The sequence below is a fragment of the Spodoptera frugiperda genome, chromosome 9, assembly GCF_023101765.2.
Source record: "Spodoptera frugiperda isolate SF20-4 chromosome 9, AGI-APGP_CSIRO_Sfru_2.0, whole genome shotgun sequence".
Taxonomy (NCBI): Eukaryota; Metazoa; Arthropoda; class Insecta; order Lepidoptera; family Noctuidae; genus Spodoptera; species Spodoptera frugiperda.
Window position 1 is genome coordinate 8,442,336 of NC_064220.1, and position 280,120 is coordinate 8,722,455.

Here is a 280,120-nt window from a genome sequence, read left to right on the forward strand (position 1 = left end):
GTGTTTTTAACTATGTATAATTTTCCATGTTGAGATGTTTGATAGAGGATGCGTGTCATAACTGAAAATTCAGAAATTTCGACCAACCGAAGTTTTTTTATGGTATAAGCCGATAAACGATGATAATGGTAAGCAATCACCGCCACCCATAGACACCTGAAACAGCAGAGGCGTTACAAGTGCGTTGTCGGCCTTTTGGGAGTTCGGAATTTAGGGATTGTTGGGTAATCGGGATTGGGAAGAGGAGTAGTACGTAGTACGCAAGCGTTGTTTCACGTCGGTTTTCTGTGAGGCTGTGGTATCACTCCGATCGAGCCGGCTCATTCGTGCCAAAGCATGGCTCTCCCACAGTTATTATCTGAATTAAATTTAACAAAACTTAAAAACGTTTACTCCCTTTGCCATTTGATCTTACCACCTTACAGTAAACAATGTCTATATAAGTAACAAAACAAAATAATCTTCAAAATCACTACAACACACACATACAAACACACCTAAATAACGTAACATGTTAGGTTATGTGACGTCACGCGAACAATGTCTGACTCGCGCCCGTAAATCACTATGCCCTGTTACACAATTTAATTAATTCCCAAATAACATCGCGTTTTGTGAACTGTGTGCAAAATAATTATTGTTTCATTACAATATATTTTATTTGTACGGTATGTGACTAGTAACCTCGCCTTGCTTTGCATGTGTTTAGTCTCAAACTTTATCGGTGATTTTTTTAACGATTATAACAGAAAATATATGTTTTTTACTTGCGACCCGTCCCACTATTCAGTAGACTGCGCGTCTGCGCACGCTGCTCATGATGAAGATTCCCTCTGTAACTCGTAACTAGTAGAGCTTTTCTCAATACATATACGTAAGTAAACCGTTAATTTTAGTTAACAAAGGGCTGTCATTTCCATTAATATTATTGAATTTTTTTCAAATACATATTTCTCTCATAATAACCTTCTCTAGAATTTTAATTAACATAAAACAATAATAATTAACGATATCGGTCAAACTATTCACGCATGATTCGTAAACAATATCAAGATTCAGAGTACAACCGTTATAAAGCTTCTTCAAATAAGAAAAACGAACAGTACCTAATTCAATTTTTATATATACGGACAGATATCTAATTTGTCTACAAATACGCTACAGTTTATAATGTCATTTATTTGTCATTAGATCATGGATCATTGACTGACATTCCACGTTGTCATATTATTATAACGTTTTAATTGAAAATGTTTTAGACCCTAAAATGATTTTAACTAATTACTAAATTGTTTCTATTTAGATATTTGTGAATTTTGACTATAATTATTATCGTTAATTCAATTCTGTGTATGTTATTTTGTTTGATAGATTTTCTAAATATTAATTAGCTGTTAAACGAGCTACTAATTGCAATAATGATTTAGTTTGAAATTTCTGTGGATATTCATGTTTGAATTTAATAATTTATAGATAGAACACGATAGTTTACTAATTGATGATATTTTAGACAAACTTGTGTAGTCAGGTATTAATAAAATGATGATAATTCGATTGTTATAATAAAGGTATTTTAAAGGGTCTTAGGTAAGTAAATATGAGATTTCCAAGAACCGCAAAATGTACATTATTTATTTAAGAATAATGTTAATTTTGAAATATTGAATTTTTCCTTTTTTATAAACGTATCATATTATGACGCCTTTTTATTCCCGAACGGAGGCTGAGGTGCACATTACCTACGGCACGTAATGCCACTGTACAATGTACACCCACTTTTCACCATTTGCGTTACAATTTCCATATAATAGGGGGTGAGTCTATTGCCATATACTAGGTACAATTCCAGACTCCGTGCTACTACTGATGTTAATATCAATTTTCTAGTAATTGAATGTTTATTTCTATTCATCTGCCTGAACCTAATGTCTAATTGCATCTACTCGTACAACATGTTAAGTTAATGTCTATTATAGAAGCTATAAAGAAACACACACAGCTGTTTTCAACCACCACAACACACACGATTGAATAGCTATAAGTATGTATATTGTATAAGTATTTTCACCGATCCCTATCTATATTTGTATGAGTCGAAGGGCTGGCATCCTCAGCCCTCCAATTTACAAGATATTTAGTTAAAAGGGAGCACCAATTTGTGAAGCACGGTTTCCAATTGTCTTCATATTGAAGATTTGCCTTCGTTCAATTATGTCGTGTTTGTTGCTTGTTATTATGTGAATTGTTTTGATCGATTCAAGCAATATGTGTGATATTTCATGGATTTTGGAAAGATCAGTTTGAAAATTTATAGTTTAAGGGGTTAGTACGAGTTTGTTTTACGTTTAACGAGATTGAAACGTAATCGCATTCGGAGTTCTAATTGGCCTGCTGTAATGAACCAACCACTCATAGCATAAAATTAAAACAAATTCATGCTAAACCCTCCTGTACTTGTTTATTTGTGATTCTGATTTTAATACTTAAGATCAAATTAAACATGTAGTTTTTTTATAGATAAAATACATTATTTAGGTGATAGGCTCAATTTCTGTTCATTCTTTATTGATGCATAAATATCAGTCCAATAAAAAAAGGATTTAAAAATCTCCTGTCTAGTTGTAATCGTTTTCAAGTTAGCGGTTCTATCTGGTTCCGACGGAAGCGCGTTGCGTCGGCTATTTCAATGGCTGCGACTAGAAACTTGAACTATTATTTCCGTGTAAAATATATAATAAATTTCACACTGAGTGTAAAATTATCAACTTATGATGACTGTGTACAAAATATCATGTATTTCACCGTATTGGTTATAAAATTACACACAGGTGAGATACCAAACTGAATTTTACTATTCTTGATTTTTTATCGAGCTATTCAGGTACCTATGTAAAGTCCAAATAATGAGCATAGTCCAATAGTTATCATTCGATGACAAGTTTGTGCAAAACGAAGATATTTATATTTATTTACAACTAGCTATCTGCAAGCAGCTTCATCCCTGTCTGTGGGACAAAAAATATCTATTGAGTGATAGGATATTTTTTGTCCCGTCAGCTCATACCCTGTCTGTTTACGAAATTCCATCAAAATCCGTTCAGTAGTAAACATCTAAACATACATACATATAAACAAACTTTCTCATTTATAACATTAATGTGGTTTATGGAAGTACACACACACACAATATAGTAAACACATAAATAATCAGGTACTAAGGTACCATGTACATAATTGTACATGTTATTACCATAGGTACAAACAAATTCATTTCCACCTAAACCGCAACACACTAAAACATCAAAAAGTACAAGCAAAACCGCGTTTTAATCTCCCTTCCTGAACAAAACATAGGATCACATTAATCCACCATTTTGTAGGCCAGGTATCAACTGGAATGGGATGCATTTCGTTTAGTTTTTTTTTATACTCATTACTAGAGCGGTTTCCTGGCTTTTTTTGCCTTTTTTACCGTCGGAAAAGATAAAAAATGAAGATGAACTGCCGAGGTGCGGAGTAAATACGGGGAGCTAGTGATGAGATACAGTGGAGGAAAAAGTGTATCGATATTTACATAAAATTATTATAATTATTGATTTTATGCATGTAAGTATAATTATTGTTAATACGTTTTTTGATATTATATCAAAGTTGATCGACTTTATTTGAGGAATATTGTCTGCTCTGACCCAATTAAAACAAAACAAGTCTTTAAACTTTTTAACCAACATTATCATAGCAACCATTCTATTTTATAACACAATTAAGTTACAACTACGAAACTTCCTTTTGAAATTCAGTTTCTGCTTTTAAATCAAACAGTAATAGTAATCGAACATAACAATTGAAAAGCAATTTTACCAACAAAATCCTAGATATCAATCATAATAACTAATTCCAAAAATATCAAACAAAAATATACAACTATCGACACCACCCCATCCCTAGTCGGACCGCAGACCACACGGGCCGGTAGGCACGAAAAGTCGCTCCCAGCTCAAATATATTAGAATATCTATTACCCTACGTGCCTCGCAATGAATGGACATTTCGTTTGAATCCCGGGTACGGTCATACCTTCCTATGTATGTATATACAGAGGAAGACTAAATGAAATGAATTTTATGATTATATAATGGAATGGCTGATGGGTTATTGATTAATACTTTTGTAGGGGGTTTTTGAGGTTGAAAGTTGTGTTTGCTTTGTTCAATGGGCTCATTGAGTATTGAGTTGTGTGTTGTAGCTACATAGGATGATTATTTATTTGCTTACAACTCATTTTATGAATTGTGGGAGAGCTTCAGCACGAACAGGCCGGCTCGACCGGAGTGATACCACGGTCTCACTGAAAACCGACGTGAAACAACGCTTGCGTTGTGTTTCGTTGTGTGAGTGAGGTTACCAGAGGCTCAATTACCCTCCTTCTCAATCTTCTCAATCCCCGATTCCACAAAAAGCCTTAAATTCCTAACCCCCAAAAAGCCGATAACGCCACTGGTGTTTCAGGTGACCATGGCCTGCTTACCATCAGGTAAGATAGAATTTAACGTATACATACATACTTATGCACATACAAACATACCCATATACATACATAGAAATACATAGATTAGTAAATGTTAAACTAGCTTTCACGGTGCAAGCAAGCATGACTAATTAGCTACTTCTTGTCCAACTACTGAAACAAAATCTTGTCATTTACTACTATGCAAATAAGTATATTACCTGATTCTAGAAACAAAACAAAGTAAAACTCATTAATATACTTTACCCAACTTATTTCTTACCAATCTTAAAAACTTAACAAACACTGCACCACACAAATACCACATTTTTTTTCCAGAAACTGAACGAAACACGCGGTAACTCAGCAACTGATTTCAGCTTTCCGAATTCGTCGTTTATATACGAACCTTATCTTCGCTGAAGCTGAAATCTGCAGTCGAGCTGAAAACCAGGGGTTTCTATTAGATGCGCATGAGTTGTATGGAGGCTTAAGAGGTTCCAATTTGTTTCAGGCTTGTTACGTGTTTAATCTTGTTTGAAAGTTTGGCAGGTATTGGGCCGATGTGGAACATCTGAATGTCTGATCGTAGTTGGCATAGTTTCCTAGGCTTATTGATTTTTGGGCTATAGATAGTCGAATACATAGACTGCTTCGTTGGTCGAGTGGTCGCCAGTACGGCTGCTGGACCAGGGGTCTCGGGTTCGAATCCTGGGTCGGGCAAAGTAAACTCTTTTAGTAAGGCTTTTTTCGGTCATTCGAAATTTTCTCAGTAGTAGCACGGAGTCGGGAATAGTGCCCAGTATATTGCAATAGGCTCACCACCTATTACATGGGACAAATGGTGAAAAGTGGGTATACATTGTACAGTGGCATTACGTGCCGTAATATGCACCTCTGCCTACCCCTTCGGGGATAAAAGTGTGACGTTGATGAAGATGACGAGATAGTCGAAATTGGGAAGTGAATTTTGGTAAATTATACATATTTTAAAAACAATCTACTATAGAAGGTATGAAGCTGGAAATAAAACCATTTTATTTGTTCATGTATTTATAATTAATATTAAGTGACTGCACAGTAGGCGCGGTGACTGGGCAACCCAGCGTGTAGTGGGTTCGATTCTCGCACGGAGCAACCCTTTTAAATCCTAATTAAAATTATAATTACCAACAATTAAAAATGAACACATTTGACTTTTACCAGCGTGCAGTGGGTTCGATTCTCGCACAGAGCAACCCCAATTACAACCAACATTTAAAAACAAAACAATTTTTTTATTTTTTTTATAACTAGATTCATGTCCAAAGCCCCTCAATTATGTAACAGACTCTCGCAGCTAACTAGGAGACACAGTACACAAGTTGTGCAGCACAAGTCATTAAAGAGCAGTTAGCGAATTCTTGAACAGTTGGGGCGCAGTGCGCTGCGACCGGCTTCAGACAAGTTTGTCTCTTCAAGTATGGGGGACTATTCACTAAACGTACGAAAATCGTAAAGGTGATGTATTTTATTGGTTTGCGAAATAATAGCCTATCGGCTTGCTTTTCGTAAAATATACATACAGTTGTTCATGGAACAGTTTTTAAAGGAAACATCTATACATATAATAAAATCGTAGAAAAGTGCTGTCTGTACATTGAAAATAAAAATAAAAAAAATAGCAGGGGTTATTGTTATGTCGATGTCGAACCCAAAAATGTAATTAACTTTTTTTTGTCTGTTTGTCTGTTTGTCTGTTTGTCTGTTTGTCTGTTCGTCTGTGCGCGCTAATCTCAGAAACGGCTGATCCGAGTTGGATGCGGTTTTCACGAATATATTGTGGGATGCTTAAATTTACATTTAGTGTTTGTTTCATGTCAATCGGTTCATAAATAAAAAAGTTATGTCAAATTAAAGAATCACGTCGAACATTCTATGCTTATACCATTAATCTCCGCAACTATTTGACGGATTTGGTTGAAATTTGGTACAGATATAGTTTAGAACCTTAGAAAGGACATAGATATATTTTTATTTCAAAAATCAAAAAATAAAAATAAGAAATAAATTATTTATAAATAATTCTATGTCGATCGTTACACGACTTCGGTTCATGTTATTGTTTTAATTCATCGAAAAAAAGTAAATAAATAGTAAAAAGGTATGAAAAAAATAATATCAATATAATAAAACATTTAGTACAAAGAAAATGCTCTAACGGAGTATAGATAATTCTATGTCGATCGTTACACGACTTCGGTTCATGTTATTGTTTTAATTCATCGAAAAAAGTAAATAAATAGTAAAAAGGTATGAAAAAAATAATATCAATATAATTAAACTTTTAGTACAAAGAAAATGCCCGAACGGAGTATAAATAAATAATCCAAGTTGTCTTTATCCTCGATAGATGGCGTTGGGATCGAAATAGATCGCGCTATGGTTTCGTTACATTCATTTGGTTGGGTATCGGCCGAGCGCTTCGGTACTATCGTAGAAAAAGTGTATATCAGTCGTATGATTATTTGTCTGTAGTGGTCCTGCTGTTTCGTATATTCTAAATTGGTTTCGTTGTATTTGTCAATTAATAAGTTTATTTCGACACCCGCTAAGTATAAGTATGTATCTGCCAGATACACGAAATGGTTTTTATTGCATTTTTAGCTTCAACGTACCTGTATCTATCCAATAAAAAAATATCAAAAAAATTGTAACAGCCGAACATGGTTTTTTTCAGACGCATAAGTATTTATCTGAATTAATTAGGAAATAAATACAACGTACAAATATGGAAGTTCCAGTTAAATAGTAGTACGCGGGGGGATCGAGACGCGGGGTGCGGGCATCTGCCGCTCGCTCAGTTCTTCGCGGTAACAGCGAGCGGCACGCGCGAGCGGTGCGTTATATTTTATTAATATAGTGAACGCTATAAATTTTTAGTATCGTTAAAGCAAAATGCAATTAAAAGGCGACAGAATCTCACCATGTCACCACCAAATGAGATTTATTCGTCACCTAGACAAGGTAAGTCCTAATAATAATTATTATGGAATTTTAGCCATTCCCGGTGCATAAGTGTGTATCTACGTAGTTACACATTTATACACTGGATTCAATTTTAATTGTAAAATGTATCTAGGCACTTAACTACTTATTCCATGGATATCGCGTAAAATTAAGGTAATTAACTAACTTATACATCGTTATACATTGGAATTCAACTAGAATATAAATATTTATCTATACACTTACATAGTTATGCTAATAATTATTTATCGTAAACAATGATGTTTAATCTGATTTTGATTGTTTTCAGATAGTTCAGTACACTACAAATGCTACAAATTGCAAGTGTTTGTGATCATGTGAACAGTTTTACACCTTTTTTAAGGGTGGAAAATATTCCCCTGGCTTCTCCCGCCCGGGCGAGGCGAGAGGGAGTGTCAGACTCTTACTGACTAAAAACCACCTCTAGCAGTCTGCAGCTCCTGGTCGGGACTTTCTCTGTGGTAGTCTGATGGCTGTTTGAGGCACGCGCGGAACGCGAGGCGCCGTTCGTTCGGGTCTGGTTCCGGTAGGGCAGCGACCTTGGTCGCCGTCCGCAGGCCCGTGCTTACAATGGCCGAAGATCATCTCGCGATCCCCGACGCCAGGAGTATCTCCCGCGATGGCTGTGACATCCGGTTACATCGCCGACTACATCCAGACGTTTCCTCCCACCTTATCAGAAACAGACACCTACCGAAAGTCCCATCCCTGGCAAGCACCTGTGTCAGGCGGTATAGCGTCTCTCAAGCCGCTCCTCTTAGAGAGGACTTACTGCTGCAATAACAGCAAGCCCATGATATCATGCTGGACCTCGTCCCGGAACGCACTAATCTGGCACGGCAGCGGAGACTCGCCCTGACGACGCACATCAGCGCGCAAACTGACTCCAGATCCTACGGCGGTCATCCGGCAAGCTGCCGCCTCCTCGGAGATCGTGCGATATCCACAGATCACCCGGACTGCCTTTGAGACGTGAGCAGCTCCCGAGTTGGGTGCCGCATCAGGTTTGGCGCCGTCGCTACGCCGACGATCGATCGATCTCGATCATACCCTGAGTATGATCGAGCGAGAAGAACTGGGATGCCGTTTCCACCTTTTGCGAGGCAGTCATGCCAGCTAAGGAGGAGGAATGAACCACGTCATGCCGTAGTCATTGCGCGAGACACTCCTGGCGTCGGGGATCGCGAGATGATCTTCGGCCATCGTAAGCACGGGTCTGCGGTAGGCGATCAAGCTCGCTGCCCTTCCAGAACCAGAAACCAGGCGCCGTTTGTTCGGGACAAACGGCGCCTCGTGTTCCGCGCGTACCTCAAAGACTACCACAGATGAGGTCCAGTCAAGCCTGACCCGGAGCTGCGGACTGACTAGCGAGGTACTGAGGCTCCAGATCGAAGAACAAGAGTAGGAATGGGCTAATTTTTTGTCAGTAAGAGTCTGACACTTTCTCTCACCTCGCTCAAGGCGGGAGAAGCCATAGGATGATTTTCGCCACATTAAAAAAAAAACAACGAAGCGGGCCGTTTATCCGGTAATCGTTACCGCGTTAAACGTTAAACAGCAGCTACCTGGACCTTCCTATTCAACCTATAACCCTTAATTTTCATTTATTTATTTACCTTACTTGTTGATTAGATTTAGAAATATTTAATTAGAAAATTTTAAATAAGAAAAAAGAAACATTTAAAAATATAAAAAGCAGTAGCCCACCAGTAAATCCAAGCTACCGGCGGTCAGGGCTCAAGATCCCTCTTGAGGAATTTCTGGACAATACGCGCTGTGTCCAGAAGTACTGCCTTCTGCATCAGGCTCTTGATCCAACCGTCTAACTTTAGCCTACTCAGGTGTTGGTCGAGGCTTTTAGCTTTGAGGCAATTGGCAGATACGACTATCGGCACAATTATTGCCAAATCTATATCCCCCATGTCGACAACCTTATAAACTAAATCAAGATATTTACTGGCTTTATCTTTTTCAGCTTTCGGGAGATTCTCGACTTGTGGGATTGTTATATCAATTATCATTATGCGACGGCTTGGTCGATCTATCACCACAATGTCAGGTTTGTTAGCAACAATTGTCCTGTCTGTGATGATAGTTCGATCCCAATACAGTGTGACATCTCCATTTTCAAGAACTGGGTCAGGCAGATACTTATAATTCGGCACTTCAGTTTCAATAAGTTAGTATTTTAAAGCAAGTTGTTGATGAATAATCCTGGCTACAAGATTGTGTCTATGCAAGTACTCTCCGTTAGCTAAGTGAGAACAACCCGAAATTATATGTCGAATGGATTCCCCTGGGCGATGACATGCCCGACAAATGTCAGCCGTTCCATCCTTTATAATTTACCTTTATAATTTACTTTCTTTCCATAACTATATAATATAACTATATACTATAACCCATTATTGTTACAATAATCTTTCCGAAAATGACCGCAAAATAATATATTTTAACCCTGGATAAAACCGAAGTTATTGGTTTCCCAGTTTTGGTGCCATAATAAAAAATGCTCAAGGAGTCAAGTACTAACAGATTATTATATGTTTCGACCTTTGTTCATTTTTCTACTTGCTATCTTGTTTTTAATTTGATTCCTAATAAAAATAAATCAAGCCTCTTACTTCAAAATAACAAGATTTATTAAAAAATAGTTAATAAAATTTAGTTACATTAATAACATTAGTGTTGTAATCACGGTGATAAAATAGGTAACTAACCGTTACATAAAATACTTTCATTGTAATATCCAGTCAAAACTAAGTATCTGGCAGTTAAAGCATTTACAAGGATAAATATTCCATTGAAAAAGTGTGGATGTGGCAGTTAGAGTATTTTGATACATTCTAAGACCGGAGTAAAATTATCTATGTGTTATAAAACAAAACCATAAACCTTTACAAACAAAATTTCCTTGTAAACATAAACTGTACTTAATTTTAAACTCAGTTACCAAATTTCAAACCATAAATCCTTAAAATGACAAAGATATGACAATTTATAATTTTTGCAATCTTAAATTCGCTCTCCTGTAAAATTTAACTTTTTCAGTTACTTACTTATACTTAGGACGTGTCGATTTGTTGGGTTTTCCTGGTTTTTTGGTTAAACTATTTAACGTAGGTTTAGTTTGATATCGATTATTAGTAGTTACTGTAGTTAGTTTTTTTAATAAAATTGTAAGTCTAATTTATAAATTAATTAGATTAGATTTAAGTCGTTTCTTTTAAATTATTTAGTTTAAGCTTGGTTATTATAGCATAGAGGATAGGTTGTAATATAGTTTCTTTTTTAATTGTTATAAATTCGTAATTCGTAGCTTTCTTTAGTTTAAGTTAGTTTAAGTCCGTTTTTAAACTATTTTTTCAATGCCCTAAGTGAGTATACATCTATTAAATTCAAACGCAGAGCTCATTATGTTGATTTTTGAAGAGTTCCCTGGAATATCTTCCACATCTCATTTTTGAAGAGATCCCGCGAGATCGGGAACTATGTGGTTAAAACCAAAAATTTGCCGGAAGTCACTATTCCACGCGAACGAAGTCGCGGGCAAAAGCTAGCAAAGGAAATAAAATTGCAATTTGTTAGGCTCACTTTAGGACAAACAAATAATTTTATTCAAATCATGATTTTTACCTTTTTTTTAATTTCTTTTTAGGTTTTTTTAAGGTGTAAATTTAATCATTGTTATTATTATTTAAGTACCGTACATATCTACATATATTATATATTACAGTTAATTCATTTTAGTTTATTCATTAATTTATTGTGTTCAGAAGTTTGTAAAATAAACACTTAAATCCATCTTAGTTAATCATGATTGATATAATATCAACAAAACAATAAGGTAGGTCTTATAAGGAATACAATAATATAAAATATCGAATAACTATGAGAATAGTTCCTGAATGCTCGTCGCCAGTCTGCCCGGGGGTCTACATAACAATGACGTGTACCCTCAAAATACTCCGCAAATTGAACTACAACTTCACTCCTACTGTCTCCCGCAACTTCAGTCGAACTTCAGTTTCAGTATTTATACTGAAAGGATTGATCTTCAGGTATATCGCACACCTAGTAATACATATATTGGCACATTTACGGTTTTCATAGCTTACCTGACTTGTATAGTTTTAATTTTATTTTTGAAAAATAAACCGTTGTTTTACTTGCTTGAGCGGGGAAACTACAATAATGGTATAATGACACTTACGACCTCTCTCGATGAATATGGAAATAAATAGATTAGTATGCACTTCTAAACACGTAAACCATATAAAGTCAATTTCACATTTTTGCAGATGTGCCAATATATTACTAGGTGAGCGATATCTTCATCTATCGTTTCTATTTGTATGTATATAGGAGATTTGAATATTAAAGGATATATATATATTGATAAAAAAATAAAGAAAAAAGTACTTAATTAGTTTCATTGTATTTTTTTAAACATAATTATTTTCATCCATCAATCAAATTCAAACTTCGAATTATCTTACTAGTTCAGAAATAGAAATGATTATAATGAGATATCTGGTACATTTCAAGCTAGCTTTGACCTAATGAGCTGCGGAATGCCTAGAGCGTAACTGAGGCTCCGGCTCGAACAACAGAAGTAGGAACGGGGTGATTTTAGTCCGTAAGAGTCTGACACTCCCTCTCGCCTCGCCCAAGGCGGGAAAATCATTGAAAAAAAGATTTACCTAATAACTATTATGCCGCATAATTTTGATGACATATATGTATGCATATTTATTGCTATATTTTACACCCCTTTTTTCAACACAGAACGTAGCTGACAAAAATCACGCCGCATCACAAATTTTGGTACAAAATTCGCGAGGAATATCCGTAAAATCTTTTTTTTTCGGTCGTCACTTATCATCATAGATTAAATTTTCACCTTCAGCTAACTGAAAAAATCCATTACTTCCGCCAGATGTCACTGGAATCAAATGTCGTTAGCACAAGAGTGTTGTGGAGTTGTAAAACCATTGTTAGCTCACATATTTTTTATGTTACTGAATGAATTGTACTATTTATTTTATTTTAAAGTAAAATTACTCATGTATATAAAGTTGTTTTGGTTTTATAAATATAAAGTTACTTGTAGCATTGTAAATTGAAGCACTAAAAGTTTTGTGATTACTTGACGTCTATTTTTTTTAATTAAATATGAGTAACTGAGCTACAAATTGTTGTAATCAAAGTTTCTTAGTTAAAAAATAGATAACATTTGCTATCATGGCACATACATTATCTAAAAACAACAGCATAATGCTCCAGACACATATTTATACATATTACTATTTTTTTTTTCTAATCTCAACATAATTAACTCAACGTATTCACTGATCAAGGTGAATATGAGTGGGACCGTCTGTAGAGGGCGCCCCAGACGGATAGCGATCCGATTGGCGATATATTAAGAAAGGGCCAAATTAAAAGTACCTTTAACCGACGAGCATGCATGATTTACTTATGACTGTTGATGAAGCGAAAGAAGTGTGTAGGAACACAGGAAACCGACGTTTGCTTACCATCAGGTGATCCGTCTGCTCAAAATAAATTAAATAAATATAACACGGAAACACACACCAACTCCACGCCAGTCCCTATCCAGGCTGTACCACTGAAACACAAAGTTTTTTTAATCGGCAGACAGACGGACAGACATTAATCAATGTCGATCACTCGCAGGCACAAGTTCACCAAACAAATTGGTAAAGCGATGGAGTTTTTATGGTATATCGGGCCTTTTGTCTCCCGTGCCGAAGTACCGAGGAGTCCGGTTATTGAAAACTGATTTAGTTGATTAGAATTCGAGTGGGGCGGTGGATTAATTGATTTTGTGTTGTTGGTGGATGCGAAGTGTTATCTGGTTATGGTAATTAAAATTAAAGATGTTCAATATATTTTTTTCTTTTTTTTTTCGTAATGAAATATGGTTTATATTCACATAATACATACTAATAGTATAAGGACATACTAAATTAACTAAAAACTTGCAGTTTATTCACGTATTGCGTTCATGGCTGCCCATGATGAAGAATCCTTCTGTGATTCGAAACTAGTAGAGCTTTTCGCACGTAAGTGGTAGTTTTGAAATATGGTTTGTATTACTCAAAATTTATTCTTGATGATAACTCATTAAGCAAATGCTTTTCTCGTATATTGAAAATTCAATAAATAATATCACGAAATACAATTTTAAACAAATTATTAAAATAAACTGTAGTTTAACAAGGGATTGGATTTTAATATCTAAATGATATACATTATAGTACATTTTACTTCGAACAAAACCTCGAAAAGCCAAAATTTATTTATAATATTAACAAGATTCAAAATTTAATAAACACGCAAGGAATATGAAGAAGTTTAATTTGACTTTATAATTTGTACGGAATCGAGTAAAATTCCGGCGCTCAAGACAACTAAGTTTTGCATATTTCAGTATTAATAATTAAGAAGGCTGTATAGCGCATAAAATGCGATTTATTCCGATTTCCAGATCTCAACTTTGTTATGTGCGGATGTTAGAGGTAACTTGGTGTAGCGGTTCGATTCTTGTTTAGTAGCTGGAGAAAATGTGATTTTGTAGTTTTGTAATTGTGCATCACAGCTAATTGTGCTTCGTCAATAATGGTTATCATAAATACAGAATAATAATAAATAGGGCCACATTTTTTTTGAAGAAATAAAGTAAAAATAAATATACAAAATTGATGTCTACGTTTTTTATCTTAATGAAAAAAAATCTTCCACGTCTTTATATAAAGCCTACGTAATAACCGTAAATAACTATTAGGTTCAATTAAAATGAAACTAAAAAAATCTTCAGTAATATTATCATAATATTAAATTCACGAGTGAAGCTTCGCGCTACGCAGCTACGTCGCTACGTCGCTACGCCGTGCTACGAGCTACGCCCCCCGACTTACGTATTCGGCATTACTCGGTCGACATCACATCGTCTTCGCGAGTCGTCGGTTCTTCACGCCCCAATGCGCCCGCGCAACGTAGATCGTATTATCAGATTTGTTAAAGGATTGCGTGGATTTTCTTGACAATAAGACTTTTAAGTCTATGGTCGTAATTTATGTGATTAGGTAATTGTGTTTAGAATATTGTGCTAATGTTCAAATTTTGGTTGAGAAAATTGTAACTTTGACTTTTTTGGTAACATTTTTTGCTATCAAAATGTATAATATACAGTGGTATTGTGTGCCGTAATGTGCATCTCAGCCTACTCCTTCGGAGATAGAAAGCGTGACGGTACATATATAACATAATTAATATCGAAGTGATCAGAGTTATTTACACGAAGTAAGTTAAAATGTACTAGAATTTTATCAGTAACTACTCAGTAAGTCACACACAAAGCTCACATATCTTAGGAGGTCGTGCTCAGTAGCTCCACTGATCCGCACAGTCACGCCACTGAGCAACACTACACAGTCTGTATACTGTGTCATTTTATAGAGATGATAATACAGTAATTTCAGGGTATAATATCTAATAACGTTAGTAAAGTTGTGTTGTATTGTATTGACAATTATGTATTATGTATAATTTCTTTTACGATTTAAGCTTGATCCGATCGAGTATTTTCATAAACATTTTTCCACGAAGGTATGTTTTTTTTCTTTTTCTATCACTGCCAACAATATCCTTTTATCTAATTTCATTATTTATTTCTTTTCAGTAAAATCAAACATTAATTTACTGCCAATTGAAAACTGTTGAAAATTGAAGGCAAATCCTCCGCTAACGTCGGTCACCGGTGACCCCGATGGAGTTTAAAGTGTTAAACTGCTATTTTTGTACACCTATCATACAATTTCTGAAAAATCACAGCCCACCATCCACGATCATATAATATGATCAACAAAATTCTAAAAGCCATTGACTATAATCGCAATGCCTTTCAATCTCATCAAAGCATATTATAAGCGAGGTGTACACGAATTTATCAGCTCTATACACATGTGCATAAAATCAAATCGCAAGTGTGCACTGAGCTGAGTAACGGGCGACGAGTCGACTCCACCGCGACGCGGCGAGACGAGCCGATATCGTGCGTTTGCCATTTCACTTTATACCTATTTACTTATTATATACTCATGTAGTTAGTTGAATGTTATGTAGTTAGTTGAATCAGTCGTGGTGGCCCAGAGGTCTAAGATGCCCGCTTCTCAAGTATGAGTCGATGTAGCTCAAAACCTACAACGGCAAGTACCAAAGTAACTTTTTCCGAGTTATATGTACTTTCTAAGATTATTTAGACACTACTGACAAACGGGGAAGGAAAACATCGTGTGGAAACCTAAGCTTCTAATTTCTGATTATATAGGTAAGTTTGAAATCGCCAACCCGTGAGAAGAGGACTTTGGTCAGCCGTGACCACTTATAGGCTGCTGATGTGATGTGGTGATGTAAATGTTACATGTGTGAGGAGCACATACACTTTATAGCCATAACTAGGAACAGCAAAACTATTTCGAGAGAAAATCGGAATAAAGGGCCCCCTAATAAGAGTGCAGAGCTCGTACATATTTGGTACGTGACAGTTTTTCTTCACAATAGCACCACTGCACGGTTACCATTTGTTTAGTATTTTATACACGATGCTTTAACCTTTTCCTATGACACATGGAATCGTGTGACAAAAAATCTACAAATCGTAATGAAATGCAATGATGATTTGAAATGATTTTATGTTTCTGTAAATCGGCTACAAAAGAGCACATTTACACGTCAAAAATTATAAAAAAAAAACTAGATGAGGTCGGCATTTCCTAACGGACTACTCTGAGAAGAACTATTTCTTCTCGTAATATTCAAGACGAAAAAAAATCTAAGCTAAGTTAAAACTTAATTAAAATTAAATTGGGTAATTCTTAGATTTTTTTAATTAAAATAAAACTTTAAATTAAATTGGGTAGTCTTTCTTCATAGTACATCTTACTCGCGTAGCTTAGTATCGATGGAAACGATCACATAGTTTCACAGCTTAACTATTGCATCTTCGTAACATAGTTATACAGTATACAAGTGCAAAAACCACCCTAAGCATACATTTATTCAGTATCTTGTTAAAACTTTATGTCGTTCAAAGTAAACAAACATGAAGCTACTACGTTAATCTACCACAATACTAAACAAATATTTCAAGTTTCTACTTCAATAACCTTATCTACTATTTATATATGAGCTTATTATATTTATCAATATAGGGACACGTAGAAAAAATAATGTTCACCGTAGTGTGAAGCGATTGTGAACAAATCAACCGTCCACACGTAATCAGAACCTCATTTCTTCCACAGCCCTTCCTGGTGACACACGTACACTGTGGACTTGACATTTTATTTTATTTTTTATAATAATATAACGTTGTCCCACGCTAGGATTTTCTCCTGTGTCGTGGGTGCGTTTACAAACATACAAGTTCACATACACATAACACCCAGACCAGAAATAACAATTTGTGGATCACACAAAGAGTTGCTCCGTGCGGGAATCGAACCTGCTACACGTTACGCAGTAACCGGTTGCCGAGGCACCGTGCCAACCGTGCAGTCAAATTCAGTATAAATATTACGTATGTGTTAATCCTAGTAAATATTCTAATGCTGCTTATTGTATGCCTACGAGCCTTTGTGATACTTCTAAGATTTTTTGCGATTCAAAAAAAATAGGCAAGAACTTAGACCGATCTGACATTCGAATATTTTTTTGACCGTTACAGAGCCATGTTTCCGACCAGAGTATTAGAAAACCGATGGGAATTAACTTCGGTTATTGTCTGTGAGGCCATGGTATCACTCCGGTCAAGCCGGCTCATTCGTGCTGAAGCATGGCTCTCCATACTTAAACATTACTGGTAACGCATAACTGCATTTATCGTATTAGGTGTGCCTGTAAAGATAGATGTAATATTTAAGATAAATAAATAAATGAATAATAATAAAAAAAAATTCTATCAAAGTAGAGAAATACGAATTGTTGACGGATTTGACTAACAATTTTTTTTATATATCCTAAAATCTGAAGTCTTCAGTGTCAGTGGTCGCCTACACAATTTCCTCGAGGACAATATCTTGGTATATTCGCTTAGAAATATAATTTAATCCGCGAACAATGGACATATTGTGTGGCAAGGATCCGTGGCTTGTGGATTTTTTACTTACTTAAAAAAAAGACGGAAATACACATAAGTAAGTATGTAATATGTGACAACGTATGATACCATTTATCTCCACTTATTTTACCATCATTTTTGTGAATCAAGAATTAAAGTGGTTAGTTAGAGAAGACAAATTCTATAATAAATACTTTTTCTTTTAATGATTACATATTATAATTTTGCGATAAAAAGTGATTTTATTGCTATACTTTTAACATAACCTTTAAAATTCTTTTACAAAGAAAACGTGACAATTAAACTCCCAATATTACAATATAGGATTGCACAGTTATTATTTTCGATTACGTATTTTCACTATTTTTCATTATGTCTTCTTTGGGCAGATGGTTAATGTCTGTCTGTCTGTCGGTCAGTCCTCTAGTGAAGCTATTTGCTCGTTCCAAAGTGTAGATTCCTATGGAGAAGAATGATATGACTAGATTCAGTATAAATGACTCACATTTACAACTCATAATGCACCAAATTACTAACTTCCCTCTCTATGCAACTAGTTACAGTAATAACAATAATGATCCTAATTACGTATCAAACCATAGGCATCTACCTCCATTGTACTCACTGCACTACACTACAACACAGTAACCACTCACCTGTGAAGCAGTAACAACGCAACGTGTAACAATGGTAGTTCACTTGTATATATGTATTGTATGTATGTGTATATAGGAGTAAATTAGTACCATATAGTGTAAATGCGTATAGGTAGGGCACTTTGCTAATGGTTCATAATGCTGCGAGCTTATATATCTAGACTGAAATATTAAAATAGGAGTGTTTGTCTGTAATATTTTAACTACATGCGTATGAATATAGTATACATACGATGTAATTTATAATTTTTGTCCGTCTGTCTGTTTGTTTCTTCTAATTAAGCTCTGAAATGGCTGGACCGATTTTGACGGGATTTTATTGGCAGGTAGCTGATGTACTAAGGAATAACTTAAGGTATTTTTACTTTAAGTTATTAAGGTTCGTACCTTGCGACCAATAAATCCAAGCGAGGGAAGCTGCGGGCTACAGCTAATCTATCATATATAGTTATGTTATGGTATAGTATTAGTTGTATCTGTCCTAATTCTTTCTAAGAAAATGGTACCGTATTGGTTTAATTCGAATTATATGCCAGTTACCTCAAAATGAAACAATCCACAATAAACAAAAATTTTGTTAAAAAATCAGACAAAAATAGAACAACAGAAATTCAGTACCCTTTTCTAAACTAAACTAAAATATGATTTTCATCAACATTTTAAACGGTCCAAAAGTCACCCTTACCACACCCTAACCTACCAACTGCTATCTATTTGAAAAACCTTTTATAAGTCGTGTTGGGAACACACTAGGATTTGTGGGTATTCAGTCGGCGACGCGAGGGTAATACCCGCAATAAGATTTCAGATCACCTCGGTTTGTATTCAGCAGGGTCGGTAGACCTTATCCTGGATACTTAGATTCAAACATTGTGGATAAGAAAGCATACTATATTTTATATCTAACTAGCACACCCGGCGAACTCCGTTTCGCTACCAATTATTTTCCCTGCTTTTCTTTTGATTTTTTCCTGAATTTTCTTTGCTATAAACCTCACGGAGCCCGAGACCTTTCCAACTAATGCAAAACTGTGGATATCGGTTCGTGCTTTCTGGAGTTATAGCGTCAGGAAGGAAAACCCGATTTATTTTTATATAATTGAGATAAGTACTAGGTATACCAACTTCTTCGACAGGAAATACAGAAAATAATTTTTCATTCTTCGTCGTCTATTTTCTACTTCTAATTTTATGGGCTCCTTAGTTCATCTGGCAAACATTACACGACTGAACTGAGAGCCTTCTCTACTTACAAGGACCTTCCATAGGCTTAACAGGAAAGTTGGATATGGTTAAATCATATTATCAATCAGTTCATCATTCTTTCTCGGTATCTCTCTGCTTTCCCAAGTCTTCAGCGTTTTAATATAAGTCTACTCTTTCGGGAAATATGTTTTATTTAAACGAAAATGTTGAAAATTGAAAAAACTTTTGTTACGTTTATTATAGCACATATTCTCTGTTATCAACACACACAATTAAAATTTGTTACCAAAAAACGAATCTTAAATGATTATAATATGTAATGAAACAAAATAAAATACAATCCCCACTTTTTTACAATTCTTATCCTCAAGCAACAAATCTTAGAAAATCCGAAAGAAAACCGGGACGTGCGACTGTCACGGAGTATTGGTCACAAGATGCGGAGATTCACGATTGTTACCGGGAGCACATACACGTATATAATGTACTTTATATACATTATATAGTAAGGTCTATTGTTGACTGTATAAACCTATTGTGGAGTCACAATGGTTTATGATAACGTAACTAGGCGTATTGTCACATTTGACCGAGTTATCAATGTACATACAATACCTATGTACTGTGTCTAATGTTATGTATAAGCAGTCCTTTGTTCGCTTTTAATTCATTATAATTACGTGGGTCAAATATTATAATTATGCATTTTCCTGGGTTAAATGTAATGAATATGCTACAAATATTTTCAGACAAGATCAGCTTCTAGCCTCTTTTAAGTGTGGGAGAGCAATGCTTCGGCATAAATGGGCTAGCACGACTTGGATGTCACACGACCTAACTTTCGCAATAATCTTTAAATTCCTAACCCCCAAAAACACGCACGCACTCTGGTGTCTCTGTTATCCATGGGCAGCGGCAATTGCTTACCATTAGGTGATACCATAAAAAAGCTACTACTAAACACACTGACTAAATACTCCGAGCTGTCAAAAGTTAAAATTCATTTTACAATGGCAAGGACCTACAATATCAAACAACCCCTCAAAAACGCCCAACCGAAAATTAAATTCATTTAAAACCACATCGTAAAACAAAAACCATGTCATTAAAAAGATCTTTCTAATATGTAAAATATAATTTGTGATACCCTAAGTAGGTAATACAATTTCCAAGATATAAAGTCAAAGAGCTTTTCGCCCCCGTTTCACCCCGTTCACCCCGCCCGGCACCCCGGTTTCGCCCCGTTCACCCCGCGCAACCCGTGTGTCGTACGGTGTCGCAATAAACTTAATTACGTTAATACGACCTCAATACGTGCTGCTTATGGCGTAGGGTGTACATCAGTTAGAGATAATTATAATTATTATGGTTATGTATGCTATGAGGTGATATTTGAAAATTTTGTGAATAAAATTATGTTAAGAGGTGTTAATGTTGTAAGTTTGTTTTGTACTGTCTGTTTGATTATGTTTCTCAATGATAGGTATTTAAATGGTGCTACAGCTTAAAAGGCGTAAATAGAATCATCATTAAAATGCAAAGATCTATGATATTTTGTCATTGTCATGATATAATATAAAATGAGAATCGATTAAGTTTTCCAAACAGCAAAGAATTTTGAAAGCTTTGCAATTTAAAAGAGAACCTAGAAAAATCTCTTAATATTTTTTTATGCAACTTTAACATTTATTTAAACTTCTTTTTCAGCATCTTATACATATTTCTAAATAAGAAGAGAAAACCTATAGCAGTACTCATAGAAAACCCATTTAAGCATAATAAAGAAGTTAGACAAGCAATCCCATCCACACCTATGGTAAAGAATAGCACAAAAGGTAGCAGAAAATCTTAGATTTTTACAATTTAAAGCTGGAAACGTAGACGTGTCAATCCTCTAAGTCGAGGCAACATGTCGACAGTAGTGAGTAATTACGTGCTAATTACGTGAAGCAGTGAGCGTGCGCAATTAGCGAGTCGACGTGACGCGAGTCGCGACATGTACGAATCAAATCTTTCTTTGTCTGCTTGCTTTTTATTTAAATTTTATCTGTAAAAACTTATTAGGGTATTTTTTGGCTGAGGCGGCGATTTGGGGTTAGGTTTCGGACTTTGTTTTGTGTGAGTGATACGTTATCAGATTGGAATTTGTTTATAGTAAAGTTGTAAGGACTAAGCGGGAGGTCTTTGTTCAAGAGTGGACGTCTCTCGGCTGATGATGATGGTGATGAAGTTGTAAGTATTTGCAGAGAAGATACAACCGGTCATCAATATAATTAGATAGTATTTTGTATTAGAATATAATTTTCTAAATGAAAATATACGTGGCGGAAATAAACTATTTCGAATTTAATCACTACCTATAGTTAATACTATCGTTAACCAGTTTTAGCCTGCATATCCTTTCTACCATAAAATTAAATTTTATATTACCATTCTTCTTGTTCAATCTTCAATTAAATTTCAAGATACACAATTTATTTACTGCCAATTGATAACAAAGGACGTAAATATCCAAAAAGTTTCTCTCAACCAACCTCTGATCTCACTAAACCCCACACACTACATAACACTAGCAAACCATTTAACCGCTGCACTAACCCATCTGAAGTGCAATTACGTGCAGTCACCATATTGGATCTAGAACCGATCAGCTGATCACACGATCTGCCGCTCACGACACCAAATGATGAGAAATTTGCCGCCCGACCAACGGTTGCGTTAGTCGCTTTAAAATTGATGTTAAATTTTGCAAGATTGAGCTTGGGTATAGTGGATTTTGCGATTGGAAGTTTCATTTTAAAAGGTTAAGCGTGATTTTCCATCTGAGATGTGTTATGTAGCTATGCTACGAAGATGTAATAGCTAAGTTGTGAAACTATGTGACCGTTTCCACCGATACTACTAAGTAGCTGTACGAGTAAGTAAGAAATCCTAACATTAAAATGTTTTAATGGAATATGGGGTAAAAACTAAATAAAATATTTTTTTACCATAATATTTCATCATCTTCAAACCTTCAAGAAAAGAGCGTATGACTTTTTAAAGGGCCGGCAACGCACCCGTAACTCCTGTGGTGTAACGGGTGTCCATGGGCGACGCTGATCGCTTACCATCAGATGATCCGTCTCCTCGTTTGCCTCGTATTCCACAAAAAACTAAATAACATCCTAATATTAAACAGCTGCCATCAATACTCGTAACATTTGTGTACTTATGGAGTTGCATTATATTTTACAACAAATGTTCCACTTGACTCAAGTACGTCTCAATTTCATTCCCCTTTTGTAGGGGATTGAAACTATTGTACATACAAATTATGATAAGTACTCTTTATTGTAATAGAGTATTAAATTGTTTTGTAATTTTACTAAATAGAAGTCATTGAATTGCATTCAGCCATATCAATGGATAATTAGGTACTGATGGTCCTAGCTCGTTGAATATTGAGATTTGACTGAGATTTTTAGTACTAAAATTAAAAGTAAGAACATAAAATACGACTATGTGTCTTTATGTAAAACGACTAGTTTTGCGTATGGCTTTACCCACGTTTCCTTGGTAAATAATAGCGTGGGTCATTCCAGACTAACAATTATCTCTGTGACTTTCAATCGTTTCCATAAAATTTTCATGTTACAGACAATAGATGTTAGTAGAGTCTGATTCCTAATCTGGAGCAGCTGACTACCTAGCCAATTTACCAGGCTTCTGTTTGAAAAGCAGGAGTAAGAACTGGGTCCATAAGTGTCTGACATTGCCTCTCGCCTCGCCCAAGGCGGAGGAAGTCTTTAGATGATTTCCCCTCCTCAAAAACGGTTAACAGAGGTAAATATTTCTACTAGTCGACCACAAGGTAATGCGTAAATTCAATAAATAATGCTGATGCCTTATACTATGTAGTAGCAAAACACGCTGTACTAAAACTATCTTCTTTATTACAAAAACAAAATAAATAAGAAAAACATGAATCTCACGACCAACGACCAACAGTTAAGAATACTCAAGTAATCCCCGAATTAACTAGCTGGGGGTGAGATTGTGAACATCGATGCTACGCCTCATTAGTTGCCGTACTAATCATTGTAAAGGCTTGTGCTCAACGAGATTGGGCTTAGAAGCAATTGAAAATTGATTGAAAGGCATTTTTAAATATATTTTTGCTCATTATGGTAAAGAGAGAAAGAAAAACAGTTTATTTGCACCGATTACAAAAATAATAAACATACATAATTGATAAAATAAAAATACGGTACATTTTTGAATGCACATTTGAATATAAATAACACAATATAATCCATAAATGGCAATTGTTTTGTGATTAACAATCTCCTGACGGGATGATTATGTGGTTTCATCCTAAAAGTTGAGGAACAAAATCTTGTTTAAGTAATTCCTTCAATAATTATTAACTTAACTGAAAAAGACTAGAGAAGAAAGTTACAGACCTAATCCAGTACAGGCATCAATGAATTCATCCACATTGCTGACTTGCCATTGCCAAAAGACTAGGAAAGTCGAGATAATAAACACATCACATCAACAACTTTTCAAGTGGTCACTGCTGCAGGTTAGGGAGCTACGGGTTGGCGATTTTAAACTTACTAGTGGTCGCCTAGTGGCCGAAATTCGACCATATATGATTTAATTTACAATACCACTTAACGTACGTTGAAGGATAATTTTTATTTAACTCAAACCCTTTTATAAAACTCTTTTCATATGAGACGTGAGAATATCATCGCAATGTCTATCGATTTTGACGTTTTGTCAAATACGATCAGATACTATGCATGTGTGTGTAATGTTTTATTTATTGATTTAATGTACTTTATAAGCATTATTTTTGAAAAATATTAGCGCTATGCACTTCTCCTACACATAAACTATAAGTGTACCAAATTTTATGCTCCTACGTCCGCGCAATTTGCGTAAAAAGAATTACAAAGTTTTTGCTTCACGTATTAATATATAGATAATTAGTAAATACTAGCTTCTGCCCGCGACTCCGTCCGCGCGGATGTCGGTCTTCGCGTGGAAGTTTTATTTCTCCATTTTGAGTAACTGTGAAAATGACATCTTATAAATATCTATTGGACCCAAATACGGCAAGGCCCATAATAATTAAGGAGATCCCTCTATTGAGCTACTGCTGTTGAGCAGAATAAAACTGAAAAATAAAGAATTTTTTCTACGTATTTTTCCAGGATAAAAAGTAACCTATTTTATGTCCAGGATAATAAGTTAATTATACCAAGTTTCATCGAAATCAAACCGTTAGTTTTCACGTGATGCCTGAACATATATAGACAGACAGACAAAAAAATATTAATCACATATTTGGGTTTGGTATCGACCCAGTAACATGCTGCTATTTATTTTTTCTATATTTTCAATGAACAGAATTGACCCTTCTACAGATTTATTATAGCCTGCGACTTCGTTCGTGTGGAATAGTGACTTCCGGCAAATTTTTGGTTTTAACCACAATGTTCCCGATTTCGCGGGATCTCTTCAAAAATGAGATGTGGAAAATATTCTAGGGAACTCCTCAAAAATCAACATAATGAGCTCTGCGTTTGAATTTAATAGATGTATACTCACTTAGGGCATTGAAAAAATAGTTTAAAAACGGACTTAAACTAAAGAAATATTATAATCTTTCCGAACTTAAGATGAAAACTAACTTAAAACTAAAGAATTAAAGAAAGCTACGAATTACGAATTTATAACAATTAAAAAAGAAATTATATTACAACCTATCCTCAATGCTATAATACCAAGTTTGGCTTGGCCAAGCTTAAACTAAATAATTTAAAAGAAACGACTTAAATCCAATTAATTTATAAATTATAGACTTACAATTTTATTAAACAAATTAAATCCAATTAATTTATAAATTATAGACTTACAATTTTATTAAACAAACTAACTACAGTAACTACTAATAATCGATATCAAACTAAACCTACGTTAAATAATTTAACCAGGAAAACCCAACAAATAAACTTTTTAATAGACAAATACAACGAAACCAATTTAGAATATACGAAACAGCAGGACCACTGCAGACAAATAATCATACGACACTATTTCCACAACAGTACCGAAGCGCTCGGCCGATACCCAACAAATATTAATAATAAAAACGATAGAAAACAAATAAAAACTATCCTATGTCCTTTCTAAGGTTCAAAACTATATCTGTACCAAATTTCAACCAAATCCGTCAAATAGTTGCGGAGATTAATGGTATAACCATAGAATGTTCGACGTGATTCTTTAATTTGACATAACTTTTTTATTTATGAACCGATTGACATGAAACAAACACTAAATGTAAACTTAAGCATCCCACAATATATTCGTGAAAACCGCATCCAACTCGGATCAGCCGTTTCTGAGATTAGCGCGCACAGACGAACAGACAAACAGACAAACAGACAAACAGACAAACAGACAAAAAAAAAGTTAATTACATTTTTGGGTTCGACATCGACATAACAATAACCCCTGCTATTTTTTTTATTTTTATTTTCAATGTACAGACAGCACTTTTCTACGATTTTATTATATGTATAGATAACCCCAGGTTTCCTCACGATGTTTTCCTTCACCGATTGTCAGTAGTGTCTAAATAATCTTAGAAAGTATGTATAACTCGGAAATACATTAGTACTTGCTATTCGTAGGTTTCGAAACCGTCTTAAACCACCGGCTCACCACGACTGGTATAGCAATGCTAACCTCCAAATTGTCCTAAAAGATACAAAATCAGTTCTCGTATTTATTGAAAGTACTAAACATGAAGCTAAGCCCTTACACCATGACGAAGCATTATCCAATACAACCTGGCTATTTATCTTTGATCTAAAGTGTCCGGCCACGTACCGGGCTGGATCGGTCCGATCCATCCCTCACGGCTAATCGACCGTAGCAAACCGTGCCAAACCAAGATTAATAAATGACGCTTAAAATTCAACCTTTTTTCGGCTAAGCTAATGGCGCAAAAATAATTAGCCGTTTTTTATAGCCGTTTCTAACGGAGAAAATTTATTATTGGATTTGTTTCTTTTTTTTCGCGTGTACCGTGCGAATGAGTTATGATTTTTGCGTTGTTTTTTTTTTAATTGGTTTTTGTTTTGTTTCGAATTTATTTTTGGTGTTCAGTTGCAGAGTGTAATTGAGATTCATGAGAGGGATTCTGAATTGTTTATCTCAATTTATTTAATTCAATATATTTACAGACGATAATTAGGTAAATGGATAGATTCTGACGAGTTTTTAATTGATAAGATAATACTTAGCACGAGGTTTCTCTCCTTAAAGGCTTCTTCTTTTCTTTTTTTGGTAAATCAAAACTTCTTTTTATCATAGTATAAGGGTGTTTTTCCACCATAGATGCTGAAGCTGTGAAACTATGTTACCCTTTCTACCTATACTTAGCTATAGGTAGTAGGGTAGCTATCCATAGCACGCATCTTTCCATATCAAAATATGGCTTAGCTGAGTCCGTTGCCACCAGTGCTAAGCTATGTGTACCAATGAATAAGATTGGTGGAAGCCAAACGCATCCACAGCAACGTAGCACACATCTCTGGTGGAAAAGCATTCTTAACTTCGGGCCTATGTAGATGCAGATAGATAAGGTGACATCAAATGTGTCTACGACTCCATAGGTACTTAATACCACAATAACTAAATAGTAAATAACTCTATTAAATGTAATTAATTCAAACCGAGAATTTAACTCGAGAATCAATTTCATCAACCATATTATAATTATACATATTCACCCGACGACGTACTGAAGGTAATTGGTAATTACCAAAAAAAATCTTCAACTCCTCATAGTATACACTGCTGTATTGCTTGCTTTCATGAGAGAGCGCAATGATTCTATTGTGTATTTATCATTTGGACAGAAAAAAAATAGGTGCGCAGTACCTGGAACCTGAATTTAACCGTTGTATTCCGGAACGCAGATCCACGGGAAACACAATGTATTTTCTATTGTGTCTTATATACCGACACTTAATGAGATGTTGATAGTTAATAAAAATCAGCTGAAGCTGTAAATAAAACTGATAGAGGTATTTTGTTGTTTCGGTACCAAAAACAAAAACTAAAAACTAAAAAGCATAAAGCATGTAAATAATAAGCCAAATATATTTCACTGTTTATTGAATTTTGAATATAATGTCATTATAGATAGATAGGTATTTACAATAATATTCAAATGTTCTGAACTACAATATATTTTTTGTAAGACTACATTTAAATAAATTAATAACGATACACAACCAATAACTTTCTACCGTACATAGATAATTAGGTATTTTTAGGAAGCATTTATTCAATTTCATTTAAATAAGCACACAAAAATTAAATGAAGATTTGCTGAGTTAAATGAAAGTAGGTAGGTAGTTAAATTAATTCGTATTTACAATCGAAGAACATATAAATTTATAAAAATGTAAGCTCTAATTTATACGAAAATCTTTTATTTCTGCGGCAGTGATTATTAATATAATATATATTCTCAGTTTGTATAACTAACGGTACAGGTACTTATAATATATAATGTAATCATAATTATTGAGTTGCAATCTATTTACTAGTATATTATATATCTCTTTGGTATACATCCAGTGTCATACTATTTCTAGCTAATTTGTTGCAGGGTTCATTTTATTGAGGTCAATTATTTTCATTTAATTTTGTCCCCATAACGAATATTCACACCATTATTGTTTCTACATTTAAAAATGTAACAGACATATTTCAATAACATCACGTCAACATGTAAAAATATTTAAATTTACATAAAAAACGTGTCAACTTGTATAAATCAACTGAAAACTTGTACAAAATCTACTTGAATTTGTTATTTACGCTGAATTATCTCAATAATAAAAAAGGACGGTAATGCTATAATAAATGTAATAAAAAATCTATAAAAACAAGAAAAATGTGATAAAACCATTTTAGTGTTACTAATGAGCAATTTCGTTTTTACGGAAATTTTATATGGGGTTTGTATATTGGCGTTATTACCTGTAATATTGCGTTTTGGCACAATTTTATATAGCTATAATTATTATAGTTATAAACTATTATTATTATTATATAAATATTGATATAATCTACATCATTAAACCGAACATCGATAGATAAATCTAGATATATGACAATATAATTTTAAATTTTAATAACATTTATAAAGCCGTGTCACATATACATACAAATAATAATTAAGAAGCAGCAGGTAATAAATGAAAAAAAAAACAATAATAATTTGTATATTTTTTTTACTTTTTATCACATAGATACACAAATCTCAAATCAATAATCAGACTTAAAAGTGTCAAAAGTATGACGTCACTTTGTATAACAATCGTGTTACGTCATTATGTAATTAAACGTCAAAGTTACGTACATTATGACGTCATAATTTCGACATGTACAATTTCGTACGAGAACAAAAAATAGTACAATTTCCAAATGTATTAAAATTAGCGAACATTTATTTAAAAAACAATTGCAAAACGCCACTGGCTTGAGCAAAACGGTTGCCGTAAATTGAAGAAAACATGAAAAATTTCAAATTCAAAACATTTTTTTTTTCGTCATTTTGAGACACATATTTTATTGTATGTACTTTTTAACTCGATAAAACTACTCGCAAAATTAACATCGGAAGCTCAATTTTAAAATTACAAACTGCCGACCACTTTAAATAGGCCTCTACATGCAAGCGAATCACAAAACTTTGCTTCGTAAATCATATATAGTAGAGATCTAGCTAAATTGGCTTTTAAATAACATGTAACATCAGTTTGATATGTTTTATGTACTATATGTTATTTTAGGCGTATTCGCTTTATTTTCGTCATAAGATTGTGTTAATATCAACAACCCATTTTCATAATAATTATTGAATCCCTTAATATTACAGCTATTTACATTTTTAAATATATACGACACCGAAAATGGTAACGTAACGCTATGCTAAACGAGATTATATAGTTAGGCCTACCCAAATATCCAAATGTTCTCCAAAACGCGTAAAATTATACAAGCCATAGTCAGCATTGAACTCACTGGTTACCCTCTAGGTATTAAATAGGGTAAATAATAATATGTAGATATTAAACAAAATAAGCAAAGGCCAATGAGATCAAAACCGACTACTTATACAATAAAGCTATAGAAGAAAATCAATTTCTAAATAATGTATAATTCAACGCATCGCTGGAACACATTTATACAGCTGCACTAAAATAACATACTCATAATACTACGAAACAAAAATATACAATCAATAAAAACCTACTATATATAAATATAACAGCCCCTAGAATTTTACTATTCAATAGTAAAATTGATTATTTTAACTATTAATAATTATTATTATAATTATACAATAAGTTCGTATATATATAAGGTTACGGTACGTAAAAGCAGTGTCGAAATTGATATACAAATATTTTAACATATTATTTAGACCAACTGCGTATTTCTGTTAATTTTCAAGTTGGTCCAAACGAGGTTGTCACACATTACGATTGAGCCGATATTATTGCAAAATTTTATTCGTGATGTATAAAAATACAACATAACAGTTAACATTATCCTTACTGATAAACGAACGCACTTGTATCAATATAAAATGAACACAACAATATTTAAACCATAATTTAGTTCATAATAAAATTACTTAGTACCTTAATATTTCTTATCTAACAATAATGTGTGCCAACCTCAAAGTAACACTAACCTCCGAACCTATTTTAAAATATCGATTCAAAATTCGAGTAATATCAATAAAACATTGCAAAATTTCATTTCCAACTAGATAAATCCAGCTTCCTTTCACATCAACTGCATAAAAAAAATGTTAGTACAAAACCTGCTAAAGATTAACAGACACCTACAAATACTTTTTGGTTTATACACAAATCCAACATGTCCGTCTTAATTTCCACAACGTTCAAAGGCGAGACATTTAGATTTATATCATTATTATTTTCGTTTACATTTAAATTTTCCATTACATTAGGAAGCTTATCTTCCGGGAAGACAATTCCATGAACATTTTAGCCAAATTAATCAACATTAAAAATGTCTATAATGTAAACTATTACTAGATCAATATCATCCTTGTGGAAGTCGATAGTGATGACCTAAAGCTGTTTAGTTAACTTTACCTTTGCTTTCACAATTCTTCAGTAGATGCTATGGGCGCCTTGAGGAGTGGAGTTCTTGGGCTTTTAGAGCCATCGGTGCTTCTAGAAGATGCTTGGAAGTCCTCATTGGATAAGGAGGCTGGTAGTGGGGCAATTTTCAGCTGATGGCCATTCAACTTGATCTCAGTAATGGAATGTGATCTCCCGTGGTTGACGTTAGGTTTCTCCTTGTTGCTTGTGGTCATTGGGTCATGGGTCGGAGTCTTGGCTAGAGATTGGGTCACTCTGGTCCTGTTGGATTGCTCCCTTAGTGCCATTTGGTAAGCTACTTCGAATGCCTCGCCTAGTGTTAGAATTACTTCTGTGGCTTGGTCCTGGAATAGAAATGATTTAACATGAGTACACGGTTATATACGACAAGTTATACAGGGTGTAAACGGAACGCTCCCGAAAAACGCTATAAAAATTTTATAGTTGTATAATATCATTTGTTTTCGTTTTTCATGCAAAATCAGTCGTTGCAGCAGTTGATTACAACATTACAACATTTTTTTATAATAAGATTCGTTTTTTACCATCACCTGTTTTTGGCGAATGGGAGCGTTCCGTTTACAACCTGCATGAAACCTTTTGAGAATTTGATGATACATTTGGCTTTGATAGACCAATTAATAGTGCTGATAATATTGTCTTCGTCATAGTATTACACTAGAAAAAAAAAAGTATCTGTATAACAAGGTATAAAGAAAGACTCACCATAGTTGCAACTCTGAATACGTGGCAGTAGTGGCTCCGACTGGTGTGATCCTTGGTGATGTAGGCAAAGTGGGTCAAGTCATCAGCGTCCTGACACGCGCAGTGGATGTTGCGGATCTCATGCTCACACACCAACTCCTGAGACGGGAGAAAAAACATTCGATAAAAACAAACATCACAACAAAAATATTTTTAAGCTGCCATTTTTTATTTGAAACTACGAAACTTGTCACAAAAATCCAAAAACCCTGTTACCTCGCAACTCTAATTAAAAGCGTTTACACACTGTAACTTGTGATCCTTAAAAAGTAGTGAACCTATCGTTTACCAGTCGAAAACGCTTTCAACCTGTCGAAATTCAAAAGGCCGGACTTTTTTAACGAACGCTGTCCCGAACAATATTTTACTCTTTTTTCGCGAAAAAAAAAACAGTCCAAATTAAATTTGAGTCGTGCTTCGCAAGCATAAACATTGAAAAAACACTAATTATCCCACTTAACTAACCGTGAAGAGTTCTAACATAAAAATTCATTGTACAAAAAGGGGAAGAGAGAAAAAACAATCCTTTTTTTAAGAAACACAAAGAAGAGATTGGTCATCGGTCCGATCAAGTGTGAAGAATGAGCCGTAATTAAAAATCAGGCAGGAGTCAGGGTCTTCGAGGTCCTTTGTTGCAAGCCCCGGGATGTTTGCTGCCTTTCACTCGAGTGATCTTCAAAGACCCTTAACAGTCTCAAAAAGTTTGCCGCCAAGGATTGGAACTACAAACTTTGGAGTAGTTGAAAGGAAAGATACAAGATCGTTATTCTTTTAAAGTTTTTCATCTCAAAGAAAATGTAGGATTTCTTGGAAAGGTCAAGTCTTTGTAGGAGTTACTTTTCCTTTTGTATTATGGTTATTTTCATAGAATAGTATCCCTAATTATATTTATATAAAATAGGCTCACCCTGGTGATAGTGTTGAGAAACTTGACACCTCTATAGCTGATTGAGAGGATGATGTCAGGAGAATCCCTCGGTTCTTTGGTAGACTTCTTAAGTTTTTGGATTGATTTCTTCGTGGACTCCGTGCCTCTCAGCTCCTTCACCACCGTTGATCCTAGGTACTGTTGTAAAAGAAAATTAATTAAAAACGTTTATTCACATTGAAAAATATTTTTCTAAATGCAACATTAGGAATTTATAGAGATGTATTTCATTATTTTTCAAAACACTCACATTAGCTACGTAAGTCACAGCCCCAGTAACCAGCACAAACGGCTGATGTTTCCACTGAGTCTTCAGCGCCCCTGGTACTCCAACCAGCAGTTCTGATGGTGCTCTGATCTCCAAATCCGAAGGTCGTGGTGGCTGAGGAGCAGGCCTGTTCTTTTTGCTGCGTTTTAATGTCTCACCACCAGGCGGCGCCAGTGTAGGAACAACGGGAGGGGGAACCGGTTTCAAATTTTCTGAAGGTGGTAACTTCTCTTTGATTTCTTCTTTTAGCTGCTGAATGTTGCTCTTCTAGAAGGGAAAAGAAAATGTTGCTGATAAATATCCCTTGGGTTTATAATTAATTTACTGGCTTTGACATATTCTTCAGAACTTCTTATTCGCAGTACATCGTAAGGAAGTTATCTACATACAACCTACAATTAGGCGTTATACATCCAATACAAAATTCATACATCAAATCACAAACATAAACAATAGTTAGACATCTAGCTGTCAATAAAAAGTGGCACCCTCAACGCCTACGAACACACCCCTCAATAACTCTAATTAAATAAAAAAGACACGGCAACAAAGAACAATATGCAACAAAACGTAAAGTGACACTTATACAGGGATTCACACTTCAGAGGTGCAAAACAAAACGAGAGAGTAAATTAAAAACATTGCCATTGGGCGTAAAATTTTAATTAAGGCAATGAAAGGTTCACAAGTAAATAATTGAATCATCATATTTGACGGTGTCATTGGTAAAAACTACGAACGAGTATTTGTATGAAAGGGCCAGGTTCCGGCAGAATAAACTCGAATAGAATGAAATAGTGAGGTGCAGATCCCTACCAGTTGTTTACGAACTCACTGCGATCGTGAACCGGTTCCGTTTATTACAAGTTTATGCTAATATTCGGTCTAGATTATTTGTGTAGTTTCTAGGTACAAGATAAAATATTGTAACTGCTTTATTAGTGCGTTGAGGACCACCAATGGTCTTGTTTTGTAGAATTTGTGTGGGTAGTATTATTCTGCGTTGTTTAAATATGAAGCAATATGAAAAATATTCTATATTTGTATAAAATATGTTCTGTAAGAAATCTTCGTACGACAACTTAACTGTTTAATTAGTCTAAAGCCCAAAAAATCTTATAGTATCCAGAGATTACTTGCAATTTTTATTTTAAATTCGCATATTTTGATACATAAATTAATATACTATTTTATGGTGGCCCGGAGGCTTATGATGCCTGTTTGTAATGCATGTACTTTCTAAGATTATTTAGACACCATTGATAAACGGTGAACGACAACATCGTGAGGAAACCTAAGCTTAAATTTTTTATTATATGTTTGAAATCGTCAATCCGATGAGCAAGCGTGGTGATTGGTGCTCAAACCTTCTTCGTACGAGAAGAGGCTTTTGGTCAGCAATTACTATCTACTTTTAGACTGTTGATGTGACTTAAATGGTTTATCTACATTATTGTATTTACATTTTTCCATTCAAAAACTCAGTTTTACCTACAACCGTATCGTATCAAGCAAAATTTATCCATAGATATAAAAACAAGATTAGATAGAGATAAATACTGAATTGTTGTTCAATCGAGCTACTGTTTTTGTGTTGACATTGAAAAGGTTTTAGTTAATTGGCCGGAAAGAAAATAAGTGGGTGAATACAGTCTGGAGGTTATTTGGGTGTCGACAATAAATACCTTGTAATGAGACAATGTTTATAAAAGTTTCAATCTACTGTGTTTTGTATTATATTAAGTTTCTTTTAAGTTCCAAACATGTTTTTGGAAAACTGCTTAGCACGTTAACTGCCACGTAGGTCACCGGTGACCTACGTTAGGGGAGGATTTGCCTTTAACAGTTTTCTGATGGCAGTTAAAGGCTTAATTTTGCGCGGCAGCCGGCTACCATATAGAACTCTTTCTATGATCCACAAATTATTGTTTCGGGTCTGGGTGTTACGTATATATGAACCTGTATGTTTGTAAACGCACTCATGACACAGGATAATGTCCTAGTGTGGGGCAAATATTTATAAAAAAAAAAACCGTTAAAGAAAATTTCGAAAATCAACAAATCCAATAGTCCCCTTGGTCCGTTTTTTTTTACATTTAATGGGTCGACGTTTAGCCGCTATCTCACCTGATGGTAAGTGATGATGCGGCCTACGGTGGCCGTAATCAAAATCAAAACATCTTGTTCACTAGTCATAGTTCAAAATTAAAAAAAAATATTTTAAAATATTAAACGAAACCATGGTTCGGGCTCGTTGCCCTCCGTGAGTGAGAGTGGGGTACTCCCAGTGAATACGAGCTGAATAGTCGAGAAATTGAGCACTAATTACCTATACAGGGTTGGCGACGTGTGAAATTAAAAAAAAATGGCAGCTATACGTGAATCCGTGGTCGTAGTGAATTAGCGTGGCTTGTGTATGAATGTTGTTTATGGTTTTGTGTCGATGATGTTTTTTTATGAAGATATGTTTTTAAATATGATATTATGATTGTATAATTATATTTTTTGTAAATCTATAAATGCATATTAAAATGGCTGTTTGTCAATCTCGCTAAAACTCGTGAACGGCTGGACTGATTTGGCAAATTTTGTTTTTGAATTATTTGTGGAAGTCCAGGGAGGTTTAAAAGGTGAGAAAACTCTTTGAGGCACTACAAAGTTTGCCGGGTCAGCTAGTAAAGTAATAAAAATGAGAATACTAACACATATTCACAAATTACGTGCAAAATGCATACAAGTTGTAAAAGAGACAACTAGCATAATATTACACGAATCAGTACCTATGTACCAAATACTTATGTAAATAGCTTAGGTGGTACTGAACTGGCCCTAAAATTAATCGATATCCCCCAAAACTCCATTCATAAAACTTAATGAAATAAAATCTACCAAAAAATTTACGCTAATAATTGTATAATTTATTACACCTTAACTGCTCCAAAAGTATATCCCTTTACATACAAATCGAGAATATATTTAAAACTCATCTCAGCACCTCATCAAACCTTACTTACATGTGACGAGATTAAACCAGTTAATCCTGGTTAAATTGCTCATCTGCCTGCTAATTATAATCACGCACGTGTGGCAGGGGGGTAGCCAGGCAACACCCTCCCAGGTGTCACGATAATACAGATCAACACACACTCTATGTGTCTGGCATTTTATTGAAGTCACTTTAAGTACAAGATGGATTTTGTATTGAGAGGCAGATAATGGTGGCGAAAAATGGGAATTGAAATGTCTTAAGTGGTCTTTTTGGATAGATATTGTTAATAGATAAGAAGTAGAAAATAAACATAGTGGCTATATCCTTATAATTTTCTGGGCTTAAAGATTTCATTACAGAGCTTTACTTTTCATTTTTAGAGGGACTTTTATTGGTAATCAAATATCATTTTCCTCTAGCCCTTTTTTTAAGTGGTGAAGCAGAGAGAAACTCGCTCGAGTTAACTATAAACTCACTATATCAGGAATTAGTGTAAGAAAACATTTTAAAATCACATTATGCACAAAAATGATAACCCGAAAATCTAATAAAACAACTTAGAATCCATATAATCTTCCGATATAAATCCAAATAAGCCTAAAACACATGATATGAAAGCTATAAGGCGGGGTACAGCAGGTGGGGCCTATATTAATAATATTAAGCCAAGTAAGGCTAAAGGATGTGCTTGCGATAAATTGGCAATCATCGTGCCATAAGTATGCACCTGCATCGTGATACGGTGGTCAATTTTAGGCCCTAAAAATGTTGATTAATTTTGTGATGCGATTAAATTTGGAGGCATGGGGTTATTATATGATACTTATTTTGCTTTTTATTTTCGCTTTGAGGCTAATAATATGACGTCTTAAAATTTTGTGAGATGTAAATATGAATAACATAAACGTAGAAAGAAATTTTGAACAACATCTATTGTATTTTTTACACCTACGTTTTTATTTGTCTGGTAAGCCGAGCAATAAGATTTTAATATGACCGTATTTCTAGAATCCTTTAATAAGTCGGCATGACAATTCTTTCCAGTTCAGTTTTTAAAAAAGACTGCAACTAAAAGTCCAATTACATTCAAATCACCAGCGATTTGAGCAATGAGCATCTATCACCCTTTCCATATCACGAATCGCATGAGCAGTTTCATTGAATTCTACAACATAGCAACACCCTGTCGCATACAATTGCCGCTCCGTTGTGAGGATATCCTCTTTATAAGCTTTTTGATTGAACGAATTGTTCACTTCATTGCCCAGATTGAACCATCCTGGGGTATCTCGTGTATTTGATTTATTGATATGATCTGGTGTCCGTTTCTTAAAGACTGAGATTGAAATGAGATGAGCTTGATATGTCTGGATGAATTGGTGTGTTGTGAGGGAGCCAAAGTGTGTGGTTTTATTAGCGAACAGTTGTAAGTGTAATTTAAAGAACCTGGTAAAATGATGGAGATGAACATTTATGGAATATGATGCTGTTGGTGTTTAGTTGAAGTTAAATAGAAAAAAGTAATGTCTCTTATTGAAACGAAACCTTAAAACTAGCCATCAAAAATCTACATCAATCTTGTACTTTTATAAGACTGCTTATCCAACACGATTTAAAACGAATTACACCAAAAACGTTGCCCTCATTTCGTCTACCAAGCCAATCAATCAATCCACTTAAAATTCGTCAACGGCCCGTCTCCAAATTCCATTACGTGATATTTTTACAATATTTATAGCACTACTTTACAACATCAGTGTGGTAATAGCTTTCTCTCGCGTCCGATCAACAATCTATGGGAAACCATGCATTAGTATGCACGGTGTTGACATCCAACTTCGTGATTCCCATGATCATTTATTAACTATCCATTATCATATATTTAGTTTTCTTTAATGTCTGTTACTACTGCAGTTTTGACTCCAATAACATTCAAGAAATTAATTTTGGACCGGATTCAGCGACCCTAATTATTGTTGAAACGTTTTTAATTAGTTTGATTTTGGTGCGGTTATCGTTATGAATCTGTATGCACTTGGCGTTCGCTATCGAGGCGTCGATACCCATCGACTCGACGACCGATTTCCGTAAAGTAATCGACAGTGGTCACGACGTGCTTATATTACTAATCCAAATCGGAATCGGATGGGGAAAATTAACATTTTGATGTAGGGACTATTGTTTTATGAGGTTCGTAATGCAGAAATACTTTTAGAATAAACGATAAACATGTGGTATCTGTGAAATAATAGCTAAAAGGGCACGATTTGAGATATAAGAACTGTTCCTGTTGTTAATAGTACAATAGTTATTCTAATTCACAAACTCATTCTATGAGAAACTGGGATAGGTTGATGGTAACAAAAATGAATAATAAAAAACATTGACCATAATTTAAAACAAAAGCTGAACCTCAATATAAATTCTTGGAAATCAAGAAATAATTGCATTATTAGCATGGCATTAAAGATGATCAGCGACGTAGTGATTATGGTAATGTCATCTTATTGTGCATTGAATATAAGTACCAGTTTGATTGGATAAATCAATCACTATAATATTAAAGAAATCATGCTTAAAGTCATTGACCTCACCAAGGACTTCTATAGTATTTTTAACTTCGATAGTATCATGTGTATCAAATTAGGCATTGGATAAAGAATTTTCTAAATCTATATCTATACTAATCTATACTAATATTATAAAGCTGAAGAGTTTGTTTGTTTGAACGCGCTAATCTACTGGTCCGATTTGAATAATTATTTTTGTGTTGGATAATGCATTTATCGAGAAAGGCTATAAAACATCACGCTATGACTAATAGGAGCCGAGCAGTGCGGATGAAACCGCGCGGAAGTAGCTAGTCATTTATAAAGGATTCACTTACCAAAGTATTGAGATCAGCACTAATATCCTCCATATGATTAGCAGGTCCATTATGCTGTCCAGACACTGAAGCCAGAATCCGTTTCCTATGTCCAGCCTTCTGGATTTCCAGCACAGCCGTCAATTCTACTTCCCAGATTCTCCTCACTCTATCCATATCTACATACAAATGTTTTCTAAAAGTATCACTGTATTGTTCTAAGTTAATATTTCTCAGCCATTCCTCTACAGATTCATTTTGGTTCTTACTTATATTGTTATTGTTATGATTATTGCTTATTTCAGTTATTTTAAGAGGTAATTGTTTAGCTGATTCTAGTATTTTTTGTCTATCATTCTCTTCTATGCCCATTTCTCGGAGATCGTTTTCGTCTAGGATACCGTTCTGAAACAAATGCTCATTGTTAGTTTTCTTTGTGGTATACTTCGTTCATGTACTGATGATTATAGCGTTGTACGCTATTATTTAATATTCAACTTTAATGACATCCACTGAAGGCTCAAAATGAAATTAATATATCACAATTTCAATAAAAATATAATACTTACAACAAAATCAATATCATCAAAGCCACTTTCTAGGAACAAACTCTCATAGTCATGAAGTCCCATGCCAGAGAGCCACAGTCCAAGGTTCGATGCCACGGATGGGCTCAGGCTGGATTCGGAACAGCTCAGGCCGAGTCTGGAAGTGAACTCCTGCTCCAATTCTGATACGAAAACTGACTCCCGGACGAGCTTGCTACCAAACGACGCCATGATTTCGGAAATCTTCGCCCATTCCTCCTGTTGACAAAAACGCAAAAATTATTATATTAGTTAAATACTTGCAAGAAATTAATTGAGGTTTTGTTTCTTTCTATTAAATCTTAGTTTTTTATAGAATAAGCCGATAAACAAGCAGACAGATCACCTGATGGTAAGTAATCACCGCCACCCATAGACACTTGAAACACCAGAGGTGCTACAAGTGCGTTGCCGGCCTTTTGGAGTTTAGGAATTTAAGGGTTGTTAAGAAATCGGGGTTTGAGAAGATTAGTATATAGTGCTAAGACGAAGATCAGTATAACTTGAAACTTAACTTCTACAGAGTATTATGTGATCTTAGTTACGATTGAAATACTAACAGGTAAACAAGTGAATGCTAATTACACTTCAATTCACATGTTCGATACACTCACTTAGAACCATATTTTCATCTTTCCATCAGCAAATATAATATGACTGCCCTTTACAACCTACCAGGACCGCACAACCACATGACACTGAAATAACACATCGATTTGATGGACAAACAGTTCACATGCGGCATCGTATCGCTTTCACGCGACATCTAAACATCTGCTGTGTGTAACACCTGCCTGCCTGCCACAGAGTATAATGTGTAACAGAGAGTTAACTCAATACTGATGAGTGCCTATTATTTTATAATAACTATCACGAGATATACGAAATTAACAAAAAAATACGGATTTCTCACGTAAATTAATGGAGCAAAAGCTTTATTAGTTTGGAGTCACAGCGTCTGCGTAAGCTGCTCATGATGAAAAGTCCCTTTGTATACCATGTATACTCCCCTTGTTTTAATTATTTAAGTTATTAGTGACCTTCTCATCGCTATTTCCAACTAACGATTCTAAATCGAAAAGATATTGTGACTATTGAGAAATTTGACATATCCACTTTTCAGAAAATTTCGCAAAACTGAAAACAAGTAAATCTTAACACGTCAGTGAAATATCAAAAATATAGGTAAAAATGCTGCGATAGCTAGGCAACCGGCTGCTGTGCAACGGGTAGCAGGTTCGATTCCCACATGGAGCAACTCTTTATGTGATCCACAAAATGTATCGAGTCTGGATACCATTATATATGTGAAATTTTATATTTGTAAACGCACCAACGACACAGGAGAAAATAATAGTGTAGAGCAATGTTTTATAAAAAAAAAAAAAATTTTTGTCCTTAATAGGATGGCGTTTGGCCACCATCTCGCCTGGTGGTAAGCGATGATGTGGCCGATGATGGAGCACGCCTACCTTAGACCTATTGGTGGGAAAGTTGACGTTTTTATTTTGACGTTGTTTTCCATTAGATATTTCCTCTGATGACACGATGTTATCAGGATCGCAAGTTGTGTCGTATCTCGACTCGATGTGGGCCCCACCCGCATCAATGTGACAATTTTTTGTTCACATTTTTTTTTGTTACTTCATTTTTTTGTGATGGCAAGCTGTGTTTCAAAGTAGGTATAAATGAAGGTTGGTGTATTCATATCAGTTTAAAATGTCAACGGCTTTATTAAAATGATTTTTTATGACGTATCTACTCATTATTATACCCAGTTTTTTTACTGTTCAACCTCTAACGTACTACTTCAAAAAAATCTTAAGTAGAGTCCTAAGTACATGAAATTGTTTTGGATTCTCTTACTCTCACTAAATAGCTAACTAATAGATATATGCATGTAGTATGCCCGAATTGATTTTCAGATTGGGCAGGTACGACAAGCAACAACCACTTCAAAAACAAAAAAAAACTAAAAGATCATATCATAACTAATCCTATCATCAAATACAAAATCCCTTGCACAACCGCCACTCAACCAACAGCAAATAAAATAAAACCTTAAAACACCTGTGCACTCCATTACCACTTAATCCTCAATTTGCATTTAATCGCATCATGCCTACTGCACTTCGCGAAACAGCTGCACATCATTGCAATAAGGCATCATATTCAAAGACGCGATCACCTGTTGCCACCACCTGGCCTATGAACTGCAATGCAATGGTGTATTGTCCTCGATTGACACTTATACGAGTAACTGATCAATAAGCAGGTGATGCGGTATTGTTTGATTCTTAATTACCTGGCTGACGTTTAACCCGGCGTCATGGGGGTGGAAAAGTGATACACGGACGTTGGGGTGGGTCTCACCGACCCGTTCATAATGTCGAGATTATTTCAATAAATTTATAAATAACAAAGACTATTTTTATGCGTGTTTATATTTTTGGGTATTTTGGTGATTAAATAAAACACAAATATTATGTTATATTATGTTTTAATTATATATAATAAAATTTAAAAAAAAGAACTAAAATTCTCAACAAACATTTTCTCTTCTACTTAAATGTAATTATATTATTATTAATTAACAATCAGTCTTCTAACATTTAATGGCAGTTTTTTGTAGGTAAATAAATAAATTTAAAAAATAAACAATTAATCATTTGGAATCATTATCTTTGGTACAGTCGGCACAGAAAGGTACTGTATGTTTTACGCAGATATATTTGTTGGAATATCATCATTATCAGACTCCGAGATATCCTGTTCTGTGTCAATTGAAATACTACGCTCACTCAAGTAATCTTCTTCGTCACACAAATCCTGGTCTGACAACTCAGTATCAGAGTCAGGCTCTTGTAAAATTGCCAGAATACGCTGTCGTTCAGCCTCTTCACGGTCCATTTTTTACTAAGTATCTACAAAAAAATACAAATAAAATACATTGAACTATATATAACTAGCTACAATTGTAAATAACAATAAAAAATCAAAGATAAAAATGATAAAAACACAGATAATAAGTTAAACAATATGTATACAAAATGGCGCGAAATTGTTACACCGACTGCGGGGATGGGTCTCACGTACCTTTTTTAACTTTGTGCACCTGTATCTCCCAATGCGGCCGTGGCACGATTAACGTCCTCGATTGCGACGCGTAGTAAAACTCAACAGCTCCAGCTATTGAGAAGAGCAGCAACGTCGCACGCATAGTAACCGAACTACAAGCGAAATAAAATGTGGTGGGTCGCACAGACCCAACCCCCATGACGCCGGGTTAAAAGTCAGTTAGTGGTCTTGTTTTGAACAATAATTGATTTAAAAAAAAAACGTGCCCCATACTTACTAGGATTTTCTCTTGTGTCATGGGTGCGTTTACAAACATACAAGTTCACATGCACAAATCACCTAGACCCGAAACAACGATTTGTGGTTCACACAAAATCGAATCGAGCGGGAATCGAACCCGCTACACGTTGCACGGCAGTCAGTTGCCCGGCCACTGCGTCAAACGTGCAGTCAATAAATTAAATGTGGTGCAATTGTTTTATTAATTGCAGACAGACTAGAATGCATAGTGCCTATAGGTTTACAGATTCTGAAACTAAGACTGACAATAATAGATAGTATCAGACCTACGAGATTTTAATTTAACAATGCATTAAAAATAAGTAAAAAATAGACTTTAAAATATATTGCAATCAGTCCACTATCATTTACTTCTCACATGTTGTTAAAAGTATTGTATAATACTTTTAAAAGCAGTATCTTCACAAGATACATAATAATTATGCTTAAAATGCAACACTCATATAAAATTAAGTGGCACTTAATTTATGAAACAAAACGTTATCATCAGTATTAGCATTTCAAATAACCGTTTTTTACAAGTATGTCAGGGTCGCGTTATCATGCCATTTAGTTAGTAAAAACATAAAATTATGTGTCTATCTGCTTGACCTTGCAATGTCAGGAAAACGTGTTTTTTAACCTACAATTTTCAAAATTGTTGAGTTTTTGCTAAACGTGGGATAAGACAATCAAACATCTTATATTATATAAGTATATAAAATGTGGAACTAGTTCCGCACCTTGTTTTTCCGTATTTATAACATAATATACCACAAAATTTCCAACATAGATGCATGTTATACAATACATTCTTTTATATATTGTTCATTCAATCCTTTGTGAACTTGTATGTTTATAAACGCATCCAGGACAGAGGAGGAAATGCCAGAGTGGGGCAAAGTTTAAAAAAAGTCCACCTTGTACAACCGAACCTATAGGTACTGAATTTGGATATTGTAGTTTAAAAAGTTAGGCCGGCCTCATCTAGTTATTTAAGAGATTGACGTGTAAAAGAGTTACATTGTAACCTATTTGCAAAATAAATATTATTTATCATTTAGGTTTTATCATTGACCTCTACGGCATTAATGTATGTATTTCCCTGATTACACGTGCCACGTGGTAAGTGCAACAAAAACACTTTTACAAAAAAAAAAAAAAAACAAAAACCAAACCTTGGTCTGCACTTCACAGACTCTCATCCGACGCATTGAAAAACATTTATGCATATCAATTTAAAATAAGATGACGTGCAATAACACTTTATACATCTTAAGAGTCATTTCAATGATTTAGAGGCAAAATGTCGATGATGCAATCATTTTTATAATCCTCTTTAGCTCTATGGTCTTAGAGACGAGTCGAGAGGTCAAAAGTTAAAAACTGTTGAGGCTTGGAAACGGTTTTCTTTAAGAACTTTAGTAGATTATGAGTACCTAGTCTTTGGTCGTAAACGGGACTGTCTACTATATGATTCGGTAGGGATTTTGCAAAACTGAGTAATAGCATGGAAACTTTTTTTATGGGGGAAAAATTATCCTATGACTTCTCTCACTTAGGCGAGGCGAGAGTATCAGACTCTTACTGACTAAAAACCACCCCGTTCCTACTCCTGCTTTTCAAGCCGGAGCCCCGGTAAACCCGCTAGGTAGTCCACAGCTCATAGAAACTAGAATTGTGTCGTATGTACTTACCAGTAGCCTATGATAAGAGACTCAATCCCACGACATGACATGGAACTCATAACATAACTTGTGAAAAGCGGGTGTTAAGTGTGCGTCTCGACTCTTTGAGAATTTAAGGGTAGATACGACATTATGTAGTTTTTTAATTTAAAGATTCCTATAGAAGTAGTGAAAAGTGAGTGTTTTAAATCTCAGCTCGAATGGTTGATCTTTGGGAAAAAGCACATTTAGTACCGAAAAACAAAAGTAGGAACGGGGTGGTTTTTAGTCAGTAAGAGTCTGACACTCCCTCCTGCCTCGCCCAAGGCGGGAGGAGTCATTGGATGATTTTACCCCTCAAAAAAAAAAGCTATACACGTAACATCATGTAGGTATACTCCCCACCATTCGCAGTTCCCGCTTCACCCAACCCAAACCCCACTCCATTGCATTCACTGTCTAACCGTCTAAACCCCTGAACCGTGACAGACAGACGTACAATTTCGCATAACAATAGGTTTTGTAAAACATGACGATGACTAACAAAGGCAGGAAGTATGGGAATTATCTTTTAACGTCCAACACCTGTGGTACCCCCATTATATTATGTAGTACTTATTTTTTTTACAAAAATATATATTTATGTAAAAAAAATAAGTACTAAATAAAAATAAATATATTTTTTACAATAAAATGTATAACGTTACAATTGAGGGGAACGAAAGCTAATACGATAGAGGTTACACTCACTTTTCACCAAATATTACTATGTTATTGAATTCTTCATTTATTGAAAATTTCTTCGTAAAGAAAAATTTTTTGGAACCACATTAGTGTTTGTGACCATTCGACCAAAATAGAAGTATAATGTTTTACATAGGGCAAAACATACATTCCGTCAATTACTTAATGATATCAGACACAAAATGTTTATTATCACCTGTGTATCACCATCCACAGCGTAGAGCTAATGTTTTTTCTTAGAATTATATATATTATTATTCAAGAAAATTATTTAAATGATGATGCATCTTATAAAAAACTGTAGATTTCGAGGCCAAAGACTGAGAGAGTATCCAAAAAACAATTGATTTACAGTGAATACTGGGGGGTTGGCTACACTGATTACCACTGCTAAAGAGAAGAATGGCTGCACTACCTATGTACATATAAACAAAATTTCTACATATATACATATTTACACTTCGAATCAAAAGCATATTCACTTAATTGCATCTATAATATCTTTTACAAACACGCCGCAGGTCGTGATTTAGAAATGACGCAAGCAAATCAATTTGACCCCACGCCAAACTGACCTCAAGCTCTTAAGTTAATTAATACTATTTTAGCTTAACGATCATTAAACGATAATAGTTTTTACATGTATTAGCCATAACAACATACCATAAGCAGCGAAAATCATCTTCTTTTTAATACCGTAAATTGAGATTATGTATGTAATGAATATAAATCGATATTTCAATTAAAAATGAGCTTTAAGAATACCGTTTTTAGATTTATTTTACATACAAATCTATTCATGCGTTTATTGGAATGTTTCCTAGATGTACCTACATAAAAGACTTTTGTACGAGTGTAGCTTAGTTTTATGTTAATTTTATACTTTGTATGACGTTAAAATCACATCATCTTGATGGAAATTCTTCGGTCATAGGATTTTCCTTGTCGTGGTAACGGTATAACGTTTCCAATGCTTATAAACAGACTGTATAAGGTAAATTATTGCTTGCTGGTCAGGTGTTTGAGTCGAAGTCGAAATAAGTGTTAATATTATTCAAAGGTTTTAAAAGTTTCTGTTTGGACATGTTGTCTTAGTGGTTGCCGTAATGTTCAAAAGAAGTAATACAGTTTCTCGTACCCTTTTACATAGTATTGAGCATATTATAACACCAATAAATAAAAAAATATCTTCATAGCAACTTCAAAACACCAGTCAATAATAATCTAGAGACATTTTCTCACCAGTAACTTTACCTTAAATTGAAGTGTGGGAGAGTCATGCTTCGGCACAAATGGAACAGCTCGACCGGAGTGAACCGACCTCACAGAAAACCGATGTGTTTTGTTATGTGATTGAGGTTACCCAATCACTTGCTTACCATCAAGTGATCCGTCTGCACGTTTACCGGCTTATACCATAAAAAACTATAGTGAATGATAGTCTTACCTGCTCATCAAACGGGCTAAGAATAGACAGCGACTTGTCTCCGCTTTGCGTCGAGCTGGTAGTGTTACTACGTCTCCTGACTTCATCCTCGACTCCATTGATGTTTCTATCAGTTGCCTGTCCATTGCTGCTTAGGATAGAGGGTGGAGCCGGCGGTGCATCAGTCGGGGACGCATCGTAAACTGACTTTAGTTTTCTCAACGTTTTCGGTCGCTCCGCTGGCATCGGCCGCAGACCGATCCCGTCTAGCGTGGTTGTTGAGCCTTTGAAGAGGCCTGGGAACAAAGAAAAGAAGATTTTTAGACATATTTTCTGATAGTGATAGTGATTTTGTTGTTTTGATTCTGTAATAGTGTATGATAAGATTAAGATTGTGCGTTCAATCTTTCTTGATACATGTTTAGAGATATAGATATATTTAAATAAACGTGAGTCATTATGACAGTGGGTTTTATCATCAGTTTTTTACACACATTACGAGTTGTTCTATTTCCATTTCCTATCCACTATAAAACACAACATTTCCAAATTCCAATTGTAACCACGGTAACTAGTCCTGTATTATGTTAACAAAAAAATACATTAACCAATTACAAAATGATCAAAATATCGCACACCTAGTAATATATTGACACATTTAAGGTTTTCATAGTTTACCTGACTTGTTTAGGTTTTAGTTTACTGATCAGTGAACCGTTGTTTTACGTGCGTTAGGGGGGAAACTACAATAATGGTATAATGACACTTACGGCCTCTCTCGATGAATATGGAAATAAATAGAATAATATGCACCTTTAAACACGTAAACCACATAAAATCAATTTCACATTTTTTTGCAGATGTGCAAATATATTACTATGTGAGCGATATATTTCGACTAATTACAAAATTCAAATACAAAGAACCCAATTCGTTACAAATTGCATATATTTCCTTATGACCCACAACTTTAAGATTTATGCGACCGAAGAGCGCATGTTCCTACGTCTGTTTGTATGTATGTGGACACTTATCTACTTTATTGTGCTCGGGTTAAGGGGAACTAGTTATTTGTAATGTATTGATAGTAACCTGTCAATGGACAAAGTGCTTGCGTACTTTACATCAGTTGATGTAGGAATAAAACTTGTTATACGTATTTTAATTGTTGTTAAGAAAATAAAAGCTGATTTATTGTACTGTGTAACTTCGTTAAGTGGGACCTGGATAAGTGAGAAACCTCCTAGAATTATTCATTTATAATATGCACAGAACACATTGTTTTATTTAAGAATTGCTCCTCTTTATCTGAATTAACCTCTATTAATGGAATCCTCAGTAAATGAAACAAATATTTATTGATACCTGGTTATCTGAGACCCAGATTACTAGAATACCTCTATAGGTAATACAAATATACAAGTAACTTGATGTCTCCCTTAACAAGGTTTCACTGTACTTGGTCATTGTTTATAGTAAATCAAATGTGGGACAATGATTCTAAAGGTATTTACTGCATACTTTCATATAACACAAAAACATTACAATGACTCCCTCTGGGACATTTTAGGTAGGTACATGGACCCAACAAAACTTGCAGATCAATCATATAAAGTATATAAAAATTGCAGTAAACATAAAGTACGTTTTAATGATTCTAGATGGCGCTGTTGTGTTTTTAAATCGCATCGCCCTGTATTGAAGCTTCACTTAAAATTGCTTTTCCTTTTACCTTACCAAAACAATTTTCATAATCTTTAATAGACTTTCAACCTTATTGTTTCTTTAATTACAGTAGACAATCCTTTAACAAATTTTAGGGTATCTTGATATGCTGTCCGCAAGCTTGCATCTTCTAAAGAACGTTCAACCCATATTGCGTACAAGGTAATTTATACCATAAATTCTTAAGCAGAGCGTGTTCTATCAATTGACTGGCCTTGTTGGTTAGACCGGTTGTTTTGATAACTAGCCGCCTTGGCACCGATAGACAAACGGCCGTGTTTTCACTTTTTATATAGATTATAGACTTTTTTGTTTATTTACGAATGGCAAGAACTTCAAAGATATTGTTGGTAAAGGCTTGGAATAATTACAAAGGCTTCTTGTGCGAATATAAATGTTACGATTTCAATGATAAGGTTGATTTTGCATTATTAATTGCAAATTGTTTAGGTTTTGTCTTAGTGGAAATTTCTGTCTAACTACTGTTTAAAACAACTATAAGTCAGGCAACAATACTTAGCCTTAATTTTTTTAGTCCATTTAAAAGAAAGTCCTAGATTCATACTAAAATTTATTTACAGAATATTTCAGTACACTCAAAACAAAACCTATAGTATATACACTAATGAAACAGTGTAAAATAATCCAGACACATGATATTTACCTACGGTGCGCATGCGCATACCATACAATTCAGGCCAATTTATTCTGAGTGCTAGCTTGAAAACGATTTTAAGCTCATTATTGTAGTAATATGCGTGCTTTGATTTATCACAACGCTTTGATAATTTTATTATCATGCATTTTAAACAATTTAAAGTATATGGATAGGCTTGATTATTCACGACCGAAATTCATAATTTTGGATTTTTGACATTAATTCTATTGAACTTCAGTCAAAAACCTACATCGAACCGGTGATTTCGGACGATAGTTAAACGCTTAGAGGACCCGGTAAGTACTCCCTTATAAGAAAGACCTTTAAAGTTAACACCGGTGTCTTTTTAGTAAGAAATGTATTGCAGATTGGTCTTTCGACTGTAAAACGAGTCAAATTTTGAATGATTAAAAAAAATACATTTTTAAATATGTACTTAGTTGTATCCATTTTACAATTTCTTACATGTTGATTATACAAAAACTGTCCTTTTTAAATACTTTACTTCTTTTTTCATTTACTATTTGTTACATGTTGATTATACATACATATTACATCATAGTGTAACAAATCATATTTGACTTTAAATTTTTGTCCCTGCTTTGGTTTTGGCTAGTTATCTAGACCGTATAATTAGCAATTGGCCACAGAGCCATATTTAGACTATAATAGCCAGCAATTGGGCAATGTGCGAGAGACATAAGATTGACGAAGATTTTTTTATCATCACATATGAAAAAAGTGATTGAATTTGAGGAAAATTTCTAAAATATCATGAGAACTTGAAACGTGTTACTTATTATTTTATCATGTTAATTTTTATGAGTATTCGACATTTATATTCCGATAAAAAAGTTTCTAAAAGCCCATATTTGTTACAATTCGGTTTAAAGAAATTTTATTTATTTTCACTTAAATAATGATGAGAAATCTACATCTTACAAAAATAACTGAATTACATTTTATTTTAAATACTAAATAAAATTTATTAAACACGATACAGTAATTCAAGTAACATAAAACTATCCAACTAGAATGCTATTACGAGTTATTACATAATGCCAGGCGTTAGAGGTCAAACTTATTAATCTATCATAGTATGCAATAATAACCTTTTATTGAGAGTCGGCGTCAGGTGTTTGGCATTGAAAATATTAAATAAACAAAATATTGTGACTTAATACGTGATCACGAGCCAGCCAACCAGTTTCTTATGATTATGAGGCATTAATTAATTATGAGCAATACTTTATTAACATTTATGATCGATTGTTCCGATCGAATATAAATCTAGTCATACCTGCAAGCACTGGTAAAATATACACAACATGTGAAACTAGTGTGTGTTTCCCATAAATTAAAAAAACGGTAGTGATTTTGAAATTGCAATCTATATCTATACTGATACATAAAGCTGAAGAACTTGTTTGTTTGTACGCGCTAATCTCCAGAATCACTGTACCGATTTGAATAATTATTTTTGTATTGGATAGTCCATGTATCGAGAAAGGTCATATAACACGCTACGATCAATAGGAGCAGAGCGGGTGAAACAGCGCGAAAGTAGCAGGTAAAATATATAGAGTACTCAGCACTAATTAAATTGACAAAGCTTACCGCATTAATACGATGACCTAATTACTGTAATAAACTGTGTCAGTAAAACAATGACAGACATTTTGGGGACAGTAGTTTTATGTAATCACACGCACACAATTTTATTTCTCCATTTATAAGTACTATTGATCCGGAGCTATGGATGACCAAGCGGGTTTACGAGGCTTCGGCTCGAAGCAGCAGTAGGAACGGGGATGGTTTTTAGTCAATAACAGTCTGACACTTGCCTCACCCAAGGCGGGAAAAATCGTTGGATAATTTTTCCCCCTTCATAAAAAAATGGTATACTATTAGCCCCTTGTTATATTATACTCACATTTTTTAATAGAACAGCACTCTTTAAAATATATCAACAGCCCGTGAGAGTCCACTGAATTATAAAAGTCCTCTTTAAAAGAGGAACTTGCCATAGTCTTTAAGTGTGGTAAGCGGGTTGAAGATCGCAGTTTAAAAGGTTTCAGGTTTATCAAAGAACACTACTGAAGATGTAATCCCGTCTTCAACTCTTACCGACACCCATTAGAAAAGTAGGAAGTGTAACTAATAACGCAACGTCACGAATTTTATCCCCGAAGAGGTAAGCAGAGGTGCTCATTACGACACGTAATGCCGCTATACAATGTACACCCACTTTTCACCACTTGTGTTATAAGTCCCATGTAATAGTGTAACAAATAAAATAATTATCCCATATTGCCATCTTCACACATCAACATCATAAAACTCACTATTAAAATTAATTCACTTAATACACACTCAAACTAACAAGATCTAAAATATATTCCCAATAAAATCTCGACACAGATTTACAAACAATCCGAATCATAATTTACCTAACACCCACGAAGCATGTGTGGTCTATAGAAGGATAGGACCACACAATGCTACAATTATTTCTCCCATTAGTTGGAGCTTTACAAGCATGCTCAACTAAAAGGTAGCAAATGAAAGTGACAAGCTCAGACAATGGGCTCGGAAACAATGCCTATTGTGACCCTTGAGCCATCAGTGTGAACCACGGAGAAGGATGAAAATGGATAGTTAACTCGTAACAAAAAGAAAACGACGGTAAACGTCATCTTGGTAGAACAAACCACACATCGTCTTGATTGTGGTCTTGAAAATTTGATACGAAATCAAAACCTTTTTCCATAGAAAAACTACAAATATTCGACTAAAGTGACAAAGTGAAATTGATTATTCAATCATTCCTTTTTGTCTGAAGAATAGGGTAGATGACTAATTTTTATTTTAATGTCCGTCTTGTAGATTATTTTAAAATATTAGACACGTATTTTTTATTTTCTTACGGAAACAAATACTTTCGAAGATATATCCATTTGAAATATCGCGTGACGTCACTTTAGAGTACGTTTTATACTCTATAGTGACGTAGTTAGCTCCCACTCCTAAACTTTGATTCATTTTATTTAAGTATTGTTATCATATACGACAAAATAAAAAAATACGTGTCTAATATTTTTTCATTACCTAACTGACGGACTAATTACATTTTTAATTTTCATACCCCGTCATCATCCCTATTAGGCATAAGTGGTTTCCAGAGCTCAATCTTATTTTCTATCACATTGCAATTTCACAAACCAGACCAAACGTTGAGCGAAAAAGTTGACTTATCCTAGCCTAGTGCACCCTCCATACTTTCATACTCCGTGACGTGAACTATGCGTTAGTTTGATGAACAAGAATTTTAAACTAGCACTAGTATTATGAGACTGTTATGCCTTTTACATGGGAAAGAAAAAAAGAAAATATAAAATACTGTAACCTACTGCTAATATCCCACGCTGGAATACTGTGAAATATTTCATAAACACGTACTTTGATACGTTGGAACATAAATATTCTTTGTGACTTGTATGTTATGATTTATGCATTTCATTTAATAATATATTTCCTTCATTGGTGAAGTATGGCGCTCATGTTTAAATGGTTTGTTAAATCTTTTGATTTAATGTGTCGTAAATAAGCATTGATGTCAAATTTCTTGTAAAATATGTATTTAAAAATGTTTAGCGAGCTATTGTTAGTTATGCAAATTGGTTAGATGATAACATCTACAATATCAAGAGTTATAGACAGAGTATTACTAGAAGAATGAATCTAGGGACCGATCATGATGGAAGACTTCTGCAGACGTCTTTCGCCTCATCTAGAGGATGGAAGAAAGTAAGCCAATTAAGCCAAAATCGACAACTAAGGCCTACTGTCCACGACCTAAATCAGAGGAATAAACTATTACATTTACATATATTTTTAAGGAGGGAACATCATGCGGTGTCTTTTCTCACCTCGGGCGAGGCGAAAGGTAGTGTCATATTCTAACTGACTAAAAACAACCCCACTCCTACTCCTGCCTTTCGACCCAGAACCTATTGCTTAGAACTCGTGACTATCACCACTAATTCAAAAGGCAAAACAGTTTGAAATAAAGTACCTACATAAATCAAAATGACGTCATATTCCCAATCTTGTCACTTAAAGCGATCAATGCAATTCAATGTAAAAAAAGAACATTATTCATATGTTTGACAAAACTTTGTATGACACATTGCACACATACTACAAGCCTGTTTTAAGTTATAGAAGGAAAAACAATTAAAAAGTATGATAAAACAAAAAGACATACATACATGGTAGTAGTCATGACATCATACCAACTTTTGTGGTGATTTGTTTAAATTCTTTACAATGATTATTGTAAGTAAGCGCATTAACATTGAGTTATTATTTAGAACTTACGGAACTTATAGAAAACCAAATTTTTAAAAGAGAGTATCCGTTTATTTTCAGTCATCACATGAAGCTGTTCCAAAATATTCTTATAATTTTGTAATACTGTAATAATGTAATGATATTGTTAACCTACTTATTGAAGAAGACCCATTTATGATACCTGATATACGTCTCTAGATTGATATCTACCAGATAGACTTTAAAACTAACCTAAATAAGCAAGTAGGTATTACCTACTTTAGTTTACCTCGAACAAAACTCATACCTATAACATCTTCGAAATCGACTAGAGACCACAAAGATTTATTTAATGTATCAAAAGGAAAGTATTCCATAATAATTCAAAGTCCAATTTCATAATCATTACTAACTTACTTCCTCTTCGTGCTAAAACACTAAATGACTCAAGATTTTCTTTGCCTATACATTATCATTATTCCAATGACTAACGCCAAAGAAAATCACAAGAGAATTTGCAAAAAACCGTTTGTACATCAGGAAAAACGTAAAAAACTCACAGTTTCCCATCAGAGTGGCGATCATTTAACATTCCACGCGATCTTACAGCCGTCATCTCTTCATTAGTCACACTTTTTTTAAAGAATCACTTTAGAACTTGTAACTGCCTGATCAAAAGCACTATTAGGTTCACTATAGACACTAAATATCACTGCACTATTGAATATTTTGTTCTTTCGTATGTGACGATCGTCCTGCGAGACAGTACTCGAGCAACTGTCGAAGCACCGAAGTGAAACAATATTGATAACACACGACGTTACGTTATCGTCCGCAGTTTATTAATCTGAATCAATTTGTTCGTGGAGACAATTGGCCGACGATTCCATGGGATAGGGGCGAGGGAGATTGAGTTGACCAGAACTGTTTGTTTCTCTTTCTAGCACTCAATTTGTTATAGAGACTTGTGTAAACTGGTGATTTTTATTCAAGGACAAATACTACTATCAAATACTGAAGATTTTTATACGGTAAAGATCGGAACCAAAATAGTTGTAAAGATGTAACCCCGATGCAGTGATTTTTATGACTAAAATATGACGCATACTATTGACAGTTAGCATTGCATTACGTGTTCAATCTACCTGAGCGAGGTGCATACCAGAAAATAGTGGGGATGCCCTTGATAGAGTGACTAGATGGCAAAAACAGATTATTTGTAATTGTGCAAAAATAACTCTATTATTTTTATTGAACTAAAGCAATGTGACCAGCTACAATGCCTACTTTGAGCCTGATAATGGACTGTTACGCATCAAGACAGAAGACAGATTATATCCTTTCCATAATGAATGAATAAGGAACTGTTTCAAACATGGCACCTTTTCATGGAACATTCTGGAACTTGAATCCGAACTCCTAAGGGCTCCAAAACTTCCCATATTAGTTTGTCAATGACTCAAAAGAACTGACACATTCTCAAGTTTCCAGACATTTCTAGAAATCTAGACATGTAATCTAGTCTTAACTGGAAAAGGGCGGATTGTGTGAGACCGGGAAAGAATCGTTATCTAAGGAATGTTCGAACAGCAATTTGAGTTCATCATCGTTTGATAACAGCAGTGGCCGTGTTTGCAGATGGAGATGATAAAATAGAGACAGGGAATCTAACTTTCGTTGCTATTCGATGTAGGTTTACGCAAATATTTTTGGGAATATTTTGAAGTATGTATTTATAACATTCTTAATACTCAAAGTGTTGGAAATCGGGCATGACGGTGATGTCTTTTGCCGTTATATGGTGCTATTAATTTTTTTATGGGATAAGCCGGTAAACCAGCAGACGTATTATCGGCTACACATGGATACCCGAAATACCAGAGGTGTTACAAGTTACCAGCCTTTTAGGGGTTAGGAATTTGAGTCTCTCCAATTCTCCAAGTCTCACCACTTACCCATTAGGGTATTGGAGAGATTGGAGAGGGGTAATCCATACATTCTTAGAGTTGTTGAAAAAATCTATGACTTTGACAAAACCATAACTTACTTGACTACTATAATACTGATTACTAAGCACATATTTTCCATAAAAGTAAACTGTACATAACATCCTCCAAAATACTCTTCTCTACTCGTATTTTATGTGTTGGTCGTTTAAGTTTATTTTGCATTAAACATGTTTGTAGTTAACTTCTTGAAAACTATATCTTAATTACAACATTTCTCTTCAATATTTTACGACCAACCTAATAGTACCAATAACTTATGTATATGCAAATAAGTATAGCAAATATCCATCTATAGTGAGATCAACGTGAGAGATAGAATCAATACAATCTAGATCTCGTATCTCCAAACAAGGATATCATAAATCATGATCATAATCATTACTATCACTCGTCGATGATCATATCTTTAATTAAAGGAAAGTTGTTTTACAAGTTTCAAAATTTGTTAGGTCGTTGAGTTTTTGAGACAGTTTTACGTAACACTATAATTGTAGATAGGTACATATTTATTGTTGCCACTTCTCACTTCTACTCTTGCCGTGGGCTTGAATGAATAAGGTATAGAGACTTAACAGTAATGTCTTTCAAGAAATGGAGAGATTAAGAGCAGTCACCCATCCAAAAATCGACTTCAACTGGCGCAGTTTCCCGGAGCTGCGGACAACCTAACAGGTTACCGAGGCTTCAGCTCAAAGCAATAGTAGGAATAGGGTGGATTTTTGTCAGTAAGAGTCTACACACTATTTCTCCTCTCCCAAGGCGGGAGAAGCCACTGGATGATTACCCCTCTTAAAAAAAATAAGCTAACGTAGATTACCTAAGATATTATTTGACTAAGATCAGAAACATCATTTAAAATCAACAGAAAGTCTTACTAATGGTAGTCACACACCACAAAGTTTAAAAACCCGTCTCTGTCATCAGAGCCCGGCCTGTATACACGGTAGCACGTCAAGCTACACTAATTTGTCAAACATCGTCAAAGGAATTTGAACTTTGTCTTATAAGTATAAAGTTGAAAATTCTGTTACATGTATTCTTAACCCTAAAATACATTGGGCACATGTTGTAGATTAGCTCCTGGAGTCACTGAAGCCCACCATCTGCTCACTGCCAAGGTTAAACATTTTCGGCGGTAGGGTTGTCACGTTAATGGTGACATTTTGACGGAAACGTGTTAGTTTGTAAAAAATATTGAGAGACGTAACATTTGGTAGTTGTGAACATGTTGTTCTGATTTGGTAAATTGATTGATTGGCTGGATGGGCTTATTTTGTTTTTATTTTTCAAGTAGCTGACGTAAAAAAAGTAAGATGTGATTATAGAACCTTTATATCTAGTGTTTTTTGAATTTTCTGGTAAAGATGAAACGAAACTTTATTTATTACCACGTAAATGCATTGTGCCCTCTGAAAAGACTTGTGTCAAGCGAATTTTCGGTCACTGTTGATTAGACAAATATTGTAACGGATCAATGTAATACAAGATAGGGACAACCCTAGCTAATAAAGATAACGCGGTCTTAGGAAGGGATGCTATACGGCTTATCCTAACACATATTCGGTTGTAGGGTTAAGCAAACATTTAACGTTTATGAACATTTTAGAAATATTAATTCATTATGAAATGAGCGTTAACATTATAAAGGATTCAATAGTCAGGATAAATATATTTAACTTTTTGTAGATCTCACTTTTTGGATTACTCAGATAGAGTGTTATTCCACCAGAGATGTGCTATGCTACGTTGCTGTGGATGCGGTTGGCTTCCACCAATCATACACATTTATGTATGTCACCGGAAAATAACAAGATCCGTAAGCTTATAAACTAGGAAGTTTATAAATTTTCTTAGGATTCTAAACGGGAGATAAATTGTATTATTTTACGTCGCACAATCGCATACCCGAGCTGCGCATCTTTCTCGTATAGCTAACTTGCGGCGGCGCTTCTCATAGCACATCTTACTTGTAAGGACTTTATTAATAAGCGACTAAGCAGTATCGTATTCATCATTATTACTCATAAACCTATTTTAGTAACATTTTCATTAATATCAACCTTCCAATGTCAATGTCAAAACTGTTTATTTAACAAATTATAAACTCAGCATTGCGTGGGAGTGCCTCATTTTGTTTACCTAGACCAGGGTTTCTCAAACTGTCGGCTCCATTCGTGGAGCCCTGTTAAAATTTCCAAGTGAGCGTGAATCCCTCTTACTAACTAATTAACTACCCCCCTAACACCTCCCAAGAAAATAAAGGTACCAAAAGAAATGTCTTTGGAATATTCAAATGCTGAGCGTGCTTGTTTCTTGTCGCAAATGGATTCAATGTTAGGATTAATTTTGGACAATTTTAACCTTAATTCTGACTTGGTACCAAGTCGATTTCTGTATTTAGTTTTTATCATGACCAGGTGTGAAAATTCACACTTACATAAGCCACCATTAAGTCTTTGACTGCCAATAGAAAACTGTTGAAGGCAAATCCTCCGCTAACGTCGGTCACCGGTGACCACCACGGCGTTCAATGTGTTAAGTAAATCTTGTCACCAACCCCTTGCTGTGGAATGGTGGACCCCTAAGGTTCACGTACCCCACTTTGAGAAACCCTGACCTAGACTGTTTGTTTATGTCTAGTCTAGGCAATATCACACAGGTGTACACACAGGTTGAAATTACTAAATCTATCCTAATTTTGAGTTTGTACATATTTGGTGAACATCATTATTGAGTTTGTCAACATGTTTAATGTGTCATCGTTTTAAATTAATTTTGTGTTACATACTGGCTTTTAGGCTATGGATAGATTTGCGTGGCATTTAGGATTCCTTTGAGTCAGATTACATCAAGGTATTTTTAAGGGAGAAAATTCATTAAATGTCTTCTCCCGCCTTGGGTAAGGCGAGAGAGTGTCAGACTCTTATATTAAGGTCTCACATTAAGGTATAAAACCAGTATAAACTGACCCGTTAAATGTGCGAAAAGATATTATAAAGCAAAACCATGATAAACTGGTTGTATAACTTCATGTGTAGTTGTTTTTAGCATTTACCGATTCAATATAAATATCGGAATAAATACTAAATACCTTTTGATTCTCCTCTTTTTAAGTTAAGATCTGTAATAGCAAAGTAAACAGAACATTTTTAACCAAAATGAAAACATGTGTCTTATACAAAAACTACTGAGAACTATCAAGTTTCATTATTTAAAAATGATAGCTCAATTTTCGTTAACAGCCAATGTAACTTTAAACCTTAACTCTTGAACAACACAGTTGAAATTTCATTGCAGTAGGTCATGTCATATTTGGTTTAAAAACCGCTTCATCCAACGAAACGTTAGGATTGAGTTACCCGTTGTTTTAAGGTTGGTTTTTGAACTATTTTTTTGTTAAAAAATGTGGTATTTCCTTTCAACTCATTTCTTATACTTACCATACTTTTATTTTTAAAGTGAAACTAATAATATTATTACATATTTGTTATATCACACTAATATTATAAATGTGAAAGTTTGTTTGTTTGGATGTTTGTCCATCAATTACGCTGAAACTACTAAACGAATTTTGATGAAATTTGGTATAGAGACAGGGTATGATTTGACTTGGGTAGGATACTTTTATCTCACAGGAACGCGGGCGGAGATGCTGGCAGAAGCTAGTTTCTTAAACTTATCACACCTTTATATTTATGGTGAAACTGATAATAATTTTACATTTTCTGTATTAAAAAGTAATGTAGAAACTTAAAAGGGAATGTACCTGAGGGTAAGGAAATAAACAGCTCCTATCTAGGAGCTTTACTCAGAAAAGATTACTTATACTGATTATTCTGTAAGACTAATTACCTGTTATATGTTGTAAGGTAATTTACCCATAGATAATATTGCATGTTATTACCCTAAATATACATAATTATGTGTAAGTTCAGGTACCTAGTCACTCCACTAGAAGAAAAGTCCCATTACCGTTTTCAGATTAACTTTAGGACGATCTAGACTTTATTGCACAATGTTAGTATTTTATAACCGAAATTGCAAAACATAGAACACTATACCCAACATTTCACACCCTAAAAAATAATCTAACAACTGACTAATTCACTTTCTAATAAACCTATAAAATCAATATGATTTCACACGAGGTAAAAATTCTAATAAAAACACACCTACCACACACTTAACTAAATAAAAAAAAAACAAAAATTTCGGAAAACCGCAAATTCTCAAAATGCGTGTGACCCACATTTTTGCGAAACGGCTTTGAAATGACGATACTGTGATGCAATCTTGTCACACGATATTAACTGACTGATAAGAAAATACTGCAATATGTATTGATAGCTTCTGAATTACGCATATTATAATATCATATGTATTGTTAATCATTACTGCTTTCGTTGGCCGAGTGGTATCGTGAATGATATGCGACTTTGCCGGGCATTGTGCAAATTTACTCGGGTTCGCTTAATTGCAAAGCTCGCTAATAAATATAAATAAATTTAAGTGCGACCTCCAACCTACCTGCTAAGCGGATAATATGTCAAATCTTATTACTATTACTTAACTATACTTAGAAGATATTGTATGAACGCGCTAATCTCTGGAATTTACTGGTCTGAATTGAAAAATTGTTTCGACTGCACGGTTGGTGCGGTGGCTGGGCAACTGGCTGCCGCGCAACGGGTAGCGGGTTCGATTCCCGTACGGAGCAACTCTTTGTGTGATCCACAAATTGTTGTTTCGGGTCTGGGTGTTATGTGTATGTGAATATGTATGTTTGTAAACGCACCCACGACACAGGAGAAAGTCCTAATGTGGGGCAACGTTTTTTAAAAAAAAGACAAAAAAAAAAGACAAAGACATTGTTTTAGCTGCAAAACATCATGCTACGATTAAAAAGAGTCGAGCAGAGCGGGTGAAATCGCGCCTGACTCATTAGTCACTTATACAATAATAGAGGAAGTCCATAGACGAGCAATGGACTGTCGCGGGCAAAAGCCCATCAAGAGATGATGATGGCATTGTTACTTACGATGATTTTTGAACTAATCCTCGGCCAAGCTATTTTTATAGTCGACTAATACTACATTATTTAAAAAAAAAACATTATGCGATATTATGTCTACAGCCAATAATAAACATGGTTGGCAATGAATCACTGATGCCACGGGCTATCCTGATGACTCACAGGCCAGTCATTCGCGGTAAAACTATGGTTATTTGATAACAACGCGTAACATTGATAAGCAACGAGTGTTAAAGTGTGATAAACGTGGATTTTTATTTTTTTTGAGGTTGAATTTGATAAGGTTGGATTAATTGGACATATTTTTATTGAATTTTACAGTTATTTTTTTGGTGTCATTGAATAAAATGGAATAATTTTGAAATGTTTATAAACATTATAGAGTTTACATCATCACATCAAGTGCCTATAAGCGGCCACTGCAGGCCAAAGGCCTGGCCTAGGCTATTCACGTGAAGAGAAGGTTTTGGGCATTATTTTGCATGTTCATAGCCCATCTTACTTGCACAACTACATAGGTATGTGCTAGTATCAGTATGCGGTAGTATCAGTGGAAACGGTCACATAGTTTCACAGCTTACCTATTGTATCTTCGTAGCATAGCTACATAGCACATCTCTGGTGTAAAAGCACCCCGACAACATTACGAACAAAAGCGCTTGTGGTGTATTATTTATTTTTATTTTAAAGTTATTAGTACCGAAGTGATACAAAGGGTCCTTGCAATAAATATAAAGACCGCCATAAAGGGTGGACAAAGGGAGTTCGATGACTTGATCAGGGTTCGATTCCAAGGTGATTGTGTACACGTCATTGTTGGTAACATTTATTAAGGTATCCTTACTTGAGAGTTATTTAAGGGCTTGATTTACTTGTGTAAATGATGAGTGTTTGTAAAAGAATAATAATCATATAGGAAATACTTAAGACGTTAAACAGATTTTTCCCATTTTTTGAGGGGGGAAAATCTTCCAATGAATTCTCCCGTCTTAGGCTAGGTGAGCAGGAGTATCAGACTCTTATTGACTAAAAACCACTCCGTTCTTACTCCGACTTCTCGAGCCGGAGCCCCGGTAAACCTAGGTAGTCCGCAGCAACGTAAATAGGTGCAGTAAAATTTCAAGGTACGTTGACGTGACGTGGAAATTCATAGGCCGTTGATATTTTAAAAAATCTCGTATCAAATTAATTATTATGTTATCGGCTTACTCACATAAATGTTTGACGAGGAACTCGACTAGTTTTAAGCTCATATTCATGAGCAGCATGCGCGGCACATGACGCGGCGATTGTCGCGCTGCTACTCTAGAGTAAGCTAAGCCATGCTAGAGTAGCAGCGCGACAATCGTAATTTAGTATGTCTCACGAAAGTTACAATAAAATCTCGTATCGTATATCTATTGTACCATGTAACCGCACTCGACTCAATGCACTGACCCTATACACCTGCCGACCTTGCATCGCCGCGAGCTTAGAACATATTGTTACAAAACTTGTTTCGTGTTTATAGTTTACAGTTCGTACTCAAATGAGCTTAGCGTTATTGTCTAGTATTGTTTTGTAATTGGGATAAGAATATTTGTGCAACAAAAGATGTTTAGAAGTCTGTTTTGAGTACTTAGGGGATCTAAGTGGGTACTTATATGTACCTATTTAGTGTTTATAATAACTTTCGTGAGACATAATTAATTATTACGTTACTCGGCTTACTCACGTAACTGTTTGACATGACTCGACTAGTTTCAAGCCATGCTAGAGGCTCATATTCATAAGCATCATACCACGACAGAAGATGAGTCTCTAGCAAGCCGATATTTCTAAACTCTACCTATATAAAGTTTAAATTAGAATATTGCAACATATCCCCAATAAGCATACATACAATTACCTATATTATAAACACACTATATCAATTAAGTCTAAAAAAAATTAAACTATATTTAAAAGAAAACCATGACTCATATACTGCCACTCTAAATTAGACCGTATACGTATCGTTTTTATTATCATAATTATTCAATACAAATACAACAGGTAAATACATAACATAGTGACGTCACGTGTCACGGTCACACTTTACTAAGAAGGTTGACTCATACAATATTATGAAGTTATTGTGAAATAAAAATGTCTTCTGAGCATAATATTTGAGATTCTCACAAAGTGAAATATCAATGTCGCGATCTTTATTTATGTATTGGAAGAATTAATTCAGCCGTTTCAAATATTTTATGCAAAGATTTAATTATCTCCATATATTTTACCGAGTGGTTGCAAGCAAAACTTCTGAATTTGGGAGAGCCATTTTTCAGCACGAATGAGACCGGCTCGAACGGAGTGATCACGGCCTTATCCAGAAAACCGACGTGAAACAACGCTTATGTTGTATTGTCGGAAATGTGTAACGCCTCTGGTGTTTCGGATGTCCATGGAGACGGCGGCGATTGATTTACCATCAGGGGATCTGTCTGCTCGTTAATCTGTGTTATAACATATAAAACTGAAAACTGCCTGGTTAGGGGTCTCACTTTAGCTTTACGCGGATTAGCTAATTCTTTTTCAATTTGAAAGTCAGCAATGTACTTGTAACTCCTCTGGTATTTCGACTAGATGCGTCGCAAAGGGCTCCTATTACATGAAACTCATAACATAACTGGTGAAACGATGTTACATTGCGTCTAGAAATGTTATGACGAGGTGTTATCTACTAAAATCTTCAAGTGCTTGTACCAGAAAGGTCTTTATCATCATTATCATAACTATATAACTATTGTAAACATACTTTCGATCAACACAATACAATAGCATGTACAAGGCCGGACCAAACCTTTTCAAGGTACTTTACAAACGGCCCAGCTTATCAGATGTTACAAAATCATCTTTTGTTCTGTTTATTTCAAAAAGGCACTATGTACTTAAAGGTACCTAGAAAATATGGAAATAAGAAGTCTCTAGGGTACTTAAACCTCTTCTGTATTGAATTTCTTCCAATATTTTTTTTTTGCATTTTATGAAGTGTGAATTAGAAAAACACACACAAACACACACACAAGTGTCATAAACATTGTTACACAAATAAATAAAAGGCTCTGAGGGATATTTCACAGAGACCAGACAGCACCGCTCTTTGATAAAACCTGGACTTTTTAAATAGTAATTTCCAACCGACTTATCAGGGTAGAGATCATAGTAGGAGCCGGATGGTTTTTAGTCAGCAAAAGTTCGACACTACCTCTCGCTTCACCCAAAACGGAAAAGTTATTGGATGATTTCCCCCCTTAAAAAAGGGTAGAGATCATGGTAACATCTCTTATGCAGAGACGGATAGACCATTTAATCCGATATAGTCCATCAGTAGTGGGGGCTCAATGAACCAACTAAACCACTTTTAAACCAAAATCAAGTAAAACTAAGCTTAAATAAGGCCATATCAACAAACATAAATTATAGCTACACATTGTAAACAATACAATTTCCGTCCTATTTACCGTACGATCATCCGCGCAATCTGCGCGCGCGCATGTTTGTTGTACAGTTAGCGAGGCACGTTTTGTTTGGTACTTACATAGAAAGGTTCCATGTCTATAATAACTTAACATCACGCCTGTTCTATCACGAAGAAATTGAACTAAATCTTTTTGTTAACCTACTTATTACGACCAGGAGTTGCGGGCGACCTAGCGGGTTACCGAAGCTCCGGCTCGAAAAGCAGGAGTAGGAATGGGATATTTTTTAGTCAGTGAGAGTCTGACACTCCTTTTCATCTTACCCGTGGCGAAGGAAGTCACTGGATGTTTTCTCTGCCCTCAAAAAAAATCTACTTATTACGAAGTGCCTTAAGTCGTAGTAGTTCGGAGGTATGAAGCCTGAATGAGACAGTTTCCCAATTTATTTGTACTCTCTAAAATTTTTAGGCATCATGGATATACAGTAAAGGAAAACATCTTGAAGAAACATAGTAATAAACTTTTAATTAGTCGTAGGCTGCGTAGTCTCCGTCATCCTACTGACTTCTCCCGAGGGCGGAGCCCTCCTTCTCCATGTGAGAAGAGGCCTTATCTCAGCAAATGGCACTTACAGACTGTTGATAATAACACAAAGACTCATACTTTACGTTACAAAACATAATGTAACATGTTTGACGAATATTTAGCGATACACGCGCAGCTGTAGCACTGAGCTACTGAACACACCATGGTTAGCACCTCATGTGTGTTTCTAGGGCATCGTAATATGTCCACAAGGTTCATTTTATTAAGGCACAGAGCACTGAAGTCAACAACAGAGTTTCAACTTTATAATTAAAGGTATTGAGTTAAAAATCTAATAAAAAATTGGGAGATTGGTGTAACTGATGTTACGTTGTTAGTTTACAACATTGTCTTGAGGTTTTTGTTTTCAATGGGTACTTGTTAATTATTATGTGTACATCTAAACATACGTATGACGTCATATTGGTTTTATAAATGGTAAGACAATGTTCTTACTTGATAATAACGCCACACACCCAAGCCCTAAGCTACTGGGAATAAAGTTGAATTTCAAATGCATTTATTATTTTCTTGACTACAATGAACCCTATTTGAATTGAGGTTCTCGTACTAAGCATTTGCCTTTATTTACAGTCGAACAACGCTATACACAGAGAGTACTGACCAACCTTAATACTGAATTAAAGTTAAACCTTGATACAAATTGCATTAATCCATTCAAACTTAAAAAAAATCATTGTGATTTCCGAATCCCATCCTTCAAATCGAACCACCATTGTAAAATCAACATTATCCACGCAGTCATAAAAGATTTAATCAACAATCGAAACCCTATGCGCATACGCATCTAAACGCATCACTCGAACAAATATACATAACAATAAACAATAGGTTTACAACACATTAGCAAGGTCAACGGCCTCTTTAACACCCATAATAACCAGGCTATAAAACCTGCAATAAAAACGCCAATAAACCTATGGCCACAATAGCCCTTTGAGCCTTTGAAAAGGGCCAACAGCGCCAATGCGTTGGCAGGAAGGGCCGGAACTCAGGTACTGCTTCCGGTTTGTATGCATTCAAATCTCGAATGCGATTGACGGTAGATAGCCGTTTTTATTGGTAAATTAGTTATGGTTTGAATAGCTGGTATTGAGTCAAGCAACGTAAAGAGGTTATTTTCAATCAAATTTGAACTACTTCATAAAAACTAAAGGTATGTATTAGGACTAAAATCTTCCAATAAATTATTCCACTATGTACTCTATACTTAGGTACCGTACTAAGATTATTTAGGCATTGCAGACAAATGGTGAAGGATAAAAATCGTAAGGAAACCCGGACTAATAATTTCTAAACATAAGTTTGAAACCGCCAAACTGCATTGCGCAAGAAACCACCACAGATGGGGCCCAGTAGAGCTAATGCCTGATCCGGAGCTGCGAACTGCCTAGCAGGTTTCCCGGGGCTCTGCCTTAAAGCAGTAATACAAAAGTGGTAGTTTTTAGCCAGTAAGAGTCTGACACTCCCACTCGCCTCGCCCAAGGCGGTAAGTAAACGGATGATTTTTCCGTTTTTAGTTATTTTTATTGACTTCATTCAGAAATAAAGTTCTTAATTCTTTCTTCTATACATTGTTTTCTGTTCTCATCAACTTTATCATCGGTAGTGGAGTATCACGGGCACTGTAACTAGAACTATGAACCTGCATCGTCTAGACCGTTTTTTCATAATCTTCACGCTTGGCAGGCGTTACAATTTAAGTTATATCAGAGATCGCTTTTACCTGGTTTTTATCAAATAAGTTTTATTATTTAACAACTATGTTAATTTTCAACTTACTGACATACTAGCTTTTGCCAGCGCCTTCGCCCATGTTCCCGTGCGATAAAAGTGGCCTACGTGTCATTCAAGACAATAATCTACACCAGTTCTAAATTTAATCTCGATTCCTTCAGCTGTTTTGACGTGAAGGAGTATCAAACAAACAAATATTAAAAACTTTCACATTTATAATATTTAGTAGAATGAAATTAGCTACGTATATTTCAATACTATTGAACCATTTTCAAACAAAATTATTAGTAGCCCGCATGAGTATAGTTTCGAGCAAAACCTCGACATTTTAACATTAAAATAATGAACATAACTAATTGAATTATAAACTCATTTGCACTAATATAGCAACAACTGCAATTACCATACTTGTATGGAAATTCAGCAAATGAACTCTACCAGCTAGTGAATAAAGTCCAAAATGGAATAGTTTCGGATAATAGTTTCATATTGATAATTTAGTATTAATTAGGCCACATCAAACTAATTGGTTGGTGAATTTGTTTTGCATTGCTAGAGAAATGTTAAATGGAAATTATTATTTGTTAATAGATTAAAGCTTTGACTCAGACCGAAAAAAGAGTTTATTAATGTAAACGTTTAATTGTTCTAAGAAGTCTGTTTCATTATGTTGTTAATTAATTAACTTGTTAATTATATTCACAGGTCAGTTATTAAATATTTTATATTATATTATTATGTATTAGTCGCGGCAGACTAAGAAAGATCTCCGGAGCAGGTCTATTAAGAGGACCCGATGCCCCTTACAGGTGTAACAACGGGGTGTTTTAGTGAGGTAAAAATTCCACACTCCCTAGTCTTTTATCCCCAAAAAGCTAGACGCCTATTGAAAGTTTCACCCCGTCATAAGAAAAAAAGGCTAAGAAAGATATGTCGGGATGTACTAGACTCTTATGAAAAGGATTGACCACAGAAAACTCTTCGAAGAGACGAGTGGAAGGAAAATAGGGAGGCCTTTGCCCTGCCGTAGGACGAGCATGGCTGATAATAATAAATCATAACACTAGTTTAAAAAAATAATTGGGATTGCCTATATATGATAGTTACTACAGGCACTTACTACAGATTGTTCTAAAATATTTAGTAAAAATACAAAATATTTTTGCAAATAAAATAACATTTAAACTGTCCCTCCGACTATGATACTCATGTCTAGTCCTTGAACTGATTGATAAAGGAATTGATAACAGCCGTCAGTGTAGACACGGTGCGTTGATTGGGTATCAATTGATAAGTAACGATTACACTGCATGGGGTATCTGTCAATTGATTTACGATTTATGTTGGTAAATACATATTATGAGTAATTTATTTTTATTAGATTTAGTGGGAATTGAGACAAATATTTTTGGACTTTTTTTTCATTTAAAGGCGAAATGATAAGTGGAGAATGCTACACTACGCTAGTTTTATCTATAAGTGGGTCTATATGAATCTATTTAGTTAACTTATTTATGTTTTTTTTAAGGGAGGAATATCATCCAATGACTTCTCCCGCCCTAGGCGAGGCAAGAGGGAATGTCAGACTCTTACTGACTTAAAAGCTCTCCGTTCCTACTCCTGTCCATCAAGCCGGGACCTAGGTGAACCCGCTAGGTAGTCCGCAGCTCCGGATTAGAACTTATTTATGCTTAGAAATACAAATCAATAGGTCAAAAAAATAAGTTTTTCAATTCTAGTTTAAGTATTCTAGACATATTTGACTGCTAGAATTCCGTACTTCATGTCTTTAGTACCTACTTATTTGATTCATAAACATTTCTCTAGTGAGTCAAACAGACAGGGCGTCATTTAACAATAAATAACATTTTTTGTACAGAAATAAATCACGTCATCCCACATACTAACATTTAATGGTAATAGAAAAACGCTCCAAATCCAATAACCAATTACATATTTTAATAGAAATCAACATCAATAACTAATCGTAATCAAATATCTATTCAATAAATCCAAGAATGAAATATAGACTGACCCAATTCAACCAAAAATAAATTAAACTTTACGCTATTAAATATAAAGTCTTATATCATTTGGAGCACATGACATGTCATAAATTTAAGGGAGTATTATAGCAATGGAGCCCGCATTACGTGGTTGATTAAAATCTTATTGTTCTGTTATCCCATGGAGGAATAAAAACACCTTGCCTTAAAGAAATTTATGGGAAAAAAGTAAACATTCACCTCACGTACTAAAGATCACAATGGAAGATATAATGGGCTTCTGTTCCTATAGAAAAACGCGAAGAAATATATACTAAACGTCTGTAAGTTAGAGTACAAAATCCATTAAAATAAGTTTCAGAATTCAACTGAACGGCAAACAGTCGAAGACGAGTAATTTACTAAAACATATTTTAATTCAACAACAATAAAGTTAAATTTCGATTGTGATGTTTGCTCTAGAAATTTTGAACAGGAAAACTTTTGGATTATTTTTAGAAAGAACTGAATTACGAGAGGATTAAGGTTTGTTTTTGTGTGTATGGGAATTTTGGTGACACGAACAATGGCCATACAATTTTACACCTTTGGACACGATGTTGCTTGACACAAATGGTCTTTATATTTGTGAACTGCTCTCGATTTTGTATGGGTATTTAATTTGGTACAAGACCTTATCTTTAAGCAGTATAATAGGACATCCTGTATCTTTTTGACAGAAACTCTCAGTATTGTTTGTTGAAAAAATAATTTAAAAAAGAAAGTCACCAACTCATTTCGTTTTTTTACTGTATTTTTATGTTGTATTAAATTCATTCATAATATTATCTGCACAATATATTTTAAAACATAGTGTTTTGTATGTTCACTTGCAAAAGAAAGTACCTACTTCTGTTTGTTACGCTTTCACGACTAAACATCTGAGGGCTTAGTACGAGTTTGTTTTACGTCCAACGAGATCGAAATGAGAACGCGTTCGGCGCTGTGATTGGTTAGTTCATTTACGCTGGCCAATCAGAGCGCCGAACGCGCTGCGTGTGAAGTATGTGCATACATAAATGTATGAGAGTAGACACAGAAAAACATAGGCCTTTTGACTGCGAATAAAAGGCAGTTTTTGAACACACATTATGTAGAAATTATAACATACCCATTTGCCCCTCGGTTGCCACGTAGTCCGGAATGATTAGGCCTCAAACACTAACACTTATGTGACACTAAACGACACTACCATACAATTTCATTATCACTTCAAACTTCATTCGCACTCATTTTGTCACTTCGTAGAATCAACCTTGAAATAAAAAAGAAAAAAAGGTTAAATAAAATAAAAGGAATAAAGAAAAAGAAAGTAAAATGCTTGAAAGTAACGTATTATCATTAAAATGTAATAGTGGTTTGGTTTGGTATCGCTGTTTGTTTTTTTAAGACTAATTATAAACAATATCCTTCCTACAGTACGTAATAAAAGCACTGAAAACATACCTAAATAAAAGAAATAATAAAAAATAAGCAACCATTATTCATACCAATAATAATATCTATTATAAACCTTAAAGTATAAACAAATACGCTAATCAGGTTTTTCTAAACATATACCAGAATAATCTAATTTCTATCTATCTGTCTAAATGTAAAAGTTTTTAAATTGATATGGTCACTAACACTAACATAAGAACTTAAGACGGGATATTTACCATATTTATTTATGTCTACGAGTTCATCCATGATAATAGCGCTTGCAACTGTGCCGAAATATCGGAAACTCATAGACATAAATAAACATAGTAAAGATCCCGTCTAAAGTTCTAATGTTAGTGTCTAAATGCAGTTTAAAAATGGCGGAAATATTCCAAAATAAAAGCAAATAATTGAAGAAGTGTTTTGACTGACAACACTGACAGTTGATTAGAAATTGTAAACGAAAGCAAACCATGTTGTTATGGTGTTAGGTTCGTTATGATAACAAACTCCCTGTGTTGTGCATGATATGTTATGACTTATTATTAGTACCAAACACATTAATATGTTGTTAAGCTATTGACGAGGAGCGGGTTTACTGGGGCTTTGGCTCGAAAAGCTAGAGTCGGTACGGGGTGGTTTTTAGTCAGTAAGAGTCTGACACTCCCTCTAGACTCACCCAAGGCGGAAAAATCCATTGGATGATAAGCCCCTCCTCAAAAAAAGTTATTAACGGGGTTATTATAGACAGAATTAAAAGTTCCCTTAACCGACGAGCATGGATGAAAAGACTGTTGTATGACTTTTGATGAAGCGAAAGAGGTAAGTAAGATTCATAGAAATTGGCGTTCCATAGTCACTGCCTACCACCATGGGAGACGGGCGTGAGATTATGTATGTTTAGTAGAAACTCAAGATCCGCAACTATACCTATAGTCAAAAGACTACCACTGCAGGAAGCAATTCAGCCACAAACAGACTAAACCCACTATGACTAAATAAACTAAGAAATGATACGGACAATGGTGTATGGAAACATAAATTAGTAGAATTAGTATCCCAACTAGTTTCGTACCTTATAACTAAATGTATTAACAGCCCTGTGAGAATCGTAAACATTCCGTGCAATAAGCCGGTTTTAGACTATCAAATAATATTGTATGAATTTGTAAATATTCGATTGCAAGCTGGTTAAAAGTCTTTAGAGCTTGCCTTACCTATTGATTTTGGAAAGTAGACTATGTTTAATAAAGCCAAATAAAAATGGGATAGAACCTTGTCTGAAAACGCCGACACTTAAAATGTGCAAGTAACTGTTCATTTTAAGAGCAGTTATTAACTTCGAGAAGAGAAAAAAAAATTAAGGCAAATGTATTCACCAACCGCCATATTGCGGACTTTCCGAACACCCATTGTCCTTCAGACAATGAAAGAAACAATAGCTTCCCCCTCGAGATTTAAAAATCTTGTTCGGACTTGACTCCCATTTTTGCTTCAAATCTGTACAGCCCTTAACACAAAGCAAAAACAATAAGAAGCCATCGGCCGCGAGTTCACTGTTCGAGAATAGAACACGTTCTAAATATAAACTGGCCGTTAGTGAAGCGCCGCGGGAACACAGGTTCTAAATTTAAATCAGATTTAAAAATTTAAATCCTGTCATTTCTGTCACTGTCAAGGCCGACGAATAAAATATTCTTTTTTTGAACATCTGGTGTATATCAGCCAGTCAGAAGCCACTATATTTTTTTCAACAGACTATAAAAATCAAAATGGCTTCCATTGTAATGGTTGTGTAAACAAACTGGATTAGTCGTTTAATTAGATTTATAGATCAAGACGCAAAACGTCTTAGCCTTGTAATACAATCAAGGATCATGTGGGTGTTTGTATTAAATAGATTATCCATTGAGTACTTTGTGGGTACTATGTACCTCAGTTTATTTACTTTAAATTATGAAGATTATAAGATCAAGGTTTATTATTGGAGTATAATAAATTCACCACAACTCAAAAAAATCCCAAAATCACTGCCACTACTAATAAATTCAAAAATAGAGGAACACGGAATCATTCATTTCCCGACACAAAATACCAATTTCCTGAAACGAGACAATTATTCTTCTTTTAAACACATTTTAAATATAGAACCGACGAACTTGTGCGTGGCCAGTTAACGCTAAATTTCCCTTAGCTTGATGACAGACAGACAAATTGCTTTTCTAAATCCCACCACTGTTTTTGAATACCAATTAAAACCTGAACCGTCTTTTAAAACAGCTTGTATGAAAGTAGGGGTCTAAATAAAATTGTCTTGTTTATCTAAATTTGGTTAGTCAATGATCCCCTTATGGTTTGTGAAATTGTTCGGTGTCTGTTACATTTAAATTTAGACTAAGGTTGAGTATTTTTTTTTAGTTTCCTTTAGTATATTTCTTAGTATACATTACTGTAGTCGAATTATATTTATTTTGTCTGGCGACAGTAAGCGGTGTTTGTAGACAATTTACGCAATGTCTGGCTTCTTGTATTGGTAGCGTTGGATTTATGTAGCGTGAAATGTAAATAAAGCTGAATTCATAACTAGGTTCTGGTGGATATGAATGAGAAAAGTATTTTGATGGGATGATAAAATTTTTTGCTTATTTTCATTAGCCTCTACTTACGATTTTGCTATGGTTGTAAGAATTAAAAAGTTTTGTTGTAATTCATCTTAATCTATTTCCAAGCGAGATTCAAATACGTTTTTATTAATGTTATAAGCCAGTAAAGGAGCAGACGGTAAGCAATCACCTGATGGTAAGCAATCACCGCCGCCGTTACAAGTACGTTGCGCATAAATAACACTTTCATTCGAATTCGAACAAATTTTATCTATGACAATTAATAGTAAATCTACCTCAATACAACATTAATGGAGAATTCCCAAATTTTTCATATTCCTCATAATGTCTAACTTAAAACCATATTTTCGTATCCACAGTCAGACGAGAAGACAAGAAAATGAACATCCCAGTCGTAGAATAACGAAAAAAACCAAACGACAGTAAAATCTGGATGCGGTATTTTTTGTGACGCATTTTTGTGTGTAAACAAAACACGGGGTACATTAAAATAGGAGATAGGACGTATGGCGGGCATGGTCACAAAAACTAACAAAATTCTTGTTTACTGATATAAATCAGTTTATAATAGGTTTTATGTCTTCATTTTAAAACCTTTAGAAACCCTTTTTCTATTACTTTTATGTTGAGAATTATCTTTTTTGGAAATCAAAAGGGTTGTTTTATTTGGGGGGTTGATATGTGGTGAGATAGTCCCGAATATGTCCTAAAATTGCTCTCAGTCATCAAAATATGGGTATCAGTATCATTAATGATACAACAGCAACTCCTAGACTGCATGCTAATCGTGAAAATTATAGCAGTTCAAGTATTGAAGCTGGTGATGACGATATGGCTACACATGACAAGTGACATAAGTATGACATAGACGATCGACAAACAAATTTTAATGACGTCATAAATCCTACATGTGAAATTTACCAGTCACGACCACCTCGCCTGGTCGGAGGATACCTCCTTTTCTAAGGGAACTTTACCCAATCTAGGTATAAGCTCTAATAAGCTCTACAGTACACAAGATATTTTCCTCAGTTGATGTGAGGTTTGTATAATAAGAACATGTATTGTTACAGATATCTTATGATACATTTTATTCCGATAACTCGAGCAAACCCATAGGCGAGGAGCTGGTTTATCATAAATAACGGTATCAGGGGCACGTTCCAAAGACTCCTGTGGGTGTCACCACTTGTGTTCCAAATGGTGCTTAAACTCCTCTCAACTTGACAGGTATAAATAAATACTTTACAATGAAAATTCTCTACGGTGGTCCAATATTTAGATTCCCGCTGGGTTTTCTTTGAGTCTTTTCTAAACAACTTACTGTTGTGTTGTTTAGTTTGTCGGAGAAAGTGTCTTTAGACTATGACAGTAGGTGGGTAAACAGAAGCATATAGTTTATACTTATAATACTATATCTACAGGTATATGTGGTACAGAGCCCAAATCCAAAAAGCCATTGAAAATTCCGATATCTTATTCCAAACTAGGAAATGTCACTCAAGAGACTCAATGAAACTCATGCCTCTCAAAATGACAATCTTTAAAAACTTTACTTTGTATGTATATATTATCATTTTAATTTAAAGTGATCCAAGCCATTACATTAAAAGAAAGCACACTGTTTAAAAGTAAAAAAAGTAGGTCCTTGCGTAAAAAGAATACAAATTACAAAGTCCAGCTGGTTATAAAGGAAAAAGATTAAAAAGGAGTAAATTACAAGAGATCACGCGAGTGAAATTAACACCATATGTAAATTCACTTAATAAAAATAAATACAAAATATGGCTACTAAATGCAACGGTATGGTCCCTTCGATGTTAAGACATGTGCACAACGTAGTTGGTATTAGCCAGATGAAATATTGGAAACTATACCAGTAGTGTAATAAAGGGTTAATATATGATTAATGGCTAGTTGTCTTCATAAATTGAATAGCTTTTTTGTGTACGATTATTTTTTGTCAAAACATCAGTATCTCAACTACTTTTGATTTGATTTAATTCTCGCCAGATGTTATCTAAATAAACTACGTAATAAGGCTTGAAGCACTTAAAGCCGCATAAATAGATAAGTAGATATCCACAGTAATTAATATAAAGTATCCTCAAACAAGCAGGATTCAGATCAGTCAACGAATAGGTCAAATTTTAACAAAATCCGTTCAGCCATTTCTACATAATTCACTAACAAAACCACAAACAGTTTAGTCACACTTGTTCCACTTCTATTACATAAAGTTCACGGCTGTTCAAAACTGATTTATGGTCAAATGAGAACACATCTTAATCCTTTTAATTGAGCAGGATCTCTAACGGGACCTGACCTCTAAAAGTCCAATCGTCAGTTTTTTATTGGAACTGGTTTTGTGAAACTCCGAATCACGGTCACAGAGTCACAGTAACGAAGTTGCGTGTTAACCATTATGGACCATTTCATTCCATCCTCGTGTCCGAAATTTAATTAATCTTTTATGGTCCTTATTGAGATGTGTTGAATGATTGCTGTATATTATCATTCAATTTATTATTGTCGCTTGGATTTGGGCTTTCTCTTAGTATTTATTGGCGCATACGTTTTTTGGTGTTTTCACTTTCCTAATTGAGGCTAAAGTTTGATTTCAATGTGTTGTTCAAGTATACAGGGTGTCCCTGAAGTCGACGTCCAACAGGCACCAGGTGATCGGCAAGGTTCCAAATGTTATCAGAAAAATATAAAAAAAATTCTAAGTCCTACAGTTTTAAAATTACAGTGACTTATGTGTTATCCACGAAAAAGTACACCCTGTGCCAGTCTTTTGACTCTTGTTGCTACAAATCTTTATTTTTTCGTCTGCAGTCTTCCTTACATTATCCTGAATAGTGCTCCAGTAATATGAAATCATAAATTCTTAGCCAACTGCTTTAGATTGGAAAACATTGTTAGTTTTAGAGGAACCAAATACTCTGAATAAAATTTTCACCTTACTTTAAGTGACTGTACTGAATAAATTATGTATGGCGCTAGTAGTGGCAAATTTCACCAAAGTTGGCGCATTTAATAAGGATTATAAAATGGTATAGCACTTTGCACATTATTTCTTAAATTCGACACAAAAAAAGATTTTCCAACGAAACTCCGTTTCGATGAATTTATTTGAACTTACTAAAATTTCTTATAGTGTATTCAAATCATACGTTACAACCTCGTATGCACTAGATAACACTATGCACGCGATTTGTTATCATCATGTTGAAAATCAGCGAGGATCTCTTGCGATCTTGTCAAACAACATTGTCTGTCTACTCATTATTTCGCTTGCAGCATTCGTCGGCAATATTATCGCTAGAGGAACTGGTGTTGTGCATCTCGAGCCATCGTACTAGGGCTACGGGATTTTAGCTAAGCACTGGCTTTTTTTGCACCGTGTTGATTATTAAATTTTTAAATTATTTTTAACTTTACCTGCAATTTCTTGTAACGGTGCAAATAAATCATTTTCGTCAAACTAAAGAACATTTTGATGCTTCATACCGCATTTGATCACAAGGCAAGGCAAGAACATGTAACTTAATCGGAGGATTCGTTCAGTCCTTTTTTTTTTGATGGGGATATGACGAGTAATTGTGCGTAAGGGCTCATGTACACCATAAAACTACCGCGTCGATATGCTGTGTACATGAATCTACCGCGTCCGTTCCTTTTGATTTTACTACACATTTGATAATGTGTTTGATGCACTATGAACATCATATTGCAATCATTCAATATTATTTAGTGAAACACGATACATAACAACAGTTCCTCTAGCGATAATATTGCCGACGAATGCTGCAAGTGAAATCATGAGTAGACAGACAATGTTGTTTGACAAGATCACAAGAGATCCTCGCTGATTTTCAACATGATGATAACAAATCGCGTGCAAAGTGTTGTCTAGTGCATACGAGGTTGTAACGTATGATTTGAGTACACTAGAAGAAATTTTAGTAAGTTCAAATAAATTCATCGAAACGGAGTTTCGTTGGAAAATCTTTTTTTATGTCGAATTTAAGAAATAATGTGCAAAGTGCTATACCATTTTATAATCCTTATTAAATGCGCCAACTTTGGTGAAATTTGCCACTACTAGCGCCATACATAATTTATTCAGTACAGTCACTTAAAGTAAGGTGAAAAATTTATTCAGAGTATTTGGTTCCTCTAAAACTAACAATGTTTTCCAATCTAAAGCAGTTGGCTAAGAATTTATGATTCCATATTACTGGAGCACTATTCAGGATAATTTAAGGAAGACTGCAGACGAAAAAATAAAGATTTGTAGCAACAAGAGTCAAAAGACTGGCACAGGGTGTACTTTTTCGTGGATAACACATAAGTAACTGTAATTTTAAAACTGTAGGACTTAGATTTTTTTTTATATTTTTCTGATAACAGTTGGAACCTTGCCGATCATCTGGTGCCTGTTGGACGTCGATTTCAGGGACACCCTGTATATTCTTGTAATATGTTTTCTAGATCATAGTTCATAGTATAATTTAATAATAAATACACAGACTAATAATAGAAACCGCCAAATAATAGACGCCAAGCCTCAAAAAAAGATACCAATCAACACATTAAAAATCAAGCAAGCACCTACACTGTCTACTAAGTTTCCTGATTTAGTCCACAAAGCACCATTACATAACAAAGCCAACGGGATAAAAAAGGTTTTAATGCCCACCACGTAAGGATTACAAGGCCATAACGAAATAATTCAGTCAAATGTGTGAATAAAGTGACATCACACGTTTTGTTCGTTAAGTTTAACACATAATTAGAGGCTGATAGGCTATTCTATAGCAAATTGGATAATTCCACCTAACAAGCTTCAAGACCTTGCGAGAATGATTGTACATTTTATTGTAATTGGAGCATTGATTATGAGGTCCATAAAATCTTCCGTTTATATCAGACTGGTAATACAAATTTAGCCGATGACTTTGTATCATATTGCATTACATCATACTCCTAAATGTTAGGCCACGTGTCTCTAATAAAAGAGGCCTCTATACAGAGGCTAATTGATAAATAGTCGATGATTAGCGCAGTTCCCTAGCGTTGCGACGCGCACGTTCCTCGCACGCCGTCACGTCTATCGTTGCGTCAATGTGGCCACACGTATTCACTATTTGCATAATAACCGATTCAACATTCTTCGTCATTTTTTCGCTCTATTAAAATGATGGTAGATACTTGGAATTGGAAATAATGTTATTATAACTTTCGTGAGACATACTAAATTATTTATTATGTTTTATTGGCCAGTAGCAGCGCGACAGTCGCCGCGTCGTGTGTCGCAGAATGCTGCTCATGAATATGAGCCTCTAGTATGACTTGAAACTAGTCGAGTTCCTCGTCAAACAGTTACGTGATTTATTAATTTGGAAATAATTTAATGTTATTTTAATATGGCATTTCAATGTTTCTATTACTAAGAAACATTTTGTCTTCGGATAAAATAATCATCAATTACTAGTTGAGTTAAATTGTGAATTTCAATCAGCCTCACGTTAGCTTGGTATAAAGTTTAGCTATCATTCACCGTATAGGCCATAAAAATGCTACTCTTAATCAATTGGTATCCAAAACATCGTACCTCGATTAACGATTAAGTAAAATTCTAGACATGGCATAACTTAATTCAATTGTTTAGGTCTCTAGAATTTGTTTACAATTTTTTATTACAATAGACTTTATTTATCCAACAAAAACAGATTTAACTAATAATATCCATCATAACTTAAGCAAATATTAAAAATCTTCATTGTTTTATTCTTAACCCTGTTTCCGTCCCCATCTTTGCGTCATATGTTTGCATTCCTGTCAGAAACGAAACTGTTAGCTCCTGTTTGATGTTACGTATGATTATGACGCTGTTGAGTTTAAAGATCGCATCAATTTATATATAGTGGCAGTTTCCTGGCGAATCTTTTGCAGACGTCGTTGTTACGAGACATGTTTTTATTTGGTCTTGTTTTTGAGGTACGAAAATAAGATTCAATGCAAATGTGAGCTGTTATGTGCATATGACGTGGAATGTTGTGTATTGTGAATTTGATGATGATTCGATTCTTTGTCTTTAACAAGGCAATGTGTTATCACCATTTTAAGGATGTCGAGAAAACATTTATTAGAATCAGCAACTTCGTGGGACAAGTTTTATTTTTAGGACGAGCTAATTACTATACATCAGTTGCAATTTTTTTCCATATTCGAACAGAAAATTCCATCATCTTGAATTGAGTAATAGAGAGAAAGTAAGACAACGTAATAGTAATAGAAGAGACACGCGATCAAAGGACCCACGTTTGACAATGGGCTTGCAACCACTATAAAAAACCTTTAAAACAAACAAAGACTTTCCATCCAAATACCTTCACCTATCTTTCTAACACCAAATAGTTGGGCAACAACATGTCGTACTAAATTTAGAGCAAGCGCAATACGCAAATGAGCTAACGTTGCTACGTAAGTTGATGTCGAATCGTTCGGTACGCTTCCTGTCGTTTCGCAGAAACATACGCATTTTAATGCTATAGAATTCACTATAGATATCAGAATACAAGGAAAACTTACATGGGAAATAGGGCTCGTGCTTTGTAACCCAAAAACATTTGGTTGCAACACCTAAAAGCCACATTTAGAAACATTACTTTGTTTGTCTATTACTCAATCTTTGGCTTCAGCAAGTTGCTAGTTTAAACATTCGGTTTGTACATATTTAAATAATGTAAAAGTACATAAAGTGAATAGATTATTGTCAAAAACTGCAAGTGAACAGTTAATAAATAACATTTAGTACAAAACAGTTAAAATTCACACAACAATTTAAATACAAATAACAAAAAACGACGCAAAACAAAAGATAACATTTTTATACATCATGTCGAAGCAGGAAGTTAAAATTCCATTCAATTGCGATTAATTGTTGTAATCAAGCAATTGTCCAGAGGATTACATTGCTGAAATTAACAATCATAATAGAAGATGTAACCAAACAAATAAAAAAGAACTCCAAAGTCCTAGAGATAGGGTTCAAAGTGACGTAGACGAGGGAATGTAGTAAGTAAAGGACACTGAAGTAAATACTGTGGTAGTTAACGAAGGGAGACAAATAACAGCCATTTAAAATTTAATGGCGCTTATAAAGCAATTTATGAGGATAAGAACTTGATAGCACCTCACATTGCAAGCAGACAAATTGTTTTTAGTTTTTACGTTGTAAACTGAGTATGAAAAAGTTCACAAGAAAATAAATATAAAATTCTCCTCAACAGTGACATTAAAGCAGTGTGATTAATGTCATTCTCGCAGAAAGTTGAAAGAAGTTATCAGTAACAAATTGGTTTTACACGACTGTTTTAATGTAGAAAGTTTGAAGCGTACAAAAGCTAAAAATGTAAGTAACAATTCTGAGAATAAATTAGATATTCATACAAACATCAAAGTAAAAACGGTTATGATACTTAACGGTAGGAATAAAATAACAATAGGTGCTAAAAATAAAAGAGAATCATGTCCAGAATAAAGACCGCAAAAAGTAAGCCCGAAGCTTAATATGCATTAGGCATGTAAACTACCAAATCATAGTTTTTAAACCAAGGCCAATATCAATGAAACAGACCTTATCAAATCTAGTTTTCTACGCTTTAAACTTCACCATGATCCCATGACAGATCCAGATTATATTGAAGGCCACGACCTGCATAGATGATATCACTGATGTGACGTATCAACTGACCAACATAAAAAGACCCTTGCATGACATTACAATAGCCTCCGCAACTCCTGATTGCGGTACAACAGTGGGGAAGGTTGGAGGTCAGATGATCCTGGTGCACCAAGAGTGGAGTTGACTCATCAATAAAATGAGGAGCGAATGTTTGTAACTGTTCATTGTTACATTCTACGAAACGTGATCCGTAGCGGTGTAAATTGGATCATGGACAGTGATGATGTTTTTGGTAATGTACTGACGAAATGTAGAGGGAAAATAATCGTGACGACTTTATTTGAGAATGATGTACCAATAGTACGTGGTGTTCAAACAATTATAAGAATATACGTCACTGTTTTAAGTGGACACGAAAGAAGAATATTTATGCAGAATGACGCAGGTCATGTTTGATGTACCTACTTAGATATTGCAGGTTGGTTAATCCCGCGGTAAGAGGTTGAACATTGTTTGTAAAATATGTATAATGTTAATTTACGTAACCAAACTTTACGGTTGTTTTCTTGAAATCCTTTTATTGGCAATGTTATCTAACTCATCTAATATGAAATGGCAATCTTTTATCATATTCTGAGTATTATATTTCACTTTTAAAATACAAGACTGCGCGCCTGTTACATCACCATCATATAAGTGCCCGATAAACTTATGTGACAGATAGTGCATACGCATAGTTCATAGTGATACATAGCGGCTATCTAGACATTGTGAAATAAGTCCTGCAAATATTAGATCGATGCAATATTAAAGATAAAAAAAAATAGTACCATTGAGCAAAAACAAAAAAGCTAGTACACTTTATTCAATCAAACGTGCTACAAAAAATGCATATCCGCCCTTTCATCACCAGCATTATAAAAAAAAAACCTTCCCACAACAAATTCGAGCGAGTTTCAACAACAACTGATGCGTACTTCCTACCTTTACCTGGCTTGCATCCGCTGTCACTGGCGAAATTGATAACCGACAAGCTATTGCTTCATACCTTACACAAACTATGAAAAACCAGTGTAAACTGACCTTCGAATGTGAGGAAAGATTATACAAAGCGAGACCATCATAAACTGGTCCTTGATGGATCCTCTTGACTCGATGTAGGTATAGCTGTACAATATACTGTGGTGTAATTCAAGTTGTGAAAGAAGGATGCTAATGATACTTATGAAAAAGATAAGTTTAAAGTACGTGAGGACCTATATTGGATATGAACTCATTAAGGTCTCACTCTTATGAAGAATGATTGATTTGTTGCGATTAATAAAAATAAATTGCAACATCGAGATTTCTTTAAGTTGGTCAAGACAAGACAAAAGTGCTACTTATACCTAAATAAGAATACGATTTTGTTTTTTTTTTAACATTGCCCAATCACTATGCAACCAACAGAAACTGGAACATGACACACAACATCGTTTAGGTTTGGCAAAATCAAAATAATAAACAATCCTTTAATTCGTTTCTTGGATTGGAGACAGTAAAATCGCAGACTACGTATAACCAACAATGACTCTTCTAGAAAAATAGACACAACACCTATTATAACAAAACACAAAATCGTTTGATTCACAAACAAATTAACAGTTCCAAAGCCGATGACGAGATTCGTACACTCTAACAACATACTTGGTTAAACACTAGTTCACAATTACGTTGGTAGCTTATTTCCTCTTCAATTACAGCCACTATAATAATGGGCCAAGATACGTATCTTCCGTCAGATGACGTCATCATGAGTAGTGAAGAAATATTGAGATTTTCGAAGCTATGCACTTATCTTTTGAGCGCAGATAATTGAGATAAGAGAGCTATGTCATGTATGACAGTTTGCTACTTGATACTTAAAATGTAGGGTTTAAATCTCATTTGTGTTTGTTACTCACAGACTTTGTTTTAAGATTAATTGTGTTACTTCTTTTTTTATGAAATATAGTAATCGAGCAGACGTATTACCTGATGGTAAGCAATCGCCGCCGCCCATGCACACTTGAAACACCAGAGGCTTTACAAGTGCGTTACCGGCTTTTTGGGAGTTAGGAATTTAAGGGTTGTTGTTCGGGAATGGGGATGGGGAAGATTGGGAAGGGGGAATTGGGCCTCATTGGAATTCTTTGGTATTTGTACCTTCTAATGGTGCCTTTTTTTAAGAAGGAAAATCATCCCATGTCTTCTCCCGCCTTGAGCAAGGCGAGAAGGAGTTTCGGTCTCTTACTGACTAAAAACCACCCCGTTCCTACTCCTGCTCTTCGAGCCGGAGTTCCGGTAAACCTGCTAGGTAGTACGCAGCTCCGATTCAGGCATCAGCCCTACTGGCCACATCTGTGGTGGTCTGATGGCTCTTTGAGGCGCGTCGCGTACCACGCGCACGCACGGTTCTGGTCCTGGTCATGCGACGAGATACCTTTGCTCGCCGTTCTCAAACCCGGTGGCTGGAGATCGTCGCGCGATCCCCGACGCCCGGAGTGAACCATTACCCATGTGGAGGTGTTCAATGCTACGTACCATTTTTCTAAAAATGTATCATTAGGTTGAATAATCTAGATCAACAACCTGTCTTTCCTCAAATGGATGAGTAAATCTGTAGCACATCTATTTAACACCTACTCTATACCGTTTTTGTTATTAGTCCAATCTAGTATGACCAGACTCTATACATATTAGCAAACAATGTCATTCGACACAATTCTACATTCCGCAATCAAAGTTTGTCCAATTAACCGATATTCCCTATCTATAAGGCATAACAATAAATATCAATTTGTAACGTATTTAGGTCGATATCATTATACCATTCTATTTCTGATTTAGCCGCTCCAGAATTTTCTACCTGGATCTTGTTTATAGACCGGCAAAAATTTAGGCTAAGCATTCCTGCGGCTGCCGATGGTTGAGTTCAGAAATATTTATCCAATTTCCTACAATCTAGAGCAGTTAGTTTCTTTAAACCAGTAATAACATTAAGTGTTGATAAAATCTTAGAAATATGAAGAATTTTGAGAACTTTCCGCTTTGATGTTCTTAATATTGCTATCTTCTTTTTGATCTGTGAAATTATAAATATTAAATCCGTTTATTATGTTAAATGATAGTCGTCAAAAATTGTCGCAATCTCGAAAGAACGGAGATGGAATGTTTGATATGGATTTAGATATGCACATATAACATAAAAACTTAAAACATTACATGTAAAATTCCTCGTTATCGTCTATGACTACATTTACCATATAGTTCATCTTAATTTTAAAATGAAGATCAGCAGAGTCAGTAAATCAACTATGTCAAAGAATCAACAAAACAATCAGTCATAGTACAATATACCTGTCCACAACATTATTTGCAACAACTGACTTAAATCTATTCTCCTTACTTTTGGTCTTTTCTTTTATTGTCAACAAGCAGGTACCCTACCGTCAGGTGTACTGTATCAGTTTTCGGATCCCAAGGCTTGACTGACAGATGTCAGGATCAGCCACCTTGCTCATTGTCGAATGTGAAATCTAATACTTTTGTGGGTAAAGAAAAATAACGTAAGAAAGCTAATATTAATCTCCCTTATATACAACTTAAACTAAGTATGTCTCTATTGCCTATTTTTAATTACACACTTTCTTTCGTTTAAGTATGAAAGTCAAATTTTGCCAGAAATGTTTTGAGTTCCACATTTCACCATGACGTTTAAATTTTAACATTAAGTCTTATGTCGTATGAGATATTTCATGATGTCAATACAAAAAGGATGCCAGCGCCATATTCATAATTCTTAAGCTATATAAATGCAATCCCACGTGTATAATTAAATAGAACGGATTTATTAATTGGTTATCAACAGAGAATTCTTCAATACGTAGAACATTTCCATGTTCAATATATTTGTTTACATTTAATTAATGCGTCTCACGTTTGTTTTATAAAAGTAAATGAAGAAAATAAATGGTAACTGTAGAATAAAAGAAAGACACAGAAATTGCCCTCAAGATATTTTCTGCTTTGTATTTTTCTAGGAGAAATGTTTGTTCATCTTCATAATAACTTAGAATTGTTCCAGTACAAAGATTTTATTTAATTATTGCGTAGTATATACGTATTGCGTAGTAATTAACATTTAAGTATGATATCCACTGTGGGCAATTCTTCAAATAATGTAATAAGCAATTTTCCTACTAGCCAAATCCAAAACGTTTTTAACTATTACTATTAACTTTAAGACTGCACGGTGAGCCTGGTTACTGCCACTGGCCGCCGTGCAAAGTGAAGCGGGTTCGATTTCCGCTCGGAGTAACTCTTTGAGTGATCCACAAATTGTTGTTTCGTATCTCCGATGTGTCCTGCGACACATTAGAAAATCCTAGTGTGGGGCAACGTTTTTCATAAAAAAAGACTACATTACATACTCTAAAGCAGCTACTACTATTATCAACTTTCCCCAACATCAGTATCTTTACATTTTCTAAATACACCATAAAGACATTTTATACCTAGAAAACTTAATGAATTTATTGCATCCTCCTAAGTGCAGACATTGTAACTATTTTAACATCGCAGTAATTATTTAATAACTACGGTTTCCATGTACGGTAATAGTCATAAATAAATAATTTATGATCTATTTATAAATTCCCTGCGATGGTGTTTAATAAGAGGTTGATTGTGACATTTGTTTTTGCGTAGTACGATAACGCAGTAATGGTGCTTTTCCACCAGAGATGTGCTATGCTTCATTGCTGTGGATGTGTTTGGCTTTTACCAAACTGCCACCAGCACCGATGGAAACGGACTCAGTGAAGCTATGTTTTTGATATGGAAATATACGTGCTATGGATGGCTTCCCTACTATCTCATAGCATACTCATAGCACTGCATAGTCCTATCCTTGGATAGAAACATTAAAAGCACTTGAGTCTAGTATAAGCTTAAAATTGAAAATTACATTTTTATGTATGTGTTTCGAAACATATGTACTTCTGAAATAACAGGCGACTAGCAATATTAAAATACTCCAATAAGGTAACAAAATGATCGTTTTAAAACAAAATATTCAAAATCGATTGTATTTCGTTGAAACACATGTACGCAACGAGTGCATTGACAGTGAACTTTCGTAAAGCGATAGTTAATGACCCATGCTTCGTCTACCAGATAAGGATACGATAAATAGCCACGTGTTGCAGTGTGGGTGGGTGCGGCCACAAATTATTTTGTTATTAATCTCGTCTGGCTTAACAATGCCGTTTACATTCGGTAGTCTCTTGTACCTATTTACATCGGTAACATCGGTACATCGGTAAAAATTGGACACATAATTATTTGTAAACTGTCTGATGCCTGCGGATTTGCTCGCGTTGATTACGAAGTTTGTGACAAATAAAAGTAGCCTAAATCACTCCTTAGTACATCAGCAACCTGGTATTAAATCATTTCAAAATCGGTCCAAACCATTTCCAGTTCAAACAAACCGATAGACAAAAATTTTAAAAACTTATTATTTTGGTCCATGTTTCGTATTTGCCCGAATAGTAAAAATGGTTATTTCAATATTACAAACAGAAGTCCAATGTTATTAGAAGAGCAAAACTTGTCTTTAAACATTATCCGATATCACCACTATCACTTGTTTCCCATAAAAATTGTTTTCACTTTCAAATATCACTATTTTTACTCCATCTTTTTTCGAAATCCCATCCTATTTTCCTATCATAAATCAAATAATACTTGTGTGTCTTTCGGTATTTTTTGCGACACGGAACTTGCCCTCTTGAAACATATCGCTGCCATCCGGGAGACAGTCTCAAGTGCCGGAAACAGTTATAAATCTATAAAAACAGCTAACAAGGGTTCTTTCATGAGGGATAGAAAGTTTGTGATCAGTGCCAGATGGCTATCTTTGACATTAACCTATCGACGTACAGATAACATGCAGGAAGACATTTGTAAACTTAATTTTAATATTGACACCAAACATTCATACAGAGATAAGTCTATTCCATATTTTTTTGTTTAATATAGGATAGTGGCTCTCTCTATGCATAATGTGGGAGGCAAAGAGATTATACAACAAGAACCAGAAATGCTTCATATCATGATCGAAAGAACTGGTCCTGGAGCAGCTAACGAGATCATGATTACCACGTAATTTACTTTATAACTAATCCCAGCCATAATTATTATTATAGTACTATGTAGGAAGATGTAATAGAAGAAAAAAGAAAAAATAAAGATACTTAAGAGCCTGATGCTACTAAATTCCCTATTAAACTTCGTAATGAAAACAAATCACGGTTAACATTTAATTTTGTTTCCTTAACTGGAGTTAAAACAGCTGATACGGTCTGGTTTACTTTACTCGTGAGGTATATTTTATTTATTTTTCTTTTTTGTGAGCACGCTCCTGCAATCTTTGGTGCAAACGTGTTTTAAGGTACGTTGACATCAAGTACTGCGGCTTACTTGCTAGGAATAAAAGTACTGGTCTGTTTATAAAATATCTTAGGGCCGATACTTAAAGGTACTTTTAAATATTTTACCATGGAGAGGATAGTCGTACGTCTTTATTTTGAAGCAAGTTTAAGCAAAGTAAGGAAAGACCTCAAAGCAAAAATTGTTCTAGATTAAGGTCAATGACATTTCAAAATGGAATGGTCTAGAATAAAACGTTAAGGTTTAGTTTCTTTACAGAAAATCTTTAACAATGCAAATAATAAAGAACAATGTTTGCAAAACTTGGCCAACTTTTAGAACTATAGCCGTTTCGAGCTATTCTCTGTAATAATAAAAGTTGGTTTTAACGTACGTCTAATGGTTTTGAGAACCATTAACGCTCCCGTCAAGACAGATCAATGGACATTTCTTTTTATATGCACGTTGAAAATACACAAAACGTTTACAGTTTTTACTACTTTCCTATTTCGTTTTAGTGTTTAATTATAGTTGGTACAGGTTGAAACTTAAAGCTAAAGTTTATTACATACGTATGAAAGAATTACTACTAGAAATCTTTGTGACAAAAAGTCATGGATCGAATACTAAATACTACCTTTTCACACCTGTGCCACATTAAAAAATATCATGTCGCAATTTTAGGCGGCATCTATACTGAGTTTAATATATTAATTATGTAAATTCGACTGGTCACTCCGGAGACAAGTACGTTGAACCAAGTAAACAAACTCTTCAACTAACAAAATATTATATTTAGATTTATATGAATTGCCTCAGACTTAAACTTAAGACACGATTCGTCTTTACTGAGTATTGCAAAACTACAACATTCAAATGCATATGTACGGAACGAGGATTTTCTGCAAGGATTTGCTAAGCCTAATGTCTGTATCGAATAAATAAAGACACAATCGCCCCCTATCACATTGGGAACAAATGCCGTCATCAAAGAGATGTGGGTGTCGATACATACGTAAGTACACCTCTATTTGAGATTGGAAATCATTGATACACTACATTCTTCAAAAACCATGCAGATTTGTAGATTACAGTCGACAATATATTTAAAAATGTATAACAATTTCAATCAAACGCTTAAGACGAGTCAGAGAAACACGTATCTAGAATATTTCAATTTATTCGAGCAAGAAATACTGAAACATTTCAATTTGTTGATTTATTGATATTGGAATATCATGATAGTCCACGTGACCTCACGACGGGCCATGTGCCTATCTCGGGTTAAACTAACGTTTGCACAGCGAGTGCCCGGTGCTTAACAAAACATCGACTAAAACCAATAGTGACTCACCGATTGCTGGTGCTACCACACAAACTGTCATTCTATTAGTTTTAGTAAAAATGTGTTCCGCATCTAAATGCCTATTTATATCAGTTTTGAATTTACTGTAGGTATCAAGTGTATCAAATACCTAGGCAAATGTATCACGATGTTTTATTAGTGCAAGAAATATCTCGGTGACCTTGAAGATTTGAATGCTGTTTTTATCTGAGGAAAACTATCGATATTTTATTATATGCTGGGTTTTATCACCTTTTTAGTTGCAATAAACTGGTTTGATCTTTCTTGATTTTCTAGCATACATACATCTATAGGTAACAGAGGTTTAAGAGACATTAAAATTAGCAGAATTTAAATCAATTCAGTATTCAGACTTGAATGTCAATATTGTCATTGTACCCTGCATATCTAGTCAAGTCCTCAAGATGCACAGGCATAATTGATTATATTTCCATCCTCTCAGCATACATTTTCAAACAATGCATTTGATATTCAATTGGGTTCAGCCAAACATTTGCATCCTGTTAGGATAGCTTGATGTAAGACCAGTAGCTATTATTATTGATGTGGTTTTGATAATTTACTATTGTTCTAGTCTGGGTTTTATTAATAAAAAGGATATCAGAGGTGTTTGTTTTCTCTTATTTATTATAATAACAATAATAAAATTTTCTTTAGTTTCTATCTTCATCTATATTTATATCAAAGAATTGGGTGCATATTTTCAACTGTCCAAAAGTTTTGGGATATTGAGGAAAAATGTAAACAAAAATGACATCACTTTGGTGAAATGCAAGGTTATGTGTTATGTTTAAAACACGTGTCATATGTATAAAGCAAGGACTTGCATTGAAATTATGTAAATTGAAAGAAAAATATGACATTTTGTAAGAGTCAGTATGTGCATCTATCTTACATGATGACGATTTTGTAAAAAATGAAGAGATAACTAAAGTAATGGTTGCATTAAATGTTTCTAAAGAGAAGAATATTAATTACGAAGTTTAAAACATAATTGATGCAGAGCTCATTAGTATGGAGACGAATAATTTCTCTTCCTTAATTAACAACTGCTTTTACAAATGACACTAGAAAATTGTCATTTGTCTTGATCACTAAGTTTTAAGAACTTTGGAACATCAACATTAAGATAAAGCAATTGAAACTTGATTTATTGAAGATGTTTTTTACAAAACTATTGCAACGTCACGCCTTGTATCCCCGAAGGGGGTAGGTAGAGGTGGACATTACGGCACGTAATGCCACTTTACAATGTACACCCACTTTTCTTTTATCGTTTGAATTACATTTTCGAAAAACCGAAAAAAGCCCAGTAATACCCGGAATCGAACCCTAGATCTCTTGTCTGGCAGTCGCACTTGCAACTACTCGACCAACGAGGCAGTCAAACAAAACTATGTCTGTAGATAAACGGGGATTAACATGTCAGTGAATTGATTTGAAATTCTATATTTTTGTTAGATTTTTTACAATGATCGTGATCATGATAACAAGCGATCTGTTAATCCCTTATATCTGCGTCAATTACAATTTTACCATCGCATTTTTATTCAGAAATACAATCAGAAGTATAGATAAACTTGTTATTAAACTCAAGAAACACATTTGAAATTAATAAACAAGTAAACAAAAGACTATTTATTAATTTAACCTCTGATATCAAGTTCATTACAGTCATTATCACATAGCGAACAAATCCAATGAAAATTAAATATACATTAGTACATAATAAGAGTGATAACATTGTTTACAACAGTATCACTTTGTACATAATACTCAAATGTATAACATACACACAACATTAGCAAATTCATTCATCTTTCGATGACTCAAATTCTGTATATTTTTGTTCTTACACACACGTATATGAATCACTCCTCTCACACTTTATCAAACTAACCAAGAAATGAAGGATTTCATTTAAAACAGAACCCATTAAAACCGTACCAAACCACTATCACATTTATCTATGAAGATAATGACTTTATAATATTAAGAGAGATAATAATAATAAAAGTATAATACGAACCTTATAATTTCAATAAAGTTGATCACTTAGAAAAAACTTCACTGTTCAAAGAAAGCACTTTTATAGATCTGAACACACTAAATCACTAAAAGGATCTACTTGTACGATCAATAATATCGGTAAAAACGTGCGTGGAGCGGCGTCGATCGATGCGCAAGAGCAACTGACAAGAGGAATCGCCGACCCATGCGTCGGCGCAGGATTAACCGACCGAGTTGAAAAGACAGCTGTTGCTTGTAATAATAGTGGTTTCGGAATACGTTTGTAAGTGATGGGACTTCGTTGTGTTTATTCACCGTGAAACTAATGTATTTTTAGTAAATACGTAGGGCAGGTAACAACTACTGTAGGGCCAAGGGCTTCGATTGTAAAAGTCTGATGTTTTTATACGACATTGCTTAGAACTCGATGACTGTGTTTAAATAGATCTGTGTGCTGCATCTACGAGTATTCTCTACAAACAAATTGACGTATTTTAGACAAATAATAGAGATTGGGCTATAGATAAATCATACTATCACACTAGTATTACAAATGTGATAGTTTGTTTGGATGTTTGTCCGTCAATTACGTTGAAACTACTGAACGGATTTTGATGAAATTTGGTATACAGACAGGGTATGAGCTAACTTGGGTGATAGGATACTTTTTATTCCACAGGAATGTGGATGAAACCGCTGGCAAAAGTTTGTGTTAAACAAGATAAGGTAGAGATAGCATGCAAATAATAATACTTAATGAATTAAATTATCTACGTATGTCAGAGATAGGAAATTCCATTCATTAAATCAAGGAAGGAAAACTTGAGAAAGTCATATAATATTGGTACCTCATTACCTTATAAGAACTACATTTTATTTATGTGTCATCATATTAAAAGGGAGTTCCTCAATGGCGAATGACGGTATACAAGATTTGAATATTCGTCACTATGGATGACTATTTTTTGATTTCCATATTCCATAACATCATTCAATTCTAATTGCACTTGGTTGAGAGTTCAAAACGCAACCGCCTAATAAGGAGTTTCGTTTTAATCTAGTGGTTCAGTATAAGTAATGTTATTAGTTCTTTCGATTGTCAAAATTCTCAGTTGTGTCTGTATTTGTACCAGCTTTATGGCAATATGACCTTTATTGCCTGAGACTTATAACAAGACCGGCGAAAAATGGATATTACATCTACTAAGTGCATCTTTTTCTACATAATGGTTATGTAAATATGACAAAACTAGCGAAAACTCCCAACTTTTATACCACAGCCTATCACCACGTGGAAAAGCGTGATATTACGTAATCTGTTATGCCTGTTCGAAGCGTAGCGTAACAATCCAAAGACCGGTTTTCGCTGCTAACACTACCATTCGATTACTTATAGCTTAAAATTAAACTTTCCGTTATATGATTACCAAAATCGGTATTGATGTTAAAGATAATGAATGGATTAAGGTTTTTGTGAATTCTCTTTAAGAACATTTAGTAACATGATTGCGTATTGAATCTGCCTGTTTAAAAGTCGAAAGGACTGTGTCATAATTATGCAATTGAAAAGAGCTCAAAGTATTGCTCTCAAGAATCAAATCCAACAACTCGAGCTCAAAAGATACACTCACAAGTCATAACCACATCCAATGAGGAAATCAGTAGCAGAACAACTAAGAACTTGATACGACAACGCCAATTAAAGACTGATTAAAAAAATACATCTCAAATTACATATCATAGAGTATAATGACAGCTGTCAAAATGTATTAAACGTAAACGTAAAAGTTAAGAGAACGATCTCATGTTTCCTAAAAAAAGAAACGAAAATCGAATCTGGGATCATGTTCCTACAAGGAAACGAAATCTTCAATTCATCACAATTCGTTCAAGTGTTCTATATTCAGTAGTTTGGTCGGATCGATTTGGATCAATAACACGGAACAGTGGCGGTGTCAACGCACTGCGCCGGCGCAACATAAGGACGCGACCAATTACGAATCCGTCAAGTGGGCTGACATTTATTAGGCTGGTGATATAATTATAGTTTTTTAACTGAACTGAGGGATATTTTTAAACCTGGCTGTTGTTAAATTTATCTTTCATGGAAATGTGTTTGATTTTTATGGATGAGATTGGATCGCAATATGTCTTGTTTAGTCCTTCTTGATAAATCATGCCATCAATGTACTCGTATGAATATGAGTCAAAAAGTTTTAAATTTCCAAATTCCAAATGAAGAACTATATAATGAAGCTCTCACAAATATCTATCTACAAAAAATCGTGTTTCTTATCGAAAACTTTGATGAATGCGACGTTAAAACGTATCTTCCCACACAAGATGTTAATGTCAGTTAAAAATGATGGCTCATTTAAGCTTCTGTAGGCATTGAGGTGATCATTAATCAAGTTTTAAGACTTGACTGTTAAAACTTAACAGCCGTGGTAGAAAATATGACAATGTTAATGTTAGTCATTGTTCACATTTAGAACGTGTAAGAAGTAAGAAGTCTAATAAGTAATAGAAATCATAACTAAAAGGAGAGAAAATATAGGAAAGAAATCTAAAAAGTCTGTCTGAAATAGGTGATAGGTGATTTTTTTATTAAAAAACATATAGGGCATTCGAATCCCCGGTAAAGATTTTTCGACAAAGGAGACAAGGACAATAAAGACTTAATAACACAAAAAAAAAACAAACAACAACAATATTTTGTTGTACAGAAAATTCACATCGAACTGAGAAGGGCAACAAACTGAATGCATTTGCATGCATAAGTTACAAAAACATTAGAAACACAAATTCCTTTAAACAAGGAATTCGTAAGGACATGCTTTATGGCGGTGCAGCTTTAAATACAGCCCAGAGCAGCATAAATGATAATTTAATATCAGTATTCAGTTGTGTAAGGAGAAAATCACCGTTGGAAAGCTAGAACATAGTATATTATCGATATATTGCTTAAGTATCGGTAACGGGTACTAAGTAACTGGTTAAGTGATGCATAAATATTCTATTCGTGGATAATGAAATCGAATCTGCTAGAGGCATCGATCCATAATTTGTACTTTAGCTTACGAACAGTTATGGGCTAGCTCTAGATTTATTTGAAAAGCACGATCCTATTATTTAAACTACTCTCTAGATCTAACCACAAAGTATTACTTTATCCTTGAGGAAAACTATAGTACAACCGAAAGATTATTGTGTTAAAAAAATACAGTAAACTCTTTTTAAAATCTTAATACAGATGAAGTAATAAACAAAATTGAATACAATACTGATACTGAAGTATACATCAATATGTGTGATGATGAGACTACCGAAAGGCATTCCAAAGCTACGGAAAACAATGGTAATAAAGCAAGAAGTTGAATCAATTCACACTCTATTAGAACACGAGTACCTTATACACTAGCTAGTAAAACAGTCGGTAATTGAAACCAATGACTCATTAACGGGCCAAGGGGCAAATCTCCAAGTTTTGTCGGAAGCGGCCTACTAACGCGCGACGTAACGACGGCGGGACGACGCCGGCTCTGCGTCATACTACAGACAACAGACAATGTATTTTAGATTTGTTTTTGGAGAAGTATTAACAAAGTTTGCAATGGGCAGGATTTCTGATACTTCTAAGGGGAAAAATTAGCAACAGTTTGTAGTATTTGTGCGTAATTTTGTCAAGGTTGATCCTACACATTGTCATCGCTTTGACCTACATAGTAGAGTTGTAGGTTGCATTTGTCATTGGTTTTATTAGAATCTCAGTTTAATAAAGTAAATGTTTCATTTCTATTGTTAGTAAGAAAATTATTCATTAACGATAAATTCAGAAATACTTTCCATTCATTTGAGGCAGGTAAGGGAACTGAAATTCGAAAAAATACAACATACAGGTAGTATGAAGATTAGGAAAAGAAATCACCTGTTCAAATGGAACATGGTATGGTACACACCATTACAAAACTGCACAATGGAAATGACAAACTGACGGTTGAGCAACTGACTGCCACGCAATTGGTAGCGGGTTAGATTCCTGCACGGAGCAACTTTATGTGTGATCCAGAAATTGTAGTCCCAGGTCTGGGTGTCATGGGTATGTTTGTAAACGCACCCACAACACAGGAGACAATTCTACTCTGGGGCAAGGCTTAATAAAAAGAGAGACTATTGCTCAAAGTCTCGAAACCAAAACTTAAAACGCTGCCCTTGAAAGTTACTTATAAGCATCACCACACCGTTTGACATTGCACAGGACAATATTATGACATAAATATTTATACCGTCTACCAATACCGTTTCCTACTTGTATGGTAGACAACCACATGGATCAACAGACACTATTGTAAATATTTGACAAGGATTTTGAGCTTTACCACTGTTGGTTTAAGATTTAGAATCGAGTATTTTGTATTTGCACCCAAATGTCTTTGTTTGAGTTTCCGTTAGGGTTGGCACAGATTTTTTTACTTAAAGACTTTTTGCGTACTTTTCTGATGTCCTGATTGTTATTGATATGTTGTATTAAGTTAAGCTTGTAACCAAAACGTATGATTATTGCTTTCTTTAAAGCATTAACTGCCGAAACAAGGAAACGAAATCTTCAATTCATCACAATTCGTTCAAGTGTTCTATATTCAGTAGTTTGGTCGGATCGATTTGGATCAATAACACGGAACAGTGGCGGTGTCAACGCACTGCGCCGGCGCAACATAAGGACGCGACCAATTACGAATCCGTCAAGTGGGCTGACATTTATTAGGCTGGTGATATAATTATAGTTTTTTAACTGAACTGAGGGATATTTTTAAACCTGTCTGTTGTTAAATTTATCTTTCATGGAAATATGTATGACTTTAATAGATGAGATTGGATCGCAATGTATCTTATTTAGTCCTTCTTGATAAATCATGCCATCAATGTGTGAATGTAAGTCAAAAAGTAAACATTTCCAAACTATGCATATATGTCTATCTACAAAAAATCGTGTTTCTTATCGAAAACTTTGATGAATGCGACGTTAAAACGTATCTTCCCACACAAGATGTTAATGTCAGTTAAAAATGATGGCTCATTTAAGCTTCTGTAGGCATTGAGGTGATCATTAATCAAGTTTTAAGACTTGACTGTTAAAACTTAACAGCCGTGGTAGAAAATATGACAATGTTAATGTTAGTCATTGTTCACATTTAGAACGCGTAAGAAGTAATAAGTCGAGAGAACAGATAGGAAGGAAAACAAAAAAGACTATCTGAATTAGGTGATAGGTGTTTTTTTTTACTAAAATGCATACAGGGCGTTTTTAGATAAAGGAGACAAGGGCATAAAAACACAAAAAAAAAAACAATCAACAAAATATTGATAATACAGAAAATTCACATCGAACTGAGAAGGGCAACAAACTGAATGCATTTACATGCATAAGTTACAAAAACATTAGAAACACAAATTCCTTTGAACAAGGAATTCGTAAGGACATGCTTTATGGCGGTGCAGCTTTAAATACAGCCCAGAGCAGCATAAATGATAATTTAATATCAGTATTCAGTTGTGTAAGGAGAAAATCACCGTTGGAAAGCTAGAACATAGTATATTATCGATATATTGCTTAAGTATCGGTAACGGGTACTAAGTAACTGGTTAAGTGATGCATAAATATTCTATTCGTGGATAATGAAATCGTATCTGCTAGAGGCATCGATTCATAATTTGTACTTTAGCCTACGAACAGTTATGAGCTAGCTCTAGATTTATTTGAAAAGCACGATCCTATTATTTAAACTACTCTCTAGATCTAACCACAAAGTATTACTTTTTCCTTGAGGAAAACTATAGACTAACCAAAAGATAATCGTGTTAAAATAAATACAGTAAACCCAATTTTAAATCTTAATATTGATGAAGTAATAAACAAAATTGAATACAATACTGATACTGACAATAAATTCCATAACAACGAAGTATTCATGTGTGATGATGAGACTACCGAAAGGCATTCCAAAGCTACGGAAAACAATGGTAATAAAGCAAGAAGTTGAATCAATTCACACTCTATTAGAACACGAGTACCTTATACACTAGCTAGTAAAACAGTCGGTAATTGAAACCAATGACTCATTAACGGGCCAAGGGGCAAATCTCCAAGTTTTGTCGGAAGCGGCCTACTAACGCGCGACGTAACGACGGCGGGACGACGCCGGCTCTGCGTCATACTACAGACAACAGACAATGTATTTTGGTTTTGTTTTTGGAGAAGTATTAACAAAGTTTGCAATGGGCTGGATTTCTGATACTCGTATAAGGGGGAAAATTAGCAACAGTTTGTAGTATTTGTGCGTAATTTTCTCAAGGTTGATCCTACACATTGTCATCGCTTTGACCTACATAGTGGAGATGTAGGTTGCATTTGTCATTGGTTTTATTAGAATCTCAGAAACAGGGTTTTAATAACGTAAATATTTCATTTCTATTGTTAGTTAGAAAATTATTCATTAAAGATAAATTCAGAGAAGGTTTCCATTCATATGATCAAATTACTATGATTATTTGCTAAACTTTACCGTTTGAGGCAGGTAAGGGGAACTGAAATTCGAAAAAATACAACATACAGGTAGTATCAAGATAAGAAAAAGGAATCACCTGTTCAAATGGAACATGGTATGGTATACGCCATTTCAAAACTGCACAATGGAAATGACAAACTAGCGGTTGAGCTGAACTGGCTGCTGCGCAATTTGTAGCAGGTTAGATTCCTGCACGGAGCAACTTTATGTGTGATCCAGAAATTGTAGTTCCCGGCCTGGGTGTCATGGGTATGTTTGTAAACGCACCCACAACACAGGAGACAATTCTACTCTGGGGCAAGGCTTAATAAAAAGAGAGACTATTGCTCAAAGTCTCGAAACCAAAACTTAAAACGCTGCCCTTGAAAGTTACTTATAAGCATCACCACACCGTTTGACATTGCACAGGACAATATTATGACATAAATATTTATACCGTCTACCAATACCGTTTCCTACTTGTATGGTAGACAACCACATGGATCAACAGACACTATTGTAAATATTTGACAAGGATTTTGAGCTTTACCACTGTTGGTTTAAGATTTAGAATCGAGTATTTTGTATTTGCACCCAAATGTCTTTGTTTGAGTTTCCGTTAGGGTTGGCACAGATTTTTTTACTTAAAGACTTTTTGCGTACTTTTCTGATGTCCTGATTGTTATTGATATGTTGTATTAAGTTAAGCTTGTAACCAAAACGTATGATTATTGCTTTCTTTAAAGCATTAACTGCCGAAAGAAAACTGTTGAAAGCAAATCGTTTGCTAAGCGTGGCGGTTAACGTGTTAAACTGAAATAGGTTTCGAAACTTAGCCTTTTAAGCAGACTGACTTTTACAGAGTCTAAAAACGTAGAAATCAATGAATGGATCAATTAAAAATAACAATTTATTTTAAGAATGGTCTGCCTCGTCGGCCGTCTAGTTGTAAGTGCGACTGTCGCATGTCGGGCGAAGTATTCTAGGCTTTTAAAAAAGTGGGTGTACATTGTACAGTGGCATTACGTGCCATAATGTGCACCTCTGCCTCGAAGGGGTCTTCGGAGACAATGACGTGACGTATGTATGTACGTTATTTTAAGAAAGTACGTAGCAGCCCTACCAGCGGCGACTGACAGGCGACAACAGTGACTCGCTACGCTAGGCCGCGACGGTTTATTTTAAAACGTTTTGACATTTTGTCATCCATGATTGTTTATTTCTGAACGAATGTCAAACTGTCAATAAGGTGATTATTGGTTTCAATATTTGTACTTTCATAGACCTGTTTGGTAATCGGTATTAGTTTGTTAATGTTCTCTTTGGACTACATAAACGTAACTGTTTAGTATGGGCTTTAGATTAATGTTTCCCATATTTGAAGCTTTCAAATCAAATCACTTTAATGCATCCATAGTGTACAGTGTGGACTACAATTTTACAGAAATATGTTTCAACTATGGGCCCTATTGGGCACCGCAAAAGTAGTTTAATAATACTATTTTAGCAGTTTTTACTTACTTAATATTAGAGTTACATTATGTATGGCAAAAGTTTAGCTTCTATTACATATCTAACTGGCACAAACTGGTTGTTAACAGTTAACGTCCACCTCTACCTACCCGTGGTACAAAGGGCAATGTTATTTTATTAATGGATTCCATAACTATGTACGTCGATAGTTAAAAACGTTACTGTTTGGCACGATATAACAGAGGGCTTTTAACCATTTTTAGAAAATTTCTCAGTAATAGCAGGGAGTCTAGAATTGTGTCCAGTATATGTCAATAGGCTTACCCCTTATCACATGGGACTTATAACACAAATGGTTAAAAGTGAGTGTACATTGTGTAGCGGCATTAAGTGCCGTAATATGCACCTTTGCCTACCCCTTTGGGGATATAAGGCGTGCCGTTGCGTTATTGCATTATTTCTTACCCCATTTCTTATTATAATTAAAACGCAATTGTTTACATATATTATCATTATCTAATCTAAATCGAGTGATATGATAAGATATGCGCTGCTTACACAACACAACGGACCCATGAAGCGTTGTTAGATGAGCAAACAGGTTAGAACTAGATTAAACTGGTTTTCACTATTTATTGTGGACATATTGTCATTGCGTTCAATGAGTCGTAAATAATGGTTATAACACATTTCTTTCTTCTCAATAATTTTTTAATAAAATTCTTAAGAATACTACAGATTACGCTACTTCCTTACGCTCATTGCACGCGAATAAGGAAACGCGCGTAGGCATCTAGACAGAATATTATATATAGCTCTAGTACCTGACTCGGATACGCGCGAGTGGATTCGCATCTGCACAAGCTGTTAATAGTGTGTTCGCCAGAAGTCTGATCAAATTAACCATTTCAGGCAAAAAGTATTATTAAATTTCTAAAATTAGACTAGCCACTAGGTATCTAATTAAAGTAAGACGTGACCAAATAACCAGTACAAGGCATATCCACTTTTTTCCGCAGCTAATTAAAGTTCAAGTTTATTGTGCACCTTGTCAAATTGTTGGCCTTCATTCTAGCGACTGTGCTCGTTATTGTCATAAAAAGTAAATGTCTGCATTGTTATATCGAACATATATTTCGTTTTTAATAGTTTTGCTCTGAATTTCTAAATGGCACTTTCATATTTTATATTTTTATTACCTCTTATTGTGTGTAATGGAAAGTTAGTGGTTACTTTATGGGGTCAATGAACATTTTTGAAATCTACAGGGCAACCTTTTGATGTTGACCTCAACAAACGCTTAAAAAGTGTAACTGAACCTACACATACTAGATTCTAATCTAACATTTACTTTTTCCCTCCCGCCCTGCGCGAGGCGAGAGGGAGTGTCAGACTCTTACTGACTAAAAACCACCCCGTTCCTACTCCTGCTTTTCGAACCGGAGCCGGAGCCCCGGTAACCCGCTAGGCAGTCCGTAGCATAACCTAAGCTAATCTACTACTACTACAACTACTGCTATTCATATAACGATATAACCATTAAAAGGATAGACCCTAGAACTTTCAGCACATCAATCGAATAAGCACAAGATAAACGAGACAGTTCTTCAATTAAATATTTAATCAACACCCAACCTATAATAACTTATTAAACTAATTGACACTAACAAAACAATATTGAATGCACTATAACTGCAGTGCGACCCAAAAACATTGCAAAAAGGTCAAGCACGTGATAGTTCATTGTAAAGCGAGAATTTATTGTAATCTCACATTTTGTAAGCTTTTGTATATGAGTTAATAAACTTGAACAAGTGCTTATTATATCTAAGTTGTAATCGTTTTGAGTAAAGTGCTAGTGGATTGTAATTATTAGTGAATATTTACACCTTACCTATATTATGCAGCTGCAAATACAACTGCCTAATGCGATAAAAATATTTGGTTAGACATCCAGTTAGAAAGGTGGTCTACAATAGGAATTGAAACCTGGGTGAGCCATATTTCGGCACAAATAGGCTGGCTTGACCGGAGTGATACAACGACCGCACAGACAACCAGCGCAAACAACACCAGATATTGGAGTTATAATTATAGTTCGATTAGATTCTGATTTATAACAACCAATAAACTAATACCTAATGAGAACTATTCCCAGTTGACACTTCTACCTGTCCCTTTGAGGGAAACAGGTATAATTTGATATTTAACCACGTTTACAAGTGCTATTATCCTGCATAACCTGCAGTTACTGTCGAGTCAATAGAGCGTAAATTGCTTGCCTGTTGTAATTATCTATGATTATCCTTAGATTTACTCAATAAAATTGGCTATTAAAGCTGCGAAATTTGATGCAAAATATTCTATTTTAGTTTGTAATTTATGCTTGTTAATTTAATGTAAGCATAGCATTTGACAATGCTATGATCCATATGTCGTAGTGGCCCGGAGATTAAAGAGACTTCTCATGCATGAGAGTGCCGGTTCGAAACCTACCAACGGCAAGTACGAATGTGACGTTTTCCGAGTAATATGTATTGTCTAAATTTATTTAGACACCACTGACAAACGGTGAAGGAAAACATCGTGAGGAAAACTGGGTTTATAATTTCTAATTATACAGTTTGAAATCACCAACCCGCATTGAGCAAGCGTGGTGATTAATGCTCAAACGAAGAGGGTTTAGTCAGTAGTGGCCACTTATAGGCTGGTGATGTGATAGCATTTGACTTTTGGTAATTGACTATTGACCAATCTCAAAGTAGGTACTTTACGTGCTAAGTAAATAAATTAATGTGTCAAGTGTGAAGAAAATAGTTGGTTATCTAAGATTCCATGGTTGCAGCACGCGTTTATAAAGAAAAATCTTAAACCATCGCCATACTTTCTACTTGATTATTATCTTATAGAAGCAATCATTATATTCCAACAAACTATTCTATGTATAGATTCCTTACTTATGACCAAGGTCTGAGCTACTATACAGGGTGTCCCTGAAGTCGACGTCAAACAGGCACCAGATGATCGGCAAGGTTCCAAATGTTATCAGAAAAATATAAAAAAAATTCTAAGTCCTACAGTTTTTAAATTACAGTGACTTATGTGTTATCCACGAAAAAGTACACCCTGTGCCAGTCTTTTGACTCTTGTTGCTACAAATCTTTATTTTTTCGTCTGCAGCCTTCCTTACATTTTCCTGAATAGTGCTCCAGTAATACGGAATCATAAATTCTTAGCCAACTGCTTTAGATTGGAAAACATTGTTAGTTTTAGAGGAATCAAATACTCTGAATAAAATTTTCACCTTACTTTAAAGTGACTGTACTGAATAAATTATATATGGCGCTAGTAGTGGCAAATTTCACCAAAGTTGGCGCATTTAATAAGGATTCTAAAATAATATAGCACTTTGCACATTACTTCTTAAATTCGACACAAAAAAAGATTTTTCAATGAAACTCCGTTTCGATGAATTTATTTGAACTTAGTAAAAATTCTTCTAGTGTACTCAAATCATACGTTATAACCTCGTATGCACTAGACAGTACTTTGCACGCTATTTGTTATCATCATGTTGAAAATCAGCGAGGATCTCTTGTCAAACAATATTGTCTGTTTACCCGTGATTTCGCATGCAGCATTCATCGGCAATATTATCGCTAGAAGAACTGGTGTTGTACATCTCGAGCAAACGTACCCGGGCTTCGGCCTTTTAGCTGAGCACTGGCTTTTTTGCGCCGTGTTGATTATTTCTTTTTTAAATTATTTTTTGCTTTACCTGCAATTCCTTGCAACGGTGCAAATAACTCTTTCTCAACAAACTAAAGAATATTTGATGCTTCATCCCGCATTTGATCACAAGGCATGAACACGTAACTTAATCGGAGGATTCACCCATTTCTTTTTTTTTTTTGCTGATGGGGATATGACTAGTTAGTGTGCGTAAGGGCTCATGTACACCATACCACTATCGCGTCGATATGCTGCGTACATGAATCTGCCGCGTCCCCTCCTTTTCATTTTACTACAAATTTGATAATGTGTTTGATGCACTATGAATATTATTTAGTGAAACATGATACACAACATCAGTTCCTCTAGTAAGTCTATTAATATTGCCAACGAAAGCTGCAAGCGAAATCATGAGTAGACAGACAATATTGTTTGACAAGAGATCCTCGCTGATTATCAACATGATGATAACAAATCGCGTGCAAAGTGTTGTCTAGTGCATACGAGGTTGTAACGTATGATTTGAGTACACTAGAAGAAATATTAGTAAGTTCAAATAAATTCATCGAAACCGAGTTTCGTTGAAAAATCTTTTTTTGTGTCGAATTTAAGAAATAATGTGCAAAGTGCTATACCGAAATTTGTGGCAAAATATTCTATTAGAATCCTTATTAAATGCGCCAACTTTGGTGAAATTTGCCACTACTAGCGCAATACATAATTTATTCAGTACAGTCACTTAAAGTAAGGTGAAAAACTTATTCAGAGTATTTGGTTCCTCTAAAACTAACAATGTTTTCCAATCTAAAGCAGTTGGCTAAGAATTTATGATTCCGTATTACTGGAGCACTATTCAGGAAAATGTAAGGAAGGCTGCAGACGAAAAAATAAAGATTTGTAGCAACAAGAGTCAAAAGACTGGCACAGGGTGTACTTTTTCGTGGATAACACATAAGTCACTGTAATTTAAAAACTGTAGGACTTAGAATTTTTTTTATATTTTTCTGATAACAGTTGGAACCTTGCTGATCATCTAGTGCCCGTTGGACGTCGATTTCAGGGACACCCTGTATATCAGCCCTTGCCAACCACTCAGACTTACCTAACCACCAAATTACACAACTTATAACCACAACACAATAAAAATAACATCTAAAATTTTACGAGTAACCAACAAAAGAAGCTTTCACACAATCCCATCAGCAGCTGACCGCAAATCGTGGTGTTTTGACAAACAGAGTACGCGAGCGCTGCCTGGTTGTATGTCAACAATAGAAAGGGCTTGGTCACGCCTCTTACTGAGTAACTGTCGTAACAGCTACTCTTGGGAGAAACTGTACTTAAGGTGCTGCATCTAAGATGATGCAGGTATCTACTGGTGTTTTTTTTTATTGATAAGTAATGTAACTTTATCTATTTGCTGGTCGAGGTAAATTGAGGAGAGTAGAGCTTGTTTAAAGTGATAATGAAAGTTACTTTTGCCTAAAGTTGAAGATCTATGGAATTTTGAATTGTCATGCCGCTTTAGGTATAATTACCTGTACTTAGATGCTTTTTACTTTATTGTCAGCTAATACCTTTTCTACGAGTACCATAAAGGTAAGTAGAGGTACTACACATTGATCTGTTTTTGGGGACTTATGGGATCAAAAATCCTATTATATTATTGTCACATTTTTTTAAACTTTGCATTAATAATAAAATGAGTGTTCTATACTAACCGCGTCTTTATACAATACTGTTACAAAAAAAGGATAACATCACTTCAAACCTTCTGCAAATTAAGCTGAAAAATAAACTTAATTTATCGCTGTATCATAAGATAATTGGCGCCACAATTAACACTCGATAAAAACGTAACAGCTACTTGTGTTATCCTGAATTCGATGCCAGTGACCTAATTATTGCAAACAGGCGCTACAGGCTACAGCTGATCAATTACACTTGCGTGGGGCCAATATACTATATCCACATTTCTCTTTAACTATACTTTTAATATTTTTAAGCGCAAACCTCTGTCGCTATGTGGACCTAGTTAGGTGATGGACGTTTAAATTCTTGGAAAACCCCTAAAAAGTTAACAAACGCTAAAACTTCTTTATTTTCATAAGTTAAAAATCTATTTTATAATAACTATTGTGAGGCATACTGAATTAGCTAAAAAATCTCACTTTATTCACGTACATTAATGGAGAAAAGTCTGGAGTCTGCGCACGCTGCACACGATGAAGAGTGTACTATGATTCGAAAACTCGAAGCTTTTCTTCATTAATGTACGTGAGTAAACCGTCATATTTTAAGTTAAGTTAACAACCCTTGTTAACTTAACTAATAATATCGCGGTTACCGGTTATCGGTTATCGGTGCGGTAATTACAATTATACTTTGAAAAGAAAATTCCAATCAATATTTTTATTTTACAATGAATCCATTAGATTAACAGAATAAGTCCTATCAAGTTTAGATTGAAAAAGCTATTGACTTCGCGTAAATTAAAAAATTCTAGGCAAACGAAGTCGCGGGCAAAAGTCAGTCCGAATACAAATCGAACACATTGTTCTTTCACACATGGTTGAAATTGCGTGATATTAATGTGTGTAGTGACAGATCCCTGATCCCGTATACTTTAGCACATGTCTAAACAGGATTCAGGATGGACTTAATTACTTTTTAAACTGAGACTGATTGTTGAAAAAAGTGTTAAGCAAATGTATTATGAGAAACATGAGTTATAAGTTAGTTATTGATATATTAAGGACATTTTCTAGAAACGCATTGTTTCACGTTTTTAGAAAATGTCCTTAATTAGACAAGAGAGTATGAGTAATAGATATTAGGATTATATTGGTAAAGGCTTGTGGCAACCCTAACATCACATAGAAACATTAGCCAATAAAAACTAAATATTAAGTTCCTTCCAACCATTTTAAGTAAACTAAACCTATAACGCATTGTAATAAAATAAACGAAGTTAATGGTCCGTATAGAACAATTCTCCCACTGACAACTAAAATAAATTAAACACGGCATAACCGTATAAACTTTCAACCTTCACTTACGGTTTAAAGTTAAAAAAGAGACATAACAATATATCGTTTTGCACATAAACGTTGAACGAGTACGAATGAAAAGGGGGGGAAATAAAAAAGGATAACAGATGGCGCCAGTGTCGCGTCGGCGCCTGCGCACGGACGCTTTTTTGTCATTGGGCAGTAGATTTTCAGAAGTATAAATGCTTTTGAATAATGTGCAAATTGCGTAGAATCTTTAGCGTCTTGTTAGAACAAGTAATTCTCAAGCTTTAAAAATATATTCAATGTTTCTAAATATCAGATTACACTATACTTAACTGATTGAAAGATTACTTAAAATCAGTTTGATTTATTATAAACCAGTTTTCGGTATCTTGTTACCACGAGCGACCACGAGCCCTGAAAGGCCTACCATAGTTGTTAACCTTTTCAAATGTGAAGAAATTTTATATCACTCGTATTGTAGAGGTTAACCTGACAAGATGCAAGAGCATTTGTGAAACAATTCTTGGTATTACTATGAGCAACAAATGAAAAAAGAGGTCATCATAATATCCTGTCTAAAGGATTATCCGTTTTGCAACTTTTTTTTTTCAACGTCACGCCTTTTATCCCCGAAGGTGTAGGCAGAGGTGCACGTTATGGCACGTAATGCCACTGTACAATGTACTTATACAATGTTTTGCAAAAACTGATAAAAACAAACCTTCTGTCATTAATTATTTTAGTCGTCAAGTTGACGCCGTTGCAAGGATATTGCGTGCTTGTAATGCACGCGTTAAGGCCGACTTTCGTGAGTTAATGCAACTACCTGTTTTCCCTGATTACAATAATAATTTACATATAACTGTAATAACTGTATTGTAATATAGTAAAATAAATGAATTAATTAGGATAAAAATATATTTTTATAGCAGCTACAGTTGCTTAAACTTTTTCAACTTTATTTTTTAGTGTGTAGGGGTGGTTTTTAAATAAGTTAACCTTTAGTTTATTGCTGATTATTGTGTATACTGTTTTTATTATGGTCATATGGGTCAATATATCAACGGTGTGTATCAATAGGTCACTAGTTGAAAGCTGGACAGATGTTAATCTTTTTATTTAAGTCGGTTTGTCTTATAATTCGACTCACGGATGAAGAAAGGTGTTGTCCAAATTCCAATCATATCGAAAGCCAAAACCTCTACATATAACCAACAGTGACTTCAAGTCACATTTATTAGGGAAACCTTCTACTTAGGATTACCTTAGGATGGTTATTTTCAAATGTTAAAGTGAATTTTGCTACAGTCTTCTTAGAACCCTTAGTACAAGTTTGTTTTACGTTTAACGAGATCGAAACGAGAGCACGTTCGGCGCTCTGATTGGCCAGCGCGAATAAATCAACCAATCAGAGTGCCAAACGCGCTCTCGTTTCGATCTCGTTCAACGTAAAGCAAACTCGTACCAGTTCGACATTAGTACTTAAGCGCCTGCTTAGGTACTTATACTACTTATGTCCTGTACCTGGAAATCGAAACCAAGGTCCTACTATCAGTAGTCGTCGCATTTAACCGCTAAATCAAACATCTCTATATCTACTAATGTCAACTTGAAGTTGTAAGTTGTAACCAAAGCCACGAGTTATTTGCGGTTGTAAGCTGATGTTCATCCAATCAGGTAATATTAAGAGAATGAGGAAGTTGGTTCAGGTTTTACATTACAATGTTCCGGTTATGTTACTGTTATGTTATGACTTTGTTGTGATACCAGAGAACGGGGTGTTTGTGTGTTTGCAGTGGCGATTGTATTTGGAGATTTTCTTAAATGTTTTGGGTATTTAAGACTCTCAGGGTCAATATAAAACTATGTCGCCTACAATGGACTATTGAAATGATAGGATAGTTTTAAATGCGACTTTTAAGCTAGGAATCTGGTTCAATTTTTGGCTTTCTCAAGTCGGGTAAACCATTACAATAATGGTCTACTCAACTTGCATTTCAAAATTCTGCATCAGTTCTGACTCAGCTATTAATGGTATATGGCAATAAGTTCCTAAATTAATGAACTCTTAATGACATTAACATTGACTTTAGTAAATGTGACAGATAATCACATTCTATTTCACATATGCACCTGGCACCTGTGCCTACAATTGCCTTAGTTTTTTAAAGAGTCTATCATATATTTCAACACCTTCATTCGTAACAAAACAATCATACGATAACTGTAATAATCTCCAGCAGAGAGAATTACAGCGGTCTTGTAATATGCGCGCACGCATCGGGAAATGAATGACGCCTGCCTATTGGCCGCACGAGAGATGGTAATAAAGTTACCACCGTGTACCGTACGGGTGGTAAAATGACGCTACGTTGGTAATTAGCTCATTCCTTCTCCGTGTGAGTAGAAGCTTTTTCTCAGCAGTAGGATAGGTAGTTGTGGGCAGATGATGATGATGGTATTTGTAAGCAATGCCATTAGTGGTCAATGTTGGGAATGTTTTGTGTGCACTTAGTAGATTATTATTTTATCTGTCTTAGTTTGACTTGTTAAACTTTGAAACAAATGTCTATTATGAACTCCTAAAACCTAATGAAAATTACCAATTCGATGTAATAAATTAAATTGGTGAGCATGTTATAAGGATATATAGCAAAATATAGACCAGCATATCATAAGTACCTAATCATAAAACTCTCTAATACTCCATAATAGATAGGGTCTTGGATCCTCTCCCATTTGGAACACTGGGAAACCAAAAACAAGAGCCAACCCAAGAAAAAAAAATAAGGTTCTTATTAAAAAGTATCTATAGGTACTGAGCGCCATTTTAACGCCCAAACATACCTAAAAGCGCTAATCAGAGATGTTAAATTTCCAAGCGTAAATAATTGTTCACTATAACAGCTTTAGTTAAAAACTCGTTAAACAGAAAGTATGGAGATAAGTACTTTATCTGTTGGTAAAATTACAACTATCATTAACATTACGACTAGTATTTTGTTTATGAATTTGTCCATACATTAACAGGTTATAGGCACGACAGTTTAAGGTGTAGGTATACGTAAGCAGAGGATTTGGTTGCTTTTCCACCCAGAAATGTGTGTCACGTTGCTGTGGATGAAATTTGGCTTCCGCCAATCACATTTATTGCTACACATAACTTAGCACTGGTGGAAACGGGTTCAACTAAGATGTTTTTATATGAAAAGATGCGTGCTATGGATGGCTTCCCTAATATCGATACATCGCATACTCAATCTACGCATCTTCCGCGTGCAGTTACTTTGGGGCGGCACATCTTACTTGCACAGCTACATAGCTTAGTATCAGTGAAAACGGTCACATAGTTTCACATAGGTATCATAATCATCATCATCAATCTACTTGCTTCCATCACGTCCACGCTTCTTATTGCATTTGTCAATATCTACAGACGAAATAGCAGGTACAGCCAATATTATAATCTGACTACACATTTGCACAACCGCAAGTAGATACGCTTCGGAATGTTTATAGTTATTGCAATAGATATTTGTACACACAACGTGATCTTAGGAAGTTTGCAGTTATTATAGACTGAGCTTACAGCCGAGCATTACGTAGCTGGGTATGGATGAGGAAATAATTGTAGAATATTCTAGTAATCACTGTATAAGCACTGTGTTTGTAGGCTTCTTGTTATATTAGGGCTTCAGGATCAAACAATAGTACAGCATCATTGATGCAGCGTCATAATATCATTCTTATACAATGTGATAGGGGCGAGACTTCTAACCCGTTAAGGCTGAATACTACATCTAATTTTATCGACAAAAGTCAGGGGTCGAAGGGGTCGAATCCCCTCCCCCTAAAAGTTATGGCTATTTTAATATTCTTTTTACTTTTTTTGATATCAAAGGTTGTATGCGCCGTAGAAACAAAAAAAAGACAACAAACGGTAGCTAATAACCTTGGCTAACTAATTCATTACTTTTTTCATATGTTTGATAATGTTTTGGTGAGAAAAAAAATCATTTGTGAATTATTCTTATCGAAAAAATCACTATTTTTCAATATTTTCAATTAGGGGTTCAACCCCCCATATTATTTTTTTTGTCGATAAAATTAGATGTAGTACTCAGCCTTAACAGGTTAGAAGTCCCACCCCTATCACATTGTATATCCTATTCACCAACTGTATTTTATAGTTTTAAGTTCCATCGGAATGGAGAGAGTTTAAGTATGGGAGAACTATGCTTCGGCAAGAATGCGCCGGCTCGACCGGAGTGATATCACGGCCTCACAGAAAACCGACGTGAAACAACGCTTGCGTTGTGTGAGGTTACCGGAGGCCTAATTATCCTCTCCCCAATCATCCCAATTCCCGATTCCCCAACAACCCTTAAATTCCTAACCCCCAAAAGACCGGCAATGCACTTGTAACGCCTCTGGTGTTTCGGCAGCGATTGCTTACCATCAGGTAATCCGTGTGTTCATTTACCATCTCATACCATACCTCCAAAATGGAGAGACAGCCTTCAAAATTCATATAGATACCGAGCATATTCTGGAATTGTACGATAACGACATATACATAATCGAACCATAATAGAGATTTTGTATCGTATTTGTTGTACTTGTGAACGCTTGATACCGCCATAATCTAGCAACCCAAAATTATTCCCTTTCAACTTAAAAGACCAATTACATGACCATTATAGCTCGTACCTACCTAATACCTGAGTAATGGTGTTCCAACGCAAATTATATCAATTACCTTCATATTACACGTACCATATTGAAAGTTATTATGGAAATCTATGGGTCAGGCTTAATAAAAATGTACGCCACGATTCTGAGATTATGGGAAATTATTCGGAGTAGCTACGACCTTATAAGTGAAGGTACTAAGGTACTCTACAACATTGTTGAACTCAAAAGAGTTCGAACTAAGAAAAACATGAATTGAGTAGATGTTGACGAAACTCATAGACGTTAATAAAAATGGTAAATATCCCGTCTCAAGTTCTAATAATATTGTTAGAAACTATGTCAGTTTTAAAATTTATATTGAGTCGATGGTCTTTAATAAAAAGTAGTCAAGAAATTACGAAGCTAAACCAGCTACATTGTAGACTGATTTTAAAATAAACTTGTTATTGTCAAAATCTCTTTATATAGAAATCAAAAAGCCTTTCATTGTATATTTTATTTAGAAATATCCTTGTGCTCCGTAGAACCGTTGATAACTAGTTCTTGCAATTCAATAGTTAGAATCAGATAGTCAGAGAATGAATACTAAATAAGTGAAGATGGTCTCAATTTTTGAAACTAACTCTAACTAAAACGATATCAAGAAGAAGCGTGAAAATCCGCCATTCTCGAGTTACACATGCATAACAAATACGACCAATAGATAACGGATAGATTCCATTAAAATATTTTCACGCGACTGCAGTTTCCTAACCGAACGGTTACCCAACAGATATACGAATCGTATTACACACGTTTATTGCCATTAGCGGCTGGTCTTGATAAAGATTGATTGATGTTTAAAAAAACTAATTGGTTTCGTAGCGTAGAAGATAATATATGAATGCATACCAACGAGAATATACACGGTGTAACAAAAAGGGGGTATACATATCAAGTGCACGGTTTCTAGACAACATAACGAAGAAGAAGGGTTTTTTTAAACTTATGTTTTCATGGAACGAAGTTATGAATTTTTCCAATACATAAAATTCCTGAAACCGAACATCAAAATTAGGTAGATACAGGTACTAGGCGATCAGATTTACAGAAGAAATGTTTCGTAATTAGCGAGTGACCCCTGTAGTGTTGTGTGTGATACGTTTGTATGATTTAAAATCAAGAACCATGCGATATCAAGTATTTGGTACCAATTGTTTTTTACTTATTTTAAGCTGAAACTTTGTGTAGAGATTCTATTCAACCTGTATTCTTCAGTGCTTATTGATGTATATGGGTATTTTGTTACACGCTGTATACCATAGATGATTATGATCACGTCAACGGATTTAAGTAGGTTTCGAAATCATTGGCCCTATGATTGCTTTTCGATATGTGATTTTGAAATGGCTCTGGATAGTATAAAGGTTTGTTTTAATTGGCTACATTGTATAGTCGGTGATGTGTTGTTCATTCGGTTCATTCTACTGCTACTCAACTAAGCCAAAATCGAGAATGATTAATGTAAAGGTTTGGTTGATGATTGGTCCTTAATTACTTACTTACTTTTTGTTTGTACGTTGCCACATTCTATGATTTTCTCCTGTGTCTTGGATGCGTTTACAAACATAGAAGTCCTCGTGCACATGCCACCCAGACCCGAAACAACAATTTGTGGATCATACAAAGAGTTGCTCCATGCGAGAATCGAAACCGCTACATGTTACGCAGCAGCCGGTAGCCTAGCCACCGCCAACCGTGCAAGAATATCTTTTGGCTACGTTACTATAAGAAAGGTATTTGCATCAATATTCCTGATAAATTATACAGTCATAATCAATCTACCGAGTTATAGCACAAAATACGATTTACTACAACTAAACTAAGACTTTACAAAACCTAACCTAGATACGCAAAGGGCAATCTTATCCAACAGCGATATCTTCCAGGCAAACCTTTAAATAATTTCATAGAAACGAATGCAATATTAAAACACAGTTACTAATGCAACAGACAGTTAGAAAGGCATTATTTCCATGGGAACGTAACGCCGCAGGGTCACAGCTCTAGACCACAGCACATCAAGCTACACTAATCCATCAAATCCCTTTAATACATTATCAACTTTATTCTCAAAGCTATAAAGTTGGTTGTCTGTTCTGTGCTCACGTGTGGTTCTGATACCGTTTAGTGCATAATCAATTTCGTGAAAGCCAACCACGATTTTCTCGTAAGTGTGACAATCTATATATTAATACGTGAAGCAAAAACTTTGTAAATGTTTTTACGAAAATTGCGCGGACGTAGGAGCATAAAATTTGGTACACTTATAGTTTATGTGTAGGAGAAGTGCATAGCGCTAATATTTTTCAAAAATAATGCTTATAAAGTACATTAAATCAATAAATAAAACATTACACACACATGCATAGTAACTGATCGTATTTGACAAAACGTCAAAATCGATAGACATTGCGATGATATTCTCACGTCTCATATGAAAAGAGTTTTATAAAAGAGTTTGAATTAAATAAAAATTATCCTTCAACGTACGTTAAGTGGTATTGTAAATTAAATCGTATATGGTTGAATTTCAACCACTAGGCGACCACTAGTGTTGTATAAACTTATAAACCTTCTATAATAACGTTTTATTGTCCAATTATCATTGTTGTGTTGTTGGCTGTATAGATGTTATCGCGGCGATTGCTTTGAACAAGTTTGGCACCAAGATGTTTAGATAGAAAACCTAATCAAGTGGGTACTATATTTTATTTCATCTTAGAATCATAAATGTTCCTAACACGCAGTCAGCTACGGCATACTGCCTTTTTAACCCAAAAAAGGTATGAAATGTTAAAAAAAAAACACATTTCTATCAAAATCCATCACATATGTAGAAATAGTTTCCATGTGTAGAGCACGTCAAACAATCCCAAAAATATTCACACACAAAAGTTTTATACATGGAAAAATGTCAAAAAATCGACTTGTATGCAAACATTGCATTCGGGTACAATGTTTGAGTGCAGTTGTGGTGAACAATGCGTGTTTACCGTCTGCCAGGGTAGTGGTGCGAACCGCTGCCGCTGTTTGTTCGGTAAACAACGAAAAATAAGGAAAAAATCCCATGGAAAAGCTCTACACTTTTAGTGTATCGAAATTCAAGTTATTTGGGGGTTATTTTGTATAGGTGTGTCGGTTGGAAGTTGGATACTTTCGTTAAGTTTTTGGCAGGAATACGTTCGTGTCAATGTTAAAGTTTGGGCTGTCGACATTTAGAATAGTGACGGAAACTTTTCCTCCTCTAACCTCTTATGACTTAATTTAAGATGTTTTGAAGAAGAAGATCAGAACAAATATGTGGTATATTTATTATCATCTTGGCTGACAATATCTGTTTGAGAAATGAGCGAAATAGGCCCAGTAAGCAAGCCAAAAACTGAATGTTTCTGTTTGATGCTAATTTTAACACTCTTTACAAATACGGTTATAAATATATTATTTTGAAATTTCGGTTTTCGTTGAAAAATTTAGTTGTATTATGTTTCTGTGAACTAGTAACACTTGTAGTTTCATTTAAATCATATGAGTGATCTCCATATTGTATATCTTGTAGTTGATTTACCACCCTGGTAAATTAAATAGGTACCGAATTAATACAGATTCGATTAAACCCATCATCAGATAACACGATACCTTCATTTTGTCTATCACAAATATTTAGACGAGTTTGAATACCAGTATCTAGTCTCATGAATCGATCACATATGACTTCATAGCTAAAGAAAATACAGTAGAGGGGTTTTCGCAACGTCTGATATTTCTGGTAACGATCAACAATCGTCAGAACATGCCGTAAACCCGTCTGTACCCATTGTACTGGCCGCTTCCGGATTATTTTCAGATTTGTGAACAAACGCACCGCATGACTCAATGAGAGATCAGAGAACATTTCATAGCACTATAAAACGCAGGTATTTTGAAGTATAAACGGTTTAAAGTAATCGAAACGCGCGTTCGGCGCTCTGATTGGTCGGCTCGAATAAACCAACCAATCAGAGCTCAGAACGGGCTTTCGTTTCGATTTTCGTACTGTGTGTACTGATGATAGTTTGAACTGCTACTGGAGAGTCTGGAGACTATCCAATATCTGATAACATAGGATCTCTTTGGTAAGTACATAATTATTATGAGTTTTATAGAAATTTTCTGATCAGTAACCTTAGTACGAGTTTACTTTACGTTTAAAGTAATCTAAATGAGAACACGTTCGGCGGTCTGATTGGTCTGCTCGAATAAACCAACCAATCAGAACTCCAAAGGCGCTTTCGTTTCGATTTTTCGCACTGAGGATACTGATGATAGTTTGAACTGCTATTGGAGAGTCCGAAGACTATCCAATATCTGATAACATAGCATCTCTTTGGTAAGTATGGTAAGGTGTCTCACATTGAACCAGGTAAATTTCAAAGTCTCATAGTGGGCTGGATTTTCAATCAATGTCTTTAATTTTTTGTGTATACTTAGCAAATTTATCTAGCTTTAATTTTGTAAAACATTAATTTCTCATATTCCTTTTAGTTTCAGTGTAAACAAGGTTTTCATGAAAAATGATTTTTGGTTCAATGAGTACTCCAGGTGGTACACATTTAACCAGGGTATGGTTCACATTTAGCCACCTTATTTCTATGTATTCTAGTTCCGAATTTATAAGCGAAATCAAAGCGAAAAACTTTGTGAGAATAATAAAAACAGGAATAGTGAATTATACAATTTTTATTTATTATAAAACAAACTATTCAACAGTCTAATAATCAGCCTTATATTTAATTTTATTAAAATCACTTTAAATCTTATACGAATACTTTCACCTGTGCAGTTTAAGGGCTTTAAGCATGTTGCCAGCCAAATGCCCACCACTTTTTTTGTTAACACTTCGTTTCGCACCATTTTATAACAAATTAAAAACATTTCTTTAAATAAACTCATTTAGTGACTGGGATGTACGTAATGTTCCAGGGCTCAATGTGTACCACCCTCAGGTGGCTCACTGTGAGACACACCACGTTTTGATAACTAACTTCACTATTTTACCGACAAATTAATCTCGTAAAAACACGAATTATAGCGCTTTTAATTGCTAACTAACCATAGAAAACAATGTATATATAATTAAATTGATATTATTTAATGGAATAAAGCTAAAAAAGAATTGAATTTGCAAAAAGACTTACTTTTTGAGTCAGTTTGCTTTCGAATGCTCCTTATAAAAACACTTTGCTCGCGATCGCCACGTAAACTAGTGGGCAGGAATGGAACGTAAATACCTCTCTTTTACTCATATTAGCGCACTTTAGCAATGTCACATTTTCGAGATTCGGCGGTGGTTAAATGTAGCTGCCTGGTTCAATGTGAGACACCCGACCCACATAATTATTATGAGGTTTAGAGAAATTTTCTGATCAGTACCCTTAGTACGAGTTTACGTTTAAAGTAATCGAAATGAGACAGCGTTCGGCGGTCTGATTGGTCGGCTCGAATAAACCAACCAATTAGAGCTCCGAAGGCGCTTTCGTTTCGATTTTTGTACTAAGGATACTGATGATAGTTTGAACTGCTATTGGAGAGTCTGGAGGCTATTCAAGTTCTAATGACATAGGATCTTTTTAGTACATAATTATTATGAGTTTTATAGAAAATTTCTATTCAGTACCCTTAGTACGAGCTTGCTTTCGTTGAACGCCAACGAAACCAAAGCGCGTGAGGCGCTCTTATTGGTTAGTTCATTTGCGTCCGTCAATCTGAGCACCGAATGCGTTCCCGTTTTGTTTTCGTAAACGTAAACTCGTTCTAAACCCTCTGTAAGATATGATGTACGTTATATGAGCAACTGCTGCTGACGAGGACGAGAACGCATTGCTAAAATAAAAAAAAAATCCTGAAAAATACTCAATCCACCAAATTTAGAGCTGAAAACATCTTATTATCTGAAATAATAGTACCTAGATAACGTCCAAAGTTCTCTGCAAAATCATATTTAACATGAAAAATCTTTTGTCTTCAATAGCGTTGCTACATTGCACGTTCCTCCTTTGTAAATAAGGTTCAAAATCACTTACCAGCAAAAGGCACATCGCACACGTATTCTTCAACGCAGTTGTCAGTGTTCCCGCTTCTATCAGTGGCGCCACTGGCGACCGAGGCTGCTGAGGCTGCTCGAAGGAGGTTCACCTCCGTCTCAGTCTGACTGTCCCGAAGTACCGACCTCCTTTTGTATTCCTGGTGGGAGAAAATGGTAAATTAGTAACCAGTACTATTTTGTTTGAATATCGATTGTTCGTACAATTTTGTATTGTGAGTTATTCTTGAATTTGTTTTCTATTTCGTTGCTGTTAGGGTGCATTTTCGGTTACCATGTCCCTAGATATACTCACCTTTACCGTGATGAATTAAGTACTTGGTACTAATTCACATTTGTTTTAAGGCTCACTTAGTCCATTGAAATGTTACATGAGCTTTACATTTTTTAGAGGACGCAATTTTATTTTTTGATCATGTAGGGGGGGTCAATAGAAGCTTAACTTGAAGTTTGTGGGGTCGCCACCCTTGTCCCTCGGCCGCCATCTTGGAAAAAGGGATGGAAACACTTTTTTTGCTATATCTCGGAAACTATGCATCGTAATAAAAATTTTAAAATCATAATTTGTAGATAATTATTTTGCCTACAAATATGTTTCATAACTTTTTGCCCTAAAGTAACAATTAAAGAAGTTATAAGAAAAAAAGTGAATTTTTTTTAATAAAATAATCTCTTTTGCTCTATAACTTTTTTTTTACATTTTATAAATAAATGGCTTCAGACCAATCTTGTAGAATATTTTTCGAGAAAAATTTTTCCCTACAACTGTTTTCAATTTCATTCATTAGAAACTCAGTTACAGCGCTCCCAAGTTAACCGGGTTCGTCAAATTAGTCCAGTCAAATAAGCTTAAATTAGGTAAGAATCTCGGAATGCGAGATGACCAGCTGTAATTTTGTAAATACTTGTATATTGACACCCTAAAACTTGTCGCAAAACCATGGTATATATGGTAGGGTGTAAGCAACTCTTAAAATTCAGGGTCAAAGGTCCCAAAAATCATTCTTTTGAGGTTTTTTGGAAATATCTCATTTCCTATGGGTTTTTGGTATTTGTATTCATTATCAATATTGTAGAATACAAAATTTTCTACAATTTTTGTCTAAATTTTTTTTTTACATGGTGAACCGTAGTCCAGTTAGAGGGCGGAGAACGCACGGTCACTGCATCACATCAGACATTTTTTTTATTTCAGCTAACCTATCCGTGATAGTTGGTTATGGATAGGACATTAAAAAAGACGTTATGGTTTCTAAAACCATTTTTCGTCTAATTCAATTGTTTGAAAGATAGACGCTTCCAAAGTGGAAAATTGACCGTGCGTTCTCCGCCCTCTAACTCGACAACGGTTCACCATGTAAAAAAAATTTTTTGACAAAAGTTGTAGAGAATTTTGTATTCTACAATATTGATAATGAATACAAATACCAAAAACCCATAGGAAATGAGTTATTTCCAAAAAACCGCAAAAGAACGATTTTTGGGACCTTTGACCCTGAATTTTAAGAGTTTCTTACACCCTACCATATATACCATGGTTTTGAGACAAGGTTTAGGGGGTCAATATACAAGTATTTACAAAATTACAGCTGGTCATCTCGCATTCCGAGATTCTTACCTAATTTAAGCTTATTTGACTGGACTAATTTGACGAACCCGGTTAACTTGGGAGCGCTGTAACTGAGTTTCTAATGAATGAAATTGAAAACAGTTGTAGGGAAAATTTTTTCTCGAAAAATATTCTACAAGATTGGTCTGAAGTCATTTATTTATAAAATGTAAAAAAAAAGTTATAGAGCAAAGGAGAAAATTTTATTAACAAAATTTCACTTTTTTACTTATAACTTCTTTAATTGTTAATTTAGGGCAAAAAGTTATGAAACATATTTGTAGGCAAAATAATTTTCTACAAATTATGATTTTAAAAATTTTATTACGATGCATAGTTTCCGAGATATAGCAAAAAAAGTGTTTCCATCCCTTTTTCCAAGATGGCGGCCGAGGGACAAGGGTGGCGACCCCACAAACTTCAAGTTAAGCTTCTATTGACCCCCCCTACATGATCAAAAAATAAAATTGCGTCCTCTAAAAAATGCATAATTCGGCCCTCAAATTGTAACATTTCAATGGACTAACTCACTTTCCGTTGTACCTTCTCTTCCTTGTCTCTGTTCCTTGTAAGTACTGGGTACATACACCAAACTCTTTCAAAGAATTTCTAAATTAACAATCACAATAATATCCTGCCTTTCCTTTAAGAGGCGAGAGGAAGTGTCAGACTCTTACTGACTAAAAACCACCCCGTTCCTACTCTTGCTTTTCGAATATCGGCATCAGCCCTACTGGGTTCCATCTGTATAAAATTCCTTGGCTTGGGAATCGAACCCGTAATATTTTAATTGGCACGTGCACTGGATTAACGAGTCAACTTTTTATTTATAATGTATCGTATGACAAAACATTTAACTTTTCGGCAGAACAAACCTTCTAAATCAAATTATATTATTATAATATCAATAAATTATTCCAATTAATATACCTAAATCTAAGTGATAATAAAAACTGGGTCTTAAAATAAAGAAAATCGGAACAAGGTGTGGTTTTAACGAGGCATGAAGCAGTAATTTGGCGATAGCCTCAATATGATAGGAAAAGATTAATAATAAATAGAGTGCCATAACATACTCGTCTTGTAATAAAGTGCATTATATTGCAGAAAGACAGCAGCCGAGCTAGCTTGGGTATATTTTAAGAAACTTTGTAATATTGATAAGGTAACAAATAACTGAAGCCCTGATGCATAATTCGAATCATGCAATAAGTCTTACTTACCTTTAAGAATAGTGTTTTGTTCATTCATAGGTATCCAGTATGATACCTACGTATCTAATAGGTAATAATCTGGAGCTCTAAAGAATACCTAGGTAAACTAGCCAACTAGTCTTAAATATTCTTTACTTACGGTGAATACCGAGAAAGATACTTAGCTTATTCTTTTACAAAGTATATGTCCAGTAAATACACTACGAAACATGTGCAACGTCACGCCTTATATCCTTGAAGGGATAGGCAGAGGTTCACATTACGGTATACAGGACACTTAATTAATTATTATGTTTTTCGGCTTACTCACATAATGATTTGACGAGGAACTATGACAAGAAAACTATGCTAGAGGCTCATATTTATGAGCAGCATTCCGTAAAACATAATAATGCGTCGTGTGTCGCAGGCGTTATTGTCAAATATCTTATTATTCGGAATATCTAGTTTAAAACTTTATAATATTTTAAATTATATCTCCTAATAAACAGTTACTGAAACTTTGATGCAACCAGCAAGTTTAAGTCATTGCTCTTCGGTAACGAGCAGGCGCACGAAGTTAGCTCCGCATTAATTAACTCAGTTTAAAATAATTAACTACACAAATTAATAATAACGTTATGCGATAATAAATGTATAGTTATTAAAATAAACTATATTTACATAGTTACAGGTTTTACTCATTTAATTTTATTTGCTAATTAACTTTCAATCGATCATAACAAGTAACTACCTATCGTGCTCAATAGATGGCAGTACTGATGCGTAAAGTATAATTAGCCCAATCAATGTCGCTGTTTAAAAAAATAAAAAACAACAAATTAGCATTAGTTCCTAAGTAACATATTGGACAAGAGACCTTGCGGCTACCTAGTAATCTTGGTGGTAAACACAGCCGCGATAGGACTAATTATAAAAGCAACAATTACGCCACCTACGCATTGCTGTTAGCTTTTGTTCAGGCGTTCTTAGTTAATTTTGCTATGTAACTATTCACGGGCGAAATAATACGTTTTTGTACTGTGTAATAACATGAAATAGCTTATGTGAGGTCGCCGTTACCGAAATCGGTAAGGAGGACTATATAACTCTACATTATTCTAACAAAAATAAGCAAAACAAAGAAAGAAATACGCAAACAATAAAAAATAAAAACAAAACCAAGTAAAATAATATATTTTATTGCGTAACTAAATAAAAAGAAATCAATACACGAAGCCTTAAACAATAATAAAAACTTATACTAAAAAAATAATTTCACATTTTCGTCTGACGATACATTTTGAATAATAATATCAGTCTGATTGTCTTTCCAATTTAAAAAACAGATATAATAATACTCAAATTGAAAGGAAATAAAATTAAAAATTAAGATAAATCAACTACATACTGAATATACTGTCATGTAGGTAAAATATAACACTTACTACAACTAATATGGAAATATTAAAATCGTTTTGTGACATCGTTTAGGAGTAAATGCATTAAATGTTATAACAAAATAAATAGTCATAGAAATGCATGGACGGTTCTGATATTTTTGAAGAACACATAGATGCTCTATTATGTAAATGCATTGTTAATAAATCGAGAAATGCCCTAAAACATGTCGTAAATTCAGTTTTATTTCATATATTTAACAAATTATCACAAAACGATTTCAATTTCTTATAATAAAAACTAAATATAGCACCTTACGGAATACTTAAGCGAAATAAAATATTCTATTTACAGAAAACACTAATATACTTTTTTTAATAATAACTTTATGAGCACCATTAAGTGTGAAATAGACCCATTAAAAGTTTACACAGTAAATAATATAGTTGTATCTTTTCGTCATCGATCATTTTCAATACAATAAAACGAGATGACTAAAGACTTGAACGGGGCGAACGACTAGGGCGCTTAATTTAGACATATAAACATCAGCTATTCACTACATCACTCTGGGACTTTTGTCTAATTCTTATCTCTTCTACAACCTCCATTATAAGCTGAAATGTTTTAAAATAGGTTTAAAATAATTTAAAATTAAATTTTTGCTAGTTTCATGCTCATGCAAAGGTGTTTGTGCTTGGTTAAAGAGGTGCTATTGTCATTAATGTGTTATTACAGTAAATTACTTATTTTGTGACATGATAGGAAAGGTAGAAAGATACATTCATAAAGGTTCCTCGGTATCATTATTAGGTACAGGTTAGTCACGTAAATAGTGAATAGTTTTTTTGTACATTGTCAAACCAGTGTTAAAAGGAAGATATTTAGTCTTAGTGAAATGGATAAGGCACGCGGACTAGTACATCTAAATTATTTACAATATTTGATACGACAATTATCTTCGTTTTAACACAAAAACAATATATGGAACCGATATGAAGTACGAAGAACTATGCGATAAACTGATAAAGAAATACAGTAATCGTAAATTAAAGAACAAAGTGACTACAAACAAGACTTCTATTTGTGACTAACCTGGCTCAAAGGCCTGATCCTTTCGTGTATGCAGTTCTCAGCCTGTTTAGCCGAAGGAGGTGGATGATCAGGAGTCGGTGGCTGTTCATAATGCGTCGGTGACAACGGAATCGAAGCCCTTTTTCCGTCATAATACCGCTCACAATCGCTCGGACTATTCATCGACTGATCGTCTAATAAACTTTCTAAGGAAGACTTTTCTTGGTTCGAGTACTTTCTTACTCTATTGTCGTTCATTCTTGGTTCATAGTTGTCGTGTGATGGGGCGAAGTTGTTTCTTCTCAGTTTTCTTCTGGGGTTTTGTTCTTTGATGACTACGTTTTCGTACATAGCCGTGATGGCGACTGGTTGTGAGCGATGTTTGAGGCTGGGCCTTGGGTTAGGAACTGGGGCTACTCTGGGCGAATTGTGATTCTCTTCGTATTCCGAGTATGATAGTTTGCCGTCGACGTATTGGTCCACCGACCGACCGTGTTTGAGGTAGTGTTTAGCACCCTGTAACAAGAAATTGGTTATATTAGGGTTAATTGGCTACTTGATTTCAAAATCTGCTACTGGTTACTGCTGTCTTTTTTTAATTTGTTTCTCTATAATTGCGTATTTTCTAAGTTATTGTCTGTTTATTTTAAGATTTCGACTAAGGGATCTATTTTCAACATAGAGTCTCACAATAAGGTCAACAAGAATACCAATGAGACCTAGATTCTATGTTCACATATTATTTATAAGCACGTTTAGACGGGAATAAAATGACTATACTTGGAAAACATGACTTCATATTGTTTAAATATCATTAACATTGACCGTTCCACATTAAAATTCATGTGCACTGCGCATGACTTCATATTTAGCCGGTAGTCCGTTCGTTGGAGCCGCACAAATATTTCCTCCACAACAAAAAATTTAAACGTTTGATGCACTCAAAACTGGTGCAGTATATAGACGAATGTATTTACCATTATTAAGTCAATTTTGAACGCGTTTATGATAACAGTATTGAAGATAATTAACAGAATAAATATAAACCGTAATCCAATAAGTGCAGGGGGAAAAGAATATTCATCTAATTAAAAAAAAACTACGACAGAAGTCTTTAAAAGACACTCTCACCTTTAGAAAATCCTTCGAAAGCTAATAAAAAGGGGATATTATCGAAAGAAACTACACTACACGTGACAAAATTACCTGTATGTCATCCAGATCGTCTTGACTTCTTGCGTGGGGTCTCAGCTCATAGCTATACCCCGAAGAAGGGGAGTTGGCGTGGGTGGGGGACACTGACAAGTTCCTCCGTGGAGGTTTCTTGGGAGGGGTCGGCTGCAATACACACGAGTCATTTTATGGTGGCCGTCGGTGAGGTACAGGTGATGTGTAGGATTAGGAAGTTTTGGAGTGAATTGTAGTATGACATGGTGTCGTGAGTAAGATAATTTTTATTAAGGTGAACAGGTGATATTAGGACTTTTTGTGGTTGAGGTAGATTAATATCCAAGATTATCAATAGTAGACATTCTCTACATACTAGATACTCCTATTGTAATTATTTATCGGATAGGTAATTAGGTACAAAACGCAACAAACAGGACAATTTGAAACGTTAAATATGACATACCCAACTAGAAATCAACACATCCTTTCCCAGAAACGTTCAACACAATACCTAAATACAACCGAATACAAATTCCTGATCTAAATTGACGATACAAATGAACGTTAATGAGCAATTTAGAAGGCTGTCTATCTACGAGAATAGCAATCAAATAGGCGTCTATTTCTGTTACATCTCGTTGTCATCGCAGAAGCGAGATAAGTGCCCGCAATTGAGTAATAGGGAATTTGAATGGCGATGAGGATAACATCGCAAGGATGGTACAAGACGTAGGAGTTAGCTTAATAATGATAGTTCCTTATGCACTGGATGAGACTTAATATGTCAGAAAATATCAAAAATTTATACTGCGGAAATAAATAAAAGTAAGGATGTAACTTTTGACATAACATTAAAAACAGATACTAACCAATTTTTAGCGAAAGTTCTCGTCAATTATCGTCTATCTCCCAATCTTTGCTTCTCCGTTAAAACTTATAACCTATAATAGGTTTAAGATCCCAAAATCGCTGTTCTTTAACCACTTGGATCCCATCACGTGGCCCAAGTGGCCCAAGTAATTCAATCCTGGCCCGCGGATGAGGGGTAAATTGGTTGCAGCCGGTCACTGAATGGACAATTTTCTACATAAAAGCCTATTAGCCTACAGATGGCAGACTAAAACGGATTGCAAGAGAATTCTCAGGGAATTTTCGAAATTATAATGTCGGTACGCAATATGATACGAATATTTCGATAAAAGGCCAAATACCGAATTAGTACCTGATATTACCTGATATTACCTGATATTAGGATTCTAAATACAGAACCAAATAATGCTTCTATACTAATTAGATTTAAACAACTATTAGAGGAGCTATTTTCGCCAATAACATCAATTCCGAACAAGCAAATTTTATCACAAAGCGGTTATGGAAATCCGAATCCAGTGTAAATTCAACGATCATTTCCAGCACCAAAAATCCCGTGGAATTAAGTACAGCTTACGCTAGCAACACAAACGTGATAATGCATTTAATCTGTCATTAAATTACATTGGGAGCCATTACGCTTTAAATGTTGCCCTATATAAAGGAGTTCGGTTTACAAATTTACTAATTGCAATAGTAAACGAGAAAACAGTAAACAGTGTATAAAACGGTCATGTTTACGTTTGAACGTTTAACGTTCTATGGTGTATGGGCTGTATGGTCCATTTACGGACTGGTTCAGTAGGGAAGTGGTGTAAGACTTGAATGGGATGCTTTTAACGCAACAATGGTGAAAGATTATGATTCTTGTTTGTGTGATAATAATACACTTGTTTTTGTCATAACAACCGGGATTTTTAGGGAAGGAATGGTGGTAGAGAAACCAAAAACACGTTTGATATGTAAAAGGTTCTATAGTTACATGGCAGTGAATTGAGCTAACAATAACAGATTAAAATATCCTCATGACATGTGTCCCATATTTTTTCCTTATCATGTTTACACTATGACGTAACGATTTCACGAACTACTTTTCACAGTGAACACCCATTACCACCCATTTATGGTAATTACACGCAGCATGACCCAACCTAATTTCTACAAAACACGCTTGTTCAATTTCCTATATTATTTCCCTTAGAGCCCAATATTCTATGTCAGAGCCGCCTTTAATAACCCTTAACGCCAATTAATTTTGTGTAATTTACGCGGAATATGGGAATTTGACCGATGGAAATTCGTTGAGGCAATTTCGAAGCACTCAGAGGGCTTTGTTGGCGAACGACCTGTCACCGCGATCGATTTAATTTAAATCGTGTTCTAATAATTCAATTATGTGAAGGTGGCAATTTATTTTGTAATGAAAACTTGGTGCATTTAAAGAGGGATTAATATCCTTGTTTTAAACCGCAATACAAAATTGAAGTTATTATCTCCGAACCAAACCCAACAGTTAAGTATAAGACCACCTCATCTCTCACTGGAAGATTAACACATAAAGCAATAAACCTAAAAACAATACAAACATGAGAATTTCAAAGCCCTTCCACGAAGCAAAGACTGGGAGAACGTGGTACATCAAAGGGCTGGTAGATATAAATTGGCGGCGCAAGCGCACGTTGATACGCGCGACAGCGATTAATATGGCGCCGGAACACACCATTGATTTGTACGAGGGATATTGACCGTGACCGATGGGGCTTGTTGCACATGACGGATGGATCAGTAGCTCAACGAAGGGCCTTTTATGAACAGTAAAATTGTACATTGTAACAAATTGTTTTGCCAAGCTGCCTATTGATTACTGTAAAGTTAACCAAGGAATTACGAATCACGCACCATTTATTAAAAAAACGATTGTTTTTTTTTAGGCTTTATTAACGTCAAAATTGTTAGCGCGACAAAGAAAAGAATTGCACGAGATGATACGACTGAAATTTCACGTAATGTTTTTGCAAGCGTACAAACTTTTAGATCACTTTTATTTGAAGCCAAGGTCGTATCGCGAAAAATACATCAATTTGCAGATCTTGATAGTCTCATAAGAATTTATGTATTCTTAATTGACGGATCATTTCTGTCTAAGAACGAAAATTGGAAAATTGATGAGGGCTTTCAACCTGACGAACAAACACATTAGAAACAGATCCATCAAAGGTAAGGTAGAGTGGCCATTACTGATCATACGGACTTAATTGTTTTAAAATCAATATTTTGCTAAGATCCACTCTTCGGCTTTCTTCGCATACATTACTCCATCGCCAAGAATATTCTCATCTGTTTATGCAACGCGGATATAAGAGTCTTAAATAAGATGCTGATGCACATATTATTTATTATTTTTCGTAAAAGCTGTTCCGGATCCCCGTAACCCACATCGTGACGATGAAATCATCTATCTGTCCGTCCATAGACTAATAGGTATCTATATTTATATTTTATACAATGTATATTAGCTGGTCATCTGTTTAGCCACATGTTGATGTTGCAATCGTTACACTGACGACTGTATGATAGGTAGGAATAGTTTCATTAATGGACCGTTTATTGTTCGTTGATTACAATCTAAAATTGAGCTTGTTCTGAGAATGTTGCAATGATTTGATGTCAAGGAAAATCGTTTACATTACATCCTTTATCTTATAGCTGTGGGTTTATCTGCTTGTCTGTTTGTACTTATGCTTTCAATCTTAAGCTTGTTTACAAGTTCGAAAGATCAATGGTTGTACTCCAGTCAATTTATCACTCCATTGACTAATTTATATCCGCAACTGTTTACTCAATATCACGTAAACAGACTAAGATTTCAACAAAATTCAACCCTAACACTGTGAATCATGAGTATCTAAAAGCTCGCACCAGATAATCAAAGTTTACAAAACATACATTTGTGACTCACATAGCAATACCAAACTATCGCAAGAAGTAAATGAGGACAAGGTTTTTAGATCAACATTCAATCCTAGTAACCCATTTATATTTAATGAAAGCAATGTTTTGTAAACAATTGAGGAATTTGTGACGAAAAATTTTGGGCGAGACACAGATAAAAATACAGCTAATGAAGACACTTGGCCAAATAATAATACGGTAGATTTAGAAGAGAACACTAACATCAATAATGAAAAATCTCAAAGCATCAATGACTAAGTGACTTCAAATAATAAAATCAATTTTCAATAGCTACCTACAAACAAACGAACAACATTTAATTCTCAATAAACACCTGCAGGGAAATACGCGTAGTCAACTGTCACTGCATCCGCGTAAACATGAATACCACTGGCTGAACGCCAGACGTGAGATATTTCCGTGCCCGCTAAACATTCAGCATCAATGATCACAAAATATTCTGCAATTACATCACTGGACTGTATTTCGGGACCACTGATAGTATATGAATTTAGAATACAAGAGAAAAACATGTGTTCTCGTGTAGATACAAACATGTCAAGTTTCTGTGATGTTAATGCTGAGAATATGGATTTTACTATTGGAATGGAGGTAACTAACGAACTTCTGAATTGGCTATAAGCTCATAGGCCTTTCGAGTATACGAGCCTTCCAAATGACTGTGGTCTCGTATAGGAAACTGCTCCCTTAGTAAGCCGAATGTACTCTCGTTTCGATTACTTTAAACGTAAAGCAAACTCATGCTAAGGATACTGACATAATAAAGGCTAACAAATGTGGAATACAGAGGAAAGCAAATAAAGTTTTTACTTGAAAGGATCTAAGATTTCTTTTAGTTTGGATTTGACTGGTCATCATAGCAGAAAAATGATTGACGGGTTGTAGTAACAAATAACAATTAACTTTTGAAAGTTATCATTATAAAGTGATTCTCAGCTGAGATATTTTAGTCAACACGTGGATTTGTATTATGACACATCGGAATTGGGTTATTGGGCCCTTGACTCGGAGATTTTATAGCGATGTAACGTCATCGTATCTTCTTTATCTAACTCACAATCTAATGTTTGCATCGTTGTACGGCTTTCGGTTTATTAATTTCGGTTGTTTTTAACTATGTTAAAAAAAACTAAATGAGTCACATCGATTACGAATTTATTTAATTTAGAGAAACAGAATTTTCTCTTATCAATACTGATTCCAACAGACTATATTTATTATTATACGAATAAAGTTTACTCTAAATGCAAAAGGTTACAACTTACATTGAATTCACACACACTGCGTTTTCCACTTCAAACGCACTTCACACACAAACATACAACACTAACACATCACACACACAAGCACTAAGAACCACATAACAATCGATTTTCCACGATAATCGATCACTAATCGATAGCGCGAATATCTCGATTCCCGATTGTAATCGAGTGTGTTGGAGCGTGCGAACGCAGGCGTCGGTTTGATACGCGACGGAGCGACTGACCGCCCAATTTCTTTGCGTCAACTCATCGCGTAGTCGTACCATGTGGCCGTCAGGAGATGTACCAGTTATGAACAATGCTGCATATGTGGAACTAAATATAGATAAGTGGCGGTTAACACATTTTACTGCAGACATGATGATACTGAGAAATTATGTGCTAAGATATGATTAAGGACTTTACGATATTCACACTACACTCGAAGATATAAAAACAGATTTCACGGACTTCTGTTATTCGGTAAACGCTAAAGAATCCTCATTCCAAGTTTGCAAATACTTTTTCTTGCACATGTAATATGTGGTATAAGACAGTAGTACCAAACAAAGATATATCCATTGCTTTGTTCAAGGCACATTGCATACAAAGAAATTAAAACTTAGGTGACACAATTCATTAAAGATCGGGTAAATAAATTAATCAACCGTCTGGTACACAAACATCCGATGCACAAACATATGGCAGACTTAATTACTTTTCTCACGAACTTTTTATTCAGTTTTTATTAGAACTTAGACGTCATTACGATTTACATTTGTTAATAGTTTATTTTTGTAATGTGGGTTAGTTGAGTTTTCTGTTTCCTTAGTACAAGTTTGCTTTACGTTTAAAGTAATCGAAACGAGAGCGCGTTCGGCGCTGATTGGTTGGTTTATTCGAGCCAGCCAATTAGAGCGCTGAACAAACTCGTACTAAGGGTACTGTTTCCTTAACTTTACAAACAGAATGAAGTAATTGCTTCTAGTATGCATATTCCCGATACAGTTATGAGTAAGAATCCGAATGAAAAATGTTATTGTAGCTTTTTCTACGTAGTACTTATTTAGTACTTATTAAACTATTTAATATTAATACTATTTGTCTCCACGATTTCAATTTAAATCCAAAGTGAAGGAAAGTCGATTTCGAGAATATTAAATCGTGAGCATCAGTGTATGAATAATATAGTTTAACTTTAAACATGGTAACTGGTGCTTAGAAACCAAATTGTGGTTTTATGTATGCATTTACAATGATTGTGTCATTTCGTGACGACATTCCGTGACATGAAATGTTCATTTTTATTATTATAATTTTCCCTGAGTTCGCGTGACGCCCAGCGATCGTGCAACAGGTCATCGGGTGGTACAAAACACAAATTAATTACACGGCTTTTGTTCTCGTAATTACAATAAACAACATTGAAATGCATGTTTCCGATTCGTTCTTCAAATACATTCAACTAATTAGTGTTAATCACGTAACAATTTTATCAAAAACAATTCATACGGAATGGTTATATTTGAAAAATGTCTTAATTTGGACTTCCGAGTTTTTGTGGCGCAATTAAAATATGAATTATGAAACAAAGATTACAATGGTGTAAATTATTTCGTTTATTGTCGCTTTGAGTTATATCTAGCAGTAACTAGGACTGCAGTAAAGGTAGTACGAAAGGAAAAATATGATAGATAGTACTTTCAAAGCCAAGAAAAGATCCCAAGCATATAATGTAAACTGGACACGTTTCATCAGCACGATGCAGATGTCACAACAGAATGTTAATCCCTTGATTGTGTTTAATTACGAGCATTTTTCCCACAACCAATTAGTAGCATGTTCATATGACAGCAAAGCAATAAATATATCAATTAGACCCTGTCTTTACTAACGACTAAACTTTAGCCTTTACTTACATGTATTTTCAAAGTTCACTCAATTTAAGTAATGCTTTGTGTATATTATGTTATATTAATCACCTCAAAGTCTCACACAATGTTGATTTCTATAAATTAAAATGTCATACTACAATTCACTGGGCCTCCGACATAGAAAATCATTGAGTCAGGATCGGAATTCATAAGGGGACACAATATCAAAAAACACAAACTACGTGAATGTGTACAAATATAAAAACATCATATTGGATCGCCATAGCGTGAAATTATATTTTTTTGCAATCGTACAAACACCAAGATAATGCAGGAAATTGGAGAGTTTAAGACATGTACTGGTAGAAAAGACAAAATATTAAAGAGAGCAGATAGTTATGTAAAAAGTCAAAATGTTTGAATATTTCTTACCGAAACTTTGCTGTACTCGTGATGATGCGCCAGAAGTAAAGGCGCACAGCTAGAGGCTGCACTGGACACGCTCAGCGCATCGCCTTCGCTGGTACCCTCCGCCTCGTCCCATCGCCGACGCCCCGACCCGCTGCGAACACCCCCGACCATTCCCGAACCCCGCTCAAGCGAAGCAGAACGAAGCGACACATCCGTATCGACCCTCGGAATACCACTATCATCCTCGCACTCAGACGATGAACTCTCAGAACCTTCTACTAAGCAAATACCACTTTCATGTTTCGATGAAGAAACTTCTGATTTGTCTTCGCTACTATTTTCCTCAACGATAACATCAATTTCAGGTTTAGATTTACTTCCAAATCTGAAAGAGTCGCTGTGGATCCATGGTCTTTTTGCCGTGCTTACTTCTGACTTTACTGTCTCTGCGTCGGATATTTCTTCGTCCGAATGCAAGGTACCATCGTCTGAATCATCTGACGAGTCAATACAAGACTTGAATGACGCGTCAGATTTGATTGTGACGTTAGAGTTACAAGTATGAAGTGACCAGTGACCGGAATATTCCGAGGAACTCGATTTTCTAACAGGCAAATGCACACCAGAAGCATGAGATATAGTAGAGGTTGTCGATGTTGAATGTGAGTTTAATGATATAACTTCTGCAATATCTTTGATAGAATAAGGACGTGCAGACGACGATGAGGAGAGAGTAGAGGGGTGTGACATAGGAGTGTAAACTGGACTTTCCAGGTCTGAATTTTTGCGAGTTAGATTGGCATTCCTCGCAATTATATCATCAACATTAACTACAGCGTACGGATCTTCTAAATTATTCGGTACTGACTTATTTTTCGGTAAAGGTAATTTATTTGTTGTCGAATAAGGAGAGGAGTCTAATGTGATGTCTGGCGTGGAAATACTTCTTTTGATAGCTGAAAATTTAACAACTAAGTCTACAGGAGACTCGCGCTTGTTTGAATGCAACGTACAAGTACCGGAATCACAATAGCATTTAAATGACGATGATACTATTTCATTTCTGTTTTTAAGCGCTTCAAAGTCGATAGTAACTTGAGCATCTTCAGGCTGGGTATTCTTGTCCAAAAGATCTTCAGCACTACTGTGAAACTTAGGAGGTCTGGGCCTACAAAAACATATTGCAGTTTCAAAATAACTGTCTCGTTTGTCGTTAGGGACTTTAGTAAATGGTGGAACATCACTATAAAGCGTTTCCCTGTTAAAAATGTAAATGAACTCTTTAACTGTAGGGGCGTTATAAATACAGTGTCCGGTACCTCTAATGTGATAATGAGCCAAAGTTTCTTTTAAAAATGTATTGTTCCACTGGGGTAAATCTTTTACCTTTACTGAATTCCTATCTACTTCAATGTTAGTAAACGTTTTATGTCTAAATAGAACCTTTTTACTGTCAGTTTTTTCTGTCTTTTTGTTTGGTAGGGTTCCAGTCATGGATAGGTACAATGGTTTCTCCTCTACTTCATAGCTACAATCAACATTTTCTAAGGCACTAGCTTCTGTCAGGTCTGAAGAATCCGATGCGGTTGATTGAGTTCTTGATATTTGTGATTTCGCAGTAGAATAGGGTGAAGTTTTACGATGTCGAAAAGATTTTGACTTCTCAGAAAGTAATATGTCCTCAAGATTTGTTTCATCTATCATAGAATCTGAGGATAACGTGGATGATCTACTGCGAATAGAAGATTTATCATCAAAACTGTCGGAACTTGGTTTTTTAGGTACGAAAGTCCTTTTCAAAGGTTCTGGTTTCCTTTCTTGAATAACAGTTATATTCTCATACAAAGTTTTTCTTTCAACTTCATCGAGTGGTTTCACGGGGACATGAATTCTTGCAGCAGGCTTTGGTATAGTTTTGACTTCCATCACAACATTCTCGTAGATATTTTCATTGCTACCTGAACTAGCTAAGTTGTGTCTTGGAGGAGGCCGTGGGAGCGACAACTTTTTTCTACTTCCACCACTACCGGTTTTAGAAAATTCATAAGATTCGTAACATTCGTTTACTAAATGTGTTGACTCTGTAGATATAACTGATTTCCTGTCATTTGCTTCTCTTGGTTCAAATATATTCAGTTTCAATGTGTTATTAACAGCTTCGTTTACTTTCAAATCGTTTTTACTTTTATCACTATAGTCTATTTCTGTAATCACAATAGATCCTGCAACAGATTCTTGAGAATCACTAAGCTCATTATTTTCTGATATATTAGGTAAAGATGTTTTAAATCCAGGGCAGCTTCTGTTACTTCGGTTAACAACGGAATCTCTGTTTAATGTGCCTAACCTATCTAGTGATATAGTATCGAATTCATCGTTACAAACAATTTCGCCAGATTCCTCCTTTTTCGACAACATTTTAAAGAACTTACTGTTACCTATAAGCATTGTATTTGAGTTACTTTTTTCAGATTGTTTCGATTTCACATCGACTTCCGTTGCATTATTAGAAATATTAGGAGCTGAATTAAATTTCGCTTTTAGGCCCAAGCATTTTGAAGCAAGCTTTTTGACAAAACTTTGAGGATGACTTTTTGTTAGAGACGATGAAGATGGAGTTAAAGGGCTATCAATATTATTAGTATTTTTCTGGGTCTCTGTTGGTGTCCTGTAAAACACATAAAGCGACAAAAAATAAAACAAATCGTAAAACAAAATTTAACTTAACTTAATATGATATTGTAAATAATGTTAGACACCACATTAGTTCTTTACCACCACCAAAAGCGAGAAAATATAATACATATAATGAAAATAAGAAAGATAACATTATTAATGGTACTAAGATATAATTATATATGTACATACGTCGGTAATAGGTACCTACGAGAGAACTTTTAAATTACTTGCAGATTTTTTGTCCTACCAATCGACAAAAAGTTGTTTGAAATGTGTCATTTTCTTTTTAAGTATTCCTGTTACTCTGGTCTGGTCTTGGTTTGACTCGTTGTTCTCATTATTTTCATTGTTCTCATTATTGTCGTACCTGTGTAGAACACTACCATCGTTTGCATTGATGTCCTCATTAGAGTCAATGACTCTGTCCGTCGACAAATCATTCAAAGAAGAATAAATTCCCTCTTTACTTTTCATGGCAACATAAATATCCTGACAGCTGTGATACAATAGTTGGCTGCCGTCTGAGTGGCGAGCACGGTTTATTCTTTCTCTTATTTTCTCCTCTCTGTCTGGATCTTCGTGACAATAACAAGGCATTGGCTTGGCTTTCTGTTTCTTCTTAGTAAAAGGATGAACATTTCCTCGGTATGTTTGTGGATTTATTTCGTAAATATATAAATATTCTGGCGGCTCATAAATGCATCCAATATCACCCCTAAGATGAACGAGATCGGTTTTATTGAGTTGAACAGACAACGATTTTTCGTTTTGCTGCAGACCACCCATTGAAACATAGTCTTCGTAAGTACCCTCTGAAGAAATAGTTTGAATGTTTTCCGTAGTTTTAGAAAGCATTTCATACTTTGCCACACTTCCCGATATTGTTGCACTTCTATGAAATTGTTGATGATTAAATTTATCCATAATTACATAATCAGTTTTAGGACCACCGTAATCCAGACTATCATCATCTTGCGTTAGTTTCCTACTAACATTTTCGTATATGTTGTCTTCAGTTGCATCACATTTGGGATAATCATCTACTTTAACGCAGCTGTTAGCATAAATTGAGTCAATGTGGTCTTCATCAGGTTCAGGAATAAACTTTGACACATATGCTATCGGTTTTGGAGTAGGTGTGGGTAACACTTTTTTAGGTGCACTGTTGGTGTTATTTAAAAGGGATGAACCTGTAGTTACAGTTTTACTTGTTTGTTCAATAGTGGTTACTCTTTGGTCATTTTGTTTACCGAGATCAATTTTACGTTCTACTGGCAACACAGCATTGTCTTCTTTTTCAGATCCCGAATCCGCTTCAGCTTTTGATTTGTTTCGTGATTTAAATTCACATATAAGTTGATTTTGATTTTCCAATAATTCCGTACTCGCAGATTCAGAAGAAATTGCATTGCCAATGATTTTAAATTGTTTATTGTTTCTAGCTTTGAGATCGAAACTCTCGCTCCTTTGTCTCATATCAACGTTGATAGTATGGTTGACAATTGATTTAGTATTATGTCCCTTGAAACGTGTCTCTGGTGGTGGTGTTTTACATTGAGCGTTAGTTACAGATATTTTTTTCCTATCATTGTTATTTGGGGAAGCAGGTGTTTTTGGATCAAGCACTATAGCAGGGGGTTTTAAATTAGAAGTAGACCTGTAAATTAAAATATTGATTTGTTCACCGATATGTCATCTACGAAGATATTTTGATTATATGTTTACAAATATATTTATTTAGGTTTTGGTTTACAAAACATTGTCACTTTTTAATTGAAACATTTAAATAAGGTGAGCTGTTTTTTTTTTATTTCATTAGGGCTTTAATTTCATCCCTTTGGTGGCGCGTCCACGTTTTCACCAAAGCTGAAAGTGCTCATCCTGAAGTATTTAGCTCGCCATCAAAGGACGTCGTCGGGGAGATATTTTTCTCGTGTCACAGAGACGTCTCACCTAGCTGTTTGCAGACAAAATCAAAGATACGGAAGATTTTAATGAGGCAAGCCGTATTCAAAGTTTTTGTTTATAGTCAATTCTTTTGTAAACTTGCATGATTCTTTTTTTAAAGAGACGGTAGGTTTTTTATTTGGACTTGATGAAAAAAGAATTCTGACGACATTTAATTAATTAAATAATTTTAGCTGTGTGTGTACGTTTTATGTATTGAGTTGTGATGGAAAATTTTACGTTACGTATATTTATTAAATAATTTTTGACTAACATTAGTAAATAGTAGAGCTACACCCACTACATATCATTATTTATCTACAGTTACGCCAAAACAGTGAATATTATCAAAAAACATGATAATTCATCTAAACACGATATGAGTTTCTAAGATAGGGCCAAACTTCAAAGGCGACACGTCGTGTGTCGTAATTGAGACGAACCACTCCAATTAAAACTGAATGTTTTGAGCCCGGAGCCTCCTTTGAGTAATTGCCGGTACCTTTAAGCCCAGAGTCTCTTTACGAATAAACGGACAGATTTAAATAGAAAGAAATCGTGCATGTTAGTAGATAAAAGAAGATAAAAGAGTCCCCTCACCGTGTTAATGGTTAGCGTAATGAGTTTTGATATTATGAACCTTGTGCTACCGTGGAATGTGCAGTCTAAGGCAGAAATATACTGAGCGTCTGTTTCATCATGTTTCATATAAGTACCCGATAAATGTATATATGTGACAGATAGTTCATACAAATTACTTTCTTGATATATCTGGTACATAGTAGCTATCCAGACATTTTGAAACAGACTTCAAATATACATTTTTTTGAAGAAAGAGCATTGAAATGAAATACCATAATTATTATTACTATCTGCTTAAGACTGCACAGTTTGGCTATGCGTTTTCGTCAACATGGAATCTTTAAATATCAATATATTTTATGTGAATAAATAATTCTACATATAGGCAGACTGAATTGTTTGTATCCCGCAAAAGTTGACGTCAAAGCATAGCCTTGGTTTGTAATGAATCATTAAACAAACTGTCGATATTTATGTATCATGAGTAAACATATGAAGGGCTGATGTTTTAATCAAAGTTTAATAAGTTTTATTGTTCTTATTCTTTATCTTGAGTTACCAAGAATTGTATTGTACAACTGATTGGTAAAGAGTAACCTATAGAGTTTTTAGCTCATTCTTCTCCATAGAAATGATCTGGATGAGCTACTTTGGAACGAGCAAATAGCTTCACTAGAAGACAGTTTTTTTTTAATATTGTAATATTTACCTCCATTCAAAAGTGCCTTCTCGGTCTATTTAAAATAAATAATTTTGACTTGACTTTGTGTTTTTTATTTTCTATCGAAATTGGTTTAGTTTTAGTAACTTTAACCGACAGATAGTAATAGTTTCTTACAAATAAAATGTGACAAACAATGTACCAATAACTTACTCAGCAGTAATGAAACAGGGCTTTAAGCAATTTTGTACCATATTTTGTAGCAAAGCACAGATATAACAAATAAGACAGGACGGGAGATGTACGTACTATAACAGTTTCTATCTATCAGATGATATAAATCACAGTCTATCTTTGCTGTCCCAATTTTCAACCTTCGCTTGCTTTAAATACATCAGCATTTCATTTGTTTACTTTTATTTTCTGTAGCGAAATTAAATACACAACTCCTAAGGAGGTGATATTCGAATTTAGACTCTGTTATAAAGAAAATTAGACTCACATTACGGCGTCGGGGCTGTAATCCTGGACAGGGAACGGAGGCAATTCTTTGTCGCTGTCGAAATTCCCCATGAGGTTTTCATATTCTGTCAAAATCGTATGACATTCAATTTAGTATTAATCAAGTATGACATACTTACATAAAAATATGTGGCAGACGCGACGGTCGGATAATTACTGGGGTTTTCGGTTTTTCGAAAGTTCTCAGAGATAAGCGAGTCCAGAACGGTTCTAGCTTACCTTCTATGTTATGGGATAACATGTGTCACGAAATGTGTAGCATATTTAATAATCAATTGTGTGCACATTTGGGCACATTCGGGGCTCAAAAAGTATGGTGTTACGTTATATTGAAAGTTAATTGTAATACAAGTATTAACAGTATTTAACAAAAATCGTTGCCCCACACTAAGACTGTGTCGTGGGTGCGTTTACAAACATACAAGTTCACATACACATAACACCCAGACCCGAAACAACAATTTGTGGATCACTCAGAGTTACACCGTGCGGGAATCGGACCCGCTACACGTTACGCGGCAGCCGGTTGCCCAGCCACCGCGTCATTTCTTTCTATATTATAAAGATAGATATTAAAATGATATAAATACTATTATATTAATATCCCGATGTTAATAAATTAATCACAAAACCATACGTAGCTTGTTATTGAGGTCATGTTGTGAAATAGATAATGAATATTATCCTGTAAGCGTAATCTAAACATGGTATATTGAGGATAACACCATCACCCATAGGCCTATTCTATGAGGGCTATCGCTTTAGAAATCATTGTGAAATAAACTAAACTATAACTATCATATTAATAAACTATAAATCAAACAAAATAATGAGTAAGCAACTATAAAAAACCAAGCCCATTTCTTTTTTTGATAGGAATCATCAATATTAATTATCTAAAACGATAGCCCTAATCTATTAAGGTACTGCCAATTTCAATGACCATCTTAATCCAAACTCATTGTACCGATGTTCATTTTTGACAGAAACTCTATAGAATTAATGTCAAAATTCGATCTTAATCTAAAGATTTTGAATTGAGATCGGTTATTGCAATCGGTAGTTGATCATATAAAAAACAACGTTATCTAAATTATTGATATTTGACTAGTTACTAGTAGTTTCTAAATCAAAACGTAAAAAAAATAGTCTCTCTTAATATTTTGTTTGATTAGCTGCATTCATTTCGATTCTATTCTGATCACCAAAAACACGCAAACAAAATGAAGAGCAAGCTCTATTAAGCATGAAAACAAATTAAATGAAAATAAACCATAATAAACAAAACATAAAAACCCATTTACATCAAACAACAACTAAAAGCAGAAAACAGGTGTACCTACAGGTGATGTTGTTGGACCAATTTGTTCACGGTGAAATTTGGACCAATCAGAGCAGTAGATGATTTTGCGTTTAATCCGTCAACACCAGGCAAATGATTGAGCGACATACCTGCTTGGAACATACCTCGAATCACTTTCCTGACTTTTCTTGTAGCTTCTTCAGGGTATTCAGCTAGAAGGTCGTAGACTGTCTTCCTTGAGGAGTCCTGAGCATGAAGATCAGCTCCTTTGTTGAGCAGTATGCGGACTACTGAGGGTTTCCCGAAGCGAGCTGCTTCGTGAAGTGGTGTGCCGCTGTGGGTTCTGACGTTTGGGTCCATTCCAGCGTCTATTAGAGCCGTTACCACGTCCCTGGTGTGACAAAGAGGTAAGAATTAGTATTTGTTTCGTTTTAGAGTAATGTTGATGGTTACTTATCTAAACCAGTGTAAGGCTTTTTCTGCTATTCTTCGAAAACTAGAACGTGGGTGTTGATTTTTAAAATAAATAGTTTATTTTTGTAAACATTTAATTGTAAAATGGCGAATGGCAGTGTGGTATTTTTTTTTAGTTTGGCAACACTCACTGTAGGGATTTTACCCGTAATAAAAGCGTGGGCAACAACCAAACCAAAATAGGGAGACTCATTCGTTCTTAATAAATAACACTCATAATTTATACCCAGAACTGCTGAACAAAACCCAATAAGCACAGCACAGTACATACACGTCAATAAATAAAAAAACCTATAACTGAATTAAGTTCAATAGCGAACAAACTGAACGTAGATATTGATACCATACATGGGCATTCACAATCATCCATATTCATGCGACTAACGAAGCTGAGCACGCATAGAAATTTCATCAAAAGCTGCATGATTTTTATAAATCAATGTGTTATACACAACCAGTATATCTTGATCTCTCTTCAAATGATCGTAACCCAAATTCAACGGTCAGTTTATACTGGTTTTGAATAGTTTCATGTGACGCTGTGTTACTGGGTAGAAATTGCACGCATTTTTTGTTTGATTGCACAAAAATAACGTGGAAATTATAGAGTTAATTGATTCGTATGCAGATTTTGTATTTATGGTAGTATAAATGGTTGGTGTTGTTGTCAGAACTGATTGCTGACCACTGGGGCTGGTGTCGTGGTGGCCGGAAGGTTTAAAAGGCCCACTTCTCATGCATGAGGGTGCAGCTTTAAAACCTACCAATGGCAAGTACTAATGTGACTTTTTCGAATTTACATGTACTTTCTCAAATTATTTGTAGACACCACTGACAAACGGTGAAGGAAAACATGGTGAGGAAACCTGGGCTTATAATTTCTAATCATAAGTTTGAAATCGCCAACCCGCATTGAGTAAGTGTGGTGATTAATGCTCAAACCTTCTGCGTGGGAGAAGGGGCCTTTGGTCAGCAGTAGCCACTTATAATATTTTTTACCAAATTTTTGAGAAATAAGTAGGCTATTTGACTGAAAAATTTGATGACTACATTAGTAGCGATTTTCTACTAATTTTATACAATACCTAAATATATCATCTAGGATATTTGTATAAAAGTATTAATATTATTGTATTTTAAATAGAGTGAGCTACTAACACGAAATGATGAATATGGAAACTTCTAGACTAAATCACATTAAGAACCAATAAGTAGGAAACCGAATCAAAATAAAGGTATTATTAGATTTACAAGTAACTAAATAACATCATCAGTGGAACAATGGCGAATTAAATATATCTAAGGCTTCATTAACGTACGTTATTTAGATTACAATAAAAAAGGTAAAATGAACTCTAAAGCTAAAGCATTAAGAACCAATAACGAGTATACTATTATAGAAAATCACGCACAAGGAAACAAATTTTAAATAATTCAAATATAAACCTTAATTCGCTAAACATAGAGATTACTGTACAAGCTGACGGGAAAACGATTTAAGTTAGAAACATAAGCGATTTATTTATTTAATGAATCATACTTATTCGTTAAATTATTACACCGCAATCGGAGTCATTTTATACTTACTTAACTTAGCATTTGTTCTCGCAACAAAATCGTTACTAAGGAATAGTTTAAGTAATCATTAAATGTTTCTGAGTACGACAGTTAGTGTATTACTATAATTCCTAAAAATAATACGATGATTTGTGTTTTCAAAGGATAATAACCATTGCAAAGGATTACGAAATTTGGTATACAGACAGGGTATGAGTTGACTTGGGTTTTATTTGGACATTTTATTCCACGGGAACGTGGACGAAGCCACTGGCAGAAGCTAGTAGACTATAAAATGAACGAACAAACGATTTCAAAGACCGACTATTGCAACCACAAATAGTTACATGTGGCCAGGATATATTGTGTTATTGTTTTGCATAGCTGCTCCTCCGGTAGAAACAAAACAACAGCGATCGTGTTGCGATACATTTTGTTGGTAGCTACAATTTGTTGGATGGGATTGTTACATAGTACTATTTCGAAGGATCTGAAATCTATTTAGGTAAGACTAGATGGGAAAAATTTGCAGTCAAAATTGGGTTAAAGTAAGATTTCACATATTTTGAAACGAAACTTATGATGCTTTTGATTTTCAGTTAGTTACACGTTAGGTTGAGAATCATAATGCTCTTTTTTTTAAGAGGTAAAATCATCTATTGATTCCTCCCACTTATGGTGAGGCGAAAGAATGTCGGACACGTACTAACTAAAAACTACTCCGTTTCCTGCTTCAAGCCGGAGTCCCGGTAACCCGTTAAGTCTTGCACAGCTCATATATATCATTACCAACACAAGTAAACCCTAAACTTAAACCTATTACTTAAAACGCTATCATGCTACGAAATTGAGAATACCTACTTTGAAATTATATCACGAAAATGTCACAATAACCAATAAATCGCCACGTCTCATAGCATGGGACCTCCGAATCAACAATCAGAAGGCGGGTAGCACGGCACGCGTTGCCAATTTACCCCTTCGACGGGGCGCGTGGAAAATTGACACACTGAGTTACTTGACACGTTCACCTAGTTGTACCTACGTAAAATGGATACGGTATATGTTGTATCAAAATAAAGTGAATAAGTTTTCCAAAATATTTTAAAAGAGAGTGAGAAAGTATCGTTCCTTATGATATGACTTCATAGTGTAACATGTAACTACTACTAGAGTGCTGAAATCTCCACGCTTGGCAGATAGTATGGAGATCGTAATTTAAAAGGCAGTGCTGCTACCCGGTCTCTGTTACATGTGTAGCTAGCCCTTAAGTCGGGTTGTCCAACACCTAGTTTTTTTCAAGTGTGGGAGAGCCATGCTTCGGCACGAATGGGCCGGCTCTACCGGAGTGATACCACTGCCACACAGAAAATCGACGCAAAACAACGCTTGAGTTGTGTGAGTGAGGTTATCGGAGGCCCAATTAACCCATTTTCCAATTCCCAATTTCCCCAAAAGACCGTCAACGCACTTGTAACTCCTCTGGTGTTTCGGGTTTTCATGGGCGGCGGTGATAGCTTACCATCAGGTGATTCGTCTGTTAGTTAACCGGCTAATACCAGCAAAAACCAGCAGCAAGATTCAAGCAGGGTAATAGGCAGTAGGTATGCATACGTTCTACTTTATTACGGTTAGTAAAATTATTTACCAAAATTGTCCCCAGATATGCCACATCTGCACAATTACGTCCCACAAGTAAACATGCGAAAACTATCGATGCGTTATAACGAACGAATGAATATGAATATAAAGTGATTGCGCGCCTTCACATTAACATACCATGCCAACTAATATTATAAATGGGAATGTAAGTTTGTTTGTTACCTCTTTACGCTTTATCTACTCAACCAATCTTCTTAAAAGCACATGTAAATGTAACTACCAACAAGTCAAAGAGAGACATTGGTTACTTTTCACGTAAAAACATCTCATACTTTCACGCGGACAAAACCGCGGGTCGAGCTATGCAACGTCACGCCTTTTATTCCCGAAGAAGTAGTCAGAGATGTACATTACGGCACGTAATGCCGGTATACAATGTACACCCACTTTTCACCATTGTGTTATAAGTCTCATGTAATAGGGGGTAATAGAGTGTACAAGATAATTCATCCCAAATCCCTATCTAATATTATCAATAGAAAAGTGAATTTGTATGTCACCTCATCTAACACAACCCTATCTTGTAATTAGGGAGTACGGAGAAAGACATAAGTAAAATTCACACGGGTAAAGACTCCGGTTAAAAGCTAGTGTGAAAATAAGAGTGATTGAACGTCTTTGCATTAACATAACCTTAATAATATACATAGGCACATACTATATAATATTATGAGTCGAAAAGCTTTCTTATGTTCGCAAGAAATTATTTCTAGATCAAATTAGTTGGGAGTAATAAGGGAATGTTTTTTGCTTGAAGGTTGAGGTCAACGCCGAATTCTGATTAGGTTTAGTAATAATTTATTTCTTATTTACTTTACTGGCTTATTTCATTAATATAGTGTTGATCTTGTTTTTCTATAACGCTGTTTGTATCATCGCCGATATTGGGATCTGCCATTACTATCTACCGAGATTCCATTACACGGTTCTAAACCTTAGTGGTTTTTTGGTTGCTATGTGTTATTTATTGTATTATTGTTTTGTGTAAATAATAAATAAAGTAAAAAAAAATGTCTTTGACTGCCAATAGAAAACTGTTAAAGGCAAATCCGTCGCTAACGTCGGTCACCGGTTACCATCACGCCGTTTAATGTGTTAAGAAATAGAATGGAATGTTTAATCCTTATATTAGAGATGGCGAACCTTTACGTAACAATATGGCTGTGTGTTTATTTTTTTTTTATAATCCTGTCGTTTATCGCACAAGCTGTTAATCTTGGGCCCTCAGTGTGGATTGTAACTAATCGAGTGTCCTCGTCGAATAAATGTGGCTTATTCACGTAATAAGCCGTTCTCGTAATTGTAACCTAATTAACTTAATTGTATAATCTCCTATTGGATTAAATATTCGTAAGTAATTTGTTTTTGTACATGGCTTCGCTCGATTGTCCTATCTTTATTTAGGAGTTTAGGTTTAAAACAAAGTCACATTTGTATTCACAACTTAAGTGAATATAAGATTAAATTCTTTTCTAGACCATCTTTAGGACACTTGGTTATAATTGTACAGTGGCCAGCAAGACAACCTACTCCAATCTGTCAATATTCTTCATTGGATTTTCGACCATTTATACTAAAACAACAAAGTTGTAAATCCAATGAAAAACAAAGTCCGTTGATTTTACTATAGTTTCCAAAAAAAATAGTACATAACACTTACTTTCTCCCATTTTTGCTGGCACGATGTAGGGGGGTCGAGGTGAAGATCACGTTACGGCAGGCGGGGTATCTGTACTGGTCGACCAATTGCGGTCGCACCTGTAGTAAGTGCTGCACCACCGCCAATCTAAGGAAGAAAGGACAATTTAGTTTTATGTTACAACATCAATTAACCACTTATTAATATAGTACTTAGGTTTCTATATAAGAAACCTAAGTACCTTTGTAAGGATTTCCACCAGAAATGTGTTATGTAGCTATGCTACGAAGATGTAGTAGCTAAGCTGTGAAACTATGTGAACGTTTCCACCGATACTAAGTTATGTAGCTGTGCGAGAAAAATGCGCAGCTCGAGTTTGCGATGTATCGATAGTAGGGAAGCCATCCATAGCACGTACCATAGCACGCATCGATAGCATATAAAAACATAGTTTAGATGATTCTGTTTCCACCGGTGCTAAACTAATTTGTATCAAATAACCAATGAATATGATTGGTGGAAACCAAACGCATCCACAGGAACGTAACATAGCAAATCTCTGGTAGAAACGCACCCTAAATAGGTCATTATATCAACAGCTATTAAGTTGAAGATCAATCAACATATTCCCACCTGCCGTACTGCGCCGCAAGATCCAGTGCACTTTCATCGTTATTGTTCTTGATGGTGACATCAGCTCCTCTGGTTATCAACTGGGCGACCACATTGACGAAGCCAAACTGTGCGGCTATTAGTAGTGCGGTTTCATGGTCTGATGTCTGTGGGACAAAGATTGGGGTTAATTATGTCTTTGGTTTTACGAAACAGAATATTGAACTTAAAACTAATCATGATTTGCACATTTTTTGAAGCAAACGTTTTTTGTTTGCGGTTAATCCTGGAGCACTCATTGTGATGTGCTTCTATTCTCTGAATGGATAGATATACATAGTATATGTACGTAATAATAAATGTAACACCCATATTCTCTGAATGGATAGATATACATAGTATATGTACGTAATAATAAATGTAACACCCATATTTCTTAAATAAAAGCTTCCAAATATTGTTATATCAACTTTTACTTAACTAGGCAAAAGTATAAATAACTTGCCCAAATGAGTATCATATGTAGATGAACTGTATTAAAGGCTTGTTTCAGAAAGTCCGGATAGCCGCCGTTTGTCAGGTTACCTAAGTAATTTGTATGAACTATTTGTCACATAAGTTTAACGGGTATTTTTATGAAGGCGGTAAAACAGGCCCTCAATCTACTAAAAACATAACGACTAGAAATAGGTGCTCCCATGTACATGCCTCCAATTTCGAACCTTAAAATCAACTACATAAATCTATTAACGATTAACAAGTCTTCGATATACATATTTGTAATAAAATCAATACCAAATCGTGTTTAACACGCCCTTTAAGTTGCTATATCTTATCCGTATTCAAATGTCGACGCCCCTGCAAATGCTGACCGGTTCGAAGTAAGTCGACGAAGTAAACTCTGGTCAAATAACTATCGTTTCAAAACCGACATTTGTTGACGCAATTTAATTATATTAGTAAGTAATAAACTATTGTTGAATATTGTTAATCTTGGGTATTTTGATATGAATACAACAAAATCGGGTTTTTTTTATTAATAACGTAATTATTTGATTGAATATGAGCCGCTGGCATGGCTTGAAACTAGTCGAGTTCCTCGTCAAATAGTTACGTGATTAAGCCGAACAACATAATAATTAATTTAGTATGTCTCACAAAAGTAATAATACAAACACAGGGTTTTTACCTAGCTAAGTTTCGCCAATATCGAATTCTATATCCCATATCCAGTTTACATGTCTAAATATGGTAATATGGTGGTAGAGGAAAGTTTCCATATAAATTATAACCTTAATATACAAAAGTTAAGGTTTGTTATTGAAGAATAGTTGCACAACTATGTCCATATATCAGAACCCCCTATTATTTCCCACTTTCGTTGTTGGTACATTTACATATTTTCTTTCGTATTAAAATGGGTCACATTTATACATTACAGATATATATTTTTTGTGGTTTATATGTCTACCAAATAATTTAGTATGGCAAACTACTATAAAGTACTTGTTTTTTAGAAAAATATCTCAGTTTAAGGTAGCATAGACCATATCACGAGGCAGATCACCTATGTGCTGGACTGATCAAGTCAAATCGGCTACGGGAAACCCTGTGTCAAACTACGCCAGACAGTCCACAAACAAGGAGAGATGGCGGAAGATCGTGAGGAAAGCAGCATCCACCTTGAATACAAATACGGCCGCCTCAACGTGACCACGACCGTTTACCAAGAGCGAAACGACAGAGAAGAGATAAGGTAGCATGGAGGAGCCTGAGCTTATGCGCTCTGTATGGCAATAGATTCTTCCCCTACTTAACTACTAAAGTGGATGTTTGTTAACATTTAATAATAATGTGCACATCTGTCTAGCCCTTTCAGAGAATAAAAAAACTGAAGCTATGTTAAGGGTTTATTTGACTAGAAACCTGGAATGTTTCAAAGCAGGTATGCCGGTCGTATACTAAGCTCGTAAGTAAACGGGCGATGCTGACGTAATGAACATTCTTAGAATGTTCTGGAACTTACTAGACCCGCGGATAGAGAACGCGTTAGGAATACTTTGCGGGATATCTTGACTTGAAATATATTAACCTAACAAGTTACTATCGTGTTACGAATTCTGACGCGAGTGTTGAGTGAGAAATCTTGTAGTCAAAAGGTTATTACGTCACTAGAGCAACTGATATTTAGAACTAAAGACTTTAGGCTAGCTACAAAGTATTATTTCTTTAATTCAGCTTAAATAAAGGATCCATTATTCTTCTACTAATCTTTGTCCCAAATCTTTTGCAAATTCGTCAAACACTTTTAATTTTGGTACTTTATGCCTACTCCCATTGGTTTCATAGTCCAGACAAAGACTTAAAACTACAGGATATTCAACCAAAAGCTACTTTAAATAGTCTTTTGACTTCCAATAGAAGACTGTTGAAGACTAATCCTCCGCTAACGTCAGTCACCGGTGGCTCCCATGGCGCTGTTACATCTATACTAATATTATAAAGCTGAAGAATTTGTTTGTTTGTTTGTTTGAACGCGCTAATCTTCGGAACAACTGATCCGAATTGAATAATTATTTTTGTGTTGGATAGTGCATTTATCGAGGAAGGCTATATGCTATAAAACATCACGCTATGACCAATAGGAGCCGAGCAGAGCGGGTGAAACCGCGCGGAAGTAGTTAGTGTTAAATAATGTAGTTAAGAGTGTACATACCAGCTGATCAATGTTGATAGGAGGGTTATGAGCGAGGAGCATCCAGCAGACATCGGTGTCACCGTTGAACGCGGCCAGGTGAAGGGGCGTAGCGCCTTTCTTGTCCGTGATGCCTGGATTCGCGCCTACCGATAGTAGGACGCGGACTATCTCGCTAAAAAAAGAGTACTTGAGTTAATATTTGAGGTGACTTTAATACATACATACATATCATCACGCCTTTAATCCCCGAAGGGGTAGGCAGAGGTGCATATTATGGCACGTAATGCCACTGTGTACACCCACTTTTCACAATTTATGTTGTAAGTCCCATGTAATAGATGGTGAGCCTATTGCCATATACCGGGCACATTTCCAGACTCCGTGCTACTACTGAGAAATTTTCGAAAAACCGAAAACACCCCAGCAATACATTGCCCGACCCGGGAATCGAACCCGAGACCCCTTGTTCGGCAGTCGCACTTGACCAACGACCACTCGAACAACGAGGCAGTCAGTTTGTTTAATCGAAGTAAGTATAGTTGTGCCAGCACCAGGTTATTTTTAGGTGCACTAAAAGTAAGAAAGCCTATAGTCATCGTTCCAAAACCAGTTCCTTTACTGAAGATTCCGAACTAGCTCTTAAGTGTGGAAATACAAACAAAATCTTTTATCGAATTTGAACCATAAAAAGTAGGATTTAATATCAAAATAAAATTTGTTCATTTACCATTTTTATTTTTTATTAATTAATGAATATCTAGACTAATAAATAAAATTGAAGTGTCTATTTGTAATATTGAAATAACCGCTTTTTACTATATGCATACGATACATACACCATAATAATATTGTTAACATTTTTTGTATGTCTGTCTGTTTGTTTGTTTGTTTCGGGTAATCCCCGAAATGGTTGGATCGATTTTGATGGGACTTTTATTGGTAGGTAGCTGATGTAATATTGAGTAACTTTGGCAACTTTTATTAGTCACAAAGCCGCGGGTATCAGCTACTATTGCCATATAATTAAACCCATTACACATTTAATTAATCACCTTATTAGGTAGATACAAGTTTAGTTTAGTAATAGTGGACATTTTAGTACGTATGATATACCTATTACCTATAATAAGTATTAAAATGTTCATATTTTACACTCGTGTACATGAATCAGGATGGTATATTAAATAGATTTTCCTATGTAACATTTGTTTGTGGTTACTCGGTCCCCTGACGTCACTCAATGCTGACCAAAGTCTATTTTGTAGATATAAATAACTATTACTATAGTGAAGGAAAAAGTGAAAAATCCTTTGTTTCACAACACAAATACATTTTTATAGGAAAAAATCATGAAAAAATTATAAAAAGTGAATTTTATTTAAATAAAAGTAGAAAATATAACTCAACTTACCGATGTCCATTCAAACATGCTTGATGAAGCGGTGTATAGCCGTTATCATCTTGAACATTCACACCCGCACCTCGACGCAAGCTGTAACAATAAATTAAATATAAATAAAAAATGTACAAAAAGAATTCGCAGTCGGTAGGATTCGAACCTACGCTCCCAGAGGGAATCTGATTTCTAGTCAGACGCCTTAACCGCTCGGCCACGACTGCCATGAAAGCAGTGTCGAAATTGGCGACCGCTTCATACAATTCATCGGAGAGATAGAAACATTCACAAACACGTTTTGGAAATACAATTCTATTATTACATACGCCGTACGACGTACGTCATAACTTTTATATTAATGTACAATGTTGTAATACTAAAAATAAACGAATTACAACTAAATGTAAGTTTAAAGAAAATATTTCACGTACAACAAATTCAGTACATTTCGTAATCGCAATGTTCCCAAAAATATTGATAAGATAATTTTATTAACTCTTCCGAGCACGGCAGACCAAAGATCCCTGATATGGTATCGGTAAACAAACATATTATTATTATTGGTTTGTCAACAAGACATAAAATCATTACACCGTCCTTGAACTCGCCAGGTGCGGTCATCGAACCATGCACTTTACGGTTCATCAGACGATCAAGCATAACGCAACTGTAAAACTGTGACGCAAAAGGTTCATATTTCCGTAGCACTAATTGTGAATAGCTTGAGATGTACAATAACGACACGACTTGCCATTTTAATGAAGGACATTTGCAATACAGACGTAAAGGAATTCTAGGACTATTTTCACTTAAACTTACCATAAAGCATAGACAGAAACAGATAATTATAATAAATAGGTAAAATTGTGTAACAAAAACTAGCAAATTTAAAAGAAATCTATTTATAAATTCCCAAACCCTTGCCATTATTTGAGTACCTACCTACAATAGAAAGTTTCTTTATCTAAAAAAACACACATGTAATACCTAGTTAACATTGAAATAGAACATTACATTAGTCCTTGTCATCGAGCCCACATGCTCAATAAATATTGTCAACGCTAGACAAAATTAATCGCGATTTCTATAACAGCCGAAATGAAGCACTAATGGGCAATTTTTTGCCCAATTAAGCGTAGAGTTGAGTCATAAAAAAAAAGTAACAGATGGGTAATAAGTGAGTATGTACGAATATAAGTTTACGGGTCAACCGTTATAGTGCCAAATAAACAATTATGAGAATGGTACAAACGGTACAATTTGCGTAATAGCTGTATAAACATTTTGTTATGATTTTTTGTGTCATGCGAACTAAAGATAAAGAGGTAGTCATTACCGCATTAGATTTAGTTAGAATACGTCTATATTATTATAATTTGTGAATTTGGATACTACTATTAAATAGTTACTAATTTTATTAATTACAAGGTAAAGGATAGTCTTAAAACGACTGAAGAAGGAGAAAAACCGGAAAGTAATCCGTCATTACAATACAGACAAGTCAACTTTTTCAAGCTACACAATAATTTGCAAGAAACCCAGTCAAAAAACCCAAGAACCAGAATTTCAAAAGAATATTTGAAACAGGTACAATTAAAAAAAAATACTAAGAGAAAGAACAGAGAATCAGATACAAAACAAAGGTAAGTATACGAATTCCGGGACAGACAAGGACGAGCTTGAAAGCAATAACATTAATGAAATTAACAGACATTCTTAACCAACATAAACCATAAATTAACAAAAAAAGTCACATAAACACGCGATTGCAAATTAACTAAAAAAAAAAATAATGTCAAGGTCAGTGTAAAAACCCATTACTTCGAAACACACACACGTGTTTGCTTCTCTACGAAACTAAACTCAATCATTATAGCTTCAAGGTTTATAATGTTAAAACTCGAAAGAGACTAAGAGAGATATGCAAATATGACCAGTATAATATGGATATGGACATTCCGAGAACCGGAAGTTACGTGTTGGAGCCGCCAAAGGTAACGTATGTTGGGCCTGTCCGGTTTTTCCAAGAATCAAACCCTCTTGACTCACCGAACAAGCAAACGAGTTCTCAAATCGATTCGACCACTGTTAATGATCGGTTTGGGATGGAAATCGATAAACATTCTGTTGTTATTATCGCTATTATGTTTAAAATTCCGCGAATTATACAGATACTTTTAATACCTTCGTCTAAGGTTATCAGAAACAAGATCGATAAAAGGAGAACTTCCATTCTCGATTCTAATGAGAAAATAGAATAACAAGATGATAAATTGCTCCAAATATACCTTTGAAAATTATTTAAAGATCAGCCCTCGATATCAAGGGCTCTTGAATATGAGGATAAAAGTAGACAGCAATTTTTTGATTCGCAAACTCAGCCATAAAAGCTGAAGCCTTGGATAACGACGACCAAGTGTTACAAATACGTGCAAAAGTACTTTATTTTGATGAGTAATTAATAAATTGATAAATTGATTCATTACTAACAATCTAATTATGTCTGTAGTATCATAATATTATCTATTATTTGAAATGATAACGGTAATGACAATAACTTGAGTCTGTTAGATAATTTAGAGATCCATTGTATATATATCACAGGTTTGGGGCATGAAGAAGTAACATGTTAAACATATAAACAATTCACGATTTGGAATCAGCCTCACGCAAATAAATAATCAGTCGGTTCCGTTACAGCCACAGTCATTTGCAAGCCGAGAGTGGTAGTAATTTAGCCAGCGTAAAGCCAAACTTTGCCAATTTGACGGACCATGAAGACACCTAACTTTGTCTAAATGTTGAGGCATCTGTCACTATGTAGCTTTAAAGCGACAATCCAAGATAATATTAAAAACAAAACAAATTGAAATCAGGCCACAATGCCGATAAGAAGACAAATACTGAAATAAACGCAGAATTACGTTTACAACGCTGACTTTTTGTGGAAATTTTAATATTTGCGGATCAGTTTAATGAACTATAAAGGCGTAAGTCTTGTACCTTCTTTATTTAATGACACAATTAAATAGGTATTAGAATAAGACAGTACATTATTTTCCTTGATCGTGCGTTTGGTTTAGAGGTAAATGAAAATGACCTAAACACCATTTAAATATTTGTTTTTGTGTGACTACATTTAATTTTCCAATGGGTACTTTCCTTGGCACCAACTCCCGTTAAAGACTTTCACTTTTTGTGAACTAAAGGTATCAAATTCATAACTGCCACTCTAAGACATAGGACCAAAAATTAATGATGAATAAAGCCAAAAGAGAATGTATAAAGTTAGATTATTAAGCACTTGTGTAGTAGGTAACAAAAGACAACTTTCTCTCAACCTAATAAGTCAACGGTATAATAACCTGATTGAAGATACGTATTACACTTGGTCAATAATGAAATATAGAGGCTCAAATCAAACCAGTCTATGAGTCATACGACAGTATGTGAGACATAAACAATAACATACTAAGTGGCATGGATATACGTCACAAACCGGTTAACTACTACAATCTCTAGTGTTCACGATTGTTACACATGCCAGTTTTAATGCGGATCGCTTGTATTCATTTACTGGATGGATAGATTTACAAATCCATGTTTTTGGCACTGTCGTTAGTCCATAAGAAATAATAAGAACCACAAGCATCCGGCAGAACCAACTTTTTGCTCTAATTTCAAGTTCACTCACCTGTTTGCTCCAAAAACTCTGTGACTAAACTTCTTAGTTTTAACCCAACTCCTTTGGAAGCTGTACCTAACATCGCTGATATTTAAATCGAAACTGTTTTTATAATTGCAGCACTGCACTGTTCTTTCACTGTCACTCATTGTACTCGTCATATTAATATCAAACACTACAATGAAATGACGATGGAACTAAATGGATGGTAAAAATTGTGGAATCGTGACTCACGTAGCGCTCACAAGTAATATTGAAAGGATGGTACGCACTGGGAACCATGTTCAAAATTACACTAAAACTCAACAGGTCTCACAGGTGTGCACAGACGCCAGGTTGAATGAAGTTTGCGTACAATTTTAATAACAGAGGAGAGATAAGATAACTCCTGATTAGATATGCGAATTAGCCCAAGGAAATGCAAAACGGTTATATGATAATCAACTTGTTTTGTAGTATTTTGACTTATTTAGACCTGATTAGTTGATTGGAGTTTATTGAGTGTATTGTAAAACTCCAATTAATTTGTATTCTGTACCCTTCGCGCACTCTCGTTTCAATTACTTTAAACGTAAATCAAACTCATATTAATGGTACAGAACTGGTATTTCCATACAGTAATATGTTCAACAGGTCAATGTATTAGGAAAACACAATAAGGTAAAAGATTTAAAACTAGCCCATATGAGCAATGACTTAAATTAGGAAAGTGATGTAAAATTTCCTTTGAAAACCCGTATGAGAATTAGTCTAGGTAACAACAAAAATAACTAGGTACAACACGTCTCTTCACACACTAACAGTGAGATAAAATAACCAACATTAAACACTTGTATGTATAACATCTACAGTAATTATACACAAATGACAGATACAGTTAGTCAGAATTCAACAGATGACAAACCGATCAACTGTCACTACACTTTTGCAAACGCTTCGGCAAAGTCTGCACAATTATAACACGTAACTCAAACAGTAATAACAAACTATTAATGAATAATGAAGATCATTTAAAAAACCTAAGACGTAACTAACATACCAACTTAATTAGTTATGTATGTTATTTAACTTGAATTCATATCATTTGAGGAACTGCTTCAGACCTTGAGGGAAAACTTTATAATCTTCCGGTGTCCTTAGAGATGCTCAATGAGTTTAAATAAATTAGGTATTATTTATAATGGAAGTAGGTATCCTCATCGTAATGCTAACATCCTCGGGTAATTAGGAAACAAACTACAGTTGTCTCGTTTTGACTGCTATTTCAGAGTATCTGAGGGCGTAGTACGAGTTCGTTTTAACTACGTTTAACGAGATCGAAACTCGAGCTCTGATTGGTTGATTCATTCGAGTCGGCCAATCAGAGCACCGAATGCGCTCTCATTTCTATTTTGTGATACGTAAAGCAACTCATACTGAGGGTACAGAGAAGCAATGATGGCAAGTTTTCTTCTTGCATTAAAACCAACCCTCATAACCAGCTCTACAATAGTATTTAAGTCATTTGAACGATAGTCTGAGGTAAAATGAGGCTAGTTAACCACATGTTAAATTGCCAGCGTGTCCTTTGCGGTGAAACTATTAGATTTGTATACGTATGGGTATTTTCGCTCCAGTAGGCTAAACCACATTGGTTAGTTTTCCAATCGACTATAATGACCAGGAAAATTGGCCATCAATAGTTACTCGTTATGCCGTTCTAAAGTACAGTATTAACAAGTTATTTGAATGAAAACATTTTAAGTGATTCAACTGATTTAAAAAATGGTGGTGGACCGATCAGTTAATCTTTCACCCTCTTGAATCTGACAGTCAGCTAATCTTAGTAAATCAATACTAATAATGTCAACAAGCGAATAGTGCATGGATAATTTTGCTCTCTTCAAGGTGTGTAGGTCAAGCATTAATGTTATAATTACATGAAAACAAACAACACAATGCAAATTCATATTCAACGGTCGGCGCCGCCATTATTTTCAAAGAGCTAACGGTCTTAATCCTTAGAATAGCACACGACCATAGTCAAAGTTTGTAAGTGCATAGTTTAACGTAAATAGCTTGCTTGTTCCATTTGTATACAAGATGTAACTGGCCGTAAAAAGGCATGGCACCTGCTTTGTCCAACAATAGAGCTAAACAAGGACTAGTTTTTATACAATGGCCAGGATATTAGGCCAATGGGCCACATAGTTAGGCACAATTGCTTACTGCGTAGGATTCGAATTTGATTTGCTTTTTCCTTTACACGAAATGGGATACGCCTTGTAGACTGACAACTAAATTACCTTGTTTATTACGCCTCTCATTAACTACAGAGGATTTCTTGTTTTCCCATAGGAAAAGAGGCAAAATAGTTAAATGCGACAACCTTTTTTTTAGTAACTATTACGAGTGCATTGTAATTGTCTGATAGCAAAAACTCTATTCATCGGGGAATCAAAACCGAAACTAGTCTAGACTGCTAGAGAGAGGGATTTACAGTCAGTCGACCAGTAAGTGACTAATTTGATTTTACCATCTATTTTAAATACTCGTAAATAAAATTATTTTTAGAGATTATTTAATTTCCGGATTCAAAATTAGTCATAGTCAACAGTGATAAAAGAACAATAACAGTAGATAAATATTTATATAACTCATCAACCAAATTGATAATTTCTAATCCTTGAACCAGTGTCCGGTTTTAATTTTAAAACAAAACCATATCCCAAAAACAAAACCAACTACCTAATTCCTAGCTACTCAATAGTTTCTCAAAGTTTAGCGTTACTACTTGCAGCAGGACACGCTAAAACCTGTTCTCTTGAGGAAGATACTACAACCAACTTTAATATGAACTACAACAGAAAACACAATGTTTTTGTCTATTATATAGCACTCTCATGTCACAGTAATAAAACGTACACATACACAAATATACACGACAATCACAAGTAAAACATAAAGTACTTTTTGTAGAATACAAACCTGAATCTTCTAAAAACTCCCCTAAGAAACACACTAGGGTCCGAACCACTACGTTTCATAAAGTTAAACTTCATCTTGTCAATGCCAAAACCCATCACCATCACACTCGTATCACTTAATCGCAGTTATCACAAGGTTCTCATGTTCAATATTGACTTTAAAATATTTACAAGAAAGCTAAGCGAGCCGAACCGCGACCGAAATGTGACTAACCAAAAGACCGGTGAATGAATCATAGGACCCACAAACAGGTCGCTTCACTTAGAACTTTTTTTATTGCGGTATTTTTTGGATTAACTGTTTTTTCTTCAACGATGAATGCGTTGGGAATAAACGGTCTAATTAAAATGAGATTTTTAACTATTGAAATCACACCAATTCCATGTCCACTAACAGCAAAAGTAAATTAAATAATGGACGATTGCTACCCAAATTAATAATAACCGGAAAATTAGTCGTTTTACACTTGTTCTGGATACAATGCTAATTAAACGACTAAAACTAAGTAAGTACCCAACAGGATACTCATCGAGTAAATCCTACTAAGGTAGGCATTATGACACAATGGTCCTGTTAATATTTTCCTGTTGAATTAATTACAGTGGTCTTGTCATATATAAAGTTTACATAGTTAAATTATAAAGAATAAATCTGTTGGTTCGTTACGCTTTAATCACGTTTTATCGGTTCCAGTTATAGACCGATAGTAATGAAATTTAATATGGAGGTGGTTTAGATACAAGTCCACGTGTATAACATATTATTATGAAGTATTTAACAGACTTCATTATTTTGAGTGACATTAAAAAAAACGAGTAAAGCCATGTGCAATGTTAGTAGTTGTTAATTTAATTGGGCAATTTTCCGTGTTCATAAACTAATAATTTAAATAATTAATACATAAGCGAGATTTAGCACATATTTATCACACTAATATTATAGTTACTTAAATCTGAAAAAGCTTGTTTGTTTGGATATTTCGATGTTTGTCCGTCAATGACGTTGAAACTACTGAACGGATTTTGTTGAAATTTGCTATAAAGACAGGGTATGAGCTAACTCTGGTCATAGAATACTTTTTATCCTATAGGAACGCGGGCGAAGACGCTGGAAAAAGCTAGTATATTATACAACCACACGTATTTTTATTGAAGTAACCGTAAAAAATGTGTAAGGACAGGTGCATAGCTCTATCATTTAACCACGAAAAACGTATGCGAGGGCAAAACCTTCAGAGAAACAAACAACGATGCCTCACATTAATTACATAATAAATTAAAACACGAATAATTTCCTTGAAACAAAAGATCTCATGCGTTTCCTTCCAGATAACGCCATGTCCGCCGCTTTGCTATGAATATTCATTGGACTAAACGCTATTATATTCAGTCGCTCTGATTCTGCACAAAAAGATTACATTCAAATCAGGGGGAAGAAACATTCATCAGCAAAATCCTTAAAAGGATATTTTCTTTCGTAGAAAATGGGGATATTTAAATACAGGGCTTGATGTCAGACATTATTACCACGTAGTTCGTCGTCGGTTCTCATTTAAACGAGGTAATTGACTTAAAAGGAGCAAACGTGTCACGCGTTACTTAGAACCACAGTTTAGAATATACGTGACATTGATAAAAGGAGACAAAATAAAGAATAATTTAACTTTCCAGGAAACAAATTGTCATCCTTCTTGGAATTGAAACATTTATTAATTGGTTAACTAGCATTTAACCATATCCATTACACATATCACGTAGGCAGGTAGGTAAACCATATCAATTAGAGAGGTAAAATATGTGTGTAATGGGCCGATCCCCGTATGAATCATTCGAACTTGAATATTACTAGTTAGAATAATTGCTGAGCGTAACGGGCATCGTACTTTGTGAGAATCGCTTCAAATTGTTGTTTTCCAATGATGTAATAACTATTATTATATTTAAAAATAAATTCTTTGTAAGAAAAGGGCAAGCTGGATACAATACCTCTAAAACTTTTATGAGGCGGTTGGCTATTTAAAACAGCTGATCCCAAATACCTCTTAACGACAATATCCATCTTCCAGTCATAATAAAACTGGGAAAATTACTACTTGACTCTTCACCCTATATACCACCATAAACATGAGAGTTTAAAGATGAAAATTGCTTGGCATTGCTATGGGCACTTTGATCAATGTTGCCTTACGGCATGGAATCTTAGCGAGTTCCACGAGGCATTTGCTGCAATTTATAACCAGCGAAGATTTATAGAAACAGAACGTAATTGGGTCGAAGTGATAATTCCATTATCTGATTAAAGGCGCCTTGAAGCTTTGTTGATGCGTAGCGTTAACAATAAAGAAGCTAGGCAGGTAAGTATCTAAATTGTTAGTAGCACGCGATCGTTCGTCATTTTCATGGTTCTCGACAACGCCTACAGAAATGCTTCTTTCCAAATTAGCTCCATTCTGGCCTAATACATGTCTCATATTTGATGTTAATCACTTTATTTGGATTTTTTATTTACAAACCAATTAGGTTCCTCAGGCTTTTCCAATTTTGGGACTTGCTCGGTGACCGCTACGGGTAATTCTACTCCCCGGGGTTTTCCAACTTGAAGAATATTTTTGAAACTGTAAGTGAAAGTTACAAGATGAATAAAATGATTTCGTAAATTGTTGATCCTACCTAAAGGACTTGTGACCATTTTGTTGAATGCTGAGCTTTTCGGCTTCTGTATGGTTTTCCGCAGACCTTGATCCAGCAAGCTCCCATGGTGATGTGAGATGATGAGTTCATAATGACAATGAAAGTTTATGAAATGAGAAATACCAGTTTAAAATGGCGAACTTCAAAGACAGTAAGCAAGTACTTCAGTACATCGCCTACATGCTCGTCTAAAGACTGTGACCCCAATTCCCTTTAGTTGACTCTAACAGATTGCGCGTGATTGCGAAGGTTACAAGTTGACAGGACACGACGACACGCACTCTTTATTATCCTAGATTACCTTTACACTTTATAATCCTTAATGGTAAAAACTAGGTCAACATACGTCGATCGTAAGATCATTAAAAGAGGAAGAATGCTTTGCTGGACGAACAGTTGCCATTTTTTTTAATAATTCAGGTCTAACTATTACAACACATTGTTAAAAAAAACTTGATTTAGGTAACACTAAAATTCGTAGACCACTTTATTCTCGGCTAAATTTGTTTTTGTTGCGTAGAAGTTATAAACTTCAAGTTTATAGAGACTAGCCGTATCGACTTTTTTCAATAGGGTTGCCTCTGCTTTATATGCGCAAAAAGGCGACCATCTACTGTTACCAGTTTCGAAACTTTAAGTAAATAAGTATTGACTGGTACTCAATATGCAAATGCTCTAAGATAGTTATTAATGATATAATTTCAATTCATCGAATGATTTGCATTTTGCCCAGTAAGCTATAAGGCCACCCAACGGTATTCCGTTATATTTGGTTGTACTATAGGAAGCTAAAATTACAAGTTACAATTGCAGACCATGGAGGTTAGACTATTGTTTGCTTATTTTGCAGATGTTCTAAGTGCAGTTTTGAGCGTATTTTTATTGCTTGCCAAACTTGCAGTGTCCGGTTGAAGTGTTTTGCATACAAACACCTTGAACACAGGGTTGTCAGGTTACAATGGAGTACCATTGCCAATTTGCGATCCGCTGTAGTGATAAGCGAAAAAGTTGAATAACCAGTTAAGCTAGTACGCAATTCAGCTTCAATATTCAGTAGTTACAAAGAAACTTAAAAGATAGAAGAAGACAATCTAGACGATTAGGTAGTTAACCGGCATTTTAAATTTACGGAACTGCGTCTTTAAAAAGGGCTACATGCCACATGCACGCATCATTTTTTCTCTACTTTATTTAAGCACTATTTGCTACCAAAATCGGAGTTTATGTATGTTAAATAAATCTTCCTTGTTTTCGATCTGCCATCCCTAATCCTACAGCATTTGATACAGAGTACAGACAGGCGGTAAGACAAAAGTTCAACGTACGTTTCTCAAACATCGATTGGCGTCTGGCCAACCGCCAAACACTTCACTTTAATGGCTTGACTTATCCTACTTCCTTAAATAGATAACGTGTGCACATGATATTTGATTATTTATTTTCTTACTATTTTATCATGAACTGTTAAACACAGCTGGATTTGAGTCCATTAAGGGATTTCCATTATGAAATCGAAGCTATGTGGTGACGACAGTTTAGGTAGAAAACGTACATTTCTTACTCGTGCTGCGGATGGTCGTACGATCTGGCAAAGGGACTTCTTGAAATCTTGGTCTTTCCCTTCCCTTCATTTGTCAGAAAGTTTTTAAACTGCTACTTCCAATCCGCCTACTAAATGTGAAGTTTTACTCTTTGGAGAGAATGCTCATAGTCTGGTCTGGACTGGGTTGTTAATCAAGGGATAAGCAAACTAGGGCCCACTAGCGTAGGCTAGCCAAAGTTATATTTCGGCCCCAGGATATGGCAAGAGCCGGAACGGGGTGGTTTTTAGTTAGTCATTTAACTAAGAGTAACACTCCCATTTGATAACTTTCCATTCTAAACTACAAAAAAAGAGATAAACAAACTAGTTATTGCAAATTCGGTATATCAATGATATAAGAAAATTCGGTTTCAGTTTTAGTCAATTATTGCGGTGTACAACAAGAGTAGAAATTACTATTTTTTATCAATTTAGATTTTATCTTTGCACAAATACCTAACTATATGCGAAAGACGTTCGTCTGCGTTTGAAGTGGAAAGTAAACAGCTATTAGGCGCCATAGTTACGTTTTTACGGCAAAAATGTAGCTTATCTTTAGGGGAACAGTTTACAAGTAATTTAGATATAGTTACGATAAGGTAAAAAAAATTAAGTAGGTACCTAATACCGAACATTTGGTTTCTTATACAAAAAGTAAAAGGTAAGGTAGGTTAAGTACCTGTGTTAAAGAGTTTCAAAATACGGATTCAATATTCCATACAGGTAGGTACACATTTGTATAGCATCTAGATGTAAACTAGGTACCTACGTATGTTATATGTAATGTAAGGCAAGTTTTAAAAAAAATAAAAATATCTACTTAACTATTTTAATTAGTCTCTCAGATCTTATCTTGAAACAACTAAGCCATGTTGTGATGTGTAATAATAAGAATTACATAAAAATACACTCTTTCTTATCATTACATATACAGCCAGGTACATATTAATTATTATGTTACTAAGGTACATATTACTAAGATTAAACATCTTACATGATATAGTTAGTTAAAAAAGATAGTTATAAGTTAAATAAAAGTGAAATTTATTAAAAAACTGTATGCTGGAATAGTTATCAGAAGTGCTGCATATAAAAAGTAACCGGAACTACGCTATAACAGGTAAATAGGTACTTGCAGACTAATAGGCATATTCCAAATTGTTCAACTTTATAATAATACCTACCTACAGAAAACCATTCATACTTTTTTGCCTCAAATTAAACCTATAACTAGATCACATTATAGTTAATACACTTAGAAGTACCTACTTAATTATAAATTTATAATATCTGCCACAGAGTACTACTGAACTTCACCTTCCCTTCTCGCTTTAGAGAAACTGCCGCATTTGGATATATGTATATTAAGTAAAACAGCACAAATTCAATATTATTTAAACTAAATACAGACACACACACAACAACACAAAAGTAGAAAGACACAGAAATACATGGGTATTTCCCATTACCCTTTATATTTTTTGTTTATACTTAAGTAATAGGATGATATTTGGCTACCATCTCACCTGGTGATAAGCGATGATGTAGCTGACAATGGAGCATGCCCTTTCCCATGTCATGAAAAATGGGTATTTATAAACCCGTTGTATGCTAGAGTGCAGATCTGTGCGAAACACACTGTGTTTTCTATTGTATCTCACATACCCACAAACCATTGGTTAATAGTGATCTAGATTGGGATTAGATCATATTTGGGATTGGATGATGAGCCTGTTATTTAACTATTAATAGTAACTAACAGATAATATATCTGACAATTACCTTGTAAGTTGTACAAATAGTACATCATTTAACAGGTAAAATATAAATTTACCTGTACATTGTTAAACAATCGGACTATGAAATATTAAATTTAGATAAGTTACTAACTATGTAGGTAGGCACTACAGTATTTTATGTTTATGATCTGATATTATGACAAAACTCTGCTAAAACATATAGAAGTATTTATGGAAGTTCTAAATAACATTCATTGTTTACATTTTTTGTCAATGGTTTGTAAAGCTTCAGTAGGTACCTAGTTAAAAATTTTTCTCAATTAGTTAATAAACCACAATTTTACTTCAAACTGGTTCCAAAAGAGAGCAATTTGTGATAGGCAACAAAGACTTAATGGCAAGATCAAGTGTACCTAGTTATTATCACACAATTAATATTTTTTATTTTACTTCAGACTTTTTGGATTCCAATTGGATTCTTCAACAACCACAATGTTTGTGTGAATATACCAAAATTATATATATACCAATTTTTAATCATATACCTGACACTGTATAAAATAAATAAATGAGTTTGAGGGCTCAAAGTTTGACCAGTGTCTCTCCTGTTCAACTGGTTTTAAAAATCATTATTCATTGCCTATTGAAGTGGGATTTTTATAAACTAGTTATAATAAAATAACAAACAACTGGTATTGAGTCAAGCTGGCTAGTTATAAGGAAAATCTATAGACATTAATCTTTGTAGTGAATAAGTCATTCTTACCACATAGTTAGATCTAGTATAATTCTAAGCAATAATAATATTATTATTGTACTTTGAAGTCAATTTTATTACAATTCATTCATTTTATTTCTTTGTCAGGAAGAAAATGAACCATAATTTCACACCCACACCTGTCTAGTAATATGTATTTTGTTAGGACTGATAAACACACAATATATTTATGTATTTTGGCATAATGATTGCACATAAAATGGACATGGCCTGTTTACTGAACAAATCCATAAAACATTTTATCTTTTAAGATTACATTTTTATCTTCAAATGATAATACACCAAATCCCAACCCATACTAACATGTATGACTAACATGCAATTATCAACCTTAGTCAGTTGTAATAAATCTTAAGATCGATTATATTGCAATATAATCGTATCGATGAATTCGAATTATTGGAGAAGTTTACTTTGGGTATAGATGATTAAGTTACTGATGACCATTGACCTGTACCAGTGTTCCAGTGGACATTAATCATGCCATAATGATTATAAAGAGCGTTTATGAAACCATCATCTGTCATGAAACTGCGATAAGCACGTAAACATTATAAAATTGTGATAACAATACACCATTGTTGATACTAAGATAACATTTTTTTTAACCATTTTTCCTATTGTTTAAACGAAGAATTATATTACAGTAACAACTTAGTACGTCTACAACAGTCTTAAGTTCACTAATCTACTAGTTAAACAATAAAACATGAATCAGGACCCACCTTGTAAATGGACCACTTATATTAGTTATTTGGCCAAGTATTTTTTCCACTGTCCGCTTGTCGCCTTCGCGGGCGGCGTTTAAAAGCTCCTGGCCCCTTCCCATGGCCCATTAATGTTAACAACCACACACAAAAACAACACCAAAACTAAACATTTCAATTTTTACACTAGACTTCACTCACTACACATTACAACTTCATTGATCGCGCCGCCATATTTGAGAATTTTGACGTGAGTGCGCTCTAGCGGCCTGCGAAGGAATCGATATCGAGAATGAAACGAACACAGTGAACAGTCATGTCATCATGAGCCGCGTACTGGATACTACATACCAAAGTGAATTAATGTAAAATTATAACAATATTATTTAATTTTGTACGAATATATGCCTTGTTCCCTATATTAACTAATACGACCTCATTATATTCAATATCACCACTAAATTAAATAAAAACCGCCTCATTTTGTATAAGTTTAGTATACGCAAACAATTTCTGTTGTAAATGATGATAAGAGAGGGAAATTACACAAGTTCTCTGTTGTTGGCTTTATAATTTGTAGTACAAGTAACACAATTGACCACAGAAAGTACCTAAATTGACCAAAGAAATATTTATTTTTATTTTATTGTTTGAAAACTTTATTTCTATTAATTACATATAAGGACCTTAAGATATTTAATGGATCTTAAAAGTTATAATAAGATCAGTTACATATTTACATAATGAATTTAAAGCACTGGTACACAAGTATAAGATTATATTTTACTCTAAAGAAAAATTTAACTGAAAAAACAGACTTGAAAACAGACACGAAATTTTTTATTTGTTTTATCTGTTCCAATTCATTCTTTGTGTGAACGAATGATTTCAAAACTAGGTTAAACTTGTTCATTTCATTCGGTCTGTGTCACTGTCATTGTCATTGTTCCTGATAGGAAGCTGTCATTCGGCAAACTTGTTTTGTTCGTTTGCCGACTTTTTCCTTGCCGATTGTGTATTATGAACGCGCTATCATACAAGCAAAATGTGAATAATTTCATTGTTGTGTCATTTATTACCACAGTGTAGTTCGTTGTCCCAACAATATTTAACTAAAAGTGTTTTTAGCAAGCAGTTGTGATCTTGTCAAGTGTCAATATGATCAGCTGTTACGAATTATTTATGCTCTAATTGGATGTGATCAAAACTTTCGCTATTGTGTTTCAATATAATCAGTGATAACGTTTTTATAACATTGCTGGTATTGATAAGTGAAAATGCTTTCTTTATTGGGTGATAGACTTCTCTTAGTGATAGTGTCTTTAGTTTATTTTCTCAATTCTGTTACTGCACAAGGTAAATAATTGAATAGTAATCTTTAAATTGCTTATATTTCACACAAAATGCTCATATGGGTTTACCTTACAATGGATACCTTGCATAAGAGAATATTACTTACATTCATAATTACTTTTGTAAGGTATACAATCAATTTATTATAATTTACCTACCTATAAATATTAAATAACCCGGAAATCGCAATAGATATATTCCGCATATATAGAAATACTCAATAAATATCCAATGATTTTCCTCTCCATTAAGTTAATATAAAAAAAAAAAAAATACAAAGCAAGTTCAAATATCAAACTAATTTGTTTCAGATGGCAGCGTAACAATTCCTTTAAACAGCTCAATAACATATGACAACCGAGAATTATACGGAGGCTTTATCACATTAAATGGAATATCAAGAGTTACAATTAATTTTACGGATGTCAACAAGAACCTTACGTTTATATTATTTCAAGCTCATAGTCACTTAAATAATATCACCCTGTTTACATCGGACAAACAAGGGAATCAAAGTGCTACGGGCACTAATCTAGGTTTAGTGAGCTATATGACCCCAGTCAACACGTTTATTGTATCAAATTTTAATAATAATGTTACTGTCCGAGTTTATATTTCTGTCCATGGATATTTCGCAATGGGTAAGTTGTTTTACAGTAATTTAATTAATTAGGTAGTTACTGTCTTCTTATCCTAGTTGAAGACACAATTAACCATATATTTCTGTATTATGTGTAAGTATAACTAAAAAGTTGTCACAAGACACTTACTTATGAACCAGTTTTGGTTTAAACCTAAAAATATATTCAAATCTTATGGTCTTACTAATATTATAAATGCGATAGTTTGTAAGTTTATTTGTATGTTTGTTAGTAAATTACGTCGAAATGGCTAAAGGGATCGGGATGAAATTTGGACCAGGGGTAGGTTATGGTCTGGAATAACACATAGGATTACATGATGATTACACTTACCTACTTTTTATCCCATGGGAATGCAGGCAAAGCCGCTGGCAAAAGCTAGTTTAAGATAGTTATTTATGAGATAAGGGGTCCGGAATGCAGATCTACATGAGACACAATATGTTTTCTATTGTCTCATATACCAGTATACAAGAGGTTAAACCTTTATTATTAGGCAACTATGGTCCATAATATATAACTTATATAAACTAGCATAAATACCTATATACTAATATACTTATGCTTGTCTATAAGTATATAACATACTGAATATACAGTAGATTTTAGTAACTAAATAAACTCAAGTCTTTTATGATTAAGGTTCTACCTACTTATATAAGTATTTGATTATAGATGATATATTTTTTTGCAAAAAAGCAATAGGTTCCCATGTGAATCGAGTGTAAACTAATACCTGTTGAATGAAATAAGAAACCAATATTTTTACGAATAAAAAAATTAAGTAGTTAGTTACCTAGGAAGTAAAGCTATTTTTAGGTACCTACCTACCAGTTACTACTTGATCATATGATTGATATCATTCACTAGTAAAATGTCACAAGGCATATATTACATGAATATAACATATAATAGTTATTACGACTGAACCTAAAAATAAAATCTGCAATAATACCGGTTATATAACATTTTTGTATTAATACAGGTTTTATTTTTTCATTGACGCACTATGCATAACATAATCTGCATACGTTATTAAGATCAAACCACGAAAACGATGATAAGAATATATTTTCGGCCATCACGTCTTGGCCACAAAGTGAACTACTTTTTAAGGGGGCAAACGTGCATAAAGATCACATGATGGTAAGCGATCAGTGATCTGGACATACGCAACACCAAAAGTGTAATAAGTGCGTTGCCGGCGGTGCGTTTCCCGTGGTATCTATAAGCGATAGAAGATGTAAGACTCTACATCTACCACTCAACACAGTGTGAGAGGCTCCAGCCGTCCTAAAACAACCCGGCAGTCGGTTCCTTTCGCTCGCCGCTAGATGCAATCTTAAAGGAGATGGAAACTGAGGAGATACGAGCAACGGCAGTGTTAGCAGCGAACACGCAGACCTGTGCCAAATTTAGTCTATCCTAATCTGTCTCTTGTGCATGCATATTTATAAACCAGTAACGATTTTTTCAGACCCCATCCCAGGTGGATGCAACATGGAGTACCCAATACCAGTTACTCCATTTCTGAATGTGATGACATACAGCGACTATATATTCGTGGATGCGGCACCACCATCGATAGACCCTGATTGTAAGAGTACAATGCAAGCGAACATGTCATTTTACATGATGTATCTACCCGAAATGAATTTCTACGCCGATGTCTACTTTGATGGCATCAGAAAGATGATGAGCCTCAAGAATATTAAGAAATATGGTTACCGAGTAAGCATACCAAATCTTTGCCTAACTGGTTTCATGTGTTGCTATTTTTAAAGTTATCTTGGTTTTATTCCGGTTTAAGTTTTCTTTTTGGTTAAATATGCTAATTTGCAGCCAAATCTCATATGCCTTTAAGTTGTTTACCTTGGCCAAAAAGTTTTTTATTTATAACCAGCTAGGCTTGTACAAAAATTTACAAAAATGGCATGGTAAAATCTATTTTTTAATAAAAAAATTGTCTGGGTCATTCTTTTTGGACACAAATTCGACATCGGAAAGCAATTTTTTGTCAGATGTTTTTCAATAATTTCTTTCTTTCTCTCTCTAAGATTCCGAAAAGTTCCTGGCCTGAGACGCGTCGTATGTTGAGTGCTTACCCAGGCACTGGTGCTATTTACACAGTAGTGGCAACAAGGGTTGATAATATTTCGGAATACTCTGTATACGTGCCAAACTATAGTTACGGATGTAATGACATAAACGACTATGGCTGCGAAATGATTGGTGAGTTCCTTTGACCTTGAGACTTAAGTCTGGTTTAAACAGCGTGCAAGTAGCTTAAGCAAACTGATGACTTATGGGGTTGAAATTCAGAATGAAGAATTTTAATAACAAGCGCAGCTCAGGACCGGTTTATTGGTAGTTGAGTGGTCACAAGTGTCAACAAGGTCCTCGTACGGAGCCTGGAATAATGCTCAGGATATTCTATAGGCTTGCTCTCTATTACATGAGACCCATACCGACTTCACGGTTGCGTGGTCCGTTAGTTGGGTGACCCGCTGCTGTGCAACGTGACGCATTTTTGATTTCCGCGCCGGCCAAAAAGTGGTAATGGCATTTTCTGAGTGAAGTTATCATTATTAGCACGGAACCGGAAAATTCGGAGGTGTTTCACCCCAATGGCTCGGAAAGCACGTTGGTCTTGCGCCTGTCCTCTCTCCGGTCGTGTCGGTCTGCCGTCCCATTGGGTTCAGAGAGTGACGTAACAGAGAATGCACCGGTGTTTGTGCACTCACTTGTGCACTATAATATCTCCTGCGTAGTAGACTAATCTAGTAAGACAGACTACCCACCGTGATCGAAATCGATTGGGAGATTTATAATAATGACAATATGTTATCTTATGTTATTTTTACAGATGACTGGCTATCTCAACTTCTATGTGCTGCATTAATGTTTGTTGGAGTGTTCATATGTTTCTTTGGCCACCGTTTCTTCAAGACTGAAATGTTTTTCGCTGGTTTCTTTTCCGGCGTCATCATAACTTATATCTTAATAGCTCTAATTACAGTCGTTGATAAACCAGGTAATTATGAATAACTGTTTTATTATAATTAGCGGTTCGTTACGTTTGGTATTTGCTAAATATACTAAACAAATCAATTTAAGTCGCTTAAAAGAACTCGTGCTGCGTGTGTGCATGCTCGTAAATCATGTATTAAGATGAGAACAAGGTTTTTTACATAAATTTATTTGCTTATACCTTACTGTTCTAACTCGCATCGCTAGCTTAGTATCGGTGGAAACGGTCACATAGGTAACAGCATATCTATTCCCTAGATCTTCGCAGTATAGCTACATAGCATATCTATCGTGGAAGAGATCTTAATCCAGCCGTAGATTTTCACAGTTCTGTTGTTGATGATGACCATAGTTTTTATTTGACCTTGAATTTGTTTTAGCACTACTAGCAGCAGCAGCAATTTCTGGTGTGTTCTTCGGAGGGATATGGTGGCTGTTCTGGTGGTTATATGGCATTCCTGTACTCGCGGTACTGTTGCCGTCCCTAAACCTTGGGTTTATGCTGGCTTCAATATTCTATTATAGGCTTCCTGGTAAGTTGTCTGCAAATATAAATATACTTACAGAGAGACACTTTATAATTTTTTGGTTGATCTATTTGTAAAGAGAAGACACTGAATGGTCTTATCTTTAATAATTCTATCTGATTGGGTGGCTCGAATGAACCAACCAATCCTTAGTACGACTTTGTTTTACGTTTAACGAGATAGAAGCGAGAGCATATTCGGCGCTGTGATTGGTTAGTTCATTCGAGCCGACCAATCTGTGCGCCGAACGCGCTCTCGTTTCGATTTCGTTAAACGAAAAGCAAACTCGTACTAAGGATTGGTTGATTCATTCGAGCAACCCAATCTGATGTATGATTAACACATTGAACGCCGTGGTGGTCACCGGTGACCGACGTTAGCGGAGAATTTGCCTTCAACAGTTTTCTATTGGCAGTCAAAGACTTAATTACTAAGAGTACCGAATGTTCTTCTTCTTTACGAATAGATCAACAAAAAAATTATGAACTGTTACATTTTTAAACCACATATAAAATTGTAGGTCACCAACTATTCCTGGAGTTGGACTTCAATTTCTGGAGTCTTTTCATCCTGGTGGTGATGCTGACGGCTCTAGCAGTCGTCTCCGTGTCTTACGCGGCAAACATTCTGTGCTGTGCGTTCATCGGCGCGTACGCAACTGTGTTAGCCATCGATTACTACATGGGATCGAACCTGAAGTTCATCATTATAAATGTGATCAGAAGGGCCATTGTTCCACACTTCAATAAAGCTATTTTAGCACCTCCTTTGGATTGGAAAGGTGAGTTTTAAAAACCTATGTACTTACAATTTTCTTACATTCGAATTTGCACATTGCAGATACTTTTAAAATAACGACTTCACGAATATACTATTTTAGGTTGTCACCTAACCAATGCACTACCAATCTATCTTTTTTTTATATTTCAAATTAATTAAAACCAGTATATGGCAATAGGCTCACCCCCTATTACATGGGACTTATAACAAAATAGGTGAAAAGTGGGTGTATATTGTATAGCATTACGTGTCGTAATGTGCAACACTGCCTGCCCCTTCGTTCAAATTAATTATGTAGTTAAGTTTGCATTGTCTATTTGGGACTACACCCATTTAAATCAATACAACTCCAAAATTACTTGTGAATTATGATCTGCGTCGGCGCACAATATACTTCGTATCTACTCTATATTCGGTGACTAACCCTTTGTTCTTGGCCCCTGTACCTAATGTAATGAATTAATAATACGGGTGATTACCCTATGTCGCAATAACATAGCATAAGACTGGTAATTAAACAAAAACATTTAGGTATTATGTATAGATAAAATACGAATAGGTCAATAAGTACCTATCTGTTTGTTTTCAAAACAATTGGTACTCTACTAATTTTAATGTTTCCAAGTGTGGGAGAACTATGCTTCGGCTCATCGGAGTGATACCACGGCCTCACAGAAAACCGACGTGAAACAACGCTTGCGTTGTGTTTCGTTGTGTCAGTGAGGTTACCGGAGGCCCAATTACCCTCTGCCCAATCTTCCCAATCCCCGATTCTCCGACAACCCTTAAATTTCTAACCTCCAAAAATGCTGGCAACGCGCTTGTAACGCTTCAAAGGTGTTTACAAACACCAGAAGCGGTGGTGGCGATTGCTTACCATCAAGTAATCTCTCAGCTCGTTTACCAGCTTAAACCATAAAAATAAATGTTTAACAAATTGAAGTTTGCAGTGGGCCTGTTGTATTTGTCAAAAACTAATGTCCGTTGTTATCTGGAATTGATATCTGGAACAGGAGACCACACCTAGGCTCTTGAAATTAGGCGTGGTTTCCTGCTATGTGCTTAAGGCCCAGCAGTAGATACTTCAACCCAGTAAAATGACATTAGTCCACTGTGTAGCTGGTAGGGCTTGGATGCAAAGAGCTAGAGAATAGGGTTGAGCACGCCTCTGTACTTTTGACGGGGCCGAGCCTCTAGCTTCACTGTGACGGATAGACTGACAGATTAATATTTATTTCTTTATGTGTGTCTGGTTTAATTTAAGTGTATCTGGTTTAATTGGAATGAATGATTTGACTTTGACTTTGCCCATGTTGAGCTGTAGACGGAAACTACTTAAGGATGATATATTCATTCCTTTTGTTTAACCAGTTCTTCTGGATAATTTAATCTCATTCCTTTACAGTAAATTATAAACCAGAGTTTTATACGGATTGTTTGTTAAAGTACCATGTGCAGGTAATTTAATATTAATTTAGATATATATATTCCTACCGAAATTAAATTCAAAGTTTAATATAGTATGAGTAAACACAAAATAAATCAACACTTTTAGTTGGTTGCTCATGCGCATACCGTTAGTTACCAACAGGAAAGGACTATTTTCCCTACCAATCAACTACGGTCAATTTTATTGTCACTGTGGGTTAGTGGGCCCAAAATAATCTATGTCATAAAATATTATTTGAGCGCATACATGACTGTTCTTTATAATTTATTTTTATAATAACTATCGTGAGACATACTAACACATAGGGGAAGTCAGCTCAAAGCGGCCATAGGAGGCAAAGAGGCCACTCTTAATTTTTCGGTTATTTGAAATGATAGCGCAACGTTGCCTTTCTGTACGTATAACCAAACTCCCGCCCCGCGCCAGTCACTCATTTTCAAGCGGTGAGAATGAACCCGTGGTTCTAGTAACGACAAATATTTTTTTGTGCGTTTTGTTAAAATAATACGAGGTAAGTTCAACCTGTTTTGGTCAAAACTATTTATATTAAAATGCTTTTATTGTACGTTTAACGTTACTTATCTATTTTGCCTTTTTTTGTTCGGTATTTGCTTCGAAATATAGTAAATAATGTGAGTGAAAATATTTTTTTAAATATAATGGTTGAAAAAGGCAAAGCGGCTCGGGCAAAGCGGCCAACTGACCGCTTTGCCCTTACTTTCATATTATCGCTGCATAGATATAATTCTTATTTATTTTGTTTAGATGGTCAATAACTACAAGAGAAAAACAGCGCAGGCTTCTTGGGACGGAGGAAACGCCCGGGTGTCATCACTGTGAGGACCGCCCGGAGGACACGGTAGAACATACGGTGGCGGTGTGCCCTGGGTGGGCTGAGCACCGCCAAGTCCTCAGGGACCTCTCGCGCCCAGCACTGGTTCAGGCCATGGTGCGGAGCGAGAGGGACTGGGATGCCGTCTCCTCCTTCTGCGAAGCAGTCATGCTAGCTAAGGAGGAGGCGGGGCGCGTGAGAGAACAAACCTCCTCACGCCCCAGCCGTCGCGAGAGACACTCCGGGCGTCGGGGATCGCGGGACGATCTCCGGCCACCGTAAGTGCGGGTCTGCGGACGGCGAGCAAGGGTAGCTCACCGCCCGAACAGAACCAGACCCGTGTGTGCGGCGCGTCGCGTTCCGCGCGCGCCTCAAAGAGCCATCAGACCACCACAGATGGGGCCCAGTAGGGCTGATGCCTGGTCCGGAGCTGCGGACTACCTAGCGGGTTTACCAGGGCTCCGGCTCGAAAAGCAGGAGAAGGAACGGGGTGGTTTTTAGTCAGTAAGAGTCTGACACTCCCTCTCGCCTCGCCCAAGGCGGGAGAAGTCATTGGATGATTTTCCCCCTCAAAAAAAAAGGCTTCTTGGGACGAAGCTAGGTATAGGTAAAAACTCGTAGATAATGCATAGAAGATATTAATACTTAAAATAATAGAAGTAAGTAGAACTTACATTATTATTGATTGAGATTGATAAATAAAATTATGACTGACTGTGATTAAAATAGGTAAAATGTTGTTGAATTTTTTATATGTGAATTATATGTGTTGATTTTTGATTTTGCATTTTTATTTTGTCAATCACGGTATTTTCTAACAAAAAACAATTCATTGCTTGAAAACTTTTGGGGTGGCCACGTTGCCCTTACCCCCGTGGCCGCTTTGGGCGACCACTCGGGCAAAGCGGTTTTATGACAAGTTTTCGTAATCTGCAAATCATATGATTATTATTCAACTTACGCAAATTTCAATTAGCCATTCCAAAAATTCGATAAATTCTCGACTAGCTAGCATAAAATTCTCTTTAAAAATCTTTCGTTCAATGGCTTTTTTTTAAACTCAAAGTTAAGGTGGCCGCTTTGAGCTGACTTCCCCTACATACTACATATTAACTAAAAACACGGTTTACTCACGTATATTAATGGAGAAAATCTCTACTAGTTTCGAGTCACAGACAGACTCTCGGCGGGTCAATTTGAGTAGGTTGCGCGATGTCGCCACGTCTGCGCACGCTGCTCATAATAAAGAGTCCCTTTGTGACTCGAAACTAGTAGAGCTTTTCTTCATTAATGTTAACTCATTATAACATTTGTCGTAGTTAAAATGCATAGACCGTAAATCCAGATTTAAAAATCAAAGTAATTTGTGAATGACCAACGAGTTTAATAAAAAAAATCTGATCAAGGAACCAATAAGTTTTAACTTATTGCGTTATCCTATGTAGTCTGTACCTAATTAATGATGACGAACTATACCTATGTTATATTTATTTTCTTAGTGTTGTTCTCAAGTAAGTGACATTGTATGTTTTTATTGAGAATAAAGTGTCTTTAAACCTAAACCTAACCAAAGAGTCCAGGTTCTCTTTGTATAAACATAGGCATTCTAATTCATCCAAAACTAAACATGTGTTTACTACATTACAGTTATCCCATTTGCCTCGACTGTACTCTTTATTAAGGGATAAATATAATAAATAAATATATATAAGTACTCGATCAATCTGTGGCTTATTTTTCCTGTTTGGAGTCATAAACATAGGTTTTAAAAGCAACACCATACCATGTAATAAATACATTTACTAACCACATAATCAGAACGTTTAGATATAAATGACTATTCTATTCTGTTCAAATAGGGTTTTTCGATTCGACGTTGAAAATACGAGGAAATAGAAACGAGTTCATGATTAAGATTGGTAGTTGTCAATGAGCTATTAACAATTATTTCAAACTTCAACTGTTGCACTTAGTCAACCCGATTTTTTATTGGTAAAATCATGCTCTTCTTTTCCTGCTTTTGGATGGGGACCGGGGGGCATATAACTTATTTGATTTAAAATAGTCTGCAGGTCAATTCGAACTTTACTATTTTGTAATAAAGTCAAAAATCCAATGAAAATATTATTGACAGATTTGTGTTATGATTTGTTTAATCCGCTGGCCACTGTACATGAACAATTAACACATTGAACGCCGTGGTGGTCACCGGTGACCGACGTTAGCGGAGGATTTGCCTTCAACAGTTTTCTATTGGCAGTCAAAGACTTAATGTCACCACATGACAATGACTGCACGGTTGGTGCGGTGGCTGGGCAACTGGCTGCCGCGCAACAGGTAGCGGGTTCGATTCCCGCACGGAGCAATTCTTTGTGTGATCCACAAATTGTTGTTTCGGGTCTGGGTGTCATGTGTATGTGAACTTGTATGTTTGTAAACGCACCCACGACACAGGAGAAAATCCAACGTTTTTTTAAAAACAAAACAAACGTACATCTTCCCTTTTTTCTTTTCAGACATATCAATGGCGTCGATGTGGATAGTTCTAGCCAGTCTAGGGTTCTTCTTCCAGCATTGGCACAACCGTGGTAGACCCCCATTCCCACCCCCTACTAGGCTGGTCAGACTCACCTACGCGGAACAAACCATGTATGGTACTATAACCAACTATTTCCGACGGTAAGTTCGATTTTAAATTCTAATTATTTGTACTAAGGTTGAATTTTGGTTATTTGACGGTTATTAGTATGGTTAGAAAAGGTTATTTTTGATAGTTTATCTTGTTAATTTAGGCGTATTTATGTCTTTTAGTAACTCCCATAACTTTCATTTTTTTTGGAATTGATCTAAATCAATTATATTCTATAATAGAAGACCTATATAAGGTAACCTAACCAAATAAGGCCTACCTTATTTTTATTACCGCCTAGCTCGTAAGTTTAAAATGACAATGGGCTGATAATTTCAAAATTTTATATTTATTTATTAAACTTTGTAATAATGGAATCAAAATGGCTTTAGAAACAAAAATTACAATTTTGTAAACACAAATAACTAAAGTGTCACTTTGGCCTTATTGGGAACCCTATGTCTTAATAAGGCCTCAATAAAAACTAGTAAGTATTCAACTTCTTAATTATAAGAAAACTTTGTCAATGCTTATAATAAATGTAATGAGATCTTATTAATTAATTTTGGTCATTATACATCAGGCTAAACGAGTTTCTCATCATTTAATACCCAAGTAACATCTTTGAAGTCATCGGTACCCCAGCATCAGTCAAACGAATGAGAATAACTTCTTGTTCTGTAGCCAATTTAGCGACCGACCTAGCTTTCGTGTAGTCGAACCACTCTTTAGATGATGCGTACTTCTTTGGAAGTTATATCTGGCTGCAGCAGCCTACCGGGTAAAACAGGGTGCATAAAATTCGAAGGGTGAATAGATACTATGAAGAATTTCCCGATATCCATTCACCCCTTTTCTGTATCTATTCACCCCGTTTACCCCTTTCTACCATTTTAACAGCGTTTTCCATCTTTTGCAAAATCCATTGGCTTTCTTTTTGACAGAAGCTGGTGATCCGTTTTCTATGAAATTACTGAAAAACAACTATGCCGTAATAAGGCCTACACGTTTTTTTTGTAGGCTTTATTAGGACATGGCACATAGGTAAACAAAACAACGATTATATGAAATACACCGATATTATAGCTATTTCACTAATGTGAGGAGATGGCTAAATGTATAATTGTCATACAGAGAAAACACGGCACGTCGTATACTGATAAATATAAAAATACTAACAGTTTACGCTACTCGAATTTTATAAAAACTAAAGTGCGCTCCACGTCGTGATTGTTTTCGTCTGTAGGTTCCAACATAATCGCGGCACGGGTTGCTTGCTGTGCTCAAATTAGTTAAGTAATGTGCATGCACACTTCTACAAACTTTGGCGACCATTTGACATCGGGAAGACGGAAATTTTCAAAATAGGCTTTATTGGGGCATAGGCCTTATTTGGTTAGGTTACTATATGTATTATTGTTTTTACACACATTTGAAAAGAGGTACTTAATATAAGTATATTGTTAAATATCCGTATGAAATCATCGACTCAGTAATTTTTTAAACTTGACCGCAATTTTAGAGTTCAATGCTTCGTTATCACAAGTGATGCGCATGCGCATACCTATTAATAACTCAAAAAACTAACGCAAATATCGTTACTATTTACATGTATTGTAACATTATTGCTTTTAATGTTTTGTATATCAATTAAAATATAAAATCTGCACTGTTTACATTACTTTTCTTTAAAAAGCACATATTGTGTATGAATCATAAAGTATATAATGATAACGTGGTTGGAACAATGAATCTGTCGAAGATAACTGCGCAGTATCGGTGAAATCGAATCCGTGATACATATCATATACCTATATTTTATTTCCGTGCAAGAAGATATGAAAAGCATTTTTTTTTGAGGTCTCCTAAACGTGTAATCGTTATATATAGTACTATATTTTTTTATGAATAATATAAATATGAAATTGGATTTTGTTGCACCTACTGCTAACTAAAACTAAATAAACCTTCAAACCTTATAGAAAAGAGCGCATACTCATTTTTAGGCCGGCAACGAATCTATGTCTGCTCTGGTGCTACGGGTGTCCATAGACGGCTGACTATTAGATCGTCTGTCTCCTAGTTTACCCCCTCTTATCTTATCCCATAAGATATACATATTATATATGTTTAATAACCATTTTTTTTCCATTTCAGCCCTGAACAGCAGACTGGACAAGGAGCTGGTGCGCCTGTTGCAAGAGTTCAGAACGAAAGAACAGCCCTACTGTCTTAGACACAACACTATTTAACCACTGGTATCACTTTAAAACCAATTATGATAAAAAAATCAAAGTACTCCTCCAAATACAAACTTTTTCGCAATATTCCCTTAAAACGTTATTATTAACTAATTATTATTAACTAAAAGTCAACGGTTCACTCACGTACAGTAATGGAAAGAAGCTCTACTAGTTTCGAGTGACATAGGGACTCTTCAACATGAAAAGCGTGGGCAGACGCGGCGGCAGTAGGCCGCGCAACGTCGCCGCGTCTGCGCACGCTTTGGTTTGTCTCACGGTTGTAATTATTATTATTAAATCGCAATTAAGTCGGTCAAAAATTCTAAAACAATTTCTAGTTAAATAAACATTTCCCAAAAACACGATCTCAAAAATGGTTCTTAAAATAATTCACTAACACAGATGGTTGGCATGGTAACTTTAATAACAGAGCTGAATAAATACTCAAAGGACTTTTCAATAATTTTCTATGATCTGTCTAATGGCCGGTGTATGGCAAAAGGCTCATCACTCTCAAAGCAATCTGAGAATATTGTTAAAGACAATCTTCCTAATCTTTGTAACAATTTAAAAAAGTTACGATCTCAATAAACACGTTATAAATCTAACTAACTAACAAAATCGGTTACCATGGTAACCTAAGAACAACTTATTTTTGAATAATTCTCCCACTTCGCGGGCTGACGTAATACAAGTACCAATTTTGATTTTCCAAAGAAATAAAATTAATCCTAGACCTATGTTTTTGTTAGCTTAATTTAATATTATCTTAATTTTAGTTTAGTTTTAACCAAATTCTTGATAAAAAGTTATATATTTAAAAATTAAAGTGAATTACTACTTATTGTCGTCCAAATACTTATAAATAAATAAATTACTTCGACCAGTTACTAAAATATGTAGAAATTAAACTACTTTAATTTCACACATATCAGTAGTAACGACTACAATTCAAAATAGTATTTATTTCTCAGGGCATAAGAGCGAATTTCCCAAAACACTTTTCTCCCTCATTTGTCATTAAAGGGTATAAACCCGTTAAGAATGAATGGCACAATTTTTAAAAGAAGTCACTGTTATACATCGTTAGTATTTTTTAAACAATTTTTAGTAGGTAGAATATTTGGTTTATTCACGTAACAGTTCGAGGATGCTCAACTAATTTCAAGTCTCGATAGGACTCATGACCATGACACAGTCATGGCTTGAAACTGGTTGCGCCGTCTAAAAACTTACATACCTCGTATCATTTTAACTTACTTATTTTTGGATATCTCGCATACGTTGTTGTTAAATAATTTTAATACACCAACAAAAACATTTCGGCACTTAATGCGCACCTCTGCCTACCCCTTAGAGGATAAAAGGCGTGTACCAACTAAAATATGTATTAAATGTTCCTAGTACACATCAGCCTAATATCAGACACTATAAGTGCATCATCACTACTGTAGATTTTGGCTTACAGTAGTAAACACGTTTGGAAAGACTTACTTATAAAGTACATTTCTCCTAAACTTTTTTATAATGCTACCTTAAGAACACACAAAATAAGACAACAGAAAGCTTAACATGCTAAAGTGAAATGATTTGAATATGTCGGTCTCTTTCTTGCTATGAAATAAAGGAGTGCAGTGAAAGAGACAGATAGATATAAGCTTGCCAATATTATGGCTTTGGTCGTCAACGTCCATTTTCAATATTAATCTTATATACGTGTATTAGAATTTTTGATATAATACACTGCAAGACAATTTAAGTACCTATGCTCTCTTTAATGCCTAAAATGTAACGAAAAAATGTATCCAACGATGTACATATGATATAAAAACGTTTCTTCCATTATTATTATTAGTATACAGTATGGAGATCACTCATATGATTTAAATGAAACTACAAGTAGTACTCGTTCACAGAAGCACAAATAATTCAACGAAAATAGAAAATTTTAAAAATGAAATCTTCAAAAAAAATAATATTTAAATTAATCAAGTATTAAATTCTGTGTGAACAGCCTCCATGTACTTTTAATATAGAAGAGCTGTAATGTTGACGGTTGTCTAGAAATTTTGCGCATGCGGCGCGGCTGTTATTATGCCGTATTTGCAAAGAGGGGTCAAATTAGCTCAAAGTTTAATACATTTTTTGACTTAACTATTGGGCTTATTTCTCTCATTTTTCGTGTATTGCCAGCCAAGATGATAACAAATATGTGGTTTAAAATTAAGTCATAAGAGTGTCGATACGGTATACATGTTATTAGATATTTATCAAATACTATTACCATCATATCAAATCGCTGTAAGACTGTAAAGTGTGATTTATAAATGAGACTTGAAAACATGTAAACATTATCATTTTTAGCTAATAAATGTATTATCTAAATGTTTATTGTATTTGTTTAATTATTATTGTTACCTACATTTACGATTAATTATATTACATATTCTTATATGACTGATGCTGGATGCAGGTCGCTTCCAACCGGCCTATTTGGAAGTCATTGGGGGAGGCCTATGTTTAGCAGTGGACATGTCGTGGCTGATATGATGTTGATGATGATTATTACTCACATTTCCATTACCAACTAAACTTAAACTCAAACTCAAATCTTTTATTGATTTGAGCTATTAAGCTATTAGCATACACTTTGCAAAAATGCCGTGTTCGTGGTTAAGAGTAAAATATATACCAATGTCCAGCCTGTTAACTATCTTCAGATACAAAAATTATACGTTAAAACCACTCTAGATTAAGACAAACAATTTTTACCTTTATAATAATGTAAATAAAGTTTCGATCACAATTTTACGACAAAAAAACTGCAATAATAATGTAGTTACTAGACCCTTAGTATACAGCACTGGCCAACATAAGATTAGCTATTCAAATCAAACGCATTCGTCCCCATCAATAGATAGGGTACGAACAGACAGACAAAATGTAAACCAATTATAAGCGTTGATAATCTGTGCAGTTGCTTTAGCATAGAGGGCGCTGAGTGCGTGTTTTTGATAGACCCCATTGTATTGGTACAGGGTGGTTTTATCTGATCAGTTTGTGATGGGCCAAGAGTGAAATGTTTTGATATGTGTAGGTAATTGGTGATATGTGTTGGGTAATGGATTTTAGGATAACAAGACTCTACATACAAACAGGACAGTACAATTTTCAATTTAAGTGACAGTACATGAAATTGTGCAACTTTTTTTTTAATTTGTATTAAAAGTAACACACTATTGGGCACTTTTGATATATGTAGCTATAATAATAACCAATTATTATTGAAGTCTGCACATTATACAAAAATCTAGCTATATAAAGCTATTTTGTCTGAACTATGACAGAATACAGGACAAATATTTACATGACACCATATGATTTAAGACTTACCTTACGTTACATTCCTTGATATCAATTTTTATACCTACCGTTGCAATTGACGTCACATTAATTTAAAACATTTCACCAACGCACTGTATTAAGTTCCCTCTTCATTTAGATCACTATAATACCTTCGATACAACACGTTTAATCCCATCCCATTGTTGGCCCTCCCCCATTGAATGCATGGGGTAGGGTCCCATACAAAGTTAACCGACACAAAATTAATATACACCGCCCAAATATACTTAACGCAATAATTTCTTCGTAAGGGTGGTAGTAGCAATAAGGTTCAAATTCCAACTAGAAATTATTAATATTATTTTTATATGCGTCTTTATTAGCCCATTGTTAGACCATTAGATACACTCAAAACGTCCCATTCGTCATCCCAAACTGTATTAGGGGTCGCAAAGAAAACAATAAAATAATGGTTAATGCAATATTTATTAATAAATTTTCACTGTAATCTCCTCAACCTATATGCACTTATACCAAGTAATAATTTATTATACACTTACTTTCAAAACTAAATTACATTACATACATAACGCCTATCAACGTCCATATTGCATTTTTAATGAAAATATATATTATAAATGTACATATTTATCAAGTAGTTACATAATTAAATGATAATTTGTGCTGCTAATCCAGCACCATTAAGAAAAAAATGACAGAAATATTTGACTTCAGTATACATAGTAAGTAAGTATTACATCTTGTATACAGTTTTGTACAATAAGGAATATCAGTGCTGTAAATTTAAAAGGAGTTCGTTCAAATAACCCACAATGTTGATGGTAAAATAATTATATAAATCTTAATAATATTTTAATCACAGCGATATTTTTATTTATCTTAATTTTACCAATAAATAATAAATTAATTCGTTTCAAGGTGTGCTAATGAACTTGAGTTGACACATTACGTACAACATCTATTTAGTAACAATATTATACAAGAGTCATCACAATAGTACAAACATGATTAGTTTGTATGACAATTTGTTCGTGAAGGCAGGGGTGTGAAACAAACGCCGTAACGAAGCTCATTGCCACGTTTTTTTTCTCTATAGCATTAACATTTCGCACCCCTATTGCATACATCAAAGAAATAGAAAGGGTTGTGCACGCAAAGGGCGCATAACACTCGATTATTACAAACGTTGGCACAAACAATTTACATTTATTTCCCGCCGAGGACTTCTCGGCTGCCATTAAAGAAACTTTCTCTACTCGACAATAGATGGCGCTGTTCTATATTTACAATTGCACGCTATTGTTACTAGCTTACTATTTTATTTATTGACCGTACGCAATGAAACATGCCTAAATATCTGTATTTACTATACATGTATGTATTATGTTTAAGCAAACTATAAATTAAATTATAAGTACAATATCATGAATGTTCGGAAGTGCGCAGCACACATCATCGTGTACGGTCGTTTGCTTACGACTAATTTTGAACATCATCAGTTGCCTCTTAATATTAAAGTGTAGTCCGAAAACTATTGTACATACATACAAACATAAAATAAATTAACTTGCACCATTTAGAACTGAAATCTCACTAAAATTCAAATAACTGGATTGTGAAACGAACGGGGTATATTAAACAGTCTTGTGTACACTTACGACACTGAATTGTTTTGTTCTTGTAAATCTGCCGCCAAAACATTGGCATCGTGTCCGGCCGTCATGTTGATGGCGGCGTTCATAGACAAATGCGCGTCGGCGTAGTTGTGCGCGATCTCGCCGCTAGATGGGGACTCTGGTATGTTGGTCGGGTTCTCAGGCATCGACAGTAGCCGATGCGGGAACCCGAATAGCTGAGATCACTGAAGCCGTCCCCAATAGTTCGATGCGAGGTCCGGCCCTTGCGATGGGATTTGCACAGGCACGCTCACGCCTGCTGATATTACTCCTATAGAAAACAAAGAAAAAGTTCATTATTACTATTTGGTCAGCGATTATGTTTTTTGGTTTAAAAAAATATTCAAGTCTTGGATAAAACCCACTGACGGAGGTGTTAAGCGTACTATGTTCTATATTAAGTAGGACTATTCACAAAAAAGTATCTCTTAACCGACAGAATTTGATTGATAAGTAGAATTTAAAATTGAATTTAGTGTATTTGCAATAACTTTAGACAACCTCAATTACAACAAACACATCGAACAATAATATCAACCTACCAACACGATAATCAATCGAAAATTCCTATTCCACGAGACAATTTGCAACCAATCAAGCTGTCGGTATCGACGGCACATGTTAACACAATCAAACGTGAAGCCTATTAACGTCATGTATCAGTATCGATGGGGCCATATGTCTAATAGGATTCCGATTGCATTCCGTTTATTACACACAATCGCGTTATCTGTGCACGGTAGGTCTGGCTCGATTATGTGACGTCGCGCCCGTCATAAAGCTAACCGTATCCGTCTGATGTTGCCTCATACCCGGCTATACACATAGCTGCCTAACAGAGCGAATGTTTGGGAACAGATTTCGGATTATGTTCTCGAGTGTACCGTCTAACATAAGGCTCCGTGTGATAACTTGAGTCTCTAGTTTAGTTATACCGATTTGTGTATTGAAACGATTCGGTGTTCAATGAACTTAAGCTTTGGAAGTGTGTAAAACTTCAAATTCAGTGTAACTTTACTAAACAAAGTGATTTATTTCATCCCTTTACTCTGTGTGAGCGCCCCTTGTACATTATTATCGCACATAAAACACATACACCTATTACATGACGAATATGCTGCACGTCTAGATTTATGGAGCCCTTATTGCGATGAGCGGCCCGCGCGTGTGGCCGCCCGATAACAGTTTTCCGTTCCGCCGGCGTTGGTAAAGGGGTACCACCGTTTACATTCATTACACGTTATTATCGCCTCTAAACAGCTCCTGTGAGACTCGTTTAGTCAATGGCCTGTGTCTCTCTGCCATCATATTTATGATGCCTACAAACTTACTAACGTTTTATTGACGCTTTCTATGTTAATAATTTCGCACAAATGTTTGGGACTAGAAATAAACTGAACATATTAATCACATATTTTCATTCTACACTGAAAATAACATGATCATTCCTAAAAAAAGAATATACTGACAAAAAAGTAATCTCGGACTCTGACTGAAATGAAAAATACCTCATACCCGTTGAATTCGTAAAAGAACCGGAGCCAAAAAGCGAAAAGTAGAACAAATCCGCATTATTTAATACCGCACGAAGCTGGAAATGCACCCGTCGAAAGAGCGCAAAAGAGTAAATGAAACGAGAGCGTGCATTTTGAATTGTGAAAAACTCTTTTGTTCGCGGTTGGTGCTGGAAACTCGGCAGACGAACAATGCCGCGAAACGCCCCAAACAACAATAATTCATACCGCTTTCCGCCACCTACGGCTAAAAATGTCCGCCGCGTGATATATAATATCAAATGGAAAAGTTACTGCTTTTTAAAACAATAGCATTGCCAGCCCCTTTCGGCTTAGTCTTTTTCTGAATAATAAATTTACACTCTTGCTATTTAGACACGTTTTGTTTAAGGTGCGTATGTATGTACGTTTATAAATTCTAAAGCTGCGAATTGTCTATGTATCTTATATATTTTTACTCCTGCTATCTATGAACAAAATCAATTTAAAAGCTATTTGTAAGGAACAGACAACAGCAAATCCAATCGGAGCATGAATACCTATTTTTCCTTTTTCTTTTTTTTTGTTTCCCCCATCATGTCGCGGTCTTGTGGGCCAGACGCCCCTTGCTCTTGACTCAGCAATTTTTTTACATTTTATTACGAAGTTGGTAAATATTTTCCAAAGCTTCTCGTGCCGATTGCGTGGATTTTGTAGCATTTTTCGTATTTTGTTGCTGACAGGAATTACAAGTTATCGTGTCGGAAGACGTTTATTGTTTATGTACAGAGTTAACGCTTATCATGATTAAGTAGGTTTATAGAATATAGCGTCCTATAACATATCTTAGTTGAATGTACCAATGAAGAATGAACCTAAAGAAAGATGATAGAATCATAAATTATCTCCGTTTGCCCCAAAAGGAGACAAGCGTGACCATTGGTAAACGGTAACTTATTTATTAAAAAGTATCTCATAACTCACCAGTGCCCGCAGTGCCCTGTGGCTGCGAATACGCAGCGTGTTGTTGATGAGCTGCAGGTGCTCTGGAGTAGCCTCCGCTGCCCAGCACGTCGCCAAACATGTAGGGGTACCCGCCATCCCGTTGTTGCAGGCACGACGAAGTCAGCCCGCCCGACATCGCGCTGTCGGAACCAAGCGCACTGTCAATGTCGTACACAGTGAAAAATATTGAAGGCAAATAAATAAAAAGGAAAGAAAACTGAACACAATAAGCGTGGATTCGTTCCTACTGTAGTAATAGATTTATAGTTGATCCAAGAACTGTTGCATTTTCAAATAACTAATGTGTTTTAGTGATGATTAAATGCGAAGAAACAACAAAATAGGAATGATAAACCAATCAAACAAACACAAAATTAAAAGAAGCATGAAAGCAAAAAAGATTCCCCGTGAATAAAACTAAGACACTCATTCCGCTAAGTTCATTAGTTCGGGACGAAAGGTAAAACTCGTAGTTGAGTATTAAAAATCAATCGATGTGGAAAGTCGGTAGCGTTCGTAGCGTCTCGGTGCATTGGCGGGAAACGTAAGAAGGCGCGACCTTTGCCGCTCGATTTCGCGCGCAATTTAATTAGTGTCGCCGCTCGATGATAGATGGCGATACCTACCGTAAGTTTTAAAACCTTTTAACGTTTTTATCTAATGATTTTTATTTAAGATGTTTACTTTGCAGGTTTCCTCTTTCCTCCTTTTCTAGTGTACGTTTTACAAAGTTTTATTGTACTTTGTAAGTTTATTTAGTCAGACATCACCGACATTTTTAAGTACGAAGGAAAATTTCAGGAATGTTCTTTATAAAAGCTAGATTTTGATAAAATACAAAGTCCCAAATCAACCGTAGTATTCTATTTCTATGCCATCTTCATGTTCTGGCCTCTATCTATAGTGGGGTAACAAAATTTTCTGTTGTTCTTTTCCTTGGACTTACCTATAAGATTCTCCCATGGTGGCAATGGGTTGCGGTATGGGACTGTACATGGAGTTGAAGCCTCCGTTGAGTGGCAGCCGTGGTGTTGGTGGCGCAGGTGGTGATGCAGCGGGGGCATCACGTCTTTGACTCCGGAGCTTCTCCTCGCGACGCCACTTCGCTCGCCGGTTTGAAAACCATACCTGTTAAAGAGAAGTACAATTAGAAATAGATACTTGAGTCGATATTATTGGATTCATGGTGATAATTTTGATAGGAGTTCCAAAAGTCAGTATAATATTCCTAAGTAAGGAATGTATTTTCTAATCTCATTCGCTCAATCAGATTTAACCAAAGCCAACATTCTATTTCAGAGAAAGTTAAAAAACAAATCAATCAACCAACACTACCTACACAACTGAAATAAAACTTCAAAACAAAAATTCAAATGTAACTGAACATCTAAACAATTAAAACAAACGGAGCGTGGACACTATATTGTGACATTGAACTGCGTGAAACGGAACGTGGCCCCGGAAGTAGCCCTCACGTGCGCGCCACTTCCGCCGGCAGCCATGGCGACGACAATATGGCGCCCGAAGCCTTCCCGCGCTTTGTGAAGGCGGGCAGACTTGCCACCATTGTGCATAGTGTAACACCTATGTAATTGTTCAGCACATAACTACGCTGGTCGTACGGTTTGTTGCTACAAATACGAGTAGGTAGAAAGGTGGTAATACTACCCTACATTTTTGTCACATTGTTACCATATTTTTTAAAAGAATCCCTCCAGAAAATGGTGATACTACCCTACATAGATCACATCGTTGCCATATTAAAAAAAAAATACCTCCAGATAATTTATCATTTCTTTTTAGACGCTATATTATATGTATTATCGAAATATATTTGCAAGACGCAACTAGGTGCCATTAAATCAATAAATACAATATTTCTTATTCCTAAACCAAGTAAATATTAGTATCTATGTAAGTAAGAACGTTATTTGGTAGAAAAAAAAGTCGGTACAAGTTTGTGGAGGCAATATGTCATAATATTATTGCTCCGGTCTCCGACAGGATCGCCAGAATGTTGCCGACTATATTTTATTGGGGCTTGCGAACCGAGGGTCCGAAAAAGCATAGTGTACATAGTACACAAGATTTACAACAGAATTGGGTATGGTTATTACTTCTGTATTTATTTATTAAACATTCCAATATTTATTGTAGGTACAATTAAGTTCCATACACATAAATCTTAAATAATAAAAGAAATGTTTGTTATAAGTTCAAAATTAAGTGATTCGAGTTTTATGCGATTTTCACTAATGTAGTGAACAGAATGATTTTTGAGGTAAATTAATCTATGATAAGATTTTAATACGCCTAGCAAAGCTGCAGGCGAAAATCTACTTAGCTCCTAAATAACAATTTTCATCATAAAACATAATAATTAAAAAATAAAACTTTAATCAACTCGGTTTTAATTAACTGCGCTAAAATATTTTACCAAATTAACCGTCGGCACATTCGTCGTTCATGCATAGTTACAGTTTTACTCAGCACATAATGAGTGTAATCGCCACGCAAATTATATAATGATGATATTATTAATGCAACGTAGAATTCATTTTTACAAAGCCTCATTGTAGATAATTAATTTTCATGTTCAAACCCAACTGGATTATTAAAAAGCTAAAATTAAATGGTACTGTAAATATTTCATTTTAATATATTTGTATTTAGCTGTAACACGTAATTATAAGGTGTTAAAAGTCTTGCAAGAGATATTAAGGTAAGGTTACAAAATTTACACCAATCCAATAAACTGAGCTCGTACGCATGTGTGTCCCATGCCTTACGTCACGCTAAAATATAGAGATGCGCCTCATTTTTTCCCGCCATCTATAGATACCCCGCCATGACAGCGATGACAGGCCTTTTTCCCGCCTCTCAGCTATTTCCCGTGGCCTTTTACAAATTGTTCTCCTACCCTCATAGTTGGGATGAAAATAAAGTTACCGAGGGTTCCTTACCAAATGGGATTTCCCATAATTTGGTTACACAACCAACGAGTTGCGGACCGTAATTGTTTTTGCTTGTGAATTGCGCTCTTATTAATACAGTATGATGTATTTTAATTTATTAGTTCTCGTGTTGTTACTGTTTTAATGATGGAGCTTGTTGTTTTAGTATTTTTAGTAAAGTTTGTTAATTAGTAGTTGTTGTCATGTATTGTGGGAGCTAGGGTTATTACAGGATTTGTTATTGAAATGTCATGATTATGTGTTGTTTTCATTTGTCACTGAAATTGTTATCCCATGCTACATAATGTGATTTTGAAGTGCTAATTAATTAGCTTAACAAATGTTATCACAACACGATCTGACAGTAGTTTGACACGATATAGTTCGGGAGCTAGCTACATGATTTATTAAAGTTTTCATTTTGTACAAAAATAGGGCTAATATTTCCATTGTAACCTGCTAAAGAGTTTTAAAACAAAACATTACAAAAATTCAGAAAACAATATAAATCAGAACACATTTCTAACACCACATAATCTCCACACTTACTCAAGAATGCTACTAAGTATTCATATTGCCACCTTATTGCTTAGAAGATAGAATTGAATTTGGCTTGTTTTAATAGTAAAAATGTTTGTGTGCGGCAATGGGTGCCAATTTTTCAAAACACCGCCCCCCCTCCCGCGGCCGGAAACGCACCCCCGCTTCCTGTAGGCCCGGGATCGATACCTCACCCGGCAGCCTATTGTAACAGTGGCCACGTGGACAATATTCCGGATAATTCTCATCATATTTTAATATTGTCTAACATTTCATTTTAAACATAATTGAATGCTGATTTTTGTTTGGTAAGTGAAATAAAAGACTACCATCACACTAATATTATAAATGTGAAAGTCTGCCTGTTTGTTTGGATGTTTATCCGTCAAATACGCTGAAACTACTGAACGGATTTTGATGAAATGGTATACAAACAGGGTATGAGCTGACTAGAGTGATAGGATAGTTTTTATCTCACGGGTACGTGAGCGAAGCTGCTGGCGGAAGCTAGTTTGTATAGTATTGGTTCTGATTTACATCTCTATTTTCATAGCTGTTTTATTCCACATATCAGAAAAGATTCGTGTACGATTCATTTCTAAGAAACAAAGAACCTATCTTCTGTAGCCTGAACAAAACTTTGTATTATTTTCTATTCAATTATCTCTATCTATCTTTTGTCTCTCTCTTCTATCTCTTTAAGAGTTATCATAGACACTATGAACTGTTAGACACAGCCTTGAACTCCGCAACACGTGGTCCCACGGAATTCCAAATTATGTTCACGCTACTCCTTGGAAACCTAGCTCCTGGACTACACAAGGGAAATTAGACTTTATGCCGCTGTGTTAAAGTTCAATGAAGCTTTATGAGCACTGATAGCCCACAGGCTGTGTTTTGCGTTTGATATTGGCCCCATTTTGTATTTATTTTGATGTTTGTGTGACATGAAACCGTTTCCCTATAGCTGTGCTTAAATACGAAGCCCAGTTTCAATATGTATTACAGATTTCTTTATAGAAGATTAGCAACGAGCCCTTTAGTAGCATAATTGACAAAAAATAGTTATTCCGTCATAAATATGTATGCCAAAAGTAATATCTAATTTTTCGTAGCTAATTTTCTTCCTTTTTTAAATGTAACGGAAACATAAGCTTAAAAATATTAACAAATACGCAATGTCACGCCTTTCATTCCCGAAGGGGTAGGCCGAAGTGCACATTACGGCACGTAATACCGCTATACAATGTATACTCATTTGTGTCATAAGTCCCATTTAATAGAGGGTGAATCTATTGCAATATACTAGGTACAATACCAGACTCCGTGCTACTACTGAGACATTGTTCGAAAAACCGAAAAAAGCCCAGTTTTTCTTTTAACTATTAACAAATAAGTAATGATAATAGGTTCTTTATTCGTATACAGCTCAGCAAAGTACTTGTTGACCATGTTATATGTATGACAGCAGCTCGGAATGTTAACTAAGGCCGAGACGAGAGGTTAATGTAACAGCTTAGCCCGGCTCCGAACTCCCGCTGAAAACAATGTCGGTCTGCCGCCATCTTGTTTTTTTTTTCTTTTTTCGCACAGAGAACAAGAAAACTCCGGCGTTGGAACTTTCCCACTTTTCATGTTTCACTCAAGTTTTAGTTTTTGTGTCTGCTTTTGAATTTATATTCTTTTTTTTTGTGGTAGTTACTTTTTATTTACGAAGATTTTTTTTTCTATTGCTTTTTAGAGTTTGAAAGTTAGATCCTTAAAAATGTATTCGTATGCTTTTTATTTTAGGATGTGAGTATGATTTTATTAAAAACTGTTCTTTTTACTAGTGGCTATTCATTTTGGACGTAAAGCTTCGTCTGTGTAGGTATACACAGACATTGACATGTACATTAGGAACATATAATGTATGAACCTTAATATTGGGTAGGTAACTAACTATCTACATATATTATACTTATAACACCAATCTACTATGCGCTATCTCCCCACTTTTAAAAACAAATTTTATTTATTGAAAGCAAAAACTAATTTTAATTAAAACAAATGAAATGTTAACAAAATCCGCTTCAATGAAAAAAAGCACTCAATTTTTAATTAGATATTCTACGAGTATCTAAAAAGGTTGCAAACTTAAAAGGTTTGCAGTCAAAATCACATTAGACCATTATAAAACTTGCGCCAACTTTGTACACTTTGATAAACGACTTTTTAAACTGTTGGCAACACTAAGTGCGTCGCGTTAAGTGGAATAGAACGTTATTTACCCTACATTGTTCCTAGGGGTGATATTTTAATATCTATTGAACATTTTATCAACCCCTTTTTCAAACTTATTTCTAGTATACGAAAGCCTCTTAATAACTTTCCACGTTTAAAACGAGAAAAGGAGCAAAACGATAATTAATTCACATCTTTTTCCACCTCAATTGGTTAACCGAAATAATAATATTTACCTTACCTCGGAAATGGAATACATTACCAAAATATCACATACCTACCTACCTACCCATACGAACATTAAACTATAGTAATATTACTCTTATTATTAATTACTCCAAATTAATGATAAGCAAACAGCACGGGTGAGAACAAACATGGTCCGTTGAAAAATCCAAACAATAAAAACATTGTTGAATACATTACCGCCGTAGTTTTCCCAAAATATTTACTTTTGCTATGTAATAAGTACATATTCTCGCTATAATATTACCCACCCTTGTTTTTTTAGTATGTTTACTGAAGACGCATCTACATACAGGGTAGCTACACAAACAGACAGTGTAAACAGGCCCTTATGAACGCATCCCTAATAAAGCCCTTGTCCGATTTTAGCGAGATTTTATTCAAATCCGTTTTGAACATTTAGATCAAATTATTTTATTGGTTTTTTGTATTATGGCTCAAATGTTATACAACGTAACTTTCCCTTCTTTATCGACATTCCTGTTTTTGGTGTTAATATCTCTAATGTCTTGTTTGCATTTCGCTAGTATTTTAATCCAGTAGCGAGTTCTTAGCTTCTCTCTTGTTTCTAGCTACTCGACTAAAATGCTAGCGTAGTGCGAACAAGGCATAAGGAGCTAACTATTCATTAGATCCATCACTTCCGAATTTTACGCCCAATAAATTACAGCTCCTTTCTTAAAATAAGATACAGAACCACCGCGTTATTCAACTACATAACGAAAGGTTAGTGAATAATTCAAAGTTACTGGTTAACGATGACATATCGATACAGCCACCTTACCGCGGTGTAAACTGGATTTTATTTTACCTGGATACGTGCCTCAGGCAATCCAATCTTTTCAGCCAGTCTTTCCCGCGCGAACACATCCGGGTAGTGCGTCCGTTCGAATTCTGTTGGAAAAATAAAACTTGTTAGAAGAATGCAGATGGAAAATGTAGGAGAATTTCCTTAAATATAAGATAGTATCAACTCAATGATGATTAAAAGTTTAATGATGGAAAAGAAGATAATGATCATGAAAATAATCTTAAAGAAAGATAAACACTTGTATCACCAACATACTAAATTAGAAGTTTAAAATCTAACAAAGCAAAAAACATCAAAGTTAACAAAGAACTAAAGCACCAACAACAAATACCTCTCAATCACTAAGGCAATAAACCAATACGATATGAAACAAACAAACAAACAAACAGGGAATAAGTAAGATTAACACAGGGCGACATCAATAATTGGGCCCACTGCCACCGTCCGAGAGCAGATCAAACATCGGGGGACCATATTTATTTACTTACTAATAACCGTGTTATTGCAAACAATAAATAAGATGAAAAGGACATTGGGAAATAGGTTTATGAAGACTCCTGGGACTTATTGACTGGTGAAGGGATGTTTGCTGACATTCTGACGATGAATTGGAGTACATTTTTGACTGGAGATAAAGAGAAAATGTTTGGAGATGCATAACAAGAGGTTGAAATTGTAAATAGAGTAGAAAGAGAAATTAAAAAGAGTCATATGGGTATGTGAATAGTCAAGCTGGTGAAAGGAGTGATGGATGCTTTTTAAGAAGAAAATTAATTGACATGTTTAGATGAAACTTTGCTGAAGCAAGATCATGAATTGAATTTACGCTAGGATAAGTATGAATACCTAATTTTTATTTACGATGAGTTTACTATGACACTACTTTTGAAGGAAATAGCTAGAGGTGAAAATGTATTTCAGTTCCTCCCATGAGTAAAATCTTGTCTTACCTTTCTCAAGGCTATCTATCTGATCATTGGTGAAGGAGGTTCGGTTTCTCTGCAGTTTCCTCTTCAGTCGTAACCTCATCTGCGAGTCCTCGTCTCCTGATGATGCGTGCTCGCTGTTGCCATCCGACCCAGCCTCCGATTGTAATGGATCTGCTGGAGAAAATATTCAGGTTAATACATTTGAAGAAAATAAGTGCTTGAAGAAAGTATCCAGTGATTTAGTGAGAGTTTTTTTTTTCTAATAAGTTCTATCGACTTTTACGTCATCAGGGATCAGAATCGCCTCAGAGGTCCTAAAGTAAGAGTCACCAACAAAACGTTGAACATACAAAGAGAAGTTGCTCTTCATCATAAACTATCAACAAAGCACTCGAACAAAACGTCGCACTCGACGACTATCAAGCAAATGCGTCAGCAGTATTGCACAAAATTACCCCTCAGAGAAATTACATAAAAACCAGTCATCATGACCCTTCATTACCGACAATTTGCTCGACAACAGGGACCAATACACCCTGGTTGTTTACTACCCTCAAAGTAAGGGTGATAGCGAAATTAAACGTTACTCGTAATGTTGTCGACATGCCTCCAGCTAATTGATTAATTTGCTTTATGGTCGGAGCACTTGAGTCTGGGGTTCGATTCTCGGATCGGTAATGTGCGCACGGCTTACTGATTCCGTTCAATAGACGTACTGTTACGCAATCTGTCACATTTTCTGATGATACACCGATGTTGTGCGGGCGTGTAGCCAATATAAGTAATGGAAGTTAGCAGTGACTGAAAAAATACGCCCACGATAAAAGGAATAATCATTTCGTATGTCCACAGAACTTTATGGATGTAATAATTCGTTATACTAATCATAATAATGATCTAGTGAAATAAAAAAAATAAGTAAACATGAGAGATCGGGATTGGAGAGCACACCTAACATTTACTATAGAATTTATTTTATCCAAACTAAATTCAACCAGGCACAAAGGTACTACAAAAAACGACAAAATTGTAACACACTCGGTGTAAACGTTACACTTGAAACATGATTGATGCGCGACATTCGCTCAGCGAAACGTGGCGAGCTTTCCAATCGGTTGACAATTTTGATTGATCGCGCGTCGCCGTCGCCAGTGTGCGCGCGCCCTTAGGACAACGACACCTCTAATGAGCTTGTGTTTACAAACGGACAATTTGTTTTATTTTGACGCTTATTGTAATCGATAGGTTAATCGAAATTCATCACGTTATCGAACAAATCTTGCTTGATAAAACGTTAAAAGAAAACTACAAAGTTACAAACTTTTTAATTAACCTCAAAATCACTTCTAAATGGATTGTAATCATTCCTTTGTTATCTACGAATATTATTTCCATCCTAACAATCAGCATTTTCATTATTTATTACCGATTCCCGGGGAACATAAAGCGAGGGTAGGTATTCATTAAAAAAATCAATTCCGTAGACGGCGGTACTTAACCACAATTCCACCAATAACGACCTACAAAATGATCGAAGAAAAAACTTCCTCTATCGGGGAGGAAGGCCTTCCAAGGGCGGGATGAAACACGAAAAATACATAAGAGAAAATAATAGTAGTAAGAAAATAAGAAAAGGAACGAAATAAAGAGTGGGGGCGGTGGAAAAAATTGGAGAAAATAAGCACAAAGGGGAGTGAAGAAAGTCGGCAGTCGGGGAGATAAAGCGGAATTGGAGTTATCGGGGTGAAACACGGTCGTAGGTGGGGGGCCGATTGCCGGCGCGCGATTATGTGAGATCGATACTGTCACTCAACCACGCCGGCCACACCATGAGCTCGCAGAGGTTGTTGCGGATTCATAAAAGTATGTATTTAAATAATAAACTAATTGAAGTCACTATCTTCCATTTAACGGTGTAAAAGATTCTGGTAATTGGTCGTAATCTGACCATTTGCTCAGCTATTAACAAGATCACTGCGAGTATATGCAAGATTGTAAAAAAATGCTAACGCAAAACTGTGACGGCTCTCAAATGCTATAGTATAATGGTTACCATCACAAAAGATTAAACGAAAAATCTTTATCTTCAAACAAATTTTCTTTCGCACAAAATATAATAAACCGCTTTCGCTTCTATCTTGGGACCTATCCTCAAGAACAAGCTGTCTGCGGCTGGACAAGGCGCGATCCGCCTAATTCGCCACGCTTCCGCGAATAAATGTTCTCTTGGATACATTTCTTTATACTTTGCCACGTGAAAATATACATAATGACTTGTTACAAGTCTCCTCAGTAACATAAGAGGTTTGAGATCTCGCTATCTACCATCTTTTAATTTACTCAAGCACCAATCGACCTAAAAATTTCTCTTTTTTTTTCCAAAGCCCTAAATAATAAGACATTAATCTAAATATACCGCTACATTAATTCCAAATACTTAAACATCCACGCCCAAATGGGGACGTATCATAACCAATTAAGTTTGACCCCTTTATGAGGACAAGTGTGGCGCTCACCTAATACGTTATAGTAGCGTCTAGGGAGAGCTGGGGTCAACATAGATTTGCTTCTTTTGTTCTGAAGCAGTCACTAAATGTCCTCGATGTGACCATCTGGATTACTTAGCGTGGGGCTGATAAGGTCCAGTTTTTATTATTGTTGCTACAAATGAGAACAATTGGGGTAATTTTCATTAGGGATATAAGAATAGATAAAGTTTAGTGCTCCGTTTGTATTTCTTTTGTTCAGATATATTATCTTATTTACGACTGTGCGTAGGTAGTTCGTTTAATTATACTTCTTTTGCTTCGACCAAAATTAATACGTTCTCAAGTTTGGACGTAAACAAAAACCGCTATTGTTAACCTAAAACACTGCACAGTGCTCAAAATCAAATCGACCCAGTACAAAATACCCTTCAAATTACCAAAACGATCAATTACAATTTATCGCTTATTATTAAACGAGCGATTCACGATATAAAACGTATAATTGCGATGTAATACAATCTCTAACACGTGTTGCCGAGTACCGAGCACACTTTACATGTTAAAGTCAATTAAACAACTGTACTTGATGCGAAACCACTTTGGGAACGAATAAAAAAGGCATTGTTTTATTCTAACTGCTTGAAGAGCGCTCCACTTGAAACGAATCGTTCGGTATTGATAGTTTTTGTTTTAGTTACTTGTTGGTGACACCTGGAACTTTTTTCTTTTAAATTATATTTATTTCTAGAGAAAATGATATCGGAAAATACATTTTCACTACGCTTCATAGCTCATATTAACATTTCAGCATAAAGTAACTATCTGCCGTACTCCTACATTTAATGATTACTTAAACTATTTCTTAGTAACGATTTTGTTCCGAAAATTGCTAATGACTGGATTAAGTAACCATTAAATGACTCTGAATACGGGCGTGTGTAAATGGAGCTTAAGCAGGGAATTCTTTGTAAAATTTTGTTTAGTTCTATTCTTTGAAGTAGCTTTGCTAGTATAAGTTAGAGGATCTTCTTCTTCAATTGAGATACATACGATTTTTGTACACAACAATTTGGAATACGATGAAAACAAATTGAATGGAGTAAAACTGCGTGTATAACAAGTATAAACACGAATGATTTGCCAGCGGCCGCGCCGCGTCACTGGTTCGCCACTAGCAAATATTTGTTCCCGGCTCATACCTAACTGGATCCGTTGTGTACGTTTTAGAAATTGTTCAAATTTTATCGAAACTGATATTTTCTGAACCGTTTTTTGGTTACAGAAAACTTGGGATATTGTGAGAGAGAAGGCTAATCGTTTCGACCGTTTGTTGAACAGCGTTTTATTCTCCGATTCGTGAATGTAAATTTGCGTTTTATATCTTATCGTACATTTTAGTGTTTACTTTCTAAAATTGGACCATGACTGTCTATGTTGTGTCATAGAGTAAAGGACATTAGGCCACTAATTCTTAAGCACAGACAATTCATTAGAAGAGTGGAAGGTCAAATAATGATCGATTAAGTTAGTTAAATCAGTAGATTGCTTTTTAATAAAACTTTTTCTCAGTATCAATGACTATTATACGCCATTGTTTGCAATTACAATAACCGTATCACGCATTAATCTAATCACTATTGTAACGTTACTCCTAAATCAATGGTCGAACCAAGATCGTCAAGTATATTAGCGATTGATTAACGCCAACCATTGTGGCCAGCGTGTTTGTCGCCGCACCACTGTGCTAATTCTATTGTGTACACGTATATCAGAGAGCGACACACAAACAATTTGTCCAATTATTTGTGCCATGTTCCACTGGGCAAATATTGGACAATTTTATGTGGTTCGTTGGATTAGATACACAATACAACATACACATAATTTGATGTTTGTTTTGTTACTGGTTTTAGAATTTAATTGGTGGTTTCATGTTTTTGTTTGTGAATTATTGAATTTCGATAACTAGGTTTTTAAAAAAAGCTTTTGTTAAAAAAGATTTTAACACATTGAACGCCGTGGTGGTCACCGGTGACCGACGTTAGCGGAGGATTTGCCTTCAACTGTTTTCTATTGGCCGTCAAAGACTTAAAGTTGATGACAGTCTAAAATAAATAGAGTAACTTTTTACGCAGCAGAAAGAAAATAGGTGAACACGGAAATACGTTAGTTTGTCCGACTATTTCTCCCAAATCAACGGGAAAAAGTGTACAGCAGAACGCAATAGCTACAAAATTGGAAAAAAACGCGTAACACATCAAAACACGTTGCATACACACACATAGATATGTAGTCACACAACGATACAACGAGCGTCAATCACACTCACGAGAGAGCTTTTTGTGCGAAAATACATCGGGCGTTTTATATTTTTTTCCATTTTGTATACTTCCGAAACATTGGGCGAAGCTACTCAACCGTGAGCAAAACAGTGCGTCGAATATTAAAAATGTGTTGCGGCCCCATATGAAACAGTCGGCATGTGTTGCGGATCATAACTGCCAACGATTCAATCCTATCATCTAAGTACCTTAGTACATTAATGATACGTAGGCTAGGCTATTCATCTCAATAGGAAAATCTAATTAACATTAGCAGGTACCTGAGAACAAAACTCTCAGAAAATACTACATTAAAATAATACAAGGAAAGTATTATCATAACCTTTGGACCATGAAATCTTCAAACTAAAATAATAATTATATTTTCATGAAACGGTAAAAGGAATCGTAATTTTGGTGAAAACATATTTGTGCCGTGGTTGACGGGCCGTGGGCAATAAAAACTGCCCCTTCGTATATTTGTTCGGGCGCTATTGGTCCGGTCCGTACTTTACATATGCCGTTAAAATATATTCGGGCATATATCTAGTTACTATGTACCTATCTACCAAAGGTTTATATTGCAGCCTTTTTCGGGTCCCGATTTTCTCTATGAACGTATGTAGGTAAATATGAATGCGAAAAGCGATATTAAAATTCAGGTCTCTTTTTTGTGTGTCGTATTATTTATAGAGTAGGTGAGGTATCAATATTGGTTTTAAACTGATGATGGAGAAATCATCGTTTCATTTTGTTATTTGTCAAATGATTTCAGTACTGTAACCCTTAGCGCCTGTTTCATCACCTTCGTATAAGTATGCGATAAACTTATGTGACAAATAGTTCATATAAATTACGTTCTTAATTCAATTTATCTGGTATATACTTAGCGGCTAACCAGGCATTGTGAAACAGTACTCTTAGTATTAAGTTTTTTTTTTCAGGTATTTCGGTAGACTAACTTTAAAACTCATAAGAATATAATTGTTGTCAATTTCACTGCTTTAAACAGTTAAATTAGTAGCATTTGAAGGCAGTTTACATGATAATGCTGCATTTTTCCTATACGTATAGGTACCTAGTACTTTCAGCTCAGCAAGCCACCTTTCGAAATCGAATTTATAAAACTGAATGCCGTGCCGGAGTTAATTAAGCCGGAGCCCTCCCTCCACAAATATACACAACACAGTAATATTTGAAGTGTAAAAAGCATTCGCCATTTTATAGTGTTGCCGGCTATGTCTGGCCTTTGTCCGTTATTTTATTACTGTCATTTAATTTTGTTTGATTCTATAATTAATTACTTGTGTAGTTTACTAGAGACGTAGAGACTACATCTATTAAAAAAAAAACTTTTCGTAAAAAAGACAAAATTCGATCGTAGGTAAAAAGTTACAAACAAGAAAAATAAAAAAAAAGAAAATCGTATACTTAGAATACCTACAATTGAATATAATTCAATCATTATCTTCAGAAAAAACTTGAAACTAAATTAAAAGTTTGCGTATTTTTGAGACACCACTGGGGTCTTAAGACAAGGAAGAAAAGAGAAAAAAGTGTTCAGTGTCACATACTCGAAGTAGCTCTGTTGTCGGCAGTTCGATGTTGGCATTCAGATCACGTACATTGGGGCTAAACAACGCGCACATGTGAAAAGTACGTACCATGAAAACTTTGAGGTACTAAGCAGAGAAATGACAGAAGGTTCAGATAATGTAAAGTAGATAGAAAGAGAGGTGTTAGATTTTCTTCTAAAGCAAACTTATGGTTTATGGTATCCAAATTCTAAAAATGTCTGTGTTGAGAATTATGATTGCAGTGATATTTTTTTCTTATGTGTCATTTTACTACACAAGCAGCTTAAGATACGGTTACGTGATACAAAAACAAGTATTCTTTCGATAACTTACAGCAATAAAATATGGCAATAATTCTTTGTTCTGACTTAAAAACACTTCAAAATTTTCCTTTCTATTGTCTACTCAAGCTACTAAAATCAATGTTCTTAAACAATTACTTAGCAAACAAATTCTCGGAACCAGTAAATGATAAATGATAATTATTTGTTCAAATAGGTTACAAGGATAACACTAAAAAAATAACTAGACGAAGCTGAGAAGAAATACCGAAATAAACTCAGAAGTCATAGTCTCTTAAGTTCAGACAATCAAATAAAGAATAATGCGAGAGAACCGTGCAAATTGATTGACTAGTTAGTTCCAAGTAAACCTTCTTACTTCTCCGCTTTACGTCCGGGATCAGAAGAACGGCATCACTTTGAAGGAGCGTGGAGTCAAGGGGTTAATCCGCACAGCTGACCTGTGATCTTGAGGTCATTTTTGAAAGGAGATCTCTCACTCGACTGACTTTATTAGCATCCGTCCCACGAGATGACTGAACACAGTTTGTGGGTAGTTCTAGTTTTATACGAGAATTAGGGAGGAATGAGTAAGCTGGCTGAAAGTTTATGAGCCTTTGCGAATTTGTTTATGTCCTTTGAGCTGCTTTTTGCTTGATAAAGTTTTTAGATTACAATAATTTTTGCTCCAACTTAAGTTATGAACAAAACTTCGAGTTATAGATGTGATATTGAAAATCACACCTAAAATATAATCCAGAGTAACCTATAATCACACAAAATCCGAAGCCCAGCTTACCATCAGCAAGGAAATTTGAACCTTGCAGACCACAAACGAGATTACACTAATACATTCACACTTACGTAGGTACCTACACATAGAAAGTACATAAGTACAAATAAAATACAAAAGAGGCATATAATCTGGTGGGCCACAACCCAAGCCGAGGTGTTTGGGAAGGAACAGAGTAACAACCCACACCCGCCCCCCACCCTAAGAAAAGGGGGTTGTAGGGCTGCCCCACACAATACAAAAACTGGAAAAAGTATTGTTTCGCCTTGTAAATATGGTTTGTTTTTAATAACACTGTTGAGTGTAGCCTTTGTGAAATCGTACGTATTCATTTGTTTCTTCTTCTTCTTCATTCATTTCAGTTGTGTGTGGGGTTCTGTTCTTATGTATTTTGTGTGTAAATACGATTTAATATGATTGTGAACGGTTCTGTAGCATTAAATCTTTATTACATATAGGTATGGCTACTTCTATTACTTTAAAAAAGAAATCCGATCAGACGCAACATATTTTAACAACAATCCAAAACGATTTTTTATAGCATTGAAGATCTTAAAATTGTGGTTGCACCTATAATATTAGTCTACTTACAAGACCTCATTTGCTTGACCTACCTGTGGTCTCAAGCGTCAGCCCTACGCCTCTGTAGTCCCCAAAGGCATGAGTCGCGACACGGCGTCAAAGCGAAATAGGAAAAGAACATCTAGCAGTGTCGTGGCACGTCAAGTCATATCGATATATCGATAGATAGAGCGGCACCGGTCGATACATGTTCCGCTCGACTAGAGAATAGCTATGTTACACTACAACCGTTTGAAGTTGAGGCTGAAAGCGTTATTTTATATTTTCGAATTTCCAGTTTTCCTGTTTTTAACATGAATAGTCCTTTTTATCGATTGATAGAGTAGTTTAGTCTGTATCGAGATTAAACAAATCGAGTTCATGGAAGCTGAATCGTTATAATACGATTTGCTAATGGAAAAAATGTTTGAAACACATTTTTTACATGAAACAGTGTTGAAAGCGTTTATGAATGTTATTGCTGCACTTTCCAGCGAACCAAACTTAATTTGGACTATCGGATTTATGGAAATAATCGGATAATTTTACACCACAATTTTGGACTTTAGAACTTAGACATTAAAGATTTAAATGCTCAAACTCTAAGCCAAAATTTAGATCAGTATTCTTAGGTACCTCATAACTCTGACTTTCCTAAACCTAAAAACAAACAGATGAAACTCCTAGCTATCCTTCTTCTAACTTGCAAAATATTTATAATCATGTAATTTACGTAACGTAAGCCTTATTAACACTTCAAAAATAAGAATCAATTTTCAAAACCTCAGTCCAAACAAATCTGCCATTAAAAAGTCCCAAACCTCTTTTATGTTCCTCAGTAGGTGTCCTATTGAGCTGCGGTGGTAGTGGTGCAGGAATGGCAGGCGCTGCTGGTGCAGCCGGCAGTCCAGGGTACCACCAGCCTGTAGCCGCCTGACCATTGAACATCCTCAGTTTTTCATAAACACTATCGTTCTGCGCCGACGCCGCTTGCTCCTTTTGCGATGCCAGGTTCCGCAAGACGCGGTTGATTGAAGATACCTGTGGGGAGATTTGGATTAGTATTTTGTGTTAGTTTTTAGGTGGGTGAATGTGGCTCATATTATGATGATTATAATTGTAAGGGATTTATTTGATTTGAGTTGGATTACTTGTCTTTGTATCCGTTATGGGATTGGTAAGATGTTTTATATTCATAAAGCCTGAAAAGTATCATTATACCATATTCAACGTGGTAAAAATCATTTGAAAATTAGCGTTGAAAAGTAAATATTATATTTCCACGAAAACTAAACAGAAACTAAACTGAAACCTGATAATAATTTGGCAGAAAGTTGACTTTATATCATTTTGTTTGTGCTTTTTGTTTTATAACAACAGCTAGTCGGTTTACAACGAGCCTCGTAGAATTCAAGGCTAGGTCGTGAGAAAAGTTGGTGCATCTGATTAGTGAGAAAGATAAAGTAATTACATGAACATTGAGGTTTCAATATGGTAGACACATGTGATGCTTAAGTCAAGATGGCGCTTATAAAGTAGATTTTATTTTTCAAATATATACAACTTAATTGTATATATATATACAACTTAATAATTAATTTTCAATTCGGATCAATAATTGACATAGGGGCAATAGTTAAAGTCAACATTATTTATTTCAAATAGACTGGGCAGGCATTTTTGAACGACAAAGCAAGTATTATTACGTAGGTATAATTTAATTCTAATGAAGCTATTTGCTCGTACCAAAGTGTAGATTCCAATAGAGAAGAACGAGCAAGAAACTCCATAGGTTACTCAATTTTACGTCTATTGCACTAAAATATCTAAATACACAATTCACAGGTAAAATCCTAAGGAAGAACGAGCATCTAATATTTCTTTACAAATTCATAGAATGTGCCTGACTTTGATACTACGTTGTATGTACCTATGTGAACATCTACGTGCCGTAGTTCCAACTCGAAAGTTTCTTTGGCGCAAAAGTTGTGAATGTGTGAATTTCTAACTCTGTTACCTACAGATATGTACCTTGTAGAGGTAGGTATTATGGAGTTTTTAGAGATAGGTTTAGGTTATGATGTGGTAGTATTTGTGGTGCATCTGCTCAGGATTAATGGTCTGATAGTACTTGAACAAGGAGAATGGTATGGACTACAAATATAGGTCTGTAAGGTGGTTTTACCTATAGGTAGACTGTTTGAATTGCTATAAGATGTTGTGTTGAATTGGTTACTACAAGAGTTATTTGAAATGAATCTGAAAGCTTTCTTTGTAATTACCAAAAGGTTTCTATTTAAAACAATGTCAAAATATTAAAATTTTCTTTCAAGTTAAATAAGTAATATAACAGAACAACAACATTACATGTCACCAAACTTGAAGCTCATATTATAACTATTTTTAAACCGACTCCAGGGAGTCAAACTCATAAACACCCGTTAATAACAACGAGTTTAATACATAACCCTGTACACGCTCATTCCCGGCTCCCAAACAACTATCTAATAGGAAATAAATTGCGCTGCGAACCCCACCCTTTTAACTTGCTAACACGTGTAATTTAAAATCTAATATGATTACTAAATTCCAATCGGGAGCCTCAAAGGGACACAGATTAGGGCATCCTCCCCCCTCTGACCGCACCGCACCCCGCAGGGCCTAAAAACCTCAATATCTATCTACTTTCACCGAAAACTACGCATGCGTAAAAACCTAACTCACACAAGTATAAAATTCTATGTATGCCCATTTTAGCACGGGGTACCTATCTACTGCTTGTAGTTATGTTGTCGGCTGGGGCGTCCCCAAGTATAATATCTGTTTCCTTGTTGCCACTGGCAACGGGGAAATGTATTTTTCCCTACGGTCGGGAAATCGGTCGGCGTTCGCGATTACAATGTACGGCTGTTCTTCGCAGCTAGGTATTTTGTTCGTAATCGAAATTTGGAATAGAAAGATGAATGGCTTTGTGAGGAACAGTAGGTAGGTAGGTGCGCCCGATGTGGAAATGTTGAGGTATTTTGTTGGGAGAAATGGGAACGAACATTGTGATTACTCGAAAGAGAATGATTTAAATTAATTCCTATTTTTATATATACAACAAAATAATTTCCTAACTAAATTACTACTTCCATAAAATTCAAATAAGATTCCTAATTCCATTTTCAAAACCACAATTCCAATCAAATCACTATTCAATATCCAACAAACTAAACGAAAAAACTCCAACTACCCACAAACTAAAACTTAAAAATATAAGTGGGTAGGTGGGTATATTCAGCGGAGCTGTACGTCAGATTTAATCCCTTGTACCGCTAATGGAAGATAATGCGCCTATCCAACGTTATAGACATACACACATACATACAACAGCTTATATATGTATATGATGGTGTATAGGTAGCTATATTGAAAAACGGTTTTCGCTTTGTTTCGTATTATAGAACAATGCAACATCATGTCTGGCTTGACCTTTTAAATTCTGAAAGTAGATTGTTGATTTGTCTAGGTAGTGTTTTAGTTATAAGTTAGGTATTAAGTTCTGGTGATTGTGTCGGTTTCTATTCTGGATATAGGGTGGTTCTAATTGGTTTTAAAGACTGTCTTGTTAGTTATTTTCTATTACATTATAAAATGTTTGGCGTATTAGAAATTGTTTTTAGTACATATATTGATTGTGCGTCCTTTTATAGATCTTAGTGGACTTGTTGGAATATATGTTTCATACTTTATATGAGTTAACGCTCTGGATGATGTCACAATGTATACTTGTGAATTTATTAGTTTATCCAAATACATGAAGTAAAATTATGTGGTAAATTCGAATTCATTCTTCATTCGTCTAGGTTTACATACTATAATAAGCGTAGTTTAAAAATATTAATGAAAGTGATTCATTTAATCAAAACGTGTGACAGTTTCCTCTTAAATCGTACGGTACTCTTTCTTAGGAACCGACAAAACCAGTTCTTAATACTTTAAAATGTCAAATTAGAAATTGTTCTCACACTCATCCGTTACTAGTTTAGAATCCAATTACTAAATTCAAATGCACCAATAAGACAACATAAAAACTGGCACTATAATAACGAAAACATTTTGAATTTCGAGCATCGACCTAACCAATAGGAGCGGTGCATTTAAACGCGAATTCTGTTCGTGACAGCCGTACGGCCAATCAGATGGGTACACGGGTAGATTAAAGAGCGTACGTTCCGATTAGAATTTAAAAGGATTTTTTTTTCTATTTATTCTGTGTGCATTTTGTTTGATGTGCCCAGGATGTGATAGGTCAATAGAAATAGACGTTTAATTGTAATAGCATCCAATGAGAAGATACTGAGTTTTAAAATATAGAATTAAACTTATAATATTGCAAAAGACAGCAAGTTCAACATTCACATAAAAATATATCTCAGGTCCATAACAGCAATTCGTTTGAAGTGTTTTCAGTCGCACGAGCGGTTTTTATAAAGCCTAAAAATAAGTAATTCACAAAGATATTACATACCTTAATGGGCTCTAAAAACCTTGTTATCAAATATTCAGATATATTTCATACGAGAAAATTCGTAGAACAAAATATATTATGCTACTAAATCTTTAAAAAGAAAACGTATTATTTAATAATTCAAAACATATTTTCATTCAGACGAAGTCAAAAGTTTTTCTTAAACAAAAAAACTTAGAAAAAAAGCAGCACGTGTCTAACCAAAAATCTGTGAGTTTTTCAAACGAGTATTTTTTTAAAACTACTCACAGATATTTGTTCAGTTGTCATTATTTGAAGAATCGGTCTTTTAATCATGTGTTCTTTTATATTATTACGGTACGATGGACACAGCTGTTGGTTTTTTTCGAAAATAGACCATAAATCTATCTATTATAGAATTTGTTTCGCTAATTGGCTGTTTTGATAGTCGATCTGATGGGGAATTAAATTATGGATACATATTTAAATGTTTTTTTTTGTTCTACTATTGTTAATGGGAATTGAGTCATGAGATTTTATTTGACATACGTTTAGTTTTTAGTCACATACAAATCTTTAATTTTATATAATTATTATTGGTATATTTTTATAAACGTGCATCATTCAAAAAATATCTTTATTGAGAACACAAAAAAAATCAGTAAACGTGGTAATTGAAAATAATTATACCTATCTTGCAAAAATAAAACAATTAACAATTAAAAACCCAAACTAAAGCCAAATATACCTACAAAAAATAAAATAACTAAATCAGCCTCACTCACAATCTTATCTGGGCATAATTTTATTTTTACACGTTTCAAAGTTACGCCCTTTTCGACTCGAGTGAACCGAATTAGTGTCCACCGATGTGTGTAAAGGGTCCAAAACTTTCGGCAGTTTTAGACGACCGGCAATGTGTGCTGCCCGCGTAGGTACGTACACAGGGGTGAAAACGAGATTTTTTAAATATGCACAGCTTTATACTGTCTCATGTTAAAATGGTTTTTATTTTGAAGTAATTATTATGATGAATTTTGATTTGGCAATTGGCTGCTGCGTAACGTGTAGCGGGTTCTACAGGAACGCTTTGTGTGATCCACAAATTGTTGTTTCGGGTCTAGGTCGTGTATGTGAACTAAGGGCAACGTTTGTAAAACACCTAGGACACAGGAGTTGAATTGGTGGATAATATAAGTCATCTATATGATATCGATATCTCATTCATCTCTTAAAGCCTAATTTCACAAAATGTCCGTCAGTATAAACGAAAAAAAATGTCATTAAAACTAACAATGGCGCTCGGTACTGCTCACTAGTAAAACAGGCCTTTAACCAAATGTCGCTGTAATTGGTCCTAATGTTCTTAAAATGTATCTTATCTACGTTAATCTAAATTAAAATGTCTTTAATAAAATATAATTTCTGATATGTACAAATACTTGGCAGGTCCATAAGTCCGGTACTACCGTACATGGTCGGAAACCCGATATGTCTGACACCGCTCAACTTCGTGACAGGCCGTTGTGCGCGTGCGCGACAACACCCTGCGCAGACGCATTGTTATGTTGAAATATTGGGTTGATTTATTTGTTACATTGAGTTTAAATGTTGGTCGACAGAAATTGAATATTATTGTTACTTTTTTATTGATTGATAATTTAGTAGACATGATAATTCGCAAAAGGTATTTTTAGGACATTTGTATTTATAAATGTCTAGATAAAAATTTTAACTAAGTCTTTCCAACCAACGATATTTACAAAACATAAAACAAAAAAAAATATAAGGCGCAAAGCCTTTTAAAACAAACGGAACGAACTAGCCCGAGTCTATAATTAAGTACAAAGATAAACATCTAACTCGTAATATCTAATTAAAAGCGAGCATATTATATCAAGTTTCGCGACCAGCGATAGTGTCTAGTGATCGTTTCTGAACGCGGGCGATCTCCCGTCACTATGACAGTTGACAGGTGTCACGGGCAGGGCCGCCAACATTAAAATGTGGTATTATTTTATTTCATGTGAGAATCGTTCATCATGAGCCGTGTCGTGTATGTTTATGAGAGCAGACATTGGATGTAAGGATGCAAGTTTGTCTTTAGAAATTAGATAAAAAATTAATACTGATGTTGACTTTAAAACTATTAAAGCTACAGACATCGATTTAGTATTCATTCATAGCTATGCTTTTCTTATGCATACCCAAATCCGAAATCAAAATACGTATAACAATACCCAAATAACAATCAATTTCTAATAACATACGGCTATAAAAATAATCGTCACTAGAATACAATCAGAGAGAAATTGACAATTAATAGTATAATAACCAGATAGAACCACTTGGCAGCCCTCAGTTGTGTTGTGATGCTTCGGTGCACCTCATTACCCAGACCACGAACATGGCAATAGATCATCCAGCGAATGATAGTGCTAAGATCCTCACGTTGGTGGTCCGTAACAGAAAAAAAAAATGTTAGAAAATCGTCTTTTACGCGGTTAATCGAATTTGTTCGGTGTTACGATCGATCATCGATTTCGATCAGCTCAGATTTTGATCGGATTCTGTGAGCTTCGAGCTGTTTTATCGACACCAAAATGGAGTTAGTCCTTTAAGAGAAAAATGACACGTGTTTTTAACAGGATAGGTGAAATTTCTAGCGCTTTTTCATTCATACACGAATTTTAGTTTTAGGATGGGTGCCTAGTCTTTCTTACAAATTTACTGAATAGCTATTCTATTTTGATGTTTCAACAATGCCTGTATTAGTACAAAAACCCCTTAAACTTTTAAAAGTGTGTCAAGTTTTATGAAAATTTTAAATTCAAGATGTTTCAAATATTACGGCAAATTCTTCGCACTTTGTTAAGAACAAGATTTACTTAACTTGTTCTATAAATAGTTTCAATACAAGACAGAATTACGAGTACGGGTCTTAATTAAAAGTGAAAGCGAAGTACGAATTGCACAAATAGTAAGAACTTAATCACCTAAGCGATCTCTCCCCAAAAAGGCATACAAAAGAAACATCCTCATTGAATGGAAATCCGTGTACCATTAATCTATCCACTTTTCCATGACCATTCACCATCAAACCCATACCAAAGGTATCTTCACAAAAACCATTACTATGAATACAAATACCCATGCAGGAAGGGGTCCTCATCCCCTAGAATTACTATTAGTATTATCTATAAACATTTTAACGTACACGGTTAACCCGCGGAGACCCGAGTTCGATTCCCCGGTGAAAAGCGATTGTAGGGTGCGGTTGTAGGGGCGATTTTTTGCAATTCTCTTAGGGCGCACAGATTGGGGCGGTCTGTCTCAGTTCATTATGGATGTTAAGTTGTTGTCGGTGATTTGGATTGAAGTGGGTTTTTTGGTGTTGAAAATGTGGATAGTTTTTGCGATGTATGCTCTGCATTTGATCCAAACATTTGTTTGGTTAAGCAAAGAAAATAAAATGACGTTTTATAACTAACGATTTTGATAAAATATCATTATGATCTTTAAGTTATACTTGAAACATTTTAGAAATCTTTCAAAAAACAGTATTTTGTGTGCTTTAGATAATCTTTAAAATAATAAATAGAAATAGATAACTTGTACAATTCATAATCAGACAAATCTTGATACTCATTATGGGACCGAGTACAGTCCCCTGAGGGACGCCTGTTAAAGTACCGAATATGTCACAGAACGCAGTGTAAGTGAGAGTAACAGTGTGTGACAAAGGGCTGTGGGGACCATTGTCCTTGTTTTAAATACCGTATTGTAATCGAAAATAATTGCTGGATCAATTTCTACTTGTATATTTGTATGTGGTTATGGCATTGGGCTTAGTTAGTTTATAGAAAAAAAATGGTTTAGTCATAGTATTTGTGCTTTATTAGTAAGCATAATAGGGCAAAAATATAACTATAATAATTGTTGCATCAGAGTGGTTTACAAACATTAAATACTGATGGTGCCAGATTATTGAAAAATATCTATAAAAAACATTTTTTTGATAGAAATTTTAAGTACCCATTTAAAGAACGTCAACAATAGGAAAAATATATAAATGTGAGTTATTGTAACTATAAACTGTATACAAGCCTACAATGTAACCCATATAACATTGAAAAAAAAAACGTAAACGCGTCATCCTTCGACACTTTAACCAAAACTGAACTTAAATGTGTCTCCAATTACAAGAGTATTGCGTGTAAACGAAAACGAGAATGTTCATACGCCACATAATACGTACGAAGCCTCCGAAATGCCTCACAGTAGCGTTTCGGCGGTGTCAAGTTCCCGGGCTAATTCTGACAGCTACAACTTCGGTAGTTTATAAATTATTTTCAACTTAACGAGACTTTCATTGTGTTTATGTTTGCAGTTATTTCTAGACATAGGCATTTTCGTAGGAGTTTACGTTTCATGTGAATAGGGTAGATGACATTTTTTTTATGTCCGCCTTGTAGTATATTTTTTAAATATTAGACACGTATTTTTCATTTTTTACAGAAACAAATACTTTCGAAGATATATCGATTTGAAATATTGCGTAATGTTACTTTTGAGTACGTTTTATACTTAATAGTGACGTAGTTAGCTCCCACTCCTAAACTTTGACACGTTTTATGTAAGCATTGTTATCTTATACGACAAAAAAAAAAATGAAAAAACGTGTTTCATATTTTTTCATTACCTGACGGACTAAATAGATTTTTAATTTTCATACCCTGTCATCATCCCTATTATTTAGATATTAATTAAAGTAGTGTACTGATTTTTTGTTAAGGAAATGTTTGGTTGGCGTTGTTTTTATAACATTTACTACTATTTATTTAAATGATGAGCGTTTGTTCTGAATAAAAATTCGTTCTCGCTACGTTCGATCTAGTTTCAACAAATCGACAGAATCAGCCGCCTCGGCGCGCTTCGCTCGATCGAACTCATGAATTCTAAATTTAAATTAGATGTCTCCAAATCGTATTTAACGGTCCTTGAGCGCAACTGTTGATTGCCGATGTTTGCCGCTTTCGTGTTCTGCGGTTTCGAGACATTGTTTTCGTTTTTTTTTCAATTATTTTTGTATTGATTTTTATATTGAAGCTGAAATGTAATCCTGTGTCTTCTATTTAAGCTTCAGTAATGAATATAATGTATAATTTTAGGATAGAATTTTAAACTATTTTGTATCTAGTGTTCCAAGCTATTAACTTATTTATATTAATGAAATTATTCAAAACAATGTCCGTGTTGCTTGTATACTACATAAAGTGATTCCCTTTCCCCTCTATAAAATACCCTTACATTACCATAAATATCAGTGGACTTAAAACCGTCAATTTCTATGCCATCATAAGCAGTTGACGTTAATCCGCGAGACAAGGGCAGCGATACAACTCGCTGCAGATCCTTACAGCATAACCACAAGTGTGAAAGAGATATCGAATATTCTGTGCATTCACGCGTAAACGTGGAATTATTGTATAGCGCCCTGGGAGAAAAGCGGCCTAAGTATGCGGCGCTCTTTTGAGAATTTGTTTTCAGCAATTGAGTAATTTTCATAAGTAATGAATACCTATGTAAGTACACCTATTGCCTTAAGTTGTTTCGTTTGATGTCGAAATATAAAGCTTTAGTCTGGAATAAAAGTTTCTCAAAGTTATTTTTTTGAAGTTTTCTTACAAAACTCGTGTGTCTAAGAAACAGAACTGTTATTTTTATCTGTTGTATATTTCGAGTCTATACTTTTAATTGTATCTTGAAAATTGCCGCGTTTATATTTAAGACCCTTAATGTTATTCGCAGAGTACAGTGGCGTGCCGATAAAATAGCACCTGATATGCAAATCCTCGATATTCAACTAAGAATATTCCCAGTAAGCGGCGGGCTGCGGCGGTGCCGACGTCACATAAGCCTCTCTGACACTTGTACACTTACACCGTTCTGCCGCCGAGCCATAATCGATTGTTCCACGTATTTTTGTCCGCTTTTAGTTGGTAAGAAACATCACGCCCATTCGACCGTTATGACTAGGCAGCGGAACGCACGACATATATCTGTCCCACTCTAACACGTGTGTGGACCTATTGGCTTGTCCCTTTCACCTATTTGCCCAGTGGGCCGAGTGCGTAGGTACGACAGTCATAAAAATAGCCCCTTTGGCGCCGAATCTTCTAGGGGTATTCGGTATTTCGATTTTGTGTCCTCTTGTTACGTAGGGTGGATAATGTAGGTATTTTTATGATTAGTTATAGGTACGGCTTTATGTAGCAGACAGTCTGATATACTTGGGATTCAAAGAGGAATTTCTTAGCTTTATAGACAACGAGTCTGTTACTGTCTGACTTTAACGTAGTGTATTTGGATTTATTGTGGCTTTTATTGTTTTGAAATCTTGTTTAGATGAACAATTCTTTAATATAAAGATGGTTTGAAGAAAACAATGGGTGTTTCAATGGGTAATTTTGCACCTTTTATGTCAATAGGTTGATAAATCCCCTGTAGATAATGTAATATATCCACAAAACCAACATTTTCGATTGTCAACGCTCGAGGGTACAGAAAGTTTTTTTTTCTTTGGCATTGTGTCGCCAAGTGTTTACTTTGTGTCACGGATCGTGATCACAAAACATTATATTTTCGATTGTGACATTATTAACAGAAAAATTAGTTTGATGTCAGTGAATGCCACGCGAGTTTTTTTTAAACCAAATTCCTTACTTACATCTGCAATTAGTTGCTTCTTTTTTTACCAATTTTAACCAAATCAATGACAGTAGTTGTCTTAGTGACGTTTGCGTTAATACAAAATTCGCGGTTTCATTTTTCTATTTTTTTTCTAGATTTCCTCAACCTATTATTTTATCAAAACAAAAAAAAATGTCTGCTAATATAGTCTTATTGTTAGTTGATTCCCTATCATAACTTGAACGTGTAGATTCTTAAAAAATACAAAATTTTCACTTTGTTATTTTTTACCATGATTGGCCGGGCAGATGTTGCAGCCGTCAGGTTCGATTACCGAGCATGTCACTTCACCAATGGCTTTATTTTATATCTTGTACGTGATATTTTTGCAGGGAATCGAGGTTTTTATATTTTTTTTACTCCTCTCATTAATTGCTGGGTTGAATGTTGCCGTGTCTCGTTACTCTACATGGATTTTGTAATGTTTTTGTAATTGCAACTCGGTGGTTTTACATTTTTTATTTTAGTTTCCTATGGCCTAGATAAAGTTTAAATTGCACACGTGTTCTTAGTTTTCAACTAAAAATAATCTTCTAGATTTGTTTTAGTTTTGGATTTTGTTTAAAGTATTGTCAATACGTACCTATCATAATACTTTTTGTAGATAACTTTGATGAAGTTAAAAGTAGGAAGGTAAGTATTATTGCAGGGATTAATAGTCTATCTTTTTCTATTCTTAACATTTCTTTGAGCACTCAATATTATCAGAACACAATTCAGCATTCAATTTGTTATTGACATAAAAGTTGACAGAACTAATAGCAAAAATGGAATGGAAAAATTTATGAACTGTCCGTATAATAGGGAGTATTTGTATGGGTCCATACAAAAACCTAATAAAACGGCATCAAACATACCGAAGTAAAATTTTATAAGCCATCATCAATAACAGAACGGACCGTTTGTGAACACAGGCCATCTTGAAAAGATTTCGGACAATGGGCCCGCGTCCGTCCGAAACATATGGTCCTAAAATGTAAAATTGCGAAATTGGATTAAAAGGAGAATTGTTGTCACCGAACTTTGTCCAGATTATTTTGATGGGCTGCACAATGGGCACTTGGGCATATGTTTTTGAATTTTTAATAAGATAGATCGAATTGCCAATAATATTTTGACGTTGTTGTTAGTTGTTCGTGTGGGATGATTGTAACAGCGTGATTGACGTGTCAACGTATCTGTTCTGAGTGGTATCTATCACTCATTGTTATTTTTATTATTAGAATAATCTAATTCATTATTTAATTTAGCCGTAACCATGTCGAACGATACAAAGATTTTTAGTTTCAAAACGAGCTTAGAAGTAGTTAATATCAAATCACTGTTGACTAAAAGTAATTCTTAGATCAACATGTATCACATTTAAGTGAAGCTACAAAGCTTTTTGTAGGCTAGTCATAGGCATCACCCATGAAGAAACAGATATTCATCTTCTGTATAGGACTTAGGCACAAGTAATTTGGCACTTACGTAAATATTATTTTAGTCGCCTTCTCTAAATAACAATAGAACGTTGATCAATTTCCAAGAACAGTACTAGAGCTATCTTACAGTTTATTTATAGACAAGTTTTGTTTCTAGATGGAAATCAATTTATAAGAGGTTTTAATGATACTACAGAGTACTTTATGACTGAAGTGGAACTTGTTGAAGTATCTGATTAGATATGTGTAGATAAAGATGATGATAATGAGTTTTCTCAAACTGTCTTTAATGATGCACTTTAAGGTGTAATTCTTGATCCAGTAAAATTAATATTAGAGGCTTTTTACGATAGTACTGAATTAAGGACTCATGTTAAAGTAGACTTAGTAAATATAGAAAAAGGTACTCACACTAGGAATGTTGTCATTATTGCACACGTTTTCGCTGAGCAGACGATCCCTGATCTCCCACGCGAAGATTGAGGGGCACTCCCTCTTGTAGTCAGCTATCTTCTGGACCACTGGAGTCGTGGCCACTCTCGGTTTAGACCCGCCAATCGCTCGGGGCTTTATTGACCCCGTCTCGTAATATCTGCGTGCAAAGCTGAATTTAGTTTGGAAAATGAAAAGTACAAATGAGCTATTAGTTTTTTGCTCAAGGATTCTATTTTTGTTCGTTAGTTTTTGTGTTTTGGTCTAGTTTGTGGTGGTTAGTAGGTCGATTTGTTTGTTGTGAGATTTTAGTTTGTTATCATGGTTTAGTGTTTTTAAACCATCCAACCATCCACCAGTGAATTTCATGTTTATGTTTTGTGAATGAATTAATTGTATTGAATCCAGAAGGAGCTGATAATCCGCTGCTGATCATAATGGTACTGATTTAGTCATACATGTTAGTTTAAACAGCTGTAAATAAACAAACGATTGAAACTATACACTATTACCAAGCATTATTAACGTACTAAAATTATTCGGTTTACCAAAAACTATTTAAAAAAATTGTTTACATTTTTTATCATACCAACGACAGTTTTTCTAATCTACTTCCTACAAAATATTCTTAACAACAGCAAAAACAACTACCAAACCTACAATTATTACTACAAATTATCTAAACATCCCCATTCAACTAAAATACTATTAAACCGCCATTACAAACATAATCTCTAGCTTCCCCTTAACTTCAAGTACCTATACAAAACGTTGCCAAATTCTGTTTGATTGTCCTCCCTTAACATCGCCGTAAATTATACCTTCTGTTGATGATGGTAAGGTTTTTAATTCCCTGTCTTGTGTGGGGTTTGGGACTTGGGTATCGGATGTACTTGAAACATGTATTGTTATGAGATAGACATGTGTCGATATTTCGGATCTTGATTCGAATGTGTTAGTATTGACGGCAGATGGAGGTAGGATTGTTGTGGAGTTCAATGTTAATACCCTTTGTTGTAGGTTAAAAGTTTTGGAATTGGCTAAAGATGATACTGATGACGGAGAAAATGCAATAGCGTACCGTGTAGTACATTGCGAGAAGAACATTGACATCGGTAGGAATGCATACATCTGAAGGAATAAATACCTTAATATGCAAAAGCAAACAATTTTAAATAACACATGCAGCAAAAAAAGAACAAAAACAGATCTAGATAAAATGAATAATCGATGAATAATGATAATAATCATTAGAATAAAACAGCAAAAATGTTAACAAGGCACAAAGTTCTCTAAACTTGCGTATTTTAATTAAAAAGAAATATCTACATGGTGGTTAGACGCAAAATCAAACAAAGCATTTAGAAAACCGTTATATAATAATAACCATAGTTCCAGTGGCAACAAATAACAAACAGAACGATTATCGAAATTGTCATCAATGATATATTTATTTAGGCGTGCTCGATAAGCATTTACCGCGTTTTTGGGTCCCCATCGACTTGTAATCGTTTTCGCCTTGGGCGATTTTCGCAAAGGGCGTTTTGGAGGGAGTTCACTGGTTTTTAATTGAGAACTTTAAGTTCGACGAACTTTGATTATGTGTTGTGCTTTTGGTAAACAGTGGTTAAAAGAGGGCTTTATGGGTGAGGTAAATAATTGGGAGATTTGTAAAAATTAAAGGTTTGAAAATTGTTCTGAGTTTGGATTTTAATGTATTGAGAATGGAGAAAAGATTTATTGTATTGCTAAAACGGTTATTGTATTGCTGTTTACTAGTTACTTCAGGGTTTCAAAGACGTGTCTCTTAAGTGACTTGTAACTATTTGATCCCTCACGAAATAACGTGTTTTTGTCAGCATAATCATAATTCACTAGTGCCATCAACAAAGATATAAATGTGCTGTAACCAAATTGTAATTGCAGTTTGTAATAAAACCTCGATAATTAAATATACATTATGGAAAAGCAAACTTTGATCAAGTAACTAAATTGTTGGCCACAAACGCAACAGAAATTGCAAACAAATTGTCGCCAAACCGAGCAATTACTGCATCAAACAATAATAAATTGATCGAAATCAGTGCCGTTCATCCCACAACGTTGCGGTGACTCGACCAATGCAAATTCATTGTTTCAACTCCATTGCTTGTTCCTCAGAACGATACCAATATTTCAATCCATTTTGAGTACTCAATGGATGCGTTAATGCAAACATTAATGTACTTCATCAGGGGTTTGTAGATTAGAGTGCAGATAGGCTCGGGGGCAACGAATAAGTACTTATCTGAGATTGTTTTTGAAGTGGTTATTTAAACGTAACCGAATTACGTGCGCCCTATTGAGAGCGCGTCACGGGGAGCTCTTACTAAAAATTGCATTTTAACATAAAGCTGTTAGATCGTCTATTATTGTTACCTTTTCCAACTGTAGCAACTTCAACTCTTTTGTCTCGTTATCTTGATTTTGGTCTTTAATTAGCATCAAATAAGGTTTATCCTTGATCTACAAGTTTCCCTAGATACAGAGAATTGCCGTCAAATGTGAGTGAACAGCGGGACCTCTTCTTAATTAGGAGTCCCGCTACGCTTGCCCTTCTGTGTGAGCCCTAAGGAACACTTTTCAACCCCTTTCGTATAGTAATTGGCACGATAAGAATGTCCAGGGGTGTGTGAGAACGATATAGGCACTTGCAGCCGGCTTGGTATTGCCGGAAAATGGATAAATATTTTTGGTTTTTGTTTTATTACAAAAATATGACTATTTGCCCCAAGACTTGAATAGTGCAATTTGAAATCCTATAGGTTTCATTGTTTCATCAGTGTCTCATCTTATAAGTATCTATTACAAGATATTTCGATTGATGAATAATACAATTAGATTTTGTTTAATTTGTTTAATTAATTATAATAAACAATTGCGAATTACAAGATATTAATGAGGAATTAAAAACTTTAGACAGTAAATAAGATAAGAAATATAAATGTAAATAAACTTGACTATTTAGTCAAGTGAAGAGTTGGAACATTGTGCTGATATTTTTTTTTTTACAAAAAAAAACTAATGATTTAAAAAGATCATGTCATGATGACTTGTGGAATAAATATCACATGTTTATTATCATACAAGAATAACAAACGTAGTATTTTGATAACACTTATAAGCTAGACTATCTGTCCAACACTAGAATTTCCACCAACAACTTAAAATCGATGAATAGCTCTTAGTCTTCATAATCATAAGACCTACTTTAAAAGAAAACCATTATCAATAACGTAACACGAGCCAGTAATACTCTTCGCCTTATCACTAGCCAAATACACTATCATATCCCCAATCTCTTCAGCTTCCGAAGACCGTCCCAATGGTGTTTGAGTACCAGCTTCTTCCAAAGTATTAGCTGGAAGACCAGATCCAATAACAATATCAGTTAAAACTGGTCCAGGATTTACAGAGTTAACTCTAACGCCTGAAGGTGCTAATTCCAATGCAGCAAATCTTGTGAAATGGTCCAATCCAGCCTTTGAGATACTGTACGACATTACTCCTGGCACACTAGATGATGTTGATGCAACACTTGACACATTTACTATATTACCTTTACTTGCAATGAGGAAAGGAATAGCTAGACTCGTAATCTGTACAACAGGTCGCAGATTAGTGTTCATAGTTTCGTCGTAATTGGCTAAAATGTCCGGTTCCAACAAACTCTTTACTCGGAATATAGCAGCATTGTTGACTAGTACGTCTAGTTTACCGAATTTGTCAACTGTTCTTTGGACTATTGTCTTTGCTTCTTCTTCTTTAGATATGTCTGCTTTGATTGCTAGAGATTTAGCTCCATGTTGATTGAGTCGAGCTGATACATCTTTTAGTTTGGCTTCATTTCTTCCGACGAATGCAACAGAAGCTCCTTCTTTAGCAAATAATTCTACGGCAGCCGCGCCAATACCAGAGCTCCCACCAGTAACTAGTACCACTTTGTTTGCAAACATGTTATATACGTTCTCGACGACGTTTTGTTTATTAATAACTGTAACTCTGTTCAAATCGTCGTTTTATATTGTTATCATTGATAACGTTATCTATTACGTTCAGAAGATGCTAGACTATGATTTTCATGCTAATATCGCTTGACCTCGTGGCATTGTCACTCACTAGGTTCTTATCTTGTTTATTGTTATGATATTACATTTTTTGTCATAATCAACAAGATGCCAACATTGTCAGCTATAGATATTAAACATATATCCGATGTACCTACTATGAAGAAAAATTTAAGTCAAACAAACAAAAAAAAAAACAAACAATAGAAAGCATTTTTCCCACAAAAAACAACTTGTTTCGCCAATATATTAACAAGCAAAACATTACAAAATAATAGCATGTGCCCACAGGGCAATACTATAGGGTTCGCTGAGCCAAATTTATTTTTCCTATAAGATCTCTTGAAGTGGCGTCAAGCCGTCTCCCTCAGTAGGGGTGCCAATTACTAGAAAATAATGTTTTTATTTTGATTTTTATTTAGGGGCGGTCGTGGGACAGCCCTGTAAGGCACACCCTATATTAAAATGAGTCTAGTTCTTTGATTGACGTCTGCGTTTTTTATTGTTCAATTGACTTTTGACTTTTTTGGTTCCCATTGAATGAATGTGTTGTTCAAGTTAAATGTTTAGAGTGACACAGTTTTAACGACTTTTCTTTATAGGTACGTTAAAAGTTGTTTCCTTATAATATCATATAGTATTGTTAAACAAATCCGACAGATCAATGAGTATACGCACATCTGTAACGGATTTGCGTGGATTATCAAAATCAGTTATTTAAAAACCATTACGAAAACAATTCCATTACGATTAACACGAATACTTCACTGCCGGCATTTCAATAAGCACTCGACCGGAGGGCCGGAATCCTCCGTGATCTCCAGATAAAATCGCAATCAAACAATAAAATTGCCGTCGAAATTAGAGCCGGCACCCCAACGCAGGCACCCGATGTCGATTCCCACCTAGCACCCCGCAGTGCACACGTCAACTGTTCAACAAAAACAATACACTATGGGAATGCAAACTCAAACTATTGTATTGATTAAGTCATTGAAATATTCTTTAATTTTGTCCACGACAGCTTTGTCGACACCATTGTGCGGTTCCTTGGGCGGTATTATGGGAATTTCATCAATTTGCTAACGCGTGGCGAAAGAATTTGACCCCATCTCACTTAGACATAATCGATTCTTTAACTTTTGTTGGCTCACAATAGGTTTTGTGTTAAATAATTCGTTTATTCGTGTAATAGTATTCGTTTTAATTGTTATGGGTGCTTTACTCCAGTAACACGGTGATTGAATGAACTTTACAATGAATTAGGTCTCTCTTTTGAATTGACAGCGAACCTTGAGAAAGTGAGAACTTCTAGTAATATGTTCTTATCATAAAACATTTCTAAATGAAAAGTGTCATTTGGTGGGTTGTAAGTAATTCAGTAGTGTCAGACTTTATGATAGATGATGCTCTTTGTGTAGCGGTAATTTTCTATCTCAGGGTGAGTTCTGTAGACCTTGAAATTTATATAAAAGCCCTATTATAACGAGTTGCCGAAGAGCGATTATGAAGGTTTAAGATTTTGAATAAATATATTTTTCGAAAATTTCGAATTAATACTGTTAAAAGGTATTATGGGCTTAAATGATCGTTTTAAAAGAATTTTTCATCCACGGCTCTTGATCTGAAGATTTACGTTAAGCCTTTAAAATGAATTATTGGAACGAAATGAACAATGACATAAGAAGAACAATAAAATCATGCTCATTTGTAATAGATGCATGTAAAGCTTCTAACAAATAAAACCTGAACTACAACACTAAAATATAACAATAAGCACTTAAAACCAACAGACCTGCCGAGGATCTTGGAGACGCAGCCGTTGGAGACCTGCAGGATGCGGCTGATGTCGCAGGGCCGCGCGCCCGAGTGCGCCAGCTCCACGATCTTCTGGCGCGTGGAGTCAGGCAGCGGCCTGCCGTTGACATACACTCCGCCAAGTTGGTTGATGCCGCTGTGGCCGGCTGAAGAGCACCCAAATAGGGCTCCGCCCCCCATTGCCGCGCTATGCATCAGCTCATCTGCAATAAAACATATCATTTAGCTAGCGTATGTGTGTGTGTGCAAGCCAGGATAAGTAAAATTATTCAACGAAATCTTCAGCATGTCTTATTCCATGTTCTTCTCAGTTAACTATTACTTACAATTCTCATAATACTTCTTTACAAGTTCAAGTATTGTCAATAGATATAGCAAATATTTCGCCTATTTCTTCAAAGAAAAGGTTCTTTTAATCGATTTGGACAATGAAACTTCACATCTGCACCTCTTCAATATTTGATGCTTCCTCAATTTTAACTTGAGTGCCATCGTCGTGTATAGCATCATCCTTTTATAACTACTAGATAATATCTACGTAACCCGTAGCCTGTTCCGTGGCCATCTTTCATAGCCGAGAGTAAAAAACATTAGCCCGTCTAAAAAAATAATCCGCTTTGCGAAAAGTATCTTTAATAAAAAAAGGGTTTCGCGGTGCACGATAGAAAACCACAATTTTTATCTAATCTTCGGGAGATACGATGATATTTTTAGCTTTATTGTTTGTGTGAACCGTTATTGTAGGTTTTTTACTTTGAGCTTTTTGTACCGTTTTTCTACGAGTACGAGTATTTACGCATTCAAACGCTTTGAAACTGTAAAGATTATACCTACCTATTAAATTTTTTAGCCATGTTACGTGAGGCCTTCTCTTTTTATAACCAACCATTTCAATTAACTTATTTAGGTTCGTTGAATACTCAAAGTCTATTACTATATTTTTTGTAACTTTGACATGTAACCACAAATTGCATTCACAATAGACTCCTATTTCTAAAAGATAATTTAAATTTTGTTAATGTATTTATTTCAATTTGTAAGCCCTGCATCCTTTAATCGGGCATCAAATTAGACGGTTGGTCCGTCCACAATTATAACCACGCTGTTTACAAGCCAATAGTCTTCAATAGGAGTGCATTAGATCGGATGAGCCCAACCGTTGGTCTGACAATTCTTTTTATCCACCCCTCACAAACACCCAGTAAAAAGTGAACAATTGGATGCAATTTGTGGGCGAATTTGGGCCAGGCCCTTGATTAAGGCCCTAAAGGGTGGGGGCTTAAGTTCATTGTTTTGTCCCGTCATTTTTTTTTCTGCGGTTCGTCTCGTCTCGTCTCGTCGTGTATAATTTTCGTAGTTCGTGCATCGAATCCGCGAGCGATCGTCTTTTGTATTTTTTTTTTTGATATCTTTATTTTTCGTGAGTTACTAATGTTATTAGTATCTTTGATTACAGTTTTTTAGATGCAGAGTGCATAAAAATGAGAGATGAAAATTTTTAACTTTTTTGGAATCAAAATTGCAACTGTTTCTGAGACATACAACTGTAAGAGACTATACGTATACTTCTATAGACAGAATCATCTCAACAAACCTATAGACATAAACTCCACACCACACCAGAAAATAAATTAAAAACCCTACCAAGCCTAGCCTTTTCCGAACAAATTAATAACCACAGGACCTTCGCCAATTAAGTGTGCCTCTCGAGTGGCAAGTTGTCGCGTCGCTGTTGTTAATCGTGCCTGCCTCACCTTGCCGCGGCCTGCTAACAAGCGCACGTTAAAAGAACAATGGACAATCGTACGCCCACCCTACGCCCGGGTGCGGACAAATTACAGGAGATAGCGGGAGCGTTTTGTGACATTTTCGAAAGTTGATTGACTTTTAAAGTTGGCGATTTGAAGGTTGTGGGTGAGTGAAGCTGTAGATTTAGGTGATGTTTGTAACAGTTAGGGGTTCGACTAAAAGTATAGGTAGGTCCTTAACCGACTTGACTGATAGTGGTGCGTTTTGTGAGAACTATTTTAAGTTTCTCTTCATAACAGCTTCAATTAATCATACTGAGATAAGTAAATAGGTAATAAATAATTGAGTATGCTGTTCTTGACTTAGTCGTTAAAGTTTTGTAGAAATTCTTTGTATAAAGCATACTAGAAAGTCCTAAATATAGTTTTAATTTAGTATATCTACAACGGTGATAATCACTAATAGCCCTTGGGCGTGGACTGTGGAGTGGACCACCTTAAAGAGGAGGTTGCTATAATCTCCACGCTTGGTTAGTATATTAGAGATCACAGTATGGAATAAGAACGGAGTGGTTTTCAGTCAGTAAGACCCTGACATTCCCTCTCGTCTCGCCCAAGCGGGAGAAGTAACTGGATGATTTTCCGCCATTGGACAAATTCACTTATAAAGTGTTCAAGTTTATTACTCTAGTGACTTGACGGTTATATTAATATCGATAATTTAAACTTGTATAACAAAATCGCTCCCGCTTCAGCTCATATTAACGGTCTATTGTCACACCCACTGTCGGCGCAAGTACGCATGTCGTGTGAGGGAGTGTTTTAATTTCAGAGGTGCAATTTATTCGAGCGATTTATTTTTAATCCCCGTTTTTATGGGTGCGACGCTATAAATTTCATTTATAGTTGTTGTTATTTATTTTTTTAGTTTTTCATGTGTGTGTCTGTGTGTGTGTTGCTTGGTATATAGGTGTTCGTGTGTGTGTATGTGTGTGTGAGTAGTTTTATTGCGGATGATTCTGGATGCGACTTTTAATGGATGTGTGTTTTACGGTGAGAAGGAATTTTGTGGGAGTGTTGTATTACGCAAAAATAAATATTTTACATGGACTATTTTACGTTATTTAATTTGGATGCTGATGGAACTGTATCGAAGATTTTATCTTTTAAAGTAAATTACTTCGTTAAAATATGTAATTACCATTTGCATTAAAAAAAATATCTAATACAAATAATAATAACAATTTCATCTGGCAACCCCTCAACGTACTTAACGTAGCACGAAAACTGTCGTTAAATAGATAAAACGTCAAATTAAACATTAATCAAACTTTACATACAAGCAGATAGTACATAAGGGTGGCAACCCTGTCGAGAGCACACCTGGTAGCATCCCCCACCTAAATGCCCTTCTTATTATTATTTTGTATCTGTTTTTGAATTGCTTAAATCTATAGGGGAGATTTAATTGTACGCTAAACGCATAGTCGCCATATTGGATGCGCCGAAGCTTGTCAAACGATTTGAATTCAGAACGGATCGCATTAATTTCTCTTACCATAGAGTATTTACTTTGTGTTAAACCTGTTTGGTGTGGAGAATGCTGGCCAGGATTAAATAGAACGAAATAAAATCTATTAAAAATGTATGCTTCTTATTTATATTTTAGACGCTTGAAATAATTTCTTGATTAATGTTAAATAGATTTATAAATCCACTTAAGCCTGCCTAGTGCTTTAATCCTTATAATTCAAATGCAAGAACTAATTATTTGCACTAAAATGTGTAGAAATAATGTCACACAAACAAATCATAAGAATGAGTAGCGTGGGTCGTAAAATTCAATGACATTTGACGTAAAAAACGTTTTGTTCCCATCTGACGTTTTGTTTCGCTATGACATAATTTATGGTGAATATCGTTAGCCACGCCCCTTTTTGGATGCGTGACAAAAAACCGTCATTGATAAACAGGCTTCTATGGAAAGATGAACGGTTATGGATTTTATAAATGGAAAAAAATCGCATTAAATTTTTAGCAGAGTGCCATCAACTTTTTTTATTTATTATTTTAATTTGTAGAGATACATTTAGGAAAACGCTGCAAAATTTGTATCATTATTGAAACAATAATAATTTTAATTAAATCAAGATTATTTTAATTAAAATTGACAACATGAATAGGCGTATGATAGTTCATTGCTGATGAATAATGGTTTGCAATAACCATCAAACTTGGTAAGTATGTTGGAGATGGTTCACTGTATCAGTGAGCGCATTTTCTTTTGAATGGGTGAAAATCATCCAATGTCTTCCCCGCCAAGGGCGAGGCGAGAGCATCAGGTTCTTACTGACTAAAAACCACCCCGTTCCTACTCCTGCTTTTCGAGCCGGAACCCCGGTAACCCGCTAGGTAGTCCGCAACTCCGACATCAGAGAACACTGGCGTTGTTATACCAACATAGCATGTATCATGCACATTGATAAAATTGACATGACAAGGTAAAACAACATATTTACAAAAAACAACCAGACAAAAGTATTTAAAGTTTTTAATCTTTTTCATCAACAATAGTATTAGTACTATGAGCTAAAGAGTAAAAACATTGTTCTTTGCAAATTGTCGCTGGAAGTACCGTTAAGTAAGAGATAAACTATTTTAATTCCTAAGTTATCTCATCTTGACTTTTGTTAAAAGGCTTACTTAGTTATGTGACTAGTTTTTAGCTGTAAAAAGATTGAGAATTTATTTTTACCGTTAGGTCGTCTGATTAATTTTTTGGTGTATATTGTTTTGTAGTAAGTAAGTACTGTTCTATGGAATACAATTAGGTTTAAGTTTTAAAGTCCCATTATACGTAAGTATACTATTTTTATATGTAACGGGACTCTTAGTTCAATAATATTTTATATTTAAAAATATATTTATGCTAGCAACATTAATCAATTTGTATCTACTCTAAGTAATCAAACGATAATAAACGAACTCAAACTAATACACATAATGCTGGCAGGAAATATTCTACCTATTCTAAATTCAAAATTTGAATATTCAAAGCGTTTCATCGGACACAGTCAGCCCGAAGCGGAGTACTCAATCATTAAAATTCCCACAGTGCAGCAACAAAGAAAAGTATATTTATCCCTTTCCAACCACTGTTTTTCCGGTCTATTTGTCTTTATCTGGCGCTTAATGTGACACAATTGTCGCATGCTCCGTTTGCTTGGCGTTGTAGCACTATGGTGAAATATAATTATATTTCTGTTATGCCAAGCCAAGTCAACGTTTTAACGGATTGAGGTACCTATATTGTTGGCTCCAATTTACGATTTTAGTTTCAAATTGTAAGTAAAAATAACTTGTGTTTAGTGAATCGGTTGTTAAGTTTGTCTTTTAAAATGTCTGAAGTCTATTTTAGGATCGAATTTCGTGAAATTGTTTCGCGATTTGGATTTTGTTTTCTATTTACGTTTTTGTTGATTCTATTTTTGTAAACTGTAACTTAGATGAACTTGTAAATTAGAAACAATACTACTTATTTTATTGAAGGCGTATTTCAATAATTCATCAACATCATCAACAGCCTGTCTGTGACCGTCTACTGCTGAACTGTGAGCCTCCTCTACATAAAACAATTTTCCATAATCTCCACACTTGACAAACGGATTGGAGATTGCAGTTGAAAAGGTTCAGGTATTTCCTCAGAATGCACTCCAATTCGACTTCTATCAAATCATGCTTCCTTAGTTGATTTGTGGCAACACATGACAAATGACGGATGACAGAAGAAATACACAGATGATCGATGAATAAATATGGATAGAAAATCACAACGAACAACAGTTGCGTTGGAAACACCGCCAGGCATTGTCACTTCGCCTGGTCAGAGGAACCTTCTTTTCTTAAGGACCTTTACTCTCTGTTCCTTAAAGATTCTTACGACATCCATGAAAAAAGTAGTCTAGTATATTATATGTATTTCTCAGCACCATGATACACTTTCTTTAAATAACTACCCATTAATGTACATCTCTTATAAATGTTAAATAATATCGTTAACTATTTCACCATCTCAAAAGACGTTGTGACAAACATACATACGTACAGACAAAGCGAGTTCGGTAAACATTTTACTTGTATTTACCGAAAGGTCAGTTCTCAGTAACGACTTGTAAACTTCGTGTGTTGGTACTGTTAGTCAGTAGGCTATGTCAATTAAGATGAAGTGGGTGGCAGATGCTATAGGGAGATGCTGTTTGGTCAAATGTGCATGGATTTTTGGAAAATTTTGGGGACGAAATGGTGAACTTTTTTGTGTATATATTTTTGTTATAACTATCGTGAGACATATTAAATTAACTGGGAAAAGTCGGGGTTTACTCATGCACATTAATGGAGAAAACCTCTACTAATTTTGAGTCACAGAGGGACTCTTCATTATGAGCAGCGTACGTAGCTTACGCAAGCTACTTATAATAAAGAGCTTTTCGCCATTAATGTACGTGGAGTAATACGTGTTCTTTTAGTAAATTTTTGTGTTTGTGCAGTTAACAATGATTAAACGATTTTTGGGACCCTTAGAAAATATTTTAGCCTCTCTTCTATGTGGCAAGCTCTATTGATTCTTGATCCTACTGTATTTTAAATTACCTATTATATGTATTTGAGAAATGTAATAAAGACTTAAAGATTTTCGCTCTCGTGTAGTTTTATGTATAAAAGACTAAAGATAAGATGTTTCAAAGTCATATAGTTATTATATTATTATGTATTGTGTTTTAGACTTTAAATGAATACATACGTAAGTGGACAGTCTCAATGATTCCCTGCTGATCTGAGAACGAAGAAAAAATATTGGTGAAGTATTACGTTTAGGACTAAATACTACCTATACTATAGGTACGAGACTGTTTATTGTATATCATATTATTGTTTAATCGTTCATCTTAATATGTGAATGATAGAAACAAACATTTTGTTGTTAAGTTTCTCCTAAAGTTAAAGTCTTAAGAATAAAAGAAAGTCATTTATTTATTTTATCAATACGCAAACTGGTTTTATGCCAAGTTGATATTTAGGTGCATCTCTTAATATGTAAATTGAAAAGACTAAGGTATATATATGAGTACTAAGTGTCATATTGTATCTAACAATACAAAATATTAATTACTGCACGGCAATTAAAAAACGTGAAACGTGTAGCGAGTCCGATTCCTGCACAGACCAACTCTTTGTATGATCCACAAATTGTTCATTCGGGTATGGGTGTGAAAGCACCCACGATACAGAAGACAATCCTAATATGCGACAAAATTTAAAAAAAATCCTCTACAAAACAAATGACTGTACTAAGATCTAATTATATCAACTTTCTACCTTCCTACAACAGTAATTTACAGTTCTGTTTATCCCCAACAGTTGCAACTTGATGATACACACAAAGGCAAGGGTAGTGAGGCACAGAGCGTATTTGCTAGTAAAGGTTAATTAAGTTTAACGGCTTGCAAAGTTGGACAGACAAGTCGCTGGCTTGGGAAGATTATCTACTGAGATGTTACTACTGCCATTGGTTATATTTTTAGTGGTATATGCTATATGTTTTAAACTACGATCTCCAATCTATAAATGTTTTAATCGGTTATCTCTAACTCGTCTGCCAAGTGTGGAGATTGTGTCTAATTTGGAGTAAAGTGTTAGTGAGGATGATGATGGTTTTGGTAGGTTAATATTATGTTATTGTTTTCTTTTGTTAAGAGATTTTTTGATTGCTCGGTGATTGTCCAGTGATGCACAGAGCTTATTTGTCGCTAAAGATTAAATTAAGTTTAAGCAAAGTAGGACAGGCACGAGCTGACGGTAAAATACTAATGAGCAAATTACCTACTGAGTTGTTACAAATAGCTATTAGTTATATTTGTAGTGCTATTTTCGTATTAAATTGCAATCTCCAACTTGTTTCCCAATTGTGGAGATTATGACATAACTGTTCCGGGCTATTAATGATTATGATGGTTTTCAACTATGATCTCCAACTTGTCTGCCAAGTGTGGGGATTGTGACTAACTTGTCGTAGGCTGTTAGTGATGATGAGGTTGGTTTTGGTAAGTGAAAAGAATGACAAATTATAGTGTGGTGTTTAGAAAATGTTTAGAAAAGGCAATACATTTATACCCATTGACATGGTACTCATAACACAATTGGTTAAAAGTTGATGTAACATTCTATATTTGCTTCTTTGAAAATTAAAAGACGTGACATTATATTATTGCAATCCCACAGCTCACCAACCATACTTCTAACCACCACACCACACAGCTCTCACAATTACTGTAAAAGTATTTCTGACAGTAGAACCACAGTTGCCACGCCGTTAAATTCCTAGATCATCCAACTTTAACTTGCAAATTGGTAACTTGGAAAGTTGCTAACTTACTGGGATGAACGGCCTTAAATCGAGCAGTCTTTACTTCAAGTAAAAATGTCGGAATAATTGTTATACTCCTCCTGTATTTTTTTTTTAATCCTTTCTGTTTTTTTAGTTTTTCTTTTAAGTTTTTGGTTGATTCGAAGTTTGTGAATGTCTTTTGGTAAGTTTTTCGGTTAAGTGTGGTATCATAAAGTTTGGTTTGTGTGTTATAAAGTTGTTTTTAAGTAAAATTGATGATCTATCTGTTATTTTAACGTCAAATCTTTAATTAAAACTTCAAAACCTGTAACCTACACACTAGTTAGATCAAACTTAATTGTTCTAAGTTACAATTATTATTGCTTTCGTAACTATATTACCTGTATTTGTTTTTAAGATTAAGCTATTGTTAATTTACAAATTTGTAAAACCCAATTCTCATCAGGAAATCGAACCATATCAGCTATAATCGCAACCACTTGACCCATTTAAGTATACACACACATTATTATGATATAACTATATGAAGTCGTTGGTCTAAGCACTAAGTTCAAATAGTAGGTGTATGAGTTAAGTAGTAGGACCTAAGTTTAAGTTAGTAGGTGCACTTGATTAAGTCTATATGGCGGTGAAGTCAGATTGTCCGGTTAGCAAGCGTTCCGGCTGATGGTTGTACTTATGTCAGCTTATAGACTATGTACGTGTACTACCTAGTTAGGTAGTACTTGTGTTGTTCTAGATTGTTAAAGAAGGTTAATTTTATTATGTTTTTGCCACAAAGCTTCAGGGTGCTTTTTCGCCAGAGATGTGCGAAGTAGCTATGTTACGAAGATGTGGTAGGTACGCTGTTAAACTATGTGACCGTTTCCACTCATATAGTGTTTTATATAAAACTTTTTACTTCCAAAAGCAAATATGTACAATCAACAACAAAACATCATAAAGAAATCGTTACTTAGACAATCGATGCTCCGGAGCTGCGAACAAGCGGGTTACCGGGGCTCTGGCTCGAAAAGCAGGAGTAGGAACGGGGTAGTTTTTAGTCAGTAAGAGACTGACACTTCCTCACGCCTCACCCAAGGCGAGAGAAGAAACTACATGATGTTCTCTTCTCAAAAAAAAAAAACAATCGATACTACAAGTTCCCATCACAAATCGAGTTTCAATCGAGTAACAATCGTAGTTACAACAAAACCAAATCCAAAGTCAGTTAGTTAGGAAGCTACAAACTTAACTCTTACGTTGTAAACCGAACTTGTATAGTTGTAACTTAACTTGTAGTAAACAAGTTACTAGTTAACACTTATTGATAACTTGACAACTTAATCTTTGTTACCTAGAATAACTTTTAGTTTGTATTGTGTAGATATGAAATATTTGCCGGTAACGATGTTAAGACGTTGTTTGGTATGGAATTTCTGTTTTCTGTCTTGTAATGAAAGTTTACAAGACTGTCCCAATTAGTGTTGTGATGTAGGTAATCTGAAAGGTGATGTTCAGGACTCAGGTGTTTGTTTTCAGAAGTTTCTTGTTTTTAGTTTGTTTCTATGGTCTTTTGAGTTAGACTTGGTTGGTCCACTGTTTTACTTGAGTCAGTTGTCAGTTTACGGGTCTCTTTTTTTGGTCTTGTGTCTAATTTTATCGAAACGAAGTAGTTTAGGCGTGGAAGCGTAACACATGATCCTCATTTCCATTGTAGGAATGATTGGTGTGGTGTTGTTTGGAGTTACTTGTTAGGCAGTTGTCCCACCAACGGTGAGTGAACGACTAACTATCGGCTATTTTCTCGCTCAAGAAACATACAATAGATATACTTTCCGTGTAAACAAAAGAGATGCATATACAAATAGTTGATCGCTTCACACTGCCGGCGAGTGCTCGCTTCACTTGTTTGTTTTTGTTTTTACTCGTTTTCACTCGTTTCTATTTCTAGCTCTACTCGTTACTCGTTCATCGTTGCCGGTGGGACAACTGCCTAAAACTTGTAATGAAGTGTACGTACCCTTATGCGGCATCTTCCAGAAAGCCTCTGCCGCCGTGGTTGGTTCCCGCGGCGGCGCGACCAGCCCGCCGACCAGCGTGGTGGCGGCGTGCGCGGGCGCCGGCGCCGGCCGCCCCCAGCCCCCGTGTAGAGCCACCCCGCAAACTTCACCCCACACCACCCTCTACCCCTCCCTAAACACCACCGAACACCCCCACCGCGATTTGACCCCAAAAATGTCTACTATGCGCACGCGCACCCAACTTTAAAACTTATGCGGCATCGCTTCGTGACCTGCGAACAAAGAAATTCACGTTTAAAGAAATTTATTGACCCCAATCCAGCATTAGACAATCGCATCATCAATTACAATCAAGGCTCGTCATTACGCTCCTTTGAAGCCTTCGCGTGCCGTCTCTTTTTCGCTTTGAAGTTTTTTTAGTGGAGTGAAAGAGTGCGGTGGTACTAATTGGTAGATGATGCTGCTGAATTGTGTGTTAGTTGGAAAGCGCCATGTATTGTTGCATAGTACAAATAGTCGGTCGGTTCGTGATGGCCGATAATGATCGATGTTAGAAGGTAGTAATGAAGTTAGATGCGGCGATATTGTGTACATGCCACCCATCGAGCTCCGAACGGTAGTCGGCCCCGCACTGCCCGCGCGCCGCTCGTTTTATTGTTTGACTGAGACGTCGGCGTGATACAACATGTGAGATTACTTACATAATGTGTACCGAGCTGTGTTCAGAGAATTGCAAAGCGATTTGTTCGTACTTGTTACGCTGATCAATTGATTGATTGATAAAAACTTTGACATTGTAATTTATGATTTATTAATGCCACATTTCAGTTTATTTTACCGATACCAGTATAGTATTTTATCAGTTACTTATATCTTAAGTTATAGAAAAGCAAGACCTAAATGTCCTTTAAGAAAATTACACGATTTCAGGTCTTCAGTTTCATGTTAGATTAAACAAAAACCTCTTTGATGAGACCCTAGAATACCTATCTAAAATATTTTACTTTAAACATCAAAAACATTTATTCGGGTGAACAAAAAATTCCAACCTAACGTCTGAGCGAAAATAAAACTTAAATTCATTCATATTAAGGTACAAATACGAATATCTTATACACATAACTATGTACTTGATACAAATATGTATATCTGAAGAGAATACTTGAACTCTTTACAGGCAAATCCAGCATCAGAATGACTAAAGTCACAGGTACAAGGACGTATTTGATCTTTTCAAGCTGCCGATCGACTGATTTCACTTTGATATATTTTCCCCTTCGACATCGACAATGGTCGAAAGGAGACTGGGATCACAGCTAGGGTCGCCCAAATTGAACACTCACTTTGAGCCTAGTCAAAGCAAGGGTCCTATAGTGGCAGGACCAATATAAAGTCACGGAGTATCGAACTATGTTTGTACACTAATAGCAAAACCACCTTCTGACTTGAGAGACTTGTGTCTCAAACTCTCAAACAACTATGGACTTTGTCACTGGTATATTTATTGGTTATTTTCAGTTGACAGTAATTTTGATTGAGTGGGTAGGTACTGTCAGTTTTTTGGTGGTGTTTTGAAGAGGATGTGGTGGACGCTAATAATTTTTAATTTGGATTGTTTGTGTATTGGAAGGGATTTGCGAATCTGCCTGTTAAGTGTTAACGTGTAAAGATAATTACTACTTTTAAAACTAGTTTTTTTTTTAAATAAAACTTTGCCCCACACTTTGATTTTCTCCTGTGTCGTGGGTGCGTTTACAAACAAGTTCACATACACATAACATCCAGACCCGAAACAACAATTTGAGGATCACACTACTCCGTGGGGGAATCGAACCCGCTACACATACTGATCCACAAATCAAGAACTGCAAAAAGTAAGTACCGTAGACTCATTTCTTAAACCTACACTAAACCACTACATAGGTAAGTAGAAAAGCCAAATCCTACGAAAAAAAAACATACATCAAAATATATTTTTTATAAGAAGAGAGGCACATGAATAACAAATATGATACGAGACGACCAATCGAAGTCGTTATCTCGCGCTGAGATCGGCGGCGTCTTTGGTGCTTCATCTTTATCAATACCACACTGGTAGTGTCCAGTTACCGATCACTTGGGCACCGAAACTGTTTCTAATTAGTGTAATTAAGTATGGAGTGTGTTGCGTAAGTATTTGAACTGATATTGTTTGATAATTTGGTGTGAAGATTTTGTGTTTTATAGCCTTATTCTAGTTAGGAAGTGTTTGTCGATCACACACTATATTTCTGAGTGGAAAACGATTGCGAGATATGTATGTTGCATTATGCGAATCGAGCACAATACGTTTTTCCGAGTGAAAATCGAATGCGTAATCATGTTGTACTACGCTAAATTTATTTTGTAATGTGTGACGTTTCCTTCGATTTTTCATAATCATATGTGAAAATGATCTACCAAATACGTCTATGTTCAGTATGTTATAAATTATTACCGCAATAGTATCTCTCTACGAAAACTAATTACTACCTTCAGTACCCTTAGTATGAGTTTGCTTTACGTTTAAAGTAATCGAAACGAAAGCGTGTTCGGCGCTCTGATTGGCCAGCTTGAATTAACCAACCAATCATAGCGTCGAAGAAGGTCTAACATAAATTCACGATCATATATCCAAAGAATTTGTGTTGTTTTATTTTAAATAATTTTATTTTTTGTTGAGATTTATATGGAATTTACATATTATGTTCTATTATTATGTATCTCTGGTTATACTTGGTATCTTTTCCGTTTAAAAAACAAAAACAATTTATTTCAAACCGTATTTCTTTTCACAAAAGTTCCTTTTGTATTGTGCGAGCAACCTCGCAACCAAAAATGGTCGGATTTTGTGTTTTCCTTTTGTTTTTTCAAAACGATTTCTGTGAGCTTTGTAATATGGACGATGGGATTCACATTTCACATAGACGCAATAACTTTTTTAAACAATTTTCTATGTCTTTCATATTTTATTTTCAACAAACTTTTGAATATGTAGGTGTGTATATTTTCGTCTTATGTGATTAAAATACAACAGAAGTGATAAAACTTAAAAAATATTTAATAACTTTACATGATTCCAACAAAACTAAGTAAAATCACTTCTTAGAACTAAAACAAAAACTTTTCAAACAAACTCTCATAAGAAATAAAACTTAGAATATTTACAATAGTTAGACAAAACCATTTAGTTTACTCAAACAATAAAATCTGCATACGAACACATCGCAACTTTCCAGACGCACAGTGTTGAAAAATATCACTGTGTGTGGAAAAAAAAAATGTACCTACGTAAACGTTGGAGAATGTTAAAAAAACACAGTTTTTTCGTTTGTAAGTGGCCGTCTGGTTACGTCAAAGGCGTAGACCGGAGACTGCATGCAAAGCACTCTAAACGGGGATAAAGTCGTCGGCAACGATTTTAAATTCTAGCTTAGCCCGACCCGCTGATAATGTTGAATGTTGGCATGTCGATAAGTTCTCTGTTATTCTGCCGTGGCGAACAGTAATACGAATTCGCTTTTATGGTAATTGTGATGTTGGAATTTTTCTTGTATTTTGTGTAAGGTATTGCTAGTTTGACGTTTAGGTTTTTTAATAGTAGTTTTTTAGTAGTGAGATTTGTTTTATATTTTGGTTCTGTTGTCATAACTTTAACGTATTTGTTCATAACTTTTTGTAAGTCGAAGATGTTTACATTACAAACTTACAAAGTCAAAGTTTTCTGAATTTAATTCATTCTACAATACTGTTATTACTTTCGTGGTTTAGCACAACTTTTAAAAAATAAGACTTATTTATTATCCACTTTACATTTTAAAACAATAAAAATCTTCACATTATTCTAAACCATCGACACAACGCCTAAATATAACTCGAAATTTTACCCACCCAAAGGTCTGAACAAGAAAAAAAATCGATACGGTACGTACAGTTTACACAACACTAATGTATTCCATACTCCTCAGATCCGATGTCTAGGCTCCCCGCCTCATTAGACCCGCTTTGATTCAGCCATGTTCGCAGGTGCGGTTAATGCCTCTCTTTACTCAAACGAATAGCTACATTTTCTAATCGTATACACTTTTTCTAGGATTACTATTTGTTAGTGATGCGAAAGTGATTGGATTTTTCTTTTAAACACATTTGTAAGTGCAAATGTATTTTTTGTTGTTTAAAATTCTGCTTTAACGTCCGTAGTGATCTTTGATCTCTGCAAAAATACTCTAAACGAGTACAATATCCTTTCATAACTTTGAATTGACAAATGACATTTCCCTTCAAAGGTAATTGAAAGCGGAATACAACTAGTGGTGTACTGTAGTGTTGTATCAAAGCGTCCGCCACTCGCCGACGCACGTGCGTTCATCCTAACAAATTCACATACAAAACATACCATTTCGTGAAGCACTCTTACTGGCTTAAGTTGCAAAGTCAAAGCCATGCCTCTTCCTTTTCACTACGTTTTAAAAATAAAACAGCCTTCTGTATACGTACATAATTAACAGTGATGTGGCTCTGCAAAGTTTTTAGAGTAAACGAACGCAATGCTTAATACGTTCTTTGAGTTTTTGAGTGTCATCGTACTCGCATCGCGGGATTTTTTTCCTATTTTTTTTTTGTTTGTTTTGTTTTTTTTTTGCAAATGTCGTTCGTTACGTTAGTACAAGCTAAGGTTTGTAATTTGCTGTCGTACTGACAATCTCTTGAATTCTTGATGTTTGTTTGGATGTGAATTATTTGGCTGTTTTATGTATGCACAGTGGGACGAATTTGTGCCAAATTAGGATTAAATCTTTTATTTTTCTGTGCAGATGTAATTTTGTTTACTATTTTCATCGCGAATGCAGAACTTATCGCCTTACTCAGAGTCATTTAACTGCTACTTAACCTAGCCTTTAGCAATTGTTTTCAGAACAAAATTCTACTTACGTTACTAAGGAATGGTTTAAGTAATCATTAAATGTTTCTAAATACGGTAATTAATGTGTTTTAATACTAAATGGAATAGAATATTTTCTTTTAAAGTAACTGAATGTTATTTTAGAAGCTACCGAGCACCGCCTAAAGGTGTCATGTCTACAATGTTCTCAGAATAGAAATAAATTACTATCTCTCGGTACACTGCGGCTGTGGTACAGTCAGCAAAGCACTCCCGCCGATTTGTTACATTGATTTCTAACTGACAGGTAGAGATAGCACGCAACTGACAATTGAGTTAGTTTATTTATATGAGTTTGTTTATGAGTACGTAATTTATAGTTTCATTTATTTTTCGTTGTACGGATTTCGGTTAAAGACTGTTATTGCAATATTTTAGTAGATTTTATTATAAGTAGGAATTTTAATGTGAATGTCTTTAATTATTCCTTTTTGTCTTTTGGTATTGTTCAACTCTCATTCTTATAATTTGTAATATCAAAATAGCATTTACGCATAGAAGTTTAGGCACATATTATTTTACACAGTTTTAACTGCTAAACTACAATTTAAAGAATATTTTTGACACTTTAATCTAACTGCTTAGTTCTATATCTCAATTTCAACCCAAAATAGCACTTATGCAAATACATTTAGGCACATAATTTTTTCACAATTCTAACAGCTGAACTACAATTTAAATAACTTTTTTATCTACTTTAGTAACTGCTTAGTTCTATATCTCACTTTCAACACACTTGCTGACCATACAAGAGCCTGATTCGACAACCACACAGAACAGTAGGTTACCACGTAACGTCGGCACGATAAATCAATCGTGCCATTGTGACGTACAGAATAAGGCCTCCTCACCTACACAGTGGTTCAAAAAACCGAACTCTGGACAAAAATAAAATAAAAAAGTACAAATATCAGGTGTAAAGATGTGGTGAGGTATTTGAAAGTGATTTGTGAGCTAATTTTTGTTTGTTGATTAGTTTAAGTTAGTTTTGGATGTAGTAGTGACTTGTTTGTGCGGTATGCATTGGTTAGAGTTGCTGTACTTTATTATAAAAATGCATTTTCAGTAACACAAGAAATATAAACTTTTCTAAGTGCTTCATTTAAATATGCGTTACGGTATTCACTTTTAATTATATTTTGATCATTTAAGTATAGTGGCAAGATTTATAATAATTTGTCTTAACATTTTCTGAGATTAAACTAGTAACCTTTTAAGGAATAGTTAGTCCATCGGTTACAACACTACACTTCCGAAGCAATATTTAATTTTTAAAGCGTCTTTGTGTTAAATTGTGCACACGGGCATTTTAAATTAAAGTTCACACAAAAAGCGGTCTCAAATAAATAAGAATATAAGATAATTTTAAATAACAAATTTTGCGCAAAGTTGAACGCCATTTAATAAAATCATTTCATGAAAGATACTCTTTTAAAATGTCATCGACGGATTGGAACGGACATTATAAAACTTAAAACAAATAAAAAAGGTATAAAGGAGATACATCAAAAGCTTTTTACTTCGAAAAAGGCTCTATCTTAATCCTTATTAAGCCTCATCATGAAAGGGTGATGCTATTGAGATTTGAGAAGGTGTTATTTTGAACCCATCACCAGATTATAATTTTATTTATTTTTTTGACTAATATGAGTTAGAAATCGTAACACTGGGAGTCGGCTGTTCCAAAGAGATTATTAAACAGTTCAACTTAGATACGTTTATTAATATTAATATTTTCGAAACGCTTCTTTTGTTTTTAATTGAGTTGCTTTCTATTTTAATTTATACTCGTAATTAGTGTGAAGAAAAATATGGATTAAAGTTAAAGAGCTGTCATTTTTTATTGTGTTACTAATTTTATGGTGGAAAAAATCCCTTGCACCGATTACTGAACTTGAGATGTCAAAAGGCACATTAACAGGAGTAGCGAAATTGCATTTAGGACCGTGTAATGACAGCATGTGAGAATTCTTTGCGAAACTATCAATGGTTATGTCTCTCTTTGTCAAAAATATGTCATTAATACATGGAAAAAAATTGTCAAAGTGCTGCGCGGCACCCCTGGGAGTTGTTACATAATAGGGATGTCAACACTCGAGTCCGATGGCTTTTCAAGTATAAATAATAGTGGATGTAACATTTGAATAGTGCTACTTCTGCCGTACTTACTTTGTCGGCACGCTTGAATTGATTTACAAGTTTCGATTTATTGATTTTTCTGTTATTATACTCAAGCCGTATGTGTTGCGACATTTTTTTTAATTGTCATCTCTAAACGTAAAGGACTTTAACATTTGTAGGGAGGTATAAATTCTCATTGAGACATTGCAAACCTCTTTTTTATTATTAAATAAATGTGCTTACATTTTCCTTAAAATTTTCCACATAGGAAAAAATATCAGAAAAATATATTCTTTTTAATTTTTTGATCCGACTTGTAGATACACATATATTTAAAAAAAATATATGTGTAGATACACATATATTTTTTTTCAAAAATGTACCAAGATACTACACCTACTTTACACTATTCTAAACCATCCTAACACTAAAAATTATCTATAAACTCAATATAGAAATATCATCTTTAGCAAAATTAGCCGGTCCTACATCACTGTCGCCCATTGTGCCTCAAGTATCAGTTACCGCAAAAATTATTCGGTTTAACAATACACCCGGCTCCATTTAACGAAATTATCGATTCGGTCTCCGTTCAAATATTCACAATAGTTGCATCCCACCATTTGTTACTCGGTAACATCAAAGTAAAGAGATGTTTTCGATTTTCAAACTTGACAGGCTGTTTGCATATTTTTGTTATCTGTATTAGGCAAAAAAATTAAGTGTGTGTATTTTCGTTTTTTTTTTAATTGTGGCCTGATTTAAATAAATGGTTTCAAAAAATGAATTAATTTTTTTCTCTTTATCTGCAATGGTGTATTTTAAATAATATGATTTTAAGATTAAAAAAAAAACCTAATAAATTAAATTCTTAAAGTAAAATTTCCCTACACATTTTACTTTAAAAAAATTTCGTACATATAGGTACGCAAAAATGTGTTTTATTTTATTTATTTACATCATCATCAAAAACTTTGCATATTATAATGTACCAAAAAAATTAAATCCCCAAAGAAAAAGTTTTCCGTATTTTTTCATTTTACATTAGAATTTTAAACATCACAAAAATTTTTCCTTGCCAAAAATAATTAAATTTCCAAAACGATCATATTACATACTGCAAAAAGTAACAATAAGACCGACTATTTACTATTACAAATTAATCTCCACAATGGCGGTAGTATGAAATGATTCAATTACATTGGAAAAAAGTCGGTCAGATAGGCCAAACAAAAATATCAAGTTACATCGCCGGGGAGGCTGGGTGTATGTGGCACAGGTAGGTCAATTTTATCTTTAGAAAATGAGAGTATTTTTACGAAAGATAAAAAGTAAACTTGCATTTGATTTTTTTTTGTTTTTGAATAATGTAGTTTAGAATGCTGCTTTAAAAAAACAAACTGAAGGATAAATATTATCAGTATTATTTGCTTGTTTAAATCAATTCTAAAAATGTTAGTGTTTAATGTTTTCATGACAAAAAAATCTAGAGTTAAAAATCAAGCGTTTTGTATTTAATTTATGATTTATAATTATTTTATAATTTACTTTAACAATTTTATTAAAGTTTGTAACTGCAGTTTGAGACATAAAGAGAAATTTTGTAGTAAGACTTACTCTGTTAAAAAAATTAATAATGGAATAACTCGTTCCGAATTTATTTTCAATTTGGAAAAGCTTGCAATTTTTTTTTCACATTCTTAACACCCATTTTTTTATTTATTATGACAAAAATACAGACAAGATTATTGTTTATAACTTGTCAGATATTTTTTATTTTAAATAGAAGATAAGTGACGATAATTTTCAGCAGTTTTACAGTTACCTATTGAATTTGACAGAGCTTTTTGGATGGAAAAGCTGTAACCATATAAATATGGTTCAGAGTGATGTCACAAGTTTAACAACTTTTGGCGAAGGCCAGTACTTGCAAACTATGGATAGGAGGTCTCCCAACAATTGGCCTAGTCTTAAAATTACAAGAGCACCTACCTAAAGGAGGTATCAGCGTCACAGTTGCATCAAGGAAACCACTTGAAAAGTCCGCAACACAAAATTCACAAAAAACTTAAATAAACTACACAGTTCCTCATACGGATGCGGCGACGCGTGTTCTTATAACCGGAATTCTTTAATTTGACAAGTTTCTAAACGCACCCGATGGTCAGTGTAGCGCGTAATCATCGAATACCCTAAGTATTGAGTGAGAGCACGCTCGGAGGCTGCGAACCGTTCACGATGTCACGGCTCGCTTGCGACTGCCCAAGCCATCTGATTCCAAGTCAGCCGTGTGAGCATCGCAGGGGGCGGGGCCTAGAGGGGACGAGTTGTGCCGACGCGTTCGCGCTCACCCTAGGGTGGGTGCCGCACACTACCGCAGCGCACGCACACACAGCCCCGCTCGTTCCTACCAACGCCCACAAATACGCGGCGCGGCAGTCGCTTCGAGCATGCTGTATAACATCGTCCTTAGCTTTTCCGTTTATTGTTCCTTATGTAGTTGTTATTATAAATATTTAATGAGTGGTTAAAGCTTGAAGTGATCACGTGGATACACGTCGAATATTTTTTCGTATACAAATGGATGCAGTTTTGTTTTCTAGTGACTTTTAGTTAGTTGTCGCGCAAAGTTTCTTTATTCACTTTTCTTTTAACTTAAAACTAAGATTGGTTACTTCTAAACCTTTCATCCTTAATGAGTAATTAATAAAAAATACAATAAATCATTCAATAACAAAGAATTAGAAGACTTTTCAACGACAGTACTTACTTATAGCACGTACCCACTGTAACTGAGGCGTTGCGATCGTAAAGTGCGATAAAATATTTTACTACCCTCCTGCCGGCACCCGCAGGTTTATGTTCACGACCTACTATAATGTGGGGTGTAAAAAGTCCGCTGGCTAAGCGTAAAGGGGTACTAAAATTGAACCTAGTTTCCAACTGAGGTTGTACTAAAAAGTAACGTTATAATTTAAGATATTTTTCGGGGTTACTTTTATTTCTTTACGGTAAAACTTTGAGAGATATAAAAGTTTCAAAGTCATCGCATGGATACTTATACTCTTTAAGGTGCTGCAAAATGTAGCTTTGAGGTGTCTAATCTTAAAGATAATTAAGCAAAACACACAATAATCTTTTAGTTACTACAACATTAAACTTTGTTAGTTGCCTAAAAACACAAGGTTTCAGTCAACAGTTACATGAAGAAGTTTAAAAATGTTAGAAGACAATTTCTTAGATTTTCTACTTATAATAAAACCATAATGTTTAATTTTAAGACTACAATTCAAAAGACGCAACATATCAACGCTCAATCGAAAGTTTTATCAAAACAGCTTTGCCAGCCTTCACTGGAAATTGAAGAAAAATAAAAACATTTTCTAAAACACATAACTGCCTGTTAGCCAGCTATCTATTAGGTACATCCAAATAAGATAACTATACCTAAATAAACACCTGAATTTCAAAACATAGACCTCACATTCGAATCAAAAGCCTAACCACTTGAAAAACACTCAGTTTCCCACTAATTCAACACCTACAAGTTCATTGAACCCACAAAACAGTAACAAATGTCGCAGACTTGTCCCTAAATCCATAGACAATCCAAAAATAGTTTCACCCAGTACGAGTAACATTTAGTGAAACGGACAATTTGAAAACAAAAACACGACGCAAGTACAATCACACGCAATTAATTGACAACGAGACGGTCATATCGCACAATGCGATACCTCGCTAAATCAACAAAATGGTTTCGCACGCCGCGCCGCGCCGCCGCCGCTCACAATGGCGGACACGCGGCAATCGTCACGCCGCTCAACACAAGAATGACTTAGCCCTAATTTATATCAACCTAATTTCACGCCTGCTCATACTTATTGTGAGATTTCGCGATACCATGACACGCTATTCGACACGCCTGGTTACTGATTGAGCCGTCAACGTTTTTTCACTAAGGTCACAGATATCTGCTCCATTTCAAACCAAAAAACATCTTTCTTGACTCAGTTTGTTTGCCAAATCTTCGATACAATACTCCGTTGGGCGCTTAATTTAAAATTTTGTTCAACTCATATTAATTCAAGCATTAAAATCGTTGTGCCTGGACAATAGAAGTCGCGGCCGATTTACTAAAAAATAAATAATGGTACTTTTTCTTGTATAAAGAAAGTGTTTGTCTAAGAACAATGTGGGGTACCGCAGCGGGACATCTAGATACGCGGGGCTAAAACATTTTCTTTACATTTTTTTATTTGCACTCGTACCTTAGGTGAATAGAGTCGGATCCTTAATTTACGCATCGATAGATTTATTTTGTAGTTCGCATTTGTAAGGGATTGTTCTTCGGGAGCGTTTTGTAACATTGCGTTTGTGAGTCGGCCTATCGAGCCATTGTGCAAAATAACGGCAACGAGTTTATAAAGGCGTTGAAGTTGTTCCATATTGTGTAAGTCATAACATGGACTAATTTGGATTGTCGCGAAAGTATCAATAGTTTTATGTTGAAACTTCAGGACCACGTCCATAAATATCTGTCATAACAATAAACAACAAATACAAATGTCCGAAAAAAAAAAATGCTACGCCTACTATCCTTATTTACCCAAACAAGCCCCTAAAACTAATATCTCCAATCCCAAATGATCTGAAATTGGCAAAAACTCATAAATCAGCGTACATCGTCAGCTAGGGCTGGCTCGGTCGCAGCTGCTGCACCTTACACGCATCAGTGGCGACTCACAACATCCCGTGCACGGCTTAAGTAACGAATGCTTTGTGCATGCCGATAGATTTGGTGGCAGCCCTAAACGAGGAGATGTAGCGGGGTCGACGGAATTAGGCCGATTTATATCCTTCTACTTACTTATACTGAGTCACCAAAAATACTGAAATGCTTACTGTTACTACCCCTTTTCAAGAAATAAGTAATAGAGACATGATTTTTGTCATTACAGATAATAGTTAACTTCAAATCAAGTTTGTTTTAGTCCTTGAAACAATTCTTAACCGTTTGATGCCACACGATGGCTTAGAATAAACAAATGACAATCAAACTGTATAAAATTATAAGGTTTAATTTACAACACTTGCAAAATGTCTCATAAAAATGACTTATTCGTCAACTCGGCCGCAATAAACTCGTCCGCGAGGTCGAGTCGGGAAATTCAAACATTAATAATTTTTTTATTATGCATCTCGGCCGAACCACGTGGTCGAGTTGATGAAGCTATTTATTCGTATCTTTTATTCGTCAACTCGACCGACATTGAAAATTTGAGGCATTATTGTACAGTGATATACAAAAGTGTTTCGTTTCTAATTAAATTTTTGTTCTTCTGGGTATATTATATAATATAAAATAACTTGAAATTAGAATTAAGGACAGACCAAAAGATGTTTTTAATCAGGCATTGCTCAGTTGAGTATTAGGTTCATTTCTTTCCACCGATAAAAATTCCAAGTTGCGAGAGAGAGACAAAACTATTTTAACTAATCAGGACATATGTAAGGTCATGATTAAAATGCTACATTTTACAAAACTAAAGGGTGATTCTAATGAAACATCTACGATGTTTGTGTTAGCACAGCACGCATTTTAATCGGCCTAACAAAATAAATCTTTCCATGATATGCCTTAAACATTTTCTACTCAAATGTACATTTTGTACTCGGTCGAGATGACGAATAAAAAAAAAACACAAAAATTAGCCGGGTCGACTCGACCGCATAGTGAATGTTCCTACGGTCGAGATGCACAATGAAATAATAGGTAGATTTAAATCTTCCCAACTCGACCGCGCGGTCGAGTTTATTGCGGCCGAGTTGACGAATAAGTCATAAAAATCTTGATATCAGTCATAATCGTTACCTATTTAACTATCAAAATCGTTGCCTTCTATAACTTGAACCACATTATCGTATTAAAAAAGGACGAGAATCCTTTTCAGCGATAGGTTACAGATTAGATGAGGGATGCAGTCAATTTGACGCGCGGTGTCTTCCGCAAACCGCGCGGTTTTTTTGTGGTCCATTCTTTACTTACGACGCTTTACTCACGATACTATGAAAGGGTATTGTGTTCATATCTATTGCTATCAATTTATTGATATTTAGGACTGATATTGTTCTGAAAGAAAAGTTTTAGGGGTTTTAATGGAGTATTGAGATGATAGGGACGCATTTCTGCAGATGTTTGATTACGGAGATAAATTGGGAATGGTAATTATGAAGAGGAGCAATTGTGTAGCCTGAATTTACTGATGGAAATATCTCATTCCTTTTAATACTTTAAGGGTGAAAATCCAAATTTTTGGTTAGTTATTAGTCTCAATATAGATAGAGGAGGAGAATTCTACTGCCTCCTGTCCTATTGATGAGATGGATACTATCAATGCTAATTCCTGATTCAAGGATTGAATTATAGACCTCATTGAATTACCCCCAGTAGTCTTTAATCTATTAAACAGGCAAAAAGATCAAATGCAGCAATAGACGAATAAAGCAGTGTTTTTTATGGAATAGATACAAACGAGCAGACGAATCACCTTAAGCATAAGTGATCACGGTCGCCCATGGACACAAGTGTGTCACAAGTGCCTTGTTCGCTTTTATAATTGAAATATTCTAAGATTTTAAAGCTTTATAAATAGATAGAATATAAACTACATAATAATATCGAACCGATTCGATTGACTGAGTCCCATGTGAGAACAACATTGATGTTGCTTATTAGTACATCAGATACAAGGCCGATTATACGGATGGGTGCGATGTCTATTTATATACGACCTTAACAATAAATGCAATCGCAATTATGTTATTTATTTTATTATATCGAGAGGTGTAAATTCTTTCAGTCTGTGTCTTTGTAAATCGAGAACATTAGAAAAACTTCATTAAAGGAATGAACGTTAGATATTTTAGTTATTAGCTAATTTTTGACCTAAATGCATTTGGAACTTGATTATACACATGATTGCTGTAATAAGATTTTAGAAATATTGCACAGAGTCTAGAAATTGTGCTCGTGGAAATTGCTGTGGAAGTAATTAAAAGCAAATAATAAGCGTGATACTTCCTTAGGGTGCTATTCTACCAGAGATGTGCTATGTAGCTATGCTGTAGCTGTAAGATGTGCTAAGAAGATGCGCATCTCGAATATGGGATTTATCGATGGCAGAAAAGCCGTTCATAGCATGCATCTTACCATATAAAACATAGTTTAGCTGAGTCTATTTCCACCAGTGCTAAGTTATGTGTACTAATGAATAATGTAACATAGCACATCGCACCCTTATACTCATGTCATGAGCTATTGAATAAATGAGTTGTAGGTAATTCATAATTACAACCCACCTTTTGATTTAGCCGTAATCGGATAAAATACAATACCTTTTGTTTCTGAAGTTAGATGAAAGAAAAGATTGCAACAAAACTTATTTTTTTCAGAGCTATTTTATTATGTACAACAAACACAACACAATACAATAAAATATACCTACTAAGGCACATCTGACCGTAATGTACTAGGGTAGCATGAACGAAAAACAATAGCTGTTAATACTACCTACTGTTAATGATATGGACCCTTCAAGAAGGTTTTAAATGAAGCTCTGGATTCATAGAGTTGCATCTGTGTTAATCACAAGGGGAATATTATTTAAATTAACTCCTAACTATTTATGAATATTTGGTAGATGTTTAACGGATTTTTTGTCAGTATCTTCACACGGTGTACTTACCTAAGTTTATTTTGTGAAGTGCTTGAAGTAGTATGCTTATAATTATGATACTGTTGACTAGCTAGACTTCGAGTTTGATTATAGGGATTGGTAAAATATTATTTATTGTTTTTTTTTAATTATGGGTTTTATTAAATGAACAGAATTTGACAATTTTAGAAGATCGACTGCTGCCGTATAGCTTTCTACGCCTCTACCTAGTTTTTCAGGGAATTCTATATCATTAATATTTACTAGGAACATACACATTATGAGAAATAGTAATACCAACACAATATAACCATAAACAAATAAACTTTGTAGCTCTCTCTAAAATATTACAGCACATTCAAACTCTTTGGCCAGTATTTTTTTATAAAACGCCATCTGCGTATTGGAAAAGTTAAAAGGGCATTCCATTTTCAAAATGTGACGTTGTAAATGTGCGTATGGCGCGCTTTCCCCTTCTGTGGAAAACGCACACAGGCACACAAATTTTCTAACTCACACTACGATACACACAATTTGTAAGTACTTGCAAAAGTTATTGTGAGCTATTGTGTCTATATTTCAAAACATTTCAGACATATTCTTTACGTAGACTTACATTTTCATATACTAAACTTATAGTTTTCGAATGAAACTTATGAAACAAACAAACAAATTAAAAGTTATGACCAATGTTGTCCGTAAGTCGGTACATATTATTCGTCGAATATATAATTTCAAGTTAATCCACTCCTTACCTCTTGCAAAAAACGAAATACATAAATAAATCGAACAGTAACCGATACTAAAACAACACGATGCATCATATTTCCCCCGCCGCGGTATAAACACACGCACGTGTTTTGTCTCTGTCTTGCGAATGGATTTTCCGCATACGTCTGTCTCATTCGTCGTGGGGCGGGCTCTACACTTTGATTGGTGGAGGGGAGCGCGAGACTCGCCGGCCGTCGGCAACCTCCCGTCGGCGTTTTCCCGACGCAACGCGTTTGAAAATCGAATATTTGCGGCCGTGTACAGGAATTTTTCTTTTATCTGTGAATGTGAATCTTTATTCTTTATTTTTTAAGTGCCAGTGTTAAGATATTTTTTTTTGTTATGTGGGAGTTGCCAATAAGAAATAATTTTTCGATAGGTAGTTTTTGGAGGTTTAGAAAAAACATTGAATTTAGTTTATCAATAACAGTGTTTTTATCTATTTTAGTTTTTTTAGAGAAATTGCAATTTCTTTATTATTCGCACATGTGAATTGATAAGGGTGTAATAATAGTTCAACTTAATATAAACATTTCAGTTATATGTTACAACTATTTATTTGTATGAAACATTTAAAGGCTTTAATAAAATTATAATGCTCATAAATAGGTATTATTTATACTACTACTAGGAAAATTCCACTAAATATTTGAAACTACAAAAAGGTGCGGTTAAAAAGCAAATTGTAATGATATTTTGAAACGGGGCAGCAGCGCTCTTTGAAAAACGTCAAACACTTAAACTTGCCTCATTCCTACATGACAGTCTAATGTTAAGCTATCACTGGACCTCCAAAAGTATTAGTTTGCAGTAATCTCCACGGTGTGCATGTGGTTAAAGATCAGGATCATCAGAGGGCGCAGTTATTCATAACTTCGGTTCTTAGGACACCCGCGGAAAGAGAAATGATAGAAACAAATATGTAGTCTTCTTTACGGTCTTCACAACTTTTCTTCATATTTTTTTTACTTGCTTTAGTTAGTAAATATGTTTAAACCGCACAAGTTATGGACAATATCCCCTTAAATAACACAAAATGCTGCTGTTACCAATACTCCAAGTAAGGGTGAGTGCACACAATTACCGCGTCATACGGATCGTGGAGCGCTCTATGCGTGTGCGCAGCCCTTACTTAATGTTACCAGAGCAAATATTTCCAAACTGGTTACAAATATTGATACACTTCAATGTTGCCTATCTAATGCAATGGTGTGTCCTGCCTTTTTGGTTGAATCAAAACACAGGTTACTTAAAATACTATTAAGTTAAGTATTCGAATTCGAAATTGTCAGTGTTTATGGTTGTCTTATACCCAATATTTGGTGGTAGAAAATCCATAGTTATACTGTTTTTTTTTTAATAATTGGCGATAGTGCCTTGTTTGCATTACGCTAGTATTTTACCTAGTCCAGTAGCGAAGTACATGGGTAGCAGGTCTCTCTCCTTTTGGTCCCAAAATCGAGAACTACTAAATACTCGCTATCTACTTGACTAAAATACTAGCGTAATGCAAACAAGGCATAAGTTGTACACCCCTGTCTACCTTCGTATTTCAGTTAGGTAATATCGAACTTGAATTTGATGGTGACAAAAGGAGAAGTACACTTTTGGGTACAAAACGTACTTTAAGGTGTCGTTACGCCATATTTCAAATCATTGACTGTCGTCGTACTTTGTTTCTATAAGAGAATAATAAATACTTGTCTAACGTTTCAAAATAATCTACCAGACGGACACTAAAATAAAAATTAGTCATCTACTCTATTATGCGGACTACAGTGAAAAAAATATTTTTAAAATTATGTTCAAGACTATTTTTATTGCAATTTGTCACTTAACCCGTCGTTTGCCGAAACGCAGCTCTCTGCGAGACGCAATATGTTTTCTATTATTGTTGTCTTATATACGAAAGGTTAAACATCAGTACAATGCGTTACATGGGAGAAATAGAAAGAACCACCCAGCTAGCTGGTACTCAATCAATTCCAAAATTAGACATGCAATAGACGATTCTATGTCTTAAGTCATACATGTCATTTTTAGCTAATTAGTCATTACAAACATTAATATGGTCGTCTGCCAACATACACGTACTTAATTACAATGTCATAGTAATTACGATGCATCACCTGCGGCCCTTAATAAACTGTAGCTAAGCAGATATTATTTGAACTAAGTAAGGATTTTCTTCATCAATGATAGGTAAATGCAATTTAAAACATGGAGGTGAAACTTACATAGAATAAATAAGTCTAAAACAATTTTCGCCTTGAATAAACATAGTGATCAATGTTCATTAAATCGTCTCCATGTAAGGAGAAGTCTTAAAGGTATCTAAAAGGCTATTTCACTAGTGTGTTGAGGAAGGATTTGGGATTGATTTAGGATTGTTTTTATATTATTTTATTAAGGCTTACTAATACATCAGACAATCTTAAAAACATTCGAAACAACAGTTAGTGTATGCTTTTAAATTAAAGGTAGGCTCAATATTATTTTTAGACTGTTCAAGTAGAAAGAATTCTTACATTGATGTTAGAACAATGGTTGGAAACATGTACCCCTTCAAAGCTATCCATAGGTAAAGTAACTTTCTCTAAGAGATATAGAAATAGGTTTCTATTGCGTACCGCTAACCTATAGATTACATAAAACGAACGATTACATAAAGCGATAATTGTGTGAAAATCCTGTCCAAGGTAGTCACACTCACACATAGGTGTCTATAAGTATTCTGTCCTTGATACGCGTTTGAGTGTTATCATTAGCGGATAAATAAGCTGATTGTAACCTACATGCTAAGTCGGTCTCAACAATCTCTAAATAAATTTGAATAACAAAATAGTAAGCAGTTACATGATAACACATAGTATAACTTATGGTCCATGCATATGACGGAATTTCATAAAACAAAAAAAAAGATTTAATTATCATGTGTTCCTTGACAGAAAACCGACGTGAAACAACGCTAGCGTTAAGTTTCGCTGTGTAAGTGTAGCAAAGTCCCAATCCATCTTATTCCAAAAACATATAGAATATTAGCTTCTGCCAGCAAGCAGCTTCGTCCGCGATCCTCGGAATAAAAAGTATCCTATACCTATGTTATTCCAGACCATACCTTACCCTATACCAAATTTCATCCCGATATCCCGTCAGCCATATTGACGTGATTGAGTAACAAACATATACACAAACTCACAAACATTCGCATTTATAACATTAGTAAGACTAAAACCATTAAACAACAAGATTATGACAAGAGCCACAATAATAAGAAAGAATAACTAACACCTTCAAAACAACACAAAACTTTATAATTGTTTAGAGCAGCCATATTGCCCGTAGACTATAATTACGTAGTCAGAAATAAAGCGTGCACGCCACTTAATTACCATAATACATGAGATAACGCATCTATTTCGCGTTCATATCACACTGGCGCATGCTTCGATACCTACCACGTCACAATGTATTACCGAATTAGAATTGATTATCCTGTTTGAATAAAAATACAAGTGAAAAATTATTAGCGATAGGTAGTCAGAAGTAATGTAAGAAATGTGTTACAGGAAGCCCAATTACCCCCTTCCCAATCTTCCTATTCTCCGATTCCCCAACAACCCTTAAATACCTAACTCCCAAAACGCACTTGTAACGTCACTGGTGTTTCGGGTGTACATGGGCGACGACTATTGCTTACCATCAGGTGATCCGTCTTATTTACCGGCTTATACCAGAAACGACACTTTGTATTAACGAATTAGAATTGATTATCCTGTTTGAATAAAAATATAAATGAAAAATAGCTAATATAATTAATGTACCTAAGTAATCGATAATCGTTATATTCTTATCCGGATACCTAATAGAGATGAAATGAGTGTACACCAGTGCAGATCATCGGAATGAGCTGAAAACTAATTGCTACTAAGTACAGCAGAGCAAAGTATAAACCTCTATTCTGAAAATAAAATACTTACTTAGGTATAGTAAATCTTGTCCAAATATAAACGCTAGAAACTTAAATTATGTTACACATAATAAAACGATCGTAGAGAAATCGGATCTATTCATTCAGAGTAGAGAGAGAGAGAGAGCTAAACAAAGCCCTAAAACTGAACAGACAATATATTTAAAACAATTTCCAAATTCCACTCCAACTAAATTAAAACAGAAATTTCAATGGAGTCGCAACAAAAATCACACCTTCCTAAGAGCATTACAGCGAACGTTTATAATCGGCTAAATATCGAATTGTTCCATCTATTGTTTGGAGGCTTTAAACCCTCGAGAATTGGTTTCAAGAGTTTTAAGCCTACCGCCTTCGGAAAAATCGAAACACGACAACCAAAAACAACCCTTATTCCTTCAACGTTTCAGTCCAAAACTAATCGCACAACCTCTAAAATAATTCCTGAAAAGTGAAAGCTTTCCTACGCAAGGTATTTAGGTTTAAACTCCTATTGAAAGAGGTGAAAGTTTAGGGGACGATTTTGTTGTTGAATTTCAAACTTTATTGTTGAGGTGTAAAGTGTACTTTGGGGTGTGCGTTGGGGAGGATAGTAGAGGAGTGTTGAGAAGATTGTGCAGTAACGAGTCTACACACAGAATGTAATTGTATCGGGGATCAGAATCGACCCTCGCGCGGACAGTGATGGGACACTGTCGATAAACTCGAAAAATCGTTCATAGGAAAATGGAACTTATTAACATTGACTTACTACAAGATTTTGTGTCGGTTAATTTCTTTGATATTTTATTAAGAGTATCAACCATAGCTATATTGATGAAAATGTGCATAGATTTTATAGATCTAATTAATTCTAGATCTAATTACATTATCTTTTTTTCAATCCTTCAATTCTTCCAATGACTTCTCCCGCCTTGGTAATGCGGGTGGGAGGGGATAGATTTTATTTAAGTTGCATTTCAATAAAATTACTTAAAATATATTTCCGTCAGGATAACTACTTAAGAATCTATTGTATTATTTTTGTTACGTTCGACGAACAAATCAACGGATGATATTATAAATCCTTCGTTGCACATAGTTTACATGCAAATGAACTTGGATAGAAAGTCCCAACGAACAACTGTAGGGTAGAAAGCCAACCAAGCACGATCACCTCGCCTGGTTGGATCTTTTTCTTAGAAAACTTTACTCTCTGTTCTCTAAATATTTAAGTACTTAATTTTCAACAATCTATGTTCCCGGAATTAAATGGAACCTGAAACTAGATAATAACATTACATTGTTCGACACTTAAGACTTAACATTGGGCCTGGGCCTATAAACTATAAAGTCAACATTTCTAAGTTTTCCTAGAAATTTTGACCAAGGTCAGATACCTAAGTTTGAAGTTCAGGCGCTTAGGTAATGCTAATAATTGTGACTATGTCTTAAGGACTTTCAAAGGAATGTGGACATTGAAAAAAAAAGTTAAACGCTAAAACAGATTCTGATGTCGTTGTGCCCCGGAGGTTTAAGACGCTCGCTTCTCATGTACTAGGGTGCGGGTTCGAAACCTACCAACGGCAAGTACCATTAGGACTTTTTCCGAGTTATATGTGCTTCCTAAGATTATTTAGATACAACTGACAAACGGAGAAGGAAAACATTGTGAGGAATAATTGGCTGAGAATAAGTCTGAAATCGCCTATCCGCATTGTCTAAGCATGGTGAATAATGCTATAACCTTCTCCATGCGAGAAGAAGCCTTTGATCAGCAGTGGTCACTTATGGCCCGTAGTTGTGATGTGATGAGTCATTCTCATAAGATATGTATCTCTTTCAGTTCATTCTCACTTTCTTATAATAGATACTATTTATTTCATTATTGCTCATTGTACAAAAATGCAACCTCCTCTAAAAGAAAAAAATCTAAATTAGACTTTCCAAATTCAAATCCCATAACGACCACAATCAAATACCTCAAAAAAATTATCGATAGAAAAAAGTATCGACGCGACTAACACAACCATTTCCCATCACTACAACTCAGTGGGGTTCGCCCCGCGGTAAGCCAAGGGGTCCCTATTTATCGATGTGTGTCCCTTTATTTTTATTTGTCGACCCCCTTTGTAATAATTGCTGGTTAATGATCGAACTCTGTTTTATTGAAGACAAATATCAACTATCTGGTTTGTTATAGTTTTAGTATTCCCTTGAGTAACATGTGAACGTTTGTAGTTTGTCGTATTTTGATTTGTTCGTTCGTGATTTTGTCATATAACTTGTTCATTGTTATGTATAAATATAATGTTATGAGTAATTAATTGCATTGTTAAAAAACGTTGTCTATTTCGACTGCCGGACAAGTGGTCTCATGTTCGATTCCCGGATCGGGCAAAGTATTACTGGGCTTTTTTCGGATTTTCGAACATTTCTCAGGAGTAGCACAGAGTCTGGAATTGTGCCCAGTATATGGCAAATTGGCTCACCCTCTATTACATGGGACTTATGACACAAATGGTGAAAATTAAATGATTTCAATTTCAAATAACATAACCATAACATTACCTTTTCTTACTACAAGCTGTCTCAGTAGTGCGGGTCTGCGGACGGCGAGCAAGGGTAGCTCGCCGCCCGACCAGAACCAGACCCGTGCGTGCGGCGCGTCGCGTTCTGCGCGCGCCTCAAAGAGCCATCAGACCACCACAGATGGGGCCCAGTAGGGCTGATGCCTAATCCGGAGCTGCGGACTACCTAGCGGGTTTACCGGGGCTCCGGCTCGACGGGCAGGAGTAGGAACGGGTTGGTTTTTAGTCAGTAAGAGTCTGACACTCCCTCTCGCCTCGCCCAAGGCGGGAGAAGTCATTGGATGATTTTCCACCCTGAAAAAAAAAAAAAAAAAAAAGCTGTCTCAGTAATCGAGCAGGACTTCCGCGCTTAAAGTGTCGGGGTCGATTCCCAGGGTAGAATTAAAAAACGTTTTTCACGAACCGATAAAAATTATATATTTAATTATAGACACTATTAGATACCGCTAACTACCTACATTATATAGTTTTGTGGTGATTTTATACATAACTAAATCCGATGAATTGTGAAACGTCCCATGTTTTTATGTGGGTAAAATATTAGCTTAAATTAAGTCTATAGTTGGGCCATTACAAACGTGCAAACATCATAATGTACATATAGTAAAATATTTAAGATTCCATATTTTTCAGGATATTTCTGAAACTGTACCATATCAAAGAAAATGTGACTACTACAGACATCTGTCTTCATTTTTCAGCTTCAAATAGTTTTCTCTGTGCGAAAACACGGAGGGATGTAGATGAAATAATGAGAGGGTGAGAGGACCGCATCCCTCTTGTATTTGCTACCCGCCGTGAGATGGCGTTGTCTTAAAATTGTTACAGATAGGAAGGAGCATCTTTATTTCAGAATAATTTATCAACACAACATTAAAAAAATAATTCGTAATTGCTAATGTTCACTCCCATTATGTCATATAAGAATGTTTTAAGCCTCATTTTTTATAGAGGTCTAACTCATTAATTAACTAGACGTGATACCCAATTCTAGACCGTATCCCGGAGCTATGACTTGCCTAGCGGGTTACCGGGGCTCCGGCTCGATAAGCAGGAGTACGAACGAGAGGTCATTTTATGTCAGTAAGAGTCTGACACTCCCTCTCGCCTCACCCTAGGCGGCAGAAGTCATTTAATGATTTTTCCCCCTTAAAAAAGACCCTATTCTCGTGTTTCAACTCCACTATAACATAAAAATCGCACTATATATATACCAACTTGCACTTTACCCTGACCTGTGAAAGTATGGACCCAACCCATTAATTCGCACTTGCAACCACTCCTCGATAAAAATACTACAAAAATCTTACACTAACTGTAGAACTATAATCAGTAGCCGCAACCTTTGAAGGCTGTATCAATAGCCGACAATGTTAAAACATATCGTCGGTACCCTCTGTCGGTCTCTCTGTAGCGATTACATGCGCTTGCGCAACAAAACTGAACGATTTCGTTAATCTACCCCCATTGTTACGAACAAAAGTGTTTGGTTTGTAAACAAGATTTTTTGGTTTTGTGTGTTTGTGGGTAAAAAATTGTGTTCTGTAGGTATAGGTACTTATTTTGTTTATATTTGTAAATGTATGTTTAGGTCAATATTGCAGCTTGGGAATATTCTGATGAAGGGCAGAATATTATGGTTCTCATATGTGAGTATCTTATATGTTTAGTTTCTTTACATAAGATAGTTTTTCATAATTTCCACGTTTTTTTTTTTATGAAACACGCTGACATATCACGCATCACGTAAACGAGCTGCATCACCTAATAGTTAGCAACACCAGAGGCCTTTCAAGTGCGTAATTGTATTGTAAGATTTTTCTCCTCCTCTAATAATATCTTCCGGGTGCCTTAATACGAGTTTGCTTTAAAATTTAACCGGCCGGCTCCAAGAACTAACCAATCGTAGCCATTCACGGTCTCGTGTCGATCTCGAGAAATGTAAAGCAAACCCGTACTAAGACAAACATTTGATTTATTTCGATGCGGGTTCCCTAGGAACTTCAGTGTCCCAGTGTTTTCTTTGAGTTCGTAGTTTAAACGATTCAGGTTTATCAAAGAGCGAAGCTAGGCTATTCTGGAAACACCATGCTTGCTCAATACAGATTGGCGATATCAAACTCATAATTAGAAATTATAAGCCCAGATTTCCTCACGATGATTTCCTTCACCGTGTATCAGTAGTGTCTAAATAATCTTAAAAAGGACATAATTATTATCTGGAGAGGCACAATTGGTACTTGCCGTTAGTAAGTTTTCAATCCGCAATCTCATGCATGAGAGGCAGTCTTACACTTCTAGGCAATCACTGTGACTGACTGCACACATTATAAAAAAGTCAAGACAATCAGTGTTCCCAACACCAAAAAATATAATTATGGATATGCCTATATTGGTATCAATGGTTGATAATCTTCTAATCCTACCCACCTGGGGCAGAGCGGTGCGCGGGGTGGAAGGGGTGGGGGGACTAAAGAAATCCTATTTTCATAGTTCACTTAACCAACCGCCCGTAATTTTGTTAGCACGCATCACCGCATTGGGCTCCTGTTGAAATGTATTAAAATTCTTGATACTTTTATAGGATGGTTTTTGAAAAATATGTAGCAATACATGATAGCTGATATTCATAATCCAACAACAATTTCATGAAAGAAAATTAATTGTGGAAATCTAGAAGGTGCATTAACTGGTTACTGATTATTTAAAAGCTTTTCTTAATCGGGAACGTATTATTCCATGTTTTAGAAGCTTTCTTGTGTAGGTTACATTGTAGTGTAAATAATTTAGTAAGGATTTTTATAGATGTTAAACAATCTAGAATCTAGACCGTTAACTCAAGGTCGGAGAAGTAATTTTAAAAGTATCCCCCTCAAAAAAATTACCGGTTAACTTAATGACTAAAACTTATTGACTCTTACAAACCATTGAAAACTGTACAAATAATTATTCTGTGATTCTAAGCAAGCGAATTCATTAATATTTTCAACCACCCAGCAAATAAAGTATCAAAACCACTCGAGTATACTACAAACGTCTTAGATGTTTACAAAGTTATTCCATATTTTCAATTTAAACAGAAGTCGGTGTGGGAAGGCGAGCCGACTGTTCTATAGCACAACAAACTTCCAAGCCGATACATCACATTGTGTTTTATATAACCACCTTTTGTTATATAGGTTTCATCCCTTTTTGGATACATTTGGGCAGTTTTGATATAGAGAGAAGTGTGGATCTGCAAAATGAAGTTGAGGATGTTTGTTAAAGTACTATATCTTTCTCTCTGCCTGTAAAAGAGTTGAGATAAAGTGACTTTTTTAAAGAGGGGACAATCATTCAATGGCTTCTCCCGCCTTGAGCGAGGCGAGAGTCATGTCAAACTCTTACTAACTAAAAACCACCCCGTTCCTACTCCTGCTTTTCGAGTCGGAGCCCCTGTAAACCCGCTAGGTAGTCCGCAGCTCCGGGAGAGATAAAGTAACTTAGGTATGAAAACTTCGTGAAAGAAGAGAGTTTTGGTAGTTGAAAGTTCTATTCTTACACGAATAAGTTTAAAAGAAACTTGCTACTGAGTAAGTATATAATATCAGAAAAACAGATAAAGAGAATGAGACATTGTAATACGTAGATAAGCTATATAATAACACTAGCTTCTGCCCGCGACTTCGTCCGCGGAAAAATTCTTGTTTTAACATACGATTACACTCGTCGCTATTGTAGCTTCCTAGTAAAACAATTTTTGGAATCGGATCAGTATTTTCGAAGATTACCGAAATTCTCTTGTCTGCTCAAGGTCAGTCCCTTAGTCGCCTTTTACGGCACCTTCAGGTTGAAATGGTATGATGATGTCATTAAATAATTTATGTCACATATCAATCAATTACAATATTCACCGATTACTCATAGATCTAAACACCCCTCTCCCGCACGCGCACCCCTGGCCTTGGTGAAACCCACTTCGCAACGGGCCGTGCAGCTCGTAATATTTTAATTTCACCACAACTTCAAAACCAAACGTCCAATTTTAATCATTCAAAGACCAAATATTATCAACATAAACTGTTCTTATTGATGAAATAATTTATTTTGATAAGGATTAATAGCATGAGTAAAAGAAACGCGTTTAAATGTAGTTAAAAAAAATTCAAAATTTTTAAATAAAAATGTGGTTGTTGTGCCTCACTCGACATAGATAGGTATAGTGTGCCGCGGACTTTTTTGTAGATAATTATAAGATCTACAATTAATTATAACATTTTATGGTTCTATCTTTTGTAGTTTAGGCAGCGTACGCAAAATAAGTAACTTCTTTGGTTGATTTTTTTCAGTTTGTGTCGGAAAAATCAAAATATCTTACGGAACCCTATTTTTTTCCAAAATAAAATATAGCCTATGTTACTCGTGGATAATGTAGCTTTCGAATGGTGAAAGAATTTTTAAAATCGGTCCAGTAGTTTTTGAGCCTATTCATTACAACCAAACAAACAAACAAACAAAGTTTTCCTCTTTATAATATTAGTGTAGATTAATGCAATAAATGATGAATTTCATTTTACATCGTCATTATTATTTCAATTATTTGGCCAATATGTTCTTAGCAGTATTAGCTTTAGGCTCGCTTCATGCACCAAATAATTTCACGCTTGGCCTGATTGGAATTCAGCCAAACCTGAAACCTAGCATCGATTGAAATCTAAACCCGTTTATAACAACCAATAATAAGTACATTACATTACATATCGCCACGCCTTTAATCCCCGAAGGGGTAGGCAGAGGTGCACATTATGACACGTAATGCTACTGTGTACACCCACTTTTCACAATTTATGTTGTAAGTCCCATGTAATAGGTGGTGAGCCTATTGCCATATACCGGGCACATTTCCTGACTCCGTGCTACCACTGACAAATTTTCGAAAAACCGAAAAAAGCCCAGTAATACTTCGCCCGACCCGAGAATCGAACCCGAGACCCCTTGCCCGGCAGTCGCACTTGCAACCACTCGGCCAACGAGGCAATCCCACCAATAATAACCAATAATAAGTATCGATACAAAATATCACTCACTCCAAAATATTCCCTTGAAAATTATGACGACATCAGGCAAATTCCTTCGGCCAACAATCGAGTTGTTATACGAACGATTATTATCGATTAATAATCGGTTGGACGCTCGATTACACGAGGACACGAGACAGCTATCGGAGGGACAACGCGCCAAATGGCGGAAAACACGAATTATGTTATCAAAATAATTATTTATGGATCAATGGCGTTCTGACGAGCATTATGGAAAGGCATGGTGGTATAGACATGTCATGTTGACAGATTTGGTCCATTTGGATCGAGGTAGCAACAGAAGGTTCTTGTCGAAGGAAGTATGCACTTAGGTTAAATAACCGTGCGGATTTTTTTCTTTGATATGTATGGGAAAGTTGTGGATTAAGACCTTCCAAATTGTTATTTTGGTTAACCTATAAATCTATATATTAATACGTGATGCAAAAACTTTATACCCCTTTTTACGAAAATTGCGCGGACGTAGGAGCATAAAATTTGGTACACTTATAGTTTATGTGTAGGAGAAGTGCAGAACGCTAATATTTTTCAAAAATAATGCTTATCAAGTACATAAAATCAATAAATAAAACATTACACACACTACCATGCATAGTATCTGATCGTATTTGACAAAACGTCAAAATTGATAGACATTGCGATGATATTCTCACGTCTTATATGAATAGAGTTTTATAAAAGAGTTTGTTTGAGTTTGAGTTAAATAAAAATTATCCTTGAACGTATGTTAAGTGGTATTGTAAATTAAATCGTATATGGTCGAATTTCGACCACTAGGCGACCACTAGTAGTTATTATTAATTGTCAGTTTTAATAAAATTAACTTCATAAATTCAAATAATTACGTTCTGTTTTCGAAATTTGATTTGATAAATGTTTGGCTCTGTAAAGAATTGTTAATTGAAGATTATGATTGTTAAAACTAAGTTAACACACCTTACGATTTAACTACACAGTCCGACTGTACATTTAAAACTGCACAGTTAAGTTGTAAGGTGTGAAGGCCCTATTAGATAGTCTATTGTTACTCAAATTCATAACTTTTGAAGGAAATAAGTAACTGTAAGTTAGTTTTTCTTTAGTTTACGATAAAGAACTTTCATTTCTCTAAAAACCTCTGCGCTCCTAAAATGTGAAAGATTATTTTTCAAGTTATTTAGACATTTATATTCCCAAATACAACAAACCGCATTCCTATTTATCCAACCATATCACCGTTGACAGCCAACCCAAATACTGGGAAATGCGTGTAATTGTCTTTAATTAGCCGTAAGAACAACATATAATTCGCCAACAAATGCTGATGATACTTCCAAGAAGCCGGGAGCAACGTACTGCATCGTACACCGAAGAGCCTCACTGACGGGCGCCCGCGCGGAAACTGTCACAATTTGACGTTTCCCTTGACGTGACGTTCCATATTCAAACAGCCCGCCTTTTATTTTTATTTCTTAATCTCCATCAATCTAACGGCCAGTAATGTTACATTTTAATTTTTAATATCAAAGCGCAAAGGTCGTATATCGTGTAGGTACCGTTCGGATATATTGGATTTATAATTTTTAATCGTTTGTTATCTCGATAACCTGTTGTGGGGCATTTCGTTTCGTGGATCAGACGCGATGAATGCATAATTAAGTGGAAGCATTTTATGGTTTTTGTTAATCCTTTGGTTGTGTTACGTCACACTGAAATTTTCAGAAATAATTTTGGATCGCATTTTATTACTGAAATAAACATACATATAAAAATACACCATTTTCCTCGATTCAAGAAACTACAAACACAATGTTTTGGAAAGCTCAAATCATGCTTAGGATAGATTATGTCAGGGTATATTATTTTTAAACAAGGTTTATTTTTCAAACTTTATCTTTATTCAAACTTTATCTTTATAGAATCTTGTTACTTTAAATTAGGTATAAGAGAAAGCGATATTCCGTAGTTTCTATATTTAGTATCACATAACAAACAATCCAATTAAAACAAAATTAAAACCGTCAAAAAAAAAACACCTCATAAATAATTTATCGAAACGCTTAACACGTATAAAAATAAAATTATCCAAATTTTTTAGATGAAAGTAAAAATGTCCGACCTCTTTCGTCGACCGCTGACGTTACACGTCATGTTTGAATTTCGAACACACGAACCTTAAAAAATAAGTTTACTTTTTTTTTGTTTTTTTTTTTCTTCACTCCGCTATAGGCTATGGAACGCAACCCGATCTCCAAAAATTCACTTGCTACCAAGTTTATTATTTGATACTTGGGGCGGATTATTATTTTTTTTACACCGGCCTTACGCGGCGGCGTCTTTGCCCCTTTTGTTAGATCAAGTTTTTATTTTGTAGGAGTTGTTTGTACAGAAATTATTTAGGTATTTAAGTTCATTGATCGGTTGGTAACAATTTATTATAATATTGCATTGAATTGAAAGGTTTCTGTTATGATACCGCCGTTTTGCCGCTGTTTTTTGATGTTTTCGCTAAATCTTAGCGATTAGCAATGTCTACCTGTTGGACTAGAGCTCCAATGTTCTCGATTATCTTTTAAACTTTTACCGCCGTACTCAGAGTCGTTTAATTGTCTTCGGAACAAATTCCTTGAAGATATTATTTAAATTTAATCTATTGTTTTTAATCACTAAAAGTCTCTGAGTACGGCAGTTAAAGTCAATGTCTTTGTCGATACCTTAATATTTTGCTTGTTTATATGTAATAACAATTCATACATTCTTAAACTCATGACGACTTAAATATTTTTTATCCTTTACCCAAATTGAATCCTCCTTCAAATTCCCTAAAAGGACAGATGATTTCTCAAAAATGTCTCCCAATCACTCAAAATATTTTCTCACTAATTGTAATTTAAACTATCGCTATCTCGTTACCCATCGTTTTGGCGCGCGACTTCGCCTGGTGGTCCTCAAAACAGCTGACACTTTCTCAGAGCACCGAATTGTCAAAATGTCGACCGATCATCAGGACAGAATTTGATTTTCCATATAAAAACCCCTTGACAATATACAGAGAAAAAAGAAACTTGTTACTCAAAAGTTAAGTCTTAATTTCGATTGGCTGGTTAAGCTTTGAGGTTTTGTCCATAAACTGTGTGTAAAGAACTTTATCAGTGTTTAAATATGGTTCAATTTTGGTTGTAGTATAGTTGTGTATGTTGAACAAAAAATAAGATGAGAGAGATAAAGACATGGGACGCCAAAAATCGTCCCGCAACCTTTTCCGTTGATATTTCTCGTTATTAGATATTTTGATGTTTACTTAATTGATTTAAAAAAAACTGTTAAGAGTGAGCATCCTTACATAATAATATCAGAGTTTTATAGTACATAGCGTGAAATATAATGCCTTAAATTACATGTTATGAATTGGTATTTTGATTTCAATATTCCCAGTTAGCTGTTAAAATTAAACTTAAACTGCCGCACTGAGACATTTAATGATTACTTAAACTATTCCTGTGTATCGATTTTGTTCCGCAAACAATTCCTGAGGACCCCAGTCCTTAACCCATTAAGTCACCATTAAATGAATTTGAGTACGGAGGTCATACTAATAGCTATGCTACATAAGCGCCTTTCCTTTTGAATGAAAATTTTAAGATAGCTCGATAATATTTAAGGTTACCTACGTAATTACGTGTGAAAAACATGACACTAACAAGGAACTAACCTAGAACAGAGAACCTTTAAGAAAAGTCTAGAACAAATCTTTTTTTCACAGAATGACATCAGAGTATAGTGTGTGGTCAGTGTGTGTGGGTAGGGTCTCACGTACCCGTGTATGTGTGCGGGCTAATTATTCGGAATAATCGTCGTGTATCGTTAATTAGTCGCGACGAGTCTGTCGCGAGACCGCCCGCCAACACAGTGGTACTCAAACTTTTTCAATTGGAACAATAAAATATTTAAGTATAGAAGGAATTTTAATAGTCACATCAGTGGCTAGAAAATTGTAATGAGCAACGTCACGTCTTTTGTCCCCGAATGGATAGGCACATTACGGTACGTAATGGCGCTATACAATGTACACCTACTTTTCACCTTTTGTGTTATAAGTCCCATGTAATAGGGAGTGAGCCTATTGCCATATACTGGGCACAATTCCAGACTCCGTGCTACTACTGAGAAAATTTCAAAAAAAGCTGAAATGAGTCCAGTGGTGTTCAATTAATTCTATTCAGTAAAAACATTCCGACGGGATTAATACATGATCTTGAAGATATCAAACAAAAACTATGCCTAAAGTTTTTTCAAATAAGTTTAGAGCAAAAAATAGTCTCGATGACATCATAACCCACATCAATCATAAGTACGTTTTGTTTATTAACTCATCACTTAAGGCACTCAACGCTAAACCATTCGAACAATTCTTTCTATATATATACGGAAGTCTCAGACTCAATTTCAAAATAAGTTATTCACCAAACTGCAATCTAATTTGGAGCCTACTTATCATAAAGTTTGAGTAACCAATATAAAATGATGGATCGGACGATGTCCCGAGGTGTCAGAGCGGCGTCCCTGTGATATACAATATTAATCGTTATCGCGCAATCGATTCGACCCAAATGTTTCGGCGGTTCGTGGCACGTCACTAGTTAAAGTTTTTTTTTTTGTTTTAATCTTATTATATTACGTACATACCTAGATGGTATGGTACGGAGTGAACAGGTATTTTTTTATGAATGAGTAAATAACGTACTAAATACTTTAAACTATATTAATAAAGGTAGTTGCCATACAACGTGGCAATGCTGCCAGCCTTCTGGGCACTTTTCCCATTGATATCGCGTCGATAGGGACAATTTTTTTGATACTTTGTAAATAGTCCGAGAGAGAAGTCAGATAGGAAACAGGCCGGCCTCATCTAGTTATTTTAAAGATTGACGTGTAAAAGTGTTATCTTGTAATCTGCTTGCAAAAATAAATATCATTTATCGGAAGTAATATTTAATTTTCTTTTATTTTTTACTTTTAGTTTTCTAGTTTAGTTATAAATATTATGTAGTAGTATATTGAATGTTCTTAAAAATAAAGCCATGTTCTTACTCTATTATATAATATTTTTGGGTATTTGCCCTACATTCACGGGCCGGGGCCAAGTGAATATAGGGTGTGGTGTGTAATTAGTGTGTGTTTGTCGTGTTTTCCTCTGCATAAACTTTCGGACTATCCTGCATGTGTTCAAGATGGCTGCTTTCTGTAGTGTGATGTAGATGGTATATTATATTATTATCTATACTTATAATAAATCTGTAGAGAGGTCAATTCTGTACATGAAATATATTTTCAAAATAACTATCAGCGGGTGATTAGTGATCGATACTGACGCCAAAAATGTAATTAGAAAAAATTTTGTCTGTCTGTCTGTCTGTCTGTCTGTCTGTCTGTCTGTCTGTATGTTCTTTATAGAAACAAAAACCACTCGACAGATTTTAACGAAACTTGGTACGATTGTTCTTTATACTCCTGGGCAGGTTATAGTATACTTTTCATCACGCTGCGATCAATAGGAGCGGAGCAGTGAAGGGAAATGTTGGGAAAACATCCATTTTTTAAGCTTCCGTCGCGTGTGCAGCCTTAATGGTTAAAGCTACACAGAAATCATGTATGACGGAAATGTTCTCCTTAAAATTGTTTAAAAAATATTCCACGACAACAAATGTCTATCTTTTATGGTTGACTCACAATAACACGTATAACTCCCGATAGCTTAGTAGTTCGGAGCTTTCTGATTATATTTGTCTACTCTTACGTTTATAACACTCTCATTCATTCATTCATTCATATTATTATAATAAGTCTGTAGAAGGGTCAATTTGAAAGAATAAATAGAAGGGTGTGTTACTGGATCGATCGATACCAAACCCAAATATGTGATTTTTTTTTTGTCTGTCTGTCTGTATGTTCAGGCATCACGTGAAAGCAAACGGTTCGATTTTAATGAAACTTGGTATAATTATACCTTATTATCCTGGGCATAAAATAGGATACTTTTCATCCTGGAAAAATACGTAGAAAAAAAATCTTAATTTTTCAATTTTATGCTACAGAAGATCGCGAGCTCAACAGCAGTAGCTCAATAGAGGGATCTCCTTAATTATTATGGGTCTAGCCGTATTTGGGTCCAATAGATATTTATAAGATGTCATTGTTAGAGTTACTCAAAATTGAGAAATAAAACATCCACGCGAAGACAGACATCCGCGCGGACGGAGTCGCTGGCAGAAGCTAGTTAATATAATATAATAGAGTACACATGGATTGGAGACTCAATTAAAAATTAAAATATCAAGATAATAACAATATTATCAAAAACACAAAATATGATAATATTAAAAACAATACCTAGATCTAACTTTGGAAATCCTCATCAAAATAAAGACATTGAAGGTGCGTGCGCGGGCGCAAGCCCCGGCATCACCCGACCGTGGCCGACCCAGTTGACCAATCGCTCGACTGACAGCAGTTAAGTTGTCATATTAAACACACTAGGGTTATTACGTGGTAGGAAAACACATTCCTTCTAATGAGATCCAAATCGACAAAAATGTGTCATGAAGTCGGTGTAGTAGAATTCATATTTCTGTAAATAGTCTGACCATCGCGCGGTGTCGTTCCGAAGTCTAGTTTTTTTTCTTATGTACCATAGAAATACTGGTAGATGGTCAAGTAAAAGATCAAGGACAATTCCATTAATTATTTTGTATAACAAGTCTTACCTATCTAGTTATCATACCTACCAAAATACAGTTTCATCTTTGCACATCCTCAATGTTTCCACATTCGAAAACACCAAAAATATGCCAAAATAAAGATCTCTTCACATTTTTTTTTTGCAAAAATATTTCTATCCATTGTCATATCACTTGACAGAAGTGTTCCTTCATCTATCCAGTATCATCCGTTGTCAATATAATATCATAACATTTTTTGTATCAGACCGCCCAGTAGCCTACAAACCATGCTTTATTAACTTGCCTTTGTCAAAATTTATTGGCCAAAAGTTGATTTTTGCATCTACATTTCTTTGTATAACTCTCCCTTTCATTGTACCAATTGCATCATGCACTTCATCAGCACCTTATGCCTTCTCATTAAGAGCTAGTTTAGCTTGACCGATATGATTTTTATCTTTGTTAAATAATGTATCTAACAAAGAAATGTCATTATCATAATCCCTTTTCGGGTTGTATATTATTTTTGTTGTTTGTTGTTTTTTAAAACTTTAAGTTGTTTGCAAAATCTCTGTTTCTGTGTTTCTTAGAACAGTTTTAAATTGTAAACTCCTTACTTTAGCGTCTTTTTAAATTTTCCTTTCTATCATTGACAGTGAATTCGTTAGCTAAGGTCTTAAAAATTTACTTTCTTTTTAAGAATTTGCGTTGTAATAGTGAATGCGGCTTGCGACCACTTGAGATTAGGATTTTAATCTTATTGTATTGTTTGAAATCCTTGATTTTTGTAACGGTACTTTAGATATTTTAACAGATATTGGCTAAAGACTAAAAGCAAATACTGTATTTACTGATACTGCTTATTACACTGTCATTTTTTATTTGATTTCATTTTAATTGATATTAAATATTAACCTCATGTCTGTCACTATATAAGACACAATAGAAAACATATTGTGTGTCGCGTAGATCTGAGTTTCAACATGACTTACTTGACTTAAGGTCCTATGACCCCTAGATGGGGCAGAGGGCGTCCACAGAGGTCCTCCATCTCGATCGGTCTTGAGCTTCCCGCTTCACCTCGCTCCACGTCATGCCGATGCCCGCCGCTTCCGCCACTACAGTACGTCGCCAGGTTTGCCGAGGACGGCCACGCTTCCTTTTCCCCTGGGGATTCCACTCTAATGCTTGTTTAGGAATGTGGTCGGGGCCTCTTCGGAGAGTATGGCCAATCCATCCCCACTTGCGGCGTTTTATTTGGCGATCGATGGGGCTTTCGTGGCATTTCTCCAACAGGTCAAAGTTGGAGATGGTCTCGGGCCAGTAAATACCGAGAATGCGACGCAAACATCGGTTAACAAAGACCTGGATTTGGCGGGAGATGTCCTTTGTTACCTTCCACGTCTCGCACCCGTATAGCAGTACCGATTTGACATTGGACCCAAAGATCTTGAGCTTGATCCTTCGGGTCAGTTTTCGGGACTGCCAGACCGGTCTCAACTGCGCGAAAGTAGCTCGAGCTTTGGCGATCCGTGAGGCGATGTCCTCCTCACTTCCTCCAGTTTCCGACACGACGCTCCCGAGGTATGTGAATTTGTGGACGCGCTCCACTGCCTCTGTGCCAATCAGCAACGGTGAATTATTCTTCACGCCAGATCTTATCTCCTTGGTCTTCCGGGTATTAATTTTAAGCCCTGTTTTTGCTGCCTCCTGTCGCAAATCGTCCAACTTAGCTTGCATGTCGGCATGGGTGTGACTCAGCAGGCAAAGATCATCGGCATAGTCCAAGTCTTCTAATGTGTTGGACAGTCCCCATTCTATCCCGCGGCGCCGTTTATCTGTGATGCGAAGCATAATTCCGTCCAGGACGACCAGAAAAAGCAGAGGTGACAGAAGGCAGCCTTGGCGGACACCTGCGTGCACCGCTATGTCTTCCGAGATGAGACCGTTGTGAGTTACTCTACAGGAGTACTTTCTGTAGATACTCTCCAACAGGCGGACAATCTTCGGTGGCACTCCAATTTCCAGTAGACGAGACCAGATGCTTGGCCACTTCAACGTATCGAAGGCTTTTTCGAAGTCAACAAATGTGAGGTAAACCTCTCTCTGCCATTCTGATGCCTGTTCCAGTATGATACGAAGAGTGTTGATCTGGTCCGTACACGAGCGGCTCGATCGGAAACCAGCCTGTTCCCTGCGGAGGAGAGGGTCTACTGCCTTTACCAGTCTGTCCAGGATGATCTTGCAGAAAACCTTAGCAGGAATCGAGAGCAATGTGATGCCTCTCCAGTTGTCACACATACTAAGGTCTCCTTTCTTAGGTACTGTAATAACAAGGCCTTTATTCCAGTCATCCGGCAGCTCCTCCGAAATCCAAATTTTCTCAATTAGAGGCGTCAGAACATCGACAGCGGAAGGTAAGTCTGCTTGTAGCATCTCCGTAGTGATAAAATCGAGTCCTGGTGCTTTGCCTGTCTTCATAGAATTGATTGCTTTTGCCACTTCCAAGGCTGAAGGTGGATCTACATTAATATCGAGCAGCCGTGGTGGTGGGGAGTTAAAATGAAGTTCGCCAGGTGTAGATGTCGTAGGTAACCGGAAGACCTCTACAAAGTGTTGATGCCAACGTGCCAGCTGCCCCTCCGGTGTCACAATGAGTTGCCCATCTTTATCTTTCAGCGGCTTTTTTCTCCTGGACTTACTGCCACCTGCCAAGGACTTTGTAGCATTATATAGCTCCTTTAAGTTACCTGTGTTCGCAGCGTGTTGAGCGCGATCTGCAATACCGTCAGCCCACTGCCTTCTATCCCTGCGGGTACTGCGATAGATCTCTTTTCGTTTTTGACGGTATTGCACGTTAAGTTCAGCTCGAACAGGGTCATCATGAGCTTCGAGGCGTCTCAGGTGAAGTCTCCGTCTGTCTTCTATAAGGTCCCATGTACGTTGCGACATCCAGTCCTCCTTTGAGTGAGTGCTCTTACGCCCTAAAACGATGGAGCTGGTCTCTGTATAGGCCACTTTGATCCGATTCCACTCCTCGTCCAATGAGTTAGTAGCCGTGTCGAGTGTGGCAAAACGATTGCGCAACTCAAGTTGGAATGATTTGCGCGTATCTGGATCGTTTAATTTGCCCACCTCAAACCTCCTCCCAACCTTGCCAGCTCCTCCAGCTACGCGGGCCACCGCGACCTTAAGCCGGACTTCAGCAACAACCAGGTGGTGATCGCTGTCAATATCGGCTCCCCTACGGTTGCGGACATCTAGCAATGAAGAGCGCCATTTGGAGCTGATGGCTAGGTGGTCGATTTGGTTCTTCGTGGTGCCATCGGGTGAATTCCACGTGTATTTGTGGTGGTCGCCATGAATAAATAATGTCCCTCCGATGGTTAGATCATGGTTCTGGCAAAACTCGATAAATCGCTCACCATTCTCATTACACACCCCAAGTCCGTGTGTACCCATATGCCGCGTGCGGTTAGTGTTGTCGCTGCCAACCTTTGCGTTTAGGTCCCCCATGACGACGACAATGTCCTGCTTCTTTATTTTCTTGATGGTAGCATTCAGAGCATTGTAGAAGTCATCTTTGGTATCCTCTGTTGCTGCATTAGTTGGGGCATAGCACTGGATGATTGAAATTTTGCGGACGTTTGAATTAAATCGAGCGTATATGATCCGGTCCGAGATCGGTTTCCAATCCAGAAGGCTTTTCCTAGCTGCATTTGAAAGTAGGAACCCTACTCCATGCTCGCGCACCTCTTCCTCACTCTCTTTACCTGAATACAGCAAGGTCAAACCCCCAGATGTTCTCAGGTCCCCGAAACCATTTCTTCTGACTTCACTCAGTCCGAGTATCTGCAGATTGTATCTAAGCATCACTGCTTCTGCCTGGGCTAGTCTGCTGTCATCGACAAGCGTTCGCACATTCCAAAAAGCAATTCGTGTCCGTTTTTTCATGCCAAAGGTCGTTGGTAAGTGATCGGTCCGGTTTATCTCTGCTTCAGTTTCATTAATCTGTAATTGTCGGGCAAGCAGGTGATTAGCCCACTGTGCCTTAATCCGCTAGCGGGGCTGCCGCTTCAGAGCCTGCGGATATGCTCGATTTTGTGTCGGGGTTCCTCCCTAGTGAGTCGATTCTGTTTTAAGGCGCAGAATACTCGCCTTGCGCCCTGCATCCGTTAGCTCAGCTGCAACTCGAGGTGGCGGTCGCGCGGCGGCGCGGTTGCAGCAGGTCCCAGGGAGGACGGCGAGGACGTGGATGACGCGGACTGGCTAGGGCTCTGCTTGTTACGGTACTCCGCCACGAGTACAGCAGAAGGCATCTTGGCATTTTATAGGCAATGCTGATCTCACTAACAGCGATTCCCACCAAACCTTACCCTAGCTTCCCTCCCCCATTCAACATACCACGTATTAATAATTTGAATACCCAGGTAACCTACCGTCCTACCCGTAAATTCTGTGTGAACAACATTTTGTTTGTTTTGTTCTTAACATTTTGTTCACACAGAATTTCATTCCAATGATTTAGTTATCCAGACGATCTTCGTTCTAGATTCATTCAAACCTCTTTAATCATTGCAAGCACATATTTATTTAAATAATAATATTTCAAAATAAAGCTTTTGATTGTAGTTATTGAACTAAAGCTGGCTACTGTTAATCTCACACACGTGAAGTAACGAGAAACACTGTTATGGACATAAACTGATCAATCTGAGGTTGAGGTCAGCGAGCATTCGTTACGTGTGATCAATCCACACTTGTACATTGACAGCCTGCGCAGTGCGCAGGATTCTAAATCCAGTAGTCGAGTGGCCATAAATGCTGAAGTATGAAATTTTAAGTTTAAGACAATCAAGTCTTTTATAAGATGACGCAAACAAGGTATGCGAAAAACAATCGAATTTATGTTTCATGATCTGTAATATCTACTATACAGGAAAGTGATATAGTGTAGACCAAGGGCTGAAAGACGTAGCGTGAGCAAACCTCTCGCCAGGTGGACGAACGACATCGTCAGAGTCGCGGGGAACCAGTGGATGCAGGAGACGAGCTGTCATTCGGCGTGGAGTACTAAGAGTACCTTTGCCCAGCAGTGGACGTCTTCCGGCTGTTGATGAAGATGATTGTCTAATGGTTTATGTGACATGATTGACATGCCTATAATAATAGTGTATAGATTTTATAGAGTTTATAGGTCTCTATTTCACTGCTGCAAGATATACATTTTTTTTAAATACCCCACGCTTGGTAGTTGAATTGGATTTGTATAATTTAATGTAGATACACTAAGTTCACAAGCAAATAAAAAAAATCTTCTCGGTATGTTAATTAATATTCGCAACTTATTCACTAGATACCTTAGTTTTTATGCGATATTTTAATCGCTGAACACGTGGCCACACAAAAATTATAAGCGTAGTATCCCGCGGCTCGGTAGCAGAGGTCAAATTGTAATTTAATTAATCCTACATATAATCATACATCTTACATCCACCTTTTTTGGTATCCCAAGTAATTGAACATTTTTTCTAATGCGGTTTGTAACTTATAAGGCATGTACAATTAAATGTTAAAAAAATTTGGTCTGTTTGAAATGCCTCAGCTTGATAGCTATATTAGAGATAGACTTTGACTCCTTATCATCATCATGCCAGTTACTAGACGTCGACAGCTATACATGGTCTCCCCCAATGACTTCCAGATAGGCCGGTTGGAAGCTACCTGCATCCAGCATTTCCCTATTATTTTTGAGGGATCATTATCATCCAAAGATTTTTTCCGCTTTGGGTGAAGCAAGAGGGAGTGTCGGACTCTTTTTGACTATAAACCACACCATTTCTAATCCTACTTTTTCTTAGTCCGCAGCTCCGGGTCATACGGGGATGCAACCTTAATTAAGGAGAGAGGTCTGCCTATATTTATTTATTTACAATAAAAATTAAATTCAAAATAATAGGTAATTATCCCACTAAGCAACGTATACAGATTCATTGCACAAAAGTAAGTATTAGACGCGCTAAGTCATTGCCCATTTTTGAGTGGTCTGCATCAAGTCTAGATAGCTTTGAATTAGCTAAGTCATATTTTTTTCTGCTGCAAAACGTTTCTAACTGTAGACATTAGGTTACCTATCAGTTGCATTATAGAAAAGTTTAAATAACATTAAGGCTAATAGAATTCGAAGCGATTATTGACAATTACTAAGCTTTTCGAAATGCAAGTCAATCATTTCAGAGACAGCGTATTCTAAAGAGCTAATATTCAACTCTATTGACATAAGACTGTTGTAGTAATCTAACGTAACATCACGCCTTTTATCCCCGGCGGGGTAGGCAGAGGTGCACACTACGGCACGAATTGCCGCTATACAATTTACACCGACTTTTCACCATTTGTGTTTTAAGTCCCATGTAAGCCTATTGCCATATACTGGGCACAATTTCAGACCTCGTGCTACTACTGAGAAATTTTCGAAAAACTGAAAAAAGCCCAGCAATAGCAGCCCGACGCGGGAATCGAACCCGACATCCCTTGCCCGGCAGTCACACATGCGACCACTCGACCAACGAGGCAGTGTTGAAGTAGTAATTATAATTAATAGACATAACACCATTTAAATTAAAACTAAATAAATAAATACTACCGAAACCACTTTCTCACAACTCCTACTGGGTTTAAAACATGGCGATCAGTTATTGATTGATAGTGTACCGAGTTTATTATATGTTGGAGATTAACTTGTTAAGCCACGGGTCATATGTCACGGCGGCCATTTTTTTAATCATAACATTTACATTAGACACTTACATATTTTGATATCAAGTGATTGTAAGTCAAGACAGTTTAGAATAAGGTTGCTGCAGATTTGCGTTGAGATTTGCAGCAGCATCATAATTATTGACATCATAGCTGCTTGCTAAACGTGGCACTTTTATTTAATAAAAATGACCTTATTTTAGCTGATCATGACCTCAAAAAAGTAAAAAATGGAGGTCAGATAATGCATATCGAATTATCTTTTTGAAGAAAATAACCAGCTATAAGTGACTTACGTTTTCTTGACGAGAAAAACATTCAATGACGTCTCCCGCCTGGGCGAGGCGAAACGAAGTGTCAGACTTTTATTGAATAAAATTTACTCGTTTCTACTCATGCTTTTCGAGCCGGAGACCCGGTAACTCGCTACACAGTCCGTAGCTACGGTGGTAACATACATTAGCTTAAGTATTTGTTACAAAAACAAGGTGTGTATCTTGTCTTACTAGATATTATTTCTTCTTCAATACAAGTGGCAACAAATACCCACATGCATGGCTGCCAATTACATAATATGGAAATCAAATCATACAGTAGCAAAACATTCAGTTATCAAAATGCTAAACTTAACTAGCTACATTGACCTCTAACACAAAGATAAAACTGCACACTGACCATTAACAGCCAAGGAAAACTGACCCTTAAGATCTAGCCAAAAGAAGTGACATATAAGATTGATGATGTTTGGTAAATGTTAATATAATTTTGTATATTATAACTGTCAAAATCCGTTGGACCGAATAATGTGGGCTTCCAAGATACGTCCATAGGTACTTGAGACATGTATAAGTATGTATGTGAAATAATTCCATTTTTATTTTTGATTAATTTAAATGATAGGAACAATTGAAGACATGAGAGTTGATCGTGTGAAGTTGTTTCGTGTTTTGCAATCAGTTTGAGATAATATTAAAATAACGGTGGTTTATCTCCGAAAGGTTAAGGAGTTGTGTGCGTTCACTTTTCGGATGTGAATTAAAAGGGAGTCAAGTTTTGGTTTTTTTTTATGGTGTAAGCTGGTAACCGAGCGGACGGATCACTTGATGGTAAGCAATCGCCGCCGCCTATGGACATCCGACTCACCACATGACCAGAGGAGTTGCAAGTGTGTTAATCTTAGTTAACTCAGTCCGTGATCCTCTGATATTCAATGATGAAAATGATGATTCTCTGATACGTGAACCACCGCACTAGGATATAATGCTTCCATCAGTAATTCTGAAAAAAAAAAACGTATATTACGATTAATTGTTAATGACATCTTTCAAGATATCATTGATTATAAGGATATGAAAAAAGAAAGAAATAAAACATTTATTTTGCACCGTTATACAATATTGCAGGCAAATAATAAAATAATAAGGAACAGAATGAAATATATGAAATAGATTTCCTAAAGAAAGCTAAAGAGTTTTATCATGAAGAACATCTAATAGACTGTTATAAAGTAAAATCCAGTCTATTCCGTTAGAAACCGAGCCAGTCGGTACAACTGACCACCGTATCACAATTACTACCTTAAACCCCACTCATTGAATCACGGATTACAAAAATCCGATATTTCTGACCAAAGAACCACGTTCGGTCACTTTTCCTTTAAAGAGGACTTCAACAATGTTTTTGAGGTGTCGGCTTTACAAACAAACATACAAACCATTTATGCTCTAGTGCATATCCATTACATGCAACAATTGTACTTAAATCCTCAGTAAAAGCTCACTAGACTGCCGATGCGATATCGCCTTTGCCACGCCGCAAATTAAAAAAAAATCGGCGCCGAATTCTAAGTGACCATTGGTGCGTTTGAATTAGGAAGGCGTATTATCTTATTGTCCGGCCGCACTTGTGCGCAGGAGTGTTTGGTTTTAAAAAGTTTGACCATATGGTATTGAAAACACAGATACTACTCGTATTTTAATAAATAAATAACGCTTAATTTTAACATTGTCTTAGTTATCAACTTTTCAAAATTATTCATAGAAAATGAAATAATTGTGATTATCTGATGACATACTTTTAACCCTAAATCAATCTAAGAGTTCTTCTGAGTATACTACTTAAGTTTGTATCTATATATTTAAATCTTTATTGGGCAATGGGCATTCTCTGACAGTCAACCATTGGGTGGTACAGAACGATGGAATAGTAGGTGCAATTAACAGAAGAAAAACATAATGTAAAGAACAGAAGTTAAAGGTATATAATAATAGAAGTAGACAACAAGTTTTCATTAGGTCTTTTAAACTTGTTAAGGATTTCAGCAGTAGTCAACCCAATCCACTATGATAATGGAAATACTAGTATTAGAACTCAAAACGGGATATTTACCATGTTTTATCCCGTTCTATCCAGTTTCGAGTTCTAATACTAGTGTTAGTGACCATGTCAGTTTAAAAACTTATAATGGAAATAGTCTACAACCTATAAACTACTACATAAACCGTCTTCTAACTCCAGAAAATTCCATTCCAACACCTACTCTTAATCTGATGCACACGCTTCAATTGACCTCCTCACCTAATGGTGTTGGACCCTTCCAAGTAATGCTTGTTCACTGGCTTTCAATCGATTTACATCCTCTAATGGATGACCAGCTGTGTAAGTGTGTACACAATGGGAGCCAAGATTTTCTGGAGTGATGCCTTCTTATAAACACAATGTGGAGATTTTATGTGGAGTAAGTAAGTAAGTGATGGGCGCTTGCAAGTACCGATGGTGATTTTTTTTATTTGTTGTTTGTTGTTCAGTGTAGAAATGTTTTTTTTTTTTTGAGAGGCATAATCATGTAATTAATTCTCCCGCCTTGGGCGATGCGAAAGGGAGTGTCAGAATCTTTCTGACTAAAACTACCCCGTTCCTACTCGTGCTTTTCGAGCTGGAGCCCCGGTAAACCTGCTAGATAGATAGTCCGCAGCTCCGGAATACAAATGGATACAAAGGTTCGATTTTTTAAGGTCTAACCGCCGTACTCAGATTGATTTGATGGTTACTGAACCAATTCCTTAGCAATTGTTTTGCGGAACAAAATCATTACTAAAAATTATTTAAGTAATCATTAATTCTCTTGACAGTAAGACACAGGGCATAATGTATAGCTACTATATATTATTCTTTGGCATAATTTAACTCCAGTCTGGAAAAAAATGTCAAATGTTATTACCAATAACCTATATTCATAACATCAATTGATACACAAAAAATCTTGTAATGACATTATTTTTCAGTACAAGTAATGAAAGATTTGAAACCCACAATACACATTTCCACACACCCCTACCACACGTTACATTAAAAAAACTAACAAAAAAATGATCCAAAAATGTTGCCAAAAACTCCATAGACTTTACACGAGTAACACGCGACCTGGGAGGTTTCGGTAGCTTTGTGGGATTATCCCTGGTGTATCTGCACATTGTGATGCTGGGTAGATGCCGCTACAATCGTTTGTCGGCCCCATACACTTGTCTAATAGAATGGGTACAGATTGTGTCTTTGGGAGTGATACTGCCGACTGGTTTGGATAATCTTTGCTTATATTGTCTAGCGCTGTTATTGTAGCGTGTGGCTGTTGCAAAATTACTACGTAGGGGCAACTACCCAATTGCTAGCACTGCACCAAATTATCAGCACTCTGAATAAATCGACCAATTCTAAGGTTTTCACTTACTAATTTGGGTTTCCACACTTATAAATAAATAAATGTATGTTTTTGGAATCCTGCTATTGGGAAAATCATACTTTGAGACCTCAAATTGATGGAAATTATGTAAACAAACATTTGTGTCTTGCAGTTTCTTCTGTTTTTGCCAGTTTCTTGTGATCGTCGTTAAGGTCACGTGTTTACATTTTATGATATATCGTATCTTTTACAAATTTAATATTGAAACTAATGATTTCTCTGATATTTGAGATAATTTTTGATGATAATCTGAAGAGTAGAATTTGAGGTTTTGGTGATTAATTGGTAAAATAGGTAGTGCTGATAAATGGATCGAATATTTTGTAAATTCTAAATTATCAGCACTGGTGATGATAAATGGAAAAAAGTACATAAATACAAATTTCATATTTTTTAATGTAAATTATGTTTATTTTATGCAAAGAATTGATTTTGCTTTGTAAAACTAGTTTATACCATCAAAATCCAAATGTTAGCATGGTGCTGATAATTGGATCAGAAGCATGCTGATAAATTGGTTTCCCTAGAATATCATCATCTCTTCTTATTTTTTTCTATTTATTTTTTCTCTTCTTATTTTTTGTTTTATTACCAGTATTATTAGCAGAGATTTTGTAGATGGTATGCAAGCTACGACAACTTTAGAGATTATTTTAGTAGTGCGCAATTGGTATGTCTTGATAATCAACAATATTTACTAACACCAGTCAGATTACAGGACATTTTAATTACTGAAAAACCATCTGAACGGAAAGGTGTTAAAAAAAAGAGATTTACTTGGCCATCGTACGTAGGTAATCGTGCAATAGACCATCGTAATTCATTGTCATGAAATAGACTAAACAATTTAATACGAGAAATGTCAACAAAAGTAGGTATACTTGTGTTTTCATGCGATGGCCAAGTCAATCTATTTTATTTAAAACGTAAAATTAATGTAATATTGATATGATAACAATTTACATTATAACTTAAGACAGAAGGTCTCTTAAGTAGGGACTAAATAAAATAACCGACTTGGTATTACTTACATGGATCTCACATTTTTTTACGGTACATAATAAACTGATGAGGTGCGCGACTTGGATTTTTTTACAGAATGTTTTTGATGGTATCTCACTTCTTTTTGTAGATTCAATTATTTCATTAAACAATAAAATGTAACTGCATCAATAACTTTGTAATCTCATACATTTATATGGGTTTACAAAGTTATTGGTGTGATGAAATTGTAACTGTATCAATAACTTTGTAACCCCATAAATTTTTATAGGATTACAAAGTTATTGATGCAGTTGATGTATCTAAAAAACTGGACTGAATTTACAAAGTATTTGATTTTTCCCCTGATTTAGGTACTAAATACTAATTTTATGCAAAAATTTTAAGCTTCTATGTCTGTTAAAAGTGCTTTATACTTTTGATGATCTGTCAGTCAGTGACAAAATTTCGAAACTTTAACATGTTATAATTCTTAAAGTAATGGTTAAAATTTAATGAAAATTCAAATATACCATGTTTGTATAATGCCTGCTTAGTATTTGAAAATTCAGGCTTCTTGTTTTATCCACAATGAAGTTATAGGCGGTCGAAATTGGCCTGAATGGCTTCGAGAAAAGGATGGTACGGCCGAGACGCTTTATTTTGCTCGACTTATACAGATAAAAGTATTATTAGTTTATAAGTAATTATTTTGTTACCTACTTACTAACTATGTAAAAAATAAATTAAAACAGGTTTTAATAATGTAACTAAATTTTTTTAATGCAATTCCTAACAGTGATAGTGAGGTGCTGATAATTGGGTTGCTCTATGCTAGTAATTGGTGGAGATGGTGCCAGTAAATGGTGACAGACCCATTTTTTATTCTTACTTGTCTAAATAATCTTGGATAGAGGTCAATCATGTTTTTATTTTATTATTGTCTTCCTTATTAAATATTATAACTATAAAATTTACCTTAACGGGTGAAAGCCTTTTTTTCACAATAATAAATTGACTTAAATTAGGACTAACTCTTAAAGTGCTGATAATTGGGTAGTTTACCCTACTACGATGTTCTACGGTAATTTACATACATGGGTGCTGAATTAAGGAAATAAAATAAAATATTTTTTTATAGACAAAAGAAGAAAAAATGCTAGACACTTGTCTATTAATTGCGTCGTCTGTCGAGTGGGTTTAAACAAGTTTGACTGTCGGGTAAGGGTTCGATTCCCAGGTTAGGTACAGTATTGCTGGGCTTTATTCGGTTTATTAAAAAATATTAAACTTTTTTTTTAAAAGAAAGCCGCTTGCAGTTTTTAATACCGCCCCTATTTTTTAAGTAAGGCCCCTATTCCTTAATCTTCTCCTAAGTCTGAAATAATACTATGCTGGAAACCGTATCGAAACCACTTCAGCTTTACGTAAGATAATCACGTACAAACATACATATTATTATATACATGACAAACAGAGAACCTCAGTTTGTGAAGTCAGTTAAAAAAGTTTAAAAACTCATAAAATTAACACATTAATAAAGTTATTAACCAATATATATAAAGCAAACCCGTTACATCAAATACAAAGCTAAATCTATTTAAAATAGCCACATTAGAATTGTACACCACACCTCTCCGAAAAAAAAAACATTTGCTAATGTTAATATCAAAACGATAATTATATAAAAGGCAAAAAGATTCTCAATCAACAAAAGAAGATCCATCATTTTATAAGCAAAGAATTTCTTTGATGCGCGGGCGCATCACAAGTAGAAAGTATCAATGTAACATAAGCTTAATTATCAATTGAAAATCTCGTAATGAATGCTTGTGTGCTTCTGAATGTTTAGGGTTGGTGAACATTTGGAATTATGAGATATGTATCTATGAGGACCATTTTGATAAGAAGGCAACTCCCGATCCGGAGCTTTGGACCACGTAACAGGTTACCGGGACTCCGGCTTAAAGCAGGAGTAGAAACGGGGTGGTTTTTAGTCAGTAAGAGTTTAACACTCCCACTCGCCTTGCCCAAAGCGGGAGAAGTTATTGGATAATTTTCCTCTTAAAAAAAAAACACAGCAAGAAGGCATGCCCATATATTGTAAGCCCATTACACCGTTTAACTTAAAACAATATTTGAATATTCATATGTATTACTTGTTTTTAAAATCCTAACGTAGGTATTTTTATGAATGAGGAATTATAAATGAGGATATAAGCATCAAAAATAACTTTCAGTCCACAACCAGCCCTAGCCGCGTTTTATTCGGTAGCGCACAAAGCCAAAGCGGCGAATCAAAGATGGCGGCGTCTTTGATGCGCGGGCGCATCACTGACCGCTCTCTTTTCAATATCGCTTTTTGATTTGCCGTTTCCCAGTTTTGTAGAGGATAAATAAATGTACTTGTTTGTTAGTTCGGTAATTGATACCGTACTGTTTTGTTTTGTTGAGGTTTTCCTGGTTCGGCATTAATAGGAATGCTTTTCGGCTGATGAAATTTTCTGTTATTTTTGTAAAATATCAAGAAATTTTGTCGTGTGATTGATTTTTCTTTAAACATGATTTCGTAGTCTAGTGACTTTATATCAGCTGAACCGTCATTCAAAGTATCTTACTCATCTTAAATCGTGGGTTAAGAACTAGAGTAGCGTAAGGGCAAAATGACAACTTCTCAGGAGAGCCGAAAAACAACTCAAATTTACCTACCGTCAACTTGTAGGTCTTTTGTGGCAAAATCTATAGTATCTGTATATCTGGTTTTTACTTAAAATAAAGCTTTATTTATTGGCTACAGATTACTGTAAATTTATGGTAAAAAATTAAATAAAAAAAAATATATACATATATTTTTCTAAAACTGGTTGACATACGTCATAATAACGGACTGCATTACTTTAATTATTTAGTGCCATAGTAGCGTAACCCACCCTTACGTTTTTTTGGCACGGAGAAAAATTACAGACGCGTACAAAACAAGGACCCATAAGCAGTAACGGCTCCTTACGTTTATTTGGCACGAAACATTTAAGGCTACAAAATCATAATTCGGTGTCCTATTCGCTCGTAAGTCGAGTTACAATCGTTGTGCTCATAACTTTATTGACAAAATAATGTCAAGATTATTGTAAGTAGAAATACTTCCTTTTAGCAATAAACAAACTTGTTTAATTTTTATGCGTTATTATTGTACTAAGCAATCTACACACTACATCGTTCCAGTTTTTCGGCACATACAAATATGGGGATTGAAAAAGCGAATGGTGAAAAAAAAAAATTTTTGATTTTTTGCCCTTACGCTACTCTAGTTCTTAACCCACGAAATTTTATGAACTATAGAGATAACCTTTAATTAAATTTTTAACACACTTTTTTATGGTATAGTGTGGACCACCAATTGTCGCCACCCTTGTACACCCGAAAAATTGGAGGCGTTACAAGTGCTTTACCGGGCTTTTTGGGGTTAGGAATTTAAGGGTTGTTGGCGAATCGGGATTGGGAAAACGGATAATAGGGCCTCTGGTAACCTGACTCACACAACGAAACACAACGCAAGCGTTACTTCACGTTGGTTTTCTGTGAGACCGTGGTATCACTCCGGTCGAGCCAGCTCATTCGAGGCGAAGCATGGCTCCCACACTTAAAGCAAAAACAATAACTTTACAATAATGAAAATACAATCCTTAGTTCAATTAAAACCTCTTTAATCTTCTCATCTTCGCAGTTATAAAACATACTTGTATTTCAATAAAAGTTAGTTTATAATGACATAGGTGGGGTAGGCAGTACTCTTGCTTCAACTGACACGTAGTATTGTGCACGGTAGACAGTAGATTATCTACACAGCACAGAGATTGGCCCCTCGCTGTGCTCGTCAGGCTCCCGTGTCCGTGCGTATGCGCAGGTAACGATAGCAGAAAAAGGTAAATGTATAGTAAGTTACCCAAATAAGGCCTATGCCCCAATAAAGCCTATTTTGAAAATTTCCCTCTTCCCGATGTCAAATGGTCGCCAAAGTTTGTAGAAGTGTGCATGCACATTACTTAACTAATTTGAGCACAGCAAGCAACCCGTGCCGCGATTATGTTGGAACCTACAGTCGAAAACAATCACGACGTGGAGCGCACTTTAGTTTTTATAAAATTCGAGTAGCGTAAACTGTTAGTATTTATAAAATAATAAAAATAATAATAAATAATTATGTTATTGTTTGCATTTGTAAATCGATTATTTTTTTAAGTTGTAGGTATTACAGTTGATCAACTTTGTTATTTACTAAACTGACTATCATAACTTGCAGACTGTTCTCAGCTACTGATCTAGGCCCTCTTCTCAAATGGAGAAGGTTTTAAGCAATGCGGGTTGGCGATTTAAAACTTATATTTTGAAGTTATAAGCTAGTATATTGCCATATAGCTGGGCATAATTCCAAACTCCGTGCTACCACTGAGAAATTTACGAAAAACCGAAACAGCCCAATAATACATTGTCCGACCCGGGAATCGAACCCGAGACCCCTTGTCCGGCAGTCGCACTTGCGACCACTCGACCAACGAGGCAATTGCAATCAATGAATAAAATAAAAATACATTTAAAAACCTAACTTGTTTTGCTATCACTCTTGGTTGCGCAGTGACAGTGGCAAGCTCCTCAACCTGTCGAGAGCACACCAGTTCATTTGTAGGCTGCAAGCTCCACTGGAATGTGGACATGTGATTACTAATTAATTATGAAGGTTTAATCAAGTGTCCACCTTTTTCTACCTAGGTTATTGAGCCCTACATACCTAAATGCAAACGTAGTACAAGCAATTAAGGTTGGTTTTATTTTTGTACCACTAAAGATAGATATAAGCAAGTACAAAGATGAGATTTTTTTAAGGGGCAAAATCATCTAAAGACTTCTCTCGCCAGGGCGGGGCGAGAGGGAGTGTCAGACTCTTACTGACTAAAAGCCACACAGTTCCTACTCCTGCTTTTCGAGCCGGAGTCCTGGTAAGCCCGCCAGGTAGTCCATAGGCTCCGGATCAGACAAAGTGTGCCTGTGCACTGTGCCACAAAAACACGGTAAGGTTATAAGCGACTATTTACCTACATCAATCGGTCTTAACATGCTAAGAAACTGAATAAAACTTCAATGTACGTTTTGGTTATTTCTATTTATATATAAACAATAAGTTACAAAAAAATAGAATAGAAATAAAAAAATTAAGCGATAAATAGGCTGCGGTAACAATTTGCACATGAACCATACAGATAAACCAATTAATCATAATATATTTTCACACCGTTAATTATTTTTTTTGAGATTTTTTCTTTTGAACACGGAAAATTACATTTGTTGAAGAAATAATAAATGAAACGTGATATAGTGAAAAAATTACGAAGGCTTCCTAGGTCTGGCTTTCTTAACTTTATTAGATTTATGTCTCTTAGCTTTATTTACAAGCTTTTCCCTATAGTGATTCAGAGAATGCCTCGTTAGATGAAGGACACCATCCAAGTTCTGCATCCGTTTCTTCTTATTTCCCGTTCTTGCCTGCCTCGGAATGTTGCTTCGCTTAGGGTCTACTATATTTTTTTTGGGAATGTTGCCTCTCCTAGCTTTCCTAGGACGCCGGGCATCGTCGTACCAACGGTAATCGGCCACAAAAGGGCTATGTGGTGCCAAGTCAGTGCCAAGATTTTCCAGAATGCTCGTCAAAGGCATGGAGTGGAGCCTGGTTTTAGGGTAATCGTTGCAAGAAGGCTGAAGGCGTGATGGAGACACCGAAGCTTCTGGTTTGAAACGGAAGGGTATGAAGGATTTCTCAACAAAATTATTGTTCTTGCTTATAATTTTCCCAGTGTTTGTCTTACAATACCGTGTTACGTTGTTGATGCTCATGTTTTCGTTCTTCGCGGATTCTGTACTGGTTGGATAGAACTTTGTAATGTTACTCGCCTTGTTCCTCAAACAGTTGTAGTAAGTCATGCGAAATAGGAGCGGAGGAATCGTCGGTTTAGAGACGAAATTAGAAACAGCCATTTTCATAGACATAGTTTATATGAACTTGAAATAACGTACTTATAAATTTTGAAGATTCGTTTCCTAAAAAATCGATTGGAAATTACGCGTGACAGAAAATGACAGGATTAGGCTATAAAATTTCTAGTTATTAAGTATTGATTTTCAACCTCCTTGGGCCTTAAAAAGAATACATTAAGAAAAGAGTATCGATGTAAATTGACGCACTGAGGTTCTCTCTCAATTTACGTTGCAACTATAGGTACCCGGTAGCCTGTTGTAGATGCAATGGTTTTTTTTTAACGTTGATAATTTGTGCGTTTAAAAATCTGCGTTTAGCCACCAACCCGCTTACTGCCAGGACGGCGAAGCCGTTTAAAAGAAAGAAAGAAAATTGCGCACACGTGTTAGTAAAATATAGCTTACCTTAGTACGAGTATGCTTTACGAACGAGAGCGCGTTCGGCGCTCTGATTGGCCGGCTCGAATAAACCAGCTAATTTAGAGCAATGCAAACTCATACAAAGGGTACAGAACGTTGTATCCAAACTAAGTAGAAGTTTTACCTTATTAACCACCCCTATATTTGCAAATAAATAAATAAAATTTAATTTGAACTTAGAAATAAGCTACATTAGCTCGTTTCCGTATTTAATAGAATGAATTCCACATTCCAATTGTAGATCTCCTTAACTTAATATTTTTAAAATAGCCTATTTAAACATTATTCATGTTTACATACGCTATTCTGGCAAGTTATTGAGGCAATAAAATCGTATTTTAATAAACATAAGAGAACACTAGTTTTTATTCAGCAACTAGCTTCTACGAACGGCAGCGTCCGCGTTCCCGGCTACTCCCGTGTTTAAAAGTAGCCTAAGTGTTGTTCTAGATCATTTAATCCTTCAAATAACAAAAGGCATGTTGTTATTTCTAATGTAAGTTAAAAAACATTAGGTACCTGATAACTTATTTAAAAAACCTACTTTTGACGTGCATGCGAGTGCGTTTACAAACATATAATTTCACATAAACATGACACCCAGACCTGGAACAACAATTTGTGTACCGGACAAGTATACAAAAGGTTGTTCCGTGCGGGAATCGAAATCGCGACACGTTGCACGGCAGTCGGTAACATACTTACGCGCCTACCACGCAGTCAAATATCCTACATATTTAGCAGTTATTTTAAAATAAAAAACAAACAATCTTCTTGTAGGTTTTTATTTCCATTTAATCGTTAGAATCTCTTTACTCTCTACCTTCGGGACGCAATGTGGGCTTATCTTTCTTCTTTTTGTGTTCCTCTATCTGCTGCCTTACCTTCTGTGCCAGAAGCCCTTCATCATTCATCGGTTCAGGGTGAACGAAACCAGGCATTTGTATCGACTGCTTCTCTTCTCTACCCTTGTCACTCTGGGGAATATTATTATCATCCGAGAAATTTCTCTTAGGCACTTTGTAAGACACAAATTTTCCCTTCACAACCGTTAAGCACTCTAGATGATCAGTATTTGCGCCCCTCGGAGGTATTTTTGGATGCATTTGTGTAAAGAACCTCATAATTTTTATAATGGTCTGAGACCTTGATTCGGATCGAACGATCATATTTGGTAAACTAACCAGGATATCTTTGAAAAATCATTGTTGTACTACACTAAGAATTATAACCTAAAAATTAGGTAATCATTTTGGCAGAAGGAAGAAAGTGACAGATTGAAATGAGAGTATAGACCACAGAGTACATTAATATATAGGTTGTTAAAGCTAAGAAATATATAATAATCTGCTACTTGTCTTCATATTATCAGTAAATTTTAAACTCTAATTACCCACAAAGTGGTTTAAGTCAATTACTGTCTTCTTATATTCAGTTAATGCGGAACGGGATTGGCATCAATGTGGCCTTCACAGATACCAGCTCCACCCTTATGGACGTTGATAAAAGTCGTCTTTTCATCATCCTTGGACACAAATTGATGATTCGTCATACGGCTAGAAATCAAAGGCTCCGTCTCGAAGCAGGAGTAA

At 35.3% G+C, this 280,120-nt stretch overlaps 4 protein-coding genes, 2 long non-coding RNA genes and 1 other non-coding gene across 23 annotated transcripts; 3 read left to right on the forward strand and 4 right to left on the reverse strand.

The window, feature by feature from the left end:
* The first annotated feature begins 6,099 nt into the window (after positions 1–6,099).
* LOC126911036 (uncharacterized) lies at positions 6,100–10,620 on the forward strand. Its single transcript, XR_007705596.1, has 3 exons — positions 6,100–6,650; positions 6,800–7,658; positions 10,328–10,620. It is a non-coding gene; the product is annotated as an uncharacterized LOC126911036 (long non-coding RNA).
* An 18,217-nt stretch (positions 10,621–28,837) lies between these two features.
* On the reverse strand, positions 28,838–161,094 carry LOC118271185 (uncharacterized). 7 transcript variants are annotated; one of them, XM_050696045.1, is made up of 19 exons: positions 160,821–161,093; positions 155,819–155,920; positions 146,670–146,750; positions 145,277–145,430; positions 142,582–142,727; positions 141,970–142,095; positions 136,781–137,007; positions 135,294–135,378; positions 128,944–131,590; positions 121,587–121,718; positions 120,402–120,896; positions 115,084–115,243; positions 46,381–46,655; positions 39,148–39,384; positions 38,600–38,983; positions 32,706–32,990; positions 32,435–32,593; positions 31,489–31,626; positions 28,838–31,106 (listed from the first exon to the last, which is right to left on the reverse strand). In XM_050696045.1, the coding sequence occupies exons 1-19, from the start codon at positions 160,922–160,924 to the stop codon at positions 30,762–30,764; spliced, it is 6,282 nt and encodes a 2,093-aa protein (XP_050552002.1). In that variant the 5' UTR covers positions 160,925–161,093; the 3' UTR covers positions 28,838–30,761. The 7 variants fall into 7 exon arrangements, with proteins under 7 accessions (XP_050552002.1, XP_035443063.2, XP_050552007.1 ...); XM_035587170.2 differs by having other exon boundaries at positions 136,766–137,007; XM_050696050.1 differs by lacking the exon at positions 121,587–121,718 and having other exon boundaries at positions 136,766–137,007; positions 160,821–161,094.
* Trnas-aga (transfer RNA serine (anticodon AGA)) lies at positions 146,797–146,878 on the reverse strand. Its single transcript has one exon. It is a non-coding gene; the product is annotated as a tRNA-Ser (tRNA).
* Positions 161,095–161,732: 638 nt separating the features above from the next.
* Positions 161,733–176,673, forward strand: LOC118271262 (transmembrane 7 superfamily member 3). The gene is made up of 9 exons (XM_035587271.2): positions 161,733–162,158; positions 162,467–162,796; positions 164,274–164,527; positions 164,854–165,028; positions 165,663–165,830; positions 166,207–166,359; positions 166,874–167,134; positions 171,932–172,094; positions 174,202–176,673. Exons 1-9 carry the CDS (start codon positions 162,080–162,082, stop codon positions 174,278–174,280), a joined length of 1,662 nt encoding a protein of 553 aa, XP_035443164.2. The 5' UTR covers positions 161,733–162,079; the 3' UTR covers positions 174,281–176,673.
* On the forward strand, positions 168,152–170,195 carry LOC126911053 (uncharacterized). Its single transcript, XR_007705608.1, has 2 exons — positions 168,152–169,094; positions 169,349–170,195. It is a non-coding gene; the product is annotated as an uncharacterized LOC126911053 (long non-coding RNA).
* A 1,426-nt stretch (positions 176,674–178,099) lies between the features above and the next one.
* LOC118271176 (paired box protein Pax-6) lies at positions 178,100–236,075 on the reverse strand. 11 transcript variants are annotated; one of them, XM_035587132.2, is made up of 11 exons: positions 235,790–236,075; positions 226,716–226,988; positions 223,109–223,141; positions 216,537–216,762; positions 210,615–210,807; positions 198,374–198,593; positions 189,552–189,701; positions 188,602–188,684; positions 182,774–182,955; positions 181,807–181,985; positions 178,100–179,600 (listed from the first exon to the last, which is right to left on the reverse strand). In XM_035587132.2, the coding sequence occupies exons 2-11, from the start codon at positions 226,726–226,728 to the stop codon at positions 179,512–179,514; spliced, it is 1,368 nt and encodes a 455-aa protein (XP_035443025.1). In that variant the 5' UTR covers positions 226,729–226,988; positions 235,790–236,075; the 3' UTR covers positions 178,100–179,511. The 11 variants fall into 11 exon arrangements, with proteins under 11 accessions (XP_035443025.1, XP_035443027.1, XP_035443028.1 ...); XM_035587134.2 differs by having other exon boundaries at positions 188,614–188,684; positions 189,552–189,704; positions 235,790–236,074; XM_035587135.2 differs by having other exon boundaries at positions 210,615–210,795; positions 235,790–236,073.
* On the reverse strand, positions 213,813–214,662 carry LOC118271177 (3-oxoacyl-[acyl-carrier-protein] reductase FabG-like). The gene has a single exon (XM_035587140.2). It carries the CDS (start codon positions 214,628–214,630, stop codon positions 213,881–213,883), a length of 750 nt encoding a protein of 249 aa, XP_035443033.2. The 5' UTR covers positions 214,631–214,662; the 3' UTR covers positions 213,813–213,880.
* Positions 236,076–280,120: the final 44,045 nt, after the last annotated feature.

What these genes read in the sequence shown, in the direction of transcription:
- LOC118271185 (XM_035587170.2), bottom strand. Translation starts at nt 160,924, where the DNA reads ATGGGAAGGGGCCAGGAGCTTTTAAACGCCGCCCGCGAAGGCGACAAG. An exon ending in CTATCAACATTGATCAGCTG is followed by an intron (nt 142,728 to 145,276) that starts GTATGTACACTC and finishes TTTGTCCCACAG; the next exon opens with ACATCAGACCATGAAACCGC. An exon ending in TTCTCAACACTATCACCAGG is followed by an intron (nt 31,627 to 32,434) that starts GTGAGCCTATTT and finishes CTCCCGTCTCAG; the next exon opens with GAGTTGGTGTGTGAGCATGA.
- LOC118271262 (XM_035587271.2), top strand. Translation starts at nt 162,080, where the DNA reads ATGCTTTCTTTATTGGGTGATAGACTTCTCTTAGTGATAGTGTCTTTA. An exon ending in ATTCTATTATAGGCTTCCTG is followed by an intron (nt 166,360 to 166,873) that starts GTAAGTTGTCTG and finishes ATAAAATTGTAG; the next exon opens with GTCACCAACTATTCCTGGAG. An exon ending in ATAACCAACTATTTCCGACG is followed by an intron (nt 172,095 to 174,201) that starts GTAAGTTCGATT and finishes TTTCCATTTCAG; the next exon opens with CCCTGAACAGCAGACTGGAC.
- LOC118271177 (XM_035587140.2), bottom strand. Translation starts at nt 214,630, where the DNA reads ATGTTTGCAAACAAAGTGGTACTAGTTACTGGTGGGAGCTCTGGTATT.
- LOC118271176 (XM_035587131.2), bottom strand. An exon ending in GTCTCCAAGATCCTCGGCAG is followed by an intron (nt 210,808 to 216,536) that starts GTCTGTTGGTTT and finishes AACTAAATTCAG; the next exon opens with CTTTGCACGCAGATATTACG. An exon ending in GATAGATAGCCTTGAGAAAG is followed by an intron (nt 188,685 to 189,551) that starts GTAAGACAAGAT and finishes TTTTTCCAACAG; the next exon opens with AATTCGAACGGACGCACTAC.